The sequence below is a fragment of the Lynx rufus genome, unplaced genomic scaffold, assembly GCF_022079265.1.
Source record: "Lynx rufus isolate CCGP_SWC_20201006 ecotype Redwood Valley unplaced genomic scaffold, mLynRuf1.p SCAF_10, whole genome shotgun sequence".
NCBI lineage: Eukaryota > Metazoa > Chordata > Mammalia > Carnivora > Felidae > Lynx > Lynx rufus.
The window spans coordinates 47,474,929-47,763,286 of record NW_025814824.1 but is presented as its reverse complement, the minus strand read 5'-3'; the positions used below and the strand labels follow the sequence as shown (position 1 = coordinate 47,763,286).

General features: G+C 38.7%; 2 protein-coding genes across 7 annotated transcripts; one reads left to right on the top strand and one right to left on the bottom strand.

Moving 5' to 3' along the window:
- Positions 1–34,651: 34,651 nt before the first annotated feature.
- LOC124525848 (U2 small nuclear ribonucleoprotein auxiliary factor 35 kDa subunit-related protein 2-like) lies at positions 34,652–36,094 on the bottom strand. Its single transcript, XM_047098441.1, has one exon. The coding sequence runs from the start codon at positions 36,092–36,094 to the stop codon at positions 34,652–34,654; it is 1,443 nt and encodes a 480-aa protein (XP_046954397.1).
- A 64,007-nt stretch (positions 36,095–100,101) lies between these two features.
- Positions 100,102–234,870, top strand: ELAVL2 (ELAV like RNA binding protein 2). Of its 6 annotated transcripts, XM_047098393.1 has the most exons (8): positions 100,102–100,184; positions 167,437–167,527; positions 170,355–170,598; positions 196,920–197,023; positions 222,289–222,442; positions 225,774–225,999; positions 233,888–233,926; positions 234,540–234,870. In XM_047098393.1, the coding sequence occupies exons 1-8, from the start codon at positions 100,102–100,104 to the stop codon at positions 234,868–234,870; spliced, it is 1,272 nt and encodes a 423-aa protein (XP_046954349.1). The 6 variants fall into 6 exon arrangements, with proteins under 6 accessions (XP_046954349.1, XP_046954374.1, XP_046954365.1 ...); XM_047098418.1 differs by lacking the exon at positions 100,102–100,184 and having other exon boundaries at positions 167,456–167,527; positions 170,358–170,598; positions 234,543–234,870; XM_047098409.1 differs by lacking the exon at positions 100,102–100,184 and having other exon boundaries at positions 167,456–167,527; positions 170,358–170,598.
- The last annotated feature ends 53,488 nt before the right edge of the window (positions 234,871–288,358 follow it).

Here is a 288,358-nt window from a genome sequence, read left to right as displayed (position 1 = left end):
AAATGTTAGAAAGTTTACTTTTGACACATTACAATATATCAGAGGGAAGGGAGAGGAGAAAATAGAAAAATTAATAATAAATTCTGTTAAATGACTTCTAAACACCTCTCACAAGGCAATTGGAGTTCTTTGAAAAACACTGAATTCTCCAATGGCTGCATTAGTGCTAACTGATTTCTCAACTACCTGTGGAATAAAATCCAAATTCCTTAGCCTGCCATGCATCCAGAATCTCAACACTTCCTGAGAGACCCACTTTGTTTCCACTTTACCCTGTTTCAAACCAAATCGCGTTACTCCCAGTTGTCCATACACATCCAAAATTTCCCTGTCGTCAGTCTTCAGCCCTGTCTCTAACTTGAATGCCTTTCCCTATTCTGCCATTATTGTTTTCTAAGCGTGGCCAGAAAGCCTTTCATGATCTTTTACCCTAGAAGCTATGACTCCTTCTGATCTGAATAAGAAATTTATATATTCCTCTTTCATTTGATTTATTTTCTGCCTTATGTTAGATGTACATATGTGTCTTACTTTTCCTATTAAATTATAAACTCTTTGAGGGAAGGTAAAATATTTGTGTAAATTCCTAATAAGTAATGAATTAATATATTTAAATCGTTTCAAAAAAGCCAGAAATATCATTAATTTAACTTGTTTTAATTTTATCCTTCAAACACATTTAAGGATCAATCCCTATTATCTCCTATAACAATTGTTTCATTGACTGGAGAAAGCAAAAAGGGAGGGAAACACCCTTTAATAAAATCTGCAAAGATCCTATCTGTTCAAAGTCTGTACTAGGAACGCACTGCCAAGTTCCTTTCGGATTCTGTCAGCAGGCTTTCAACCATTTTAATTTAAATGAATCATCCAAAAAATCTCTGGCATTTAATACACCCACTTCTCAGAGATATGAAATTCAGTTTTTCTTTATGTCATTTAACTGATGGTGACAGATAATGTCAAAAATTTACTGATTAATAGCTGTTTCTGATTTAGTGGAAATAACCAAAACAAAAGTTGGATAATTTTTTTTTTTTTTTTTTTACAGAGACGTTTCAGTCTAAGTGCAGAAACAGACTCAGTAGGTTACAGTTACATGCCCTTCTCAGGACTGCCTAGAACCACCATGGACTTTAAAATGCACTTTGAACTGCTTTAAGTGAGGGAACCATGACAGAAAAATATGTATTTGTCATTCTCTCAATCATACGCAAACATGAGGCATATTTGTTGTTTCAGAAAAGATTGGAGGCATCTGAGAAAAAAACATAAAAATAAAAAATAGCAATGGCACCACCAGGACATCTTTTTGAACACAGAGATTGCCAACAGGAAAATCTTACAGGAAAAAGGTCATGCAGCTTCAGCTTTGGAAACTAACTGAATACTGAGAAATCTACAGAACTTATTTTATGAAATCTTATTTCTTCCATCCATTGAAGTGGGTATAATGTACTTCAAAAACAAATGGACTTGAATATGTGTCATTTCTATAGCTTTCTTTTTATTCCCTGCTTTACTGAGATACAACTAAGGAGCTCCTTTTGGAGTTACTTCCTGAGCTTCCAGGTAACTCTAAAAGGAACGTCTTAGTCTGACTGGTTTAGATTCACACAAAACTGGTTTTTGTTGGATATAGCTCTTTGAATTGCTTGTTTTCCTTAATTGGAAATTATCATTTTCAAGGACACTTGACTCTAGTCTTTCCTCCTCAGAATTTTTCTGCTACTTCATCCTTATCTATCACTCATAATATGCAAAAGTATTTCTGTTGCACAAGAGCAAATAAGTAAGATTCTTTAGCAAAAAAAAAATAATAACAAATTCCATTAACTTACTCTACTTCCAATAACATCCAATTAAGAATTTAAAATAATAATATATCTTTTAGAGCTGGAAATTCCAAGTAAGGTGAATTACACTGAAATATGCCCAATAGCAAACATACTATTAACAACTTCAGAGAGTAACTGAATATCTATTATCAAGCAGTACATTTTGCTAAATTCTTTTTTTTTTCCTTTTTCTCAAAGTCAACTTTATTTGAGATATAATTATATATAATACTTTTAAATGTAGTTTGATGAGTTTTGACAAATGCACACAGTCATGTAAACACCACCACAATCAAGAATCAGAATATTTCCATCATCTAGAAAAGTTCTTTTATTTCTCTTCAGGGATGATCACTCCCATGACCCCCAGCTCCAGGCAACCACTGATTGTTGTTTTCTGTCCCTATAGGTCTGCCCTTTCTAGTATATTATATAAATGGAATCTTATAGTATTTACTCACATAGCACAATACTTTTGAAATTCATCCAGAGTAAGCAGGTATTTGTAGTCGATTCCTTTTTACTCCTAAATAGCATTCCATTGTATGAACATAACACTATTTATTTATAAATTCATCATTTGAAGGACATTAGGCTTATTTTCATTTTGAGGTTGTAATGGATAAAGTTTCTATGAACATTTGAGTACAAATAGGCCTTTGTGTGGACTTATTTGTATTTTTTGTTGTTGTTAAATAATTAGAAGTGGGATTGCAAAATCATATGATGTCTGTTTATTTTAAAAATGCCTAAATTATTTTCCATAGTAGCTATATTATTTTGTATTCCCATCAGCAATGTGTAAGGATTCCCAGTTGTACCACAACCCCATTATCACTTGTTATTGTCAACCTTTTTGATTTTTGTCACAATAGTGGGTCTATAGTGGTATCTCAATATGATTTTAACTTGTATTTCCCTACTCACTAATGATGTTGAACATTTTTCATATGTCTACTTGGTGAAATGTCTATTTAAAACCTCTGTCCATTTTTAAAATTGGATTGTTTGTCTTCTTATTACTATAAAAGTTTTTTATAAACTCTAGCACAAGTCCTTTATCAAATATGTGTTATGACTTTGCTGAATATTATAGCACGTATCCCATTGAATGCTTATCCAATGATGACACAGGTCAAATTAGATAAGGACTGTATCACTCAAGATCAAATTTCCTAAGAATTGTACCACCCAAAGGTCAATTTCCTCTAAGACTGTATCATCCAGTGATCAACTTCCAAAAGACTGTACCATGCAAAAGTCAAATTCCATGAAGGTATACCATGAGAACGATACCATTCAATGTCTTCAGGAGAGATTAGTTCCCATTTACCATATTCTGAAATCAATTGCTTTGTGTTTATATACAAGATGATCCAATTCTGTCATTCTCATCAAGTCATGTCTTGAGACATGACCTTGAGAACAAAAATGCTTTGAATTTACACTGATGGCAACTTTACAAAATACTTTGCTTTACACTATCAAATTTATATTTTAAAGGTTCCATAAACCTCATTAATTCCAGTTTCTCCTTTCCATGCCCGCATTCATTATGGGCCACCTGGCAATATTAATTTGTATTTGTATATTTCGTTGCATATGTTCTGATGTCATTTTTTTTTTCTGCTTGTTAGTAGTGTCTCTCCCCTAAGTTAAGAATCACTCTCTCTGTTCTGTCTGGAGTACATTGCTCAGTATTTAGCTGGGTTTCAGTCAGGCTCCAAGGAGGAAACAGATTTCACACTCAAAGGTTATAATAAAGGATCTATTTACAAAACTGTAGGCAGGCATAAGGGAAACCAGCAAGCCATAGGTGTTATTAGTCCTAGGTCTGAAGAAAAATGGAAAGGGAGAAGTTGCTGAAACCTGAATAGAGTAACTCTAGCTACAGGAGCAGTGGTCTGTTGTGGATAGATTCCAACAACCTTATGGCGATATGGCAGGAAACAAATCAGGAAGAAAAAATACCCAATCTTATTCTCCTTCAGCCCTCCAATCTCCTGATGGTGACTGCAACTGGGTAACCCAACAGGCAGCCAGAAAGCAGGAGATCCTGTTGATGTACTTCATAGAGGTCAGCCTCCCAGGACACAGAACAAAAGACAGAAGAGGGGAGAGGGGATCTGGATGGGCCACAGAAATGATTAAACATAGAAGGTACTAAATGTGCTCAACTCATTGAATAGACTCCAGGTAGAACTCTGGATCTATACAGGAAATAAAATATAAAATAATGAAAATTATTAGTGTACCCATGAAGAAATGACTCTTATTAAGTCAGATGTTCAACAGGTTATGTTTGGATATACAGTCATTCTGTATCACAGAAATAGGACATATATTTAGGGTTTTTGTTTTATAACCAACTAAAATATTAAATTAAATTCATAAATTGGGGGGGGTGTTGAGGGAAAAAGGATGAAGGAAAGTAACATGGCCTTATTTTTATTCCCTTACCTATCAACATCTGGGAAAGATACTACTGCTGTCACTCTTGAACCACTTATGCTATCCTAAAAATTACATAAATGTTCTCTAATATTTTTGATTTCATAAAAATATTAGTTTACTTCCTTAATCTTGAGCATGATTCTTTACATGGCTCTCAGAAAAGTATTTCGAAAATGGCATGGAATTAGGTATTTGGTAGATCTAGGTTAGTATCATGGCACTATCTCTACTCATGGTATGACCTTTGGCAAAATATTTAACTTCTTTAAGCAAAAATTTCCTCATCTGGAAAAAAAAAAAGGAAAGAAATAGTAATTACTATTCATCGGGACTGGGGTAGAGTTTAAGTAATGTGTGAAGAATTTCTCATCACTATATCTGGAACATTCAGTCCCTCTATAAATATTAGCCTTCCTCTAATTTTTACTTGGGGGGATGGATATCTTTGTATCCTAAAAAAGCACTACAGATGCCATCAGTATACCTCGTAAGTGGGAAACTCAAAGTTAGTCTTAGTAACAAAAATTATAATTTTATCACAAATATCAGCGCATCAAGTACCTAGGATTTCAAATATAGCTTAACAAAATAATGTACAATTATTCATTATGAGTCCCAAAAGCAAGATCCTGTGGAATATTTTTTGTTCTATTTGAGAAAACTATTTAAATAAACGTTTGCATATACATGTACTTAATTTAAATTTGTTATTTGTTACTTCTGTGAGTGCTACAGAATTTAACTTTCGTCACTTATTATTTGTGCAAGTAGTACTGGAAATTGGAAAGCGATAACCTTTTCATTTTATCTATCCGTTATATTTAGTATCTACTACTACAGGGTAACTGTGTTATCTAATATTGGAAAATACAAAAGTGAGTAATATTTTGACACATGGATGCTACTGCTCTCTGGGACTGGTTATATATACTTATCTAGCAAAGATATAGAACATCAGAGTGTATTATTAGCATGACAGTTATACATTTAAAATTATTATGGTACCATAAGTGTTAAGCCTATGAGTGTTCAATCTTCTGGTCAGTCAGGGTAAAAAGTAGCCTCTACTAGGTTTCCTGCCCCTCAGGAAGAAGTAGATCGGTACAATTGGTGGGGACACTATGACAGGAAGGACTCTGCTGTGCTTTAGAACTGAAATATATAAATAAATGATACCAAAAAAATCACAGCAGAAAAATTACTATGGAAAATTTCAAAGTAACCAAATGAAAGAGGTGGGAGGACGTTACATTTCTGACAATGAATAAAACATCCCACCTGCTAATTTCCCCAAATGAAATTATATCCAAACCACCAGTTTCAATTTTAAACAGTAATAGGTGCCATTTATTGAGGAAAAAGCTTTATATACATTGTGTCATTCAATCTTCAACATAACCCTATGAGGTATATATTATGATTTCTATTTTATAAATGAAATGATTGAAAGTCAGAGGCATTAACAATATTTCTAAAGGCATACACTCATAAGAAAAAAAGATTAAACCCATGTTTTTTGTAAAACAAAGCCTGCACTCCTAGCCATGAATCCAGGTTGTCAATTTCGTTGAGTGCTTCTTAAGACAGAAAACTTCACAGGATAGAAACAGCCAATTAATAAAACCATGGGAATTTTGTATTATTGATAAATTCCAAAAAAGTACAACAATGATAAAAAGACTATGACAGCAAGGTATATTGTTGTCTTTTATGTTTCTTTATGGCAATATTTGTATTACTCCATATTTTAAATTGTCTTCAAAATTAAGAGTATAACAGAACACCAAATTAGAAAATAGAACCATATTCAATACATCAGAGCACTTCACGAATGGCAGTTAGAACTTCTGAAAATCTGCCTCTCTGTAAAAGCAATGAGGAAGAATAGTAGAAAACTTATGAAAACCAACTTTTTTCAGAACTCTGAAATTAAGACTTGCCATAGTCCAGTGAGTGTTTGTTTTTCCAAGAAAAACAGCTGAGGGGCACCTGGGTGGCTCAGTCGGTTACATGTCCGACTTCAGCTCAGGTCGTGATCTCGCAGTTTGTGAGTTCGAACCCCGAGTCGGACTCTGTGCTGACAGCCCAGAGCCTGGAGCCTGCTTCAGATTCTGTGTCTCCCTCTCTCTCTGCCCCTCCCCTGCTCACTCTCTGTCTCTCTCTGTTTCTCAATATTTAATAAATGTGAAAAAATAAATAAATAAAAAGAAAAACAGCTGAAATTTTATTTTAAAAAGCACATTTTGTGGCATTTTAACTTGCTCTCAACCCACCTTCTCTTCGAGGCCTTGCAGTAGCCTTGAAAGCCAACAGCTTCACAATGATGGTAACTGTGAAACCCTTGAGCCTAGCAACCACTGGAGAGGGCAAAATGGGTTTAGGACTTCCCCCAAAGCCCAGAGAATGTTACTATTTGACCTATTTAATAGCAACCTGAAAAGCGCCATTCTCAAGATTTGTCTTTATTTAACCTGATGCAGAGGGCACTCCGTGCAAATTGACCTATCCCCGAGGCATTTGTTGAAAATAATCAACAATGTTTAATGTCACTTAATGTGGCAATTGTTTAATGTAGTAGTTTCCTGAGGCAGTATTATCAGTTACAGCTAATGAGAGGACGACCAAAAAAAGCTTAAAGGAAAAACTGGGGAATGAAGTTTCCAAAGGGGGCTTTGAAACACTCTGACGTATTATTGGAAAGTACAATGAATGCCACATGCATGTGCAGGATTATGTGCATATCCAGGAAGACCTAAGAACATACTTATCTCTCACCTCTGGTTGACCTTGAGGCTCTGGACCATCAGAAAGTTAAAGCTAAGGCAGAGTTATAAGCTGCCTGTAAGAACATTCAAGACATGCCCAACACACACAGAGCCCCTCAGCAAAGGCTGGGAGACGTATCCATATAAGGCATTTTAATAAATCTCTGTCCAATCACGAGCTGACCAGTAGGCTAACCAAGTGGAGTCATCAGTGGTCAGACACAACAAAGAACACAGACTTTACATTATTCCAGGAAAGTCACAAACAAAACAATGGCAACAAATAGCAACAAGAAACCCCAAAGGTAGGGGGAATCTAATATCCAAAATTGCCACATTACATTATTTTAAATGTCCACTTTCCAACAAAAAAAAGTATAAGACACTCAAAGAAACAGGGAAATATGGCCAATACACCTGAGGGAAAAGCAATTAATATAAACTGTCCTTGGGAAGCCCAGATTATGAACTTTTTAGATAAAGAATTTAAATTGGCGGGGCGCCTGGGTGGCGCAGTCGGTTAAGCGTCCGACATCAGCCAGGTCACGATCTCGCGGTCCGTGAGTTCGAGCCCCGCGTCGGGCTCTGGGCTGATGGCTGGGAGCCTGGAGCCTGTTTCCGATTCTGTGTCTCCCTCTCTCTCTCTCCCTCCCCCGTTCATGCTCTGTCTCTCTCTGTCCCAAAAATAAATAAAAAACGTTGAAAAAAAAAATTTAAAAAAAAAAAGAATTTAAATTGGCTATTATAACTACGTTAAAAGAATTTTTAGCCATATCTAAAGAATTAAAGAAAATTGTTAGAAAAATGTCCCTACCTCACACCACATACAAAAATTAACGCAATATAGATCACAGGCGTAAATTTAAGAACTAAAACTATAGAACTCTTAGAAAAAACACTTAGGACTAACTCTTTGTGATCTTGGGATCAGGCGATATTTTCTGAGACAAAATATCAAAAACATAAGAGACCAAAGAAAAATAGATAAGTGGACTTCATGAATACTCAAAATGTTTTGCTCAAAAGAATACCATAAGAAGGTGAAAATACAACCCACAGAATGGGAGCTATATGCAAATCATATATATATAACAAGGGATTTGTATCTAGACCATATAAACATCACAACTCAATGATAAAAAGACAAAAACCCAATTTAAGAACTGGCAAGGATCCAGATAGACATTTCTTCAAAGGAGATATAAAAAAGTCTAACAGGCACATTAAAAGATCTTCAATAAAATCAGTTATCAGACAAATGCAAATTAAAACCATAACGAGGCACCACTTTATAACCATTAGAATGGCTACAATCAAAAAGATGTATAATAGCAAGCATTGGCAAGCATGTGTTGAAATTGGAAGCCACACACATACCTTGCAGGAATGCAAAATTATAGCCACTTTGTAAAAACAGTTTGGTAGTTCCTCAAAATTAAACATAGAGTTATCTATATGGACCAACAATTCCTCTCCTAGGCATGTCACCAAGAGAATTGAAAACAGATATATGTCCACACAAAAGCTTGTACATGAATATTTACAGCAGCATTATTCAAGACAGTCAAAAGTTTGAAATACCTCAAACATCCATCAACTGATGAATGGATAAACAAATGTGGTATACCCAGGTAACTGAATATTATTCAACCATAAAAGGAATAAAGTACTGATACATGGCACAACACAGATGAATCTTCAAAACATTATGGTAAGCATAAGAAGCCAGACATAAAAGACTATACACTGTATGATTCCTTTTATATGAAATTTTCAAAATAGATTAATCTATCAAAACAGAAAGTAAATCCCTTGTGGCTGAGGGGAGGGAGGAATGGAAAGTGTTTGCCAATATATAGCGTTTCTTTTTGAGGTGACAAAATATGAAAACTCTTCTGGAATTAGATAGTGATGATGATTGCACCACTTTTTGAGTCTACTAAAAATCACTGATTATACAGTTTAAATAGGTGAGTGGTATGCTATATGAATGATATTTCTAAAATGTTGCTATTTTTTTAAGTATAAAATGCATTCTGGTTGGCTGTGGCCTTGGATCTTGGCAGATGGCAGATTGGGGCCCCGGGATTCTAAGCCAGGAGCCTGCCTGGCTGCTCTGGGCCCTTTGGGCTCTAAGAAGGGTATAGTTTGGGGGCCCACCTATGTGCAGTTCACTCTGGTGCACAGCATTTGATCCAGAGCATGTTCCCTGCACCCAGCCAGGCTGCTAGGGTGAAACACCATTGCGCTGTGACTCTTGACACAGAAGGAGTCCACAGGATTGGGGACTGCATGATGAATTGGGTGTGAGCCAAACTCCTTACGGACGCTTCTGGAGAAAGGAGCCTTTGGCACCGAGGCACCAGGTGTTTTTCATCCCATGACTTCCCTACTGCCTTATAGATCTCCCTAGATTTCCCCCCTGGGGCTTCCACTGGGAAGTATGGTTGTGGCGGCCTCTCCTTGGGCCAGATTCTGCTATTTTCTGAGCCACCCTTGACACGCGGCGCAAGCCAGCCCATCCTTTCCCTGCCCTACCGTCAGGACCTGTACTTACTCCCCCACATACAGGAAGTCACATACCATACCCTGTGGGCTCCAACTGCACCCTGTTTGCCTTCCTGGGAAACCCCACACTCCACCCACCATGACTTGGCCCCTGCCGTGTCCCTGAGCATCCTAGGTGGTGTGCAAAGGAGAAAATATTTCCTGACTGGGAGGGATGGGGGGTGCATTGGGTTAAGGAGCCAGCTCCCCCATCACAGGGTGCTAATGAATGGGTTGGGTCAGAAACAGACAGTAGTGCCCTGAGGCTGCTCTCCAGGGAAAACGCGGTGGACAGAGATGCTCTCCTAGGATGAAATGCAGACTCCTCGCAGCTGCCAGGAGAAACATCTAGCCCTAAGGATGTGCGTGAGTACCTAGGGTTTTTGCATTTCTCTGTGAGAGTGTTTCTTTTTTTATTCCCCCTACTGCTGAGAGGTGCACTAATTTGAGCATTTTGTTCCTTACCAGAGCAGTGTCCAGATGGGGTGCCCAAGGTGCCTTAGGAACCCACTGTAGACTGTGAACTAGTTAGCAGATCTTGGGAGTAAGGGCTGTTTTTTCCCCTGGGGTTCAAATTGTGCTCTGAAGGCTTCAGTGGGATTCCATTTCATTCACTGGGATAGCCGCCCAGGTGTAGTTGAGATAGTGTCTTGTACTTCAGACATCAAGCTGTTGTATTGGAAGGCTGGTGTGTGTCAGTGAGAGGTCTGCACCCGGGGACTGTGGAGGCTGTGGTGAGCCCTTCTCTCACGAGTGGGGTTGGAGTACTGCCAATCCCCTATGGCCCTAGATCTGTGCATGCCCAGGTGTGAGAGGCCCAGCTCCTTTAGCTATCAGAGACCCTAGGCAGGTGAAGGTGATGTGGCCTGTGATTTGCACGGAGGTAGAGAGGTAAGTGGTCTTTGGAGGGAACTGTACTCACGTCTGCAGGAAAAGGAGGAACAGGCAGCCAAATCTGACAGCACAGGGTATTATCGGGTGGGTTCCCACGCAGGTCCTCTGCTGGCCTGACACGCCTTATTTCCTGATTTCAGACTGGAATGGCGCGTTCAGGTTGCTGCGGCCTTGGACTTTAGCAGACGTAAGATTGGGGCCCCAGAGCTTCACGCCAGAAGCCCTGTAGCAGCCCGGGGCTGGCAGGGCTCTAGAAAGCCTACAGCTTTGTGGCCCGCGCATGCGCAGTTCATTCTCCCTGCCTGGTTTGGGAAGGTCCCTCCTCTGCAACGCATTTGGGGCAGAGCTACTGAGTGTGTGTGTGTTTTTATGAACCTTGCATAAAATCAAAAAGAGTTAAGAAATCAAAAACCTCAAAAGTAACCAAAAATCATGTGAAAGAGTAGTTCCCCAAAGGTGAGTTTTTCCTTAGAAACCCGAAAAAAAATCATAATCATAAATATGATCATGTTTATGCTTATGATCATAAACATGATCTCTGCCAGTGAGAGCTAGGTGGAAAAGTGGACCGTGAGAAGGAGGCAGGTTCATTCATTACCTAGTTCTATACCAGAGAGAAAACAGAGTAAGTCCTAAGACAAGTGAAATAACAGCCATCACAAAGACGAAGAGCCTCCTCATAAAAAAGAAAAATCCATCCTACAAAAATGCCACCCAGTCATAAGACTCAATCCGTATTTCCACAAAACCATAAACTTGATTTGGGCTCAGGCGATGATCCCAGGGTCACAGGATATAGCACTGTGTGGAACTCTGTGCTGAGCCTGGAACCTGCTAAAGACTCTCTCACTCCCTCTGCCCCCTCTCCCACTCATATGCTCTCTCTCTCAAATACAAAAAAAAAAAAAACAAAACAAACCTTAAGTAAAAAAATAAATGATAAGCAACAATAAAAAAGAATAATTGAAACTTTCAAATTATACCTGCTAAAATAAATATGTACTAAAATAGCTAAATAACAGAATATCAATGTACTTAATTATATAGATTTAAAATATAAAAAGCAATCTGTATTAGAAATTCAAGAAGGTAGTTTCTATTTCAGGGAATATGAAGCAACAGATATCTTGAAGGACTTCCCACTACAAAACATTTAGATCCAGGGTAATTTAAAAAAACTTTTTTTTTTTTAATGTTTGCAGGGTAATCGTTTTAATGTTTTGTTGATCTTTCAGGAAATTAAGGAAAACTCCAAGAGAAAAAGAAAAAAGAAAGCTGTAACTAAGCAAGAAACCATATGTTTTAGGAACATATGAAAGGTAGGGGTACCTGAAAGATGAGTTTCCAGCATTGCACTAGGCCTTGGTTCCCAAGTGTACCAAGGTGACCACATTCCTGGTTTAAAGTCACTAGTACCCTCTAGTGACTAGTCTCCAGAAGAAGAAACAGCAAATATTCTGGGGGAAAGCATCAGTAATTTTGGCCCTTAAGATTTCCACAAATTCAGATCAAACGTAAATGAGCCTATAGTCTAGGGAATGGAAACACAGAAGAAAACAGGTTTCTATGAATGAAACTCAATAGTCAATAATAAACACAAACTTAAATACCCAAGAACTTCTTGTATTGAAGTTATCAGATATAAACCACAAAAGAACTTGTATAAGATAGTTTTTTTTAATGGAAATAGAAAAATGAGCAAGCAAGAGTGACTAGATTTTAAAATAAGCAAATAGAATTTTGGAAATGTAAAATAAAATTGTTGACATCAGTATATCAGTGGATAAAGCAGCATATTAGACACTGATAAACACAATTAATGACAACATAGAGATTAAAGAGATTAGAAAATGTGGAAAGGACTCAAGACACCCAGAGGATAAGATGAGAAGGTCTAACATAGATCAAATCAAATTCCCAAGAAAGAATAAAGAAAATAGAAGACAGGAACCATTTGAAGAGACAATAACAGAATTTTCTAAAACTGATAAAAGATAATGAACCCACAAATACAAGAAACACAATGTATTCCAAATAGGATCAGAAGAAATTCAGACCTTCAAAGTTGTAATGCATCTGTAACACACCAAAAACAAAGAAAAAAGAAAGTGATTGACAAGTGGATAAATCTAATTAAAATACTCTGTATTATATAACAAATATAATAATGATGATGATGCCTAAGTTTCCTGGCTAAACAAAGACACAATACGGAAGGGTTCTAGCATGTTATTCAGGAGGTCAAAGGTACCAAAATGTACAGGAAGGGTGTTATATATGAACGTTAGATGTTTGCTTAAATATACATGGCAACAATATCAGGGATAAATATTAAAAGAATAGAAATAAAGACTATAACTTTGAAGCACTAGAAAAATAAATAAATAAAAAAGAACTATAGCAAACTCCAGGAAAAGTAATGAAAAGAGAAAGACAATAAGCATATGCAAAGCTGAATGAATGGAAAGCAAACAGTAAAAAAAATAAGTAAAGATATAAAGGATTTGAATAACTATTTAAGTTTGATTTAATAAGTCAACATAGCAATATATCATTTTATCCCAAATGAACAGTGAATATTCATTATTTTCAGATAAAAACAGAACACTTACATATACCAATGTATCTGTCAGGGTACAATCAGGGGACACAACCCATACTAGCACACTAGTCCTCAAAAGAAATATCAACACAATTTAAAAATAAGACCTTCAACCTAATCATGATTTACTAACACTGTAAATTAAAAACAAAATGCTCCACCTACTACTTGTGTAGGAAGGAAAACCTAAGCATGGGTATATTCATTTTCTATTTCTGCTATAACAAATTATCACAATTTAGTAGCTTAAAACAACACAAATTTATTATCTTACAGTTCTATAGGTCAGAAGTCCAACATGGATCTCAACAGATTGAAGTCAAGGTGATGGTATGCAACCTTCTTTTCTGGAGGCTCTATGGAACTATGTTTTCTGTTTATTTGGGTTGTTTATAGAATTCACTACTTTGTGGTCCTGGACTCAGGTCTTGTTTTTCTTGCTGGCTACCGAAGGTCTTCCCCAGCTTCTAGAAGCTACCACATTCCCTAGCTCACAGTTTCGTACTTTTGCCTTTAAAGCCAGCAACAGTGGCTCAAGTCCTCATGTTGCATTTCTCTGACTGCCTCTTTTGCCTCACTCTTCCCTTCCCAAGATATTTTGTGATTATATTGGGCCCACCCACATAGGATAATAAGGATAATCTCCCCATCTCAAGGTCCATACCTTAATCACAATCCAAGTAAAATTTGCCAGGTTGTCAGGTTGACATGGGCATCTTTGGTGGCCACTATTCTTCTTACTACAATCAGATTGGCACCAAAGAAAAAAAATTGACATCTACTGATGGTTAGGATGAAGTAAAATAGCATTATTGTACATGTATATTAATAAAGCCTTTTAAAGCCCAGTTGGATGATATCTATCTAATTTAAAATATAAGTTTCGGCCCTGATTCCAATTCTGGGATGCTCTCCTGAAGAAGTACTTGCACATGCACATAGAAGTATAGGATATTTTGTAGTACTCTTTGCAAAAGCAAAAATTCTAAAGAATCTACATCTCTACCTATATGGTAATGGTTAAATAAATTATGATACATCCATAAAACATAATACAATGCAACTTTCAGGAGAATGAGACAGAGCTTACTGAAAGTACTGACTTGGGGAAAAAGTGGAAATATATTATGAATCAAAAAACATGTCGCTTAATATGTGAGATGAAAAGCAGCTAAAATAAAATCTGTGTCTTTGAAATTTAAAAGTACCCACCTAAATTACTTACATTAAAAAGGAAATCAAAAATGAAAATAGAGACTATTAAGAAATTACTGACAAAATCTATGTGATGAGCAAAGAAGCACTTCGCAAAAAAAAATCATAGACTTAAATGCATCTATTAGCTGTCAAGAAAGAGTTAAAAATAAATAAACTAAGCATTTAATACAAGGAGCCAAATTACAATAACAAAATCAACTTATAATAAGTACTTGATATTTATAAAGATAATACAATAATTAATGAGTTAAAAATATAGGAAAAAAACAGAAAGAATTTAAAAACTAGTTCTTTAGAAACCAAAACTTCAGAAAATCTTTTTTAAAGAAAGATTAAAAAATATCAATAAATAAAATTACAAACAAGAAAAGGAACATTAGGAGATATTTTTTATTTTTTTATTATTTTTTTTTAAACGTTTATTTATTTTTGGGACAGAGAGAGACAGAGCATGAACGGGGGCGGGGCAGAGAGAGAGGGAGACACAGAATCGGAAACAGGCTCCAGGCTCTGAGCCATCAGCCCAGAGCCCGACGCGGGGCTCGAACTCCCAGACCGCGAGATCGTGACCTGGCTGAAGTCGGACGCCTAACCGACTGTGCCACCCAGGCGCCCCAGGAGATATTTTTTAAAGTAAAATCAGTAACATGGAGGTTGTCCCGATAAGTTGGGGTGGAGGGAATTAGATGAAATGGACAGTTACAGAAAATTTCTCAGAAGGACTTAAGCTACAGAATATGAGTTTTAAAAGAGATAAGAAACTTAAACGATAATGAAAAAAGATATTGAAAGCATAGTCAATACCTACCCTTCCCCCAAAATGCACAAGACCCAGTTTTATTGGTCAACTATACCAAATTTAGAAAGAATAGATTCAGAACATAGGAATAAAGATGAAAATCTTATCCAACTTTGTATCAAAATCATTATTTACAAAGACACTATAGCTACCTCTTACTCATGAGTAGAAATTGTTATGACAAACAAATATTGGCACATCAGGCCTCGGATTCTAAGACATTAGGGTTTATCACAAGAAGGAAAAGTTCTACATTAAAATATCTATTAATATAATTCAAATCATTAACAGATTGCCTTAAAAAATATGACAATCTTGATAAATGCTAAAACATTTTATATAATTTCCCCACCTGGTGGTTCCAGTCTGAGGCACCATCTGTACCCACAGAGTTCAGGATGAATTCCACAATGTCACGCAACATGGGTTAAGGAATACACTTTTGGGGAGAAAGGGAAACAGGTATTTCAGTGGCTAGCAAGAGAAGAGATGGCATACATGGACACCCCTAATCCTTCCAACATGTCACAGGGAGGCCAACCAAGCCAGGGCACTGCTGACTCAGAGGATATGCAGATGGTTCTAGCAGAGGCAACTTAACCCCTACACCTCTACCACATCAGTATCCTCATTTCTTCCTTAAAATTCAAGCATGAGAGTCAAACTTGTGGATGGATAGAACACTCAGCTGCTTAGCACCTGGCTCTCTGGATTTGGAGTCAAAGCAGTTTATAGAAATTACCTGGGAAGGTCAGCCATCTGTCTTACTGAAGATTTTGGGGTGGTAGGATGCTGCAGTTCCTCTGGTATGGATGGGGTGGCTGCATTTCAGTGAGTTTTCTCCTGCTATAGTAGAAGAAGCATCCTTGTCCCAACCAGCCTGATGTCTAAGCAAGCCAGCCTAAACAACATCAGCTGTGGACAACGTCAGTGCACAATTCTGCCTGTTGCCTCACAAAAATTTAATTCCTATGTATGTCTTTTCAAATGTTCATAAATGTGGAGTAGAAATAAATCTTGCTTTATTGAGGAGAATCTACCAAGAACCTGAAGCAAGCCTCACATTAAAATAATAAAAGATCAAAGGCTTTCCTTATTTAAAACAGGAATAAGACAAGGAGGGCCTTGCTTTTAACATTTCAGGAGACGTTCTTAATACAGTAGGAACAAAAGAAAGATACATTTTTAAAAGACATCGTTGTCAATATTTGAAGACAAAATTAACTACCTAGAAAACAGATGTTTCTGAAATAGTGATAATTATATTTTTTGCCCTATCTCATGGTTATAAATGATCTGTTTGCCTTACAAAAGTCAACAAACTTTTTACTTACAATCTGTGCACTTTTTGCATATATCCTATTCTTCAATTTTCCTTCAAAGAGAAAATTAAAAATCAAGAAATAACCATGCATATATACGGATATTTAGGATAAGATAAAATTAACATTTCAATTGGAAAATTGACTACTCATGAAATAATGTTAAAATAGTTGGCTATCTACTAAGGGAAGATTTAATTTAGATCACTTACAGTTAGATAAAAGAATAGATGGATGAATGATCTATAAAACTACTGGAAGAAACTATAGGGAAATATTTTTATAGTTTTTGATTGAAGAAGTTCTTCATTGACAAGACAGAAAAACTAAGAGCCATAAAGAAAAAATTAATAGATTTGCCTATCAGATGCCAGAAGCAAAGTAAAAAGGTAAGTGACAAGTTGGAAATATTTACAACATATACAAGAGGAAAAGGAACAACTTCAGAATTTTTTAAATAGCTCACAAAATCAAAAAGAAAAAGAACATTCAATTTTTTTAAAAAAATTGATATGAACTGGCAATGCACAGAAAAAATAAAAATGATCAATACGTATAAGTAAATATGTTCATATATTGAATGAAAAAAATTAGAAAGAGTAATGTAATATCTTGTTTCACATATCAGATTGACCCAAATGAAAAATTTGACAATATCCAGTGTTGGTTAAGATACAGGGAAACAAGTGCTATTGAGAAGCATACCAATTTGTACAGCTCTTTAGCAAACAATTTGGCAATATCTGTCAAATGTAAAAGATGCATACTACTCTGCAGAAATACTTGCACAAATGAACAAAAGAATAAAGTATTTATTGTACGTTGCAATAATAAAATATTAGAAACATCCATCCCAATGGTATAGTTAAATAATATATGAGTTATTAAAAGACTAAGGGAGCCAATACGTACAAGCAGGGTTAAGATAAAGAGAAAAAGGAGGTCAACTAAGATAATAGAGTATTGTTTCATCTTCAGTGGGAAAAAAAAGTCTATATGTGTTGCCGGGGATTTTGAGGAAAGTCCATCAAACCACCCCTTCCCCATTTAGGAAACATTACAAATTGAGAGCTATAGCAAAAAACAGATACAGACAGAGAAAAATTTCCTTTTTATACAACAACTCTCATTGACAAGATATCAGATGGAGTTTCTACTCTAAGAGAGTAGTTAGTAGAATAGGAAACTGATAGTAACAGATATAAAATAAACAAGGTATTTTCAGATGCTGCTGAGTGCTTTGATAAAAATAAAATATACTATTAGAGAAGTTAATAGGTGAGACTGGGATGAGAGGAACTACTTTAGAATCTGGTGGTAGGAAAAGGTCTTTTTGCAGAGTTGAAAATGCAAGGTTTTAGCCTTGCAAGATCTAGGAGATCAATCAACAACAGAGCTGGATGGGTTGAAAGAACAAAAACTAAGACAGTACACCTAAAACAAAGTGAATAAAGGGGAGATAATCAAGAGTTGAAAATTTTTTTAAAGTAGGTAGGAAACGCTGCAAAAGGCTTTTAGGCTTAGGTAGGTGTTTGGATCTTATTCTAAGTCCAATGACAGGGTTTTGAACTCAGCCTTGAGATGATCTGATTTAACATTTCAAAAGGGCCATTTCCTGCTGGGTGCAAAGTGTAAGGAGGCAAGAAAGAGAGCCAATCCAAAGGACAAGGGACAGAAAAGCGCCTTTTAGTAGCTTCTATGGTGTGACTTCTACATTGTTGTAAAACTAACCAAGTGAGTAAAGTAAAGGCTACTCACTCAGAGCTTGCTATCACAAGGGAGTCAGCCATCATCACTTTCATTCTGGCAGAGACTCAGAGCCAGATGGAGGGTTGGGAAAGCTTTATTTGGGGGGGCGGCACTCAGGTATGCTTTGATTGGAAGTTGTCAGCATGGGGAGGCTATAGGCAGTCTGACCAGAAGCAGGGTATATCTGTGTGTAATTGGTACATGTTTGGCATTTTCTACTTAGTCCTACATTGAAATCAGAAACAAAAATTAGGGAAGCCTCAATTGTTAATGAAGTCCTGGCTATTTGGGCCTGATTGTTACAGGAAGTTATCGCTTATCTTCTTGGATTGTCTCTAGAGATAGTATCTGGCTTCCTCCAAGACTAAGTTGCAGTAGGCTGGCTTCCTGGGCTATTTATTTATTGTAGATACGAGGGTTAGGTCCCTGGACAGGTTGCTTTAGGTTGTAGGTCAGAGTTCTGTTGTTACATGTGGTCTGGCCATTGTCCGTTTGTATGTTCAGTCTTTCATGTGGTAATGGTTGAAGAGAGGACTGACTGGACTCACAGCATTATCTGGCCATGGACCTGACAAACCTTGTTAACAGATTGGAAGTAGGAAGGTTAGGGAAAAAGAAGAATGTACAATGACTCCTAGTCTGGAGCCCTAACAATCAGATGTGATAGATAGTTTGTTCCTGGAATCAAACAGTTGAAATGTAGCTTGAGCTGTAAAGCTGAGCACTTGTATTGAGAGCAGGGGCCACCAAGTTTTTACGTAAAAGGCCAAACTATCAATTTTCAGCTTTTCAGGCCATATTGTCTCTGTTATAATTCTTCAACTCTACTGTTGCAGCATGAAACAGCTATAGACAAAATATAAGCTAATGAGAATGGCTGTGTTCCAATAAAACTTTATATATAAGCAACAAAATTTGAATTTCATATAATGTTCTTTTGATCATTTTCAACGATCTAAAATATAAAAACTATTCTCAGTTCATATGCCTTACAAAAATAGACAGTATATAGGATTTGCCCTGAGGACCTCTGGTTGCCGACCTCTGATCTAGAGTCAAGGATTGTCAGGTGCATGTGCTAAACATTGTGTTAAGGCTTAATACAGATTATTTTATAATTTGCACAACTCTATCAGGTCACAGCTATTATTATACACATTTTCATTATCAGCAACTGAGTCTTAGAGAAGATAAATAACTTTTGCAAGATCACTTGCCTAATAAGCGCCAATATTATGTAACAGTATTTGACTTGGATTCAGCATTAACACCTCTTTTACTAGACAGGTAAACTCAACTCACTTGGCCTCTCTCAAATCTAGTTGCCACAAGATTAAGAATATTAATAACACATCTCTATCTTGCTATGGTTGTTGTAGAACTCAAATAAATAATCATTGCTTAAATTTTACCCCACCAAGCACTTTTTTCTGACCATTATAAGAAGGAAAGTAGAGACAGCATTAAGGCAGCTATGAAAATAAGCATTATAAGCACAAGAACTCTCCTGCTTCCAAAAAAAGAACACCTCTATAATACATTTTATTTTTAAGAAGAAACTGGTTGACTTTACCATGAAGAGTTAAAAGAACTTTTGAGTTCCACAGAATTGTGTTAGATGAATTCATAGACATCTAGCAAAACACAGACACCAAGAAAAAAAAAAGCCAAGAAATTTTATAGTATTGAACAAAAACTATTGGTTGAGTTGAAAGATATCTCTAGAGGTTAATTACCCCACACCTTGACATCTTGCCAGTTATTAATTTCAGCTACCTTTTTATTATGACTTTCTGAACCCCATCTCTTCAAGTCATACTACTTTGATATAATTCTTAGACACATCCAGTTTTTCAGGGTTTTAAAAATTTTTATTCAACTAGCACTAGCCCTCCAATGTCTCCTATGCAACTTCATATAGCTGTATGTGTGAGTGATTTTCTAGATATTCCCAGAAAATCTTTTTCACTCTGTTATTTCCTATTTGCTGACCTGTATCTTATTAAAATTTGGTTTAGTTTGTTATTCTTTCATTCCTTAGAATTCTAAATTACATTTAATTACTATACCAATTAATATTTTTAAAATTTTACATTTAATGATGAAGACATTCATATTTTCTTGAGATAAAGATTATTAAAAATCCTAAAGGTGCTTTATCTTAGTTTAGTTACTTTTTTCCTTTCAATCATAACCCAGAGATTCATTACATAACAATTTCTACTTTAATGTACCTGAAAGAATTTGCTATTTCAATGTATAAAATATATAATGTACATATATGAATGTATACTTAGATTTCTGAGAACAGAACTCTATCTATAAATAAATGCTGTCTAAAAGAGAAGCTAAATAACAGCAAATTTATCACTGTCTTGTTTGAAATTATTGAATGGGTAATGCTGTATTTTGAAACATTCCTTGAGAAACTGCATTCGGTGAAAATAACCAAGAATTACATTCTGTGAAAATATTAACCAAATTAGAACATTACTTAAAAACATAATGCTCAAGGTTAAAAATGCATGAAAAGCTGTAACAGTGATAATAACTTTAAGAGAATCCCCTCTAATTATGGAAATAAAGAGCAACGGAAGTGTAAATATAGCTTAGATTAATAATTTTTATTTTCCTCATGTCTATTCCTTGAATATGTAAATCTTTCCAAGCCATCTTGCATGCCTCCATGGACACTTATGCTTATTTTAAAATGACAGCTACAAAATGAACAGATTCCAATAGCTTCACAATGAAAGAAATTTAGCAAATGTATTAATCTTAGCCTTATTACATTGGCTAGAGTTACATTGGAAGAATAACAATTTATTGACTTTAGCAAAGTCTTAAACCTGTTATCAAGATGGGACCAAAAAGGGGCACCTGGGTGGCTCAATCAGTTAGACGTCTGCCTTCAGCTCAGGTCATGATCTCAGAGTTCATGGGTTCAAGCCCTGTGTTGGGCTCTGTGCTAACAGCTCAGAGCCTGGAGACCGCTTCAGATTCTGGGTCTCCCTCTCTCTCTGCTCTTCCCCCACTTATACTCTGTCTCTCTCTGTCTCTCAAAAATGAATAAATTATGTTTAAGAAACATTAAAAAAAAAGATGGGACCAAAAACAAAACAAAACCAAAACAAAAGATGGGACAATAATGGCAAACAATGGCTATTTGCCCCAAATTCAAGTTTTATTATTTTAAACATTTTATCACTTGTTGATAGGCACAAAAAAAAAGACATGCATTTCAACAGCATGCTACAGGACATAGGCAGACTAACATTTGTTTCCTGACCAATTTGTGACGCTTCCAGGGCAAAGTGAAAACTTGTAGCTTCACTATACCTGTCTCTAGGTTGACCTCATTCAGTGAGTTGGGACTACCATTGACCAATATACCTTCAAAAAAATAAAGAGAAAATTAGAGAATTATGATTGTTTCAGCAACAGCTCACATGTGTCAATACTTCATTTTTGTCTTAGGAGCTCAGATTTTTAATTTTTGATTCTTGCATCTGTAATTTTATGGCTACTTTTTCTGATCCAATTAAAATTATTGATTCATTCATATATTCATTCAGAAAACATTGGTACATTTTGCTAGGTTCTAAAAATCTGTAGATGAATTTAACTGTTCCTACCCATAAGAATAGTATAGTGAGAGTAACAAAAGTGTGTGTGTGTGTGTGTGTGTGTGTGTGTGTGTGTGTGTGTGAGTGTGTATGTTACAATAGCAGTACAGTGTGGCAAATGCCATAGCAACGGTAGGGAACAGAAGATGTTTTTAGCTGCTTTGGCAGAATTGGGAAAGGTCCCTCACAGGGAAGGTCATATTTTATATTGCCAAACAAGTAATATTTTGGAAGTTGCAGGGGAGGAAAGAAGTCCAGACAGGAAAAAAAGCATGATCAGAGGCACAGAAATGCGTAGGCAACCAAAAGAAGTCCAATGGGTTCCATGGTTGGGGATGGCAGAAAATGTGACCGGTAAGAAGGAGACTAAATGACCATTCATGAAGAAAGTTGGAGGGGTGCCTGGGGGGCTCAGTCAGTCAAGCTTCTGACTTCATCTCAGGTCATGATCTCACGGTTTGTGGCTTCAAGCCTGGCATGGGGTTCTGTGCTGACAGCTCAGAGCCTGGAGCCTCCTTTGAATTCTGGGTCTCCCTCTCTCTCTGCCCCTCCCCTGCTTGTGCTCTGTCTCTCTCTCTCTCTCTCCTTCAAAAATAAACATTAAAAATTAAAAAAAAAGAAAGAAAGTTCAATAAGGGATTCAAAATAGGTAGGAAAGTTGAATTCTAAGATCGCTTCCCACTCTGTATTATCAGTCTATATTTATATTGTTCTTTCTTCTGTGGGCTATTTATAAAGTGAATAATCAATGTCTAATTTACTTGTTAGCAATTCATAAGTTCATATAAAGTCTGCAAACACTATAAATGTCGTTATACTCACAATAATTGAAAATGTCATACTAGCTACTGACTAATGATTCCTGTAAACTGTTTCAAGCTATTTTCTTTATAAGATGTTCTTGGAAGGACCACATAACTCGGCTAACATTTGCCTTAACAAAATGTCTCATAGGTAACTGGGTTGCAAAGTTCTATAATGACTATACTGAAGAGATTAAAATGGTCAATTTTATTTTTATAGTCAGACAAGTGACTCAAGATTAATATTAATAGCAAATTTCTCTAAAAAAAAAAAGTGTAATCATGGTTACAAGAAGCCCAGACATTTTATATGGACACTTTCAATTTTAAATTATTTTATACATGAAATCAAGTGTCCATGTGAAACCTAAATATTCACATACACATTGCATAATGGTATCACAGAATTCAAAATCTCTAACTTTAAGAATTAGTGTTGGTAACAGTCACCAACCATTTTGTGAAAATGATTTGTTTCTTCTGCTCAGTTCATACAAAAATTAAATTTACGACATTATGTATTTTGTTGGCAAATTGAATAGCTTAGTATTTGATCCCAATATCTTGGAGGAGAACCTCTTTGTAAGTAATAGTGGTCCTGCCAGAGTTTTCCCAAACTAACCATATCCCCAAGATCTGCCAAGTTCTAAGTGTAGTAGAATAAACACAGACACACTTTCATGGAGAGAATGTGCCAGTTTTTAATCATCCCTTTAATCACCTCCAACATCTGCCAGCTTTTCTCTTTCTGAAAAGTGCTGCCACTTTTAGCATAACCCCCAAGAGGCAGGTGCAATATACAAAAAGCATGGTGTGGTGCTTTCCAATTGAGTCCCTCTTGGCTTTCAATTGAATGATGTCCCAGCCTGGTTTGGCGGAGATCAGATGGAGAACTCCCCTCCTCCAACAATCAGTTTGACAACACCACAGGACTACTAAGTCCTAAGGCTTTCTAGCAGTCCTTGAAATAATATTTTTTTTTTTAATCTGAAGAGGAGGTTCAGAATTCAAAAGGATAAAAATGGCATGAACTAGGTGGACACTAATATATACATGAGCAAAAATAAACAAATTGCAGGAACTATATAAGATTCATCAACAAATCAGATGTCTACATTTCAAACAGCAATTCTGATTGCAAATTAACTGGGTAAGATGAAGTATTGGAGACAGTTTACAAATCAGATAGATTCAAAGAGTGCTCCTACTGGGGCTTGGCTTAGAATAAATCCTGCCTGAGTACCCTGAAATTCTGAGTTTAAATAATCAATTGCTATTGATTTTTCACTTTTGTTCTGCCAACATTTGGTTATTCCCTGGGTCACATAGCCTTGCCATTTGAGCCAAAGTCAATAAAGAATTTATTCATTCATTAGAATCTGTAGAGGTAGAATGTAATGCTGAAAAATTACATTTCAGATTTTCTACAGTAAATATCCAACATTTTGTGTGGGATTTTAATGTCTATGACAAATCTGCGTTAAAGAATAGCAGCAACATAAACTTACACCTTGTGAGGGACTAGTTTTGATGACTTAAATTGCTTTACTGCAGGAAAAAAGTAACTTTAAAAGAATCTAACAGTAATGTTTTGGACCTTGTAACAGGACTGAATATTAATTTGCTCAATATATTAATAATCATGAAGTACTGTACTATTTTCTTTATATTTCTTGGAAGTATGAGATGCAAATAGAGTATTATGGCCTGATCTCAGTTGGCCAATTTTGTTTCAATAATAAGTTGTTGGTAAGCACAGGGAAGTCAAGGTTTATGTAGCAATATCAAAGTATAATGGCTCCCAGTTTGTCTAATCTTTATAGCTAGCGCCTGTGAAAACATCTCGATTAACTACAAAAAGTTTATTTGGTTCCTACTTATTACACTAACTCTAAGTATTCTCTTTAATTTGTATGCAAAAAGACCAAGATGCCTTGCAGTGCTCTTCATTAGGTGGGAAGCTCTACCAATCACTCCCAACAATAATATCAAATGGTTTTTGTTTTTGTTTTCAGAGAGAAAGAACACAAGCAGGGGAGGGGCACAGAGAGGGAGAGAAAGAGAATTCCAAGCAGGCTCCACACTGTCAGGGATGTGAGATCATGATCTGAGAGATCATGACCTGAGTGAAAACCAAGAATCAGATATTTAACCGACCAAGCCACCCAGTATGGGTGCTTTTTTTAAGTATATGAAAATGGTAAACATTGCTCAGAATATTTTGATAAATTAATAAGGTTCTATTTCATCATATCATTTAGCAATTATTTTCTAAGATATTATAACATTTCCTTTTAAATCATTTGTCTATTTTTTACCTGTAAACCTCTTCCAGGGTAACAGTTGGTGTACAATCTTAACCACTTCCTTCCATGATTCAGTATGCAAAGCTCTCAAATCTATGACTATGGAAACTTCCTGGATCTTGTTTTTAAAGTTTATTTAATTATTTTTTAGTAATCTCTACACCTAACCTGGGATTTGAACTCATGACCCTGAGATCAAGAGTCACTTGTTCTTCTGACTGAGCCAGCCAGGCAACCCCCACTTCCTACATCTTCTATAGCTTTTCTGATATTGTACAGCCTTCATGTAGTGCTTTTACAGTTACAGAAATTTTCTCATCAATTTTCCATTCTTTTTTTTTTTAATATAATTTATTGTCAACAGTGTGTTCTTGGCATCAGCAGTAGATTCCCATGATTCATTGCTTTCATACAACACCTATCCTCACATGAAGCATTTCCTTATTTTACTACTAAGGAAACAGGTACCAAAAGATTAAGTGAGGGGCGCCTGGGTGGGTGAGTCGGTTAAGCTTCCAACTGTAGCTCAGGTCATGATCTCACAGTTATGAGTTCAAGCCCCGCATTGGGCTCTTGCTGTCAACACAGAACCTGCTTCAGATCCTCTGTCTCCCTCTCTCTCTGCCCCTCCCCTGCTCATACTCTCTCAAAATAAATAAATTAATCTTAAAAAAAAAGATTAAGTGAAACCAAGATGTAAAAACACTAGTTACAGAATTCAGATTAGAACTCATCACCCACAGTTTCCATTTGTCCTGCTCAAATTAAACTTTAAGGATAATTGTTTCTACAAAGTCATTAGTTTCAAACAATGTTCCACAAATTCAGTGATGTTTTAGCTACACAATCTCAATCTGGGACAATGAAGATAAGTGCCACTATCTTTTAAAAGTTAACTTATAGGGGCACCTGGGTGGCTCAGTCGGTTGAGTGCCAGACTCTTGGTTTTGGCTCGGGTCATGATTTCATGGTCATGCCATCAGGCTCCACCCTGGGTATGGAGCCTGCTTGGGATTCTCTCACGCCCTCTTCCTCTCCCCCTCCCCTGATCCCTCTCTTTCTCTCTCTCTCAAAAAAAAAATTGACTTATAAACATTAATTTATAAAATTAACAAAATACTAGATCATTCGAACAAGATCTTCTCTCAAATAAACTAATACATTAATGTAAAATTTACTAGTCCAAAAAGGACTATCTGTCTTACATTTCCATCATAAGTTCTTAAAATAATTTTAAGTATGGGAGGAAGGTTAAGTCTTGAAGAAAATACATAAAACAAATATTTGCCTTAGGTTTCTTCTTATTAGCAACCATTAGAAACCCACAGGGGGATCTTCCAAATCCCTATCCCATCATCCAAGTACATATTTTAAACAATTCTTTAGATTCTTATGGATTTTTGTTCTTTTTCATGTCAAATAATTCATTCCTATATTAAGACTGACATTTTGAATCATAAGATATTTTTACCAAATAAAAAATTAAATGATTGAATATCTCAACATTTTCATTTTACAAATATAAAATGTAGATTTCAAAGATAGATTCAACAGTGGTTTTTGTGACTCTAAATGATATTTTCTTTCTGCTTTTTCAAAACAGGAAAAAAAAATTAAGTGAGGGTTTGTATGGCATACAAGTGAACACAATTAAGGAAACCCTCATTGTTGTCTTCTGAATAGACTTGTCACATTACTATTCACAGCTTTGTCTAGTGACAGTGGAATATCAAAAAGATACTGAATAATATAGCAAAAATCTATTGTGCCACTGAGATCTAATCTTTGTCTGAATGTAATTGCCTTATTAAAAGATTTGCAAGCTTACTCTTTCTGTGATTCTAAAATAAGCCAAGAAAAACCATGCTGTAAAACTGCAACTGTAGTCTCTATGATATGACAACAGCATGTAAGTCAAACTGAAAATTAAAACCCCGTTCCGTGGTTCCCCAGCAATGGCATGGATACTTCTAGTCCTGCAATTATCCCTGGTGGTATGAATGGCATTTGGAAGACTTTCTTCCCATGAACTTAGCTAAGAGTGCCTGAGGAACTGCTTATGTAAATACGAATATCTCATTTAGATTGTAATTTATGTTCCGGGCAGTGTCTGCTTCTTAGTACCTGTTCATTATAGCTAATAGATTCAGGATAAGCTCCTTTGTCTTTTTTCCCCACCCCCTTCCTTGAAACACTTTGCTCTAAGCCTTCCTAGGGGGAGAACAGTTTCACTGTTCAGTGGAAATAGATAAGTAATTGCACATACTGATGCCAATACCCTTACAAATTGTCAGCTTTAGTAAATAGTGTAAGTGGATGAATCTTCTTCATTTTTGTTTTGCCCTTCAGCCTATTCCTTTGTTATATATTGTAATGTTATACTTTTATGATTTTGTGAAAGGCATTGCTTCCCACCTCCCCCAACTCCCTTCACTCAGATACAATAATAAGACATAATACAAGCTCCACAGTAATAACAGCATTAATTCACTTCGATTATGGCCTCAAGTCCTTATTCTTAATAGAGAAATGAACAACAACCAATTTCATTCTCCTATAATATAACTATCTCATTTAGGAAACAGTAGCCACTTTAACACAACCCTTTCAGTAAGAGTAGATTGGGCAGGAAAAGGGGGCAAGAGCTGTTGATAGATGCATGTGCATTTGTGCAATGTGTAAGCCAGAAGAATTTTTTGTTTTTCATCCAGCCTTGATGGGTTTTTGCTATATATTCAATATGTATAAAATATGAACATATGTAAATTAGAGTTTTTCTTCAATATTCTCTTTGCGCTTCATTAGAATGAGAGTCATCTGTTCACATAATTGTGAACTTAAAACCACTTGTTTGCCAAAATGAAAGTATAAAGTTAAGTCTACTCAGAAACTATGATTCATCGCTATGATCACCATGAAACATCAATTTAACACTGAAAACTATATTTGAGATCATCTTTAAAACACAAATATTTGACATAACTATATAAAATGGAATTCATTCCATGACAGTACTAACAAAATTCCAAGAATAGAAGCTTATTTATAATAGTAAGCTTCTCCTTACAAAATCAAAATTTTGGTTAGCTCTTATGGAAATTAGGACAACATAACAATTATTAAAAGAACACTTTTTTTTTTTTTTCAAATTATAGGTGCAAGAATTAAGAACACCCAAATATATTTGCACATAATTTTCATGGGCTCATTGACCTATGCCTTCACCTCTAAATCGTAATAATTTAAACATAATTATTGTTTCCTAATAGAAGGCCATTTCTTGAATGTTTTTCACTTCCTTTTTCCTTAAATCCTCACTGGATCTTCTGTTTAGAGTTTATATGGGAAGTTAGAAGACAGACACAGAAAATTAACATATATTAACAGTCTTATCATAAGTGAATGTCCAACTATTAGTGTTCTTGAAGAGGAATGAGGTAAATAAATGTTGCCTTACAGTAAGATTAATCCAAGTCTGTCGAGTATACAATATACAATTGTCCAGCTGAAGCAAAATTAATATGTCAAAACATTGGGCTTCTCACTTTATGCAATTCTGGCAAAACCATTTGTTCCTGCTCTTTCCAAAACCTCTTAGATTTGCAAGAATATAAGCAAAGAGGAATGTCCACCCCACTGTATCCCACCAGCAAATTAATCAAATTAAACACCCATTATCCTAGGGTATCTAAACTTAGATGGACAATTCTGAGTGTAAAAGAGGGAGCTGGGAAATATTATACCCAGACGGCAAATGTAAATAAAAGTGTCTCATGAAAACCAGGAAGTATGGGTATTATATTCTACCCCCTATTCTCCCCATTTCTAGGGCAGAATGGGAGACAGACGGGGTGTTACTGATGTGTCTTTGCCAAAGAATTGACTGTTCCCGAGGACATCCTTTGGTAGTCAAAGGGGTTAACTGTACAGTTGTAACATTTTGGGATCTCAATTTTTCATCCGTAGAATGAAGGTGTTAGAATGGATAATTTCTAAGATCACTTTACTGTTCTAATATTCTAGGATTTCCCACATGAACCTCAAGGTCTGAATTGTTAGGAAGAAGAAAACACAGCAAATGTTTTGCCCCTTGTTTTAAATATGTTACTCATATATAAATATAGGAAAATAACACTTTTTTTTTCTAAAACAGGAAGTCCGTGAGGGCCTGTTTTTAGAGATAAGTTTGGATGCTAACACCTTCAAGGGAAAACACTTCTTTTATGTAACTCTAAGAATAAAACAAAAATCAAAAAAATAAGTTGTAAGTGATGCAAATATTGTCATAAACCCATGACATTTTTTAACACTTTGTAAGGCTAATACTGATCAAATAAATATTACATATAATATTTTCAGTCTTTTCAAATTATGCCCATATCGCTCCTCTTTTGTGTGTATCTCCTTACAGCCTCCTACAACTTCAGTGGAGATTATATTCTCTCTCTCCTTTCTGAAACAAATTACTTTAGTTTTGAGATATTGAATACTCATTTGCTTCTCACCAGACATGAATTTTTGTTCAGTTTCATAGATTCCTTACAATCAAGATAAGTTACATTAAAATTTTATTTGAAGACAATGACTTGAAGTAGATGTGCATGCTTCTTAAAATTAGATCATTAAAATACATCCAGTACACTCTCATGAACATCCATTACAAATTTTGCATTTGTTGATATCAGTTGGTGATATGTTTTCTACATGTTTTGCTTTTAGTTTTACCTAACACAATAAAAGTTAGCCTAAATGTCCATAGAATTTGTGCAAAAGATATAGAATGCCTAACATCTCCATACAATATTTAGATTATTTTAGAAACCATTTATGAATCTCGCCATAATTTTTGGCTATAAAGAACTGGAAGATACGTTATATTTGTGGACATAACTTTAATGTAAGTATTTTTGGGAAATAATATTTCCATCACTATAATATGATATTATGATGTCCTAAATCTTTGTTTTCAATTGGAAGATAATCCACTGAACATTTTCATTATTGTCACAGTCAATATGACAATAGTTATCCCACTGAAAAACTCTAATTCTCATCCAATGTATTTAATGTATTTATGCCAAATGTAGATTTTTTATTAGTATTTCTTTGAAATGTAAACTACTAACTTATAAGTCCAATAACTAGTGTATTCTTCTTTGAAATTCCTGAGACACAATTTTTATACTGCATTTATATTATACCATGGCTCACATTTACTTGTGTTTTATCAGAAACAAGTTTTTTGAATTATATGCTCATATGGTCTATAATGCGGTGACAATACAATCAAAGAAAAACTACTATTTAACTTTAAGCTTACCATAGGCATTAAATATTCTCTGACAAATCTTATAATGCATGTTGGCGCTGTCATAGAAATATCTAATAACTCATCTTGAGAAATCAATTTGGATTAAAAATGAATACCACGTACACATTTCTTAATTAACCTCTTGATACTTTCAACAATATTTTCACCTTTATGGTATTTTAAATGAAAGCTATGTATAGACTTCTACTAAAATAATTTTTACTACAACTTTTTGTTTTATTTTGTCTTGTATTTCATTATAAAATTAACACATAACTATTAAAATCTGTAAAACAGAGCAAAACAAAATGAATAAAATACATCCATTATCCCAACATCTAAAGACAGTTCTTATTACCCTTTGGTAATTTTCCTTACTGTCTTTATTCCATAGAATTTTTTTGTTTCTAATTTGACTGTATAAAACTGTGTATCCTGAATTGTGCATTTAACATTGTACAATATTTCTTATAGTCATATAAACTATTCATGAATTTCAATTTGAATGACATTGTGAGAATTACATGAGATAAGGCATAGATAAAATCTAGTAGAGCTCATGATACATAGTACCTATATGCCAGAGTATGTCAGCTACCATCTCAACACTATATTTATTATTGTATAATATCCAACCATAAGGCTTTACCGTAATATACACGACCACCTAATTATTAAAAGATATTTAAATTCCTTATATTTTTAGCCTTGTAAATAATTCTGGATTTGACATATTTTATACAAATAGCTGTTCCCACATTTTATATTATTTTCTTAGGAAAAATTTCCAGAATGGAATTACTGAATAAAATAGGACACCCATTGTCAATGGCTTTTAATCTACATCACCAAATGTTTTGCAGAGGGTTTTCCCAACTGCTACTCCCTCTAGCAATGTGTAAGGTTGGCCCTCTCATGGCACCCTTACTGATATTCAATATTCTCTTTATTTTTTTTTCATGATACACACTCATCAAAGTTAATCATGTCCCTTACTATATCTGTCTCTAATACCATATCATATTTTTATAATTTTTGATGAATGACATAATTTAAGAGTAACAGAAAAGGCATAATAATAATACAAAGAATTCTCCAATACCCTTTACCAGATTCCCTAAATGTTAGCATTTAGTCACTTTTGGTTCATTCTTTTTTCTTTCTCTGTCTATATGGATAGAATTATTTTCTGAAATGTGTAAGTTGTATAAATGACACTTACTTACCTTTAAATAATTATTTTTATGTGAGCACAGTACAATTATCAATATCAGTAAATTAACACTGACACAATAATAATGTCTAATCAACAGATTAGACTTTTGCCTAAGCATTTGTGCGATCTTAAGATCGGTTTCTTTTTTGTGGTTTTTTCCTAGACTATAGGTCATCTTAATCTGTTTTTTGCATGGCTAGAAAATTTGTACACTAGACACTGTGGATAAAACATTGTGGACGCTGAATTTTGTTATCTTCATTTGAGAATACATTTGATTTTATTCTAGCGTAAAAGTTAACTTGGTGGGACTCAAATTCCAAACTGTCTTCCTTATGGTAAGCACTAGCCGAAATCTTTGCTCCCCTATTTAGCTTTTCTGACTTGATATCCACCAGATGCCTAGAGTTTTCCTCATGAATGCCCAGTTCAGGGATAACCAAAGATTTGAGGAGAGATTATATATAGATTTAGACATATATATAGATTTAGACTCTATACCGTGGAGTACTTTTTTTATGAGATTAACCCCTTTCAATTTTGAGCTACTCGAAGGACCCCGAACTCCACACTTTGACACCACAAGCCAATACTTCTGTATCTCTTTACTCAAGCTGCGGAACACTGATGGACTAGGAAGGGTCCTCCTGGAAAACTCTATGTAAATGTGGATCTCATTCAGCGCAGTTCTCTTCTTTCAAGGATCAAGTTTCTTTTAATACATTTTCCTGCTTTTAGTTAAACCTTGTGCCGTTTTATTTTTTTTAACTTAATTCACAGTTTACAATTGTTACCTGCAGGATTATTACAATACCAGATCCTTGGCTATTACCAGAACCAGAATTTAATAATTTTTGTAGTTTATATCAGAATACAACAGATTTAAAGCAATATTTCCCAAAGTGTGTTCTGTGGAACACAAGTAGTTCCCTGATGAACAATCAAGAGGTTGTTATGTGGTCAAATACCTAGGAAGCCTGCCTAGCATTTCACCAACTATGCCTCTTAGATATTTATAAATGTGTAAGCATATTAAAGGATAGTCCAAGTCCTCAAGAGCATAAAACTATTAAACTTTAACACGGGTTTCATTGGCTTAATAAATATTTATTAAGTGACATTTTAGTGTGTGTTTTTTTTCAGACATATTTCATTATGGAACTCTCTTTTCTTTTTTTTTTTTTTTCAAAACTATCCCATAACGTATCCCAAAACTATGTAACACACTTTAAAAATGCTGCCTTAATTGCATGGTCTTCACCTAGAATTTTATTTTTCTCTCCTGGAACTTCATTTCAAAACTTTTCTATTCCAGAAAACTGGTGTGTTACTCCATAAACACATCTCATTTGTTTTTGTTTTTTTTTTTTTTTCTACCTGCATGATTTTATTTAGGGCAATTATTTTATCAGTGTATTTCCTCCCTAACTAGTAAATTTATATTTCTCAATTATTTTACCATGAAGGTCGATGCAGTTTTACTGCTTTTATTCAAACCAGAATGTCACTACAGACCTAGAACAGTCCATAAAATTTCTCTCAAAGATGTAGCATATATTGGCATGCAGAATAAAAATGACAACAGATTTACGACCTTTGTTGTTTGGTTATCTATTCCTGTGAGCCAAACTACCCCCAAAACTTAGTGTGTAAACAGTAATCATTTTATTTATATCTCACAATTTAGTGGGTCAAAAATTCAGGCAGGATTGGGTTGTCAACTTTTTCTTTTCTACATGGCATCAGCAGAGTTACTCGGGGACATTCAGCGAGCTTCTAGTCTGGTTTAGTAAGTTTTAGATGGCCTCACTCACTTCCCTAATACCTTGACCAGGATGGCTGAAAGGCTAGACTCAGCAGGAACCTTCTGTATCTCCTGTAACCCCAGAGCCTCTCCAGGTGATGTCTTCCACTGAGAAGTAGGATGTTTTCCACAGGGGTTCAGGGTTCTGAGAGGGGAGAGTGGGAACTATAATTCCTCTTAAAAAAAAAAAAAAGCAAGGCCCAGAAATAGTCAAAGGGTCCCTTCTCTCATATCTTATACCCTTTGTTAATGTAGTCATTGACCATCCCAGATTCAAAGCAAAGAGAACTAGACCCCACACTTGAGGGATTTCTATGAATTTGTGTTCATCTTTATTTAATCCACCATGCTATTCTCGTGGTAAAAAGCAGTAAACATTTTGCAGAAAGTGATATGAAAGAAAGAGAATTCTGTTCTATTCAAGAATTATATAGAGACAATAAGCTAGTACAAATTGCTAGCGTTAAAATATATAATTGAGGAAATTATCAGAGACACTGCAAACATCAAAAATATACAAGTATATCAGGAACAACTTCATACCAAAACATTTGAATATTTAGACAAAAATGGAAAATTTCTAGAAACATGTAACTTATAAAACTGATTTAGGCAGAAATAGAATCATCTAGATAGTCAACTACTATTGAAGAAATTTAATCCAAATAAAAAATCTTGCCACATTTGAAAACTCCAAGCCCAAATGATACCACTAATGAAGAATTGCAAACATTCAAGGAGTAAATGTTCCAGTCATATACAAGTCTTCCAAAGAATATATGCATAGAAGTTATATTCCCTAAATCATTTTATGAGCTAGCATAATCTCATATATGATATGTTTATTAGGACTATCAGCCTATAATTGCCTTTTCTTGTGCTGTCCTTCTCAGCATGTCAGCGACTCTAGTTTGTCATTATGTAAATGTGTAAAAAATGTAAAATATAGCTCACATTACACATTCAGTATTAACTTGCATTATCAAAAATTAATTAAACATTAACATGGGTTAATGGATGATGATCAGTCCCTCTCAAGAAAAGAGACATAAATGATTGGATTCCACAGTCTTCTTTTTCTTTTAGATTTTCTGGATATAGCAAGGGGAAAAAAAGCTTTTAATGTTCGTTTTCTGTTTTCCTCTCTTTCTCCCTATCACTACTAAAGACAAATTTGTCATTCATTGCCCCTTTTAGATTCTCTTCCTTCCTTCTTTCTGATGAGACCCCCTTCTTCTCTGGACCTGTTCTTTTGTAATGCAAAAATACAAGAATGAGAGTGGGAGAGGGAAGAAGGTGAGTCCTTAGCTACAAAGGCTACATTTATTTCTTTAACAAAGAAGTAAGATCCCTCAGAGAAATTACAAGACGTGTAAGGTGTATTCCTTTTTTTTTTTTTAAAGAACAAAATTGGATTTGGGACTCTGAGTACTTCTGTCTCTGCTGCCTGACCTGTTCCCGCCGGGACTCCTGGACCTGAAGGAACTGTGGCTGCGGCTGCCGCGGATCCGGCTGCGGTCCCTTTTTCTTCCTCTACTGCGTGAACTGTGCCTCTCGCGACTCTTTGACGTGTGTTTGTGAGACTTCTTCCCCCGGTGACTGCTTTTCCTTTTCCTCTCAGCTTCCCCGCTTCTCTCGTAGGAATGCGATGGACTAGGGCTTCTCCGCCTCCCGGGCCTCCAGTAGTATTCGTCCTGGTGGCCCGTCCTCTCTCTCCTGTCCGAGCCATTGCCAAAGGAGGAGCCAGTCCGATCTGGAGACAGGAAGATGTCTCTATTAGCTTCCCAAAACTCATTGTTGGGATTTCGGAACACATGAAGAAAGTTGCAGTGTTTTCCTCTTGGACATTGTTGTATTTCAAATAAGCCACAAATTGCCATTTTCCATCGGGTCACGGGGCAGAATTCGCACCGAAGCTGCCGTCCTGCGTACCATCGTCCGTTAAACAGAGAAAGGGCGGCTTGGCATTCTTCTTCCGATTGATACTGAACGTACACGTTGCCCCTCAGGTGAGGTTCGAAGTTGCAGCTGACCTTGAACTGGATCACTTTCCCCACGCTCCTGAACTCGGGCAGCACGTCATCATAGAAGTCCAGGAATTGCTGGTAGGTTTCCTCTTCACTGTACTCGAGGCTCGCATCGGGGTCATAGTCATCCCGTCTGCACTGCTCCATTCCAAATGTCGTAAACATGCTTTTAATCAGAAGCGTGGGACTCGACGACGGGAAATTGTGTTTACGCAAACACCTGTCTCCAAATCTGCACGCTCCTGTTTTACCGTAGAACGGACAGTTAGCTCGATCTTTTTCCATTACCCTTAAGGCCGTGGGTGGTTCTGGGTTCTGCCATGTGGCACCATTTCCCAACTCTCTTTCAGCCTGCTCCAGCGTCTTCTGCGCAGCTTCCTCCCTTTCTCTCTTCTCCTGGAGCTTCTGCTGCTCCTCCTCTCCTCTGTCCTTTCTCTGCTGCTCTTCCCACTCTTCCTTCAACTTTCTCTCCTGTTCTTCCTGCCGTTTTCTAGCTGCCTCTTCCTTTTCCTTCTTGATTCGGAATTCTTCTTGTGCCTTCTGCTCCCGAAGCAGCCACGCCTCGTGTAATTTTTGCCTCTCGGTCTCCGACAGCATCTCTTCTTCTGGGTGTTGTTCTTCAATAAAAGGAGCCTCCTCCTCCTTCTGGGAGAGTCCCGAGTCTCTCCGTCGAGCGAGTTCCTGCCGCCGTTTCTTTCGTTTCTCCTTCTTCAGGGCGGCCCTGTACTTTTTGTGGCTTGGTTTCTCCGGAAACGGTAACTTCTCGGGCGCCGCCATCTTGCCAGAGCCAGTAACGTGTATTTTAGAGAGCATGGCTTGGGAACACAACTTTGAGCCCCTTTTTTGTTCTGCAGGTGCAAGTAAAGATTGAAATTACCTTTGAGTGACCATCGTAGTAGTAACTAACGTGACCGTGTTAGTCTTGGCATGCGTATGACACCCTTCAGAGAATGAGCGATAGAGAGTACTATCAAAGGCATGTTCCATTTTCCGAAAAAATACGAAAAGAAACAAATTACTCATTCAACCCAGATATCAGCTGGGGATTTCCCGTGCTTTTTACCTGAGCAAGCTTGTCTTGATCTGTTACAAAATATAAAACTCTTACAAAAATTCCAGCAAATTAGTGACGGGCTCGGGTTCTCAGACTCTTCGGCCACCGTGTTTCTTGCCACCGTGTGTATTATCTCTATAATGCATAGTTTAATCTGGACGTGAAACTCTACACCCTCACCAGTGGTAAACACACACGCTACTAATAGCGTGGAGGATTAATGACTTTAGTAGATTTTACTGACTTGGAAGAGGAGGAAAAGAAAAGGCTTGTATCTCAGCAATTCAAACAATTTCCTGTGAAATATTAAATCTGAACTAGTTTTAATCATTCTGCCATCTTAGTGTTGTAAGTCCCAGGTTTTTCCGGATCGTCTTGAACCCCTGTCCTCCTCTCTCTTTCCCTGTGTCCCATGTGGAGGACCTTTCCGTCTTCTGACAATGAAAATAATAACAGCTACCATCTATTGAGTATTTCACATATTTCAGGCACTGTGCTATGTGTTTTACAGGTATCACTCCATTTATTCCTCAGAAAAATCCTAGGAACTATTAATATTATCAGCCTTTTTACAGACGAGAAACCAAAAGGTCTAGTAATTTTTCCAAGGTCACACAGCTAATAAGTAGTAGGCTGGGATTTGAACCAATACAATCTGATTCTAGAACTTCTTTAAACCGCTATAGTATATTACCTCCAACTATAATATATGACCTTGGCAACTGCCACACTCTTGCAACAAAATTCAATTTATTGCATATGAGCTTTTTACCCAAAAAGTTCCTCACCATGAGAGGAATTCTGAGGCTAATTGCTAAGATGGAAAAATAATTTCTCTCTTTACACTTATACTTTTCAAGCTTGACCCAAAAATTTGGCAGAGAGCAAGGATATTTTTGTTGCCAAACCAATCTGTAGAATCAAAGCATAATGATCTGCTTGGAAAATTAGGAAAAGACAAGAGGAAAAATCAGAGGTACAGAGAGGATCCAAAATGATACCTGTACCCTAAAATGAGTTGGGTCCTAGGGGAACTGCTCTGGTTGCAAAGACAGAGCCATAGAGAGCTCCTGGGTGGCTCAGTCAATTAAGCATCTGACTCTTGGTTTTGGCTCAGGTCATGATCTCACAATCAGTTCGTTGTGAAATTGACACCGCATCAGGCTTTGTACTGGGAGTGGAGTCTGCTTGGGATTCTCTCTCTCACTCTCCCTCTGCCCCTCCCTCAATTGCTCCTGCTTGCACACTTTCTCTCCCTCTCTCAATCAATCAATAAGATAAAGCCATGTAAATAATGTTGTATCCTACATGTATAGCTTCGGTATTAGTCTGTTAAATGGAGTCAGAATCAGAAAATATAGGAAACAAACATTAATTAGGAATTAGATGAGCTGAATGGTAGAAAAGTATGAATTCATTGTTCAGTATAAAGCCTTATCCTAGAGACCAGCTGTGGGGAAGCAACCAGTAATATAAGATTGAAGACAGAAGTTAGTGCTATTGACTACACAGACACATAGTGGGGGCATTACTAAGGAGATCTGAGAACATTAGCCCCTGAACATGAGAGTCACATGGTATGTGGAGGTACTTGTACCTGTCTGGGTTCTTAAAGAAACAGAACCAATATAAGACCATGATAGATTAGATAGATAGATACATAGATATTGATATAGATTATTTACTGATTTTTATATTGTACACACATATACATACATACAAAGAAATTTTAAGGGATTGCCTTACACATTTCTGGGAGCTGGCTAGTCTGAGATTGGAAATCTGTAGGGCAGACCAGCAGGCTGGAAGCTCAGGCAGGATTTCTATATCATAATCTTGAGACAGAATTCCTTCTTGCCTGGGAAATGTCAGGTTCTGGTCTTAAGCCAGCTGACTGGAGGAAGTCCACTCACATTATCAAGGGCAATCTCCTTTACTTAATGTCAACAACTGTAGATGTTAAGTACATCTACAAAATACCTTCACTGCAACATTAGACTAATATTTAACCAAACAGCCAGGCACCATAGCCTAGCCAAATCAGCACGTAAAATTTAGCCACCACAGTATTCTTTTGACATGTTTGGTTTCTACATCTGGTTACGAGGGGAAAAATTCATGGATCAACCAGGGGATTTGCCTCGGTTCAAGAAAGACCCAGGACTGAGAGGAGAGAGCAAGACTGGTGTAAGAATATTAGACTTTTCTTTGGAAAGCTAGTGAAAGGGGAGAGGCAACACAGACTAACTCAGATGATCATGACTTTTAAATATTAGGCTAAATAAGAATTACCTGTTTGTTTGGAAATGTGTTTAAAATTCAGATCCCTATGTTTTTGATTCTGTAAATTTGTGCTAGAATCTAACAATCGTCCCAAGTGATACTGATGCAAATTGCAGAAAGATAACACTTGAGGAAGAATTAGAGTTAATAACGATGTTCATCCACAGCTAAAAGAGAAAGTGAATTCCTAAACATAATACAATCTCAGTGAGAATAAGCTTCACCCACTGAAATGATAGAGTGACCAGCTAGACCTGAATCCTATCATCCCACAGAATGAAGATAGCTCCACAAAACAAAAGCAAATGATAGCCTAGATATGCCAAGCAAATTTAATTTCAAAATAGCCATTTTTGAATGTACAAATGGAATCAGAACAAGTCACAATTGAAAGCCAGTTCAGAATATGGCCTGTACCCTACTTCCCATCCCTACGCCTTTCATTTGTTTGTGGTAATAAAATTAGAGCATATCACAGAGAAAAAGAACAAAGTAACTGCAATGCTAAGTGAACAGTTTGTTCTCTACCCAGTTTTCCAAACTGCTGTTTATGAAAAAAACAACTGTATTCTTTTTGCCAAATGAGATGCTCACTAGTTTGAATGACTTACATAGGGTATATTAGAATTCAAGCATACCAAAGACAAAGCTTCTGACAGAAGATGAGCTTGAAATAAAATTTTAATTGAATTACTGTTGGTAATAGAGAACGAAAAGTGGAGTCAAACTTTCATCTTGTAAGACAAAGCACTATTATTATCATGTGTTTGAAACTGTTCTTGCAGCCATACAAGGAGAATAAAAACCTCTCCCCCTTTGAACTTGATCTAATTCATAACTGCCATCCAAGGACCTCTAACCAGTTTCATATCATTTAGAATTATGGATTTCTAGAATCTTTGATTTACAAGTGGACCTGATATTAGATCCAAATATCCAAATCCCCTACACTACATATTGGCCAACAAGCTTCCAGCATCTCTTTTCTAACAGTGGGAAAGTATTATCTCAGAAGTAATACCCCTGTATACTTAGCAATCTCAGTTTGAAAGTTTCTCCCTCCTGGGTGGCTCAGTCGGTTGAGCCTCCAACTTCTGCTCAGGTCATGATTTCACGGTTCTTGGGGTGGAGCCCCACACTGGGCTGTGTGCTGACAGCTTGGAGCCTGAAGCCTGCTTTAGATTCTGTCTCCTGATCGCTCTTTGCCCCTCCCCCACGCGTGCTCTGTTTCTCTCTCTCTCTCTCTCTCTCTGTCTCTCGGAAATAAATAAACATTAAAAAACAATTAAAAAAATTTTTTTTAACGTTTATTTATTTTTGAGACAGAGAGAGACAGAGCATGAACGGGGGAGGGTCAGAGAGAGGGAGACACAGAATCTGAAACAGGCTCCAGGCTCTGAGCTGTCAGCACAGAGCCCGACGCGGGGCTCGAACTCATGGACCGCGAGATCATGACCTGAGCTGAAGTTGGCTCCTTTACCAACTGAGCCACCCAGGTGCCCCAAAAAACAATTTTTTTAAGTTTCTCTCTTTGACGTGTTCTCTTTTCCTCTCCCTACTTTCCCTAAACATGCTTTTCTCCTCTCTGTCCTACTCCTTACCTCCCTACAAACAGAAATAGTGTCTCTCACACACACACACACACACACACACACACACACACACACACACACACGTGTCCCCCACACACTCTAATCCCCTGGGACCTTTAAAAACATTGGCCATAAGAAAGCACACAAGCAGGACTAGAAAATATACCTGATTTCCCCCAAAGTAATCCCTTACTTGGTTTAGAGCACTAATACTTTATTTAACACATGGGAAATAAGGGACCTTCAATTTACTAATAACCTCAATCTTTAATCAGAAGTAAGATTAGAGCTATAACTATACAAGGCAAATGTTTTCAGGCATTATGAATTGTTCCATCAAAAATTCTTTACTCTTTGTACTCAAGGCTTCTAAGAAGGTAGGAAGGATGAAATATAATTTGATATTAAACTGACGAGGAGGTAGATAAATCATTAGGAATGTGATTTCCGAACAGCCACATTACACAGCTCCTCATTGCAGAGGCAAACATTTCGCAACAGAACTTTTAATGACACTTTTCTTAAAAATGAATGCTCAGATTCTATACATTGTTAGTTCCACGAAAAAATGTGGCCTGGCAGTTAATCAAGGGTGCTTAGTGCCTTCTGTGCATGCAGTTAACACCTTAACACATCACAATAGATGGGTAAATTTTAGATAAGATTTAATTAATTATTTAAAAAATTTTGTACCCTGTATTTAAAAGTTATCAACTTGTAAAAATGAGTTCCTAAAATATGCTAATTTCACATATAATATGAAAATTTATTAAATTGTTTATGGCTCTGTTTATAGACATAAAAAGAACATTAATATTTAATTTTTTACAACCTGACACCCCATGAGGTTGGTAAAATAGCATTATTTACTGACATTTCTTTAAAAATTTACTGAAAACTAACATAACTACATCATAGTGCTCACAAGTCTATTTGTACAGACGCAATAGCAGAATAAAGTGAGTTTACATTGTATAAAGGAAATCTTGACCTAGCTAATGAGAAGAAAAATGAGTTGGAATTTTGTCTCTACTACTTACCAGCTATGTGACAATGTAAAACTTATTTAACTTCTCTGAATGTCAATCTCTTCATTTGTAAAACAGGCATAAATTATTATAATTGATATTAAGCTACCTTACAGCACTGTTGTAAAGATTCCAAACATTTTACATGAACTAATAAACACAATACTTGGTACACAGTACGGGTCAGTAAATCATAGCTATTGTCTTGTTGATGTTGTTTTACTGTTTTAAGTGACCAAAAGTCAAAAGAAAACAAGATTCAAAACAAAAGCAGACAGCTTAAATAGTTTCTACTGTGTTTATGCCAGTCTTTTGATTTTAGAACTTAAAACTATTGAAATAGCATATTAATATACGAATTTTTATATTTAGTGTGAGTTTCTAGAAAAATCTTCATGATAAATATTACAATTATTTAAAAAAAATTTTTAACATTTATTCATTTTTGAGAGACAGAGAGACAGAGCACAAGTGGGGGAGGGGCAGAGAGAGCCAGAGACACAGAAACCAAAGCAGGCTGCAGACTCTGAGCTGTCAGCACAGAGCCCGACGTGGGGCTCCAACTCATGAACTGTGAGATCATGACCTGAGCTGAAGTCTGACGCTCAACCGACTGAGCCACCCAGGCGCCCTGAATTATTTTTAAATAAATATGAAAAAAAGAGGTGGGAATTACTACAATATGATTTAGACAAGAAAATTGGGCCTCAGAGAAGTCATTGCTTGGTCAGGATCACACAGCAAATGCATTAGAAAATCAGAATTTGAGGCAAGTTCTAAAACATGTTTTAATGTTTGGAGTGATAAAGTAATAAGGAAAATCCGAGCAAAAAAAATCAATCTATAAAATAGGAGTGGTTCAACCTGAGAACATGGACCAAGATTATATCAGCAAAGGTATTCTAAATTATTTAATCATTATCATATATCCCAAGCAAAAAAGATCATTTCTTTCCATTGACATTATGTTCATAAAACAATGAAATCAGATGTAGGAAATGTTAGTTAAGATATCTCTTTGAATGTCTTAAGTACTAATTAATTAAAGCTATCTCAATTATATGTTAAATAATTTTAATCAATATATATTATCTATTCTTTAAAAAAATTTTTTTTAATGTTTATTTTTGAGAGAAAGAGACAGAGTGCAAGTGGGGGAGGGGCGGGGAGAGAGGGAGACACAGAATCTGAAGTAGGCTTCGAGCTGTCAACTCAGAGCCTGATGCAGGGCTTAGCTCAGGAAGCACAAGATCATGACCTGAGCCGAAGTCAGATGCTTAACCAACTGAGCCACCCAAGTGTCCCTATATATTATCTATTATTAAATATATTTATATAATATACACAATATCATATGTTTTCTATAATATATATAATCATTATGGTATATATATTGATTACTATCAATAATTTATTTTAAACATTTGTCAGAAATCCTGTAGAAGTAACATTTACACTTGGAAAAAGTCACTTAAGTCAGTATTCATTAAAGTATGCTCCACAGCCCATTTTGTTCGTGAGTTGAATTATTAGTTTATGATACCTAATATAAACAGTTCCATTGCTAGCAATTTATCAAAAGGAATTATTTTCTCCCCTTAAATTCCAATCAGTAATTGAGTTTATGAGTGAGAATACTGCCAGAGGTGCCTGGGTGGCTCTGTCGATTGAGTGTCTGACTCTGGCTCAGGTCATGGTCTCGCAGTTCATGAGTTCAAGCCCCATGTCAGGCTCTGTGCTGTCAGTGCAGACCCCACTTCAGCATCCTCCGTTCCCCTCTCCCTGTCCCTCCTCTGCTTGTGCTCTCTCTCAAAAATAAACATTTAAAAAGCAAAAAAAAAAAAAAAAAAAAAAAAAAAAAAACCAAAAACTGCCAAACAGATGAGTTAGATGATCTGGCAAAAAAGAGTTTAATAAATGCTTGTTGGTTATTTGATCTGTCCATCAGAACTAAAGAAAACTACTATCAGCTTTGGTATATTTCAACTTCAGTATTTTTCCATGCATTTTAATTAGACAAGGCATCCAATGATAACAAGCAACAGTGATTATTATGTGAGAAAATGTCCATACTTTGTCGAGATGCATGCCAAAGTATGCTGAAACATACAAAGGTAAAATGACAATTTCTGGAATTTACTTTAAAATAATTCAGTACGTGGGGGCACCTGGGTGGCTCAGCCTGTTAAGGGTCCGACTTTGGCTCAGGTCATGATAACACAGTGTGTGAGTTTGAGCCCTGCCTCAGGCTCTGTGCTGATAACTCAGAGCCTAGAGCCTGCTTCAGAGTCTGTGTTTCTCTCTCTCTCTCTCTCTCTCTCTCTCTCTCTCTCTCTCTCTCTGTCTCTCCCCAACTCACACTGTCTCTCTCTCTAAAAAATAAACATTAAAATTCTAAAAATAATTCAGCACATGTATACATAAGATGTTCACATATGTTCACCAAAAGGCATGTAAAAGAATGCTAATGGCAGCAATATTTTTAAAGCCAGAGACTGGAAACAATCCAAATGTTCAACAGTAAAATGGGTGTATAATGGCCTATCCATACAACTGAATACCATACAACAAGAGCAAACTCCAGCAGGCTGCTACAGCATGGACGAATCTCATAAACATAATATTGAGGACATGAAGACAGACACAAAAGAGTCCATACTACATGATTTTATTTATACAAAATTCCAAAAATAGGCAAAACTAATTAATGATGATAGAGATCATAATATCAGTTTCCCTTGAAGTTGGGAGTAATGACTAGAAGGGAGCATAAGAAGACTTTTGGGGATCTGCTGTTGTTCTGCTTCTTGATACAGATGCTCATAGGGTTATGTCCTTATGGTTTGTGCACTTTTCTGTAGTTTGTTATTCTTCAAGAAAAGCTTATATAAAATACTCCTACAAAGTAAAAATTATGAAGCAATCATGGTAGTCTTGATAACTGTTGAATTTGGATGATTGGTACACAGAGATTCATTTTACTTTTCTTTCTACTTTTGTGTCTATTTGAAAATTTTCATATTTAAATGTAATCTAAAAAACACTATCATTAGGTGGGGACCTGAGAATTTAAAATTTGTGAACCCTTTAGCAATACAGATTCAAGAACTTAAGATATTGGTTTATAAATATACAGTACATTGAGTCTTGTAAAAACTAATCAAGATTCTGCCCAAAATGCCCTTCCCCTACACACATAATAGCTTATTATTGAATTAAATTGTCACCTACCCCAGAGAAATTACCTAGCTAATACAAGAATAATCACATTGGACACCAACGTTTATTTTATTAAAGAGCCTGAAGAAATTAAACCAATTGCCAACACTAAGAAAGATGGACATCTTCCCTGGCACCCAAAGAAAATAGTTATGCTTAAGTGATTCTTATTAATGTGTATTATATATATTCTAAAGACTAGTTCTAAAAGATTTGGAGGAAAGATCTGAAAGGGAGGTAAAAAGAAAGGGTGAGTAACTTGAGAGCAGTAAACCTGCAATTTTCAGTAAAGCAACTTCAAATTTAGATGCAGTCAGAGTTGGACAAAATATTATTAGGCTATTGATTTAAGGAGGTAAAGAAAAATTTAGCCTACAAGGAATAGTACAATATTTCATTATGTCAACATGAAATCTCAAGAGTTTGCTGAATAGAACCTACTGGGTATGCATGGCCAACACTTTGTCTTTCAAATTAAGCCATTTTTATACCCACTATATGAAGAATGCTCTTTCTGAGTGTGTTAGTAGTTAAGCTTTGCAAGCCTAAAAAGGTATTCTCATGGTATATGAAGAAATAATTGATTTCTCCCTCTTCTTTGTTTTACTTCCATGACTATGCTTTTTACATTATATATAATCAGAAAACTTGATGTCTGAGGTGAGGCTGGAAATTAACAATATAAGTATTGATTGATTTGCTTTTCGTTTTGTAACCATTTGCTAGATTATTCCTACTTTTTTTTAACCTAACTTGAAAAAAATGTTTTATAGCAACCAGTTATAACAGAAGTCAGTTTCTTTTTAAGCAAACTAGCACTGCTTGTTGCTTTTTTATGTTAAAGCTCAAAAGAATTCACACCTAGTCACAGAGTATATGAATTGTAGTTAATAAACCATTACTCTCTGTGAACATTAGGATTCTGGATTCCTACTATTATATATTCCTTAAATTAAAATTTTAAAAAGTCTCCCTCCATTCAGTACAAGTAAAATAGGCTTAACAGTAAGTAATTGCTGATCATTTTTGCCAGATATTTTTATTAGAATTGCATGGTAACCATTGAAATGGGTTTGTATTTTCTTCAGGAACATTAATTTTCGGATTAAATAAAATACATGGTCTTATTTTAAAGCAGGCTCATTTTATACAATAGACCAATTTTTTTAAATGAGCTACCCTACACTTAATGTCATTAGTAAACAATGCCTTTAGTCACACAGGAATACCAGGCTCATACATTTAAAACACTTCAGCATCTTGTTATGCCAGCTGAACCCCTACACAGTGATATAACCTAACAATAGCTACTTATATAACCAAATGAATATAGAAGACCAGATTTTCTAGCACAGATGCTGCCTCTTATTCACCCTCTCTAGGACAATGTCAAAATAGTGATCATTATCTGTATATGTTGAATCTCTATTTGCTATTTTTCTGAGATGCATGAGAAATTGATTGTTATCCCATTCTTTCATAGAATTCCATGGAACATCTACCAACAGAGATTTTCTAGGAGATTTTCTAGGAGATCTAGAGCTTACTATTGTATGTCATAGCAGCTATCATAGGGTACATCTGCTATGCATGGGGGGTAACATTCTATAATGTTAACATCATTCTATCATTAATATCATTAATAGCCAACAATTATTAAGCATTTACAAGGCAATGTGCTAAATCCTTCACGTGCTTAATCTCATTAAATACTCACAGTAGCCCTGTGCTTAGATGCTATTTCCCTGTTTTTATTTCCCCATATTATCAGTAAAGAAACCAAGGCTCCAAAGAGATAAACAATGTGCTATTATACAGCTAGAAAATGACAAATTCAGGATTCAAACTAAGTCTGTGTGACTCTAAACAGAAAATCACGTCAGACCAATTTATAGCTTTTTAAAATAGTGACTTCTAATTTTTTTCTTTCTTTATGCCTATCTTTCTCTAATGCTAAAGCCCCAGCATTTGCTGATAAACTGAGATATTGGCACTAACTACAACACAATTCAAGCATTTATGCAAGATATTTGTGATAAATGACCTATTTTCTTTATTTTAAACAACCATCAGATTGTGATGTTTCTTTAAGAGGTAAAATAATAAGTAATTACTATTGAGTATACATGCTCAAAAAATTGTAAAATTCAAGTTTTTAGTTGTTATTAACCACAGGATGACAGTTCATATTTTTTCAGTAATGATATAGAAATATCATAGGTTGGGGTGCCTGAGTGGCTCAGTCAGATGAGTGTCCAGCTCCTGATTTCAGCTCAGGTCATGATCTCATGATCTCATGGTTTGTGAGATTGAGCCCCGTGTTGGGGCCTGCTTGAGATTCTCTTTTGTTCCCTCTCTCTCTGCCCCTCCCCAACTCCTGCTGTCTCTCTCATTCTCTCTCTCTCTCTCTCTCAAAATAAATAAACATTAAAAAAAAACTATCATAGGTTTATAAATAAGGAGGGAATTGTATAATATTTGAATCACAAATATTCTACGGGGTAGAAATCTACAGGAATCATCTAGTCTCCTTTTGCCACATCACCCCCAGCTCCAACACATTGTCCATAACATACATACACACATACCCATCAAATGCTTCAGTACCCTTCAACAGCATTACTATAACTGGAGGGTCCACCTCTGCTTAACTGCCCATCAAAGATGAGAAACTATTTTATGAGGAAACTGATTGCAATTTTCAGGTGGTTCCAATTGCTGAAGTTCTTCCAAAAATAGTGCTTGCCCCCCAATCTAAGTTAGGTAACTGAATTCAAATTTATCAGTCAGAATAGCAATTGAAACATTTATAAATGTTGCCTGTCATCTCATTCTATTTGTCCTTGTGAATTATATCTCTAACTCCTTGAATGTGGTTTGAATGTAATTTCGGGAGGGAATACAGACAAGTACATTTTTTCAATGGGTTTATTTAAGTGGAAGCTCTTCAAAGTTGTTCAGCTCTATCGCTGTCTCAAGAAAGGTTTCTTGTGACTTATCCACTCTCAGAAGTTTTAACCAGAACATGTATGTTAAGTATTTCACAACTTAGTTTCCTATAAAATACTCAACTTTACATAAAATATATTTGCATATAACCATAGAGTTACACACACAATTATAACACTTTACTACAGAGATTTTTGTTCTAAGAGAATGAGTCATGAGAAGGAAAAATAATTCTTCATAACTTTTAAGTTAAATTATACATATATATTTAACATGAATTAGATTAGCTTATATAGATTCATATTATGGCTCAGTAAGAACTTAGAAAAAGTCACTTTACCTGTGTTATAATCTCAAATCAACCACCAGCAGTGACATCTGAAAAACTAACCTTCCTTCCTGGAAAGCTATTGTTTTCTCATTTAATAATGTAGTATTATAAGTTATTTACTTCTGAGTTTGGTGCAGATGTGAGGATAGTGAGTAACTTTGTTTTTATTTGTTTCTGAAACACCATTTACAAGTATTAAGTTATAAGTGAATGTTAAAGCTATTGCTTTGAGTCCATTTGATATTCAAAAGAGGGCTGATTTTCATCATTGTTCATTTGAGATACTGGAGCATCTTCACCCCAGACTCTCTACAGGTTACACTTTGAAATAGTTTAATTATTTCAAAACATGGAACCAACAAAATAAGACTGGCAGTTTCCTATCCATTTACAACAGAAAATGGAAAATGAAAATTTCCACCAAATACTTGTCAGCAGAAATCTCATTTTTTTCTTTTATTTATTTATTTATTTATTTATTTATTTATTTATTTATTGTTTTAATGTTTATTTATTTTTGAGACAGGGAGAGACAGAGCATGAACGGGGGAGGGTCAGAGAGAGAGGGAGACAGAATCTGAAACAGGCTCCAGGCTCTGAGCGGTCAGCACAGAGCCCGACGCGGGGCTCGAACTCACGGACCGCGAGATCATGACCTGAGCTGAAGTTGGATGCTTAACCGACTGAGCCACCCAGGCGCCCCAGAAATCTCATTTTTAAAGCAAAAGTGAGTAATACTTAGTTGAATCAGGAGGTCAATAAAGATGTTTGTTGTGGATTATGTAACCTTAATATTTAAATTTAGATTAACACTTCAAATTATTCCTGCTGTTATAAGATAGCAATGCCAAAATTTATCACAAAATTTGAGCAAATTCTTGAAGTAAATGCCAAATGGAACCCAAAGTATTTTATTTTATTAAGTTTATTTTTGAGAAAGAGAGACAGAACGTGAGTGGGGGAGGGGCAGAGAGGGAGGGAGACAGAATCTGAAGCAGGCTCTGAGAAAGCCAGCAAAGAGCCCGATGCAGGACTCAAACTCACCAACCCATGAGATCATGACCTGAGCTGAAGTCAGACGCTTAACTGACTGAGCCACCCAGGAAACCAAAGTATTCTAAATTCCTTATTTTTAGCTTAAGTTTCCATGAAAAGATAATGTGAAATATCCCCCTAAGGGAATGATTCAATTTACGTGAATCATATAAACACCTAAATATATTTATGTACATAAAATACATTTATTTTTTAAATTGCTTTAATTCTGTTACATCATCAGAAATAATTTTTTTAAATCTGAGTATTTTGAAGACTTAAGAAGAACTAACCCATGTCTCTTAAATATAAAGTTATAGCATAAGAAACACCACTCTAAATCTAAAATATTTCTGTGAACAGTATATTTTCAACAAATTAAAAAATTAAAATTCACAGTTCATTTGTATAGTACTTTAGCTTGTGATTACTGTATTTTCTTCTTTGTCATAATATTCTCTATTAGATGGTCAGGGAAGGAGGAGGCTAGGGCGGGCTCCTGGAGGGAAAAAAAATGGAACAAGGACATTGTGATTAAGAGCAGAAAGGCTAAGGAAAAAGAGAGGCCTTGAAAAGTCAAGAATAAAAGGAAAGTAAGAGGCAATAATTATGTTTAGTGATGGAAAAGGAGCTGGAAAACTCTCTATGGGGAAGGAAAAAAGGAGTAAACAGCATATTACAATTGTCCCTGTTTGGTGTGCAAGCAGAGGGGATTACGAATTCTGGAAGTAGTAGTATATTCCCACAATGAAATATCATAATACAATAATAAAAATGGACTAACTACATTTATAAGTAACAACATGTATGAATTTTATAATGTTAAAAGAATGCAGGTGAAAGAATACTTACTGTATGATTTTAATCATATGATAGAAAAAACACAAATACAACTAAATTATAGTGCTAGAAGTCAGAGCAGGGGCAATAGTGATTGAGAAAAGGGGTACAATCTGTACTTCTGAGTGTGGGCAATGTTCCATGTTTTGACCTGGACAATGCTCTCAGGGGTTTTACTTTGTCTGAAGTCATTGAGCTATCCATTTGTATTTTGTGCACTTCTCTGTGTAGGTGTTTCATTCAAAATGAAACAAAATAAAGAAGTATTGAGAAAAAAAAAAAGCAATGAGATGGTGACGAGACACAAAGCCAAACACTAAACTTTAGTAACACAATGTTTAAGACTCAAATGCTGATACTATTCCATCTACTTGGGCCTACTACCCAGAAAAAAAAAAATAATGAAAATAAACTAAACCAGTGAACTGAAACTTTTTTAAAGTTCAGGGTTTTTTAAAAATCTTTTTATTGAGTTAAACAAGACAGATTTGGGGGGTGCCTGCCTGGCTCAGTCAGTAGAGCAAGTGACTCTTGATTTGGGGATTGTAAATTCAAGCCCATGTTGGGTATAGGGATTACTTAAAATCTTTTAAAATAAATAGAGAAGACAGATTTAAATAAACTTTAAATATCAACTACACAGCCTTAGGCTTAGGTGGGGAAACCAAAAAAGCATTCCCATTAACTCAGAATGTAAAGATATTCTCTACAACATTCATTCATTCATTCATTCATTCATTCAACATTTTAGAGCCAACTGACGCTTGCTTGACAAGATCCTAGGCAGCAGGGACACGTCTTTTTTCAGAAAAGCTAAATAGCCTGCCTTCATAGAGCTTACAGTATTCGGGAAAGCCAATAAATAAGCGAGCGAACAAATATTATATAGGGATAACTACCATGGGCAAAAAAAACAAAGCAAGGTAAGAGAGACAGTGAGGTAAATTGTAATGATGGGTGAGGCATGGCTATTTTACACAGAGTGATCAGGGACATCTTGTCTCTTAAACTGACATTTTAAGCAGAGAAAAGAAGTGAAAGCAAATCATGATGACCTGAGAGGGGAATCATGGTTGTGGAGGCATTACTCAATCCAAATGCATACCAAAAAGTAAGAAGTATAAAAATTAAAATGGAGGAAGTGAATTATCATTATTGCTAGGGTAGTAAAATCATGTACCTAAAAAACCCAAGGGAATGAGCTAAAAAAGCTCTTCTAAATATCAGTAAGATGACCAGGTAAAATCCTAATATTTAATCAATAACCTTCATATATTCAAACAACAACTTATAACATATAACAACAACAACAAAGAGATCCAATTAAAAATAGCAACAAAAAGATAAAACACCAGGAATAAAATTAACAAGTAATGTATTAGCTTTATATGAGAAAAATGTTAAATGCTACTAATGGATACAAAAGAGGAGGTAAATATATTAGAAAGGTATATACCATGTTCTTAGTAAAACTTAAGTTCATAAATACTTTAATGATATTTAATTTTTAAGCTTTAATTTTATCGCAGTAAAAAAGATAATATTTTTGGAATTTGACAAGGTACTTCTAAAGTTCATATGAAAAATAATCAAGATAGAACAGCTAGAAAATTCTGAAAAATAAAGGTACTAAAGAGTCCTAGTCATTTCAAGTATTAAGGTGTACTAGGTGAAGAGCCTTAGGCATTAAGACAGGTATTGAGAAACTATATTAATTAAAAGATTATAGAATGAATGTGTATGTGGGGGTATGTATCATGAAACATTAATAGACCCAAGTACATGTGGAAATACAATAAACGATAAAGGAGGCATTACAAATTAGGAAAAAGATTGGGTTATACAGGAAATAGTATGGAAATAAATACTTAGAAAACATAACATTGGATCTATACTGCATACCTCATATTGATGTAAATTCATTGGGGCGCCTGGGTGGCTCAGTTGGTTAAGTATGACTTCGGCTCAGGTCATGATCTCATGGTTCATGAGTTTGAGCCTCGCATTGGGCTCACTGCTGTCAGTACAGAGCCCTCTTCGGATCCTCTGTCCCCCTCTCTGCCCCTTCCCCACTGGTTCTATCTCAAAATAAATAAATACGATTTAAAAAAAAAGCTCTTAGGGTGAAAAAAGCCTTTTTTCAAGAATTAGTTTAAAAAAAGGATACATTAAAAATGTGAATTAACTATATAAACTCAATATTTCTGCATAATGAAAGATATCATAAACCAAGTCTAAGAAATGCAATTCAGGAAAAATATTTGCCACTCATATTACAATCATTTGATTTCTTTAATATATTAATTTAATGATAGGAATCTTTAATTCCTATCATTTAATTAAAAAAAAAAGTTTACCCAAATGGTAAAAAGACAGAGACATTTCACAGAAAAGGAAAAAGAGGAGCTCCTAGGTGGCTCAGTCGGTTAAGCATCAAACTTTGGCTCAGGTCATGATCTCACAGGGTCATGATTTTGAGCGCTGCGCCTGGCTCTGTGCTGACAGCTCGGAGCCTGGAGCCTGCTTCAGATTTGGTGTCTCCCTCTCTCTTTGCCCCTCCCCCACTTGCACTCTGTCTCACTCTCAAAAATAAATAAACACACAAAAAAGAAAAGGAAAATCAAACAGACCTTAAATTATAAAATTATTTTACTTGTCCTTGTAGTAAAAGATATGCAAATTAAAATGACAGTAATACACTCCTATGTGCCAGAAAATAAGTATTTTCATAAATTGCTCGTAGGAATATAAATTGATATGTTATCAAAATTTTTAATGTATAAATCACTTTATTCAGCAGTTCTACTTCTAGACATTTTTGCTACAGATGTGCTTGAATAAATGAAAGATGACACATGTAAAAAAAAAAGCACAGAATTATTAGTAGTAGCAAAATATTGGAAAAAAAACTTAAGTGTTCATTGATAATGAACCAGCCAAATAAATATTACAGGAAGTGAATATTAAAGTTTCCCCTAAGACATATATAAAGTTCCAAAGACAGAGTGTTACATGTAGAATTTACAAAGCACATTAAAAAAAATCTCTGTATCAGACTATTAAAAAACACAATCAACATGGCAAAAAAGCCACTTACAGAATGAGAGAAAATATTTGCAATGATCAGAAAAGGGGTCAGCATCCAGAATATATGAAGAACTCCTAAAACTCAACAACAAAAAATCAAATAACCCAATTAAAAAATTGGCAAAAGACTTGAATAGTCATTTCCCTAAAGATGATGTACAAATGGCCAACAGCCATATGAAAAGATGCTCAACATCAATAATCATCAGAGAAATGCAAATCACAACCACAATGAGATATCTCACACTCATTAGGAAAAACAGAAAATAACAAGTGTGGTGGAGATTTAGAGAAGTGGGAACTCTTATACTCTGTTGTTTGGATTCTAAAATGGTGCAACCAGCATGGAAAATTTTGGGAATTCCTCAAAAAATTAAAAAAAGAACTACCATATGATCTAGCATTTTCACTTGTGGGTATATATCCAAAAGACTGGAAAGCAGGGTCTCAGAGAGATATCTGCACCCCCATGTTTACGGCAGCACTGCACACAGTAGCCAAGTGGTAGAAGCAACCCAAAGGTGCAACAGTGAATGAATGGATAAACAAAATGTGCTTTATACATACAATGGAATACTATGCATCCTTAAAAAGGAAGGAATTTCTGTCCCATGCTACAACACGAACACACCCTAAGGATAAGTGAAATAAACCAATGCCCAAATAATAAATACTGTATGATTCCACTTATATGTGACATCTACAGTAGTCAGGTTATCAAGGATCAGGGTCAGGAGGCAAAGGAGAGGTGTTGTTGAGTGGGTATAGAATTTCAGTTCTGCCAGGTGAAAAAGTTCTGGAGATGTGTTTCACAACAACATAAATATACACTGGTAAACTGTACACTTAAAAAAAGTTGAGATGATAAATTATATGTTTTTTTATCACAATAAAAATTTTTAAATAACCACTGACATTTAATTTTTGAGTGTTTGATATTACTATAAGTACTTTAGATGAATTGATTCATTTAAACCTTACAGGAACCCCATAAGGAACATAATGCTATTATCTCCATTTTACAGATGAGGAAATTGAAGCTCAGAGAGTTTAAGTAATTTCCCTTGTAACTGGAGAGTGCAAGATGTGAACTGGCTTGTTTCGAGACTCTGTTTCTCAAAGTGCTAACCCCACTACTATGTCTTCATTACTGACGTGGAGACGGTTTCAAGACCAGTGGATGTCTCAGCTGGATCAAGCTATAAAAATAACGCAATATATGGAAAGAGGAAGGATTTTGTGGAGTGATTTTCTTGGAGAGAAGTATTGCACTGATGGGAAAGGGAAAGAAGAAGGGATTTTTCCCTCTTTTAGCTCAAAGATGGAACAGGGTCAAATACAAAATTTAAGGGAGCTATCTTTAAATAGGATGAATGATGCTGCAGTGAACATTTTTTGGTGGTCATATGTTTTCATTTCTCTTGGGTATATCAGTCAAAACAGAAAGTAGATTACTGATTGCCTAAGGCTGGAGAGAAATGGGGGGTGACTGCTAATGGGTTTTTTTCTGGGGGGCGATAATTAAAATGTTCTAAAATAGTCATAGTTGAAAACTGAGAATATACTAAAACTATTTAATTGTATACTTTAAATATACAAATTCTGTAATTTGTGAATTATATCTCAAGAAAGCTATTTTTAAATTTTTAAAAAAATGTTCATTTATTTTTGAGAGACACACACACACACACACACACACACACACACACACACACAGAGTGCCAGCGGGGTAGGGGCAGAGAGAGAGGGAGACACAGAATCCAAAGCAGGCTACAGGCTCTGAGCTGTCAGCATAGAGCCTGATGGGGGGCTCGAACCCACAAGCAGCGAGATCATGACCTGAGCCTAAGTTGGACACTTAACTGACTGAGCCACCCAGGAGCCCCTCAGTAAAGCTGTTTTTAAAAAAAAGTTAAGGGGATGCCAAAAACATAGTAATCAAGATAAATAATCATTTAATATAGTATTTTGTTAATATAAATTAATGTAAAACCAATCCACATTAAACAAAAAATCAAAATTTTAGATTAAGATAGGCTGTTGTTGTTTGTCTTAAGACTTTGCATTATTATATAACAGAACAGTCATTTCCAAACAGCCCTGGTTCCAGGGCAGTATAGCCATTGTGGCCTTTCCACTGGGCATATTTCCCTGGGTTGACAAAAGATATGCAGACATACTGAAAACAGTGAGGCTTTATATGTATAGTAGTCATTTGGGTGGGTGCAGGGGTGGGGGAGGGGAGAGCTTTTAACTTTCTTCCACTTGGTTCAAAATATGAGAAGATATTTTGATGAGTGTATATAAATTTCTTTTTTGTCTCAGATGCCATGGTAGCTCAGCAGAATACTAGAAAGGAGCTTTCATTGGGGCCAGTTAGAAAGCTTGAGATGTGTTCCCTGCAGGGTACCCCACAGGAGCTGAGCAGTTCAAAGGGTAAATAAAAGGCTAACTAACCACTTGATGGTGAAGCCAAGAAAGTTCTGCTGTGGTAAGAGTGACCCACAGTCCCAAGATTGTCAGGGGAAAAGATGTGATTCCCTATTGATAGACTAGGGACAGAAGAGAAAGAGCCAGGCTGGGGCCATCTTTAGTTTGGCCAAAGAGAGCTTCTGGAAACTGGCAGGGGTGAGGGAACCTGTCATTGAAGGACTATGAAAAATATGAACTACCAGAGAAATGTAAGTTGAGGCAGGATAGGAAGGAGCCTGCTGAAGGAAAAGGTACCTAGTCTATGTCAAAGGATCTCATAGTTGGTGGGACCCAGCAGAGAACCTCTGAAAAGCCCACCAAAGATGGTCAACTTTAAACATATGCCCAGCCTAGAAGGCATGGATAAATTCAGTTTAAAAGGGATTGATTCAAACTTCTTGCCCTTTCCCATCCTCCCAGATTTGAATAATCTCTGAGACAGTGCACTCTGATTTCTGAATTTAGTCTGTGTTTGTGACAAAGTGACGGTCTTTTCCTAAGAGAGAGCAAAAAGTCCTGGGAATCTGCCCACATTTCCACCTAGAGGCAGGGGGAAGGTTACACTCACTAAATAAATTTCAAAGGAGCAGGTGGGGAAACAAAAACTTGTTATCTCATGAGCCTAAGTTACATAATTATGTATGGGTGTAAAATTAAATGTTATGCACAATTAAAAATAATGCAGCAGTTGTATATGTTTTTATATGGGACAACCTTTGAGATATAATGAGTTTTTTAAAAGCATAAATTGTGTATGCTGTATACATTATTTTTATTAAAAAAAACTAAAAACTAAAAAACTAAAACTAAACACAAATGCCACTTCTGGAGATTTACACTAGAAACTGATGACAGTAATTCCCTCCAGGGGAAGGATCCATACAGGTGGGAGACAGGAATAGGTAGGATCCTTACCTTTCACCGTAGGCACATTTGTATCTTTTGCATTTTGTGCTGTCTCGTGCCTATCCAAAAAAAAAAGTTAAATATGTTAATTAAAACAAAAAATGTCTTCAAGCTTACACATAAAGATGACCAAATAAAAGTAAATTACAAAATAAAAATAGTAAAAACCAGGCCCCTCAAAAATCACATGTGCAAGGGAAGGGGCATAACCCAAGGCCATTAACAAAAAGCGGGGCAATAATGAAGTAAGTATAGGATTCTGGAAGTCAGTATGCGTGAGGGGTCTGCCAGCATCAACCTCTAACCTGCCCCACCCCCACGCAAGCTGTACTGTTGAGGTCTCTGAGGGGGTCTGAGGTCTCACAGGGCCTCCCTGTGTTCTGAAGGGGAAAAGATGAGAGCACAAGGTATTAGAAGAAGGAAGACATATATATTATATTTACAATACAAAGAGTCTAAGTTGATGATGTGGCTTAGGGTAAGAGCAAACTGTGGAACCAGCTAAAGCCCAGAATTAGACAGATTTATCCACCAAGTCAGAGGCATCATTACCCATCAGAGAAGTCACTCCATCTCCTTGGCATTCCTTTGGTTAAGAAAAGACCAGAACACAGTGCAAATGGATCTTGTCCAAGAGGAAAAGTACCATAAGAAGTAGCAACTTCATCTTTTTCTTCTTCTGACTTGGAAGTAGTAATGATTGCCAAGAAGGAGTTGGAACAAGGAAAGTGAACGATGGTATAGGCTCTCTCTCTGGAAGAAGTGAGGTCTACACTCAGAATGAAGAGACCCACCCCGATTCCAAGTATACACTTCAGTGAGAATGAGATATACCACCACTCCACAAATGGAAACAATGAAACCTGATAGAAGACCTTGAACAATATATGCCAAGTGGCAGCAGAGCCTAGATGTTCATATAATCTTGAGTTCTCCCTCTTTGCCTTCATGATCCCGGGAGGGGGCTGGTGGGGGTGGGGAATCTAGAACACTAAGTTCTCAGCCATCAGACTCTATATAAGAGGAGAAAACAAACTGGTTTTAGTTAAGGTGGCCTTGTTGTCAAAACATTCCTTTAATTATTAAAAAATAAATGCAGGTCTGGACAGATCCCCATGAACAAGCGCCACGAAAAGTAATAGCAAGGCAACGATGCAAAAATTAGGAAGGTAGGCAGAATGTATAAAAGACCAATATTGAACCAAGCCTAGAAAAAACATAATGCATGAAAGTTAATTTCTCTACAGGTGCTTTGCTATTTATAACTGAAGAAGAATAAAACAAAAATTCAAAAATGTGTTTAAAAACAGCAGAATGAAGAAAAGAGGGATTGCAAGCCTAAGGAAATAGAAGACTGAAACAGAATCATTAAATAATAATAAAGTTTCAAAAGCAGGAAGACCTGAGATAATCATAGTAAATGCAGATGAAAAAAGAAGAAATTAAGGAATCCGAAAGAAGCTCATAGAAGTTGAAGACTGACAAATTCTGTGTAACAGAGCTGTGTCTCTTAGGTAGAAAACCCAGGGGAGCACAGCAATGTACCCAAAGATACAATTTTTTTTTAATGAAGAAGAAACTTTTCTGAAATGAAGCAAATGTTTAATCTGCAGCCTGAAAAGTAACATATATTACAAGATATTTTGGGAATACTCATCTCTAAGTCTATAGTTATACTACCCATACTCAAGGATAAAGAATTCTTAGGCACCCCAAAAAGCAAAGTAAATAAATCACTATTAAAGGAAAATACCCATGCTGGTCTCATATTTTTTTAAGTTTAAATAATTATTTTGAGAGAGAGCAGGAGCAGGGGAAGGGCAGAAAGAGAGGGGGAGAGAGAGAATCCCAAGCAGGTGCTGCACTGTTAGTGCAGAGCCCGATGCAGGGGTCTCCAACCCACGAACCATGAGATCATGACCTGAGCTGAAACCAATAGTTGGATGCTTAACCGACTGAGCCACCCAGATGCCCCATGCTGGTCTCATATTGTTTCACAGTAACATTTGGTAACAGAAACCATTGGAAAATATGTAAGAAATTGTGAAGGAAAGACCTATAATCAAACAGTAATATAAACACCCAAAATATACAAAGTACACATGTCCACAAGGTGTACAACAGCAATAGGTAGAACAGGCAGATGTTTTCAAACCTGAAAGAGGTCTGGGGAATACAACACATGTGCACCCTTTGCCAAAACGAAAACAAAACCCCCAAAATAGACAAACACATATTACTTGATAGTAAATAAAATGCAAGTATTTTTTGGATTGTAAGTAGGACTTATAAAAGGACTGGAAAATAAAGAGGAAAGGAGTAAAAGGTCCTGGGTGAATGTTAAAACTATTTATTTATTTAAAAAAAATTTTTTTAATGTTTATTTATTTCTGAGACAGAGAGAGACAGAGCATGAGTGGGGAAGGGGCAGAGAGAGAGGGAGACACAGAATCAGAAGCAGGCTCCAGGCTCTGAGCCGTCAGCACAGAGCCTGACACCGGGCTTGAACTCACAAACCATGAGATCATGACCTGAGCTGAAATTGGTCACTCAACCGACCAAGCCACCCAGGCACCTCAAAGTTAAAACAATTTAAAGTATGTCTAAATAATTTCAGCAAGAACACAAATGTAAAAACCTTGACAATATATAAATAATATATCAGGGCACTTGGGTGGCTCAGTTGGTTAAGTGTCGGCTCAGGTCACGATCTCGCGGTTCGTGGGTCTGAGCCCCATGTCAGGCTCTGGGCTGACATCTCAGAGCCTGGAGCTTGCTTTGGATTCTGTGTCTCCCTCTCTCTCTCTGCCCCTCCCCTGCTCACACTCTGTGTCTCTCTCTCAAAAATAAATAAGACATTTAAAAAAATTTTTTTAAATATAAATAACAAGATCAAGAGGTGGGAGAAGGGAAAAGAAAGAAGCTAATATCTTCATCTTTCAGAGCAGGGAAACAATTGATGCCATCTACAGTTGAAATGTGCAGGTTTTAAAACTATGATTTCAACATTTTAGTTTTTTTAATAATATCTTTCTAACTTTAGAGGGATCTCCTAAGAATTAACGTATGTTATACTGGATACAACATTTATTTGAAGTTTAGCAATCCATTCCAATTCATTTCAGCTTCATTTGGCTTCATTCTAATTCATTCTACTTACAAAAATAGCAAGTATTATATGTTAAAAAGGGATTTGGGGTGATTTTTTTAAAAACTTCTTTTTACTTTTCTGCATGACTTGAGCTCATTATAATGAACAAGTGTTATATTTATAAAATCAGTAAAGTAATTTTTCTTTTAGAAATGAACAGGAAAGATAAAAACAGAGACATTTAATTTTTTTTTAACAAACTGATGTTGAGCTCAATAAAAACAGGGTTGTAATTTAATTATTTCTCGGACTTAAGATTTTCTGTGCACTTGGCTAGATCTCATCTCCAAATTCCAGATAAGCGTTTCCATTTGAAAACCCTTTGATTCTGTAAACAGAATTTAGCATGCAGAATAAGTCCTCGCGCTTAAATCACTGACTCGGCTGCTAAATCAACAGCATAGATGGAACCCAGGGTTGGAGCCAAAGGAAATGATGAAGATTTGAGACTGCAATTATTATCTTATAATAAGGATACAAAAAATTCCTTCTACTTTTACAAGCCGTCTTTTATACCTGCTTATACCTTCTGCTTATACCTGTACCCATTTCAGTTGAATTGATTTCCATTACTTTGGTGGGACTGGGTTTTACAAATGTTTTCCTTTAAATTCTTTTTTTTTTTAAGTTTATTTATTTATTTTGAGAGAGAGAGACTGAGAGTGAGTGAGCAGAAAGGGGCAGAAAGAGAGTGAGAGAGAGAATCTGAAGCAGGCTCCACACTGTCAGCACTGAACCCAATGCAGGGCTCACTCTCAGGAACCATGAGATCATGACCTGAGCTGAAATTAAGAGCCTGACACTTGGGGCAGCTGGGTGGCTCAGTCAGTTAAGCGGTCTGACTTCTGCTTGGGTCATGATCTCACACTCCATGAGTTCAAGCCCCGCTTGGGCTCTGTGCTGACAGCTCAGAGCCTGCAGCCTGCTTCAGATTCCATGTCTCCCTCTCTCTGCCTCTCCCCTGCTCGTGCTTTCTCTCGCGGTCTCAAAAATAAATAAACATTAAAAATTTTTTTTTAAAAAGTCAGATGCTTAACTGATTGAGCTACCCAGGCACCCCATATATACATAGGTATGATGCTTTTAGGTCAAAAACAACTCAACTTACAAATCATATGAGGACTTTAAGGTACAAAGCAGATGAACATAAGGGAAGCAAAAATAATATGAAAACAGGGAGGGGGACAAAACATAAGAGACTCTTAAATATGGAGAACAAACAGAGGGTTACTGGAGGGGTTGTGGGAGGGGGGATGGGCTAAACAGGTAAGGGGCATTAAGGAATCTACTCCTGAAATCACTGTTGCACTATATGCTAACTTGGATGTACATTAAAAAATAAAAATTAAAAAAACAAAAAACACAGACTATGAATTACAGAACTACATATGCCATTAAAAAGACACATTTGTATAGGCTCCTGCATAACAATTTCTTTCTCAATCTCCTTAGAATTTTTAGTACATTACATGAATTCCCTAAAGTCAAAGAGCCTGGCATTTTTTTTTTTTTTTGTATTTTGTCTTCATGAATCCTAGAGAATAGATGTCATTAGATACTTGTTTACTATGAGAAATTTATTTCTTCACTATGTAGATGTGGTAGGCAGAATAATGCTTTCCCACCCAAGACATCTGTGTCCCAACCCTCAGAATTTGTATGTATACGGCAAAGGGGAATTAAGGTTTCAGATGGAATTAAGGTTGCTAATCAGATCACCTGGAGATGGGGAGAGCTTCCTGAACTATCCAGGTGGACCCAATGTAATCATTACAGCCCTTTTAAGTGAAAGGAGGAGACAGGAGAGTCAGTGTCAGGGTGATACAATGTGAGAAAGACTCCACCTACCATGGTGGGCTTTGAAGATGGAAAGGGGTCATCAGCCAAGGAAATAAGATTTTTCAGTAAAGCCTCCACAGGAATACAGTCTTCCCAAACCTTGATTTTAGCCCAGTAAGACCCAACTTCAGACTTGTGGCCTGCCAAGTTTTGTGTTGTTTGGGGGCACCTGGGTGCCTCAGTTGGTTAAGTGTCCAACTTTGACTCAGTTCATGGTCTCATGGTTGATGAGTTCAAGCCCTGCCCCACATCGCATCAGACTCTGCTGTCCGTGAAGAGCCCGCTTCAGATCCTCTCTCTCCCCCTCTTTCTGCACCTGTCTCAAAAATAAACAAACATTAAAAAAAAAAAAAAAAAGGAAAATTCACTGTCATCTGGATCTACACTACACTGTCTTTCCAGGACCAGGCGAGTAACTCCTGTTTCTCCTTCCTCCTCCTACAATTCATTTTTAAAGACCTGGTTGGTAGGTGATGGGGCTGCCATGGCAGAATCTGTAGTGCATTAAAACAAAAGAAGACTGGGTGTCTGAATGCAGAAATAGGGAAGAGCTTCATTATCCTAGCACAGGCATTCCAAGGAAAGGTTTCCATCTTTTAGGGAGACTATTAGTGGGATAAAGGGGTGGAGCAGACAGGACACAGCAGGTAAATTCTGTAGCAAATAAATGAACAGATACTTAGGCAAGTAGGTGGTTGTTTCAGGGAAGTTGAAACACAGGTGTCCAGCACTAGGACAGGTGACAAATTAGTTGCCTGAGAGGGCATGCCAGCCAGTTAATTGTATAAGGGTCTAATAATACCCATGAACAAAGAAAATGGAGAACAAAGCAGGCCATTTCTTACTAGAAAACGATGGTCAAAGTAGTAAAACCTTTAGACTGAGTCAATGCTAAGCTAAAAACTTCACAAACCTTGAGCCATATATTGCCTTTACCCTGAGATAAGTGGGGTGGAAGTTACACGCTTCCATCAGGGAATGGTATAAAGCTATCTGAGCAGGACCCAAATTTGTCAATATATACTGTGTTTGAAACATAATACTTCTGGTCCCCATTCCCACTGAAGCCTTTATTCATTAGATTTCATTGTGTGAGAGTAAATTTAACCAGATAAAATAACTGAGGCAGCATAACGCAGTATAGCAGACCTTCTCAACCTTTGTTACTGTGAACCCCCCACTACCTGGGGACTGGAGAAGATAACAAATTCACCAATAACAGTAGTTTACTACAGCAAGTTTTCCCATTTGGGGAGAGCAAGAAAGGACTTGTCTGACCTTAAAGGAGTCTGCTGAAAAAGCCCCTGAGGGCAATTCTGTTAGCTACCACCTCCTGCCCACCCAGCATCACCAGGCAGAATCCTTCTCTCTACTCTGTTGAAAATCACTGGTGTAGTTTAAAGCTGACCACACTGTGAACCACACCAGGATTTACGTCCTGGCTCCACGACTAATTTGACTCAGCCTTTCTCAAACAACGCACAGCCCACCTACAGCAGAATCACCTATTATGCTCATTTAAAACAGATTCCTCTGCCGGTTAGAAACAACCCTGCGGTGGCCTAGGGTCTCCATTTTTGCAATCAGGGGTGAGTATTTGGCATCATAAAGATTGAGAGGTTTATACTATGAATCACTTTAGCCAAGTCATTGCACTTCTTTAGTTTCTTTACCTTGCAAAGTAAGAGGTTTGGGCTGGAAGGTATTTGTAATCCTTCCAGTTCCTACAGTGTGCCAGAGTGGAAAGATAGGGTCTTTGGTGCTAAAAAGACATGAGTTCCAACGTCAACTTCACCACTTACTGTGTGGCATTGAGTGAATTATTCAATCTGTATTATTCTCAATTTCTTCATTTGTAAAATGGGATTAATAACGACACCCAATTGCCAGGGTTATTGTAGGAATTAACAATGGTATAGACAGCAACGGTATATAGAAATTACTTGGCAATCTTTAAAATGATCTTTATAAAGCAAATATCACCTCACAAATAACATGATGACGTCATTAAAATACTATCGGGGTTAAAGTTCGTAAGGAAGAACTGGGAAAGTATTCTACACAATGGGTAGGATGTATCATTTCACATAGCGCTACATAACAAAGCCCCTAAAAACTCAGTGGTTTAAAACAGTAAGCATTTCCTATTGCTCATGGGCCTACAGGTGGGCTGGTCAGTTTTTCTACTCTTGACCGCATTATACTCAGGCATCAGAGGCGAGTGCCTTAGAACGCTCTCCTGATCTTGGTCGGGCTCTCTCATGTTAATAAGTTGTTAATGACTGCAGACTGGTGTGGATGGCCTCACCTAGGACACCTGGGCTCTCCTCCATGTGATCTCTCATGTTTTATAGGCTACTTTGTACTTGTTTCTATGGCAGTGCCAGGATAACGAGAGAAAAGTACAAGGATTCTTGAGGCCAAGGTACAGAATCAGAACACTGCCACGTTCTGTAGAGCAAAGCACTTCTCAAAGCTTGTTAAAACAAACTCCCAAGTCCACCTGAGTTTCTGATTCAGTAAGTTTACAAAGGCCCAATAATTTGCATTTCTAACAACTTCCCAGATGATGAAGATGCTGTCTGCAGATCACTCTTTGAGAACCACTGGTATAAAGTGGAGTCTTCTCTATGTTAAAAAAAAAAAAATACAATGTACCTAATTTTACTTTTAATTTTTTAAATATTTATTTATTTTTGAGAGACAGAGCGTGAGCAGGGGAGCGGCAGAGAGAGAAGGAGACAGAATACGAGGCAGGATCCAGGCTCTGAGCTGTCAGCACACAGCCTGATGGAGAACTCAAACCCACAAACCGTGAGATTATGACCTGAGCCAAAGTCGGACACTTAACCAACTGAACTACCCAGACACCCCTAATTTTATTTTTAAGTAAACTATTTCCTCCATAGCATAACTTGTATTATTCATGTTTCTCTTCTCATAAAATATGAAAGTTTTAAAATCTACTTTTAGAGGACTTTGTTTTTTTCCCTTTTCCCTGAAAAACATAATTTCCCTTTTGAGATTGTACCTTGACACATAGTAAGCTATAGTCAAAAACTCTTGAAAGATTTTATTTCATCTCTCCCCTTGTATCTCTCTACCCTTTCTACATTCTATCCTCCTCCATGCCAAATGCAGTGAGGTCTGTGAGGGGAAAGTCTTGCTGAGTCAAGTAAGAAAACTGTATATTTTGTTAAAATTAACTATAAGCAAATAATTGAATAACTGAAAAGTACATTCATATTCTACCTTCTCATTGAATAGTTGAAGGATGGGCACCAAGGAGTTAACTAACTTGCAGCCAGACACCAGTTTTTGTTTAATCACCTTACTTGATATGTCATAAACACACATGATCTAAATCAATAGTCATCTACCTTCTAGAGTCATCTTAGTTCTCTGAGTAATGAAATACCTCTGGAGATCTTGTAAACTCCAAGTTAATTGTGCCTTCCTGGTTCTTAGAAAATGCATCCAGTGTTCTATTCTTTATTAACAAGTGGGAAAGAATTACCGGATTCTTATCTATTTGGAAGACATGCATTAGCTATATATATATTTTTAGAGAGAGAGCGAGAGTGAGCAGAGAAGGGCAAAGGGGGAGAGAGGGAGGGAGAGGGAGAAAGGGAGGGAGAAAGGGAGGGAAAAAGGGAGGGAAAAAGGGAGGGAAAAAGGGAGGGAGGGAGAGAGAGAAAAAGGGAGGGAGGGAGAGACAGGGAGGGAGAGAGAATCTTAAGCAGGCTCCATGCTTAGCACAGAGCCCAATGCAAGGCTCAAGGCCAGGACCCTGGGATCACAACCTGAGCCAAAATCAAGAGTGGGACACTCAACCTGCTGAGTCATCCAGGCACCCCAGACATGAGCCATTTATACTGAAGAAAATGAGACTTAGGTAGTTTAAGAGATTTATCTAGAATCATACATGGGAACAAGGACTGGTTTGTTTCTACTGCACCACATTTTTCCACTGCATCAAACAAAATAAGTATTCAGATTACTCCATGTTAACTATCCACGATTAACTCATAATTAACTAATAAATTCATTTTTCATTTTATCTGTATTTCAAAGTGTCCAGGAAAACACCTTTATTCCATTAGTAAGCATTCCCATTCCTTACATTTTCCCCCTCTTAACAGATGTAGTTCTAAGTTGAGGAAGAAGAAAGGGAGATCAGAGAAGAGTGAACTTAATAAAATGTGTATTTTCCAGAATGCCTTCCAAACTGTTAAAAGTAGAATTGCAGTTCTTGGTAGCATCTCCTGTAAACAGCCTAATATTCTTTACATCTTAAGTATTTCACAAACTCATTATTTGCCTAACATGGTATTATCCTAAGTGATGCTTGTTAATCACTTGCTATATTGCAAACATTACATGCAAAGCCCATATTTATTATCCTACTTAATATTCACAACACCTCAGATAGGTACTATTTTTATCTTCATTTTACAGATGAAAAAATAGGCCTCAATGATTAAATAATCACTCAAATCACACAACCAGTAAGTAGTCAGGTTGGAGCCCAAATGAAATTCTTCGGATTTGTAATCTTACTATGTTATTGGTGACACTCTTTTGTCTTGCAACTTGTGCTTTAAAAAATCAACTAGAGTAAGGTGACAGTACTACAAAAAATGGCTTTGAAACCATTGAACACTGAGCCTGTTTCAGAATAAGGAATTTATGACAGAATGGAAGGGGAAAGGTGAAAAGGAAACATCTGGTTTGTTCCAAGAAATTACCACTGAGCATAGCTAGGAGATTGACAAGTTTAGCTAACACATGTGACCAAGCGTGTGGATCTCCAAAGCAGTCCCCTTGGGAAGACATATGTTTATTTAAACAATGCCATTATTGCTACAACACATTTTTAGGCCCATTTTAGGTCAGATTATCTTGTGTACATACCTGTTTTTTAACAACAAAAATATGTATTCTCCAGTTTGTAAGTGAATGCTTACTTACTTTACTAGATTTGACTGTGAACAACTTTTTGGATATTTTCCAAAATCAAATCCAATCTTTAGAGAAAAAAATATGTCAACATTACTGGTATTCCCTAAAACTGTGATTCAGATTCTGAACATAAATCCTGAAAGGGGCATTTAAATTGTTTTGGCTATGGCAGCAAACTGGAGTCATCAATTAAATGTTTATAGTATTCCAAGGTGAATATTGTAAATATTTAAATATTGATACGTTCCCAGGTGACTATGCCTATGTGTTTGTTTGAAAACAACAGTACAGAAAAACAATATAAAAGAGGAAAGATATTTGGACTAAACTTTTTTTTAATGAAATTTATTGTCAAATTGGTTTCCATACAACACCCAGTGCTCGTCCCAAAAGGTGCCCTCCTCAATACCCATCACCCACCCTCCCCTCCCTCCCACCCCCCATCAACCCTCAGTTTGTTCTCAGTTTTTAAGAGTCTCTTATGCTTTGGCTTTGGCTCTCTCCCTCTCTAACCTTTTTTTTTTCTTCCCCTCCCCCATGGACTTTGGACTAAACTTTAAGTTCAACCTACTATAGGACAATTATGCAACTTCTTCAAAAAGAATTGTTGTTGTGACACCCTTCCTCAAATGATTCTTACAAACCCACTCCTTGTTCAATAATTTGAGCAGATTATCCCATCTAGTACCAGTGTCCTGATTATAGGTGGAGTCTCAGAAATCTTTTACCTAGAATTCAACCTGTCATCCAGGGTCATAATAATCTGGGCAGAATTTAGAACCAGGAAACCACAACAGTAGCCAATATATCAGTTAAGAAAGCTTCAAGATACAGACTATTCAGCTATCTATTGCTTAAATAAAGCTTTTTTCCATATAAAGCAGTAAGTCCAAAAATAAGTAGTCCAGCCCCAGCATGTCATCAGGAACCTGGGTTTTCCCCTCTTTCTTCGCCATCTTTCAGGGATTGGTCTTCAACTTACTGCTTCATAATTGCAAGATAGGTGCTCTACCTCCAGACAGTTCACAATAACCAGGTGAGAAACAGAGGGTAGGGAGGGTGTGCCAAAGGTGGTGGCAGCTGTATCTATTCCTCTTTCATTAAGAAAGCACAAGTGTTTCCAGATGACCCTTCAGCAAATATGTATTTACACTAAAAATGCCAGAACTGTCTCAAACAGCCACTAATGGTTCCAAGGAAAATTGGGAAATCAAATATTCAAATTTCCAGTCTCTGTATCAAAGACAAGGAGGGAGGCAGTTGAGAATTTGTATTGAATGAGCCCATTTATATTATCTGTTTCTTTTTTTTTTTTAATTTTTTTTTTCAACGTTTATTTTATTTTTGGGACAGAGAGAGACAGAGCATGAACGGGGGAGGGGCAGAGAGAGAGGGAGACACAGAATCGGAAACAGGCTCCAGGCTCTGAGCCATCAGCCCAGAGCCTGACGCGGGGCCCAGAGCCTGACGCGGGGCTCGAACTCACGGACCGCAAGATCGTGACCTGGCTGAAGTAGGACGCTTAACCGACTGCGCCACCCAGGCGCCCCTATATTATCTGTTTCAATAGGGCTTTTACCAGCAGTGTGTTTTCACACTTTGTATCATTAAATCATCACAAAAGTAGGAGTTGGTCCTTGCCCTTTGAATTTTGCTAAAGAGAGAAGGGTGGCTTAAGGTGGTTAAGAGAATTGTCCATGTCATCCAGCTTATAAGCATTGGAACCAATTTCTTTATGACTCCAGAAATCCTGCTAACATGGGCAAAGAAATCGTAAAAGCACAAGAATAATGCTTTCCGAGACACTGAACCTCCTCTTAGAAGGTTACATGCAGGATAATCTTTAGAATCCATACTGGATTCTTTCACGGTGATCTTGTTCTTACCTGTCACAAAACTTGTTGGGAAGTTCCTAAAAGGAGAAAGTCAAGGTCGCTTGGGATTAAGCACTATATTTCCTTAGTCACTGAAGCCTTAGCATGACTCTCAACATTCACCTACTGGTGGGAGATTTACAGATGGTGAATTGCTTATTTAATACCTAGCTTATATATTTTCCAGACTTGGTTTGCTTTTATTGATTATAATGTATTCCTTGATGTATGCCAAAGAAACTGTTTTGTCCTCTATTTTCTCCTGCCACAAAGAGCAAGGCTTGAAATAAATCAAACCTATAATCGTGTTAATAAAAATAGAACATGGAACATACTACCTTCTTCAGGTATTAAACACTCTTTTCAGAGTGTACTAATACTGTCATATAGGTTATTGTGGAATGTGCTAGAAAATTTTGGTAGGATAAGCATTTTGCAGATGGTAAATTTTTTTAAATTGCTTTTTAATTTTTTTAAATGTTTTATTTATTTTTGAGAGAGAGGAGAGAGAGAGAGAGAGAGAGAGTGCAAGGGGGAGAAGGGCAGAGAGAGAGGGAGACACAGAACCCAAAGCAGGCTCCAGGCTCTGAGCTGGTCAGCACAGAGCCCAACGCAGGCCTCGAACTCACAAAGGGTGAGATCATGCCCTGACTTGAAGCTGAAGTCAGACACTTGACTCACTGAGCCACCCAGTTGCCCCAGGATGATTAAAACAAAACAAAACAAAACAAAACAAAACAAAAAAAAACAAAAAACAAAAACAAAACAAAAAACATATCTATAGTTTTTCTTTGGGCTTGATATATCCTTCCCTCCTAGAAAAATTTCAGTTTACATTTAGGTGTATGACTCTTGCCAATTTGGTACAACTGTGTTCCACACCAGGCTCAAGTTCTCATTAATGCTGAGTTGATGTGCCTTAATAATCTCCAACTGTGTTAACTTCTCCCAGGTGCAATCTTACGTTTCACAAGGTTAATACATTTAATGTATACACTTACTGGAGCTGTTTTTGTCACATCTTAAGATTTTCATTTAGTCAAAGACCTAATTTCCAAATTTATTTTTCATTTCTTTTGTCTACTTTTTAAACTGTCAAGAAAAACACCTTTATTCCATTAGTTAGCATTCCCATTCTTTCCATTTTTTCTCTGGTAATGATGAAGTTCTTGGTTGGAGGAACAGAAAGGGAGATGAGAGAAAAGTGAATTTAGTAAAGTGTCTATTTTCCAGAATGCCTTCAAAACTGTTGAAAAGTTCATGAGGGTAGAGGGGAACTTACCCAGCCAGCTAATGAGCTATTCTTTAAAAAAAAAAAAAAGTCATAGTAGTTCTTAACCAGGATATTATGTCCATAGAAAAGCACTTAGTATCATGCCCATCTAGGTCTTGAGGAACGGAGAGCTTTAATAACAACACGAACTTTTAATATTATACTTACAATTAATAACTTACTACAAAAGCCATTTGCTGTCTCTACTCACAACTATTTTTAACTGTTTACATTACACAAATTAGTAAAACAATGTAAGTGCAACTGTTTAAGTTTTCATGCTCTTAGGAGGTATTTATGTAGAAATAATTATTTTGTTAATTATACAGAATTCTTATTATTCATTAAGGTATATCTCTAGGGATTTCTTCTAGGAATGCTTTATTAAGTCACTGTTACTGTCAGTCAATATATTAATAAGTCAGTTTATTTAGATTTCTCACTAATTCTAACAGGTCTTCCTTCCTCCCCAACCTTCTCCCTTTATGTAATTATAGAAAATATGTGAACCTAAGTCTGGTACTACCTTTAAATCATAGAATTGTAAAAAGTTGTTGAAAGTCATTCATTGAAAAGAGAGGAAAGCCAACACCACACTCTTCTTTTCCTATGCTGAAAGTCTTCTGACAAGATCTTTCCTTCCCATCTACTAAGAGTGGTTTCTTATTAGAAACAATTAAGAATGACTGGTTCTCTTACCTTCCCCACATATCAGAAGCTTTTTGAGGACTGTCATAATCTTCTTCAGTGAACCCTCACATCCTAGAACAGACTGCACAACCTATATACACAAATTTTAAGTGATTAATAAATAGCTAACATAAAAAAGGAGAGATGTTTTATTAGTCATAAATGTTCTATTTTCTCTCTTATTGCTTTCTTTTAGCTGCTATAACGCATCAAAAATGAAAATACAGAAGTGGATTACATAGTGTCAGAGACGTGGTGCTCCATGCACTCTAATAAACGCAAATAAATATCCACATGGTTCTCGAGAAATCACTCAGGCTGTTTGGAACAGGTGCTTTGTACAGCATCATGGTAAGTTGGAAACATAAAGTTAAGTGTAAAATAATGTATTTGTCCATGTAGGGAAATTAAAGCCCTGTAAGACTTTACTATACTTGCAATGTCAGTGCCCCATGAACTGGATTCTTATGACCATTAACAAAATTCAAAAGAAAAACAAAAGGGGGTGTCTGTGGATATTTTCAACAGGCAAGGAGGAGGCAGAGAAGCAAAGACCCAAGTAAGACCCCACAAAGGAGGGTCGAAAGGAGAGGCGTTTTTAGTGCTTTCTGCCTTCCAGGGACAGCGGGGGCGAGACAGATAAAGGAATGAGGCAGGAAGGGTAATCAGGACCATTGGCAGTCGAGAGGAAGAAGTAGGGGGTCGAGTCCCGGAGCTTATGACTTCGTGCGCACCTGCAAGGGGGTGGGGTGCTGCTCCCCGGCACAGGAGGGGCCCCGAACGGGGGGAAGCGGAACGGGGGCTTTGGCTCTATGGATACCCACCTTCCGGGGGCAGGACCCCTCGCTCGACGGCCTCCGACCCCGGAACTCCGGCACCCTGGCAGCCCCTCCCCGGCCGCCTGGGCTTTCGGTATGGGTGCTGGGTTCCTCCCTGCCTGGCTGCGGTGGTGGTGGTGGTGGCGGGGGGGGGGGGGTGTCAGAGTGCAGGGCCCCTCCAGCAGTCACCTCCCGAGCCCGGGCCCCTCGGATTGGTTTTATTCCCCTCTCTTCGCCCTGCAGTTCGCCCCCTAGACGGTCCCTGGCCCAGAGAGCAACGCGGTCGGCGGGGAAACGCTGTCCCGCGCCGCGCGGAGCCGCGCGGAGTTGGTGGTGCGAAATTGACGCACAGTTGCAAACTATCCACCAGTTAATATCCTGCTCGCTTCCGCACCCACGCAGCCTGCTCTTCTCGCCCCTCTTCCGCCTGTATTTTTGATTTTAGGATCTTCTGGTTCTTTAAGTGTTTGGATAAAATTGGTTTCCATGATCTACTGAGATTTAACAAACAAAAAAATGACCCGATGGTCCGATGGTTTTCATACTTTTTTTGAACGCTAACTGCAGATAATGTCATAGGGAGGAGGGGAGAGGAAAAGTGTGTGTGTGTGTGTGTGTGTGTGTGTGTGTGTGTGTGAGAGAGAGAGAGAGAGAGAGAGAGAGAGAGAGAGAGAGAGAACCGACCTAGGATAGGGGGAGGGCAGGGGGCTTCCTTCTCTTGGAGGACAGACAGAATGATACATACTGTCATTAACAGTTTTGACCCACCCAGACCCCACCCTTCGGTTGCATCCATCACACAGTCATTACAAAGGGGCAGCGCTGTCACACTGCTTGCCCTGCTCCTGGGGCTCTCGGGCTGGCTTAATGAGGTGCACCCAGCCGGGACTATTGTGCAGCGCGAATCAGGCAGGAACGCGACGGCAAGGATCCTAGCAGCTGCTCGCAGCAGCCCCGCAGCAGCAGCCAAGCCCAGACCTCAAGTGGATGGATGCCTCTGGAAGTGTTTTCCTGAACGAACCCATCAGGCAGTGGAAGACTGTGACAGGGCTAGTGAACTTAGATGGGGCATTCCTGTCCTGCAGTTGAGCTGGCTGGAGGCAAGTGCAGTCACTCGGGTAATCGCTGGGGTGCTGGGAGCCGGGGGTGATGGTGGTGGTGGTTTTAAGCCAGTCCTCAGTCCAAAGACGGCTTGGATCAATTTACCCTCCAACCACTCAACTCTCCCTTTTACCTTTTGTTTTGTTAGCTTGGCTTTTTCCACCCCCACCCTCTCCCTCGTGTGGTGTGAACCGCGCGTCTTGCTCTGAGATTTGTGCATTTAAATGTAATTCTGATTGGCGAATGTTCTTTCCTTTTTGTTGTGATTACTAGAGATACTTTAGTCCTGCCTTCCCAGTTCTGCGCCCTGCACAAGCAGTTTTGAAAAATTAAGTGCAAAAAGCATGACAAAGCAATATGAGGTTGCCGTGGTAAGTGAACTTTTAAACCAAAAATTACCATTTCTTCTTGTATGCTCGGTCTGTGGGTGGTTTGAAGGGGAATCCTCACACACAAAGGGCTGGGGGCTGGGAAGAGGGGGTGGTGAAACAAAAAACAGTAGTTCTAATTTTGTTTTTTTTTTCTAACTATGGTCAATAGACATGTTCTGCATTTATCTGGTTGATACTCTTGGGATGGTTTTGGGCTTGATGCATTTAAAGTGGGTGAGAGTTGGCAGTCTGCAGGGTTGAGGTGCTGGGGAGGAAGGAAAAGGGACCTGGGTTATTGTCTGGTTTTTAAAAGAACCCTGCAGCTCTGACTTCCTGAACTCAGCCGAGTAGAGTAGCGGGGTCATTCCTGATCCAAATCCTTAAAAGGGAGAAAAGGAACAATGGGGGGGGGGTCACCCTGAGTCACTACAACTATCTTCGTGCCCTCACCTGCACTGTTAGACCTCCTGCTGTCATCCTCATACCTTCTCAGGTAGCAACTTGAGAAGCCATCATTCTTAGATAATTCTAAACACTAACGGATAATAAAATAATGCATTTGGTAACGTCTTAAAAAGAGGTTTGAGCTGGAGAAAGGAATTGCTTACCACTCCACCTCTCACTTCTCCTGTCTCTTCTCCTTGCCCTCTCTCCTTTTACACTAAAGAGTACAGATTTGTTGAAGGGTCCTTCCCCAACCTCCTCTCCTAAAACCTTTTTCCTGTTTTTAAAATAGGAGGTGTATTCTAGAGAAGGATTTCTGAGTTTTGCCCCCTTATCTCGTTCACTTTCTGAGACTAGCTATCCAACTTAATATTTGTGGTATACTTAACCAGTTTGAGTTTGGTAAAGGGCTCAACCTGTCTCCTGGAAAATTCTAAATTGTTTGACCAGCTCTGACTTAAACAAACAAATAAACAAACAAACACTAACAGTGCTCAGTAGTCTTAACTTTTTCTGTTTGTGAATCTGGTTGCCTTTTAATTTGTCAAGGGCTGTTGTCATGGAGATGACTAGGATGCCCTATTTTGGAATGGACCCACACATTCTCTGATGAGGCAGGCCTTCTTTAAGCTTTCTCATTTGAAGGATGGGATGGCAACAAAAATGCCCCGTGAGAGTAATTGTATTCATGTTTTGTTGAAATCATTCTTAATTATCATTTGTATGTTTGCAGATATAATTGCAAATGCTTACATTTTTCAAGATCTATTCTAAAATATTTTTAAGTTATTACAAACTTCCTCTGATCATAGAAAAACAGGAAATAACTTTTTAAACTGATTCCATATTGCAACAAAATTATTGAATTTTATTGGGCATATAGTTTAATAACTTTTTTTAACAACTGACTTATTTTTTTGTCTCTTGATGTAATTTGCCAGTAACTATTGAAGGAAAGTGACAACTTATGCAGCTGGATCACCACTGTTGCTTTTACTATAATTTGTTTTGGACCATGCTACTCAATTATCATACCTATTTAATTTTGTGATTAATCTTGATCTATACTAGTACTGCTTGTTTTTTCTAATAAACATCTTAAACTGTATTTATGTGAAGAATATAAACAAAGTAAGCATTTACTACTACTGTACAAATATTTGCAAGTAAATTTATGGCCTGTATATATGCAAAATTAGGTTACTTTAACACTTTGGGAAAAACACTTTTAGTCAGAATTATTTTACAATAGTCATAATCTCATATAAGCCCTCAACTTTACTATCACTTTCTATCTCCACACTGAAAGTAATGTTTCACTTGAAGATATTCATAGAAATTATTATTTAAAATAAGCTGGGTAATTGAAAGTTGTCTAAATGATAATACTAGTGCCTATAGTTTAATATCTTATAAGCATACTTAGATTATTTAATGCCATCTTTCCTGGCACTTTCCCTCATTAATACCACAATTCTGTGGCAATTTTAGGTTTGCTAAATATTCTCAATATGAAGAATTCTTTATATCAGAATGTAATATCATTTCTTTCCTCAGTGTTCTAATTATATGGCATTTGCACATTAGAAATGCAGTGGCCGTGTTCTGATATTTTCCCTAAATCTCAGTGCATTAGAGTAAATTTTACAAAAAACAGAAGGATTATAAAGTTCATAAGAACCAAATTCTAAGTGTTTTCAACTAAGCAGTAGTCTCATAGAAATATTCATTGCTTCCCATAACATCGACTCACTTTATGTAAATAGGTATCATAAATAAAGGACCAAAATAGATGACATAGACGTAGGGAGGGTAGGTGGGTGGTAGCCAGGGTCACCTAGCATTCTGTTGCGCATTTTGCGTACCATGTCTAGGACATGAAATGTGCTTGCAAAGCAAACAAGCAAAAGAGGAATAGCTGAAGTGATGTTATGATTTTAAAAATTCAAAAATAACCTTCATTTGTTACTTTTAATTAGTATTAAACTTCATGTGTATCTTTTATCAAGCACACAATCTAAAACAGTGAAGAAGTTCCCTTAAATAGTTAACATTTGTTGTCTACTTGCCATGATCCAGGCATGAATCCACTCATCTACGTGAGTGCTTTACATATATTATCTCAGTTAATCTTCAAAACACTGTAGGTGTTAGGTTTTATTATGCCTAGCAACTAAGGAGAGGAAGGTCAGACAGTTTAATGAGCATTTGAATCAAAATCTATCTAAACTTGGGTCCAAAATCAAACAAAATGAAAATCAAATCATAGAAAACGTGAGATCATTTTCTAAATTTAAAGAGACACTTTACAGAAAACCCACATAATCTCCACGAATTCCGAGGATAGGAATGATTACCTGTTAATCTTGGCACTTTCTTTGATAAAACAGTTTTGAAGAAATAAATCTTACCGAAACTTTCCTAATTATTTTCTCAAGTTGGGTTTGGTTACATTAAGCTAATTTGGCTGGTTGTTTCTCTCTTGGGACAATAATTATGAAGAATTTATTGCATTCTCCATCCCACCCCAAAAACAAACAGAAGGAGAGGAAGATTAAATCAATTATAGTGACAAAAGTATTTTCAAATAAGTACCAACAAAGCCCACTTACTAAAAAGAAGACCTAACTGCAAACCCAGTTTTCCTTAAATGGGGACTTAAAATAAGCAGAGTGACTTTTTTTTTTCCATTTTACCAACTTAAGTGCTCTTTTTCATTTTAAAGACTTAAAAATTTTGATTATAATAGCATTTGCCTAAGTAATGAAATGTTATGTGATTTGATAGGTGGCAAATTATTTGAAGTCTTTTTTTTTTGACATAATATGTGTTTTTTAAGTTAGTTTCCCTTGATGAACCTATAATCAATTAACTTCTGTAATTTTGTGAATTTTTAAACTGCCTTCATTTAATTAACTAAAGAGACATAAAGATAGAAAGTGAGATAGAAAAGAGAATTTTCAAATGAGATCCTATCATATGATTCCTTTTTAAATATGAAAGATGATAGACTCTCAAATAGTAGAAAATAAACTATTTCCCTTGAAAACACTTGGATTGTGCTTTTTTAATTTATAAATTTTTTGAACCTGAAAGATTGGGACATAGATATTGTATCTACTCCAGTTTGCTTATTTATGACCTTGAATCTGTACAAATGGAGATGTTAAGATTTTATGGAGATAATCCATTCAAGTCCCCTTAAGTAACAGTGAAGAAATGTTTAAGGACATCATTTACATTCAGCAGAAAACTACTCAATTTTTCACTTTCACCTGAGAAGAAATGAAAGCACTCAGAATAACTGTCTGCATGTGATGCAGTAAATGGGCTCCTAAGTTGTTTGTGTAAACCTTTTTTTGTTTGTTTTTAATTAGCTTCTTTAAAATGCACAGACCTCACATGTTAAAAGAGCATTTGAATCTATACTCTTGTCAAGTGAAAAACTTTTAAAATTTGATTAATCTGTTTTGCGTCACTTTTTTTTTAAATTTTTTTAATGTTTATTTATTTTTGAGACAGAGGGAGACAGAGCATGAGCAGGGGAGGGATAGAGAGAGAGAGGGAGACACAGAATCCAAAGCAGGCTCCAGGCTCTGAGCTGTCAGCACAGAGCCCGATGTGGGGCTTGACTCACAGACCGTGAGATCATGACCTGAGCTGAAGTCAGACACTTAACTGACTAAGCCATCCAGGCACCCCTTGGGTCACTTTTTATAAAATGAAATCATCTGGACCTATCATGTTTATTTTTTATTATTATTATTTTTTTATGTTTATTTATTTTTGAGAGAGAGAGAGAGAGACAGAGACAGAGCTTGACAGGGGAAGGGCCAGAGAGAGAGGGAGACACAGAATCCAAGCAGGCTCCAGGCTCTGAGCTGTCAGCACAGAGCCTGACGCGGGGCTCAAACTCATGAACCACAAGATCATGACCTGAGCTGAAGTCGGGTGCTTAACCGACTGAGCCACCCAGGCGCCCCTATTTTTATTTTTTTTTAAGATTTTTATCTTTAAGTAATCTCCACACCCAACATGGCTCAAACTCACAACCCTAAGATGAAGAGTCACACACCCTACTGACTGAGCCAGCCAGGTGCTCCATAGTTCTAAACTATGTGTTTAAACCCACTTTCTATGAGAATTCCAGTAGCTTTTTTAAAAGTCTGATAATTTTCAACCTTTATGAACCATGTTAGAATCAGGAAAACTGTGGGGCTTGAGTGTTTCAATCCCACGATATTCTAGTCGTTGGTCACATCTAACTCAGCTTGACTTCACTTTGACCTTGGAGAACAAACCTTGACAAACCCTTGGATTTTCACCCCCCAGAAACTAATTCTGGTTACTTGCCTCATTTTAAATAAAATTCATTCTCAGTTTTTATTATAGTTCATAAATAGTTGTATAACTCTCTATTTTATCCTTGATTTGAAAGTTTACATTACATTATTATATACTAAAATAATAGAACTATAAGAAGACAATTTTCTTTTTTCTCAAATTCATCAAAGTGCATGGGTCTATATATACAGATAATAAATAAGTGTAAATATACGTATACAAAAAGTTATGGTTTTGTTAGTATGAAGTGTAAGAGAAAACTTATTAAAGTAGCTTTTCAGTTTTAAACTTAAGGGGTAATTAACGCCCCAAAACTGAACTGTATGAAATGTTGAGAACATTAACTATATTTATTATTAACTAAAAATCTAAGAGTATTTTAGGATAGGTCTGTGGAGTCTCCACTGTTGCTTCCCTATAACTTCATAAATGGTGTTTCCACGTGAAAAATTAGGAAGTATGGACTATGTTTAAATTAGGAAAAGAATCGAGGGACCTTAAGATAGTTCCTGCATAGGTTCTGGAATCCTTCAAGATTTGCACCTCAATAATCCCTTTAGGTTCTTTTAAATCTGAAATTATTACATTTTGTGTTCAAATGAAAGTTGCACGTTAGAGATTTTCAAAGCCTTTCGGAGCATGAAGGGTTTACAGGATAGGGAAAAATAATACAAGCTAGATAACACCACACCTGACAGACATTGATAGAGGTTGAAAAGACAGTGTTAATGGTTTTTTTTTTTTTTTTTTGAAATAGAAATATAAAGTTATGCAACCTGAGGTCATTACCGTTAAGAACTGAGAACTCAGCTTTTTGGGTGTTTCCAATCAAAATCATTCACCATGGGACACATTTTAAATATTTAATAAATCTAAAAAATCACTACCATCCTTTGTTAAGGATTATGAGAGTGAAGATCGCAATAGAAATCTAGACTTTGGAATTTCAAATTTCTCCATGCTTAATTTATCAAATTAAATTTGATATTGTGGTAGAGGTGGTGTTTAATACGGTTAGTTATCATAGATAACATAACATTTTAGTGTGTCTTAGAAGACAAATTAGCGGTATATGTTACTTCACAAACACTACAGTATGCTTACTAGGCTTTAGGCACAGTGTTTTAGAGCCAGGGAACACCCCACTGGGAAAGATGGCTTTGCTATCAAGCATTGCAGTCAGTGTAGGAGACAGACATGTCAACAAATGGTTATAATGGAGTGAGATCATTGCTATCCGAGGTATGTACAAAGTGCTTTTAGGAGCACAGAGGGAGCTATCACCAATTTGCCTGCCATTGGCTTTCGTGAGGGTATTCAGGAAGTGCTTCTCAGTGGAGGTGAAGTTTCGCACACTGACTTTTTTTTTTTCATTAAAAAATTTAAGAGTGGATCTTCAAATAATATAAAGGTGCAGTATATATTATTCTAGTTTCTACATTTGGATATGTACTTAAGATGAGGGAGAGCAAGTTTTCTGTGTAGGATGCTGAATTTTTAAGATTCATTAGTGTAATTTCTCAGATACACTGCCTTTGACAAATGTGCATAGCCAGGCAAGCCTTTAATATATTGATTATGTTAGTGTTTTGTTGCTAGTAGCATAATGGATAAAGCACAGGCTCCATTTTTATTCTTCCATGTTCTACCAAATGAAAAAAAAAAAAAAGAAGTATATTGCAAACCGTGAAAGGCACATAAAAGCAAAAGTAATTAAATACCATAAATGGTGAGGGAGATTGCCTGTAATCTGCCTGTGATCTGGGCTAGAATTAGAAAGGGAGGTGTAAGAAAGAGGTTATTTGAGAGGCAATGATATGAAAATGTTTTATCATAGAAAGAAAAGAGTTCTGCTTTATAACAATAGGGTATCAACTTAAGTGATTTCACTTTTCTTTGTGTGGCTTTCACATTTACAACAGAGGAGGGAAGTACTATTAATCTGAAATTTTCTTTACTTATGATTAAGTTTCATCATTGATCAGACTAAAACCACCCTATTTTTCTTAAACTCCCAACTGCATGAAAAATCTGCACTTCAGATTAGGACTTCATGTGAACAGCATTATGCATTTTGCTTTCTGATATCTTGACAATGCAGTTTATCCCATTCTCCCTGGGATTCTCTCCTGGCAACAATTTTTTATTTCCTTGTGTTCATTTTTAGGAAAATCCTCTCAATATTGTTATATGTATTATTTTATAGGAAGGAAGCATGTAAAATACTCTTGAACTCATTTTACTTGTGAGTTTGAATAGCATTCAGATTAGAATGATTTCCCCAGAATTTTATAGGCTTGCCCAATCCAGCTGTATATTTTATATGCTAATGTAAATTCTATTTTTGTTCCCCTTGGGGGTTTAAGTGATTATAATTGTTGCTCTTCAAAAGCCAAACAGATGATGATTGCTGCTTCAGGAGTATACCAAAAGAAACTGGCTTTCATTAAACCTGCTCATCCACTTCATAATTATCTCCATTTTATCTAGCTAAGAAGCAGGAAAAAATGGCAAATACAGTTCATTGAAGCCAGTTCAGTTATTTAAACATCACTTTATTGAACTAGCAGGAGGTGTAAAGTAGGGGGAATGTTTTCATTCTAACACTGATATGTAGCCAGTGGCCCAACTCAAGAGTTAGTTGAGCATCAAATGCCAGAGGCCACGGAGAATGAGAGGGGAGATATTTTGAGCCATTCTGAAAGGAGTCCTCTAGTGGATACAATAAATAGTACTGCAATGGCAGCTATGCTGAAATACTCTTTTTGCTTGTTCTTCCTGAAAGTTAAAAATGAACTTAGCTATGTAGCTTTCCACTAAGACTCAAATGCATCCTAAATGAAAGAGACATTTCCGACACAACGTGTAAAAAAAAAAAAAAAAGTGGGGGAAGGAATATCGATAGGTTCCAAATATCAAATCCTTCAAAGAATCCTCATGGTCATATAAATAAGCCTTGTGATCTGACCATGGGTCAGAAAGTAGATTCTTATGAAGGCTGATTTTCCTCAACAGAGAAATCTTTCCCATTCAGGTAACACAGGGGCTCTGAGTTATCTGTGCCCTGGTCCTTGGGGGTGTATGGAGAGGTCACTTTGGAATTGGGTTGTAGTGGAACATGTTCCTGACCACATACATTGCTGGCTGTCATGATGGCAGTGAGGGACCTTGAACTGTCACCTGGAAGAATAGGAAAGTACCCCGAATCAACAGCTGTTGAAGCTTCCAGCTGTGAGAAAGCAATTCTCTGCTGGTTAAATGAAAAATTCTGAAAGGGTTCTCGCCTCTAAAATTTCAAAGAGCCATGTTTTAGAGACCAACTGTCTAAGGCTAGACTTGGATAAAACATTATATTCATAAACAAAGAAAATGGGAGGATTTATTTATTTATTTATTTATTTATACAGATTTTTATTTTCATGTTCCATAATAATAGTTCAGCAAGTTTCAGGCAATTTCTAAACTCTAGTCCTTTCTAAACTCCAGGGGTCAGAATAAAAATGTTCCCAGACAAGGAGTTTTTTTCCCAATCTATGCAATTTTCATTCTTAGATCCAGTGAGATTGTATATCAATGGCATGCTCTCTAAAAACTCTCTAAATAAAAAAAAAATCTTTTAGGGTGACAGTATTAGAATTTTCTTGGATTCCTGTGTAGAGTTATACCAGCATATAAATAACTCTGATTTCCTACCAACAAGGCCTGTAAAAGCCACAAGTCTGAGAATATACCAGCTGCACTTAGAGCTGCTCTAGGCAAAAAATGGTGAAAACCTGTGTGATTTTTTTTCTCATGTCTCCTTCACCTTCTCTTGATACCTCTAGGACATGGCCACCTTCTGTTCCCCTAGGGCTGTGCCAACCCTTTCCTCATGTTGTTACAACCCAAGGTCTAGTAGGATAATACCTCTTTCCCTTCCAACGTGACAGGTTGTTAATCTAATGAATTAATCTTCACCAATGGGAAGATATTGAGAGTCCTTTTTTTTTCAGTTAATATTTAAAAGGTACTCCCAAGGAAAATGTCTGCATTTTTGTCAAACAATTATGGTGAATTATGCTTTTCTTAACCATGTTGGTGCTCCTTGATCTCTATCACTGAGGAGCCTGCTTATTTTGAAATAGGGCAGTTAGAAATGAAGTAACTCAATAGGAAAATGTAACTGAAAAAATTATCTTATCTCCCTATATTTATTAAATAGACATAAAAGCTACAAGCTATAGGGGCACCTGGGTGGCACAATTGGTTGAGCATCAGACTTTTGATTTAGGCTCAGGTTATGATGCCAGGGTCATGGGATCCAGTTACACAGCAGGCTCCATGGCAAACATGGAGCCTGCTTAAGATTCTCTCTCTCTCTCTCTCTCTCTCTCTCTCTCTCTCTCTCTCCACCCCTCTCCCCTGCTTGTGCTCACACTCTCTCGCTTTAAAATAAAAAATAAAAACTTATATAGTAAACACTAAAATATATCCATGCCAATGCAATTTCCCAGGGCCATCTTACATGTCTCTTCTTCAGTGTGACAGGAAATTGTGAAAAATCATGTTTACTCTGTGACCTCACAGTCATATGAATGTAAGTCAAATCTTTTACTTTTTAATTTTTTTAATGTTAATTTATTTTTGAGAGAGGAGTGTGCAGGGGAGGGGCAGAACGATGGAGACACAATCCAAGGTAGGCTCCAGGCTCTGAGCTGTCAGAACAGAGCCCAAGGTGGGACTCAAACTCATCTGCCCTGAGATCATGACCTGAGCTGAAGTAGAATGCTTAACCTACCTGAGCCACCCAGGTGCCCTGAATGTAAATCAAATGTTTTAAAAGTCTCCCGGTTACATACCTTTCAGCATAACACAAAGTACAAATTTGGCAATTATTCTAATTAATCTGCTCAACAGAGCGCCGCACCAAAATAGTTCAAGCCAGACTTTAACTCCAAGTTAACTGAGCAACTGAAGAAGTTGTACTGTTTTTTATTTAAATCAGTGGTTTGTCATAAACATCCACGGAGGGTTGTATAAACACATATGCTTAGACTTCACTTCAAAATTACTGAGCAACATCTCCTGGGATGTAGACCAGGCATCTGTGCTTTAAAAGAAAAAAACCTCCCAGGGAGGTCGAGGCATCGATCCATAGCTATGTGTGAGAACCACCAGGCTTTCCTCTTACCAATTCTAACATCCACTGAAGATTCACTCTGTGCCAGGCATTCTCCTAAGCCCTTGGCAAATAATTTTTCACTTAGGGCTCGCAATAACCATAAAGGGTGGCTATTATTCTTATAGTACTCATTTTACCAATGAGAAATCTGAGGCTTTGAGAGGTCAACCAACGTGCTTCACATCATATACCAAGGTTTTGGGAGGGGTGCCTGGATGGCTCTGTCAGTTAAGTGCCCAAATTCAGCTCAGGTCATGATCTTGTGGCTCATGGGTTCCATCCCCGCATTGGGCTCTGTGCTGACAGCTCACAGCCTGGAGCCTGCTTTGGATTCTGTGTCTCCCTCTCTCTCTCTGCCCCTCCCTAGCTCACATTCTGTCTCTCTCTCTCTCTCTCTCTCAAAAATAAACATAAAAATAAATAAGTAAATAAATAAAAAGATAGGAGAGAGGCAGAACCAGAATCTAGGTCAGCTTGAATACTATGAACCACTACAGTCCTGAAAAGACCTTTTAAATATACAGATTAAAAATGTATGGCTGTATTTTACAGCTATAATTTCCTACCTAGAAGCTTCTGTTTTGCTGCTTTGATTATCCTAAGATTATCCAGAGTGTACACGGATTATTTCATTGTATGGCCTTAAAAGAGAGCTACTATATATGTGTGGAAGGAGATATGGTCAAAGGTAAACGATACTTTATAGGGAAAATGTCTTGCTGTCTTTGTAGAAAATTTCAGATGACTTTCTACCTTAAGTCTTAATTTAGAAACTCAGGAGATGCTGTAAACTACTTTTTAATTTCATGGCTAAATAATATTCAGAAATGACACAATGTTAGAAGAGCATGCTTTTCCTTCCCGGTTAATTTCTTATTAAAAATATTAAAAACTATATAAAATCATTGCTGAGAAATGCAGTTTCTTTCCAGTGTGGAATATGCAATTTTAGGATTTGTTCTTTCTGATTTGGGGCTGACACCATTATTTAGAATAGTGATGACTCATGTCTAGGACTGAAATCTGTTTTTCATGGGTTTATACATTTTCCCCTTGAATTGCACCAAAAATGGTTTTTTAATTGGCTTTAACTCATGCCCAATAAATTGGACGAAAATTGATTGCCGCAGTCATGTTTGGTTTAAAATTATTCAAGACTGCGCCATGAGTCAAATGAGTGCATGATCGAGGGCAGCGGCGCTTTATGCCCTCTGTTTATGACAAGTAACGTTTTCTCAAAATGGTCATAATTCATATCTAAAAGTTAATATATTGTTCACAACTTATAGAGCTTGGAATACAGTAGCAGAGCCACTTTAAAGAATTCACATTAAAAAATAAATTTATCTTAATTTGGTATTATGTCTTAGTATCTTCTTTTCCAGTTCTACCAAGACTATGAGTTTGGTCACTATATTTCTTTAAAATTAAATAATACTGTTTGTTGATTCTTGGTCATAATATTAGAATGTTTTCAACAGCAAAATTAAAGAAATGAGAATGTTCAGACTGTACCACCCTGTAGAGTTGAGACTGTGAGCCAGTTTCCCATTCTCTGCAGAGTGATTTTAAAGACAAATCTTAAACAATATGAAAATTGAATTAACTCAGGTGACTGTTTAGGGCATTGAAACAGCAATTCACTAAATGGTACCTGTCAGGAAGCCAGTTTTTGTTCAATCTCATTATAATTATTTACTGTGTTATGGTTTTCATTTATTTATATGCCATAGAAATACAAGCAAATCACTTTAAGGGCTTTGCTAGTTGGGAATAAAGGTGTGTTTTATGAGATTCTCAAGCAACTGCAGGAAAGGGTATAATAGGGAAAAAGAAATGATTAATTAAATGGAAGGAACATCCCTTGGCCATAATATAAATAGGCATTAAGTAAAGGGAATAGTTGATATTACTGAGTATAGTTAATATTAGGCAATTCTAAGTGGGCAGGATAGTTATTATCTTATATTGTATTCTTCTAAGAAACTGGTAGAACAATTTTTAAAATTTTTCTCATCTTGCTCTATTATATATGTATTTTTCATATGTATTAAATCTCAAGATTTGTTTCTGTGTGTGAATATTATTTTGTTTATAAACTCCAGGGCTATTAATCTGTTCTCTCTGTGAATCTAACTTGTCTTTTAAGAGGTTACTGGTCTTCATCACCAGTTTCCACCTACTGACTACAGGGCCAAAGCTTGAGCTCTACCCATTTTCCTGCTTTATAAAAAAGAATGCATGCTCAGAATTTTTGCAAACCAAATAATTCAGAAAACATTAAGAAAACTAAAGGTTCAATTCTTACTACCTCAAAATAACCCCTGTATAATGTTCTAGTGACTATTCTTTATGTGATATTGAATACTCTCAACAATATTTCATGAAAATCTTTACATATCACTAAATTACAAATATATACTATCCTTTTCAATGGCTTCTGTTTACTATGATTATGGAATAGACTTCTGAAAACTAAAATTTACAAAACTAAATAATTAAAATTATTTTAATTTTAATTTGCCCTAGGACTTCCTAGGGCATCATATATTATGTTTCTTAAAATCCTATTATATTTTACCTGAATCATTTTAAGGAAGCAAATCATCCAAATATCACTTTTATCTCTCTTCCATTTGTCAGCAATAGATGGCATGTCAAGACTTGAGTATGAGTATTTCATTTTAGGAAAACAGAGTTTGTCTGTTGATGTTCATTGTAGTCTCCATTTTCCCTGTACTCTTGTTCTTTTTGCAAGTGTTATATCATCTTTAATTTCTGCTATATTTCTTTAGGATTACTGGATTTTACATCTGGAAAGTACTGTAGAGGTCATCTAATACATAGTGGTTAAGGACTTAGGCCATAGAAATGAACTACTTGGGGGATCCCTGGTAGGCTCAGTCAGTTGATTTCTGCTTAGGTCATGACTGAAATCAAGCCTTTGTGTTGGGCTCTGTGCTGACAGCGGAGCCTGCTTGGGATTCTTTCCCTCTCTCTTAGCCCTCCCTGCAAAAAATAAATAAATAAACTGAAAAGAAAGAGAAATGAACTACTTGGGGTCACATCACACCTCTGTTGGTTTCTAGTTGTGCCATATTGGGCAAATTACTCAATTTCCTCAGTTTCCTCCTCTTTAAAATGACAGGATTATTGTGAGGATTAAATGATTTAATGCATATAAAGCATTGGAATGCTGCCTGGCATGTAGTACATACTCAATACTTGTTACTCATTATCATTATAACAAGCCAGAGTGATTTGCTGAAAGGGAATCAGCTAGTTAGTGGGGGAAATAACACTCAGACCCATGCTCCTTTCTCCCAGCCTAGGATTCTTAGCTCAATGTATCCCTCCTAGCAGTGTTTTTAAAGCCTCCTCTGGGATACAGAGGTGTCTTAGAGGCGTTCACAGATCATCAGAGTGTAGGCTCTGGTTCCTGGTTTCTCATGCTCACTGACAGTCTTGGGGTTTTTTTTTGTTTTTTTTTTTTTTTTTTTCCTTAAAAGTATTGTTTGTTTAGAACACTGTCACCTTCTCAGGGCATGCTATAAATATTTTGGCCATCAAAACGTTTTCATTATCGTCAGTGAACCCCTCTTCTATACTTACAGTCTTCTCCCATCTCTGTTTATCCCCTGACCTTGCTGTCTCATTCCAAGGGGTCTTAGAGTTTTAGACAAAAAACTTCTTAACCCTCCATGTGTCTTGATTCTGATTTCTGTACCTTTGCGTCTCTTTCCACTTATCATGTCCAAAATTTACACCTATCAATAGATATAACCTGTATCCAGTAGTTTTATGGCAGTCCTTTCCTCTGCTGGCTTTCAAAGCCCTCCGTGATGTGACCCAACCAACCCAGTGTCTTTGCTCTCCAGCCCACTTCCTTCACCACAGTTGGCCTGATCTCCTTGACCAAAGCCTTATTTTTTTCCTCTGAACCTCATTGCATTTTTTTCTGAACACACACATGCACACAGCCCAATAAGGTTGATGTATATAAAGATTTTTTAAAATGAAGGACTAAAGCACCACAATATATGTTTGTATTTTCCTCTCTTATAAAACTTTGTAAAGAAGCTCAAATCTTCATTTGTCCTTTTGATGTGGCTAATATGGAAACATACCTTTCTTTTAGCATTCGTTTGATATCCAGGAAATATCTGTATTCTAGAAAATATCGGTGCTGTATGAGTTAAATGATGAGCACCGACATAAAAGAAAGGCCTGCCTTTTTATTGTCTGCACAAGAAATCTAGAAATGCCAGCAAAAGAAAAAAAGAAATTTCACAGTAAATCGTGTCAAAATAATTCAAGGAAATGTCTATTTGTTACTCAAACAGCTTAAACAGTCTGTAACACCATTCATCTATGTTAGATCTTCCAACTCATGTTTATAAAAACTGACATTTCAAACAACCATATTCTCTAATTTCTCATACCAGAATGACAGTGACCAAAGGAACGGAACATTATTTTTATTGTAACAGTATTCTCAGTATTCCCTTAAAATGCACATACATATGCTCAATCAGAGAAGCAGATTTCCCCTTTAGCCACATCAACATGAAGGATTAAAAGGGGTTGGTGAGGTGGCATTAAAGAGCAGCTCTGGCTGTTCTGTGTATGCACGTGTGTTTCTTCTTGGTGCTAATTGCACTTCCACCTGTAAGTCTGGCAGTCACATGACTGGACTTGACTTTGTGTGGTTCAGTCTTACCAAATTTATAAAATCCATTTAGGATGCAGATAGATGCTCATTGAAGTTTAAAATAAAAGTCATTTCTGCTTTTTTTCATTATAATCTATGAAGTTAGACATCAAAAAGTTTAAGATTTATTCTTTTATCAGGCTGCAAAGTTTTGGTTCCTTCCATTGTACTTATTCAGTGAAAGTCCACATCTGTAGCTGAATCTGTATCAATCCACAGAGACGTTAGCCCAGGAAGGAACTGCAAAACTATAAACCATAGCATATTTACAATGTTAAGTGGACATTATTTCTCCATTTTGTTTCATTCAAAACAAACAAAAACTATTACAGAAAGCATATTCTCTTGTGCCCTTTTTATATTCTACCTCTATATTCCTTTGGATATTTATCTTGATAGATTTATCAAACACAGACAAACTAAGAAATAGAAAACTGAGCAGAAAGTACTGTTAGCCTATGTAAATTGAATAAATATTATAGCCTATAAAAATGTGGTGATACAGAAGGGAATGAGCCTGGGGAAAGGCCAGTGATAAGGAGATTGAAACTTATTTCTTCCAAGGCCATAAATGACTAGTAACTTTTAAATTCTTGCCTTAGCGTTAACACAGAATGGTAAATAAAGATGGGTAATATATGCATATATGTAATTCAATAATAAAAGTGTCTCTTGGCATAAAATCAAAATATTTTAATTTGATTAGACTGTGATGGTATGTATTTGATTCAACTTGATTTCAGCAAGTAATTAGCTGAATTATAACTTATGCTTAATAGCAAACACTAACATTTTGAGCCTAAATAAACAATGGTCATAATAAATGCCAAAGTGAGTAACACATTGTAGAAAGACTGACATTCAGGAAAGCTGCTCTTTATTCCTATTAATCTTAGAAATGTAACTCATATTCCTAATGCCTCTGTTATTCCCCTGAAAATGAAAAATAATTTATGTCCTTCCTTACCTTCTGGGTTACAATGATAAATATGTAAAAATGCATTGAGCTTTTTGTGATAAAAGGTACTATAAAAATCTAAGGTGTTTTTATTATTATATCAATCAAGTGGGATCTCAGACTAAGTTCCTTTTTGAAGACCCACAACTTTTTATGGGCGCATGAAATTGTATTGGGAAATATATTGAAGCCACATGAGAGGGCAGACAGAAGATTTTATGTTTTTTGAGGCCTTTTAAACTTGGTTACAATTAGAAAGGTGAGAAGATATTTATTATAGGGTATATCAGTTGGGATATTAATAACAGCAAATGAAAATATTTAATAGTATGTAAAAGGAGGGACTCTAATTTTTGCTTCATCAAATAAATGTGCTAAGTCACCAATATTGTTACCATTATCATAGTTACCTTGTATCAACTGTTTCCTCTATTCCAGGAAGTTTGAATATTTTACACTCAACAATTACATTTGACCTTACAGTAATCCTACATTAAGCATTATTATCACCATTGTACAGATCAGGAAATCAACTCTTAGAAGACAGTAAGCTAATTGTCTAAGGACTAACAGTGATGGAGTCAGGTTCAAATTGATATGTATCTGAAGTACAAACCCAAACTCTTAACAATTTGCAAAGCTGTAGCTCATGGTAGAGTAACATTACAATTTCTATTTAAAGGACTAATTTTTGACAGGCTCTACCATTAAAAACTTGTAAAGAGATATTGTACAAATATAGGCTTATAAAAGATGCTTGAATCAAACCAAAATGGTTCTTTTGTCAAAGATCAGGAATAAATACTTAGAAACAGGAACTGGTTATATTGACCTTCACCTGAAGATAAATATTATGTGTGTAAGGATGCTATTAGTTGTCTGAGTTTTTTCTTTGGTAATAGATTTATAATCAGTTTTGAACAAAAATATTACAAATTTTACATATTTCTAAAGTTTCCAATATTTTTACCTTCATACATCATAAAAAGAATGTTTTCCTTAAAAATCTATTATCCCATTTCCCACAGAGAAGAATTAATGGGGAATCCCTTTAAAAATAAAATTGGCATTTAAAACATTTTTAAATTATTTTTCATCATTCATAATGCCATATATATTTATTTGTGACAAAAATTAGGAGAGATTTTTATAATTCATGCTAAAAGACTTTTCTGTTCAGTAATGTAATTTTCTTTTTAAAATTATCTTTTAGTTGTGAAACATTATAATGTACATTTATAAAATATCATTTTATCACATTTCAAACTTAGTGAGAGTACACCCTTTAACCCTTCTGTAAATTCTCATCTTTAAAAAGTCCTGCCTGTTTTGGCAAATAATAGCTTAAGCTGTCCATTATATGCATATTTTCAATTTAATTAAGATAAAAATTTTTAAACATAGCTTAAGAGACTCATTAAGGCTGGCAGTTCAAACTTACTTGAGTATTTGTAACAAGCAGAAAAATATCTTGTTGTATGATTATTTGAAGATAATAGTGCCTGAAAGGCTGGAATTTAAAAGAATATTTCTTAAAATGCTTATATAGCAGCCATTATTTAAACCAATGTCACATTATGGAAAATGGTGATACAGAAGGGAAAATTTAGCTTACATAAACATAAATTTCTCTCTCAGGAAATACATACAGCACTCATTCATCCATATACTTGAATTTAGCAACAACAACACCTGCGTTCTGGGTTAGAAGATATGATGGATTTTTTGCATAAAGAATTGAACAAAAATGTGTTTGAGATTCCTTTATTTATATTTATTTGCTCATCTCCCTATGAGTAATCAGATAAATGCAAAGTTTAAAACAATAGTCTAATACATCTAAATAGTTTAATAAGTACTGAAATGTATACTCACACCTTAATTTTTTCTAACTACTTTTCCTGACAAATTCATTTTTAATTCTTCCACATCCCACTGTGATTTAAGCAGCCTTAATAGTATCAGTTAAGTGCATCCTAACATTGATTAAAGTTTTGGGGTTAAACAAAGTAAAAAATGATTGATTTTCTAAAGCTGCATTAACTTGTGTTATCACCAGAAGGTATCTTTTCAGAAATGTTGCTAAAACTTAAGATATAAACGCTGTTGTGGAAAATGAAATGCATCCTGTCATACACTCTCATAAATGCACACCAGTGAATTTACAATCTCCTCAGTGACAAAAAGAACAAGGTACAGTGCACAGTCATTAGTGAATCTAGGCAGCAAGGTCACTGGCTATATTCTGGTCATTATACATTTTAAACTTTTGTGAAACATTGATTCAAATAATGCATAGAATTTCACGCCTCCTATCCATAAAAGCAAACATAAGACTGTAGGTATAAAGTGTGCTGTAGGAACCACGTGGTGTCAAAATACACATGTGGAATTTTTTTAGTTTTCTGAATTACCTCCTAGTAATAATCTGGGTAAAGGGGAAGTGGGTGAAATACAGCTCTTATTCCTGTAAGTAGCTAAGATGATTCTCTTATGTGGTCGATAATTTCTTAGGCTGTTCTAAAAATCACCCTGGAATCTCTCTGGTGGCCCTATCACATCAATAAAAAGGTCAAGTTAACCTCAGTTTATGGTAACTCCTCTGTATCCGGTTGATCTGTTTTTCTTACGATAAAAGGAAAACTTTAGATTCCATTTAGAATTAGTTTCTAATACTGTCATCAGAGAGCTCCCATTGCCCCGTGTTCTGATAAAGACAGAATTCTATTTTCTATCAGATTGCTTTAAAATTGTTCCTTACTCTTTCACCAAACTTCCCACAACTTTATACTTTTCAAATTGTTTATGCATGGAATCTACGACTAAGAATCATGATCAAGATGCTGTGTCCCTTTGCTAAATCTCATTTTCCCCTCCCCAAATAATTTTAAAAACCGGTGGGCTTTTTCTCTCCTGGCTCGCCACCCCACCACCCACCCACCCCCCAATTAAAAAATAAAACAATATCCCATTCCAGGCGCCCCCTCTCTGCCTGCCGCAAGCATTTTAATGACAGTTTACTTTAGCGGTCTATCAGCAGACTGCTGCCTTTGCCACCTGAATTTCAATTTCTTAATTTACAGCTCAGATAAAACAGAATGGAGCAGGATCCGGGCTGCTCTCTACATTGGGTTGGCCTTATCAAGCGTGAAGTTTGGCGCATTGCAAACCTATTCAAGTGATTATCTGTTGAGGACCTCTCGAGCCATCTCCATCTCTGCAGCGGGCTGATAAGACAGCTGTTTCTCTATCCGCCGTGTCTCCCCGGGCCTCAGTCTTCTTCTGATACAAACTCCGCCTTTGTCACCGTGCCCCGTTGCGGTCACTTGCTCTATGGGGCAAGGGTTTGATCTGAACACACGTGGGGGGAAAGTGCGAGTGTGTGAGTGAGCTGGGGACGGAGGAAAAGGGAGGGGGAGGGTAGAGTGGTGAGGGTGAAGAAAGGAAGGAGGGTTAGAAACCAGAGGGAGGTGGGGGCAGGGCAGCGTACGGAGAACAGTTGATAGCTCTGATTGACTGGTCTCTCAGCCCGGCTTTATTATTTCAAATTAAACGTGCATCGCACACAAGTGGAAACATAAATCTTCAATATAAGAAAGCCTCCGAGCCTCCGAAGCAGAGAAACCGTTTCTTCCCAGGTCCCAGTAAAGGGGCCGCCCGAAAGACTGATTGCCACCAGCTGAGACAGATGGTTTCCTTTAACTTTGGAAACTGGTATTTTTAATTACTTGTATTAATTTTGCATGAGATGTATCGGCTCCAGGAGAAAGCTTAAAGAAAGCGGTTAGCATCCCTGAAAGAAACGGACACAAAGCTCTGATTTGCCTTTTCTCACCTCCAGTTTTTCTTACCTAACCCTCTCCTGGTCATCTAGACCTCCCTTTGCATGCTCAGCAAAGACCTGAGTTTATCCTGCTAAAAGTTGCTACTGAGCAAAAGAGGGGAAGAAAAGAAATCTGAGGACATTTGTGGGAAGCTTTATATAAATGATCGTCGATCCGAAGCTGCAAATATATTTTTCGAGACACTCTGGGGCACGTGCAACACATCTTAGTCTCAATCTGCATATCTGCAGTCAAATCACCTAAAGGACAATGAACTTCATACAAATTTTGCCGGGGGGGGGGGAAGGCGTGTGTGTAGCGGTGGGGAGAACAATCTAAGCTGGTCTCAAAAGATTTACCGCGACACTAGATTACATTTTAGAAAAAAATTTAAACATTTAACTAAACAGTTCACATATTTTTTAAGTGTGAGCAGTAACCTAAGGTTTTAAGGGAATTCTCGCCGAGTGTGCTGTCTTTACAGTTTTTCCCTTGAACAGTAGTTTAAAGACAAAATGTAAAGAGAAAGTGAAGGATGTTTGTGATCCTGCTCACTGCCGCCTCTGGCACTGTCCCTGATGGAAAGTGTTTGCAATATAAAGGGTCCTTTGCAAAATAGTCTCGGAGGTCACTTATCTTCGGATAAAAGGCTTTGCCCCTTTGCCAGTACGTGGAAGGAGCCAGGGAAGAACTGGGGGTGGGGGGGGGGAGCGAGGGGGAGCGGGTAGGCGGTTTTGTTGCGATTCCCGCTGGGAATTTCGAGGATTAAAAACTCTGGAGTAGATTTAGCAGACTTTTCGATGACTACCTGGATTTGCATTTATTTTGCATGAACACTGATGAAATGCAGGCTCACTAGGGCCAGGGAGTGTATGAGAAGAGAAACACGGTGAAGGGTGCGACCCGAGTTCGGGGCTCTAACCATACATGCGGTTTGTCACCAAGGCCGAGTCCTAGCAAAAGCCAGACTAATTCAACATGAATGTGTTTCTATGAAGTAGGACAGCGTCTTCCTTAAAGTCTGTCCCAAGAATTGCAGTTTCCGTTTGTTACATGGGAGGGACAGAAAACACTAGGGGACTTTGCAAACCTTTATTCTGGATGGGCTCGTCTCTGTCCATGGTGCTAATTCCTGCCTCATTCTCTTGCCCGGTTGCCACGCTCTAAACTCAAGTTGGTGTTAATTTTCTTGACAACTTTTTTCCTGTTTTCTAAACTGTAGAAGGAAAGTCGACATGCTTCTTTAAGAAGAGTAAATAAAAGAGTAATCAACAAGCTATATAATTTCTATATTTGTCACGCAGGCATTAAACTGTCACATTTCCGATGGTATGAACCACAGACCCCACCCCCACCTGAAACTGCCCAACAAACTAACACAGAATATTTTTATTCATCTGAGAGGGCATAATATTTGGAACTACCCCCATAAGCCAAACATTGTAAACTCATCTAAATAGCTTTACTGCTTTATTTACTTTTTTTAAAAAAAATGTCACAATAGTAGTTTACATCGTCCTTCATCATGAAATGCTAAAATCACATCCCTCACATAGTATAAGAGAGTTATTTATTCTAAAAGACATTGCCCACAATAGCTGATTAGTATTCCTATGAATGAATGTTCCTATACAAACTTAAGCAAAATAATCTATTGAATCCATTACTTTTTCAGCTTTGAGAACTATTCTTTTTGCAACTTTCTCCACATCTAACTTTTCCTCCAAACTTTCAGTGAGTGAACTCCTAGATCCATCCATTTTCTACTGCAGTTTAAAATAATGCCAAGGACTTTGAAGATATATCAGAGCTAACATGACAATCATAACCCAGCTATCTTTTAAATGCTTTTCTAATGCAAGTTCATAGGCTGTGGATAATACTTTACCTAACTATGGATGAAAAGGGGTTGATTACAATTGCTTAATGTGGAGTGTGATGTTTACACACACATAGTCTTCATTAGTTGCAAGATAGAATATGTTAGTATTTCAGGCTATGACAACATGAATTTCAAAGTGAAATCTACATCCAGATATCCCTTATTTTAAATAGGCTGTATTCAGCTTTTATTTTTAAAAGTTGGAAAAATACATATAACTTATGGTATATGTATCCATGTAAAAGTTTTTAAATTTAAAAACATCTGTTTTATTGAGGAAGTAAACTAGTATTTTAGGATATTTTCAATATCTTAAGTAATTTAACTCCATTTTACCTGCGTAGAAACACAACATGTTGAAGATGACAACATCTTGAAAATCATTTGCTCCTCTGCCCAAACTAAAGAAAGCCTATATACTGAATCCACAGAATTTAGCATTTGCATTTGAATGGATAAGTTTACTATTTTCCAATAGTGTTTTCTTTAACTACAGAACACACATGCTAGATTTGATCACACCACACCACACCCAGGATTCCATATCAACCCTCCCCCCCCCCCTTTGGGAAAATATACCACTGTAATCTGCAAAAAACCTTCCTTGTGGAAATAAACACACATCAAAAAATGAAACAAAGTATTAGCTTCCACCCAGTTAGAAGATACTTATGTAGTTGTAAGTTATTGGTAAAGATTTTCTACAAAGTGCCAAGGATATTACATGAATACGTGCAACTAATTCAATATTAAGAGCACGTTAACCAGGAGCAAAGACAAGTCACTTCATAGATAAGTCTGATTAAACAATGTTTTACTTTTACTTAAATTGTATTTATTACTTTAAGAGTTACTTCTCTGTACTGACCTGGGGGTAAGGGGAGGGCTTGAGGGAAGATGATAACAAACACAACTTTCCAACTGTTTATTCATACAGTGATTATTCTATTTTAGGTGAGGTGGAGTCTTTCTGTCTTTTTCCTTGATTTGTCCTTCCCTTAGCCCCTTGACTCCATTTCCTCAAATTGCTTTTCTTTCTTCTTTCCTTCTTTCTAGACCTGTTCCACCCAGGTCTAGAGAATAGTTTTAAGTTGAAATTAGGACCCCAGTCTTGTTGTTATATAAAAAGTGGGGCTGGGGATTAGGACATGATAATTATAACTTATAACAATGCCTATTATAAGATAACATATAGATTCAGGCCTCCTTTTCCAACCCCCTGTTATTGTCACGCAAAGTAATAGAATTTGAACATATTATACAGACTATATTGGAGATAAACAGGTCTTCTGTTCTTTGCCACTAATCATTTATCAACACTCAAGGACACTCTCAAGGAACTCTGAATTACTTCACCCCTCACTTTGTAGTCATTTTGCTTTGTGACTATCTGTCCCTTACCCTCCAGCCCACCCTGCCCTCCTGCAATCTCTAACTCTTACCTGTGCCTTCTCTTTCCGAATTTTCAAAGATAGCCACTAGCAGTAAACAGGTAAAGGAATTCCTTTTAGAAAGGCATGAGCATCTAGAGAAGATATGTTACATTGCATAAGAAACATTAAGTACTATCTAGGAAGTTGCACTGTCAAGATTAAAAGAAGAAATTCAGGCTGGAAAAGAACCTGGGTCAAGTTAATATTGTCTCTACTTATATATCAAGTCGATCCTGAGGACCACACTTTCACTTGGAGGAAGAAATAAACACCATGAACAAAACCTCAGCCTCCTGAACGTCATTAAAATATGGTGTTTAACAAAGTAGTCTTCATCTATAAAGCAGAAGCACTGACAGCACTTGGTCTTCTGGCTAAACTTTCTAAATCCTCAGAGAAAAAAAACCCAGATAAAGGTTCGACTAATCTTTACTGTCAGCAATACATGTGTGGTCCAAGAACTGTACTGCCAGCAAATACAGAGGAGTGGCTTGTTCTAATTTTCATACAGATGCTCTTTTTGAATCACCATGTACCTTAAAGTGAAGGACCTTAGCTCTACTTAGTACCTCTTTTCCTGACAGGATGTTTATCCTACACTTTTCTAACATGAAATAAAAGCGAATTCAAACCGTCCACCTTTATTTGAAAGCATTTCTGAACTCATTCTTATCCTAAAAGGATGCTTTAAAAAAAAAATCAAGAAGAGAGCTGCAATATGCATATATTAAAATAGAGAAAGACATAAAATTGCCTAATATCTAATACAGAATACTAAAACACACATCGAGAAAGGCATGCGGGCAAGTAATGGATGTACATTCATTCCTTTCACTCAGATCAAAGAGAGGGAGCTCTCAATGACTCATACATACCGGACAGAGTTTAATGTTATAAAGAAACGTGCCATAGATGCGGCAGTGGTGGCAAGGAAAATGAGTCTTTCGGAAGCAGAAAGATTTAAGAGGAAAGAAGATCATGCCATATCGCAAACTCTGATACTACAGTTCCAACCCTCCCACGTTGCTCTTTCCATCTCTTTTTGCTTCTTGCATTTCCCTTCGCCGCCAGTGTTAAGTGTGTACCTCCCCGCACAACTTACCTTGAAACGGGACTCCATTGAGCTCTTGAGAGTGACACAAGCTTCTAGCCAATCATATCAAGCAAGCTCGCCCGGGCGGCCTCAATGGGAGCATCTAGGCCAATCAGAGTCCTGGGGAGATGAGCAAGTTACGTTGTGGCGCCACTCGGCGTATACTTCCGCGCGTGCTGCCCGGGATAGGAGCCTGGCAGAGCAGCTGCACACACGGCAGTGCGGAGGCAGAGAAGGGGTTGGTGATACGGTGCTATAAATCTGTGGTCCAGTCCACCTCCCTTTTAAGACGTCCTCCCCCCTTATTTCTGTTCTCAGTTAGAGATGCAGCAGCTTACTCCTGTAGCGACCTACTAAAAAGCAACAAGGAGAAAGACATCGTCTTTTTGAAAAAACGTTCTTTCGTCTCTTTTCTTTGTTCCTTCGTTTGTTTTTCTTGCCCCTTTTTGTTTAGTTGAACGGCAATAGGAGGATAGTCTCTCCGTCTTTTTAAACTCTCTTTTTTAAGTTTCCCCTCCCCTTTCATCTTTTTTTTTTCGCCATTTCTTTTAGCGTTGGACTTTGGGGTCGAAAGCATTTCTTTTTATTTGCTTCTTTTAAGCCGAGCACAGTTTAGGTTTCGTGCTGTCTTAAGAGAACTATCCAGCAGCTTCTTGCTCATCCTTATTGGGAGAACTGCACCGTTACTTTAAAAACACACATACACAAAAACCTTAAGGGAGAAAGGTAAGTTTCGGTTTGGTTTCTTTAATCATTAGTTGCAGCGATGCGCTGGCAAACCCAGAAAACCTGTAAGTGAGCGGAATACAGAATATGAAGTTAATTGCACATGTTTGTCTCATTTCAAAGCTACTGTTCTGCTTTTTAATTCTAGAGAGCTAGACTAAAAGACGGTGGACGCATGCTTGACGTACTGAATTTTCGTAAATGTCAGCGGCAGTAACTTAAGTGGTAAATGTGGGTAGAGTAGAGCAGGGGTACAATAGGAGTCTAGATGTTGAGTGAGCTTCGGGATTGAGGTTGGAAGTTCATTTCGTGGGAAGAGAGGGATAACTTCGGTTTTGGGGGATGCATGCCTCTACTTTCGCACAGCAACCAAAGGACTAGAGAGGCGTTAATACTATTGAGGGGAATCAGAAGCCTGGACTTGCAGATTAGACCAGCGAAAACCCCACACTTAATTGCATTAACCAGATAACATGTGCTGGGGAGATGGGATTGCCAGATGGAATTTAGATGCTGCACCAGGCTGCTAGTTGTAGTTGACTGAAAAAAAGTACATGCCGCCTGAGGGCTAGGGCTGGGCTGGGGCTGGGGTGGGTAGAAGCTGTCAAAACTCATCATTGCTAGGTGTGCGGGCTCTAATTCTTGGGCGCCAATTACCGTGATTATTTTTTAAAAGAAGGTAGCCAATTTAGGGCCGAATTCTTAAGCCTGTACCGGATATGAGATTCCCTTTGTTCAGAAAAGCGTAAATAAGATCCTTGGAGCTGTGTCTGTGGAGTGGCGGCTGCCTGGGAGTCTTGTTGTGCACGGCGCTGGGAAGTGGATTCCAAGCCCTGTCCTTGGTCCTACGCGGCTGACTTCGCCTTCGGGGCGAGGGGGGAACCCCTTCTCAGCCCCGAGAATTCACAGTTACCCCAGGAGCCAACTCAGCTACGTTGCCCTCACCCCCGTCCCTACCGCCCCCCCCCCCCGCCCTTCTCGAATAGCTATTGTTAATCTGACGCCGGGAGAAAGATGGTTGGGGGTGAGACGCTGGGCAGACACATGCTTCATTTTAACTTTTGTGATTTCTCAGGGTTTGGGAGAAACCAGCTGGCTTTCTACTGCGGAAAAAGAGAAATCAGGGTAGATGTGGGAAAGGGGGAGGGTGTTCGCTGGGCGGGGAGGACGAGGAGGGAGGTGGTGGCGGTGAACGAGGTGCTGCCTTTGCCTAAGAGAAGTTTAAATTATTGGCACGAGGGGGGTGTGGGTGAGTGTGCGTGAGAACGCCCGTGTGGTGCTTGAGATGGAGAGAATGGGGGACAGGTACAAAAACGGCCAGGGTACTCTCCACCCCACCCACCCTCCCGGGTCTAAAAGCCAACTTGGGGCTAGCCTCCGGACTCTGCCATCTCCGGGGCGGTGGGATCTGGGGATAGCAAGGTGGCAGTGCCCAGCACGGGAGCTCCGCGGCGAATAGGACCTCGCGTGGCCATTGTTGCTTAATTTATGCCCAGCACGTTGCTACGTACCCACCTATTTCACGTCTGTAAAGAATTAATATGAGAGCTATACAACTGTGGCAAATTGGAGGTTGGATACGTTCCCCGTTTGCCATTTTCAAATACGGGTTAGCGAAACTGATGTCGAGTCTGGGTATTTTCTCATGTAATTGCCAGCTGCAGATCTGGCTTTATTGTGGCCAGAGTGAGAGAAATAGTCAAGCATTTAGTATTTACTCTTAACACTGCTGGGCTGAGATGAATCTCTTACTTTCTCCCCGAAATGCACGGGTTCTTTCCCCGCCCCCACTCATGTGCCACTCCTGTTGGTTAAGCTTCTAAACGTTTAGCCCTTTCCCACATCTCAGTTTATATATATACCCATCCTCTGGATATTGGGAATAGGAGGGAGATGGAGGTGGTTTATTTCTTAGGCCTAAACTGAAACCTATAAAATGCAGGCGTAAAGTCGAGGGTGGGGGGAGAGTACAGAAAAGACAATAGTAACCGAATAAATTATTTTCCTAATTGGAAATAAGTTCCTAAAGGTCAAGAAAAAAGTGTGCATGTTTTAGAGATGGTAGAGTAGAAAATCTATTTGAGCCTGTAAGACTTCCTTTGCAAAATGGCTTCTTAAATGGGACATCTGAAAGGTTTGTCACGAATCTGAACAGATAAGTCTGCAAAAAAAAAAAAATGTTGAGTGTTTAAAAGTCGCTTTTTGGAGGATTAAAAAAGTAACTATTGCTCAGTTATTATTGTCATTCCCTGAGTATGTCTTACACCAAGCACTCCTGGGTTCTCCTTCCATGTTTTGACCAAGTGCTTGGGCACCCCATTTTAACCTCTTCTGGAGTTCTCCACGAAAAACGCAACGTTTTGCAGGTCGAAGTGGACTGGAAGACTTGGGGGAACTCTGTAGAGAGATCTCCCATAACTTCAAGAAGTCAGCTTCAGGAAGTAGGGCGTAGGGCATTCGAAGAGTTTTAGGCTTGGATTGGCAAATTTGGTAGGCCCAGTTTTGCCTAACGTTTGGAAACAGGCATTTTTAGCAATTCCGCCTGCTAGGGATGGGAATATTGTAATTAACTGTTTAGAGGGAGGTCAAAGAGGCGCAGGCGCTTTGAGCGGTTTTCCCAGTAACCCCGTACAAAGTCAATTAAGGTCATTTAATTGCTAATCGGATTTAGGGTGACAACAGAAATGCTGATATAGAATCAATTAGCTATTTCTGGTGTCCCCAGTCTGGGTTCCCCAAACTGAGGGATGGATTGTCTCTATTTCCATGTGGTTAAACCCCTTACTTTACTATGCCTGATTTGACTTAGCCCAACAGGGCAATTTTGCCGCCTCCACCCCCGCCATGGGTTAGAGGAGTCCTTCCTCCATTCTCCATCCCCCCCCCCCGCCCCGCCCGTCGCGTGGGGGCGGGGAGCGCTGGGCGCCCTTAGCGGACCTTGCTGCATCAAACCCGCATCATGCCCTTGAAGCTGTAACCTCGGTCACGTTCTTGCGGCGACTCAGTCGCCCACTGCTCAGTTCCTTTCTCTTACCTCTTGCGATTTCAGGTAGGTATGACAGGTGATATTTTAAATGTAGTTTTTATGGGGTAAGGGTTAAAACAGAAGCCTTTGCAATGAAAACCACAACACGACAGGTGCTCTCGTAATTAAGCGGCTGAGCAGGTGTAAAAACGTGCTCCCACCGCGTGGCTCGGGGTCGATTTTGACTCCCAGTCGCGGGGCTGAGTCTGAGGACAGACACAGGTTTTTCTGGGGAAAGGCGATTGAGCTGGGCGTGGGGGCGGGCCAAGGCTAGGTAGCTATGTGACGCCCCCTCGGTGAAGAGTTGGCCATTTCGGGGCTAACGTAGGGGGGGCGTTGGAAGGATGCGGCGAGCGACAGGCTCTTGTATAGTCGAGTGCAGGATTTCCTACTTTGCGTTTGAAGCAGAGTATAGCACCCCGCACAGGTACTCGGGCTTATCTGAACGTCAGATTCCTTCTAGAGAGGCATAGAGGGGCAGCCAGGGCTAAGCCTTTAGTTTTCTGCCAAGGGACAGGACCCTTCGGTTATGAAGTAGAGGAAAAGCCTTTTAACTGTACTTGCTATATATGTGTATGTATGTATGTGTATGTATTTGATACACATACATATACATCAAAGTAACCCCTGCGCGAGTCGTTCTGGCTCCCCGTTAGCGCCTGGAACCTCGGGGTTTGCAAACTTGCACCTGGAATCTACCGCCTCTGGGCGCGCGACGCTTTCCGCGCTGCCAGGGGAACCTGGTCCCGGAGGTTGCTCGGAATCGGAAGACGGGAGGGACCCAGCCGAGCAGCCGCAGCCGGGCGTCTTCTCGCAAGCACAGACCGGCGGGCGGCCGGGCAGGGCACGCGCCGGCGGCGGCGGCCGCGGCGCCGCGAACTCGCCGCCGGCCCCGCCTCCTGGCGCTCTTCCAAGCAAGCCCCTCCTCCCCGCCCCGCTACAAACGGCGGGACCGCGGCGCCTGGGCGTCACTGAGGCAGCTGCCGGCCGGGTGAGGAGGCCGGTCGCCGGCGCGACGCGGGCAGGGCGGGGGTTTCGCCGGTTCCAGTCCGCCTTCTTGCCTTCGCTAGGACTGGAGACGCCGCCGCCGCCGCCACCGCCTCTCCGCGGAGCCCGCCCGGAGCGACTCCTCCGCGGCTGTGCTGACGGCTGGCGGCGCAAGCCGTAGTAGCTGCAGCTCCGAGTCGTAGCAGGCAAGTGCGGGGGGCGTGGGAGTGGGGGCGGGGAGGACGGGCACGCCGCGCCTGGCCCGGGGTCTGTTCTGGACGCCCAGGCTAAGGGTTGTGTGCGGGCGCCGCGACGCCGAGCGGAGTCCGGCCTCCGCTTAGTGGGACGCCCTAGTCCGGCCTCGGGCGGGAACGCCGGTGGGGGCGGCGGAGGTTGTGCACGCGAAGTTCCTAGAGCTCGGCCCCTTGCGGCGGGAGTAGAGGGAATTGGGCGCCTCGGGAGGTGGCACCGCCCCTCCTGTGGGCACTAACTGGTTGGGGGCGGCGGGAGCCGAGCGGGGCCAGTCGGTCCAGGCAGCGTGTTCAGGGCCTGGACGTGCCCCGGTACGGCCGCGTGTAGCGCGAGGGGAACTGCGCTGAGACGCAGGTGAGTGCTTTGGAGGGAAAGCGGGGGAGGGGGCTTTTCTAGAAAAAGGGCAAGATTCCTGTGGCGAACTGACAACCCCGCCTTTCGGGAGACTGTGTGCGGTGGGTTCCTCTGCCGGATGGTGTCTGGTGGCGTGCCCACTTGGTACGGCACCTCCTCGCGTGTGGTCCTTGGAGCTCCCGGGGCGTCTGGAGACTTGGAGCGGCCACGCAATGTGCAGAGGTGGCATGGGACTGGGGGTGGCCGGGGCAGAGCAAAGAGGATCCCGCGGGCCGCTCGTTCTCTTGCGCGGTATTAGGTGAGGCCGGGCGCAGCCGCGCGAGGTCGCAGCTCGCGGTGGCATCCTGGGTTTGCGCGCGAGCGGTGCTCTGGGCGGGAATCGCTGGGCGAGGTGGACCCGGGGCTTTGGTTCGCTCCGGTAGGTTGCGGCAGTCGCGCCTTCAGCTCTGCCAGGAGGGCTGGCCAGCTGCGGCCCCCGTGCACGGATGTGTGTGCGTGCACTGGTGCGATTGGTGGTCTCTCTCAGACCAACATCGATTCACCAGCAGGTGCCTCTCCAGTGGTCTTGACAATGACCAGCAAGCAGTCTTTCCACAGCGTTGTCTTAAAAGCCTACTTGTTATCCTGGAGGGCTGGAGCGCAAAACCTCGTCTCTAGATGTGAGCTATGAGCATGGAGTTGTAGTTGTCCAGATGGTCATTTAAAATAGTGTGCATTTAAAATGATCATCTTTATGATAAAAATTTCATCTCTTACTCTTTCTACATTTTCCGAGAATGTGAGAAAGGAGAATTTGTTACTCGGTATCTATTCTCTTTTATTTCCTCCCCAAGGAATGATGTTTAGCAATGCCAAATGAATAGATCTCCGTCAAGGACAAAGAGTTTTTTAAAACTTAATTTTCTGGTGGACCTACCCATAATAATCCTGTCTTCATAAAAATGTACCTCAGTCCCAAACTTGAGACAAATAAGTCCATTTAAAACCACTCGAATACCAGTTGGGGTGTGATTTCCCCATCCCCTTAGAAAATCAGTTTGTATGAAATACTGGTTAGTTGCCCTTGAAGACAATCTTCTCGAGAATCGTTTCCCGAGAGTCCTTTGAATTTTTCATTTGTGCTAAGCTCGCTCGCTCTTGCGGAAGCTGACCCAGAGTCTCCATTTTGGTAAGCGGGTAGAAAAGCTTTTCTGGATCTACTTTCTCATCTGGACCTTTTGGTCTAGAAATGATGACTGTTCTGCTGGATGGACTGGAACATTACTGCATTTGTTTTTGGGTTATTCTTTATAACAGGTTTGTAGGAATGTTGATTTAATACTGCTGGAGAGGGTGTTCGTACTTAGAGAAAGTTCCCTTGAAAATGGGGGAGAAAAGGGGAAGGGGGGCAAGAAAAAAAACTGTCTAGAAGATAATACCTAGGGTGGGGCAGGAAAAATTAAATTATTACATTATATCCAATTTTATATGATTCCTCTCCTTTTTTTTTTTTTTCCTTTTTGAGAGAATTTTTGTGTTTGTGTGATCAAAACTGGCCCCTTAATTCCTTTTTGGGTAACTTTGTGCTGCCACCTTTCGGGGAATGAGGTTTTTTTATTTATCCCTCAAAGACAGCCTGAGGCATTTAAGCCCCCCTCCCCTTCCACCCCCCCCCCCCACTTCTTTAGGTGTTTGCTCCATTGTGTAGTGTTTACTCTTAGGAATCAGGTCAGCTCTTTTAAGCTGTACACACTGTCCCTGTGGTTGAAGAGAATTTTTAGGGTATGCTCCTGGAATAGAACAGGTACGCCAAACTGGTGAGTGTAGGCTGGGCTTGTCATTTTACTACTGAACCTTATTTTTAGACTAAAAAATTTTTTCTAGACTAAAAATGCATGAGTTGTTAAGAGTTCCTTTTTGTTTGTTTTTTTGGGGGTGGGGTGGGGGGAGGGTTGGTTGGTTCTGGTTATTTCTTTTTTACCAGAGAAGCAAAGTCCTTCTCTGCTGGGGTTTTGCACTATTAGTTATGACCTATCTCCCAGTGAGATATGGAACAACAGTGCTGTAGGTGGCATTTCTACTGCCCCGTTCCTTAATCCAGCCTTTTCAATCTTTGTATGCAGACAGATGTTTCTTGCCGAATCGTTACCACTTCCTGCTATTCTAGCCTTCCATGCTTTGCTTGTTAACATGATTATAATTTTTAAAAATACTGCCTCCCCCCTCCCCCCAACCTCTTTCTTTCATTCTAGAAGCAAGTCCCAAGTTTTCTTAAGGACACAACAAAGCTACGAAGGATACCCTGACTTCTAAACTGGGGTCAGCTTTTCTTTGATGGGAAAAAAAATAGATTTTTTTAAACCTGGGATCTTTTCCGGTATTAGCATGGCAGAGCACCGCCCTTCATGTTCTTTTTTGCCCAAAGAACTGGATATTCCAAAATGGCATGTTATTAAGACTGCCTTTACCGGTAACCTTTTTGGTAGATTGGTCTGCTTGGTAATGTCAATTCTTTTGCTCTCATTTGAACTCTTACTAAAGTTACCATATCACATTCTTTTTGCCACCTTTGTCACCAATGTTTATTTGGAATAAGGGAGCCTAGAGATCCATGGTCTTTAGCCTGGTCAGGTTATTATTTTTTTGATGGTATTGGGGGGCTGTATATAGGTGAGGTGGTATGGGGCTGTGGGGTGTGGGTGGTATGTCACCCTATGGAAAACCAGCCCGTAGCCTTCTACCTCATCTCTTTCTTATTCTTTGCATATTCCGCTGGACAGGCCGTGAATCATGGTAAACTACCACATTTGAGGTTTGGTTTTGTTTTTAAGCACAAGTAGTTGTTTGGAAGTAGAACTGCTTTGTGGACATATAACCCATACAGTATTAACTGCTCTCCCTTGAAATTCTTAAATTTTTAGCAAGGGGACTCTGTACCTTGATTTCGCATGGGGATCCACAGATTATGCAGTTTATTCTGGCTAAAGTCTTTCTTGTTTGTTAATATTTTTAGTTGCCAATATTGCTGCTTTATGCTAATATATTACAGAACTGTGTGAAATTTGATGGCTCTATGCACTGGTGATGCCACACCCAACTCTTGAATTAACAATGTAGAGGACACTTAGACACAGAATGTTCACTTGCTTTGGCCAGTTTCATTCTACAGATGTGGAAGTCTTCACTGGTTCTGGTTACTTACAGAACCTACATGTTGTGTACTTTAATGCCAAACTCATTGTTCTATGTTTCTGATTTGGGCAGGACATTTAAGGTCTATTTATTTGATTCTGGGTACTAATTGGTTTGCAATGTTGATTTTTCTTTCTTGATTTTGAGCAATATAAATTTGTTAAGCAGAAACAGAAGGTGCTTTAGGCAATACTATATTTTAAGGCTTTTGTGTATTAAAAGATACATGCTTTGTGGTTTAAGTAGCATTGGTAACTTTCAGAATCTGAACTAAAAATAGGAATTTAGGATAGTAAAATCGTATGGATGTTTTATGGGATATTTAGGACATTTTTCACTAACAAACATTTAGATTTCAGCATGCATGATGTATATCATAATTTTAATTTTAGCAAGATCCCGGGAAAATATTTTTTAAGAGAATATGACTTTCTGTATCTCTAGCCTTGTATTTTATTGTATAAAACAAAAGACAACTCTTCTCTGAGTAACCCTGTACTGGGTGCATTCCTATAGATATTTCCCCTTTTAATACTAGTACTATCTGTCCAGGGATTGGGCTATATTAGATACCTATTTTTGGTAAAGGTATTATTTTCTCAGAGTTATAGGCTAGGTTTTGAATGCATCAATTTTACTGATACTCTTAATTGTATGTTTCCCTTCTGAGCGTTGCTGAATAGTTTTGGATGATGGCATACAGGTTTTGCTTGTAATAAATCTTCATATAGAAGAGGATGGGTGCTCTTGCAAGGAGTAGGATAGGTGAAATAACCAAGGTCATAGGAATAGGTGGCATGAGATTAAAACTAAACCAACTTGGAGTTTGCCTTATTAATTGCAAGTAACTTTTTTTCTTTCTTTAAACTTACACATAGTATTTGTGTGTATTTCCATATCTGACTTCCGTTATGTCAATTTGACTGAAAATGTATATATAGGAAACAAGTTTTGACAGGCAAGGCCCCCTTACCCACTTTTAGAAATTATTTGGGAAAAATAATTGACATTTTTTTCTCAATAAATTTGTTTATTGTGAGACAGTAAAATGATAGGGTTTTTTCTGATGTTGTTTTTTTTGTTTTTAAACATGTTGAAGGTTTTGCTCTAGATCAGGTAAGTTTTGAACTCCTAGGTTGAGGTATCGGTATATTTTTCCTTTGCCTAATCTAATAGTGATAGATTCATATCAGCCTTTTCCCCTTGACTTAAAGGAGTCTGTCTCATAAAAAGGAATATGTATTCTACATGACTAGCTTTTCTTTTCCTGTAGAATTTTTGTTGTTGCAGGCTGTTAGTTACTGGAGATTATTTCAGCAACCGTAAAGACTGTGTTAACAGAATATCACAAAAATCCATATTTTCATAAATATCAAGCAGATCAACATTTCAGGATGAGTTTTTATTTCATTTTGCTTTTAGCCGTGGTCAAACTCAGTTCAAGCTTTATTAGACATTTTCTTGACTAGTGTTGTTTCCTTACAAGAAGAGGCACAGTAGTTGCTTTAGAATTCTCAGCTTTCCTGTATCTTCGTTACGGAGTCCCTATAAAATGGAAATTTCTAGCTAATAATCAAATTCTGATCTCTTCGAGCATCTGAAGGAAGCTGTGGGCGCTCTCTCCCTAGAGAAATGTACATACACCGAAATTTCTGTATAGTTTTTACCATCTTGCCCTCAGGATTAAAGAGCGATAAAATGAGGTTATATTTGGGAAATAGGACTTTGAAAATTGGAGTTGTTGTCATATACTAGTGAGGGCAGGGCGAAGCCTTTCGGATCAGTTCTTCTCTGCAGTAGCCTTACCAATATGGGCTTTTAGCTTTCATCGAAGGCAGATTCTAAGCTTCCTTGTCTTCTTATAGTTTGTTTTAAAATCCATTCTGATTTTGTAAACAAATATTACACATGTAAGGTCTTCTGGTGAGCACAATGCTGCCAGTTTAGCTACTGAGTTGTCTTGCCTCAGTAGGTTTTGTCACTTAAGTTGAAATTCTTAATTTAGCCGAGCCAGGTACAATATGCTAAGCTGGAAGTCTGAAGTTTCCCTTGTCTGGTTTTGCTCAATTACTATGTCCTTGTTTTTTGTTTTTTTTTTTTTAACTTCCTTGACTATAAAACCTCACCCTCCACATGTCAAGGACGAGGTAAAGATGAGCTTATGAAAATACAAGATTTTTGGGAGTGGATTGACCATGTTTACTGAGTTGGAAAGGTAGTGATAGGTGGTTCCCATTGATTAGTTTTATATATTTGGATTTAAGTGTGTTATTAAGAACAATAACTTTTAGTAATTCTTCATAACATGCCATCATATAATGTATATTTCTGCCATGGAGAAAGAGAAAATTCCCAAATTGCAGGGAGTTTTTGGGAGAATGGTGTCTTTGAACATTTTAGTATGGAAATAGGTATAAATATATCTATGATGATGGGATTTGGAAGGGAAGTTTAAGATGCATTTTTTTTCTTGAAAATATAAATAATGTTAAAAAATTACATGTGAAATTATGAGAATTAAGCCAGCTAACATTCCAGGAATATAAATGTCTTAATTTAAATATTACATCTTTTTTTCAATGAGAAATCAAATTTTTAAATTTAAGCATTTAAATTAAAATAGTCCCTATTTTCCTGATTTGAATTTTGTTTAATCTCTTATCAAGAATCTATTCCTATACATCACAAAATGGAGTTCACATAGAAATACATTTTTTTCCTGCTTGTTTCACTACCCTCTTACCACCCTAAGTGAAGTCATTGATGGATGCCCTGTCAAGTAAGTTATTGGAAATTGCTCACTTGTTCAGTTTTTAAAGCATGTTTAACACATTTTTATTCTTTAGGCATCATTTGTGTGTATCAGAAGTACAAGAGGTATTTCTCGAAGCAAATAAATCACCATGTATTTGAAAATAAATTCAGTGAATTGGGTAAGGTGGGTAAAATATTCCTGGAACCGATTGTACTTGATCTTGAGTTTACTCTGAGCTACTTTCCAAAGTCAGTTTTTTAAAATCTTACTGATCCTGCTTCCCTACTGGAGGCCCCTCTGGTGATGTGAGGATCACCCGCCTTTATTGCGGAACTAGCTAGACCGTTTTAAGTATACAGAGTTTATTATAGAGCGAGCAAGTTTTCATAACCTATTCCCAGTTAAGGCCTGTTGCTTGCTGTATGAGTTTACTCAACACCACTTTCTTTCCCGGAGGTGCTACTTACTGGTGGCTGGTTTATTTTGTTTAAACCTCTGGGGTCCTTTCTGGCCTATAGCTGTGAATGACTCATGGACTTTTCTCAAATACTAGGTCATCCGTGCTTTTGACTTTTATCCCTTTGCTCCCATTGTCTCTGCAAGGAACTTGATCTACCCACAGCCTTCCTCTCTTCTCTTTGACACCTCTGTGCTAGCCCTCTGTCTCTTAGTCACCTGTCCATGCTTCTGAGCCCTGGGGTAGTTCTACCTCTTGCCTGACAATTCTGGGACAGGTACAACCTACTCATTTGTCCCTGTATTAATTTTTTTCATTTGGCTTGAACAGTTGTATTGACTCTTAAGCATTTTGTTACATTTTACTCCCTGAAGAATATCTTCTGTGATCAAGTGAATTGCTGACATTAGAGGACAAAAAGAAGAAATGAGTATCCATGGACAAATAGTTTCTGCCATAGGTTCCAGATCAGGCCAGGGTTGTATTTGGTCTGTAGCTGTTTTATTTTGCCTAAACCATATTTTTATTTTATTTATTTTTTTAAGTTTATTCATTTATTATTTTTGAGACAGAGTGAGCGAGCACACAAGTGGGGGGAGGGCCAGAGAGCGAGAAGGAGACACAGAATCCGACGCAGGCTCCCGGCTCTGAGCTGTCAGCACAGAGTCCCACGTGGGGCTGGAACTCATGAACCGAGAGATCATAACCTGAGCCAAAGCCGAACGCTTAACTGGCTGAGCCACCCAGGTGCCCCTAAACCTGTTTTTTTCAAAAAAAGTAGTGAAATGTTGTAGGTGCTAGGAAATACCATATAAAGATCTAGAGCCACATTTCATGTCTCTTGAAAAGTTGGAAGGGTGGAGCAACACGGAGCCAATATTTGTCAACTGCATCTTTTATGTGGAGCCTAATTTGTTTCACTTTGGAATAAATTACTGCCTGGCCTTTGTGGATATTAGAGTCGTGATTTTGTGACGGTTCCTAAAGCCATGGGAATTAAAAAGTTCACTCAAATATAAAGACAAAAGTGGGAGTTCTTAAGTTTTCATATGCTTTTGATTGTCCTTGCAAATATTTGAATTATATTAGATCACTCTGTATAAATGTAGATCTCTCCTTTACCTCATTTAAAGAAGTCTCCTTTAATCTCTGGCCTAAAGAGAGTTTCTCTTTTCTTTATAAGATGTCCTTCCAGCAGTTTTATCTTACCTTTTCTCCCTCTCCCTGGGATTTTAGACCTGCCCCTACTGGGAGTAGGAATTTCTTCCTGCTGGTCACCTGCTTGTATTTGTCACATGCTTTGGGGTCATCAGAAGTTGCTTGGTGCTGTGAAAACTAATAGGATGTTATGAGCTGTTTAAAAGAGGCCTGTGGCCCACCTGCTAACAGCATTGCTGATGGTGTCAGCTTAGAAAAGACATTTTCCCTTCAGAATGCTGTAAAAAAGAGCTGATATGAGAGGTTACCAGGTGTGAGGTTTATGTGTGTTGTCTCTCGTCTTCTCTCCCTTGTTTTTTTCAGACTTCAGCCTTTTCTGCTCTTCTCTAGAAACAGCAGGACAGCTTTAGCGAAGCTTTGTCCCACGTGTGCAGTATAGCAGGCTGATGGACCAGCAGAAGTAGAAAGAGGCTCCACATATGTTGGACCAATGCTGTAATTTTTTTTTTTTTTTTTGCAATAAGGATGGTGGATATCATTAATCTAGTCCTGAGCATAATAGCACAATTTGAATAGCAGAGAGCATCTTTGGTGTGTGTTAATGTCTAGTGAGATGAATATAGATGAATGATAAGTAGGTAGAAAATGTCAGTGTAGAGCCTTCCTTTCGGTGACTTTAAGCACTTACATTTCTAGTTAACTTTTTGTTCAGCCTGGCAAACAGATCCAAAGATCTATTTGATCAACCAGCATTAATATAGCATCTAAGGATAGAACAATGCCTGTAAAGCCCTGCTCTCCTGGCAGCCACTTGAGGTAGACCAGTCATAACGAGGAATTAGAATTATGTCCCTGTATTGAACATCTTAGCGAAATTCTTCTGAATAAGAGGCGTGTTATGCTGGCAGTTTTAAAAATTGGTGCAGTCTGCAGCTCCTCCAAGTTTCATTTTTTTAATACTTGGGGTGTGAGTAAAAGTATATGCTTCTTTAAAAAAAACTAATTTTGAATTAACTGTATATAGTTTTATTGAAAAAAATTATAGAAGTATTTAAAAAAAATTTAAGATTGTGATTTTTTTTAAATTAATTGATTTACTTTGAGAAAGACAGAGACAGCATGAGTGGGGGAGGGGCAGAGAGAGACTCCCAAGCAGGCTCTGTGCTGTCAGTGCAGAGCCCGACGTGGGGCTCTAACCCACAAAGCTGTGAGATCATGACCTGAGCTGAAACCAAGAGCCGGACACTTAACCAATTGAGCCACCCAGGCGCCCCATTGAAAAAAAAATTTTTTTAAGTTTGTTCATTTGTCTTAGCACTCAAGCCCGGGAGAGGCAGAGAGAGAGAGAGAAATCTCAAGCAGCCTCCACTTGTCAGCACAGAGCTTGATGTGGGACTTGAACTCACACACCATGGCACAATGACCTGAGCTGAAACAGTCAGAGGCTTAACTGGCTGAGCCACCCAGGCACCCCTCATAAGTATATTATTTTTAAGAGGCGTTTGAAAAGAACTCCTGGTACCAAGAGTACCAATCCTGTTTCATGATTATATGATTTTTTAAGATGAATTTGTTGCTTATTTTGGTGTGCCCTGGGTCATCTGGTTGAGGAGCTTTTACAGTGTCTTGATTGTTGGTTTGGAGTGGGGAATTGAGAACTGGGAAAAAAGAGTGTTTTATTTCCCTCAAGGTTGAAAACCATTGTCATGGAGATTACTTCTGTATGATAAAGGCTTTGGTATAGGTGGGCTGGCTAGTGGTTAACTTGGCATCTAGATCCTTAACAAATTCATCTAAAGTTTTCTTAGTTTTGTTAAAGGATTAAAAAAAATTTTTTAATTTAATTTTATGTTTCTTCATTTTTAGAGAGAACAAGCAGGGGAGGGGGAGAGAAGAAGAGGCAAAGAGAGAATCCCAAGCAGGCTCTATGCTGTGAGCATAGAGCCTGATGTGGGGCTTGAACTCAAGTCATGAGATCATAACCTGAGCTGAAATAAAAAATCAGACACTTAACTGATCCAGGCACCCCAGGATTTAAAACATTTTTCAAGTTTTTTGTATTGGGACCATGCTTAGAAGCCAGGAATGTTACATAATACTTACTATTTCATGAGATGCTATTTGTAAATGGTAGATACTGAGAGTGCTTTAGAGAAGGTTTTTAAAACATCCTGTCTTCCCATGTGGTTTGTCTGCTTAAGGAGATGAGACAGAAAATGATAATTTAGAAGATGTTGTGGTCCCCACCCTGCCCTGCCCCTCAGTTTGGTAGTGTTTGAGGGATTGAGAAAAGGGACAGAACTCTGTAGTCTGGACATTAAGGATATTGCCAGGTTGCTGCATATTGCTTTGGGGACCAGAGGGTGTAGCTTTTCTTGGTCAGTTTTGGGTATATATTTATTTACTTAGTTTTGTGTCCCTCCCTTCTCTTCACTTCCTCCCATGTCCTTTTTATTCCTTTTGATTCTCTTTTGTGGTATGAATATTTCCTAGTTTGCCAGGAGCCCAGTCACTGGTGAAGCATATTTACGCAATGCAGAACCTGCCAAGTTTTAAGTTGTGGCTGGACAGAGATGCTGCTGTGACGGTCTTAATTCTGCTCTTGTCCCAGAACGATTCCAGGCAGGGTGTGTGTATGTGTGTGTGTACTACATGAAGCCCCAGCCTTTCTTTTCCCCCCATAGTCTCTCCACAGCATGATGTACCAGCATCAAAAATAACATTTTTCAAAACACCTGAGAAAAAGTCGTAAAATTATAATGTTTATTCAGCTCCTTCCTCTTAGTATAGTTCCAGTAGCAGAAAGCAGGTAACAGGTCAGAAGCTGGAATGCTTTTAACAGCAGTGATGTGCACCTTTTCCTTGAGTCTTCCTCATGCCTAAGACCATATCTGGCAGGGTTATGGGTTCTCCAGAATGCTGATTGTAGCTTTCTCTTGCCAGTTTTTGTGGCTCAGGTCTGCCTGTTGCTTTTCTGCATTAAGGGCGTTTACGTTACTTTTTTTTTTTCTTCGGAGAGGTGATCAAACAGACTATTATATGCTATTTCATTTCCTTGGTTTTCTGGAGAGCCTCAGGCCTTCAGTTGGAGCCAACTGTTAAAGACAAATTCTTGTTCTTCTTGGACTTTTAAAAAAGTTTGGCTAATTTATGGGCATTATTTTGTGGACAGTAAGGGGCAAAGTTTGATTTGATGGTGAGCAACATAGTTGGTGATCTCATGAAGAAGAATGAAGAGATACATTTCATCTCCCTTTTGTACAACTTCTAAAGTAACTTCTAAATTATTGCTTCTTTTTTTTTTTGTTAATTTTTTTTTTCAACGTTTGTTTATTTTTGGGACAGAGAGAGACAGAGCATGAACGGGGGAGGGGCAGAGAGAGAGGGAGACACAGAATCGGAAACAGGCTCCAGGCTCTGAGCCATCAGCCCAGAGCCCGACGCGGGGCTCGAACTCACGGACCGCGAGATCGTGACCTGGCTGAAGTCGGACGCTTACCCGACTGCGCCACCCAGGCGCCCCAATTATTGCTTCTTAAGAATGCAATCAGAGTAAGAAATCTTGTGTTGGGTAATTTGACAGTGTATTGGAGGGAACAGCAAAGAGCTGCCTGGTTTTAGTTGTTGGCCTATTAGGACAGGAGAAGCAGTAATTGAAGGTGGTGCACCACCCGGAACCATGGAACCAGGAGATGAGAGCATTTCTTCTAGTGGCAGTGATGGTGCCCAATGTATCTGTTCTTCCAGAAACTTACCACAGCTTCCTAGGGATAATCAGTTTATAGATGAGGAATGAAGCTCAGAGGTTAGGTGGTTTGCCTAAGGATTCAACCTCCTGAGTGGGGAAGTAGGACCTAGGTTTGTGACTCTTTGTTCAGTACCTTTTCCATGAACTCCAAAATGATTTTTCTACCTTGCATAGTTCTGCTGGTTGTAGCTTAAGACTGCTAAGGCCAGAGTTTCAGATCCAAGAGGCAGCTGAGAGACTGTATCTCATCTCCAGGCTATAATGTTTGGCTCCTTAGTGGTAGAGCTGTTGTTACTGTTGTTTTAAAAGCCTCACTCTGGTCCCTGTAACACTCCCAGCAAAATGCCCACTTGTTTCCCCCGGCGCATGATTCTGACCTTGCACTATTTTAGGCCCATGGCTAGGTGACTTTTGGAAGGATTCCATCGCAGGCTGTCACAGGCTGGTGTCTTCCGGATGCCAGCTGGCAGTCTTGACTTGCAGGATTACTTTTTGGAAGCATATGAAGTATGGATTGGTTATTTTCTATAAGCAAGGGAATGAAGACACTGTCTCCAACTTATTTTTGGATGCTGCTAAAATCAGGAAAAAAGATGGAAATACTATATGTTCTATTCCCAGTGAAAGTGACATTCATGTAACCCTGGCTCATTGTAGTGTAGAATCTAAAAGTTATTCCTTATTAAGCTTGTTAAGTTTCTGAAACTAATATTTTCCAAGTCTGGTGGGCTTTTAGAGACACCACTATTTTTGTTCTGAGAAAAATAGTTGCAGGTCAGGTGTTCAGTAGGATGTATGATGTCCAAACTTGAATCAAGCAAAATATACACCCAGTAAAGATTGTACTTGATTCACCTTGTTTCTCCAAGTTAACTGTCAGAAAAATTGGTTGGAGAATGGATGGGGAAATATATAGGTTCAGAGTAATCCTTTTGGTCTTCTCTGGAAAAGGGACTTTATCATTATTGTTACCGTTTTTCTCTTGGCCTCTAGTGTGCTACTTATTTATAGTAAAAACTTAGGGAACATTTGTTTGATTCACTTGAATTCAAAGTTGGGAATAGAGATAATTAAAGAAAGTTTTTTTTTAACATTTTATTTATTTTTGAGAGACAGAGAGAGACAGAGCATGAGCAGGGGAAGGGTAGAGAGAGAGGGGGACACAGAATCCTAAGCAGGCTCCAGGTTCCAAGCTGCCAGCGCAGAGCCCGATGTGGGGCTCGAACTCAGAAACTGCGAGTTCATGACCGAGCTGAAGTCGGATGCTCAACCAACTGAGCTACCCAGGCGCCCCTAGAATAGAGATAATTTATAGGAAAAGTAAGATAATACAGTACTTGAAACTTACTGTCAGTTGAGAAAATTTTATCTGAATCTCTAGGTAAATCACAATGACAGGTGATCTTATTAAAATTTTAACTACTATGAGAAAATATTAGTAAAAATTACCGCTTTAACCAATGCTGTATTTCATCATCTTAGATGTAAAAATTTTTTACAGTGATTTTGAGTCTCCTAAATCTGTCTGCATAATGCAGTGATTTTTATTTCTCTAGAAGCTGAGAAGTTAGTAGTGGTGGATCTTTCAGTCTGTGAGGTCTTAAAGTTGAGAAGCTGAAGTAGCTGCATGTTAGCATGTTCTTTGGTTTCTTATCCCTGTGTATGGTTTACTCCTTGTTGATCATAAACATCTGTGTTCTGTGAAGCTGGTGTAAGCCAAAAAAAAATAAATTGTCTCTACCTTACAAGCAGGTGTCTCTAGTGTAAAATTGGCCCCATAGGCCAATACACACAGCAATACACACAGCAAAGAGTAGAAGCCTATAGGTGCAGTCTTGCCAAGGATGCTCCTTATTGTTTAGCCACGATTTAGGACATCACAAGGAGAAACAAATTTAAGATCTGTGTACAGAATTCAGAGCTGAATAGCTTTTTATGTCATTTCAACTTATAGGACAGTACAATTTTAACCTATGACTTTAATGAATATGTACCATTTCTCTTTAATTTCTGTGTTTTTTCCTCTCTTTAAAGTTAGCCTAGACTACCAAAGCTTCGGAGTTAAATATTTCTATAGTTCCTCAGTTCTTTAAGAAATTCAGAAACCTAAAGAGATCCAGGGACCTGTTGTCAAGCTGTGGGTGTCCTATTTTGTTTCCCTACAGAGTTGTATGGAGATTTAGCCATAGGAATTTTTTTCATTATTCGTCCTTTCTCTTTTTCATTCCTCATGATTATTTCCTGTTTGTTATTGTCTAACAAAATGAAGCAGATTTGGTGATGGTTTATTAAATAGCTCATGAATATTTGAAAATGTTCACTGTATTTTTCTTTGGCAAAATCTAGTTTTTATTAGTGGCTTCTTTGAAACTTGAAGCTTTTCTCTAGACCTACATTTTCATAGATTTTACACTTTTATGATTTATTTTGCCTAGCCTCCTGATCTTAATGGTATTTTGCTGTTTTTGATTGCTTGCTTGTTCACTTGTTTGATTATTCATCAACCTTTTCTGCTCTGCAGTAGTTTAAAAAACAATTATTTTCTACCCCATGTGTAAAGTTTCTTGTTTTCCTATACAAAAGTTCATTTAGTAAACATTTGTATTCATATTGTACATTATACACTGTCTTACATATGGAGATTTAGTAGTAAACGTGATACAATTCTTGCTGATGTGAAACTTAAGAGTTTATTCGGGGAGACACGTGTTAAAGTTCTAAAAGTTATTGTTTGTAATTGTGATTTGTGCTCTGAAGGAAAAGTGTTTGGGGCTCCTAACTTAAAGTGGAGTTGTCAGGAAAGTTCCTTTGTTAATTTTATCTTTCTTCCTGTCTACCTTTCCCTGTGGTTACTCACACGAAGGCAGGCTTTTTAGTTTTTAATTTTATAGGCATTAGCATATTAGAAAAGGGTTTTAAGTTGAACCCTGTTTTGCTTGTTAATTCATAGTGAACTTTGGAACCTGGATCTGCCTTGCTTGTATTCTGCTGTAGAGCTGGCTTTTTTTTTTTTTTTTTTAAACAGCTGAGAAACAAATTTTAATGTTCTCTTTAGGACAACAATAATTAGCCAGCTTTCACACTAAAAACTATACAACGAATGCCAACTCCAGCAGTGAGATTTGTGTTGTCTATATCCTTTATTCTCTTGATTCATGGCTTTGAAAATGTTCTGATTTTTGAAGTTTAATTTATCAGTATTTTTTTGATAGTGTTTTTCCAGGTTATTGATGGAGCTGGTAAAAACTAAAGAGGAATGTCTGTTAAGCTTTTTGCTTGCCTTAAAGGACTATACTAACTCAAAATTGTAGTTGTCATTGATTTAATTGGTTAGTTTCTGAATAAACTTTTATAGACTCTTTTTCTACCAGATCTTGACAACCCTCCGTATTTCTTCACAATGCTGTTTTCCTCTCTGTATTCATTCATATTTAAACTAAAATTTGGAATTGTCTTTAAAGCATTTGTCGGGATGCGGGAGGCTTGGGTAGTTTTCTTTGTGGAAATCTTGAAGACATTTATTGAAAAAACCTGAATGGTTTTTGGGCAGTCCTTTCATCCTAAAGGGCTGTGTATGTTTTTAAGAGATTGGTAAAGACTGGGAGATTTCTCTAAGCAATCAGAAAAAGACAAGAAACCAAGAGTCAAAACGAAGAGGAAGCAAATTCTCCATGTGGCTCAGTTTCCTTATCCACACACAGAACAGTACAGTGAATTTATGGCATGCTATCTTAAAACAGTATCTTACCTGCGTATTATACTTATTAGAATATATTTTTAACTCATTAGTTTCCTCAGAGAGGTGGACTCTGATGGCTGAAACAGTTGTTTTCTCTTTTTAATATTGTGTGGTTTTTTTGTTTTCTTGGTTTTTTTTGGAAGGCAATCAAAACTTTGAATCCTTTTTAGTTAGTATTGCCCAGAATTGTGTAATATAGACAGAAATGTGTCTATAGCATTTTTTTTTTCTTGTTGGATCTTCTTTTGTCACTCCTTTTTAGATTTCAGTCCCTTTTTCCTTAGGTGCAGAATGAAGCCTTTGAAAATATATACAATATGGGTGGCTCAGTCGGTTAAGCATCTGACTTCCGCTCAGGTCATAATCTCGTGGTCTGTGAGTTTGAGCACCACACTGGGCTCTGTGCTGTCATGACAACTCAGAGCCTGGAGCTTGCTTTGGATTCTGTGTCTCCCTCTCTTTCTGCCCCTCCCTGCTCATGCTCTGTGTCTTTCTGAATAAACATTAGAAAATTAGAGAAAAAAAAAATATATATATATATGCAACAGCCTCAACTCTTGATTGAGGAAGGTTGGAGAGAAGTAAAACCAGTTTTAGTTCAAGGGAGGAGAATTCTAATGGTACTTGTATTCTATGGACAGCAGAGTTGAGAGTTAAGGGGCTGGTGAGGGAAGGGGGTTGGGTGGCCTTGGGTGTCTGTTCTGTTCTTAATTGCTCTTTAAATTAGTTTCCACTTTTGGGACACTTTAAGTGTTGTTTTCAACTGAATTGGTTCTTTGATATCCGTGATCCTGTCTCACAACTGTATCCCTTGAATGTGGTAGGTCCTATTATATCAAAATCAAGATTACAATTATGGAATTACATGTGCTGAAGGTAAACACTGTATACACAGTTGTGTGTGTGTGTGTGTGTGTGTGTGTGTGTGTGTGAGGGGGTATACTCTGTCTTGGTACCCTGGTTACTATGAAGATGCCGTGTTTAACGTACAAAGTTTACCAATTGGAGTTAATAAAAGTTTTTAATGTTTAAACTGAGCATCTTGATATTTTTAAATGGGTATTAGTTATTACTATACAAGAGTAATGTCTAAGTGCTGGATAATAGATAATTTAATATTTTAGGATGATGTGCTGTGTCTCTTCATCCATCCCCATATTTAAGATTTCACTGTATCTATTTGTAGTCTCTGAGCTGGTGAGTTTAACAATTTACTTGGACCACACAGGGAAAGATCTGGTGTGATGCTTCTGTAACCACTCTGACTAGATGGAGACTGTGCCTTCTACATGTATTTATGACCTATTTTATACAGTTTCAAAGCATGCTATATTAAAAAGACCTCACCGCTTCAGGACTGGGCTGAAGAGGCTGTGTCTGCTGGGATTAAGGAGGCAGGCTCTAGAGATGACCGCTGGGCCAGTCATTTAATAGCAGTGTGAAACCTCTTCCTGATGTTGGAAGAATGGCTGCTTTCTGCTCAGCACTGAGTCTTTTCGGAAGCAGGGAAGTTGGGGGGTAAGGCGGATGCTGTAATCATGGAAGGTTAACCTTAGGAAGGGTTACTAGACTGGATACTCCTGTGGGGTATCCTGCCACCCCCCTCCTGCCCCCCATGCACACACGCACACACAATCCAGGGTATAAGAGCAGCTCCATCTGGTATGCCCTGACATAGAACTGTTTGTTCTAGAGCAACTCATTTTAAAGCTGCAGTATGTTAAATGGGCAGCCCTTCGTTGAAGGCCTGGGGTATGTTGGCAGTTTATCAGCAGCAGGGTTGTGATCCTGTCACTCCTTGCTAATGAAGGCTTTTGTTTAGCTTAGCAAATCATATCTCCTGTTAACATACACTTTTTCAGATGGTAAACTTGAAAGGGATGTCTGTGACTTTTTATTAATTAGTCACCATCAGGTTGCTTTGGTCTTTGCTCGTGATAGCTGTTTATCTACTGAGATGCAGCCTGTCCTAAACTAGGAAACCCCCAAATGATTAAAATCATCCTTTTTTTGTTTATTTTTGAAATGGTTTTTTATCTTTGTTCTTAGGTAGCCATTTCCTCCAGTCTCAATCTCACTCCCATTTTTAAATTCCTAGCAGGGGTTTTATCAGAGCATTTACTCTCCCAGTGCAGCAGTTTGACTTTCCCAGCACTTGTTTGTTTATTTCTGGGCAGCACAAGAGAGTAAGTATTTTGTCTTCATATTTAATGTGTGTTTCTTACATTCAGCAAATTCAAGGGCATCAAAGAAAGTTAGAGCTTGAGGGGCCCTTGCCCACAATATTGACCAATGCCCTGATCTTATACAAGCAGAACCAATGCTAAAGATGTGTTGCTTTTAATGTCTTAGGAATAGTGAGTGAGTGGTTGGAGGCTCTAGACCCATTGCTGGTGCCTGGCTTCTCTTTCCTTCTCCCAGTCCCCTGTCCTTTACACCGTTGCATTATTTCGGTTTCATTTTAAAAATGCAGGCGATGCCTTGGAGGAATCACAAATTGCTGAGTTTTTAGAGGGCTTTTTGGCAGCAATTAGCATAATTAAAAATGCAAACAGACTGTGAACCAGCATTTTCTATCTTTAAATTTATATTTTTGCCCTCTTGTATAAGTTATTTGTTGCCAGCATTGTTTGAGGTAGCAAAACCCTGGAATGTTTCAGTAGGGAACTGGTTAAATTAAATTGGTTAATTAATTGGTTGAATAATGTATCTCTATTATAGTCCTCTGTAAAGAAAGAATTCTCCATGTGCTGATATTTAAGTGTAAAAAGCAAGGTGCAAAGAACATCACAGAAGGATCTATCTCTGTGTGTACTGAAGTATTTGCTTTCCTATGTGCTGGTATACATTTGTCTTCACTTTGACAGTGTTCAGATTGCTAATGAAACTGTTAACCTCTGGAGTATGGGTTGGAAGGAAGAATTAAAGACTTCTAGCTTTCATTTTATATGGTTTAGCAGTTATGATCTTTTTGCATCACCCATATATTTTTTAATTCACAAAAGTATTAATATGTAATTACGAAATCAAAAGATAATCCTCCTTATAGTTTTCAGAGCATTTTAATAAATTTTTAATATTGTCTACCATCTAAACTGTTCAGTGCCTGTGTTGTGCCAGGACTTTGGGAGTTTAGAAGATCTGCATATGGATGTTGTCCCCCAGTTGTTGAAGTCTGGCTGACAGCCCACAGGCAGGAAACGTGAGGAGTGGAGTATGGGAGTGTGGGTATGGTGAAGGCTGCTGCCGTAGTTGGGAAGGTAGGTAGATGTGAGTGGCGCTTTGAAGGAGGTTTTATAGAGAAGAAGACGACTTTTTTTTCTAGGAGGAAAAGAGAGGGATTGCACATGATACACGGATAGCTTGTTGAGGAAATAAATTTGACCATTGGAGGATAATTGGGTTTCTAGAGGGCCTTGAAATCAGGCCAAAATGTTTTCATTTCTGTGACGGGCACGATGAAGACTTCATATTAAAGGGGTAGTAGAAGCCTTGAGAGAAATCAGACCGGGGGCAATTTTGTAGGATTGGCCTGGGGGGAGGAAAGCTAAAGTAAAGGTCAGGGGCTAACAGGACTGAAGCAGCCCTGGGAAGGAAGGAGTGGGGCTTCAGGAGGAAGACAACACGATTTTCTGCCTATGATGGAATCCACCAAATGAAAAACCACTTCTTGGCATCCTCGGTACTCTTTTTAGGAGATAATAGTAACATTCACAAGCATTTTCTAAAGCAACTTAAGTAGGCAACACTTAACATAATGTATGTTTCTTTATAAAGTGTCTTTTCTGGGAACCAGAATATAAAGGTATATTCATGATTCCCATATTGTGGGTTTATAAAAATTCACTATCAAAGGAAGTTGATGTGATTAAAAAACTAGTGGGCATAAGAAGTAGTTTACATCCTTCCAAGGCTGGAGGAACATCCCTTTGAAGGTAGGGAGAGCAATAGGAAGCTTTTCTGAGGTTCATCCATAGGGGCCAAAGGAATTCACCATAAATTCCTTTAAAAAAAAAACAACAACCAATAAACGTTATTTATCAGTGAGTTAGACCAGTGTTTCTCAAACTTTCTGGTCTTAGGACCCCTTTATTAAATTTTTTTTTAAAAGTTTGAGAGCAAGAGAGAGAGTGAGTGCGAGTGGGGAGGGGCAGAGAGAGAGTCACACACAGAATTGAAGCAGGCTCCAGGCTCTGAGCTGTCAGCACAGAGCCTGATGAGGGGCTCAAACTCACCCCCAAATATCATGACCTAAAGTCAGATCTTAACAGAGTGAGCCACCCAGGCGCCCCATGGACCCCTTTATATATACTAGAGTAGTTGAAAACTCAAAAGGTCTCTTGTTTATGTAGGTTATATTCGTCAATATTTATTAGAAATTAAGTTGCAAATGTTTAAAAATATAGTTTAGTTAAAAATTAATAAACCTATAAAATAACAAATAATGTTTTAAAAATGAAAGATTCATATATTTTTCTAGAAGAAAAATAGTGATAAGAATGGCATGGTTTCACATTTCTCACCTCTTTAATGTGTGACTTAATAGGAGTCCATTGTATCCTCATATTGCACCAGACTGAACGCAGATGTAGATTTCACACATCATATAACCTTTGGAAAGCTTTATTGTACATTTATGAGAGAATGAGAAAAAGGTATTGTTTTCTCTTCTTGGATCTTTGAAAAGGTCTTAGGGACCCTTAGGGTTCCTAGGCCATAATTTGAGAACCACTGGGTGGGATTAATGGCCTGCCTGGGAGAAATAGGACAAAGCTTATTTGAGTCCTAAAAGACAATTTAAAATCTGTATTATAGAGAGGAGTAGACAGTCCTCTTTCCAGGGGAAGTGTACATTTAAGAATAAAGGCATGGAATTAGAATAATTGAAGGTGAGATTTTGCTGGGAATGAAGATCTCAGTGCTGTTAAGTTTTAAAAACTTGGTCCACGTCTTGTTTCTTCTTTTTCTTACCTAAAAATGGAGGCCGTAGACTAGCTCTCAGAAGTCCCTTGTAGCACTAACATTTTATGATTTATTCATGTGTTGGGTTGTTTTTTTTTTTTTATAGTGCTCTCAACACTTTCTATAAATACACACATGCCTACACATCTACATACACACATTTGGAGCACTTTGGAAGGTCACATGAGCTAAAAATGCACCTTGGAGTAGTTCACCCAAGGCATCTTCCTTTTCCTACATTGGAATCATTGTCCCAGTTTGTTTCTTAAATAGAAGTTGACTAAATGGTACTGTGGGTGTATATAGAATCTTAACCTCTTTTGTCAGCTGTTGAACACACCTGGACTACTTTTTTTTTCTTTTTTAAACCTTCCACTGCATTTATTTACCACCCCCACTCCCCATTGAGTCCTAGGATTAGGTGGGTAAGGAGGAGGAAGGTGAGATGTCCTCCAGACTACCACCACCAGGCAGGGCTCTCCTTGTCCGTTCCAGGTTGTTGTGGTTGTTGGGAGAAGAAAATGCTGCAGTAGTCCCTTCTCTCTTAAATTGCAAGATGGGGTTGCTGGTGATGAGGAGGTGCCCATTCATTTTTTGTGTATGATTCCACATTTGTTTAATATTCTGATAGCACTAATGTCTTCTAAGTTTCAAATTTGCTTATTTAGACCTTTTCTGCGTTTTAATTTGGCTAACAGACTCCTTAACATCAGGTTGTCTGATATTGAGACCTTCATGTGCTGTTACTTGATCACCAGATCTCCGTACTAGTGGCATCTAGCATTCTTAATCATGTTGATCTCTGTTTAAAACGTCGCTTTGCCGGGGCGCCTGGGTGGCGCAGTCGGTTAAGCGTCCGACTTCAGCCAGGTCACGATCTCGCGGTCCGTGAGTTCGAGCCCCGCATCAGGCTCTGGGCTGATGGCTCAGAGCCTGGAGCCTGTTTCCAATTCTGTGTCTCCCTCTCTCTCTGCCCCTCCCCCGTTCATACTCTGTCTCTCTCTGTCCCAAAAATAAAAAAAATAAATAAATAAAAAATAAAAAATAAAAAGTCGCTTTGCCAAGATATTTCTGGTGGGTGCTGGTGGTGAGAATTATTGGTATTTTGGAGTTTCAGGTTGTAAGAAATTTTTCTGAACACTCTGAAGTCCTTGAGAACAGAGAAGACACTTTTATATTCTAGTAATTCCTTGTGCACAGAATTGAATATTTATTGAATGAAAGTAAAACTTTTATTTCCTTTCAAAACAAAATTCAAGATTAAGAACATTAATCACTTTTTATTTTGGAAATCACTTGTGACTATAAAAAAATGAAATCTTCAACCTGAGAAAATTTCTACCTAGTTTAAAAGAAATAAAGGCAGCAGTTAAAAAAACATATATCTATGTATATTTAATTTGAGACTGTTTCCAGTAGTGTTGCTTTTATCTTTCTTTTGGGCTTTTATATTTCATACTTTGAGGTGTCTCTGGGTAAGGGTATCTCTAAAGGGAAAGGGCTGTTTTGAGATATAAAGTCTGCAGGGTGACTGTGTCTGTGTTATGCAGCTCCAAATTGAGGTGCAAAGTACAAATGGAAGGAAAGGTATACAAATCACAATATTTAGGCTTGAAACTGGGTCAGGCTGTATGTAAGGTTTATTGGTATGTAATCTGTTTTTTTCCTAATCTTTTTTTTTTTTTTAATGTTTATTTATTTTGGGAGTGTGTGATCTGGTGAGGGGCAGAGAGCAGGGGACAGGATCTGAAGCGGGCTCTGTGCTGACAACAGAGAGCCCAGTGTGGGGCTTGAACTCTCAAATTGTGAAATCATGACCTGAGTGGAAGTTGGATGCTTAACCAACTGAGCTGTCCAGGCGCCGCTGTAATGTATTTTTGATCTGGAAAGCCCAAATGAGGTGCTTTTGTTTTGGAAGAGCAGGAAGAGGATGTCAATGCCAGTTTTCCTGTGGCTTCTGTTTAATAAATGAGGATGAGATCCTCTGAGGAGATTTTAAAAAGCATATACATTGCTCTTGAAGGCACCCAAATTGAGAGAAGATAGATCTCAATTAGTATTTGAATAAGAATTGTCATTGTATGCTTCCTCAAACTAATTTTAAAATTTAGTTTTAAACTTTTACTGTAACAAGTTGAGTTTCATAATTTTGTAGGCTCATTTACTAAGAGCGATTCTATACTGATCCTGCACTCAGAGAAAGCAGTATGCAGTCCAAAGTAGCTTTTGATTCCTACACTGCTTAGACTACTAGTTTGCGTTAGTCAAGATTACGTCCTTTGAATGGCTCTTAAAATTTTTTTCTTTTTTCTTTTCTTTTCTTTTTCTTTTTTTTTTTTTTTTTTTTTTTTTTAGAAAACCTATGTGGCTGTGGTCCACTTCACTTCCCTTGGATGAGAGGAAAGGCAGGGGAGAACTTACAAGAGAGGTTGCAGACTTACCTGTGTGGCTGAAGCATGCTGCCCTTTGCATATTCTAGTTTAGCAGAGTCACTCTCTTGGCTGTACCATCTTGGGTTGTGAAGTGGCCCCTAGGAGCTGACAACCTGGGGACACCTGCCAGTATTAGGTAAATTGAAAGGAAGGAATAAGAACTCTCTTCTGTTTATTTTTTTATTTTTTTTTAAAAATTTTTTTTTCAACGTTTATTTATTTATTTTTTTTGAGACAGAGAGAGACAGAGCATGAATGGGGGAGGGGCAGAGAGAGAGGGAGACACAGAATCGGAAACAGGCTCCAGGCTCTGAGCCATCAGCCCAGAGCCCGACGCGGGGCTCGAACTCCCGGACCGCGAGATCGTGACCTGGCTGAAGTCGGACGCTTAACCGACTGCGCCACCCAGGCGCCCCAACTCTCTTCTGTTTAGAACTTGATTGTCACAGCCAAGGTTAGGAATACACCAAACAACAGGGGTCCTTATTCAAGTCACTTAGCCTCTCCACGTCTTAATGTTTCTGACCTGAATGAGAGTGGATACCCTTGACAAAAGGTTGACTGGGATGCCGTAGTAAACTCTCAAAAACAGTAGCTATTTTTTCTTTCTTGAATTAGAATTTTTTGTAAGACTGAAAATACTCATGTTAATGAGGTTATTTTGGGAGAAATTATTGGACTTTAAGTTTTGTTTCTGCAGTATTTAGAATCCTTTGCATTTTGCATATAGATCGGATCTATCCTCTGATCTATAGAGCCCTTGAACAACTAAATTTAAAGGCAAGGGCTTGGTTTAGATTTGTGGGGAAACCTCTCACAGCTTTTGGAAAAGGAGAAAGAATGAAACACCAAAGAGCTTAGATTTCTCTTTTCAGTGATAAATAGGGCCCTTTCAGGGTTTTCTAATTCTTAATAGATTTCTTGCCCAACTGTGTCTGTTGTTTGGTGTATTAGGTCTGTAAAGAAGCTTAGTGTAGCCAGAAGGGACTTGGGTGTGGTAAGGCAATTATAGGCTCTCAATAGATGATGCATTAATTAGTGATCTGCATCCCTTTCAAACTAGGGTGTTGGCTGCTGGGAGTAGCAGGGGTTACTATTAAGCATCAGTGACTAAGAATTAATCTTATTTAGCTGGAAATGTGGATAGATATTGTAATTAGATAGGCCAGACACAGCTATTATACTTGAAAATGTAGGCCCTCAAAAATATTTGTTTTCCCCACCCCCACATGGTAGAGTGGAGGTAGAGTACAAAATCTTGTTTTGTATTGGGTGAGACCTGGGTTCTAGTGCCAATTTGACCCTGAGGTGTTAGGAGAGCATGTCACTTCTCAGGGTCTGTAGTTTTTTATATCCAAATTGTGGGATGAGAAACAAGCACAGGGTTGCTTTCCTCCTTTAAAGATCTGATTTGCTGATGTTAGAACCAGGCAAAGGGTTGGACGCTGTTACTGATGACTATATTTTCTTGTCTAGAAGCAATAAGTAAGAGTTAGGGACAACTTTTGGTTTTGGGCTTTTTGTGAACAGTTGTTTGGAGATGGAGGTGAACAAATAAAAAAAAAATGCTGTGAGATTGTGTTAGGGTCTCTACTTTCAGATTATGCCTGTCACAATTGGATAAGAAGCCCTTCAGAAGGCCTTTATGATAAGGGTTTTAATAGTTCTTCTGCCTTTCACTTTACATGGCCACCACCTGGGAGAAAGTTTAGTGCACCTTTCAAGGAAGAAAATGATCAAGTTTTGGATTTAAGAACCTAATTGTTAAGTCTTGATTAAATGATGCCTATTAGGTTGTAATTATATCTATCCATAAAAAAAGGGATGATAGCAGATTTCATTGTGGGGTTTCCTAAAGCAGTCTTTTAAGGTAATGAATTTTAATTACATATGTGTGCCTGGGAACCATTTTAAGCCATTGAAAAGGGAAAAAATGGACAAGGCATATTGAAAAAGAAAAGTGTTCACTTAGGTATGTAGCTTTTAGCTTGTGCGTTTGAAAGGATCAGAACAGAAAAAATCAGACTCCCCCTCTCATCTCCCTCTCCATACTCACGTATCTCTACAAAAGCTCCTGAATCAGCATTCCTTCATTTTACGTGAAATGTTACAATAACATTAGATGTCAAAAGGATATGGCATAGAAGTGGTTGTATCAGCATCATCTGGAAGCTTTTTGTTTTGCTTTGTTGTTGTTGTTTTTTGGTGCCACGTACTGTTCTAAGCAAGCTACTTTGTTTCTCTCAAGTTCTCAGAACTCTGAGGTGTAGGTAAGTCAAATTTCCCCCATTTTACAGATAAGAAACTGCAGCACCAGGGAGGTTTAAGTTACTGGCCCAAAGATACAGGAAATGGCAGAGCTCGAATTAGAAGGCATGCAGAGAGTGCAGTTTTAACTATACTGGAATTCTCTGTGCCCAGGTATTAGACCTCAATTGTGGATCAGTTGGAATATTGTTTTGCTTTTGTAACCTTTTTAGCATTGATTTTTATGACAATCTCCATGGATACAAATAGACCTGTAGGATTTAGACACATTTGTGTTAGAACCTTGTATGGAAGAGACCACACGTAAAGGACAGCTTTGGCTCTGTCACTCTTGCCTGAAACCTTCAGCTCCCTATGGCTTATAGAACAGATTTCAAACTCTTTTGGGTACTCAGAGTTCTCTGTTCTTTCCCAAATGTAATGTCCACTTTTGAACTAGTCAGATACATTTTTTTCCCCTTGAACATGGACAGTGAATTCTTAGCCCATACTTTTTGTTCACTCACACATACCATTACTCAGGCGACCCTGAATCTTATACATGATATCCTTTTTTTCATGTCCTCTCATCTTTCATTCTGTTATTAACTCCTCCTCCCTGGCAGCACCCTAATTTTCAGTTTTCAGTTCCCAGTGCCTGGCATTCAGGGCTCATTTAAGTGTGTATTACATGAGATTTACCTTATAACATGAAGATGACCTAGGCATTTCTTAGTTTTTGTTTATATTTATGCTGCTCCAGCAATGTAGTGGGGACTTCGGGATCATGTGTTTATTTTGGGCTGCTTATATTTTAAGATTGAATGTAATGATTTTTAGAAAATTGTTCTCTTTTGAAGTGCTTTTGTTGGCTACATATTTGGAAAATGCTTTTTTTTTTTTTTTTTTTTTTTTAAACAGTATGACGGTTCACTGTTGGGTTTAAATAAAAGTGGGATTCATTCTGGATTTTGGTTCATTGTTTTTTTTTTTTTTTTTTTTCTCAAATCTTAAACTGTTGAAGTCCCATTGTTAGCCCAGGACTCAGCTGGACAGATAGTATTGTACAGATCAGGACATTGAAGCATAAAGGTTAGGTTAATTCAACCTTAGTCCATTTAGCTAAATTGGCTGCCATGTCCTTCTTGTGAGTTGGACTCCACGTCAACCAGCTTTGCTTTCCATCTTTCCATTCCTCATCTTTTATGGTTTGCTCTCTGTCCAATGCAACCTTATTATTGGCCATAAGGAGAATGGGGTTTGAGTGGATAAGCAAACCTAAATTAATTCCCCTTGTTGTATTCCATGATGATAATGAACCAGTAGGGCGAACTATGCAAAGGACATAGGAAAGTGCAGTTGTTCTCATAATACCTTTCTAGTATTTGGTATATTTTTCTTTATTTTAAAGATATTGAAGTATAGAAGTATGATTAAATATCTTCTTGTTCAGGGAGCCAAATCTGTACATAGATTTGATGATGATAGTGTCATGGCTCCCTATAAGGATGGTACACTCTGAATAACTTGCTTAGAGAAAAATCATTGCCTTACTGAGGTAAATAACAGATCTTTGGACCATAACAACTATATAGCAGAATTATAATTTGGCAACTTTGTCGTTTACTGTTAGAGTGTGAAACTGTTTTTGCCTTTTGGCAGTATTTTGCTTTCATCAAGATGATCCCAGCTTTCATTAAGTTTTCATCTAATTGAAAAGATTGATTTTTGAGTAGGTGAGAGTCCTTTCATGTAATGTCTCAAAGGACAGCGTATGGGTCAAATCACTCTTCAAATGGATGGTAATTGTGAGGAAGAGGCTTTTAAAATGTAGATAGCAAGTTACACAGAGCTTATTGGGACTGAGAGCTTTTATATGTAATAAGCTTCCACATTTATAAATCACTGGAACTGTAATAACCCAGTGAAATGCGGAGACCAAGGCTGGAACCAGAGTTGTGCTTTCACTTTGATCACCCTTCCAACACCAGAGTCTTGTTCTGGGCACGCCTTCTGTGGTGGGACCTAGATAGTTCATCTTTCTTTCTTATGTTGCTGAAGTATTTTACACTTTATAATTTTGTTTCTTGTAAAATTAAGACTGTAGAAAACCCAAGGACGAAGATGAGTATACTTCCTTTCTATGATATTCCACAATCTGGTGGGAAAAAATATTGAGATCCAGTAAGTCATGTAAACATCCATGTAAGCCTTTTCCTCAATCTGTAAAAAGGTGGTAGTGCCACAGAACAGGTTGTGAAGAGGAGTCAGTATTAAAAACTATGGCTTAGCTCTTGGAAATACTTTCCTGGAAATGCTAAATAACAATAAATCAGCCTTCGGAGAGGAGACACATTGCCATTAAACAACTCTTGCTTTTGTGTCAGCTTTGTAATGAACAAAGGAATGTTCTTAAATACATGGAAACGTGATTTAAATTTGAGTGTAGTTGATCCACGGTGTTTCTTTAGTTATAGGTGTACAGCATAGTGATTCAGCATCCCTGTACCTTATGCTGTGCTCACCACAAGTGTGGCTACCATCTGTCACCTTACGGCGCCAGTACAGTATCATTGACTATATTCCCTATGCTGTGCCTTTTATTCCCATGACTTATTCATTCTATAACGGAGAGCCTGTATCTCCCACTCCCCTTCACCCCTTTTGCCCGACCCCCCCCTTTCCCCTTTGGCAACCATCAGTTTGTTCTCTGTAATAGGTCTGATTGTGCTTTTTGTTTGTTCATTTATCTTGTTTTTTAGATTCCACATGTGAGTGAAATCATATAGTATTTGTCTTTCACGGTCTGATTTATTTCACTTAGCATAATACCCTCTAGGTCCATCCATGTTTTCACAAATGGCAAGTTTTCTTTTTTTTTTTTTTTTATGACTGTGTAATATGCCAACTTGAGATTTTAAAGTCTATTTTAATATAGGCAGTTTAAAATTTCTGTGTAAGATGTTCTGTATTTTATGTGTCCCATTCTTTCTGGGGTCATTTTATATGCTATTAATGCCTATGGACATATTATTGTCCAGTTCTTAAATTCTGTCTTCTCAGTGTCTTAAATAGTCACTGGTGGGATCTTGGACTCTTTGAGAATCTTTATATGAAATATAAACAAATTACTCTCTTTAATCATGAGACTCTTGAGACTCTTATCTATGAAGGTAGGGGCTTAATTTATTTTTTAAGCTTCTTGGCTATGAAAATATTACTTAGAAATGTTTTAATGTCTAAAAAGCAATAATGTCATTTTATTCCTGTAGTTTATTTTGATAGTTGTTAATTTTTAGGGTGTGTTGTATACAGGTCTTGTCTTTTTCTTTTCTCTTTTTTCTTTTTTCTTCTTGTTTTTGAGAGAGAGCAACAGAGCATGAGCAGGGGAGGAACAGAGAGAGAGAGAGAGAGAGAGAGAAAGAGAGGGAGGGAGGGAGACACAGAATCCAAAGCAAGCTCCAGGCTCTGAGCTGTCAGCACAGAATCTGACAGGGCGGCTCGAACTCAATGAACCTTGAGATAATGACCTGAGCCAAAGTCTGATGCTCAACTGATCGAGCCACCCAGGCACCCCTAGAAGTAGGGATTGATTGTACAAACCTTGTGTAATTTTGGCAATTAGTCTGGTTTGACTACTGTAAGTATTTGATCTGAAAAGCGTTGGTATTTTGGAATTCTCAAATTCTAGGAATTTTTAAAACTGAAAAAGTATCTTACTAAGCATTGAATTTGAGAAAGGGGGCTATCTATCCAGTATGGGTTAGAATATATCTTTTCATCTCTTAAAAAAATTGTTGTCCTCAGAAGCTTTTAAGAACTCTGGTAGGACAGCTTGCCTTTTCTCCTGCAAGAGGCCTGCTGTACATGTGTTTAACCGTCAATCTGTTTTAGAAAGTGGGTGGTTCTTTTCCCCTTTTGATGGGAAGCTGATGGCCCAGCCCTCTTGGGCACTTGGTGTTCTGAGAAACAAGAAAACGTGAAACAGTCACTGAAGTACTTGAATGTTATACTACCAGTTGTCTTCTGTATCCTGGTCCTGATTATAGATCTGCTTGGTGTTATTTCCCTGTAAGTTGGAATGAGAAAGATATGCCCATCAAGTGGTTTGCATGCCCTTGGTGTGTCAGTCAGTGACACTGGAGTATCTCTGAGTACCACTGTACTTCCATTGGGGTTGGAGCAATAGCACTAAGGCTGTTTTTAAGTCTTTCCCCGAGTTAGGTCTTCACATAACATCGACCACATACAGGTGAGGTCGTTATTGGTGGGGTCTTAAAGGCATCTGGGTGATGTAGTGCATGCTAAGTTGCCAGGGAAGAACTCTTGGTGGACTGGTTTTAAAGAAAAAGGAGGGATTTGAAGGTGAGTGAAGTTTTGATAGGTGATGAGTGAGTGTGTGAATTGGAACTATGGGAGAGAAGATGCCAAGTAGATAAAATTGCAATTATGAAGCTATGGAGGTGGAAGTCTAGTGAGTGGGACAGAGACTGTTTGGGGAGCATATGAAATTAACATCCAAGCATTATATTTGTGGAAACCTTTGTATATTATTGTTTATTTTTTTTGTCACCCACACGATGAAAATCAGTAAGGGTGTAGTGTAGGTCGTAAAGTCAGTTATGTCCCCCCAAAAAGTGGGGGGTGTTGAAAAGGCTTGTGACGTTCTTTGGAGGATTGCTAGGGGAGGGGATCACTGAAAATTTGGAAAATCTGAAAGTCTTCATTAGTTACAAGTCTTATTGTTGGGATATAGGTCATGGCTTTAGAAATAAAGTAGGTTTGAGGGGAGAAGTGGTTGACCTCTGAGCAATCAAGCCTTTTGGTACCTCATTGTCTCTCTAGACTTTATACAATGCTTAGGGTAAGATCTAGGGGGAGGTGAGGGTCTCTGAAAACTTTCTGCATTTCATTTATGTATGATCTCCCCCATTTCCTATTTATGCAGAGTTGAGATTTTCCTGTGTTGTGGAAGTTAAACATCATTTACCCTAAGAGTACATAGTCTGTTTTCATGTGCCTGTTCTCTAGAGCCAGTTGAAACCTCATGGATTTTCTCCTCCCTTCTCTCAAGCCAGAAATAGTCTGGACATGTTACGGAATTTGTGACTTTCTATTTCCTATTTCTGTTTTAGTAGATGGTACCATCTTTCAGCTGTCAGGTAAGAACCTAGCATGATGCCTTGGTGGGGCCAAAAGCTTATTTGAATAAAATAAATCGTACAGCAGAGCAGCATTTGGAGGTTCAAGTTTTGCATGGCCCCTTGTGATTATATAGTGTTCTTCAGTAACTTCTCTCTTCGAGCCATCATTTAGAAAGAAGAAATAGAGCAGAGAGGACATTCTAAGTTGTTGCAACAGTGAGAATAAAAATAAGGAAATGGGAAAATGCAAGAGAGATTCATGGGATGGTTATAGTTCATTTTGACCTTGTGTTGTAGAGTTTTTGCCTAAGAAGTTGGAAGGACACATGGTAAGTTGTTAAAAAAATGGAAAAGGTCCTTGAATGTAGGTCTGCATTATGCAGTTGGTGGTGTTTGAGCCAGTGATTGAACGAGATCCTCCTGGGAAGTCGAAGCTAGCCAGATTGGAACGAAGTAGAAGTGATAGAGCTGTGGTCAGGACCGGGAGACAGGAGGTAATGTATGTGGTGCTAAACGCTTGTCGTTGTGTCATGGGAATTGGAAGATGAAAAGGTGGGTGTTGGTGATAGTGAAGGAAAAATTAATGGTTGTGGATTCAAAAGTAAGGATGTGTATATAGTTCAGTGGATGTATCACCCGAGGTTCGGATCCCAGAGGTTTCCGAAGGCTGGATGGCAGTGTCAAGAAGGAGATGATAATTGAGGGAATTGGTTTAGAGGCTGTATGAGTCTCCTTGGGTTATCATAGCAATACTGCAGACTAGGTTGCTTACACTAAAGAAGTGTGTTTTCTCACAGTTGGGGGGGGGGTCGGCTACAAGTCCACAATCAAGGTGCTGGCAAGGTTGGCTTCTGGTAAGGCCTCTTTCCAGCTTGTAGCTGCCTTGTCACCATCTGAGGACATTTAGGTGTGTATGCTCCTGGTGAACCTTCCTCCTCATATTGGGTACCAGTCCTATTAGATTAGGGACCTACCTGTTTGACCCCATTAAACTTAATTACCTCCTTAAAGGACCTGTCGCCAAATAAAGTCACATTGGGGGATAGGACTTGAACCTAACCTATGGATTTTAGGTGACCTATCCAGCCCACAGCAGGGGCAAAGGTATTTAATTCTTCCAGGGATAAAGAGAAATTAGTCTTTCCCTGCACTTCTGATATATATTTTTCCTTTCTTCAGTGCAGAAGAGAAATGCTGTCTGGTTTTTACAACTGGTCAAAGGCTCCTTGTTCTACCCTAGCGATTGGGCATTTCCAATGTGATTTTTTTCCCCCCTGTGACTCTGTACCACAGCTTCTGACCAACTCTTGCCTTTTCAGGTTGGGTTTTCACAATTGATATACAGTTGATTTCTTCTCTTCAATTTTATAGTTTGACCTTTTGTTACAAACTGCTTTTAAAGGTACTGTGCTTATGCTTTAAAAACCACTTATATAGAACATATATTTAGAAGACACGGTGCTTTTGCCAGGATGTCAAGAGGGTCTTGGCAGTGTTTTCCCTGAATGTCTGCTGTAGTGTCTGTGCAGCTCTGAGACCCTGTGGTCCCACTTTACTTGGAGAACAACAAGAGGTCAAGTGTTCATCATGGAACCTGTGTTGTGTTGGAAATGCTAAGAAATGTGAAGTTTGTGGTATTTTCTGTTTCTTTTGCTTTGTGTACTTAACCCAGAGCACATGTCTGCAGGTCACAACTTTTTATTTATTTTATTTATTTATTTTAAAATAGAGCGCGCGTGCGCACGGGAGTGGGGGAAAGGGGCAGAGGGAGAGAGAATCTTAAGCAGGCTCCATGTTCAGCACGGGGCCCGATGCAGGGCTCTTAATCTCCCAACCCCAAGATCATGACCTGAGCTGAAATCAAGAGACGCTCAGGAGACCGAGCCACCCAGGTATCCCTGCAAGTCACAACTTCTTAATGAGTCTCTGATTTCTCAAACTTAAAAACAAAATTAGGAGTGGAACCCTAATACGGAAAATGTAAAATCAAAGCTCTGGGATAAAGGGCTGGAGCCCTTAGCTACAGTGGCTAGCCAAGCCAGTTTATAGTTACTGGCCCCAATCTAGCTAAACTGTTGCTTTGCTGTCTCTTCTGGGTAATCATCAGATGTTCAGACCTTTTGACTTTCCTCTTTGAGGGAACACGGCGAGATTTTTAGCTTTCTTTAGGCTGAGATAGGTATTTGAGACAGAGTTGTGAGGATGGGATAGAGTCTGAAATGTATATAATCTTTCCTTCAGTCAGGTTTTTTAGAGTTGGCCTCATTTTGTTGGAGAGTGAACTCCCAGTATAGCCAATATGCCTCTAATTTATCCTAGGTAGAAAGTCCATTCCAAAGCCAAAATGGTATTTTTGCTTTACCTGTGCAAGTACAGAATGGGAAAGGGGAAGTGTGCATCTCTGAGAATGTGGATTCCAGCGGTTTGGTGAAAATATCCACTGTCCTTTCATCCAAGCAAGAGTAGTTAAGTATATTTTTGTGCCTTCTCCTGTCCTTTTTACACAGAAGTTTGTCAATTTCAGGAGTCCCTCTCTGATCTCTTCCTGGTATTCATTATAATGGTTAGATCTATTTTGTTGCCAGTACAAAGCAAGAGGACAGATGTAGGACCCTTCACTTCTTTTAGAGAGGTTCTCCAGCCAAAGAATGATTTAGGAGAAATTTCTCATTTGCTGAAAAGGCTTTTTTCCCTCCTCACCAGCAATTGCTGTTTTATGTGTGTCTTAATGGGCTATCCAAGCATTATAACAGTTTTTCCTTTGGAAGTTGGTTTTAGGAATTAGAAATTAATGTTATTGCCTTACTCTAGGAGTATTCCTTCCCCACCACTCCCCCTTGGCTTTGAGGGCCCTACCTCTGTATAGTCAAGAGAGGGTTAAAAGAACACTGTGTTCTTTCAGAAACAACTTGGAGTATCTTTTTCTCTTTTGTAAGGTATACTTAATAAAAGGCTTGAAAGATGTGAGAAGTTGACTTCTCTTTACAGCTGTACTCTTTTTTCCTATGTTGACTCCCTATTTCCCTTCTTTTTGAGAATGTTTATTTTCTTGGAGAAGGAGAGACTCAGGTTTCCATCATAATGACTGGAGTGATAGCTTATACAATGTAGCAAATTATTCAGGAAGCAGTTTCTTGCCATTCAGAGAGTGAGTTTAAAGATTACTTAGTTAAAGGATTACCTACTAAGTGTGTGGGAAATCATCTTCAGGCTGGGTTCCTGGGTGGTTCAGTCGGTTAAACATCTGACTTTGGCTCAGGTCATGATCTCATGTTCTTGGGTTCGAGACCCACATTGGGCTCTGTGCTCAGAGCTTGGAGCCTGCTTTGGATTCTGTGTTTTCCTCTCTCTGCCTCTTTCCTGCTCACACTCTTTCTCTCAAAAATAAACATGAAAAAAATTTATTTTTTATTTTTTAATTTTTTTGAGAGACAGAGCACGAGCAGGGGAGAGGCTGAGAGAGCGAGGGAGACAGAATCTGAAGCAGGCTTCAGGCTCTGTGCTGACAGGCTGATAGCAGCGAGCCTGATGTCGGGCTTGAACCCATGAACTGCAAGACCATGACCTGAGCTGAAGTCAGTCGCTTAACTGACTGAGCCACCCAGGCGCCCCCCGCCCCGAATTTATCTTAAATAAAAAGAAAAATGGGGTTCCTGGGTGGCTCAGTCAGTTAAGTGTCTGATACCGGCTCAGGTCATGATCTCATGGCTTGTGTGTTCCAGCCCCATGCTGGGCTCTGTGCTGCCAGCTCAGAGCCTGGAGCCTGCTTCAGATTCTGTGTCTCCCTCTCTCTCTGCCCTTCTTCCACTCATCCTCTCTCTCTCTCTCTCTCTCTCTCTCTCTCTCTCTCTCTCTTTCTCTCTCTCTCTCTCAAAAATAAACATTAAAAAAAATTTAAAAGAAATCATCTTATGGCAAAATAAAGTATGGGAAAATGAAAGTTAAATAGGAACTCATACAGACTGCAAAGCTTTATCACTTGGCAGATGTCAGATTTTAAGTTGTGTGGGTTATTTTGACTAATAATTGAAAGTTTAATCCTATTACTAGAGTTGTTTCCTAATATTTGGCCCCAAGAAATCAGTTGACAGTATCATTTAATATAATTTTGTATATGAATTTATATATAAAATATAAATTGAATATGTCCCCTAATATAAATTTTTACCAACCATTTGTGAAATGACAATCACTTCTGGGATGGGAGGGTACATTCCATCTTCCCATTTTGGAAGAATATCCGTTTTTTTCATGGCTGCATCTAGTCTCTGGGTACTAGACTGGACAGATTTGGAGAGTAATTGAAAATAGAAACTGAGTAGGCAGGTCAAGGTTCCACTCTACATTTGCGGTGTCTTTAAAACTGTCAAGGCCATCGACAGCTGTAATGATGAGGGAAAAATTGGGGTACTATTTTCCTTATATTGCGTTCTATTAAAATATAGAAGCTCTGATTTTGTTTTATTTGGATTCTCTTTCATTCCTTCCAGTGAGTGAGCAAGATGATGCGATTATTTTCTCCATTAAAAAATTTTTTAAATTTTAGATCATGCACAAGCTGGGGGGGAGAGGGGAAGTGGGAGAGAGAATCTTAAGCAGGCTCCATGCTCTGTGCAGAGTCCAACGCAGGGCTCAATCCCACAACCTTGGGATCATGACCTGAGCCAAAATCAAGAATGGCACACTCAAACAACTGAGCCACGCAGACGCCCCTGTTTTCCCCATTCTCTAAATGAGGAAATCAAGTCTTAGAATGGGGGGGTGCTGGCAAAGGGGGCACCGCAGGGTTTATGTTTGTAACCACTACACTACATCTGATGGCTCAGCAAGCCCTGCTCTTTATCTGTCCTTTCCTTTAATTTGAATCTCTGCCCACTGACTGTTATTTCTTCCTTACCTTCTTAAAATGCATATCCCTTTTGTCACGTAACTTATAAAAATCATTTTCTGCCCCTCCCCCTTCTTATCTGCAGTCTTTATAGTACAAATTTCCTGGCCTATACTTTGTGCTCTCAACAAAAAGATTCCACTCGACTTTTCTTTGCCATTTTAGTCACTGCTCTGGTGAGATTTTTCCCTGGCCATCTTCTTGCCTGACTCTGCCTCTGAATTTCATTGTCATTTCCCCCTAAAAGCTGGATGCCTTCTCCATCTTTGATGATTTGACTCCTGCTTGTTCTGCATGACCCAGCTGATATTCCACTTGTATTATGAAGGTCTTTGCCTTGCAAGGCTCTCAATCTTGGCTGCACATTAGCATCAAATGGGGTGCTTTAAAAGAATACCAGTGTCTGGGCCCTTATAAGAGATTCTTACTTAATTGGTCTGTGGTGAAGCCAGGCATTGGTTATTTTAACTGCTTTATTGATGTGGTGCAAAGAGCATGTGCTTACAGTCTGATAGACCTGGATTTGCAAGTTTTGTAGTTCTGGGCAAGTTAATCTTTTTTAAGCTCATTTCTTCATCTGCAAAATAGGGCTAAAATGACCCATTTCCTTGTTGGTAGGATCACATGAGGATACTGCCTCTTAAGCAGTTTAGCACACTGCCTGGCACACCCTAAATTAAACTAATAGCTATTATCTTTTTCATCCATCCAACAGTGCTTTTTTCCTTTTCCAAATGCCCATATTCTTTCTCATATTTGCCATTTATATATTGTCTTTTTCCTGTGTTTGGACTTTTCTTTCTCATTAAAATTTGTTTATAGGTTAATGATGTAACATTTTAAAATATATCAGACATGAAAAACTTCCAAGGAAAAATAGGTAGCATCATTCCCCCCCCCCCATCCCCCTGCCCAGCTTCAATGGGAGGAATTTACACAAGGCATGGATGGATATTGAGAGACAGGAATATTGGGGGACATCTTAAAATTCTTACTACCACACGGACTTTATAATTTAATTTTTATTATTGATGAGAAACTTCCTCATTTTGTAGTCTTTTAAAAAATCACATTTAATGCCTTAAAGCTTATCCCAAAGTTTGCAATTTGATACTGTCTGAATTAAGATCCAGGGTCTAATTTGTTAGTGTTGTTTATGTGTTCCTGGTATGCTTTTTTTCTCCATCTTTTTTATTTTTTATTTATCTATTTTTAAAAAATGTTTATGTTTGAGAGAGAGCCAGAGAGAACAAACAGGAGAGGGGCAGAGAGAAAGTGAGACACAGAATCCGAAGCAGGCTCCAGGCTCTGAGCTGTCAGCACAGAGTGGCCGACCAGGACTCAAAACTCATGAACTGTGAGATCATGACCCAAGCCAAAGTCAGATGCTCAACCCACTGAGCCACCCAGCTGCCCCTTTCCTGTCTTTTAAAAAATTTTCAACCTTTTTGGGATATTTAGACATATATTTTATAAAACACTTTTGTAACAGATTTTTAAAATAAATTTTTATAAATTCAACATAAATTTTTATAAATTTGACATATATTTATAAATGTCTCTAGTATGTAGCATATTGCTGGGTTTTATTTGTAAGTTAAGCAGATTCTTTTCTCCTTATAGATGAGTTCATTCCATTTGAATTTCTTTACATAACAGATTTAGGTTTTAGTTTTGTCCTATATTTAATGTGATGCTTTTTTGATGTTGTTGCTACTTTTAAATCTTTTATTATTTGTTTTTTTCCCCTAACTTTCTTTGTGTGTGTGTGTGTGTGATGTGTGTTTTTGTGTTTCTTTACTATGAAAAGCTTATATTTCTGTTGTGATTATGATTAAGATGATTGTAATTTCTATCTTCATTCCTTGAAACTTTGGAGCAAATCTGTTGATTTCCAACTGTGAGAGAAGATGAAATTTATTTTTTTTCCTCCTGTCCCTCATTTTCCATATTATTAAAGAATTTTTATTATTGAAGTATAGTTGACATACAATGTTATATTAGTTTCAGGTGTACAACATACTGAGTTGAAAAAATTTATGAGTAGAAAAGTAAACTGGGTCTGTGGGTGTCATTTTAAAATTTCAGTGGCTTAGATTTCTTAATCTTTCTTTTCTTTCATCCTTTTTTTTTCTTGGCACTGAAGACTATATGCTGAAGCCACTGCAGGTTTCCTGCTAATAGCCTTTTTTTGAACACTTATGTCTTGGTTTTTTGACTTAGTAGGCTGCTAGCCCTATCCTTACCTAAAGTTTAATCCCCCTCCCCCAAGCGTCTTTCTAGCTTCAAGGTGACTTTTTGAGTGATATATTCTATCTCCAGTGATAAAGGGCAGATCAACATCAGTTGAAAGGGATAGCTGTCTTTCTATTTTTAAAAGATGGGTTTATATTGAACTTTTCTGTCCGTCAAAACTCCTGTTGTTATTGTTCTGATATGTCAGTAATCACCTTGAGGTTGTTATCATTTTAGTAGCTCAGGTCCATGTATATTTCTAAATCATTCATGTCTTACAAATCTTGGTATGAAATAAGCATTCTTCTGAATTCCTTGTCTGAAATAGTTTGAACTGTATAGTGTGTCTCAGTATAAATTAGATCTTTATTGCTTACATGATTTTGGTAAAATTAGGTATCAGGGTTTTAATTTTCTTAAAGTTCACCTTGACATTCCTGGTATATAATAGAATTGTGTTTTTAAACTATTTTTCCTTTTCTATGTTACTTTTTTTTTTCTTTTTAATGCACATGATGTGGGCTTTCACGGCAATTTTTCTGGAAGGTGACTTTTTTCTTCAGTAACAGAGATAAATGCTCTGGTACAGACACAAATGTTTCTGATGTCCTTGGAAAGACTTAAAAATCTCCCAAGTTCAGTTAGCTTGAGACAGTGTCCAAAATAGAGTGTAGCATCAGTGAAGATGAGCCAGTCTGCTTTTTCCAGTAGATCAATCAGCATTCTGGGAGGATTCCCCTTCAGGGTGACTTCATCTGGTGACCTTCAGGACACAAAGATCTGGAATTATTACTTAGGTCACTGTTTGTTCTTTGGAACTATAAATTAAGTGAAAAAATTGAGGTAAGTCTTCAAGTCAGAGCTAGTGTCTGGTCAACTCTACCCAGTTCCATAAACTGATTCACTGTTTTTCCCACTGTGTGCCCTTTCAGGCTAAATCTGATGGTAGGCTTTAGAAGTACCTGTTTACAGGTTGACCTTGAGCAGCTGCTAATTGGCAGAGTAAGTTTGGGTTTCTGTGCTGCAGACAATTAGTAAAGTAGTGTATGTACTAGGAGTTTTGGGTTAACCAGATGTGAGACAGCGAGGGTTGAGTTATAGTGGCTCCAACCTAAAGGGCATTTTCCTTGTTATATTTCTTTCCACATTGTCCGTAAAAAATTATAATGTAGGATTTGGAAAATACGTGATTAAAAATTAATACTTTCTTTTTGACTACATTTAATATCTTGGGGCAGCTATAATAACTTACAACGTTGTGAGTCCTTTTTTTGTCCAGCAGGACAAACATTGAATTCATCAAAATTCTCAGTGTATAATATAGTTTGGTCTTTGCATAGGCTCTATTTTGCTGTTGAATAATACTGATTTGTGTGAATCTGTGACCATTTATTTATCTTCATGTCTTCCTTGATAAGCACTGGAGTTATTTTTTTTTTTTTTTTTTGCTCTGAGGAATCTTACTGCTGTGAACTCCTTCTTAAGTTCCCCTACCCCCATTCCCCTTCCTCTCTCTGTAACAGTTCCTTTTTTAAAAAAAAATTTTTTATGTTTATTTATTTTGAGAAAGACAGCATGAGTAGGGGAAGGGCAGAGAGGGAGAGAGAGAATCCAAGCAAGCTCTGGGCTGCCAGTGCAGAGCCTGATACGGGGCTCCAGTGCATGAAATCGCGAGATCATGACCTGAGCTGAAACCAAGAGTCGGATGCTTAACCAACTGAGCAACCCAGGCACCCCAGCACTTATACCTTAATGTTTGTATTTCTCAGGCAAGTACAATAAAATATAAAAGTGTGTGTGGGGAGGGGGGAGGGGCGGGCGGGGAGGGTTGATAGGTTTGCCAACTCCGTTTTACCAAGGAAAGTCATTTAAGAAAATCTGACAGAATCTCCATTATCAAATATCATTTCCTGGATGCTCAGACACCCAGAAGTTAGATGCACATAATTTTAGAAGAGAAATTGAATATATTTCACTTTAGAAAAAACTCACTACATTTTTTTATACTGCCTGAACCAGAGAAGATTATTCTACAAAGTCTAGTGAACTGCTTGGCACTTAGGCCTGAGTTTGCTTATTTTTCCTACAGATGTTTTGTTCCTTATACATTTACAATCTGTTGAGTTCCAGTTTTCCAAATGAATTTTCTGATTAAAAAGCTAATGGGCAGTGGGGAGTAATGAGAATTGATAGGTTGGCACCCCACTGCTGCCCCTACCTAGTTAATTGACCCTGAGCCAATCTCTGGCCTTTCATTTCCTTTATTTGAAAAAAGGCATGGTTGAGCTGGATGGGTTTCAGGATCTCTCTAGGTTCTTACGGTTCCATAATGGTAAAATTCTACTGACTGGCCTTCCACATTCTCCATATGACTGCTACCCTAGGATGAGACTCCTCGGGGGACTGGTTGTATCTTACTCACCATCCAAGCGCCGGAATGTTGCATGGCAACATCCGCTCCCTTGAAAGACGATGTATTACATATACTAAATGTGTTCCTTATCTTTAGGTCTCAATTTCAATGTCACTCTCTAGAGAAGACTTTTCTGATCATCTTGCCCATTTTATACACGTAGATTCTTATTTCTTTTCATGTCATTCATTGCACTTTTAAATAATAGTTTTGTTCTTTTGCTTATGTAATGTCTTTCTCCCATTAAGTTCCCCTCCCTGAGTGCCTATTTTGTGGGCTACTCATGGCGGGCATTTATTTATTAAGTGATTGAATCCATGCATGGCTTATCCCCTGTTTGAACATAGGATAATGGATGGCCTCTAGTGCATATGTCCTTTCTCTGTTCCCTGAACCTTTGTGATTTTTTTTTTTTCCCTGTCATCCGGATATAATCCCTCTTTCTAACACTTAGCAGATTGTGTCCTGTGCTGTGGTTCTGCATGCGTTCTGTTCTTTGCTAGACACTAAATGGGAACTCCTTATCTGAGTCATCTTGAGTATCCAGCACAGTGCCCTGAATGTTATAGGATTTGCATATTAGAATGAATGTGAATGTCTTTGTCCTTCAAATGTGTTGATATTTGAGACACATCTATTTTTTTCTCTGTCCTTTTAGTTGTTGTGACTTAAGCCTCTTTTGAAAGCTCCATCTCAAAGGATCCCTGATGCCTTTTTTTCAGTAATGAACCTCCTTGTTTTCAGGTTCATGCATGGCCCCTTTGTAGTGTCCAGAATTGTACAGCATGCCATGCTGTCTGAAGTTATGTGTGTTTCTGCAGTTTAACTTAATTGGTTTTGCTTGTAGTCACTCCATGTAAGTAGCTCTGCATTGTAAACTGAGACCTTACTGTCTTCCATCCTTGGTGCTTTGAGCATTTATGTTCACTTTGGCTAATTTTTTTTGAACAGTAAAGGTTAACAGTTCAGGTATGGATAATTCTACCCAAATGGATCATCTAGGAGGAGGATGATTCCATGCTCCAGAGAGTACCTTTCACAAGCAGAGGAACAAAATTCCAGATACTCCCTGCCCTTTTGAGGTATGAGTTTGTTGGATGCATAGAAAGTGAAATGGGCTCTCTCTCTCTCTCTCTCTCTCACTGGCCAAATATTTAGCATCTTGGCATATTTCAGGACCCAGCTGAGCTCTCAAATGGAAGAGGGGATGAGGGGCTGAGATGAGAAGCTAGGAGGAAAATAAAAGGCTGATAAGATATGTACAAGACTATCAAAGACATTTGGCCTCCTTCCTGCCTTTCTTCCTTGTCCCTCTCTTAGTCCCCTGCATGCCACCTTCACCTTTGAAATTTTGGGTTTCTATCTTCAGCTATGCCTTTCCCTTGTACCCAAGTCTTTTTGGTAGGCTTGTGACTAGTTTATCAGTAAATTCATGTAGGATTACTTCATCAGCAGACTATACCAGGAGGTATTGGCTCTGTAAAGTGGTTTCTTGGTCTGGTACATACTAATCCTCTTCAGGCTTAATTTTAGTTCATGCATCTAGCTCTTTCAAAGAGCTGGTCCATTTGTTGATCACGTTAGGACCTTGTTTAAATCCTGTGCCAGGCTGCAAGCAGATACCTACTGTGTACTTTGTGAATTCTCACAGGGTATATATATAGTGTTCTTAAATCGTGGTTTTAAGAATCACAGTTTATTATAGTGGTTCTTCAGTTGGCACCTGAACATCACTGTCAGCTATTTAGCAATAAACTGGTTTGTTTTCATCCTGAAAGTGTTTTGAATCAGTATCTGCTTAAACATTTTATGTTATAAAAACTACTCAAATAGTCTATACCATCTGCTGTGGTGGTTTAAATATTTGGTACTTGGAACTTAGTATGTGAGAGCTTGTTATAGGTAAGTTTAAAGTAGAAAATGACTTTTTTTTTTTTTTTTTGGTGACTGAGGAAAGCACAGCCAGCCTGGTCCAAATGCAGGAGTGTATGTTTATCTTTGTTAATTTGAATTTTCCAAGGTCCCATGATTGTGGGACTTGACCTTAGCATAAAGTAGAAATGTACTGTTAGGAGGGAGAAAGTGGGAGCCGAAAACTGTTCTCGAGATGGTTAGTGTCTTATTTTCATAAGCCATTCTTTTACCTAGTTAACTTATTTCATGTAATAGTCCTGCACAATAAGCAGAGTGGGAAAAATCTATACTTCATAGATAAAGGAAGTTACTGAGGTTAAAATATGTTGAAGATCAACAGAACTACTAAGAAATACAATTAGGACTGGCTGCCAGCTTCTTTACTTCATGTAGGCTTTTACTTTAAAAATAAAAAAATTAACGTTTATTCATTTTTGAGAGACAGCATGAGCGGGGAAGGAGCAGAGAGAGAGGGAGACACAGAATCCGAAGCAGGCTCCAGGCTCCAAGCTGTCAGCACAGAGCTCAATGTGGGGCTTGAACTCACGAACTGCAAGATCATGACCCAAGTCGAAGTCGGATGTCCGCTCAACCGACTGAGCCACCCAGGCGCCCCTAGGCTTTTACTTTTATTTTCCTGTTTCCATATCCTCCTTAGTTGTCTTATTTGACTGACACCTGGGACAGGGATGGTTTCCTCTGAGATCATTTCCCAGCCCTAACTTTGGTTGATGTGAAAGCGTAAAATCCACATCTCCCCCACATGCGATGTAGTACTAAGATTTGTCTTTTCTTGACCTTGCTGTACCTGGCCGTCTCTTAACTCTTCTGAAGAATTGAACTGAAGCCTTCTTTTTAATACAAATGGATGCATTTTGTGCTTATATTTTGTATATGGGAGATAGTAGCTATACTTGAAAGCTACTGTATATTATACATGATGATTTTGATTTGAATGTAGACTGATCCAGTGCACTTATTTTTGTAACCAAAGCCCTTAATTAAGAATATAGTAAGAATCTTGGTGTGGGCCACCATAATGAATGATATGAGCTAAGATGTATACCATACCTCTTATCTGATATTCATATATTTTAGAATTAACTCTTACAAGGTCGTTGTAAATTGACCAAAAAAATACCGTGAGAAAGTGATTAATACAAAGACCAATAATATTCAATGGTTATAAATTGTTGTAAAATAGGAGGTATTTAGTATGTGGAAAGCCATTTTCCTAAGTTTATTTAGGCTGAAAACATAGCATGAGGGTTAGTAACAATCAGGTGTCAAAGGGAGAACTAAATACTTGTCAATGTTTAAAATAAAGTGAGAATTTCAGATTCCCTTTAGTAAGGTCTCTATTGTTGGACCACTTTGTTTCGGAAACTCCTACACTAGATTAATAAACATGTAAAAGGATTATTTTAATGCGGTACTGCTGTTTAATGTCACATACTGGTCTGTTCCCAGTTCATGTTTGGTAATACAGCCCTGGAATAAGAAAGAACTTACCTAAGTTATATGTGAGGTTTTGCAGAATAGGCAGTATGCTGTGCACATTTAGGAACTACTACCTCTTTCTCTCTTAATAGAGTTAAGATTGGAAGTTCATGAAGATTCCCCCACCCCCCGCCAAGGAAGATTACCATGGATTCTTGGGGGGGGGGAGGGAAGCAGGGAATCAGTAGCATTAAAGTAATACTCTGCAACCTTAAAGATTTGCAATTGATAGAGAATAATATGCCCTATAAAACCCTCAATTTTGGAGTTCCTCGGGCTTTTTATTTTTACCTGTGGTTTTCAGTTAACAAGAGGAGGTGAAAAGTATAGTTTTCTCCTGATCTTTGCCTCAATTACTGAAACTTACAATGCTGGAAGATTTCTTAGTTGAGATTCTTGGGTGACCATTATTCTGTCATTGGGGGATGGTGTCCCTTGCTCTTTGTTTAGACCTCTATTTCTAGAGAGTTGGAAAGAATGGTGAGTTAATTACCCAGGGTTTTAACCAAATTGTAATTGTTCTGATATTGCCAAATGGACCTAGGGACAGTTTTGCAGTACTTTGAAAACTTAGAAACAAAATAGCTGCTTCAGGCCCACCCTCTAGTGGTTCTTTCCATCAACCACCTCCCAATTTGCATGTTCATCCTGTAGTAAATTGGCCAGTCTTCAGAAAGGGTTTTGCTTTCTACTCTTGTTTTCGAAGACTTCCTGCAGGCCCAGGGATCTCCTTTGTCCCAGGACCTGCCCACTCTTTTCGGTTTTGAGGCAGGTTTTCATAAGTCTATTTGGGTAAGCTGTGGGCAGCAGGAAGAGTTTTAAGTAAGACTCTTTTCTTTCTACTTTTGTCCTTGCTTACTCTGTTCTGCCTTGGAAATGTAATTTGTGGTATGTTATTGACAGTTTTTAGGCAGTTTGACCTTCACATTTGTTTATATTAATTCAAGGGCTTCTGGTATAATGAAAGTGATTTTTATCTTTTCGTGGGTTTGCCTCCCCCTACCCCCGAATATAAAACACTCAATGTGTGCCTTTTTCCCTTCTTTCTGGTATTAAAATATTTATTTAGGTCTGAATTAACTTTCTCCTCACCTTCCAGAAGGAAAAGGATATACTTTCCTCCCTTCCTTCTTTCCTTCCTTCCTTCCTTCCTTTTCTTCTTCTTTTTCTTTCTCTTTTTTCTTCTCTTTCTCTTTTCTTTTTTTCTTTTGGACACGATGGCTTTCTAGTTAGTACCATTTTAGAGTAGTGTAACATGCCAAAATGGATCTCAGAGTGCTTTGAAAGTTATGTGGTGGTCATATTGGGATGTGTAGTAACACCGAAATGATGCTTTTTTGCTTTATTCTTTGATATGCTTATTCCTTTGAAAATTTCATAGACAATTAGGTCTGAAATGGAAAATCCTGAGTTTAGATAAAATGACTTGCCAAAAGCAGTTAATATTAATTCACCCCCTCTGTGCCATATCTACAGTGAAGGTGGCAAGCATTTTGTAGTAGGGATCTTGTTTCTATTTTCCCACTTATGTGCCAATACTCTGGTCTTCTCTACCACCATGGTAGAAAAGCTGTACACCCTTTGGCATGTTTGACTTTCAAGCTATGATGTTGTTTTACTTGAGATCCAGCCCTTTCAGAAACCAGGCAAAGGAGTAAAGCTGGTGTTGGGAGAACTGCAGAGAACATACTTCATTTAAAGGGCAGCTTGTTGGGGCACCTGGGTGGCTCATTCGGTTAAGCGTCTGACTTCGGCTCAGGGCATGATCTTGCGGTTTGTGGGTTCGAGCCCCACATTGGGCTCTGTGCTGACAGCTCAGAGCCTGGAGCCTGCTTCAGATTCTGTGTCTCCTCCTCTCTCTGCCCCTCATGCTCATGCTCTGTTTCTGAATAATAACTAAATGTTAAAAAAAATTTTTTTAAAGGGCAGCTTGTTGGCTAATAGGTCTGTGGGAATGGGGCCTTTGTTGCCAATCTTTCTCCTTTTAAGAGAAGGTAGGAATTTTGTGTGTGTGTATGTATATATGTATATACACATATATATATATATATGTACATATGTACACACAGTATATGTACATGTATATACGTTTATTTACACACACATACACACACATTTGGCAAATTGGTGGTTTTAAATGTTGGGCAGTGCTAATTAAAAATACATTGGATAAACAAAATTACACGTTTGCAGACTAAATCTGCCCTCTGGCTTCCAGTTTTGACTCTGGCCTGGAGATCTTGAGCGTTCACTGACTTTCAGCTTGTCCCCTCTATCTCTTGGCTTTCCTCCAAGAGGCAGTACATCATCTTATGTGGTTGCACATGACTATTTTTTTTCTTACGTTTCCTTATTCTTCCTTTCAAGTGGGGTTTTGTAACCCCTTTTCCACTTTAGCATGTATTATTTAAACAAAGTCCATTGTGGTCTTTGAGCTTTATTTTTGGTTTTATTAACTGTGGGCATCAGATTTAAATGCATAATAGTTGAATCAGGAAGACTTGTGACACCCTCTGTCCTTACACCCTACCACTCTTCCTTGGTCCAGCTTTACTTCCTGCTGGTCAGAGGCATTGTTGGGTTCTGTTCACCATGTCATTAGTTATATGATGAGCTTTATACATGAAGGATGTCAAAAATGGTAAGCTGGCTGCTGTTGTTTCTGTTGACAATGTTGAGTAGGTCTTGATTAATGTGTAGGCAGGCAGCCTTGAAGATAAAATAAGAGAATTCATTTGCTTGCATTTTGGTCAGTGCTTAATATAGGAAGCCAACTGTCTTTAGTATTAGCAAGTCAAGATATGGGTCATTTTCAGTTTAGGCCATTAAGTTACTTTGGCCACATACCACCGTATCTTGGCCAGTGATGCATAGCAGTTGTTCTTTCTTGATCTGATGGCAGTGAAATTTGTTCTCATGAGTGTTCTTATGCAGTGGAAGTTTTCTCCAGTTTTAATTTACTACTTCTGCTTCTACCTTCATTCCCTTACTGCTTCTTGCTTTCCATGTTCTTGAAATAGAAAATGAAAAACAGTATTCTGGTTCCTCAACTCTGTTCCAAGGCCTGTAGTCCCCAGGCGTTTGTTGTGAATCCTGGGCTTTAGCCCAACCTAAGATGGCTTTAAAAAGCATGCTTGGGTGGGGTATGGGTGTATAGTAAAGTCATATTTCTAAACCATTGCTTCAACCAGAGATTGGCAGTCAAAATCAAGTTAATGAAGTCTTTTAAAATGTGTCTAAGAAAGAGTGTGCTTTTGTAGATCTCTGCCTTTTTTTTGCCTTCAGAAAAAGAGTAAAAAAATTAGGGTTCATGACCTCAAAAATAGCCTGAGGATTCCCTCACCGTCCCCCCCCCCCCCCCCCCCCCGCCAAGTTCATCTGAGATTAAAGTAGTAAATGATGGTAAAACGTTTCTTTCCTTTTAGGCTGATCTGAAAAGAGGTTGTAGAACTAACTGCACTGGACTAGCATATTGCCTATTACATAGCGGGTACTTTCTGAAAGTCTTGTGAACAGTAAAGTACTACATATTTACTGCCAAGCGATTTACATGTAAAGGCTCCTGGGCTGAGAAGGTTAAAGAAATTTGTTTACATGGGAAAACATTATGGCAAGAGATGAATGTGATGAAGCTCTTAGCAGTCCTAAATCAGAACAACTTTGTTAATTTCAAATTTTCATATTGAGGCAGAAGTCCAGTTTAATGTTTAAACCGGAAGACTGCGCAATCTCTTATTATTCTCTAGCATTTTAAACACTGGTAAGCAAAATGGTTCATTTTTCTCAAATACGTGTCTCAGTTCAGATGTTTAAGTTACAGGTGCTAGTTTCCATGGCAATGACTTTGCCTTCTATCTTTTTCTTAGATAGCACAGTATTTAGTATAGGTCATCCAAAGAGATTATTATTGCTGGCTGTGGATCCTTAAAGACTGGCTTGCAAACCTTTGACTCCTCTGGGTGCAGGTGTGTTTTGGAGAAGCTCCATGAGGGGTGGAATATGAGGAGGCTTTGTGCACCTTGTTCTAGTGCATCTGTACACCGTGCTTGTCATGTCCTGTAAATCCAGGGATGTTGCTTTTCTGGCCCTGGGTGGTGGCTTTTTGTCTGCTTCTCTTAATGTTATTCTATATACCAGACCTTGGCTACCCTGGGAGGAGGAGTATTAACTTCTGGTATGGTCTTGGTTTTTCACAATGGTGGTGAGGTTTGCTTATTTTGAACTGGGATGTGGTGACAATATCTGTCTTTCCCTCTCTCACTTCCTCCCTGAGGCTTAGGTTGTTTTAACAAAAGCTTGTACCTAGGAATTAAAAAAAAATGCAGATTCAACTTGAAGCTTTAGCTTATAAGCAAGAGTTCGGTGTATCTGGAAAGGGATGTGTGTGTTGGTGGTGGGCCCTGACAGCCTGCTCTAAGTCAACCTTCCCCTTTATTAACAGTCTGAGGTGACTTTGGCCTCTCAAGATTAATATAGAGTTACTTGGAAGGTTTCCTGCTTGGCAGGCAATGTAAAGCCACATGAATTAGTGGGATTTTTTTTTTTTTTCTCTCACCATCTTTAATGGCACTTGGTAGCACTGATGCTCTCTTTAGAGATCTCTGTTTACATTTATTGCTGAGCAGGTAAAGGTGAGTATATGGGCTGATAGGCACACACAGGAGTATTTGACCCAACTCCGTGGTTTATAGAAGCTTCCTCGAGATGTTGTGCCTCCTTTTCGCGTGCTGAGGATGTTTCTATTACTAGGAGAGGAAAGGCAGTGAAGTGAGGCTGTGGGAAGCAGCCTGGGCATGGGAGAGACTGCTGGCAGTTTCCTAGAGCCTCCCGTGTGTGACGTGGAGTGGTGGGCGTGCTGGGCAGAGCTGGGTGGGAACCAGGTCAGGGTCAGGTTGGGTGTGTCACTGCAGAGCTGAGATGTTGCTTTGTAGGCAGCAGGGAATCACTGAAGGCCTGGAAAAAATAAATGGTCATGGGATGCTGACCTTTTTAGGTAGACCACTGTAGCTGTGGAATGGAGGTTGGACTGGAGAAGGGGTAAGCCTGGAAGCAGAGACATCGGTTAGGAGTGTTCAGCTGGAGTCTCAGCACTGCTTTCAAATCCCAGTTTCTCTTCTCAGTAGCTGTATGTTCTCCTGAAGTTTTTAAATCCTCATTTGTATGTTAAAGATAATGTGTATAGCTCATAGTGCACAAGAGGATTAAATGGGATTTTGTTTGTAATATAGCTAGCTTGAGGCCTTGTCTGGAATAAGGAATCAATAAATGCTCTCTTTTCCTTTCCTACTTTTTCCTACCTTCTGTCGGTAGTAGGATTCACTAAACTACTATAGGAGGCAGTCAGATAATCTGAACCTCTTTCCTGTGGCAAAAGATATAACTGAATCCTGTGAAGAGTTTAGGAGGATGCCTTACCTAATTTTGTTATTAGTTTTTAAACTAAACATTGTTTTAAAATTGAAGTTAGGGCCAACTTAGAAAACGAATGTCCAAATTCAGGTCATTTTGAAAGTCGTGATGGGAGAAAGATGATAGGAGACTAAACAGTTGTGTGTAGATGTGTATGGATCATTTCTTTGATCTGTGGGTTGTAGAAACTGGCACCATGTGACACATCTGAGTGTGTGCATTATCAATCTAGATTCTGGAGTACATTCATGGCTGAGGCTTCGGCATGCCCATTCTCTCTTGTGTTGTAAATAATAAATCTGAATAAAAGTGGAAGATGCTTGTGTCATCCTTAGAGTTCTTAGCCAAAGGAACAGTGAGGTAGCAGTTTCTAATTTTAAATATTAAAATTCCAAGAGACCGAGCAGCTGAGCATGAGAAGACTGAATTGGGAAGGGTGAAAGGCATTTGCACTCCTGTGTGTGTGTGTGTGTGTGTGTGTGTGTGTGTGTGTGTGTACTTTTTAAAGTAAGGTAAATTAAAATAGACCAAGCTCTAATTCTGATGTGCAACACTTAGGCTATTGGCGCTCGTATATGTAAATGTAGTCTTTAGAGGTCTGGGGTTAAAAATTGCAGCATGTCAAGTAAAAATTCTCCTCCTCCTTAGTCACCATTTGTGACTGTGCTAAATGTAGTTTAACACAGCATCTGCTTCCGAGGCCTTGCATAGGCGCGGACAGTCATGATTGGGCAAAGTCTACATATTGCACTTTTCTGTCCACAGTGTTCTCTTTTCATGTGAAGAAGCTCCCAACAAAACTGTGTACCCTTTTGTTGCCTTTTTAGACATGGCTTAGCCTAACCTTTAACCGAAAAGACAGATAGGCAATTCTCTATGGTAACGATTTCATAGAGATATTTTCCTTTGTCTAACAATAACGATAATTGGTATTCACTTGGCACCTTGGAGTTTGTGTGACTAAATAATATGTATATAATTAAAGCTTTTAAAGAAAACAGACCCATTTACCCCATCCCCTTACTAGAGTGTAAATAATTTAAAGGCTAGATGTCTTTGTGGTTTGAGTCTTAAGAATTTTTCTATGTTAAAATGTAGCCTGTGATTTCATATGTACCCCCTTTCAATACTTCAACCTATCGGAGATCTATACTGCTTCTCATTAACTCTTGGAAATATATATGTACATACATAAATAGGTTCTATATGCACGTATGTGCTCACATACTTGCCTCATTGTTCATTTATACAACGAGGGGACTTGCACCAGTGTACTTTTAGAAATCCTTAAGCATTTATTTAAAATGTGCTTTACTTGGAGCCCTTAGGTGGCTCAGTTGGTTAAGCATCTGACTTTGGTTCAGGTCATGATCTTGCGTCCATGAGTTGGAGCCTCCTGTCAGGCTCTGTGCTGAGAGCTCAGAGCCTGGAGCCTGCTTTGGATTCTGTGTCTCACTCGCTTTTCTGCCCCTCATTCTCGTTTCTTTTCCCCCCTGCTCATGCTCTGTCTCTATGTCTCTTTCTCTCTTTAAAATAAACATTAAAAAAAAAATTTTTTTTTTTTAATGTGCATTACTTTAGTGACCTTAAAATAACTTGCAAAAGTTATTTTGACTTTTGACTCCTTTCCCTGTTGGAGAGGTATCTGAGATCTGGGATTGGGCGTATGTGCCTGTTTTGGATATAATACACAGACTGGGTCTGAGGTTAAGAAAGGCCTTAACTGATCTGTAGTGTATAGTATTAACTTTGTGTTCTCTTCTCAAGTATTAGCTCTTACACACATTCTTGGGCAGGAGATTAACCAGAAATTTCTTTGTGATCCTTTCCCTCAGCACCCCCACCTCTTAGTTGGAATCACTAGGAGTAAAAATAACACTTTAACTGAATGTCAGTTCTTACCCTAGCAGCCTCCCACCCCGCAAATCTCCTCCTGAAATGTAATAAATAACTAGGAGTTTAATTACCGTAAGAAGCCACAGATGTACCTAGGTGGTGTTTTTTTGTTTTTTGTTTTTTGTTTTTTCCTTTTCCAGCTGGGATGTAGCTTTTAAAGAAAGCTGTCTTTCAGGGAAGAGGGGGAAGAGGTGGACCAAAGGAAATAAAGTATCTTTCTTAGTGTGAATCTTGTTTTTTAAGATGCTTCAGCTTTCCATACTAAATAATTCATAGTCATGTTTCTAAATCAAAAGTATATATCTCTTGGGAATGTCAGTACTTTAAACATCAGTTTAAAAGAAAAATATTTTATAGGCGAATACCAGTGAGATGATCTCCATTTCAGAGAGGAAGGAAGCTGGCCCTTTGTATTGATCAAGGTTTATGCTCCCACCGTCCTTGGTCCTACAGGGGGCAGGTTGAGAACCCTTGTTCTACTCTGCACAGTGCAGTAATGAATTAACAAGATTTCTATGTCGGAGGATAGCTGCTCTTTATTTTCAGTTTTTCTGAAGTCCAACAGAAACATTTGTAGCCTCCCAACATTATTAGGGAAATGTACCTTGTTTTGTTGACATTTTAGATGCCTTTATTTTGGTATAAGCCAGTAGGGATTAAATACTAACTACAGTTTCTGGCTTTCTGTCATAAGTCTTGTTAAATGGCAGTGAAGAGTAAAATGTTAACCTTAGTGGCCAGATGGAGTATTGTGGCCCTTTATAACACTTGTGAGTTAAAAATATTTGTGACCATAAACCTTCCTTGTCTTCATTCCCCTTAAGACTAGGCATAGTTTCTCTTTTGGAGTTTGAATATGACTGTATTTTAGTGTCTGTATCCTACAGGAGAGCTGTGTTTTTTAACCTACCTAATGAAAACCCTCAACTACTGGGATTAATTTGAGGATTTCCAATCAGCCTTTCACAATTTGTTACTACCCTGAGGGGTTCCCTTTAGCCAGTGACTTTAGTGGAAGAATGTGAAGTTAATCCAATTTCTATGTTGATTACTATGTTAACTGTCTTAATTTAGCAATTCAAATTTATCTGCCTATACCAAACAAGAACCCTGCTACAAAACTATGGGAGTAGTTGATTTTATTCTTATTATGCTCATATCTCCTTTTAGGTTCTATAGCCAAATAATGGCATGGAAATTAATTAGGCCCACTGAGGTTAGGATGAAAGAATGAGGTTGGAATGATTCATCACTGGAAGGTAGTGTTTTCCAGCCTATAACCAGCATTGAGTTAACCCCTGGCTTAACTTGCACTGTTCTGGAGGTGAATAAATGGCTCTTTTGAAGAATATGTATTGTAAAGCCTATTTTCCATTGCACAAAGCGTAACTTACTCTCATTACTGTCATCTGTTTTGTTTTTAAACTTTTGGGAGGAATGTTGAGATATTAGTTTGAATTCTGATAGCTTTAAGGGGGGCTCTCAAGGGTTATGAATCAATTCCTGATGTACTGTGTTCAGTAGTTGTGTCTTTTAAGTTTCTCTGATTTAAAAAATTTTTACATTTGCTGTTTGCAAAAAAAACAAAACTGAGTAAACTTTAAAGACCTTATTGGCTTTATTCAGTGATTCCTGAATTGGGCAGTATCCCATCTAGGAGACAGAAAGGAGCTCTGAAGAACTGGATAAAATGGGAGACTTTTATAGGCAGAAAGGGACAGGAATAGGGAAAGAGTGGATTTCCTCATATTTCTCTGGGGGACAGAAGGGGTAGATTAGGTGGATTACCTCACTAGTGCTGACCAGGAAATTGCAGATTTACAAGTTTAAGGTTACATTTCTGGGAGAGGTTGAAGTTGTAATTAGGTTCCGTATTAAGTCTTGGTTTCCTGATACGGGACTTAGCACAAGTGACACTATTTTGGACCTGTTTTTTTCTCTCTTTTAACAATGCGCCCCCCCCCCCCCTTTTGATCACACTCTCATGTGATGAAAGGAAAAGTGTAATACAAATTCAAGGCGGGGTGACTGGATGCCTCAGTCAGCTGAGCATCCTAACTCAGATTTAGACTAAGGTCATGATCCTAGGGTTGTGGGATTGAGCCCTGAGTTGGGCTTGAAGCTGAGTGTGAAGCCTCCTTGAGATTCCCTCTCTCTCCATCTCTGCTCCTTTCCCCTGCTGGTGCATACGCTCTCTCTCAAAAAAAAAAAAAAAAAAAAGAAAGAAAATTAAATGATTACCACCACTCTCAGCTGCTACTGCTCTGAAGTTCTTGAACTTTTTGTTGAACATCTGTGTGGTATTCATGGCCATGATGATTTTTGCTTTTAATCGCTATGATGTTACAAACCATTACTTCAAGTTCACAACTTTTAAGTTGGTCATTCTCTTGTTTACTTTTTTAATGGTCCTGTCGTAGGGGGATCATTCTCTTGGTGCTTAGCAGCTGTGGACAGGCATTTATAGCTTTTCAGAGAATATAGCATGCTAGGGAGACTACTATGATTATTATAAGCAGAAAAATTCCCATGTTTGGAGTGTGCTTTGAAGCAATGGTCTCCAAGAGCCAAAGCAATCAAAATCAAGTAAGTCAAAGAAGGGATCGAAGGATTCATTTTTCTCAGTCATGGGGCTCATATAATCTTATGTCACTGAGTTTCAACTTCCCAAGAAGTGTTAATCCAAGATTAGTAGGTGGTTTTAGCTATAGCACAGATATCTCCTTGCTGAGCTCAAAGATAATTAAGGGCTGTCTTAACTATCAAGAACAACTTTGGCCAGAAAGTCTAAGGATTTTTGCTGAGCACCTGTTGTTTTAGCAGCAGATTCTGCAATACTTTAAAGAGTTGAGGAGGAGGTACTGACCATAGCCTCATTTACATTTATCTCTAGCCAGTGGAGCATTGATCTGCCAAAGGAAGCTAATTCTGAATCATGAATGCCTCTTGGTAATTCCCATTTGAGTCTGTGGCCTAGGACAGGAAAAGTAACAACCATGGAGGCCTGTAAAATTTTAGAGTCTGGACCACACAGGTGGTTTTATTCTGGTTAGCCTTGCCTTTATGGCCCTTTCTTCATGCAGAGCTGGACCCAAGGTTCTGGGAAATGGCCTTGGGCGGGGGCGGGGGGGGGGGGGTCCTTAGAACAGATTGGAGTTTTTCTTGATAAATCCAACAGTCTGAAAGTTTAACCCCGTTAGCAGTGTCCTGGGAGATAGAGATGATGGTGTTCTCTTTCCAGCCCAATGCCAGGGTAAAGAAAAGAGAAGACGAAAGGGTTTCATGTTTAGTTAAAGTATGAAGTCTTGATTCAGTGTCTTGGGAGGAAGCAGTCTACATTGATGTCAGCTACTTTTCTTCCTCGGCAATTTGATTTGAAGGTCTCCAGTGTTTGTACAGGACCACAGATGTCAGGTAAAGCCGCCTTTAGCTGTGAAATATGCGCCTGAGGTTTCAGTCCCTGAAGTTTGGCTGCTATCTGGCTAGTAAGGAGGACCTGGTATATTTTCTTTCTAAGGGGATTTTAGGGATGGTCTTTGTTCTTAGTGATTCCAAATCAGAAAGAGTGGAGGGGCAACTTGAAACATTGGTTTGGAGAGTCATAGCCAAATATTTGAGGAAACTAGAAGAATTTAGGATCTAGTCCGTTCTACATGTTTATAGTCTCAAAGACAGTAATGGGATTAGAATTTAATATCAACAGAGGTGTAAACAATTTTTCTCTCTATAGTTACCCCTATCCCCTCTGCCCCGGCAGAGAGTATTACAGTAAAACTCATTATTTGTATTTAACTTGGCCTGACATAAGTGCAGCAAGGAGAGTGGTTGACCATATGAACTCTTTTTAAGACTCCTTTGCTGGAACTTTTAAGCAATCTTCTATTAGATTCTGAAAAACCTGCGACCAAGAAGCCATTCTAAGGACTCTTCGTGTCATCACATTTTACCTGTAATACCATTCCACCCATTGCTTTGGTAATTTGGTTAGTGTTCCCATTTGTGTTCAGGTGCAAGGAGGAACAGATTCTTACTGAATTCATGTAAATCTCTATGCTGCCATGAAAAGGATACTCCAGAGTTTCTGAATTTTGGAGAGATTAGGTAGGGAGAAAAAAATAAATGTTTTCTCTTTGTTTACAAAGGTATGCTTTACCAAATTGCTGTAAGTCATAGATTAAGAAAATAAAGTTTTCCTTAAATCTACAAAATCAAAATAATAAGGAACCAACAATATTTTGAGACAAAAATCATAAAAATTAGAGTCACCTTTCATTAATACTTGTTCTGCTTGAATCCAGTTTTCCCATTAGTTCTGGTGATTTTTACCCAGTTAAGTTTTATCTTAAAGTTAACAGAAACTTGTACTTGTCAAAGTGCTTTCCATGAATCTCCTTGAAGATGAAGCACTTTACAGGAATTCTTTTGCAGAAGCATCAGAGTAAAACAGTACCTCTGCAAATGACAAAAGTCTTAAAAATGATTTCATGTTTTATAGATCTGAGTATTCCATCATGATGGAATTGACAAGGAAATTTGGTTATTTTTGTGATATACAACATTTAAGATAATACCTGGAATTATTTAATTTTTTTATTTTAGAGAGCACGAGTGGGAGCGGGGGGAGAAAGAGAATATCTTAAGCAGGCTCCATGCTTAGCGCAGAGCCCGATGGAGTCTTGTTCCCACAATCCTGGGATCACGACCTGAGCCTAAATCAAAAGTCAGATGCTCAACTGACCGAGCTACCCAGGTGCCCCAATAATAACTGGAATTATGGCTGATAACATTATACTAAGATATATCAGATTTCTTGGAGTTTCGTATGATTTCGGGAGTCCTAACATCCTGTCTATACAAATACAACATAAAAAGGCTTTGTATTTTTGACAATGCTTCCCATGTAATTTTATCATGTAAGTCTAATTAGTTTAACATCTCTCTTTTTATAAGGACAGAAGCCATATCTTTTGAGATGTTCCAGGGATCTTCTGAAAAATCCCAAGTTAGTTTGAGGTCAAAAAGACTTCATTTAGAATTTGATTTTGTGAAGTTTATCAAAAATATCAAAAGGTTTTAAAACATTTGGTCACGTAGGATCATAGGTCACTTTGAAACGATACTTAACCATTTATCCATAGTGGTGATTAAAGATTTTGAGTGCAAATACAGAAAGTTAAATGATTGTAAAAAAACCTTAGCTTTCTTTTAATAAGGAGGACTGACTTTTCAGAAATAATCAAGGACCTGATAAAAACAACATTGAAACAGAAAATTACTGTGACAAGACATGAAATTTTTGTTTTTCAGGCAGTCTGCTTAAAAGGTAAAGAAAAACGTTATCAAAATTTCTTATCAGAAGACCAGTAGTCCAAGAAAACTGCCTTTTTAGCAGTTGAAGGAAAATAAGTTTTAGTTTTGTATAAGTACACTACTTGTTTTAAAGCTTAATTTTATAACCTTTATAATAAATTCATTTAATTTTAATCAACTGATCCAAACAAGATAGGATTCACTTTTTCGCTTCCTGACTTTCTATTTAATTTGTCCTTTATTTTCCCTTATTCCATTTTTAAATAACCAATTTTACTTTGGGACAAATTTGTCTCATTTTCCCTTCACAGAAACCCATTTTCAAACCTCATGCCTTTTCTAACCGAAACAAACAAAACCCGTATCCTATTTTCCTTGAATACATTAGTTGTTTTCCTTATTATTTCTGGTAGATTTACTTACATATGTTAGAATTCTTAATGTTTAAAAGCCTTAATTTCTAGTAAAAATAAAGAAGTACACAACTGTGAATTGTCTTTTAGCATTAGAATTCTGTGGGTTGGCAAACTTATAAATACTTTTTATAATTTTTGGAAACATATGTTTCTCATAGTAAATTTCTCAGCATGGCACAAAACGTGTTTACTAATAGACCCAAAATATCTTGAGTTCCTCTGTAAAGGAAGCCAAAAGTGGATAAGCCTATTTTTAGTAATTAATGTTCTTGTGTTTTATCATATTTGCAAATGATTTAGATATTAACCACTCATCACTTAATTTAGTTTAGCAAAACTGTAAGATTTCAGGTTACCAAGAAGATTTGGGGAGACTATTAAAAAATTTACCTAAGAACGTTTATCTTGCTTACATCTATTTAATTTACTTGTCAATAATTATGTTTAGGTTACTTACGAAAATTTCAACATACCAAGTTATTTCTCTTGCTGACAGGTTTTAAAACCGAGAAAACAATGAACTTATTTGACAAATAAATCCAGGTAGAATAAAAGTTGTATGTCTCTGTTATATTCAGTGTTGATAACTGTAAAGATGTGTTTATTTTAAAGAAACTTACAATTAGCTTTAATACTGAATATTTTCCTAGATCCATGAACCTGAAAAATAATTGAGTCAGTTTCTTGTTATATTTATGAGAATTTTAAGAATGCTTTAATTCATATAAGCATGTAGTTTTCTTTGTCAGTTAAATAGAGTTCTTTTACAAATTAATTTTTGGCACTATCATCTGGAGGTAGAAAATACCACGTGTATGTGTAGACACATATATAGACAGATGCAAACAGAGACCATATAGCTTTTTTTTTAAATTTTTTTAATGTTTGTTTATTTTTGAGCCTAAATCACTTGCGCATGCCAGTGTGAGCATGAGAAGGGGAGGGGCAGAGAGAGAGGGAGACACAGAATCCGAAGCAGGCTCCAGGCTCTGAGCTGTCAGCACAGAGTCCCATGCGGGGCTTGAACTCACGAGCTGTGAGATCATGACCTAAGTGAAAGTTGGATGCTTAACTGACTGGGCCACCCATACAGCTTCTATTTTAAAATTTCTTTTTTTTTTTTTCAACATTTATTTATTTTTGGGACAGAGAGAGACAGAGCATGAACGGGGGAGGGGCAGAGAGAGAGGGAGACACAGAATCGGAAACAGGCTCCAGGCTCCGAGCCATCAGCCCAGAGCCCGACGCGGGGCTCGAACTCACAGACCGCGAGATCGTGACCTGGCTGAAGTCGGACGCTTAACCGACTGCGCCACCCAGGCGCCCCTACAGCTTCTATTTTAAAATTACTGCTGTGAATCAGATGTAATAGTCCAAAATTCAGTAGTTATGAAAGAAGTTGGATCTAAGTTGTTCTGGTAGGTAAGATAAATTGAGATTACTTGCTCAGATTGCTAAAATGTTTTACTAATATTTGCTGGGAAAACCTGTGAAAGAATTTCTCATTTTGTCCAAGTTTTAATTGACTTTTTCCTCTTTTGCAGTGGTTGTTTGATAAAAATAACCTTCCTGAAATTTGTCCATTAACTTGGCAGAGTTTTGTTTGTTTTATTTTAGGGTCTTGGAACCTTTTTAGAGGTAGAAAGACAGTTGAGACAGGATTACTAGAATGAGTACTTGCATTAGGAAGGATAGGGGAGCAGTAGGAGTTGGCATTCATCTTGTGGTCTTGTGTTTTAGATAGATACCTATTGTGTCTTTAATTTGTCATTAGCATTTTACAATGAATCTTTCAATGAAGCTATTTTGGAATCTTGAAATCTTTGGAGGCTTCTGCACAGGAGTTAAAATAGGTATCTCATTCTGTTTGCTTAATCTGGGAGCCCTTACTTTTAAGTGCACCTCTTAAGTGATTTTACTAATTGGAACATTTTTCATAATGGCCACTGGAGTTTCCCTGCTGGGACTGACAGCAGTTTGGTAGGACCCTTTGCCACAGTGGAGTGCAAACCACATTTCTGCCCAGCCATATCTGCCTCAGATGGAGTGTGTGCAGCCCATATTTCTGCTCTGTGGTATTTAGGGGCCCCTAACTTGATGGTTATCAGGCTAAGTTCTCTGGATAACACACAATGAGGTTTCCTAATTCTAGGTTATTTTTAGTAAGATTTTCTCATTTTTGTAGGTCTTTACAGCTTCTGGGACAATAGTTCTTAGAACTTAGAATAAGTAGGTATGCTAGAATGTGTCTTGATTCATTTTTTAGAATGTAAAGATCTCTTTATGATTTAGTTTTTTAAATTTGATTTAAATTTTGTTTTTATCTAAGCCTTTAGATCTCTTAGAGCCAAACTAATAGCTGAAAGGTATGTGCTGCTGGGTTGGGAATTTTGTGATGTCTTACAGTGTTCCTCATTACATGGAAATTTTCTTGAGGTTAGCAGGTGACCTACCGTTAATCCAAACATTTATTTAACCAGCTTAACATAAGCTAGGAGTCTTTGAGTTAGGTGGTGAGGGCTCTTAATGGCTTTCAAGTGCTTCACCTGTATACACCAATTTTTGTGGTCTCCCCCCCAACCCCCGAGATTCCTGTTAGCAGTAGCCTTTATCTATACAAACAGGACAAAGGTTCACCTTAACACACTGGCAGTAGCCAAGGGATGTTCTTGCAGATTGGCCAAGAGACACCTGCAGTATACCACCAGCAGTTCCCAACCTGGAACTGGGGAATGGACTAAACCAGCAGACCTTAAAAATGAGAATGTGTACTGGACTGGGTTTCCAAAAAGGGAAATTGTGGACTGAACCAGCGGAAGGGGCTTGGGTTCCTGGTGGAACCATCTGCTGGTACAAGCCGACCTGCCCCCAACTGAAAAGCCAGTTAGTTTGGGAGCTTGATGCAGGGAGTGATGTTCAGAACTAAGAGGAACTTACCCATGGCCTTTAGGAATGGTGAGAAAGACCTAGAACTCAGGGGTTTGCAGGTGCTACTCCTGTGTTCCTCGTGGTTCCTGCGTGTCATCAGAAGTTCGCTTACACATCTTGTACTGCCAGCAAATCAAAACAAACAAAAAATTCAGCTGAATAAACTTCAAAGATCTTACTGGCTTTATTCAGCTATTTCTGAATTGGGCAGCATCCCATCTAGCAGGCAGAAAGGAGCTCCAAAGAGCTGAACAAAGTGGGAGTCTTTTATAAGCAGAAAGTGACAGGGACAAGGAAAAGCGTGGGTTACCTCATCCTTCTTTGGGGGATAAAAGGGGTCTGTTTGGTGGATTACCTCACTAGTGCCGAACGGACAATTCCACATTTACTGGTTTAAGGTTACATTTCTGGGAGAGGTTGAAACTACATCAGATTAGGAATTAAGTTTTGGTTTGCTGATGTGGGGCATAGCACAAGTGACTCCCATTTTTTAGTTCCTTAGTTTAACATACTGAATTAATCACTGAACTCTTCTGCAGTGAATCCATATATAGAATGAATAACTCTTGATTTAATATTTGTAAACTCAGTTTTCATGTGTTGGATGTCCTTAAGGAGACTCCCCCTCACCCCACCCCTGCCCTTTCTATAGAAAGCCCTTCTGTTGCTTAGTCATCTTGTATTCTTAGTGCCCACATCTTAATAAACGCATTGGTGGTTGGTGAGCCTGTGAGCGTCTAGAATCAAACCAGTTCCTTGATCATGGATTTAAACAGTTTAATAATGTAATTAAAGTAACACATTAGTAACAATTTCCTTCTGGGTATATCCTCATATACCATATACCTACCATATATCCTCTAGTATCACGTTGGTTGGAGTCACTGCCATTCTGGGTGGATTCTTTTTGTTTTTTTTTTAATGTTTTATTTATTTTGAGAGAGGGCTGTGCTGCCAGCACAGAGCCGGATGCAGAGCTGTAGTCCACAAACCATGATCTGAGCTAAAATCAAGAGTCAGATGCTTAACCGACTGAGCCACCCAGGCATCCTGAGTCATTGTCATTCTATACCAGGGTTAACGGGAGTTGTTTCTCGATAGGTCTTCCTGCTTCCAGAGTGGCTGAGTCCTCCTAGACAATCATACGTGATTTGTTTTTATAAGAGCCACATGCTGTTGTTCTCAAAATCTTCTTATGGTGGTCTCTGATGGGGTTCAGGACACACTCCCTGAAAATAGGGAACCTTGGCATATTGAGTGTCTGAAGTTGCAGGAGTTTGAGAACACAGAAGCAGAAAGGTCACCCTGCCCACCACCCCCCCTTCCTCCCTGAAAGAGGTCATAAAACTCTTCTGTGAAAGGTATCCTCATAGTCCTGGGAAGGAAGAAATTCTTAGCACCAAGCACCAGAGACTGGGAATTGGGGGCTGAGAAATAGTACAGACAAACCTTGTTCAACTAACCCTCGTCTTCCTAGTTACTTTATCACTTAATACCCCTAGCCCCAACCCCTTTGCCTTGTCAGGTCTTCACAAAAGTACTCCTTGTCTAAAAGGCATAAAAGCTTCCTGCTCTAGTCACTTCTTTCAGTCTTTATTTTCTTGCAAAGGTTCCCACATACATGTAAAAAGCTCAATAAAATTTGTATGTTTTTCTCCTGTTACTCTGTCTTTGCTAGTCTAATTTTCAAACCCAGTCAGGGGCCCTAAGAGGGTCAAAGAAACCTTTCTTTTTCCCTATACCTCCAAAGGCTTCTATTGTCTGGCCCTACTGCCTCATTGATTCCTATCCCTCTTACTACATTTAGCTTCAGCCTAGCTGGTCTCTGCCTGGAGTGCTTCTCTGGACATCCCCATGGGGATTTATTTGTTTACTATTACATTTCTAACAAATAATCATAAATTTGCTTCTTACAACAATGCAAATTTGTTTTATTCTGGTTCTGAAGGTCAGAGTTCCCCCAAAGTGGGTCTCACTGGGCTATGAGTAAGGTGTTGGCAGTGCTACATTTCTTTTGGAGTCTCCAGGGGAGAATCTGTTTCCTTGCCTTTTCCCGCTTTTGGAGGCTGCCCGTACTCTTACGTTGGTGGCTCTCTCTCATCTTCAAAGCCATTTGAGTCTTTTTCATGCTGCATTACTCTGACACTGACCCTCCAGCCTTCCTCTTCCATTTATAACAACTCTTCTGCTTACACTGGCCCTACGTGGGTAATCTAGGATAATCTCCCCAACTCAGAGTCATTTGATTAGCAGTCTTAATTCTGTCTGCAATTTAAATCCCCCTTGTCATGTAAACATAACCTTCACCAATTTTAGGGATTAGGATGTGGACAGCCAAGGTGGGCCATTATTCTGCCCAGCACAGTGGCTAATTCATATCTCTACCAGATCTTGGTCAGAGTTCACCTTCTCAAGGATGCCTACTGTTTAATGCTGGAAACTACCCCTCTCTTCATTCTCAATCCCTACTTGGCTCTACCTTTTTTTTTTTATTTTTATTCCATTCCTCACTTCTTTATAGCTGTTATACTATTGTCTTTTATATGTTCATTTTCAGTCTGCTGCACACACCTCCTATTACAAATGTACACTCCAGGATTCATCTTCATTACTGTATCTCAAGTACCTAGGACAGTCGTTAGGTCATGGGACTTGTGTACAAATGTTTGAATGAATGAATGAATGAATGAATGAACGAACGAACGAACGGTGTGTGAATCTTAAGCAAATCTTTTTCACCAGAGCTTTACTTTTCTGTTGCCCAGCATGGATACCTGAAATGGACGTAGAATGAAGGGAAGGACTTGGGACTCCTACATTCATTAGCTTTCCTTTCTAACCTCAAAGGTTTTAGTCCTGCCAGCTCTAGAACTACAAAACCTCAGAAAGAGTGGCGTCGGAAACACTCTGTTGTCTGTAGGAGCCATAAAGGGCCAAGAGACAGAGAAATGTTGGTGTTCACTGCCAAAGAACATTCTCCCTGTGACTCCTGCAGCTGTTCCGTGTATTGTCTCTGGCAGCTCTTGGACCCTTGTTAGCCCAAAAGCCAAAAATCTGAGCTTGACAAGGCTGAGGAATCCATAGAGCCTGTGAGGCAGCTAACAGGTATGGGGGTGGGGTGGGGAATTGACAGAGATTTTAGGATTGAGGAAGTCACATAAAGTTTAAAACCACAAACCTGTATTATTTTAGGAACCACAAAGGAAAGTAAAGAGGTTTAAAGAAAACAAACTAATGGCTCATTCCTGTAGTTGACACATCAGCCCCATAATCTTAATGCTTGGTTGAGTTCTTCCCTTGGCTTAAATATATCCTGAAATGCTGGAATATATCCTGGAATATATCCTGAAGCTGGAATATATCCTGAAAATGCCATTTTAGTGGTAAAGATGAAAATTATTATGTGGGCATATATCTGCTAGGTAGATGGCCCCATCAGTTGCTTACCCACACTTATCTGTAAGTTCTCATTACTCCACTATTTTGAGTGCTTTAGCTCCCTGCCTGGAGTTCCCCAAAAGAAAATGCTTTGGGGCCAAGGTTTCTGTCTTTATTTTGGTAGTTTCTTTTCTTAAACTTTAGAGACCAGTGCCTTCTGCTTACCTTGTAACTTGGTCTTCAGAGAGGTTTGTGGTCAGAGGAAAGGCTTTGCACTACCCTGATTTCTCCCCTGGTGCTATGCTACTGAGAACCTGCTAGTTTGCAAATAAGTGTCCAGACCAATGTCACTTTATCCACACTGGATCTTTCAAGGTGTGAGAGAAATGTTTGCCCTTGACCTTGGCCATGATTCTTTTTAGAGATGTTACCTTTTATATTTGCTTAAACTTTTCTAGTCTGTATCAAATTAAAACCATTTGAGATCCATAACTTAGTTTTGATGCTTTTTAAAGCACCTTTGTGTTAGAAGGTCTGTTTATTTTTCCTCACATCTACCTCTGCTTCTGCCGTTTTCCTCAAGTTACACCCAGATTCCAGACACCACATCTCTGTAATCCTGTTGGCCAGAGGCTTGGATCACATTTATTCCATGTTTTTGTCTTGGCTTCCAGCTTTTTTGTAGTTGGCAGTTTGGCACGATAGACTCTTGAAATAAAAGTACACAACTGATCAAGGTAGTTTCTCTTTTTATGCCGTTTAATAAGAATTTGGATTGTAGTGGGTAAGGGTGGCTGATGGAGTGCGCCAAAAATTGAAAATATGCTTTCATAATTATCTCTGGTTTGAAATACTTGAGGTGAGAGAGAGAAAAAAAGCTAAGTTTGCATGCCTTTAAGGGAGGTCATTGCCCTTTCATGCTCAGCTTTAAAAAAAAAAACAAAAAACTGTTCTTATCTTTAGGTATATTTTCAAATGCTTACAACCAGTGATGTGGATGTGTGGTGGGTATGGCTGGGGGCCTTCTAGACAGATTGAGTTGCATGAGCAAAGCCAGAGAACGTATGGCTTTGCATGTACTGCGACTGTTTGAGGGACAAGGAGTGGTTCAGATACTTAGGTGCTTGAATACATTGGCTGGTAAAAGCAGTTGTAGAAGGTCCCAGATGCTTATACTGTTTATACCACAAGTAGTTTGTACTTACTTTGATAGACAGCAGGGAGCTATTGAGGGTTTAGGAAAATCCATTAGGAAGTAGTAGTGTTAGTGTGGATTAGCCTCATGAGGGACCTTTGGGAAGGTTGTAATTCAGTGGTTCAGATGAAACATGAGGGCCCAGAGGTGGACAGAAATCTATGACAGTGGAGGAGTCTAGGCAGTTGGACAGGCCTCACCAGGGGATGTGCAGTGGTCTTTCAGTGGTCCTGTTATGACTTTAACCTGAGGTCTGGTCCCCAAATCAGTTGGGATCTAGGTCTTAGAAACCCTTTTTTTCCCTTGCAGACATTGTACTTAATGAAGAATTCTCAAAATATATTTAGGATGTTTTTGATTAAGTCTATCTTGTTTGGTGGCTGTCTGCAAGAGGTTGAAAATAGGAAAGAAACTGATGAACCTTAGTTTTCAGAACTTTGTATTAGGAAGTTTGGAAAATAGGGAGTTTTTCTTTTCTCTCACGTGACCAGGAAACTGTTGTTCCCAGATAGGAGAAATGGAGCGATAATACTGGTTTCCTAAAATCCATTAGTGTAAGAAACTTTAGAAATGAAAGAACACAGAAGGCAATTTAAGTAAAAAGGGGAAAAAAATCAATTAAAAAAAAAAGTCTTTATGGAGTTTTGGAAATAACAGTGAATGCAAAGACAGAGGTCGTCCTTCTTGCCCCCCCCCCCCCCCCCCAGTAAAATCATGCTTCCACCAAATTAACACCTCCTCTATCTCTTGGAGCCCAGGGAAAAGTTTAGAATATTCTAAATTGATCTTTGCTAAGGTGCCTTTTCATAAATTATTACATGGAGAATAACAGGAGAAAAAGCAGTCTTAACTGGCACAATTGATGTCTAAATTAAGATGTGAACATATATTGAAACAGTATTTTTTAAGCTTTAAAATGAATGGTTTTGTGATACTGGAATGTGGCTCCCCCCCCTCCCCCTTTCCAAAGGGTTTCAGAGCCAATAGAATCTATAAATAGTGCAGGCCGGTTGTCTGTGGTAGATTGAGTAGAGCAGAATCGCCTGTCCTTAAGTGAAGGGGAAGTAGCTTTACATTTTTAGTAACTGAATTGTTGGCCAGCATAAAGGTAAGGGCCATGTGAGCAACTTATTTATAACTTCCCATAAAGGTATGTGTCTGCCTCAAGCAGAGAAACTGTCTGGGGTGCTTGAAATGTAAAAGTGCAGTAGAATCATTTTCCATACACAGCCTTCCTCGCTAGTTGGTGCAATAAAGTGATTGTTCACATCCCTGGGGCTTTCAGAAAGAGGGGTGTCAATAGCTTAGCTTATTAGCGTCGCCTCCTATGGAATAGAAGGGACTGAGGCCATTAAATGTGAATCTATGGTTTTATGTAGTGAAGAGTGTTGAGATATTAATTCCCAAGGGTATTCAGGACATAAATTTAAGCCTGGTTGAACCTTTTGGGTGTGGTCCTACCTCTACCATGTGGGCTAACTACAATTAGGTTCTTGTCAAAATATTTCATGGGTATAAAAAGCACTTTATTTTTTCACAGATTAGTTCAACTATAAGTAGGTTTTTTTTCTTTTAAATAAAAGACATAGAATCCAACTGAATTCCCTGGTAACAGTGGGAGAAGGGAAGAAGTGTAAAACATTTTCATGGCATCCTGTAAAGTGCAGGTTAAACTGTTTTCGTAGATGCCAGAAAATGGAATCCATTGTTACATGTTAATTAATGTCATCACTCGCATCAAGAGTAAATCACTTTACAGCCAGGTTTAACTCTATGGATGAAATTTTTATAATCATAGACACCCAAGTAAAATATGTTTTTGGCCCTCCTTTGTTCATTGTCTATTTTCAGAGACTTGAGTTTTTCTGAATATTCTGTTGACCATTTAAAGGATCTGCATATATGGCTAAAATGTAAACTTTGGCTTTTGTGCCAATATTGTGGTTCTGTTTAGTATTTGGGCAAGTTGTAATAAGTGGTAAATGGCTCATTAACTATATTGGAGGTCTCATAGCAGCACTAATTTCAAATCGTGCTGCGTTTACAATTTACATATTAAAAAATGTTCACTTGATTTCGTTCAGGGACAAAGCTGACATCCTGTATAAGCATTACTCCAAACAATCCTATTTATTGGTCCAATTATTTCAATTGAAAGATGCTGGTTTACTGCCTTTTAGTATATGTGAACAATTCTCAGTGAAACTGTTAGAGATCAGTTGGACTATAGTGGCAGAATAACCTCACAGGGTTTCAATTCACTTTTAATTTTGAGTCCCAGGATTAAGGATCATTTATAGTATAATGTAACAGTGTGGGCAAATATAGCTTCCTTTAATGCCTCTCTGATATTTTGGGGAAAAAGCACTTTTAGTCAAAGCATTCACTTACGAATTGCATGACAGCCTTTTCTCACTATAAATTTCATTCACATTTCCTTCCTTCTCCCACATTCTTAAAAGACAGGACAGCATGCAGTGTTTTGCTTCATTTTATCTAAAATTTTTTTTTGAGATGTGGTTTAAGGTAGTTCTTGAGGATAGATGTCAAGGTAACTAGTTAATGCTGTTTGAAAATCAGGCTCTTAATTAAAAATGCTTAATTTGTGCAAGAAAACTACATGTTAAAATGAATTTGGAAAGATTAGATTGGAATTGCCTCAAATTCAATTAAGCCACACTGCATGGACGTGCTGGGAATATCAATACAATCACTGTAAATTTTGTACAAACTGATTTGTTGCATTATCTTGCTCATCTAACATACGGTACTTTTTGTGTCCATATTGCAGACGGCAACTCCAAACTAACATGGCAGTCAGACTGTGTGATGTGGCTTCTCTGCTTAGAAGTGGTTCGTGGGCAGCAGAGCCTTGGACTGGGGTCTGTGGGATTTTTCTTAAATTCTGTAGGCTACTTTTTTTTAGCATGTTGCAGGAGTGCTGAGGCCATACCAAACACTTGAACTTTTCATTTGGCATATTAATTATTCTTACATTTAACCTATTGCGGTATGGCCATCATTAGGATTTAAAGCACATTGCAATTTTAACCACAGTGGTATATGTAGCATCAGAACCATGCTTTTGTATGTAACTTTTTATAATCAAAATTAGGATTTAGTGCAGACTCAAAGAAAAGAGTGACAAGCTTTTTTAAAAAAAACAAAACAAAAAAGTTTTGGTATGGTCTGAATACTAAGTTACCGTAATTCTTTACATTCTGTTTACTATGTATTTTTTTGGTTACTAAATTTTGAAGTTATTTACAATTCCTGATGCTCAAAAAAAATTGTTGAAATTGTAAATCTGGCTGAAAATTATTTGCCCAGTAACCGTTGAAAGAGTTTGCATTCTGTGAACAGTTGTGTTGAGCCTATCAATGGAATATGCATTATTTGTAAAATATAGCACATTAGTATCATTTTATTCTGAGCAGATGGTCCTATAGCTGAGAGATGCTGTAATTTTCAGCACACACAGCCTACTGCAGCTGTTCACTTGAATGTTGGCTTAGGAGCTCATTCTTGCCACCTGAACATGGAAATAAATGTGCAATTAAGTGAGGAGTGTTTGTTGTCCTTGCTAAATCCTGCTAATTTCAGTCAATGAACACTTTATATTTCAAATGCCATCCCAATGAGTTAAGTCCAAATCTCATATTTGGGGTTCACATAGTTTCTACACATACTCTAACTTTTGAATAATGATTTGTTTTAATTGGCTTTGGCCACTCTAATCTTGAGACTCTTTTGTCTTCATAAATGCTGGGCAAAGGTAAATTCCACAAGAGTTGTGCTGTGGAAAGTGACCCACAGCTAATATTCTGCAGACTGGAACAGTTATGCTTTATTAGGAAATTTGAAAACTCCTTTCTCAGTTTCAGATAAATTTGTTAATTATAATAAAATGCATATCTTTTTTTTTCAAATTTTTTTTTTCTTACAGATTTCCAAAGATTTATTTTCCCTTACTCCTTTAAGTATTCCCTGAGAACACTTAACCAAGAGAGGTAGCATGCAACTTGTAGAAAAACCCATTTCTTTGAAAAGGAAATGAAGTCACAGAGAGTTAGTTTGTTTGATATTTCATAGGTGGCCTGGATTTTGTCTCCGATTTTTTAATCATGATAGCACTGATTCTTGTCCAGTCTGACCAGTCTTAATCTGGTCGGTTGACCAATCTCAATCTGTCCTATGCTGCCTTCTTTTATAAACATCTCTTGGCAGTAGAGATTTCTTCCTGTATGCTCCACTGTTGCGCCCTTTTATTTTTCTTACACAATATGCTTTTTAAGAAAAAAAAAAAAAAAACTTTTTTCTCTTGTAACACTCTTTCCCTCTACTTCGCTTTTTAAAAAATTTTGCCTTAAATTCTTTGCCTTTTATATGTAAAGAAGTTCCCTAAAACTAGCATTCCATCAATTCAGAATTGTCAGTTTTGAGAAGTTGTTCTTTGTGGAGATGAGAGATGCATTGGATGAAATATAAAGGATAATTCTTTTAGTGATGCTTTGATTTTTGGATTTCCCCCAATCTTGGCTGTCCAAAGTAGATAGCTATTGGAAGATGGTTTTAGAAAATTTGGGGCCGTGGTTTGTGACTCTTTTGCTTAAAGAGCATAGCATTGATTTTTAGGAAACTAGATCCAGATTTTCTTATTAATGAGTAGATTTTTAGAGTAGCCTGAACAGTTTGAGGCCATTTCCCCCAAATCTGCTACTTATCCGGTGTTTGGAGTTTATAGATACTTTATTACCTGCATTTCAACAGGCTTATGTGCTCAAATGAAAATTCCTTGGGCTGGTCTGTTTGCAAAAGTTGAAATCTTTATATTGTTGTTTTGGTGGACTGGATAGGTTTTTGTTTTTTTCCCTTTTAAAGTCACAGTTGAGGCAGAATGCCATACTGCATTGTTTGGGGATTTTATTTTGATGCTGTAGATCAGTTGCCTTGTTGGTGATCTTTAGCTGCCAAGGTTGACAAGAATGGCTTGTTAGATTCTACAAGGTACACTAAGTATGCCTAGCTTCTTTTCCAAGTTATCCTACAAATCCTTTTCATGCCCTAACACTTAACATCTGATATTTTTCTTAGTTCTTACCAACAGAAGAGGTATAAGATATTGTCAATCAAAAACATTTTCAATATGTAACCAAAACAGTACATGTTGACAAATTTATATTTTTTAAAATACTCTTACTCCTTGATTTTAAGTTAATGGATGTCTGTCAGTTTTAGAATATTGAAACTCTTAGGCTAACTTGAAAATCTCTTCAAAGTTAGGAAGACCATTTTTTGGTTTGTTTTTCTGATAGCATGTTAAACACTTCTGTCTTGTAGTATGTATTATATAGTCAGGGTTTAATTCCATGCCCTTTGGTACTAAATTTTCTCAAGTATGTGGACATTGCAGGTGAGTAAGCGTATATGAGTAGACCCAGAATGTGGTTCTAGAGAATGTTTAACATTTAAATTGTGCTTTTATGTGCATGTATGGAATATGTATGTGAAAGTATAATTGTGAACTTAAATTGACTAGCTTAATATACGAAGTAGAAATTAATGTAGGCGTTGCACTTTTTGTTGAAGCTTTGTTGTAATTTCAGCAGAACGACTTGTATTTAGTGACACATATTTACATTCTTGGTTGGAATCTCTAATAGTTTATGAAATATGAATTCTGACATTTCTTATTTTCTCTGTTTTTAGCAGGTAATTGCTGCCATGGAAACACAACTGTCTAATGGGCCAACTTGCAATAACACAGCCAATGGTCCAACCACCATAAACAACAACTGCTCCTCACCGGTTGACTCTGGGAACACAGAGGACAGCAAGACCAACTTAATAGTCAACTACCTTCCTCAGAACATGACACAAGAGGAACTAAAGAGTCTCTTTGGGAGCATCGGTGAGATAGAGTCCTGTAAACTTGTAAGAGACAAAATAACAGGTATGCAGTTTTGTATAGGTTACTCACCTTTAAAGGATTATGTTTCAAGGTGTGAGAAAATAATAGGTTTTCTTCTAGTAGGTCATTCAGTGATGCAGTTCTACACGTCTAGATACTCTGTTACTGACTACATCGGCAGCATGAAACTTTGGTTTTAGAGTTTTGTTTTCCTTTTAAAGCAAAAATATTTTTTATGGGCAGTATATGTTATAACTAGACTTTCATATACCCTGAACTGTATAATAACATCTTTGAAAACTGTTTTAAGAATGTGTGTATGGGACAGAAAGTGTCATGTTGACCTTTAGTTTTAGTTCCTGAGCTTATATGATTTAGCATTTTAACAATGAGTTCTAAGAAGAATACTCTGTTTGGAAGAAGGAAGAAACCTCTTAAAATGTCTTTTCCCTTAAGTCTGTATAGTCCTGCTTATAATATATATGACAGAGTAAATGGTAGTGTTCACATTGTCAATGTATAAATATTTGTACTGATATAATTCGAGTGCAGTAGGATCTAATGTTTTGTTCCTTGATAAGTAAAGGAAAAGGTGGTGTAAGAGTGTTTCTCTTATCCTAAAGATAAAAACGAAAGGATGGGTAATTTGGCCTTTGATACTACATTTTGAATATTAGGTAGTAGAAAATATCCTTAGAATTTTGTAAGATTCAACTAAATTCTTAGAAGAAGCCAAAACCTAAATGAGGAACATGTTCTTGGGATACAAGAGTTAATGCTTCTGGCAGGAGTTGTTTTCAAACATGGAAAATGTGTGAAGGCTTTCTCATGCTCATGTTAAAATTGGGTGATGGTGTATATGAAATTGCTTTACATGGCTTGTAACTCCTACTATAAAACTAAATATTTGAACTGGGTAAAGAATACCTATAGGCAGTGTGAAGAGTTGGACTGGGAGTCTGAACTTTAGTCATGTAACTGTGGACAAGTCAGCTCTTGGCCTCAGGTCTCCCTTGGTAAAATGAGGGAGAGGGCAGAGAAAAGGGGTCACACCTAGGGAATTTCTGAGGTCAGTTTTTACTTTGTCTGAATTAGTACCTTTAGCTGTTCTTTTTTCAAGACAGCAGGGCTTACAGTCTCCAAGGTGAGTAAGTTCTTAGAGCTGTCATCTGGGCCTGGTCTCACATACAAATTGAGGCTCACAGAGAGAACTTATTTAAGTAAAACCTGGTTGTCATCAGTCCATACAGAGTAATTCTATTTTAACTAATTATATTACTTAGTTGTTCACCACGATATCATCAGGAAGATTTGTTTTTTTTGTTTTTGAATGCTGATAATCAAATGGATAGTATTTTTCCATTTCTTTTTCCAAAATCCATCTGAGCCTCATATGTGAAATTTATAAAGAAACAGTTTTTGAAAAGTTGGAAACAGTATAGAACAACTGGCTCTTAGATTTGTCTGTCCTGACACGGAGTTTTATTACAACCTTTTTTAGCAAAACAGTATTTTTATATGTGAGTTTTGCAACCTCTTTGACATAAATGACTATGTGTTAAATGGCATAAAGGCCATGACATCAAGGATGTGATTTCTGGTTTGATTGCTTAGTAGCCATCCCTACCGTTAAAAAACAAAACAAAATAAAACAACAACAAAAAACCCATGAATTAGGTATATAAAAGTTGCATTTTGTGTTATGATACTGAGAGTTTATGAAAGTATGAAACAAATCCTACGTCATTTGTATTAGGCATCTACTACAGAAAACATCTCAAAGACTTTTATCTCTCCTCTCTGGTCAGTCTTGAATTGTGTTATTCTTTCTGAAGTCTTTTACGAGAACTGTTTTATGGTGCAGGTGGATAAATTGGAATTGTGTGTTTTTATACCCTTTGCCTTCCTGTCTTTAGTGTGATAAATAGTGGTGGTAGAGCCGTAGTGCATGGTGATCTGAAGTACATGGGTAGATACTGGCAAAGTGCATTAGTATTTGCTGTCCATTTCCTTGACCCCTCACCAACACCCTCCTGTCTTTTCAGTAAGATGGGGCCAATTAAGTTTTCCACCATGGTAAAATTTCTGTTTAAAACCTCTGGTGAGCAAATGGAGTACCCAGGAAAATCCATAGTGAGCATGAGGGTCAAAAGATGTTTTCTAAACTTCATTTCATGAGACACAGCCGTACTTGTTCTTTAAAACGAATGTTCCATTGACAGACAAGTTTGAGAAATGCTTCCCTTGATAGTTTCCTATTTAAGAGCCAAACTGCAGATCATCAGCATATTACAAACCACATATTAAAATCCTGCAGTAAAGAAACTAGTTTTCTGGCCTTATTTGACCACAGAACTTGTTTTAGGGGATATCTCCTTAATACTAGATTTACATTGAGCATATAAAAGCTTTCATTTAATTATCAGACAGTCTGAAACTTCTCTGTAACCTGTTGATAACAGTAAAGTATGTGCAGGTTTCAAATATGAACATCCATGGTAATGAGCTGTACAATGGATTAAAAAGTTGAGTAGGCAAGTAAGAACACAAAGGAACTCTTCTAGTGGCCGTGTTTTGACTTAGCCCACTGACATCTTCTTAGTATGGGTTAAAACAGTGTTTGGAAGGGTCTGACTCATTTAGCTGCAAGCATAGATTACCTCAGATACGTTGTTTTTAATTCTGAGTGTCTTAGTAAATATTTGTATAGAACAAAATAGTCCAGTAAATGGTACGTTTCTAAAACTGGATTTTGAATGGTTGTACTTTACAAAGTGGGCCTATATTTCTAAGAAGCTACTATTAATACATCTAGAAAGATTGAAAGAATGTGTGAGGATTTGGACTCTGCCCTGTGGTGTTTAGCATTAGCCAATTTTTGTAGTTTCTCAGTACACATTTTTAGGGTTAAATTTGAGTTCCCGGGTCTAATTATCCAATTTATCCTACCTCCCCGGGAGCTGCCAGGCCAGCTCTTTGTATTCTGTTTTTGTAAGAGGCGGGCATTAATTGTTCGGGTTGTAAGAAAACTATGAGATAACTCTTTGGGAAAAACATCTAAGTTCTTTGTCATTTTTCTTAAATCTTCCCTTATTTAAATAATGCCGAATTTAGGAAACTGTATCTCAGGTAAAAAAAAAAAAAAAAAAAAAAAAAGGTCTAGTAGGAAAGTGTGTGCCTCTTTCCTAAGTCCTAAAAAAGAGTGTATAATTTTTAGATTGTTTTGGTGTTGGCAAATTAATGTCACTATTTTGATAGGATGAGGATTAGAGCAATACATTGAGAAACCTCTTCAGTAGTAAATATAGTAATCTTCTTTTTGGCCTACATTCTATTTATTATGTTGTTTTTCAGGCCCTTTCTTTGGTTTTGTGCCCAGCTTTATGCTTCATCCCATTTCCTATCTCTAGGCATTTGTCATGAGAAGCCACTGCTGCTTGTACAGTTTAGCTGATGTCGGTCCATCTCTTTTGAGTTTATGCACTTCAGAGTCCTTGACACCTGCTGATGCTGCATTCTAGAGGAGTGAAATAGATTTTAGGATGCAAGGAATCAGTAATAGAATGTTGGAATCAGAAAAGTCCTTGAGGTGACCTTAGGCAGCTCCCTCACATAACAGGTGAGCTGAAGCCCAGGTTTGTTTAAATGACTAATTAGTCCAAAACCACATGGCTATTAAGCAGTAGAGTAGGGACCAGAATTCTGGTTTTCTATTTTTTCCTGGGATATTTCCTCCTCGCCTTTTGTTGGAGGCCAGAACTCATGAAAAATTCAGGACTAACTGATGAATTTATAGTGAGACCCCTAACTTGTATAAATTCACCAAGGGGCATCTTCTGGTGTATGTGTCATCTTCAGAAGGCGAAGGAGAGATTTTTGAGAGTAAAGGACTGAGGGATACATAAAATGAAGAACGTCCATGCTTCTCTAGAAACTTCGTAATCTGTAGTTTTCAATTTGGATATTATAGCCCAGTGATTCCTAAATCTGGCTGCACATCCTCCTATGAGGGAGTGTTTAAAAATAGAGATTCTGGAGACCTTGGGAATCTGTTGTCAGAAATCTCCCCAGGTGATTTTGATGGGCAAGCAAGCAGTTTTGGGAATCAGCCTTTTAAAATAGTAGAGTACCTTCATTGGAATCCGTTGGCATGACTACTAGAAACGCAGCTTCCTGGACCATGCCCAGACCTACTGTATCAGAATCTTTGTGGTGTAGGGCCCAGAATGTTCCATTTACCTGGGAGTTACCCAGTTCTTTTCCTGAACATTTTCAGGGAGATAGAACCAGAATTAACCAGGTTTATCTGAACTCTGGCTGGAGATGGGAGAGTTGTTACAACCACAGTGCCTAATTCTGTGGTAAACTAAGTTTCAGGCGCTGCCCCCTCCCCAGCATTGGTTTCTAATGCGTTAACTCCTAGTATTCAGTACTAGAGATGTCAAAGTCACTAGGCTGTGTCTTTACTGAACACCTGACCTGTCCCTGAAAGGGTGTGTGTACATGTGTAATTATTTTTCAGAATTCCAAGAGAGCTTGTTCTGTCATTGTTACTTTTCCTTTCTTCTAATAGAAGAGCGAGGGAAGTTAGTTAGTTGAAGACCTCAGGTCATGAGTGGTACTCCTTTTTGTCTTGGTGTGATGGCTTCACTCTTATTCTAGGAATTGTTTGAGGTGGGTCCTGTGGCGACCCCATCAGATGTGAACTAGAATCTTTCAGACAAAAAGGAAAAACAAAGACCTGAAGGGGGGCACCTGGGTGGCACAGTCAGTTAAGCATCCCACTTTGGCTCAGATCACGATCTCACGGTTCTTGGAGCCTGCTTCAGATTCTGTGTCTCCTTCTCTCGCTGTCCCTTCCCCACTCCTCTCTCTGTCTCTCACATGCATACGTGCTCTCTCCCTCAAATAAATAAATAGACATTAAAAAAAAAAAAAAGGCCCAAAGAAACATATGCAAACTATAGGTGACCCAAGAGGGACTTTGCCACTATTGATTACCTCTCAATAGGCAGTGCCATCTGTGGAAACACAGACTCCTCCCACCTTGTTTCGCCTTAGGGCCTGTGTGGTAAAATCTTTTTTTTAACGTGAAGGTTCTTGGCCAGATTTGAGTTATGTCTGTTGCTTCCTGAGAACGTTGAAGTTAGTTTTGATTGTGGTTTTTGTTATCAAAATAATGTGCTTTTCAAATTTCATTGTAATGCCATTGTATTCTTCCCTTCTCTATTTGTTTGTTGTTTATCAAATAACTGACAGTTTTTATTTTATTTTATTTAAAAAAATTTTTCTTTTAATGTTTATTTATTTTTGAGACAGCGAGAGACAGAGCATGAATGGGGGAGGGGCAGAGAGAGAGGGAGACACAGAATCTGAAGCAGGCTCCAGGCTCTGAGCTGTCAGCAGAGAGCCCGACGCGGGGCTCGAACTCACGGACCATGAGATCATGACCTGAGCTGAAGTCGGACGCTTAACCAACTGAGCTACCCAGGCGCCCCTTATTTTATTTTTTTAATTTATTTATTTTGTGAGAGTACGAGCAGGGGAGAGGCAGAGAAATCCAGGGGAGAATCCCCTGGAAGCGGGGCTCAAACTCAAGAACTGTGAGATCATGACATGAGCTGAAATCAAGTCCAATGCTTAACCGACTGAGCTACCTAGGAGCCCCTCCCCTCCTTTTTTTTTTTTCCATAAACAAATACAATCTTAGCTTCTCAGAATTGAAACAGATAAATGGTATTTTATTTTTCCAATGCATGCCTTCAAATTTAATAGCACTTATTACTGTGATGAAGTCAATCAGAATGAGTGAGCCTCAGGCTGTTTTGCTGAACATTAATTTGAAAAGGTGGTTGTGTGTGTCAGTTACAATCCTAAGGTTAGTTGTTCAGTGTCAATAGTATCAAGAGATTAAGAATTCTGATTCTTTCAGACAGATAGTTGAAGAGGGCAGAGTGGGTGGCTGGCTGGTGGTAGCTTAATAAACACCTCACTTTGCAGACTCTGGGTACTGTTTTTTTTTTTTTAATTTTTTTTTTTTCCAACGTTTATTTATTTTTTTGGGACAGAGAGAGACAGAGCATGAATGGGGGAGGGGCAGAGAGAGAGGGAGACACAGAATCGGAAACAGGCTCCAGGCTCTGAGCCATCAGCCCAGAGCCCGATGCGGGGCTCCAACTCACGCACCGCAAGATCGTGACCTGGCTGAAGTCGGACGCTTAACCGACTGCGCCACCCAGGCGCCCCCTCTGGGTACTGTTTAATTAGAGATTTAGCAGAAAGGCTGTTGTGTGCTCAGGTCTTCACAAAACAAGAGAACTTGGCTCTACAAGGTAGATGCTTTGGTGGTCCCTAAAGTATTAACTATGGAATGCAATACGTTTGAATATAGCTATTCTTAGATTTTAGTGACTAAATTTGTATAAAGTGATTTTTTTGTTGTTGTTTTTGGTGGTGCTGAAGAAAATTTATGTATATTTATCAATATATATTTAAGCCTAATTTTTTAATTGCACCTTTGTCTTCTCCAATGGTCATGGCTAATCAGTCATTTAAAAATTTGATGTTATTACCATAGAAGCTTTTTTAAAGTTTTGGGGGAAAGACTTTAAAATTCTTCTGTGTTCATTTTTTTCCACTCAAACCTTGAACTGGAGGTGTTTTATAGAACATATTTCTGTGTCAGCATTGATTAATGTAGATGATGAATTTCAGGATGATGAAATTAAAAATTTATCAAATTTAGGAGATTAAATATGGTTCTTTACCATTATCAGGGAAGAGAAACTTTTTCTTAGTTCTCTTAGTTACATTCACAGGCCCCCAGGGATTGAACCTAACAAAGGATAGATTATACAGTGTTTTATGTCAGTTATATCTCAATGAAACAGGGAGGGGAGAGATTTAACAGAAGAGGCACACAGTTTTTATTAGCATTATACGTGCACTGGAATTCACAAAAAAAAAAATAAGTGGTTAGACTCAGGGCTTATATACCATTTTAACAAAGGAAAGGGGATTTGGGTTCTGAGGCATGGTAAATTGTGAGGAAGTGACCAGGAATTTACAAGGGGGAAACTAACAGAAGGTATTGAGCTATTTTATATTTTAGCAAGGTTTGTTTGTTCATTTTGGTGCCAACTCTCAATCTCTGGTGGTGAAAGTTTCTCTGCTCTTTCTGGCACAGAGGAGGGGGACCTCTGCCCAAGGGAAATTTGTGATTTGCTTTTTAGGCAGAAAGAGTAGAGAACTCTTTTCTGTGTCTGTTGGTTCTTAATTGTCTTCTGTTTGGAATACTCCTTAGGCAAAACTAGTGTATTTGGGGTGATATCATCTAGGACCCTCTGATCATACAATAAATTAACTCTTGGTTAACAAACCTAAACAGAAAAGGCTCTTGGATGTCCCATGGTAGTGCAACCTGAAATGGCTAGTTGCTGGGAAGAAAAGATAACTGTTGTGAGGATATAGAAGAGTTTGAAACAAAATCATTGCTGATTAACTTCTCAGTCATTGAGATTTCAGTTTCTCTGATTTTCTTGATGTTGATATTTATGTCACTTTGTTTTATTCCATTAGAAGAAAATGAAGAAAAGTATTGCAACTCCCTAGGGCTGATTACACATTTTTCAGCAGCTTTTTAAGAATATTTACTGGGAGAATGAGGTTGAATCTGTTGTGCAAATGAGGCTTAGGAGTTTCGATTCCATGCCTTCTTGACCCATATCCTCATTGGGGCTTCTAGAATCATGATCATATTTGTCTTGTCAGTAGATTAAGAGCATGTGTTTAGTGCCTTTGACTTGATTCCTTTTTTAATTTGATACAAAACACAAACATTGGTAATGCATTCAAATTAATAGAAAATGTGGTTGAAGTTCTTCTGTAAAGAGTTCTCCCCTTGGGGGCGCCTGGGTGGCTCAGTCGGTTAAGCCTCTGACTTCGGCTCAGGTCATGATCTCACAGTTCCTGAGTCTGAGCCCCGCGTTGGGCTCTGTGCTGACAGCTCAGAGCCTGGAGCCTGCTTCGGATTCTGTATCTCCCTCTCTCTCTGCCCCTCCCCTGCTCATGCTCTGTCTCTCTCTGTCTCAAAAATAAAGAAAGCATTAAAAAAAAATTTTTTTTTTAAATAAAAAGAGTTCTCCCCTTCAAATTCAGCGAAGTATGCATGCTTGTGTGCTATTTGCTATTGCAAATCTTTTCACACTTTTTGTTTGTTTTTGTTTACTTCTGCATTGGGATTGGTAGCATAGAATAGAAATCACTTTCAATTTATTATTTAGTGGCTGTCCTACTAATGATGGACAGATAATATAGATGAGAAAGAAAATGGTGAACGCAATGGGAGAAGAGCTGTTTTTAAATTCTGATACAGGATTTCTTCTTCCTTTTGTAATCCATACAATGTTAAAATCCTGTCTATCTTCCGGTGTGAAATTGACTCCCTTTATGATATACTACAAAATAAACCTGTTTTTCTTTTGATGGTTCTTACTTCACTATCATCTTATCTATTGCACTACCTTTGTAATAGCCTTTTTTTTTTTAACTTTCTAAATTATGAATAGAGCAAAGCATTTTTATTTTGCACCTGTTGGAACATTTCTTTTTAAATATTTCTTGAACAGAATAGTTGGTCATTGAAGCTAAAACTGTGCTTTACAATTCGCCAACTTCTTCTGAGCTTGTTCTAAGTTAATTGACTCAGGGGAGTGCATTGCTACTACTGAATTTTGAGAGCTGTGGAAACCCTCAGCGCTTGCCTTTTCAACTAAAAAGGTCAGCTTTAAAAAATATTTCCTGGCATTTTACTTGTGAGTGTCGTTTGATTTGATGCAGTGGCTTTAGTTAGCATGTTTTACTCCTTAAAACGTGGTTTCGCTTTTTAAAGTTTTACAGTGTCAATATTTTGACACCCTTGAATGTCCTTTTATTGGTGATGGTTTCTGTCATCAACTGTATTCTGAGGAGCTTTAAAGCTGTAAAGCAGCATTGGCAGCTCTTCCAAGTATTGTGAAGAAACAGATCTCAGTTAAAACGATCTTTTTGTGATCCAACTACTCAACCTTATGTTGTATATCATATTTAGTTCATTGAGGGGCGATCATTCTACATTGTTCCAAATAAGAGCAAAGATTCTTATGCTGTATACCTCCTTCACAAGGAGGGTGGGGCACGTGGGGATGCAAGATGGAAGTATTCAATTTGAACTGTGTTCATTGCCTTCCTTTGTATCTTTCCTTGTGAAATGGACTTGAATGCAGTGGTAATAGGATTTACCAAACCCCTATGTACACTAGGGTTGTTATTTGCTTAGCTTGGGATCAAGTTCTCAGGATTAACATTGAAACAAAATGCCTGCTACTCCCCAGCTAGGGAGTTGGCCTAATGAGGCTATTTTAGAAGTGTTAGTTTAGAAACAGCATGGTACACTGAGTCCATATCCTAGTCTAGCCACTTACTAGTCTAGCCACATAATGTAGCCTTATGTGAGCCATTTGCCTCAAGTTGAGTTTCTTATAGAGTGGGTAGCATACAGGCATACTCTTTCTCTTGTCTCCTTCTTACCAGTTAATACACATTCACTTATATGACAGTTGCAGACTATTTTTTCCTTAGGTAAAACAATTTTTGAAAAAAATCTTCAGAGAGATCTATTGCCTTAGAAGTCTTATGATTTCTCAGACATCACATGGGAAGAAGAATCCAAAGCTAATGTCTTGTTCTTCACTTTCTAGGTGATTTGAACAAGATAATTGATTTTCTATGGGTGGGACAAAGTGGGAAAAGGAAGTTCAAGGCAAGACTTGGGAGCCCAGAAAGATGATTCATGATACTACATCAGTCTCCATGAACTAGAGTGATGGAGTGTGGAGTTATTGCTCTGTGTGGTATTGTGTGCGTGTTATTCAGAATGAATGAGCTTAACTTAAAATATGAAGGTACTCTCGCTGAGCTTCCCCAGTGGTCTATTATTGGCGTGGAAGGTCAGCAAGTTGTTAAATTGAGTCATGAGGTACTGGTTAGATAAAAAGTAACTGAGCCTTATTTTCACTTTTATGGACATCTTCTTCCCTAAAATTAGTACCACTTTAATATCAGTTGTAAACACTATTACCAAATACTCTGATTTCATAAAATAAGACGTTCAGGTAGGGAAATGCAGAGACCTGTATGTTTGAATGTTAAGAAGCCCAGTATTCCTATAGTGTTAGTAGATCAGAGGACTTTAAGACAAAAAATTGCTATCTCTTTGTTTTCTCTTTGTTGGAATATTCATTGAAAACATTTAAAGCCTTGCTTTTATTCAGTCGCCACAGACTTTACAGATTTCAGTTTGTGTAAGGGGGGTGGCGATTTCCACGAGGGCACAGTTAACTTAGCAGATGCAATTTTACATCGTGTTTTCCTTTTTTTGTTAAATCCGTATGCATATTGTGAATTAGAGTTTATTTTTAGCTCTTAATGAGTTCTTTTCTCATCATTGTACTTTTTGTTGGAACTCTGTTTTCTACATAATGCTTTGGTTTTGAAGGGGGAGTGTATATGGCTCACAAGTCCTGTAATCCACCCCCAACCTCCTGTCCAGCTCAACAGAAATTTGCATTTTTGTATTTGAGGTGATAGATCTCTTTATTTATTTTTTTTACTTTGTAGACTAGTTGCGGTGATGTCCTTGACTCTCCACAACCTGTTTGACCTTTGGGCTTTATCCTGAGAAAGTCAAATTCTCCTTTTAAAGTAAGGTTTAAAGGCGGCACAGCAGCATGTAAACAGGCAAACCTGAGTCATTTCATTGTATTCAAGGTCACTGGAGCCTGAGGGAACAATTTTATTTCCCCACATTTTGATGCTTTAAATCCAGTCTTAAGGAGCCACCGGGTCAATAACACAGTGGCCTCCAAGGCACTGTTTTCTGAATCCTTTTTCCTAACCCTGGTACTGGTTCCTGAGAGCTTTCTTCATACCTCTGAAAGGAATTAATAGTTTGCTTTTCATCTACTTTAAAATGTATTGAGTAGGCTGGTTATAGTGTGTAAAATCAGTTCTCCCAGGGAGTCTGTGGGACATATCATCAGTATCAGTGGTTTGGGGGCAGTCTTCAGTTTTCTTTGAAAACATCAAATAACTGTTTTTATCTTTTTCTTTTTTATATTTTATTTTTTCACTAGTCACTGATGCAGAGTTGTTAACTGTAATTGTTTGAAAGAATATCCAGTTGGTTTTATGTTCTCACCCTGCAACCTGTTAAGATATTTATGTAGGCTTAAAGGATTACAATGGGATATCTGTTCAAGTAGCTTTAAGTGGAAACATGGCATGGAGTTTGGGAGGGGGATGGCGTGGCCAGGGTATCACTAGGTTTTAGGAAATGATATGGAAAGCCTTTGAATTACACCTTCATTAGCCTGTAGATTCTACATTCAGAGAAAACAGTTGCTTTGGGGACGGTAATAGTCTCATGTAGCTCCTGGTCACTTTGTGTTTCCTTTGGAATTTTGCTTTACCTGTTTTAACATAGATGAAAATGACAGAATGGAAGCAAAGGGACAGGTTAGCTCTGTGAGGAATAATGGAATCCAAGGTCTTGGGGCAAGAGGCAAGTCATTATGTCTGACTGTAATGTAAGATTTTAAATTGGTGGGCAATCATTTGATAAGATTTGATAGCTAATGTAGTTATCACTGTGATTAACCTTTAGTTTTTGTTTCTGGATAGTCAATCAAAAGCCTTGAGAATTGCTGGGAAGGAAAAAAAGTTCTGGGTTAATTTCCATGTTTTAAGAGTGCAAGGGCTAAAAATGAAGATGTGCAAGTAGCATGGAATAGCATAATTGAAATTTTTAATCGTATGTTTAATCTTTCATATTCTGGAGGCTTACGAAAAAGAATGTGTCCCTCTCTCTTTCTTTAGAAGAATGCTGTTTAGAGTCAAACTTTATCTGAATCTCAGCTGATCTCAGAGGTATCTGTAGTTTTTACACCTTTATAACTTACAACTGTGTGTAGAAGATAGAGTTTTTTAAACACTGTATAAGTTCTACTTCCTTTTAGTCTCAGATGTAATTCTTTTAGAGAAGAGCAGAGATCAAGAACCCAGATACAGTATAGGTTTTGGGTTAAAGAGATTCGTATCTGTGTGTGTGTGTGTGTGTGTGTGTGTGTGTGTGTGTGTGTGTATTAATGTTTATTTAGTTTTGAAAGGGAGACAGAATGTGAGCGGGGGAGGGGCAGAGAGAGGGAGACACTGAATCTGAAATGTGCTTCAGGCTCTGAGCTGTCAGCACAGAGCCTGACCCAGGACTTGAACTTGTGAACTGCAAGATCATGACCTGAGCTGAAGTCAGACACTTAAGTGACTGAACCACCCATGTGTCCCTGTGTTTTCTTGCTGGGAAATATTCTGGCTTGAGGATGATAACATTGGTAATCTAGATATAAGTGGAATACCTTAATAATGTTGGTGTTCATGAGGACAACTAGTATAAGCCCTTAATTTATGGATTTGTTTGGGGATAGGGTTTGACTGCTGAGTAAGTGATCTGGCACAATGCATAAGATTTTTCAAGTTTTACTGAAATAAAGGAGATTAGTTTATGATATATAACTATTTAATCGCCTCCTTTTTTTTTTATAAATAGCAAGGAAGAAATTGTCAGCAACCACCTAAGAAAACTCCTTAACACTAAAGGCTATTGAATATTGGAATGAGCTGAAAGACTAGTGTTTAGTGAAATCTTCATTTGAGTGGTGTACTTATAATTGAATACCTGGCATTTTGTATAGCACTTTACAGCGTAGGAGGCTCTTTAACATGACTGACTGGAATGTTCTGGTATGAATATATTTGTGTAACTTAACTTGACAAGGGCAAGGTGGATGGTAGAATCACAGGGGGTGAACATTAGAGTCCCTTTAGCCCAGCTTTATTCACGGATGAGGTTATCATTTAACACATCTACATCTTAGGGTTTAGTTAGCAGGGAGGCCTTATGCTCTTAGCCCCCTTTTTCTTCAGGGGACACTTTCTGGCAAAAAGATGGATTTTTCTGAATGAGAAAACTTTTGCCACTTGTCTTTGCCCTTCTCTTGAAATGTGTTTACAGAGTTGCTGTATGATGTGACCCAAATAGCCTATAAGTTCTGTCGGTAGAAGTTGCTTCCCACATCAGATGGTGCTTAATATTTAATCTGGTGCCATAAAAACACAGCATTTTCCCCAAGAATGAGCCTCTGATACGTGAACAAACTTCAGATATGTATTCAAGTAACTTCTGTAATAGCAGATGAAAGAAAGCATCATTTTAAAAGTCCTTAAAATGAATTAGTTTAGGTACTTTTTATTTCTTTAATTTTTTTTAGTAATCTCTGCACTCAACATGGGACTTGAACTCATGACCCTGAGATCAAGAGTCACGTGCCCTTCGACCAGGCCAGCCAAGTACCCTAAAATTCTTTTCCCCACCATCCTGCTTACAGGTTCATGGGTACTTGAGACAATAAAACGACAGTGAGCTAAGAAGATTATTTTCATGTTTAGATTTTTCCTGTTTCGTGGGGAAATTGTATCCAGAGTTAGCAGCAATGGTCAGATATACTAAGTTGTGGAGTATATGACTTGGATATTTCATTTTCAATGCACTTTTTAGTCAGTGGTGAGAGAGAAGCCTCTGTGCTTCTCCAGGTCAGTATTGTGGTGCATTTACTGTGATGCTGATGTGGACAGTACCACATCACTTTTGTGTGCTAATGAGGCATTGTCTAAACAAAATCTTTTAAGCATTTGCCTTGTAAAGTGTTCATGTGACTTTTAAATTTGGAGGATTACAATAGTTCCTCTTTTCAACTTTTAAACTAGGTTATTTTGTCAGAGATGCTATGTGTGATATGAATGTGGCAATCATGGGAGCCAGACCATTTGTATTTCTTTTTAGAAGCCATCTGTTAATTGGCAGGCAAATTGCCCTATGGTCTCAGAGTGGTTTGCTGTTTCGTAGCTGTCCCTTAGCAAAAACAAAATGGATATTTTTGTCTGGTACCTCGTTGACTTAATTTGTAGCCATCATTCCCATCTGATCTGTAGCCTTTAAACTTTGACATCGTACTGCTGGCTTCCTCTACAGATTATGTTGTATTGGGATTCTTTTCTCCTTACTGCTTCAGAGAGGGTTTTCTTGAGGTCCTTGAAGCTGTGTCTGCAGTATTTAAATAAGTTTTCTTTATAGTCAGCATTTATATCTGAACCTGACCAAACACAATTGGTCTGTTTGGGGGTTCCTAAGTATAAAAATTAGTGTTTTATGTGACTATTTTAAATTGAGAGGGAGAGGGAAAAACAAAAACATGTTCCTCATATCCTCTTGAAAACCTGCCTTTATTAAATATAAACTAAACAAAATGTGCTGTACAAAGAGAAAGAAAATCACATGTTATTTATACCTAAATCTTTGTGTCAGTTGGGGACAATGGATGTCCTCTGGAATTTTACTTCCTTTGTCTTTGCTAAAAATATCTCTAATTTAATTATGGTCTTTGTTTTTGAAATAAAATGAAGTAAAGTGGAGAGTTGTCCCTGAGTGAAAGCCTTGTTACATATATTGTGGATATTTGATCAATGATATAGATAAGGTGAAATGATCCGTGTTTTTACTTTATTTGAAACTACCCCCCCCCCCGATGATGTGATGCTATCCAGGGTCCCCTTCTAAATGATCTAGCCTTATCCCCTTTCTCTTTTTTTTCTGTTTTACCGTTTATACGTGTAGGACTTAGGTATGTGCGTGTATGCATTCAGAAGTCATGTATAACCTTGTGATAGCTGCACAAAATTTCAAAATAAGGTTTAACACTTTTGTGTTCATTTATGGTAATTAGTAACACTTTCTGTCCACTCATAAGAGCAACTAAACTGGGGGGAGTGGAATTCAGGTATATATATTTTACAGCTGTGTAGAAGAGGTCTTAGAAAATTATTAAGAGTTGCCTGGGTAGTCATGTTTGGTTTTGCTCTCTGGTGGGTGGAGTTTTCCGTATCTATTAGGTGCATAGTGAACGAATATATTGGAGAGGCTGTTGGGTTGGTACTCTGTGTTAAGCGCTGAGTATTAAGGTTCAGGAGGTTCCTGGTCTCTTGTTACTCTTATGAAGGTGAGAAGTTATGCCATAGAAGTACTGAGCTGTTGGGTAGGAGGAGTTGCCTTTGATTCCATTTCTGGCCCTTATTATGGAATGCCCACTGAAAGAAGAGAGTAATTTGTCCAAAAGTTCAATTTTCAGGATAGGAGACTTGGAATGGGTTAATCATGCTCCTCCTCCTCCTCCTCCTCCTCCTCCTCCTTCATAATATTTATTTATTTTTGAGAGAGAGTGCACAAAAGCAGGGGAGAGGCAGAGAGAAAGGGGGGCAGAGGATCTGAAACGAAGAAGACTCTGTGCTGATGGCAGCAGGGCCTGATGTGGGGCTCGAACTCATGAACTGTGAGATATGACCTGAGCTGAAGTTGGCCACTTAACCTACTGAGCCACCCAGGCACCTCAAGTGTTGATCATGCTTTACTCTCTATGGTAGGAGTAGAGGTGCAGAGGCTCAGAAAATGGTAGCCTTAGCAAAAGGTTTGTGGAATAGGAAAATAAGGAATAGATGGGAGGTTAGCTGATTCAGACTGGGGCAGTTTTAGGGCCTTTTGAAAGAGGTTGTGGGTTTTTATCCTGTAACTTTTGTTTTTTTAGAGATCTCTGGGGATTTGACTGAAAGGGATTTGGGTCACGTCCCTTTTCTGGACTGTCAAAAACTTCTTCCTCGGTGGTCTTGATCCTAGATCTGTAGGTCCTGATTGTTCCAGGCTCCCAAAGTTAACCTCCCTACATTTCTCAGTTTCTCTCTCCTCTTTCTTAATTGTCCCTCCTTGCTTGGTGGGTGCTGCAGTATGACCACTACTGACGTTCGTGTGGGGCAGCCTTGCTCTCAGTCGGCTTCCTTACCTCTACATACCCCACGTGCTGTTCAGTCATTGTGCCGTTGGATCAACCATCTCCTCTGTTCTCTACACATTAGCTCTTCTCCATATGCCTATTTCCTTAATTTCTCTGTCAAGAAACTCCTAGCTTCTTCTGTGTTTCAGTCAACTAAATATATCTTTTGCAAGTTTGTCCTTGTTGAGCCTGAAACTCCATGATTAACCATTAGGTGTTCATGTTCACTAGGTGCCTGCATCTCCCTTGTTTACTGTCTTGCTTTAAATTTTTGAGCAAAGATCTTAAGAGGGCAGAGAGCATGTGGCATTGATCCCACCTGCTTTTCTTTAGCTAGGAAACCACACTGTGCGTATAAAAGCATTTTAATGCAATCTGCTGACGAGAGAAGTGTCTTGTGTGGGAGACAATTTTGGCAGTAGCAAACATGTTTGGCTTTAGCCATAAGAATTGCTTTCTGAGTTTCTGGAAAAAGAGTATGCAAATCAAGTCCTGTTTTAAATGAATCTTTTTATAATGTGGATATCTCTAATCTGTTTTGTAATGATGGATTTGTTTTGAGGATTTAAATGGTTTGTGCACCTGCAGGATGCCATTCCTTTTTTTTTCTTTTTCTTTTTTTCTAAGGGTTTTCTTTTTTCTTTTTTCTTTTTAATCTTGATGGATTAAGAAAGAATGGTGAAATTCTAGTCAATCGATTACATGACAGAACAAGAACAAAAAATTGTAGGTGTATTTGGAGATTATGAATATCCTAGTTGAAAACTTGTGAACTTTGAATGCAAAGCACTCTGCTTCAGTATTATTCCCAAACTTGGCCAAAGGCGGTTAAGTGTATGCTGGAAAGACCGACTTTAGAAAGGTCAATCCTGGCTTTGAACAACCAGCTAGCTCTGTGCCTTTGAGCAAGTTAATATGCATCTCTGGGCCTCCAAATTTGTAATCATAAAATTGGTACAGATGTATCTGTACAGAGCTTTATTGTGAGAATTAAATATGAATATGTATAATGTAAGGCTAATAAGTTGATGGCAGTTTATAATTAGGCAGTGGTACTATTTGCTTCTAGAAAGCTTAGATAAAAGCAAGTATGGAGAAGTAGGAGCAGACTTTCCCATGGACTTAACTGAGCTTTTCGAATGGGAAGGGTTGGGTTGGTGAACCTTTAACTGTGGATGAGAGATTTTATTTTATTTATTATTTATATTTATTTATTTTACAAATTATGTGTTCAAGAAGAAAATATTTCTCTAATAAGATTTCTTTTTTAATCAGGAGGACGTGGTGGAATTTGTAGACTGATGTTTCCCCTTGTTCCGGACAAAACAGGAGCTCACCATAGTGATTTGCAAGATTCTTTGACACAGTTTCAAAAAGGACACTGAGTTAATTATAGTGCTTTAGGACCTTTAAATTTTTTCCTTGCAATATCAGAATAAAAAATAATGTCTTACACAGAGAGAAAAACAGATTAAGAAGCTGTACTGCTTTTTGATGGACTGCTTACCAGTATATGTGTGTGTGTGTGTATGCGTGTGTGTATGTGTGTATGCATGTGTGTAGATTGACACCAGCTGGTAGTGCAAGCAATAGCAGATGCCCTTTTTACTACTGCTGTTGTTAACTGGTTTCTCTCTTTGCCCCAGCAATATTTTGTGATGTATAGTTCTTTTGCCCTCATCTCAGATGATATTTGCTCGGATAATGCCATTGCCTTTTAAGAAAGCACAAGATAAAACAAATAACACAGGCCTCTGTGTGTGTACAAAATTAATTACAAGAAATGTGTACAGAGTTAATTATAATTAACAAAGTAATGAGAATATGGCAGCAGACCTAGATCTTAAACTGAAAGTAGTTTTCAGTTTTTCTGAGCCTTAGCTCAGAGGGTTTTTTTTTTTTTTTTTTTTTTTCCCATTTTTGTTCTCATCATGGGGCCAGGGGCCACTCCAGTATTTAAGGTAGGACTGCTGATTTTTCTTTGACAGCAACTAATTGCTGTCAGTAAGTGATGAGAACTGGCTTTTGTTTTAATTGTGGTGTTGAGATGCTACGATATCTCACTCTGTCTCTGGTTGGGGAACATCCAGTGTAAAATCTTATCCTAAGTTGTATATGCTAGAGCAATTAGTTTCTTTTCCCCACTTTGGATAAAGATCATATTTCCTTAATTTTCCTGGTCTTGGACGAAAGACATCTTAGTACCCATGTGCAGTACTCAAGAATTTAATATGCTGTTGCTGTTCTCGATAGCCTAAGACTGAATCGTGTGGGAGTTCTTAACGTTGTCTGAAATTGTGATGTATTAAGAATCCACGGTTTCACCAACTTAAGCAAGGTCACGCTGCATTGCCAGCAGATTTGTAATTACTGGGATTGGAACCATAGGAAAATAGAGCTCTACCAGTTGCATAATCAGAGGACAGATATGGCCATTAAAAGTAACTTGAAAGGAAGATGCCTTGGTGCTAGGGATGTTAACAGCTCCCTCTAGAATTAGGCTGCTTAGGTAATATTTACCAAATGATCACTATTTACAACTTGGATTTCAGCAGAAAAGTTACAATTTAAACTCTTCTGTCTTATCTCAACATATCTGTGAAGTGCAGAAAACCATTTTAAAATATTGGGGCATTTTAGTCTTAGGCCAGCTTTATTAGCATTTGCGTGGAAGATAAGTCTCCGAATGAGCCATCTGTTTTCTGTATTATGTGAGCTTTCTAGGTTGAATTCTCCTTCCTTGTGCTAATCCCTGGTAATGTCCTTTGGGAAGCTGGTAAAAATGCTCTGAGCTTTCAGGGAGGCTGGCGTGTGTTCTGTAGTAATAGGATCTCACTAGTCCTCTGCCTCACAATTTGATCTTCCTCATTAGAGGGCAGTGAGGAGGACCTGTTTAATTTGACCTGAGTTAGTTGAGTGTTTAAATGAAAGGTCTTGCTGCATCTGGCATGCTGTATCTGAGGAGACTCAGGCCAAGTCAGGAATTAAAATTTGGAGCAAAAACGTGACTAGAAAGGGTTGCATCCCTCCATTCTCCGAAGATCCTCTCAAACCTTTACCCTGATGTGTGTGGTGTCCACATGGTTTTGTTACATATCAGATCTGAGATATTAAGAAAGCTCCTTTGTAAAGTCTGGTGCTGCTTGCTTTGGTGCCAGAGTCGCAGTGCACAGCCTGTCTGAACAGACACACATAACCAATGCCCAAGAACAGAAAGTCCATCTGAAGAAACACAACACATTGGCAACTTTATTGTGTGTTTGGGGGAGGGAGGGGTAGGTGGGTCTTTAAAAAAAAAAAAAAAAAATCCTTCCCCGCCCTCCCCGCCCCCGCACCTCCTCCCTTGCCCGGAATTAACTTGTTTTCCTAATTCAAATTATTTGCTTTTTTTTTTTTTTTTTAAATTAAAGGGTGAAGTTTTATATAGGGGCTGTGTTTGGAGAATGAATCTTTTCAATTTGCTTTTTTTTTTTTTTTTTTTAACGCATTATTTAACCTTAGATTGTAAATAGTCTTGCTTGTCAGAGAGGACCATAGTGACCTGTTTCTGCTAACTGTGAGGTTTAGAAAAGATTCATGCTGCTTTTGTCCTTTTTTATTTCATAAAACATTGCTACTGCTCTAAATGAAATAATAGATACACATCAATCAGTGTAGTCACCTTTTATTGTTGATTCAACTACCAGGTTTTTACAGAATTCACTCTGCATTTTATTTGACTTGTACATGAATAGTCTCGGCAGACTTAATTATATTAGTGAAAAAGCACTTTCAACAAAATTATATGCTGACATCCCATAATTCATACTTACAGATTTGTGAAACAGATTTATGTAAATCTATCAAATTACTGTAGGTGACATTATTTTTTAAAATTGAGATTTCATTTAAAAGGTACTTGTAGAAATTTTTCATGAGAAATCTTACTTGAACTATTTAAAAAAATATCTCGCATCGCTCCCTTGTAAGGACAGAACACTGTAACATTTGAGCACCTTTGTTCTGTAATCCATCTGGAACAATGTAGGGACATGGGCAGCAGGGCATCTCTCCTCTAAACCTAAGTTCGTGAAAGGCAGACAGCTGTTTCTTTGTTCATTAGCTCGTTCATTTGTTCAGTGAACATGTAATTAATAATCTGTGCTAGGTTTTTCTGTGTGGCTTGCCCTTGCTCAACAGTTTAGTGGGGGTTCAGGTGGGGAGGTATCCAAATTGACTCACTACCCATGTGTACTAAGATAAAGATATATAATATAAGGGCTGTGGAAGGACTGAGGAGGATTGAACAGTGTGTATCAGGAGTGGGGCAAGTTGTGTCAGGAAAAGGGTCTTAGAGAAAGTCTCAAAGGATATGTGGGAGTTGGCCAGTTAGAGATGTGCGCAGGGAACTGAATGTCCATTTTAGGGTATGTGTGAAGTAGAAGTTCGCAAGAAGCTGATGATGACCTTGGAAACCAGAGCATAATTGGATTTGTCTTTGAGGAAGATCCATCTGGGGGCGCGTGGGTGGTTCAGTTGGTTAAGTATCCAACTCCTGACTTTGGCTCAGGCCATGATCTCATGGTTCATGGGTTCAAGCCCTGCGTCAGGCTCTGCATTAACAGTGCAGAGCCTGCTTGGGATTCTCTCTCTCTCCCTTTCTCTGTCCCTCCTCTGCTTGCTTGCTCTCTCTCAAAATAAGTAAACTTAAAAAAAAAAAAAAAAGATTATCTGGACAGCATCATGGTGGAGGACAACTGGTTTGGGAATTGACAGGAGTGTAGGGAAAGGGTGGTTGCTTATAGTATTGTAGCAGTAATCTGGGTTAGAATAGCACACAAGGACCTGTGTTAATCAGGAGGGGGAAGAGGGGCAGATTTAGCTGGTAGAACTGGCAGGATGCGATACCCCTATGGTAGAACTTACACTCAAACTGGTCTATTTACACAGCTTTCCTGTTAGACTATGAATTACTTCCTTTGGGTCTTGGATCAGATGTTACCTTCAGGGTGAGGCCCACTCTGAGACCACTCTATTTACATAGCGTCCCTGACCCTCTTCCCCACACTCTCCTCTCTCCTTTTTTTCTCCTTAGCCCTTATTTTCTTCTAATACACTGTAGAGCTTGTTCTTTTGTCTCCTAGCAGGATGTAGGTTTTATAAAGAGGAACTTTTTGTCCCTGGGGACTAGCAAAAAGTAGACTTTCTATAATTGTTGAACAAATGAATTCTAAATGTTGGTGAGAAATGTGTAGGATGACTTATTTTAATGCAGAATTTTACTTTCCACAGTTCCATGTTGAGAAGGGTCTCACTTAATATTGGTTGGATAAAATTAATGTACCAGGTTTTATAATCAAGAATTATGGAGGTCTATTACCTTTACCTTTAAACCTGAGGGGGTAATTTGATATTCTGCACATTGGTAGTAATTTGAAATAGAAAAGACTAAGTAAAGTGACCTTTGAATTAAATGGGTCCAGAAGATTGTGTATTTTTAATTAAAATATGCAATTAAATTTTTAATTAAAGTATGCTATTAAAAGCAATGTAGGTGGCAAGGGAATGGCTGCTGCTTTGAATTACGCACAGTTTGGGATAAATTGGAGTTTACTGTGTTTCCCACCAGCATTTTGTTACTAAAAGGACTCTTCCTGTTTTCCTCTTCCTGTTCTGATCCCCGTGTGGCTCTTGATGGGCCTCGGTCCCATTCAGAGGCCTGTGGAGTGCTTCAGCTCTGTGCTATAGACCACTTGACTGTGGTTCTAAGGAGCCTGTTTATAACTGTTCTCCTTATGCCGGGAGCAGTTTACAAGTGATTTTTCTGTCTCTTGTGAAGAAGGGATCTTCTGTGGCATGTATGTTAGGTTAAAAAGGAGGATGCAAAACAAAAGGCATTCGCACACACAGTGTATAGAATGCATGGACTGAAGTGTGGTATTGACCCAGAGTTTTCAGTACATGCATGGAGGTCTTAGGCCATATAACTGTTCACATGACTTCCTCTGTAATGAAATTCTAGAATCCTTCTCTTCCCTGTTAGGACTAAGGCTTGGATTAATGGTTCCAAAATCCCTAAGAGCCTTGGGACCACAGGTAGCTTGTATAGATAGCTGGGGACAAGTGCTTTGACGTTATTCTTTATATCCAGTTACCAGAAGTTTTTTAGCCTTGAAAGACAGGATTTATTTGTCTTGAAGGATTTTTTGGGAGAGCCTTAGCTTTGTCATTGTGTTCAGTTCTAATCACGCTGGGTTGCTTTTATACTTGGAATTTAAATGTAGAGCTTTATAATTTTTATTTTTAAAGAAAATGATTCTTGGTTTTGGGTTTATCAATATGCACATTCTAAATTCAGAATGATTTGAAAACCAGATTTGGATGATCTGGATAAATGATGCTTGGTTTCCATGCCTTCCCTGGTGGTTTATGACTGTTAGTTACTAGCTGATGAATGCAAGAGTGGAAAAAGTGGATCCAGGCTAAATAATTTTTCTTGATTTTGACTCAGTGTTGCTTTTACCTTATAGAAATCTGCACTCACTTAGGATAACCTGGAGTAAAGTAGTCACTATATAAATAAGAGGCAATTTACTTTGTCATAGGAATGAATAATAGCATTGAAATTCATATATACAGAAACAGATATTTGCACATAAAGTATAGGAATTTGAGACAGTGAGCAACTGTCTCAGAACAGTGTTTGTGGTAGACCCCTGTTAGAAAATGCCTGGTAACATTACCCTTCATGCATATTGAAGGTGGTCTGGGTTCATATATTAACCAGCTGTGAATTGAGCTGAGAAGAGCATAGCATTTGAGAGTCCTGGAATCAAGTCCTGACCCTTACTTCCTACCTGCTTTTTTGATTTGAGGAAGCTGATTGACGTTGCCTAGCTTCAAATATCCTCCTATCTCCTTCACAGGAGAGGAAAATGAGTATCTCATATGATAAATGTGAGGCTAAAATTAAATAGTAAAATACCACATAGCTGAAAGATGAGACTGGAGGGAGTCTTGCCTATGTTGGTATCACCTTTGAAAGCTTTAAATTATTATAAGCATTCGATAAATATTTGCTGACTTGACTAACATATTTTAAAATGAAAATCTCTGAAGTTCCTAACTCTCTTGTACTTCACTGCCAACATGCTAATTCAGCTACTATAGTGGATTTAGAAATGCAGCCTTTTTGCAGCAAATTTCTCCTTTCATATTATCTTCCTTAGAATAAAAGTAAAATTTTGCTTACTTCAAACATATTCTAATTGATGGGTGGTGCTCTTCCTGATAATGCCACTGAGCAAATTAGAAACTTTGTTTGTGGAGGAGAGGTCATTTAGGGATAAATATTTTCTGAGTGTAGTCAATTCACAGGTACTAGAAACTTGGCTGACTCATTACAGCTAGCCATGATTGCTGTGTGGGGTCAGGTCAAAGACCCATTTAGTGGATGGACCATCTGATGTGATGTTGATGATAATAGCTTTGGTTAAATAGGTAACACCACTGTGTTTCTCACTCATTCATTTAGCAAACATTGGGAGTGCCTACCTTGTGCTTAGGAGTAACCAGCCTGGGAGACAGCTAAGCAGGGACTGGCAGGGCAGGCTTACCTTCCCCGGTGACCCACCTCCAGCAGGTACTGCTGTGCCTGAGAGTGACCCCACAGGCCAAGAAACCGTTTCTCTGAAGTGTTGGATAAAATGAAGGTTTTAGAGGGAAGACATCTGAAACACTTCTACCTGAAAACAGATCTGTAAAAACAGTCCTCCCACAAAGTTTCTTCCATGCCCCGACCCCTCAGCACGTGGCCGCTCTCAGGGCTTCCCAGATGCCAGATTTGTAGCCCCCGATTATCTCTCACATTAAAACTGTGATTCTCAAACTTGGCTGCTTGTTAGAATCGCCAGGGTTTTTTAAGCCTGTTACCAATGCTTCATAATAGACTAATAAAGTAAAAGTCTTTGGGAATAGGATTTAGGCATCTGTTTGCTTCCCCTCCCCCCCCCCCCCCCCCCGCCCCGCCGCAAAGCTTTGTAGATGATTTCAGTGTGCAACCAGAGTTGAAAAAGCACTTTGATTAGAGGCTATTTAAATGCAGGTGTGAGGATAGTGTCAGGAGATAGGAGAAATAGACTCCTAACATTGGTATAATTGATTATTTGACCTGTTTAGTTATAGAATAGCAATGTGACAAAACTGCACAATGTTTGGCTTGCCTTTCTTTTCCCCATTATATTCGTAGCATCTTTTTGATTTAATTTTGAAAGAATACGTGGAAACTCCTTAACATGTAGTAGATACATGTTATTTTTCCTTACTTTATCTTTTGACTAAAATGATCTACTTCCAACAGTAGCGAACGTATTCATCACTGCCTCACCAGCCTTGTTGGATAGAAATTACTGTCCTCATTTTAGAATTTAGGAAGTAATGGCTCAGAGAAGTTAAGTAGCCTTCTTCAAAGTCACATAGCTAATAAACAGCAGAGGCAAGCTTAGAACTCCTGTGTTTCTGTTTCCAAAGCCCATGTTCTTTCCATCTTAACTGCTTCCTTGAGCAGCTGTCACGTTCATCCCATTTGACAATAGAGCTGCAGCACATTTTCTAAGAGGGCACTATGCATGCTATAGACACATGGTAAATGTCAAATTAATAAAAGGATGAATGCTTAAAATACAGTGGCTTCACATGGAACTTTTTAAAAATAGACCTGTGAGTAAAACAAAAATTCTGTGATTATTGTGAGAAAAAAAATAATGAATTAGTTTTAGCTCATCCCTCACCTTTTTTTTTTTTTTAAGTTTTTTATTTATTAATTATTTTTGAGAATGACCAAGAGAGTGTGAGCAGGGGAGGGGCAGAGAGAGTGAGAATCTCAAGCAAGTTCTACGCTGTGTAGAGCCCAATGCAGGGCTCACTTAAACTCAGGAAACTGAGATCATGACTTGAGCTGAAATCAAGAGTTGGACACTTAACTGACTGAGCCCCCCAGGAACCCCCTTCACCCTCTTTTTTTTAAAAACAGGAAAAAACTGCAATTTGATTAGAGGGATACTTTAGCAATGATTACCCCAATTTTTTTTTTTATTGAGGTAAACTGACATATTAGTTGTGGGTATTGTACAACACCCAAATTCTGATAGTGGTCCCAAAATATAATTACAAGTTTTCATAGTTCTTAGGTACTGTATTTAGTGTTCTCTCTCTTTTTTATATAGCTCTAGGGAACCACATTTGGATAACCGGAGTGGCTGTCCTAAATACCTGTATTCATAACCACATGTGCCTAAAGTGCCCCATCAAGGACAAAGATCCCTTAGTTTGCTGTGAAATTCATACAGAAGCGATACTTAATAAAAAGTATTTGGACCTTTACCGAACATCTTCCTGGAAACCCTCAATTCGTTTGGTTTAACTTGTAATAGACTAAACCTTTCTTATGTCCACTGTTGTTACCTACTCTACTGTAGCATTTTTTTGAAACTATGAAACTTTCCCGTAGTTGAAAAATTGAGACCTTTCAGTTTGGCTTTACTTACCTGTGCATTCCATTGATTCCAGCCTCTTGAATACCTTCTTTTTTTTTTTTTTTTTTTTTTTTTGAGTTAGGACATCATTGAGCCAGGAGTTAGAGAGCTCAGATGATAGGGAAAAACAAGATTTTTAAGCAGCTCTTACTTGAGTAACTGTGTTTTATTATTTTTGTTTATACTTTCTTCCCTTCCTACATGTTCTCATTGTTCTTACTGGCTTGGATGTTCTCAGTGTAAATCTTCAGATTTCCCTGTATTCCTTATCTAGGTCATCAAATCTTTTTTAGAAAATTAGATTCAGTTTATTTGAAGAGGCCCTCCTATAAAATAAATGTCCATGTGCACACACGATTCTTCACCTTTTAAATGGAAATAATTGTATTTGGTAAAGGCTGTAAATTTGCCAGGGTACAAAGTACAGAACACTGACAGATTCTTGGTTGATGTGTGACGCCTTCCCATTTTTTGGGTAAAGAAAACGAAACTGAATAAGTCATGCCCGTGAAACCCACTCAGCAGCTCGGCAGAGACTTGCACCCACAGTCTCTGAAGCTGAACGTTGCATTTGCTGCTGGGTGCTCTGGCTCAGGCAGGACATGTTTGATGGAATGCTTTGGAGGTGTGTGTGCGTGCGCGTGTGCACTTTAAATGCACAGCTTGCTGAGTTCTAACTGATGTTTAAACTTGCAAATGTAGTAGACAGGAGATGAAAAAAAACACGTGTATATTTCTAGAAGAATTAACGTAGACTTCTTTTTACTATTGAGAAAATGTGCTGGTGTTAATGACAAGACCATATGCCAAAATGAGAGTGGATCGCTGGCATCAGTGGTGTAGAACTAATGTATGCCTTTTTCTCCTTCCCTTTCATTAGGGCAGAGCTTGGGATATGGCTTTGTGAACTACATTGACCCTAAGGATGCAGAGAAAGCTATCAACACCCTGAATGGATTGAGACTTCAAACCAAAACAATAAAAGTATGTTTCAGTTTTCTTCATACCTACCTGCAGAACAGAGATTAAAAACAATTGAAGTCTTCGTGTAGTTCTTTCCTTTATTCATTTTGTGCCCACATAGACACTTCTCTGGGAGGCATAGCAGAATTTTTTGTTTGTTGCATGACGGGGGAACCTGTTCACGAGGACTTCATGTAATCACTCCTTATTAACAAGGCGGTAGCAGCAACTTTCTTAGCTAAGTACTTTGTGAAACCTGCTGAATTAAGTCTCCTTCCTTTATAGTGAATTACTTGCCATATAACTTGGGGAAACCTTAGACCAACTCTTTGAGCTCAGGGGTTGGCAGAGTTGTTCTCTAAAGGGCCAGGTAGTAACTATGTTAGGCTTTGTGGGTCATATAGTCTTTGTCACAACTTCTCAACTCTGCCCTTGTGTGAGAGCAGCCATAGCCAATAACAATGTGAACGAACAGATGTGACTGTGATCTTATAAAATTTTATTTGTGGAAGCTGAAACTTGAATTTCATGTACTGTTCATGTGTCACAAAATAGTCTTTTTCTTTTGTCCCAGTCATTGAAACATATAAAAATCATTCTTAGCTCATGGTCATAAAAAACAGCTGGCAGGCTGGGTGTAGTCCTTGGGCTGTAGTTTGACTCTGCTCTGACTTTGAGGAGACTGACTAGATGAGATTACTTGCCACACAGGTTATTTTTCCTGTTACATTTTTCTTTTCAAGACAAATGGTAAATAATTTGTGGATATTTTCCCACTTTTGTGAATTTTCGAAATGCCAATGTAGATTGTATCTGGATAAGAATTTAATCCAGTTTGCAGTATAGATTTCTTTTCCTTTACAGAATAAAAGGGATGTTGCTTCTGGCAAATGCTTAGTGCACGTGCCATCAATTTCCCCTCTCCTGCCCAGTGCAGACATTGCCAATCAATCATGGCAGTCTTTCTCCACTCAGTCTAGATGTGTGGCTCCCAAATATTTTTCAAAATAGTGTTCCAGACAACCTCTGTCAATTGACTCAAGTTGGAACCTATTTCCCACCCTTGATTTAAGAAGTCAGCTCAGACGATAGCCTGAAGTGGTGAGGGTAAGTTAGTCAAGGCTGACTGTGGCATCCATCTTGCTTATAGACTTGTCTAGATTCTGCTCATTTTTTCAGAAATCTGGAAATGCAGTGTCATCTTTGTGCTTAAAAGTTGCTTCTCTCAGAATTGTTAACTAAAGTAATTCATTAGCTCTGGGTAGTTTTGACATCTCATTCTTTATTGGCCTGTAGGAAGAATGCCTCCCAGCTCTGTCTTATCTAAAGGGAACTGTATGGGGTAGCTCCCAAATATACTTGGATGTAAGATGTCCAAGAATTCTACATGTTTCTCTTCTTACGAATTTTTTTTATTATTTTATTTTTGAGAGACCGTGAGCATGGGGGAAAAGCAAGGGGGGTGTGGAGAATCCCAAGCAGAGTCCTCACTGTCAGTGCAGAGCCCAACTTGAATCCATGAACCGTGAGTTTATGACCTAAGCTGAAATCAAGAGGTGGCTGTTTAACTGACTGAGCCACCCAGGTGCCCCACATTATTACTATTAGGTAATAATCAAATGCTGTCAAAAAAATCTGATATCCAGTTATTTTCAGATTGTTTTGTGTGTTCTCTGTTCTGTGGATTTTTGAAGGCCTCCCCATTTTAAATTGATTTCCAGAATTGCTGCTAATTTATCTTAGTGTTGAGGTCCTGAGTTGTGGTTACGAAGAAATTGGAAGGGATGGTTGGGGTGGCTCGTTCCTGAACATACCCTTTTCTCCATTCCAGAAATAATCATCCTTATTTTAGTGAGTCAGTTCTTTAGCTGTAAGTTCTTCTGCAGTAGTTCTGTGGCTTGCAAGGAGACCATTGATGATGGCTGCTTCCTCACTGCCCATTGCCCAGCTTTCTCTTCAGGGCCCAGCTGCCCAGGCAGAATATGCGGAAGAAAGGACAGTAATGCCTTGTGGCTTTTAAACTGTGACATCTGCTACTTCTCTTCTGATTTTCTGAAATGGGGGTGGGAGTGGTGGGGAAGCAGCAGGCTCCTTTTTTCCCCACCCCCATTCGGTTCCTGTAAAAATATCAGATAACAGCTGGTATCCTCAGTTTGGCCCAGATTTCTCTGAGAGGCAAAGCAGACCATTTTCCAGAACTACAGAGCACCATTTTTGTCTGTTCTTTGTGTGTTTTTTGTCTTATTTTCAATTAGACATGTTTTGTGTTCTTACACAAGATCTTGAGCCAGTTTTTTTTTTTTTCTCACATGTTTGCTATTTTAAGTAACTTTTAGAAGCTGCATGTATATACCTTTCCATTCCCTGAGATACCATTCCATAAATTGGCCTTTTTACCCTTCTTCCAGTCTATCCTGGTAGTGGTTATTGGACTAAACTTTAAAAAACAAAAAACAAAAAACAGCACTTTCTTCATGTTACTTCTCAAACTTCTCTTGTATCTCCCTAATCTTTTACCTTATCATTTGATTTGACTTTTTTTTTTTAATTTTTTTTAACGTTTATTAATTTTTGAGACAGAGAGACACAGAGCATGAAGGGGGGAGGGGCAGAGAGAGAAGGAGACACAGAATCGGAAGCAGGCTCCAGGCTCTGAGCCATAAGCCCAGAGCCTGACGCGGGGCTCGAACTCACGGACCGCGAGATCGTGACCTGGCTGAAGTCGGACGCCTAACCGACTGCGCCACCCAGGCGCCCCTTGATTTGACTTTGGAGTTGACTGTTGTTGTTACTGCTTTGCGCATTAGTCAGACTGGCTCTTCTCTGGCACATGATCATCGTCTCAGGCTCTGCACGTATGCTCCTGTAGGCCTTGCTTCCTGGCATACCCTTTCCCACTTACCTTAGTTGAATAGCAGCCTCCCTATCTATTGGAGCCCATCTGAAGTTCCTCGTTCAGCCTCTGCCTACCTGGGCATGCCTCCAATAAAAAGAGTTGAGACCTTAGTGCTCATAGAGTTTAGCTAAGACAGGGCTTTTGAAGACAAAACTCTTATATTTAATGTGGCAAAACTCCCTTCAGACGGCTGCAGTAGACTAATACATACGTCATATGCAAGTGTACAAATGTTTGTGTGCTCCTCAAGTTAAGTCTTCCAAGATACCTAGTATTTAGTATGCATTTGGTAGAATTCCTAGTAATTGGAATATTGAAACTGAAATCAAGTGCCGTGGAAGGTGGCTCATTTAGTAGTTTCTCCTGGGGCTCCCTAATAGCATTAGCCGAGTAAGGTTTTGTACAATAGACGGATGGTGTGTTGAATACATGACAAATATTCAGTATTTTTGCAGTGAGTGAAGCACTTCAGGCACTGTGAAATCCTAAAGCAGTTGTTCCTGAACTTGTTTGCATCAGAATCACAAGGAAAAGTGGTTAGAAATACATATTCTGGGGCCCACCTCAAATTTCTGGATCAGTGTCCAGAGGTGAGATGCAGGGATCTGCTTTTTAATATGTTCTCCAGGTAATTTGTGACAGCAAGTCTAAGGCCTAACACTTAGGAGCCACCAAAATGTACCTTTTCTGAAAGGTGGGTTCTCTAAATATTGGTATTTTTGCATGCCAAGTTCAGTTTGTTTTCATCTTTTATCTTGAAAATCGTCTTGTGGATAATTCTCCTGAGCATGCTGAATGATAGCTGAACATTCAGAGTAAAAAGTGGTTCATACCATCTTCACTTCTTAAAAAGTGTGGCTTAGAAATTAGAAAAACTTAATATCTTCACCTTATGTTAGAAAGATTTTTATTAAAAATAGCAGCATTCATAGGTTAAAGTTTCAAAGTGGTTATTCTCTTCTCCTAAGGGTCACATTTTTCCTTGGTTGGTTCGAGGTTTTGGCAGCTTACCTTACTGGTGATGTCATACCATCTCTGAGCTGCACAGAGGCAGTTATGATAAAGCCTGTCCATGTTGTCCCTGATATTGGGATGGTTAATGAAGTGTGACGATGACCAGATGTTTTTAACTTCTGATCTTAGGGAAAGTAATGAAAAGGTAGTATACGCACAATTGAGCCCTGGGGGATGGGAATCTCCTCATGACAGTGTCAAAAATTGTATGCTGTGGGGAGGATCTCATCAAGAGCCCTCTGGTCCTGGTCCCCATGGGCACCTTTTGTTCTGTGGATCATTTGGGTTCTCAGTGGTTGTGACTAGTGTGTTCAGTCTTCATATTCTCTACTCATTTTGGTTTTAGAGAGTCTCTAGTATTGATAAAATCTAAGTTGGCGTATGAAACATTTATGGGTTCAAGCCAGTCCTCGTGCCCTCTCCCCCCACCCATAGAAAATGTATTTTTTGCCCAGGTTAATGGTATCAGACTTAAATTCATATTAGCAGAGTAGAATCCTTCATTTCCAAAAGATCTTACATGCTTTCCACCCCCAGCAAGTACTGTGAATAGGTGATGGAGGTCCTGCCCCTCAGTGTCACTCCTAGCTTTTCCCCTCCTACAAAGGGTGTAGGAAGCTTTGTTAGTCCCTAGGTTTCTCTGAAAGTGGGAGCTGTTAACCTCAAGGAATAGAAGTCTTTTGTTATTATTGATAGATACCCCTACAAATCCATGCCTTCTCTGCCCCACTGGGGTGGGGGTGGGGGATCTCTGTTTGAAATACTACTAGCGTGAAAAAAACTGCCTAAATTTGTTTTTGATTCATCGTTCAGAAATAGGCCAGCCTAAATTTCACCTTTGCTTAAAAGTTATTAATTGACATCATTAATGTGAAATTTCTCATATTAAAATAACCAAACCACCATTTAAGTGCATATGGAAAAACTTATAAAAATTGAAATACTAAGTACAAATAGTATCCATTTCTTAAAGTGTTCAGTTTGTTAGAGAACAATTAAGTAAAGATAATAAACCTTTATTCTAAGCCATCATGTTGCTTTAAATTACTTGTTACATTTATACCTTTTCCTAACTAGCCTATCCTTTTTCCCAGTACATCTCCTGGTCACAGACTTTGTTTGTTTAGCATGAACTATTTCCTTAATATAGGAAGAATATAGAACCACACTTCTGAAAGTTTACTCTCTCAGGACATTGATAACATGATTTAACTGGCTGTGTGATCTTGGACAGTAATCATTCAGGTTTCCATTTTATCTGTAAAACTAGTTCATCTTGAGAATGTTTACTATCTGCCCCCCCCTTTTTTTTAACTTTCCATAGTCTACCAAATTGCATATTACAAAAAGGTGTAGCTACTTAATAGATTTTTAGTCAACTCATGGTTATCATGGAATGATTTAGTTAGTGGTGAAATGCAGCACCCCATCCTGAAGAGACAACATGTTAATACTTTCTCTTTGTGGTTGTTGAAAATTTTTGCAGCCACAGTAAAATTTGTGTGGGGAAACAATTCTCCACATCACCTAGCCCTCTTTTTGGTCCAGAATTATTGGGGAAGGGATTGATTCTTATCATTATAACCCATTCCTTTATGAAGTTTAATTGTGCCCGTTAGGAAATGCGTAAATCAGCTCCGCGCTTTAGAGAAGGAAAGGGCATGGATATGGAAACAGAAGTGACGTTAGGCTTGCCACCTGGTAGGTGCTCCGCTAAAAGATCTACAGCATCATTCTGGGGTATTTGAGACCAGTGGGTTTCAAATGGCAGTAATGCTGAGAGTTCATGCTTTTGTAGGGAAGTTTGAAAGCAGCTGTTAGGGGAACCACTTAGAATTAGGGAGAGCAGTGAGCAGGGGGAGGAATGCATAAAGGAGCAGAGAGCATTTGGGGATTATTAAAGGCAGGTGTGCCGTGCCAGGGTTTTATAGTGTAGGTGAGGGAGAACCACCAAAGTGTTTTGAGCAGAGCAACAATGGATTGGACTTAAGTATTTGTTATGAAGGGAAGGTCTCTCTAGTACAGACTCCACATCTCTGAGCATCTCAGGCTATGCTAGTATTCTTTCAGCTTACGTAGTTCATTTTGTTTTCTGTGTAGGTACAAAGTGTAGATGTTTGTAGGAGAAGGGTGGGCTTTACAAACTTGTAAAAGCATCTCCTATAAGGTATCCCTTCTTTCTTTTCTATGTTTATTTTTTTGAGAGAAGAGAGAGAGAGACAGACAGAGAAAACAAGCAGGGGAGGGGCAAAGAGGGAGGGAGGGAGACACAGAATCCGAAGCAGGCTCCAGGCTCTGAGCTGTCAGCACAGGGCCTGATGGGGGGCTCGAACTCACAGACTGCAAGATCATGATCCGAGCCGAAGTCGGACGTTTAACCAACTGAGCCACCAGGCACCCCAAGGTATCCCTTATTTCAATGCTGCTGCATATAGATCATCATTTATCTTTTTACCTTGACTAGATTTGGAAAATTTGCGAGTAATAGTCTGAAGGACAGGCCTCAAATTAACTGACAACTTTGGAGATGTTAAATTATTATTTGGCTGGTCAGACTTTAGATTGTGGAGGGACAAAAAAAGTGGAAAAAGTACATCGCAGGAGTGGAAGCAAAAATGGAAGCTGAGTAAATGATTTCTTTGCCTTTTTTAAAAAAAAGACTGAATGTATTATAACTTCATTTTTAACCCATGGTCTGGAAATTTCTAGAGCCGTGTGCTGAGTTTTAATAGTATATTGCTACATCTGATCATCAAAAACTCTTCAATACATTTAAATAAAATTCTTATATCTATATTGAACTGAGTATACACAGCCCTTATTTGAAATGCGTAAGATTTTTTAATAAGGTATTATTTGTATAATGCCTGTCATGTGTTTGCAGAATACTCCATTGTGAGCTGTGAATTTATTTATTTATTTATTTATTTATTTACACACAAAAAAGCCACTATAGGTTGTTACTTATCTTGGGTAGCCTCAAGAGTGTGGGTAGGTGGCCTAGGATAGTCCAAAACTTCATTGTCCCAACTCAGGCCTATTTGTGTCACTCCTGCTCCTTCAAGGCTCCCTCCAAAGTGGGATTGAGACAGTTGGAAATTCCCAGAGGGCAGTAACTTGGCATTATCTGAACTGCTTTTCCGTAGACATTTTTGGACAATTGCTGGCACAAAGGCTGAGCCTGCACAGAGTGATGGGTGAGGAGGAGGGTTCCTGGTAGCACTGTCTCAGCTTGCTTCCTGCCCTTACCTGCTTGTGAACCACAGATGGGATGGTGGGGAGCATCTGGGCAGTTGACTGAACCCAACTTTCTTAGGAGGGAGTTTATAGATCCTTTTATTATTCAAGCTTCTACCTTTTCTGCCTGTTTCATAAATGTGCATCAGCAAAGGCATTTCTGCAAAGCACTGTTAACACTTGTCTGCTTATCTTTTCTACTGCTTTTAAAGGGTAGGGTAGGGCTTTTGTCGCTTTTTATTTGTGACTTGGGAGAAGTAGTACTAGGTAGGTTGGTGGCTTCTGTCTGTTCTACCAAGCTAGCTTGAGAGGTTAAGACAGATACGGTAACTTCTTTTTTTTATTATTTTTTTTAATGTTTGTTTATTTTTCAGAGAGAGAGTGTGAGTGGGGGAGGAGCAGAGAGAGAGGGAGACACAGAATCTGAAGCAGGCTCCAGGCTCTGAGCTGTCAGCACAGACTGATATGCTAACTTCTGAAAAAGGGTCCCTCAATTCCTTGCTCTATCTACTTTTTATAGTAGTTGCATAGGACTTTTATCCTGTTACTTGACTGGACTTAGGCAAAAGCAATATTCCTGTAGGCAAATACTCCCTCTGACCAATGAGATGCGGCTCAGGTTAAGGGACTTGTTCAAACACCTTGTAGCTAACAGTACCACAAGGGACACGTTGGCTGATGCTGGTGGCTTTTCTTGTTTTCTTTTCACCTCATATTTTTGACATTTAGGTGTTTCATTTAGAACCAGGTTATAGATACCACTACAAATGGAATATTGTCTTGGGAACCTTAATTTGGGTCCTTTACTGTCTTGAGACTTTCTGGCTCAGATCTCTGTTAGATGTGAGAAATTGGAGCTGTTGCTAGTGGCCAGAAAACTGCTGTCTGTCAGGATGAATGCTGGAGATAGCCAGACACCCACTTTGAGAATAAAACTAGTGTCTGGAGGTCCTGTCTAGAAGATGGGCAGGATCACATAGGTTTAAGTATTTTGATGGTAACTGGAGAGTAAAAGAATTACTATTACAGTAACGCTCTGGATCTCTGTTCTGTAGGAGATGACCCATGCAGGAATCTTTTTCTGGTAAGTTCTTGTGAGTCTTAGATGCTAGTTTAAAAGTTACAGAAAGTGCATTTGTCATTCTTTAAGTTTGTGTGGACTCTTTACAAAAGCACGTGTGGTCCATTTTCTTTTACTCCCATCTCTGCCTGATTTTCCTGTCGTTGCCCTTAGCATCAGTTCTAAGCCCTGAGTACAACATCAGACTTGTGGGGGTTTTACTTTGGAAGTTTCTTGGTGTACTACTTGTGATTAAGCAAGAGAGAGAGGGCTCTATTTTGAAAACTGTACAAGCGGTCTGCTAGTTGTGTGCCCCCCCCACCCCGAATGAGAACAACTCCTTGAATGCTGCATCAAGGTTTAAGAGCCACAAGTCCTGGATTTATGTCCTGCTCTATTAAAGTGGTATTTTAGAAATCTAGTTGGGGAGGAATGAAAAAGCTGCTTTTACTCCAAAGTAAGTAGTCCCACTGTTTTAGTTTGTTAGTTTGATTTTGTTGGATATTTAAAACTACTGTAGTTACCTTGTGTTATAGAGAAGCGGATGGTGGAAAAAAAAATCAATAAATCATGCTAATATGCTCTGTTTTCTGGTCATTAGTATAAGGTTACCTCCTCCCACAGGAATTGGGAAGTGTAATCCTTCCTGCGTAGGTTCTGAGGTTGCTAATGAGTCTTGAAGTGACCCTCACTGACCCTCAGGCAAGCAGCAGGAAAGGCAGCACCTGCATGGTCCTGGAAACTGATCATTCAGAAAAAGCTTTCATTTTTACAATTTTGTTAAATGACTGTTTAGAAATTCGACTGTTCCCACTTCCTTCACACAAACGACCCTGCTCATATTCTTAGAAAGATTCTGGAGTCCTTGAGAGTGGCTCTGACTTCATAGAATTAAATCTTTTCCACAGACCAGTCAGGCTGATGAGCTCCCTAATCCAGCTGAGCCCCATCCAGCCAGGCTGATATTTGGAAATACCTTTGGATGAATTTTTATGGGCTTTGTTTTACCTTTACATTTTTGTATTTATTGGTTATTTCTATTCATATATACCTTATTTTCAAGCTACTCATTCTTACCCTTTTGGAAACCAGGATTGGTGGGTGACCAGGAAGAGAGCTTGACATCTGTAATTTTTATGAGCTTTCTAGGAATCCAAGTATGTCCCCAGAGTTTGAGGATTACCTATTTAAAGTCTGTCTACATAAGGGACTGCCAAAGCATTAAAATGTTCATCAGAATCACTAAGGTGGGGTGGTTGATAAAATGCATAGTTCTGGACCCCAAAACTTACTGAATCTGATATCTGCAGGGTGAGACCAAAAAATGTATTTTAACCAGCTACCACAGGTGATTCTTAATAGGTGGTGGTCTGACCTGAGAACCATTGTTTGGTGGACCTTAATGATTTGTACTTGGATATGTCTGTGGTGCTTGTTTCAAAATGAACCTACATGTTAATGAAATTTTCATTTGTAGGTTCTGTCATAAAGTATCTGGAATGCTTGTGGTTAACAGATGTACTTTTAATGAATATAATGCTGGACTTACCTGAATAGTATTCTCCCTCCCTCCCTCCCTCCCTCCCTCCCTCCCTCCCTCCCTCCCTCTCTCTCTCTCTCTCTCACACACACACACACAGACACACACTCACACAGACACACACTCACACACACATTCACACACACTCACAGTAGTCATTTTCAGGGCATTTCAGTGCCGTTAAATACTTTTAGTATTACAAGTATATAAATGTCATTTAATATTTGATTCTGAGTATAGGGAATTTGCAGTATCGTTCTTCTGGGGCCCATTCATTTAAAATGGGTATTTCATATTAGTATAGAGATTGGGAGTTCAATTATATGGTTCAGGATGGTTGTGAATCCTTAGAATATGGAAGTTGCTTTTAGAATGCAATAAAAATTTGTCTCCTATTTATAGACTTCCAACCACACCCTTCTTCCACCCCTCCACAGTATCTGGATGTTTGAACTTTTCTAGTCCGGGTTTTAATAAATGGGAATTTGCATTACTATCACAAGAACTTGCCCACATAGCATGTTATAAATATTTAAAGAAAAAAAAAAACTATTTACTGTATGCCACCTTAATTTAGAAGCCTTTTGACCTATAAACTGAATTTTGTTCCGAAGCTATGTGAAAGCGGTGCATACTGTCACCAAAAGGCTTAGAATGTCTCTGTTCTCAGATTTGCAAAAATGGGTTAATAAGTAATTGTCACCAACTTACAGCATTTTCCATAGTGTTCTCCTTCATTAACCAGTGTCTTGGGGGAATTGTGAAATATGCGTTGTCTGCAGACCGCTCTGGTGCACAAAGTCAAATGAACTGTGAAGGTGAGGGCTAAGAACACCCCTCTCACCTTTGTACTTTGTTCTTTGAGTATTAAAGAACATTGATCTACCAAGTGGCAAAGGGGGTACTATTTGGCAGTTTAATTACAGCCAGTGAATGTTATTGATGCTATCAATCAGCAAGACCCAGGGAAAGGGCACTGTGCCAGACTATTCGGTGCTCCCGACAGTGTAATTAAATACCGCAGGACTGGATTCTCAAGGTAAAGTGAGGTGCTTCTGCACATCTGAAGCAGGAGAATGCTTTGTCCTGCAACAGAGGTAAAGGCGGTTATCCCCTCTTACTGCTCCTGTTTAAATTTCCGGAGGAGTCTATGAATGGCAGTGATATGGTCTGTTCATTGTGTACAGTTAAGGTTGTTGGTGTGTTCCTTAAAAACCCTCCTTCTTGTAAGGCCTTCACAACTAGCATACAAAAGGCTTTAGGAATATAGTAATTACTTTTTGTTAAAGCTGTTTGGGGGATATACAGCTCAGGTGTCTAATAGATATTTGGAGAATGAGGGATTGTCTTTGAATGAGACTATTAGTCCTGCAAATCAGTTCATTTAAAAAGCTTTCCCTGTGATTATTCTCTAATGTCTAATCATGTTGAGAGAAAAATACCTTGGTAGGTTTGAAGTTATAAAACATTCAGTAATATTTCAAGGGTTATTCCTTTTGAATTATCTATTGAATAAATTTTTTATAGTTGTATAATTTATGTCAGGTCCACAAAAAATATATAGGTAAGACTTTCTTTGGCCTTGGGGAGGGTTTATAATAACATTCCTATTATCTCTCTTTCTTTATCTTATATGTCATACATGTGTCTCTCACACAATTTCCTTCTAGTCTATTTGAGAGAGAAATGCCATAGGCAATCCAAAATGTTTGGTATTGCCTTTTTTTTTTTTTTAATGGTGTATAGTTTATACTCATTAGGGCTCAGCAAAGACAGGCTCTCCTTGAAGGAAAGTGAGGTGGTTTCCTAACTTAACTTTTTGTGCATATGCGTGTGTACATATATACATGCGCACACACACACTAGATTCCTGACAATTGGATTAAATCAGGCCTGAAAACATTAAATATTGACTGTTGTGTTTTAGTTGTAAGAGATATGGGTGCAGACTATTTTTACATTTACAACAGGTGTTTGAAGGAAGACTGTTAGAAATTTTCCCTTGGATGTTTGAGGAATAATTTTTTAAGTACATTAAAGGTTTAGTAAGAGTGATTATTTCATCTTCAATAGTCTTGTCCCATTAGGGCCTTTTACATTATATGAAATCCTAGCAAGTCCAGTGGTTAGTTTCCAAGTTTGTATGGAGGGACATATGCTTTAAAGGTTGTTGGGGTGTCTGGGTGGCTCAGTCAGTTAGGCATGGGCTTAGGTCATGCTGTCATGGTTTACAAGATTGAGCCCCGTGTTGGGCTCTGCACTGACAGCATGGAGCCTGCTTCGGATTTTCTCTCTCCCTCTCTGTCTGCCCCTCCCCTGCTTATGCTCTTTCTCTCTCAAAATAAATAAACATGAAAAACAATTACTAAATAAAAGTTATTAATTTCTATCATAACATGTGTTTTTTCCTCCCCCCCCCCAAGGTCAAAGCTGTCAAATTTAATATTAAAAAATGTTTAATTGCAAATTGTTTTTTAAGGATGATACAATCCTGGTTGTACAGTCTTGGATAGGGAATATCTGTAAGTACTTAATTCTGTAAGCATTTTGAATGTCTAGCACATATAGGTCCACTTTGCTAAATGTTGGAGCCGTGCTAAAACATGACAAGATATAGTCTTGTCCCTGATGCCATTGTATAGTAGGAAGAGACAGCACTGACTTTATATGACCATTTTTTTGATGTATGATAAGCGAATGCAGAGTACAGTGGAAATGGATATGTCACTGGCTGTCGAGAGGCCCCTGCAGTGGTGTCAGAAGTGATAGAGTTTTACAAGATAGGGTTTATCACGTAGAGAAAGAAGACACGTATTACACGTGAAGGAATGTCTCATCCAAAGGCACAAAGGCCTTTATGTGACATGTACTTTTTGGAAGAAACTTGTATCTGGAAACTATAAAGTGTATTTATTCAATCAAGTATTAACCTTCTATGAAAATGATTGGTAGGCAAATTTGATTAAACCTAGCCCCATAGTTTACATTTATTCTTTTTTAGGAAGACCTAATTCATAAAAGGAACTATGGGGATGAATTTTGGGCATTTGTTCACAGTCACATATCTGCCCTGTTCTGCAAAGATTCATGGTAACCTATGAGACTCATTTCAGATGTTTAAAAATGGTACCAAGATGAAATTTCTCTGTGGAGTATTTAGTGTACACACAGAAATAGGATCATTATATTTTCATTACTGTATATACAAGTAGGTCAAAGAAGACTTGGATATTTGAACCAACATTGTGGCGAAGCATTTTTTCTTCTAGTTCAGAACAAAAGGAAACTTATTGTAGATGGTATTTAAAATAGCCTTTTAAATTGCCATGCTGATTTTGACTATTCTGTTCACCTAGCTTATGGGAAAATTATCTCCACATTGTATATGTATTTGACCTACACACATACATTTTTGTAGACTGTCACTCCCTTGGTTCTAAAAGCCTCACTATGACATTTAAGGGCTCCAGAATCTGCCCCCAGCTTCCTACTACAGCATTGTCTTTGTTCTACAGAGATTTTATTCTGGCTCAGCTGGGCTCCTCCTCCTTGAATATGCATGCCAAATTCTTATCTCCTGCCTTGGTTCATTCTCTGCCTGTACTGCCTTATACCACTGTCATTACTTACCAACTTTTATTTGGCCACAAAAGTGTTTATTTTTCGGGGCTCCTGGGTGGCTAAGTATGGTTAAGCGTCCGACTTTGGCTCAGGTCATGATCTCACAGTTCATGAGTTCAAGCTCCACGTCAGGCTCTGTGCTGCCAGCTCAGAGCCTGGTGCCTGCTTCCAATTCTGTGTCTCCCTGTCTCTCCCCCTCCCACGCTTGTGCTCTGTCTCTCAAAACTAAACATTAAAAACATTTTTTTAAAGCATTTATTTTTCACTGTACATTACCATTTCTTCTCTTTGGTGGTCTGCTCTCAGAGGGCAGGCATCTTTGTCTTTAGAGCACTTCACAAAATATATAAGCTTTTATTTAAAGTTTCTGAATGAGGGGGCTCCTGGATGGCTCAGTTGGTTAGGCATTCGACTTCGGCTCAGGTCATGTTCTCACAGTTTATGGTTCGAGCCCTGTGTCAGGCTCTGTGCTGACAGCTCAGAACCTAGAGCCTGCTTCAGATTCTGTCTCCCTCTCTCTGGCCCTCCCCTGCTCATGCTCTGTCTCACTCTCTCTCTCTCAAAAATAAATAAAGATTAAAAAAAATTAAAATTTCTGAATGAGGAAGTTTTTATGCAGTGCTTATAAGAGATAATGGAGATGTGCTCTGTATGCTCAGAGATAGGAAATAGTGGGATGTGTGTGTGTTTATGTTTTCCATTTCAAACCTTAGATGAAGTATGCAAAAACTCTAGGGTATGTAACCCACCAAAATTGGCTTGTTGAGAACCTTCTTTTTCTACACATTACCAACCAGTGGTAATTAGCTTTTATTGTTAAACAGCTCCATTTTACCTCTACCAGGTACTCTGGTGACCTTCTTTAGGTTTAACTTTTTCTGACTCAGCATTTTAACCTGCTGCCAGTGCTTTAGATCTACTAGGTGGTCAAATACTACATGAATTACATTTTAAGTTTATATTTACACGTAAAATTGTTAACAGGGAACTTGATGGTGTAGCTTTTGTTGGAGATTGCATCTGATCAAATTTCAGAAACTTGAAAGAACCCTTAAGAAGCTACTACTGAAGAATGGTTTTCTAAGAACTGAATGAGTACATCTATTTTTCTGTAAGCCAGTTTAACTTCTGTTGTTTCCAGTGAAGCACAAAAAGCCAGATTGTTTGGACAAGCATCACACCTTCTAATCAGCTTGCCTGGAAGATACTTCAGAAATAGCCTCTGCAGGAGGCCATGGAGTATTTTCAGTCTGTAAGAATCGGAGCACCCACTTGTGGGTGGGGGTGTAAGATAGGAATACATATAAGAATTAGTTTCAACCCTCTAGGAAACGTACAGCCTAATAATATAAAAGCTTTGTAAGTGAACTGCAGTGCTGTTACCCTGGGAGGTGGCTTTGAGGTAATCTGCTGCTCTGGCAGTGTTGAACAGGCCCTACACCCATCCGAATATTGAGTACCGAGTACTGATATGTTCCTTATTCTTTATGTCTAACATCCTCCTAGTATATTTCGTGAGTGTCCAAAGTGAAAAACTTTCACAGTACTCTGCTAGCATAGCCTTCTTGGTATTTTTTCCTGGTGTGAAATCACATTGAGTCATTAGGCACTGGTTGAATGGTGTTTTGTAACCCATCCCACATTCAGTGCATACATGCGCCCCTCATCTGAAATAGGCACTATTCCCCAAAGCCCATTTATGATTTCTGCCACTGTCTCCCCAAAACGGAGATGATTCTGTTTCTCATTTTGCATCTCATTTTAGGCTCTAATAGATATTTATGAGAGAGAATAAGGAAGTGGGAGTATTTAATATGCAGTACTTTGGGGAAAGAATATTAAAATCAAGTTGGTCTTTTCTATCAGCTCATTTAAATTTTCTTTTTTTTTTTTTTTTTGAACGTTTATTTATTTTTGGGACAGAGAGAGACAGAGCATGAACGGGGGAGGGGCAGAGAGAGAGGGAGACACAGAATCGGAAACAGGCTCCAGGCTCTGAGCCATCAGCCCAGAGCCTGACGCGGGGCTCGAACTCATGGACCGCCAGATCGTGACCTGGCTGAAGTCGGACGCTTAACCGACTCCGCCACCCAGGCGCCCCTCTATCAGCTCATTTAAAGCTGCTGGATGTTGACCTTCTATACGACAAACAGCCTTTTCCTTAGGCTTCAACGGGGGCTTGGGCTCTCCCATACACTTATCTGCTATTGTCTTACAAAATACATGGAAGATTGTATTGTAATATTGTAATAATTAGTGAGGATTAATTTTGATAATAATTGCGATGGATTTGGAAAAAGACTTATTTAATCTTTGAACTGTTTTTCTGTTAAAGTACATACATCTTCTTGTATCAAATGCCTCCTCTGTGTCTTCTTATCTGATCTCAGAGATAATAGTAATAATTTGAGTTTTTTCTTACATAAATTAGGGATGCTAGTGATAACACCCAATTTATAACCCTGATATTAGGATCAATTGAATATTAAGGTATGTAACATACCAAGAACAGTGTCTGGCACATGGTAAGTGCTTAGTAAGTGTTTGGAGCTATCATTATCTATGTTATTATGATTTTCTATGTATGAAATCATTAAGGTATGATTGAAACATTATTATGGTTCTCCAGCTTTGTGCTAATAGTTTTATTTTTCCGTTTAATCCTTGTAAGGTCCCTGTGAGGTGAGGACTTTGATTTACATCAGATTGTAAACGAACAAATAGAGGCTTCATAGAACCTAAGGAAATTATTCCCTAGTTATATAACTGGTAAGGCACCAGAGCCAAGACCTGAACTTGGCTCTGTGCACGTCCAAGCCCTGTGTTTTCAGTGCTTCATAACTTTGGAGGGCTCCGGTACGAGTATCAGTTTCTGGCCACTAGTTCATAGTATGCCCTGTTGCGGCCAGAACTTCACCAGTGATAATACATTCTTTTTTTGCCTTTTAAGTTTTTTTTGACATAGTAATACACTAATTCCTGTTTGCTTTATTTTTTTTTTATTATTTAAATTTTTTTTTTTTTTTCCCAACGTTTTTATTTATTTTTGGGACAGAGAGAGACAGAGCATGAACGGGGGAGGGGGAGGGGCAGAGAGAGAGGGAGACACAGAATCGGAAACAGGCTCCAGGCTCCGAGCCATCAGCCCAGAGCCTGACGCGGGGCTCGAACTCCCGGACTGGGAGATCGTGACCTGGCTGAAGTCGGACGCTTAACCGACTGCGCCACCCAGGCGCCCCTCCTGTTTGCTTTAATTCTAGCCTATTTATATTACTTAATTCTTCTTTTTGTTTTAAGCAAGCCCCATGCCCAGTGTGGGGCTTGAACCTCGTGACCCTGAGATCAACGGTCCCATGCTCTACCACCTGAGCCAGCCAGGTACCCCTTACTTAATACTTCTAAAGATATGTGGCCAAATAAATACAGGCTCATTTCTCATTTTTTAATGTTGAAAATAAGGGAGTCCGCTTTTCCTAGCCACTCTTGAAAACTTCCCAGTGCAGAGAGGTTAGGAATGAACTCTGGTGGTTATAGCTGAAACTCCCATCTCTTTTCTTTTCTTTTTTTTTTCCAAGCCACTTTAGGGTAATCACTTACTAAAATTTTAACGGGCTAAGTGAAGGTATGGAATGGAATATGGAACAGTTTGATTGGCAGATTCTTGCTTAGACCTTGGGATGACTGATTGACCACCACTGCAATTGTAAATCCGGTTTAATCCTCAGCCCCCTTTGGATGCCACATTTACCACTTACTCTATTTGTTTTCTTCTTATTTTTTTTTTTTTTTGTTAGATTCTTTACATGCACAGATCCTTAGGAATTTGAAAGACGTTGTTGGCTTAAGTTGCATTTCAGGAATGCTTTACCATGGGTTCCCTATTTACCTTTACCAGCGTGAGAGTCCTTGTTGAACCAACGGGGTTCTGTAGCCAGGCAGAAGCGACAATAGAAGGGCAGATGTGATCTGCTAAAAACTTTGATGGTTTAGTAAATACTTTGATACTTTAATAAAACTGTACTTCAATAAAATATAAAGATGTCTGTCAGGACAGTCTGCTTGGACCCTCATTTAATTGATAAATGTTGGATGAGACAGATGTGGGTAGTATTTAATAGACTATGCTCAGTGTAGTTTTCAGATGCTGAGTTTAAGATGTATGTAAAAGGAAATCTAATTTTTCAAGTGTCCAGTTTATGATTAGTTGCTTAATAGGATACTTAGAACTAGTGTGCTTTTTTTCTATTGTTTTTAATAATGTCGTATGTGATCACTTAAACTCTTAGGACATTATTTATTCTTTGGTCCAATTTTAAGTTGGGTATAAGAGTCAACTGCTTTGAATTTTATTTAATGTTGCATTAAAACTTGGAAATGATGTAAAGCTGGGTAGTCTCTCTAGTATAATACACCCAGTTGCTATTTTCCCTTTCTGTTAAATGATACATAATGTTTTTTAAATGCATGTTTAATACCTAAAATATTCTATTCTAGGTAAGTTTTAACTTGGTATAAAGCAATAGTTTCAAGTTTCTTAGTTTGATTTTTTTTTTTTTTCTCCTCTTCAACTGTCCTCCCCTCTCCCCACCTCCCTCCCCTTAGCTTTTTGTCAGACATCTCCTAAATAGTTCTCAGGCATTATACTAGTAGAAGAAATATAGTAAGTGTCCTATGGACTAGACCCATTTTGATGTATTTCAGATTTTCTTACGTGTATAGAAGAAACCATTTTGCTGAGCTAAAATTCTTACCTTCTTGCATATATCTTTTTCCTTGTATATGTCTCATCATCCTCCTAATAATTGTCATTTTGCTAGAAACCTGTATGATTTCAGATTGTGTCTCAGGCAGTGGTGTATTGGAAAATCTCTTGATGAAGGGTCAAGGCCTGTGAATCCTACACTCTTTTGCTCTGCATCTTTGGACAAATCACTTCATTTTTGTGTGCCTCAGTCTCCCTCCTTCCTAAATAAAAAAATTGGGCCAAATGATCTATTTCCTTTTTGTTCCAATATTAAGACCTTTCCCCCCAGCAACATATTATTCTGTCAAAGATTTTATTGCCTCTGGAGATTTGAATCCCCAGTTTGTGAAATGACACTTCATTCTTGACATGTTTAATGGCATCTACAGTCTAGTCTATGAACAGAGTGCCATCATGTATGATTTTTGCTTTATTTACGAAGTAGATTATGGCCCTTCTTAACTTTTTACATAAGATTTCCAAAATGAAGTTTCTCCACTTTGTGATTATAAATCCTCTTCATTACGGTAATATGTGGCAGGTGCCAGGGTGTGCAAAATAGGATAAAGACAAGGTTTCTTATTTCAAGGATGTAAGGCAGTTGTAAGAGAGGATAAGAGATGAGTTTATCTTGGTTTCTTCAGTGTGGATGAGAAACCAGGCATGTGGGTATTGGTAAAGGTACTAACTCAGACAATTGAAGGTGGATGAGAGTGGATGTTAGGCACTCGTGATGCCATTGTAGAGTCTGAAGTGACTCACATTTAGTTGAGTGGGAGGTGCAGGTTATACTCACACTGGGAAGTAAGAGAGAGGAAGGTTTGGAAAACTACTGAAGGTTGTGAGTGTTTATATAGAAAGGGAGTCAGTGCCCTGAGCGTAAAGGACTAAGAAATTTGAAATTAATCTTAAAGCATTAAGGAGTCCCTGAGGGATTTGAAGCTGAGAGTAACACAATCAAATGTGTTTCCTGGTGTTGTTTGAATTAAAACAATCTTTATGAGACTTAAAGCAGAGGTTTCATCTGTATTTTCCACCAATGGAGTTTTCTAAATTCCATGTTTTGGAATACCTATTAAAGGTAACTCCCCTAATCTATAATACCCCTTTCTAAAGCCTTCCTGCTAGGGGTGATTGTTGCTTTGAACTCTAACACCTTTTCTACAGCTAATCTTTAATTTCTTACGGATTTATTTCTGTATGCTTTGTTCTCTCAGGTTTACTCATTTGCCACCCTTTGTGAAACATGCTGGCCCTTAAAAAACTTAGACTGTGATATGTATATGCCTTGATGTGTTTTTGAGACTTGTTCCTGGTGGGGTTTTGCATTTAGAAGCAGATAAAAGTATAGTTCCTCCTTTTGGATGCATTTTGAGGTCTCTGGCCTGAATTGTGATTGGAGATCACATTCTTCTGTGTACTTCTCAGCTCTTTGGAGGCTCTGGTGTAACCACCTGTCTGTAAAGCTTTAATGCTGTCACAGGACCTTTGCTACTGCCTACCAGAGCCAGAGCTTTTATTTAGTGATAGTGTCACTTTTCAGACAGCCCTATCAAGACTCAGCTTTTTGATATGAACAGCAATTAATTCTCATTTTAAATAGGCACAACCATGATCTTATCTATTCCTCCCAGCTGAAGAGAATGAACAGAGCTTTTCAAAAAAGTCTGAAGTGGCAAGCATCTAATTTTCAGGTTTAACGTTGATAGTCCTGGGTCAGTAATTGACAAATGATAGAAGTTGTTCAATGCTGATCTTGCCAGTGGGAGATTTTTCAAATGTCCTTAGTTTAATAAAGAAGGAATTGCTTTGTTCATTTATAGACCTTAGCTCTTTAATCTGTTGGTATTAATGTCCACTGTCACTGATCTTTTGTTGATGAGTCCAAGAGAAATGAGAGCAGTTGTGTTTTTTGGGCAAAGGCATTTTGATGGGCTTACTATTGAACGTGATGTAGTGGGATTTTAAACTCTACTATGTACATGTAATGAAGTGCTAATTCTTACCCATAGATATCTTCATTCCTTTTAATTCTGTGTATTTTGATTAACTTGTGTTTTGATAGCCTATTCTTAGTATATGTGTTACTTGTCCTTGAATGTTTAATGTATAATTAGTTTTAGTTGCTGATGAATAAATGAGTTTTTAATTACAAGGAATATATTGTGTTTCAAACTATTCCATTTTCAAGACCTAATTACTTTGATAAATCTATTTTTATCTCTATTTTGTCCAGTGTGATCTCATTTATGAAGAACAATTTGAGAAGCCATTGGCTAGAGCATTTATTTGCCTGGTACTTCTAACTGCTTTCCTTGCTTCCCCTCAAGTAATCTCAGTATTGCTTGTCTTTGTTTATTATATCACTTGTAGGGTTGTGAGAAATTCCAGAATAAACCTGAGTTTTAAATTGCTATCTTTGGAGTAGATTGGTGTTCAGTGTTGTACTCTCTGTATCATCTTTAAATATTTAAATTGCAGACTCTCTGGCTGCCTCTTAAATTAGATCCTTCACTTAGTAGTTTTGACATTTCATAACCTTGCTCCTCAGGCATTAAATATTCACCTGTTTAAATGGCAGTGAAAATTTAAAATCCAAACCCATTCTGTTAATCCAGTGAATGTAGATTGGAGAAGAGCTTGCAGTTGGTGAAAGAAGAATCTATTTTGACTCCAGTGGATCATATGCTGCAGGGCTATTATATTGAAGTATTTCTAATACATAATTTGCCATAAGACAAAGCCATTTCTTGGGTCTTCTCCAAGGGGTATTAACCTTGAAGGACCGTAAAAATAGACTTAATACTTTGAGGCTTATGATAGACCAAGAGTTCCTGTAGGTGAGCATTATTGAAGGCACCAGTACAGGCTCCACATCCAGAAAAACCAGAATGGAGAAGGTTGCTGATAATTACCAGGTACAAAATTTATCCTACTGGCAGAGTCTTCTTCCTACTTTGATCTAAGTACATTCTGTTTATAATCCTTTGAGATAGAAGAAGAAATATTTTGCTTTTCTTGGAAGGGAGGATGTTACTGACAGTGACATCCTTGATAGAGCAGGAGAAGGGCCTGCAAATCCTAAGAAACAGGTGTAGGGGCAAGACATGACACATTGGTCTGGGTGAAGGATGGTTGCCCTTCATTACACTTTTATTTCTTGGAAGTTCATGAGGGGTAGAGGGGGGATACATTGCTCATTTAATCACATTCTCAGAAAGTAATAAACAAACGTAAAAATCCTAAGTATCATGTGAAGTTTCTCCAGTGAGTCTCACTCTGTGGCCACTCATTCTTTCTTGCTAGAAGTTACTTTTTAGAGAACATATTAATGGAAGATGAAATAAAATAACTTTGATATAACTTTAATATCTGGTGGCATCCTGTTTTCTGCTGCCTTAGCTCAGTTTCACTGTGTGTGTGTGTGTGTTAGTGTGAGAAACAACCCAGATGGATTTAATTCCTCCAAACTTTAAGAACAAAAGTTACTGTAGTAAATTGTAGAAAGAAAATTGGACAAGGATACAAGGATCCCGTGTTCAGAGTTTGGATCCAGTGGTATGTTACTTACCTTGTCGATACTATTTGCTCAGCTATAAAATACTAATGTGTGCTCTACCTACCACAGACAAAACAGTCTATTTTGCACGTGGTAAAGTCTCGTAAGTCCCTAAGTATAAGTTAAATGGAAGTATTTGTTACTACCATGAGTTTATACGTGGTAGTTCATCTCTGTCCTGGGACTGGAACCAGTTTTTTGAGAAAGTTACTAAAAAAAAAAAATACTCATGAGGAGATTTACTGTTGCTTCTAGGAGTCCTTTTAATGTGGCTGTGTTCTAAAAATGTACCTTGGATTCGTTTTAATCAGGTATGGTAGGATATGCTGACATGGAAATTATTGTTAGAAGGAAGCAGTTTATAGTTACAGATCTTTAGAAACAGGGGCCTGGTTGGCTCAGTTAAGCATCTGACTGGCTCAGGTCATGATCTTGGGGTTTGTGAGATCAAGCCCTGCCTCAGGCACTGGTCTGACAGCACAGAGCCTGCTTGGGATTCTTTCTCTACCTCTCTCTCTTCCCCTCACCTGCCTGCTCGCTTGCGTGTTCTCCCTCCCTCCCTCCCTCCCTCTCTCTTTCTTTCTCTCAGACTTAAAACAAAAGGAAACAGCCCTGTTTTCCATGACATGTAGGGCCACATGGGGAAGCACCAAGGATGATCAGGAGGCAGAGAGATGAAGGCAGAGTATGGTCCAGAGCCTTTATTGAAATTCCCAGTGGGAAGGAAAGGGTGAGGCGGGTTAGGTATGCTGAGTTTGGCATTGGGTAGCTTGAATAATTTTGGAGGGCTCTAGATTGGGGGTGTGGAGTTTCTAGTTGTCAGACACCCAGCCCTGGGGTGATTTAGGGTGGGGAATATAGGCTTGGTGTGTGAGAATTTGATACATGAGAAAAGGTGTGGGATTGGTTTGTTTATATATCAAAGGCAGGCTCACAGGAGAGTCATTTACTATCTCCAAGAAGTAGTTATCTCTGGGAGGGGCAGTCTTCAGGATCCAGGCCCCAGATGCTAGAGCATCAAGAATACAGAAAATAAAATCTAGTCAATACAGGCTAGAAATTAAAGCAGCAGTGTGCACTTGAGACCGGACATTGGAGAAAAACAAAAGCAGATAACATAACTGACCCAAGTATGTTTTCAAAGCTTTTATATAAGCACTAAATATAAACCCGTTTTCCTAAATATATTTTAGGATAACTTTTAAAACACTCCACCCACACTCCTCTGAAATGCACAGAGCAGTAAATGTCACTGCCTGAGTAAATTATTCTGGAACACAGTAATGGACTCAGGTTACTCTCAGTTTTAATGGTCTGTGTCTTTCTCAGATGCATGTAGAGGTAAATAATGTTTATAGTCACCTAGGTTTTTAGGTTCTTTGCGAAGAATTCTGTGTACATTAGAGATTATTAAGATTCCTAATCATACAATGGAGGTACGGTCACGTGATAATAGACTTAAATTTGCACGAGTTCACAGAGCCTTAATGAATTGAATGTAGTTTCGAGCCCAGGCACACTGGTTGGAAAGCCATCACCTAAAACTACGATTATACTGCCTCACGCCTTGCTTGAGCTCCTGGAGTGGCTGTCTGCCTCCATGGCCTCCTTCATCAGTCCTTGGGAGAGAGGATGTACATATGCTTACTCTGTTGCCCGTGGGAAGTGGCTCTTCCTAAAGGGAATGCTTTAGTCACATGATCCTGAGCAGACTACAGCTGCCTTGCTGAGAGTTCTCAGTCTCCGAAAGCAAGAGTTTAAGTGGTGGGATTTGTAGCTGTTAATTGAGAATTGGGCTTTAGAAAAGAAGTGGGATATTCATTGTTTTCATATTACTGAGGGTATCTGTAATTCATTTGCTTTTTTTTTTTCCTTTTTTTTCTCCTTCAGTTTATAGCAATCCCAAGACTAGGTTCCACTTGAATTATTTTGTTGATCACTTGGAATTTTCCTTCATATTTTTCACTTACATTTAAGTTCCTCAGTCTTCATTCTTAAGTGGTGAGGCATAGAGAAAAAGTGCATGTGCATAGTTATCTCTCGGCACTCCACCACTCTTCCAAATTCCTTGTGTCTGTAGTATAGGACAGTGTTCATGCAACTTCAAATATAGCCTGTGGACCAAGAGGTGTGTTTTCACTTGTTAATGAGCAAACTTGTTGAATAAAAGATAAGAGTATTAAATGTTAACATTAGTGGGGCAGGGATGAAAGATAGCAAGACCTTTTTATAAAGTAATATAAATCTGGCTTACTTTTTTTGTGAAAAGCCGAAAAGGAAATGGTGATAACACTGTGGGCATAATTTAAACCATGGAGAATATATTTGAAAATAACAAGAGCTTGTTGAAATTGAAGACCTTTTTTTTTTGTTTGTTTGTTTAATTTTGTTTTTGAAATGAGCAGTGGACTAGTTTAAAGGTGGATACTTACAGATGAAAGTAGCAAGCAGAAGTTACCATGTTACAGTACCTGAGCAAATCAATATGAGTTAGACCCATTGGCCATTTTTATGAATGGTCTGGAAGATGAAGGCTATATTGTGACCTTGTAGTTAGGTAGTCCAGAAAAGCTTAGAATTAAACCAGAGGGAATGTGGTCAGGAATAGCATATGAGATTCAGAGCTGTCTGAAAATTGGCAGAGATAGGTGTAGGCAAAGAGCTGTCGATTATGTTTTGGGCAAGCTCTCGATGACTGCATGAACTGTCCCTTAAATCTTGTGGTCTAGGAAGCTTGCTCTGGGCCCACAGGATCGCTGATTATTAGATTGGTTTTACTCAGCAAATGTTCTAGCATCTATCATATGCCAAGATGCTGAGGATAACAGTGATAAGAGTGAGAGGTAGTTCCTTAGTGCATGGAGCTTACATGAAGAATGTTGATTATCAACAAATACAGGCAGACTTATTTTGTCTTCTATCCTTGTAGAATTTTGAACATTATATTTTAGAAGCTTTTTGAAAGGATACATAAAATGGTAGTTAAAGCCAATAAAAGGGACTTAAGACCTTTTGGAAAATAAATGTTACAGAGACTTGTGGACAAGAAGACAATAGACAAGGAATGGCTAGAGATATAGCTTGTTCACATACTTAAATGTCCGGAAGTTTAGGGATGATAAAATGCTATTTTGAAATGAATCAAAAAGGCATACTTAGTGATAATATGGTAAATTTTTAGAAACTTTGTACCATCGCCTGCAGAGATGGGAGAGGCTCAAAAACAGGTCACAAAAATGTGTTGGATGAATTTAGAGTTCTTAAACGGAATTACTCGATTGAGCCTACATCTGTAGCTTAGGAGGTTGGCCCCAGTGAGGACATCCTGTTACCCTAAGTAGTACTGTGCTGTGTGCACCACTGGTTTGTTTTGAAAACCTGCAAACCTAGGGATAAATATGATCTCTTTTCTCCTCCTGGGGGAATGGCATTTTCTATTTCTTGATCATTTCTCCAGAAAGGAGTAAAATGGTTAACGCAGGACTTATTTTTAACATCTGTGTTTGTTATGTGCTCCATACGGAAAAGCTGCTGACTAACTTTAGGCAGTCGTTGAGTTTCTGAAGGGAGGTAACTGAGTGTGTGTAGATGCTTAATTTCATTTTCCTTTCCCAGGTTTCCTATGCTCGCCCAAGTTCAGCTTCTATCAGAGATGCGAATTTGTATGTCAGTGGACTTCCGAAAACAATGACCCAGAAGGAGTTGGAGCAGCTTTTTTCACAATATGGACGCATCATTACTTCTCGTATTCTTGTTGACCAGGTCACTGGTAAGTCGGCAGCTGCTCTACACAATCTTTGACACTTTCTGAGTGGCAGATTGTGAAATATTTTGCCTTTCCGTACAGCAGTCTTGCCTCTAGAACATATCAAAGGTATATGTGGACCAGAAAATGCAATTTTCTGCTGGAATTGTTCATAAATATGCATGGATAAAAATAGATTGTGGAGTGAAGTGAGCGAGCTTGAGTCATTTCCACCCTGAAGGGGCAGGTTCGAAGCCTGTTTTATGGCATGTAATAAATTTGTAGATGATAATAATCCTCATTTCTAAGCTGCTGCGTGAAAAAAGCCCCCATTCTCCATAAAGTACTCCTCCTAATAAGCTGTCTTGTTTTTTTGTAAAAAACATAGTTTAATACAGCAGAATGCACCTAGTTCTCTAGGGGAGGATGACACCATGTCCGCACTAGCTGTTCAGGCTGGTTTCCAGGTCCATGCTGGATTGTATGGGCGTGTGTAAAAGGTTGACTTTTTGAATGTTAAAATATTTTATGCCTGGTGTATCTTTTGACCAACTGAAATGAGAAGACTGATAGGTGTATTAAAACTTTTGTTGGTAAGGGAGCTCTTTTGCCAAAGCCTTTAAGAAAAGCAATACTGATTTGATTACAGATTTTAAAAATAAATGGTAATTTTCTATTATGAAAATAATGTTTATTTTTTAAAAACATATTGAAAATAGAGCAACATGATAAGGAGGGGGGAAAATTAACCTTAAGGCCATATACTCAAGCAGTCACATTAAGGCTTGGGGGAAAATGTAGACAGATTTTCCTCTTTAATATTCTTCATGTTTCTTCCTTTTCTTTCCTCTCTTTTACTTTTCTGGTTTTCCTTCTCCTTTTCTCTCTCTGTCATAATACCACTGGAAGAGATTCATTATGTATTACAATGTCTGTTGTCTTTTTAAAATAAGCAGTGGACATCCTCATAATGCTTTGTGTTTCTGTGGTGTCTGTTATTTCTCCTCTTTCATTTCTCATTTTGTTTATTGGAGCCTCTCTTTTGTTTTAATGAGTCTGGCTAGAGGTTAATCAGTTTTGTTGATATTTTCAAAGAACTAGCTCCTGGTTTCATTGATCTGTTCTGTTGTTGTTGTTTTAGTTTCTATATCATTTCTGTTCTAATCTTTAAAAAAAAAAAAAGCACTAGATTAACTACAGAATAAAATCAGGCCAAGTTTTTATTTCTTCAAGTGAAGCTCAGTTGAGTTGATGTGAGTTTGAGTAGAAGCAGCCCGTGTTACGCTCTTCTGTACTGTTAATTGGGCTCATCCATAGGAGGCACCACACTTAGAGTTTCGGGTAGAGAGAGATCTACCTTCATACACATATGCTTGGGAGAATGGCCAATAGGTTGTGCTTTGTGAAGAAAATTTAGGGAAGGAAGGTAAAAATAAGGTCTTTTCATGATGACTGTGTTTTATAATCTTTCTTACATGTTCTTTCATTCTGTGCTGTATCACACAGACTGCTAACCAGGAAAAGAGAAATCGAGGTTTAGCAATCCAGATAAATTGGCTTAAAGCAATAGAAATGCCCTTTTATTTGTTCATATCATTTATGCTTTTTAAATTATTCTTAATGAGGACTTGGTGAATTGAGAGTAGATTTCACTTCTGCTACAGAATGCCTATCTCCTTAAGTGCAAATCCATCCTGAGTACATTGGCTCCCAAGGAGACTTACTTCATCCCTTCTGGGGTTAGTCATTGGTTCTTAAGTGTGGTCCCACCCCTGCAGCATCAGCATCCTCCTGGAACTTCACTAGAAATGCAGATTTCTGGGTTCCATCCAGCACCTAATGAATAAAACTCTGAGGATGGGCATTGTATCAAGCCCTTTGGGTTATTCTGGTGCATGCTCAAGTTTGAGGACCTCAGCTTGAGATGACTCAGTCTGTGTAGAGGCTATTGCATTGCTCATCTTATGCTTTCCTCGTGGAATAGTTAAGTTCTTGGGGGTTATTAATTCTTCACACTAGTGAAGAATATATTTGCTGTCATTTCACCATTGTATCTTCATACTTACGGCTTTCAAGGTGAAATTATTCACTTTATCTGAAATGAAAAATAAAACCCTGCAATTTTGTTATTCAGCCATCAGGTGGTAATGTGCAACTGATGTAACTTAAATCAGAAAGGAAAAGTGGTATGGGCTGACATAAGTGTATATGGAAGAAATGCCTATCCACTTAGAATAAAATTCTAAGCCATTGAATTTATACAGCATTAATTACAAAGCAAGTAGAACTTCATTCCTTTTTAAGGTTCCTGTAAATTGTGATGGTCTAGTACATTTTCTCAACCTTTCTCAATAACCTCTCATTCTAGACTCGTCTAGCTACCTTTCCCAAGCTGGTATGTCTAGTACCAATTTCCTTGCCCAAAAAGTATTTCCCTGCTACTGTTTTATCTCCGGATGGCCGGCTATGGGTTGACCTCAGCTAGCCCATTTAAGCTAATTAAATGGAATGGGTTGGGTTTTTGTCTGCCATTTTTCAGAAGCTGGACAGGTATTTGGCCATCCCTCTGCTTTCCTATTCTTGTCTGTCAGAGTGGGAAGAACATGAGACAGAGAATGGCATTTCCATTGGAGTAATACTGCTAAAGCCAGAAAGCTTTGAGACTTTATTTCTATTTTATTTATTTAAAAATGTAGGTCCTCTTTTATCCCTTTTTCAGCTTATAATAGTTAAAAGCTGTGGGGGAAGTTTCCAGGAACGAGAAAACCCTCTTTGGACACTTTCTTAAAGGGCCAGTGTCCTATGTAATATTATTAAGTAGAATTTTATTATTAAAAAGTTGGATGTAATATCTTTCTACCCCTGTAATATATTTTTAGCATAGCTTTGTAGCATTTTTAGCAAATGCCTGGTTCTGTTCTTCTTACAAGAAAGGAAGCTACTGTGCCCTTCATTTCTGAGCTGCTTATCCAACAGCATAAGAGAACTGGAGCTCAAGCATGTTGTTGTTGACATTATTAAAGAACGTCAGCATATGGGGGGGAGCGGAGAGAAGACAGCAGGTAGGGAGAACATGGGCATACCTGTGTGCTGTTTTTCTTGGCTTATTGGTAGGCAGGTGATAATGGGTATTCAGATTGTGTAGATGACTTCATTAAAAAAAATACAAAATTGTGATTCTAGACTGAATTGCTACAGAGGTAAGGTAAAACTCTCCTCCTCCTGTTATTTTGTGGCAGATGTTATATGTAGGTGAAAACTTGTTTTTAAGGAGAAATTAATTTATCCTTTCTTCTCTCCTTCCCTTCTCCTTCTGCTCCCTCTTTCCCAAATCCTTACCCAAATTTACCAATAGGCATATCAAGGGGTGTAGGTTTTATTCGATTTGACAAGCGAATTGAGGCAGAAGAAGCTATCAAAGGCCTAAATGGCCAGAAACCGCCTGGTGCCACAGAGCCAATCACTGTAAAGTTTGCTAATAATCCAAGCCAAAAAACCAATCAGGCCATCCTTTCCCAGCTGTACCAGTCTCCAAACAGAAGGTATCCAGGACCACTAGCTCAGCAGGCACAGCGTTTTAGGTAAGTCTGGTCTGGTTCTTATGCCCAGCTACTAAACTCAGAACTCTCAGGTTCACTGTGCAGTACTTTTATTGATAGGATCTCTTGCTTTGCTGTTCTGTTGTTGTTTTCTTTCTTTTTCTTACGGGCACAGAGAAAACCTATTTGAGGTGCAGTGTCTTATGCTAATATTAAAGGTGGTAACAAAAAGGGACGATAAGCTGTACTAGTGATTCTCAACTGGGGAGTAATTTTGCCCCTCAGGGGACATTTGGCAGTGTCTGGTGACATTTGTGTGGACATGACTTGGGTGCAGTGTGGTACTGGCATCTAATGGGTAGAGGTCAGGGATGCTGCTGAACATCCATCCTTCAGTACACAGTATAGCCTCCAACAGCGACAAATCATATAGCCCCAGACATCCATAGTGCAAGGTTATAAACTCCGACCGGCAGAATGCTGGGTTGTTTCTGTTTCCAGTACTTCTGATTTCTCCTTTTTAGTTTTTTTCTTGATAAGATTTTATTCCTGTATTTCCGCTTTTAGGTCAAGCTCTTTCAGTTACTTTGCTTTATAATATGTACACCACTAAGGATATATAACCTATGTGAAAACATTGTTTCTACAAATGGATTCCCCTCACCTTTTAAAATTTTATTTCTTGTATTGTAGGGGTTGGCAAGCCTCCTCTGTAAAGGACCACATAGTAAATACTCTAGACTTTATGGGTCATGGTTTCTGTTGCATACATTTTTTTTTTTTTTAACAACTCTTTAAAAATGTAAAAGCCATTTTTCACTCCTGGGCTATACAGAAACAGATGGCAGTCTGGATTTGGCCTGTGGGTGGTAGTTTTCAGACCCCTGTATAGTCCATAGAATGACTCTGCATCTTTAGCCCAAAGAAGGCATTCTATCTTGTAGACAAGCATAAATATTTCAGTTTTTCAAGTTTTATTTTAAACTTGGGATAACAATCAAATCAAGAGTCATTTTAAAAACATCTCTAATCTGCATGTGAGAACAGTGACTTTAAGACTTTAAACACAGCACAAAGAACTTCTGGTTTCATAAGCAAAGTCACCCAGTTTTTTTTTTTTCCCCAGAACATTTTTTTAATATCCTTTTGGCCATATGGTATACTGCAGCCATAATTCCATCTAACCCCATGCTAATTTTTTTTCTTTTTAATCCCAAGTGCATATCAGTTTTCTTTCTTTCCTTGCAGGGGTAGAATAGTTAGTTACTAAAAATAGGATCACAAATGTAGCTTAATGAAGAGTTATGTTTTTGAACTTAAATCACATGCGTTTTTTTTTCTTTGGGGTATTGAGAGTACTGAAAAGAGTGGAGATAAAATCGGTCAGATATCTGCTTTTAAAAAAATACTTGTGTCACCTGAGGTGTGAGAAGGAGATTTGCCATAAACAGTATGGTCACTTCTACTTAGGGTAGCTTTTGCCCTGGGAGTAGAGGTGGTACTATCAAAAGGCTCCATTTGGAACTGGATGACTGGGTACCCAGTCGATTGAGCCTTTTTTTCACTCTCTGTTTTAACTTGGCAAGGTTAAAAAAAAAAAAAAAAAAAGCATTGTCAGAAAGCACACCTGGTACCTTTGACTTTGGTGGATGATAGTGGCCATGGCTTCAGGGAGAGGTGCGCGAAGCAGCTGGATTCTTGCCCTTGTGGAGAAAGAAATCTCATAAAACCATTTTTTTTTAGCTCTGCCTGTGGGTTTCCTCTGTGACATCTTAAAGCGAATAATACTTTCTGGAAATTTTGCACAGACACATTTGAGGGATTTTAGAGGTGTTTCCTGGACAGCCCATCCAGTTGACTTCAGAGCTCTTTGGGGCCTAGAAAAGAGTTTTGAGCTTACAGAGAGGAAGGTTCTTTGAGACTTGCAGGTTGATTTCAACCCTGTGAAAATAAAATGTTTGATGTTAATAGAAAGCTGTTTTCATTTTAAATGTTGGTTATTTCTGGTGTTTTCCAATTTAAGCTCTCAATTTGTTTTATGGCAGTTATTAAGTAAAACTCTGTTCTGAGAGTCAAGATTGAATTCTGAGGAAGATTGGGCAAGAGGCCTGAGATGACAGGATCTTCAGGAGAATGCCTGATTACTGAAATGGCCAGGCATGCAGGGGACTCCCGAGACTAGGCTGATGACTACTGTATCTGCTCACAGCCCCACCCAGCCCACTCCCTGCATGCTCTCTGCTTCTTACTTGTGGTTCTGTAAAGCTTTCCAGGATGTTATGATGGTCAAATTTATTATCTTGCTAAATATATTTCTGCCCATCCTTTGCTTTTATCTTTTTATTCCATATGTTACCAACTTGAAATTCTTCCTTTCCCTGACTCCTAGAAAAAGAAATTCTGAAAAAAGGGGAATGAGAATTGCCTGTTATAAGGAAAACTCGGTTTTAGAAATTGAGGGTGATTTTTATTGTCCAGGATTTTTATTGACTCTTGTCTCTACCGCCCTATGATCTTTTTCCTCCCATAATCTCTGTCTAGATAATAAGTTATGAACTAGTCTTTGAGCTCAGTGAAAGCATTTGGTCTAGACTGAGTGTTAGAAGAAATCGGGAGTCCTATCCCTAGGGTTCAGGTTTAACCTGATGTGTGTTTGGTTGCTTTTCTTGAGTATTTTAAGAACTTGGTTGTCATTACCTTGACTACCCCCCCCCCCAGTTGAATTAACATTGAATCTTCTCTTCATAAAGACCGTGGAATTAAGGGCTTGCTTGTTTTGCTAGTATTTTGTTCTTCTCTCGTTGAAATCTAGATCATTACAGAAATACTTTCTTCCTAATGTCTGTGTCCTAATGCTCATAGCCTTCAGTTAATCACCTTCCAGCAGACATTTAGAAAATTTCTGTTTTTTATGTTGTCATAGTACCTTGGGAGTTGAGAGAGATTGGAGAATACAAGTTATAAGTATAACAATAGTCAAGGGTATTTTTAATATTCATGAAATGCACCATATCTTTTAAGGTCAGGAAAATTAAAACCCATGCAATAAAGGTTAAGTTTATTTTTATTAAAAAAATTTTTTTTAAACGTTTGTTTTTGAGAGACAGAGAATGAGTGGGGAGGGGCAGAGAGAGAGGGAGGCACAGAATCTGAAGTGGGCTCCAGGCTCTGAGCTGTCAGCACAGAACCTGATGTGGGGCTCAAACCCACAAACCATGAGATCATGACCTGAGCTGAAGTTGAATGTTTAACCGACTGAGCCACCCAGGCGCCCCAGGGTTAAGTTTAAAAGTGGGCTTGTGAAGTTTATGACCCAGTTAACCCATATGAATAGTTAGAGAATTATTTTAACGTGAGCAAGTGCTTATTTAATTGACTACAGTCTTCAAAATAAAACCATCCTTATTTATTTCCATACATAGTATAATTCAAGCCCCTTAAGTATGTTTTTGGGACACCATGTCCGAATTAAGCTTTCAGCCAAATATTTCATCTCTCTTCTTGTGGAGCAGCTTTAATTTTATTGAATGTGATCTAGTCTAATGGCCTGTGTGCCTGCTTCTATAAGCCTTTATGCATTTGTAAAGTAGCCATTTAAATCAGCACTCGTGTTGCATTGAAGGCAAGTGCTGATGGCACTACCATGATTTCCTTTTGGAATAAACTGGTATCAGTCCTCCTGAGTAATTTTTTTTTTCTTGTAGAGGATAGATGATGCCATCTAATTGGACAAGGGGATAAGTTGATGATCTTGTGGTTTAACTTCAGAGCAGATCTGGGCGAGTGCTTTGGAGAGGTTTTGAGAACCAGTTTGTAGACTTCATAGTGTCACTTTCTTAACCACTAGTAATCTCTATATTTTTATTTCTGACTTTAATTAAAGTCACATTTCCTCTTTTACTTGTATAGGCCTTCCTGTAGTCTTGTCGGCCAATTTTCTTGGAAGCTAAGCAGATGTCTTCTTTCTGTTCTCTACTTATAAACCTCTAGTTTTGAAATCAGAATGCTGTATCTAATATAGGGTTCTGTTCAAAATATGGCCTCGTATGAGTTGTATTTGTACTGATAGAAAAATGTTTGTACCTGTATCCCCAGTATATGTTTTTATAAATTATATGAACATGGGCTTCTGCTATTACATTCATTAACTCATAAACACTAGTCAAACACAGGAAATAAAGATGAAACAATATATTAAATGTCTTATTATCATGCTGACTTACTATACATTTCATTTACCCAGTATTTTAATAATAAATATGTCTTTAAAGCAAGATTCATAAAATTATCTTGGTCATTTTGAACTTCATGTCTGATTTCATGAAAGTGAGACATGTTGGATTATCTTGTGTGTAACCTCATAATGTACTTTGTACTAAGAGTAGGAGAAATAATCTGCTCTCCCTGTTTTTGTTTACTTGTGCTTCCCTTACTGGTGTCATCCTCACTCTGATGATGAGGATTTGTATAGAAATCTTTCTGAAGCTACATCTTCAAGGGTTATTTTAATTAAAGCTAGGTTTCCCTATATAATCCTCCAAATCCACTTAACGTGTTATTTGTAAAGTGGATTATGTCCAAGCTAAAGAACAAGGGAAGAGTGTCACTGTCCCTTTTGAGGACTACTCAGTCTTCCCTCAGGAAAGTATGGGGACTGAGCAAGGGTACTGGGTGCAGTGCCTCAGTTAAATTTGAGTAAAGGATATTGTTTTTAAGTTTATTTATGTAAGTAATCTTTGCAAGACCCTGAGATCAAGAGTCCCATGTTTCTCCAACTGAGCCAGCCAGGTGCTCCAAGAATACTTTTAAAGTTAAAAGCATATTTTTAATGGGCATTTTAATATTTTCTTGTTACATTGTAGTTAATCGTTATTCACACCCATCTGGGTCATTCTGGAGGCTACTAACTTGTTAGGTCTCCATTAAAAATAGGCTTCTGTTTTTAAATGAGCACCTATTAAGAGATGTCTGCCCTTGGGCTCTGGACATACCAGCAAAGATGTATAATTCTGGAGAGTAAAATAGTGGTCATGTGTCTGACTGACCGGTAAACTAGGCAATTACAAGAGAAGATGCCTAGTTTACAGTCTCCCAACTGCTACAAACAAGATTTGGGGTGCACAGTGCCCACGTGAAGTGCCCACTGATTACTCCCAACTCCCATGAGAAATAGTGGGTGTGTGGCACCAACTGTTGCATGCAGGCTGGAGTTTTCAGCACTGCCTAGGTCCTGTTTCTTAGATCCCGTGTTCCTCTTTGCTCTCCTTGTTAATGGAGGATGTGGGAGAGGATGGAGGAGGGAGATGGTGGGAGGGGGCCGGCGGGGGTTGACCAAGAACTTGGCTTAAGTTCCAAAGGAGTGAATTTTTCCTGAAAGTGTAAGTAAAGAAATAAGTGGTCAGGATCACAGTGTGTCCTAGGATTTCTCAGGTGGGGCAAATATGAGGCCCACTGAGAGAGCCCTCTGAGATCCTAGTGTAAAGGCCTAGAACTCCTGCATGGGGAATCCTTGGATTCTCTAAAACCTGTAATTCACTTCTGGGGCAGTTTTGGTTTCTACCCCGTCTTGAAAATACTGAAAATTTGCTTGGAAGATTGCATTTCTGGACTTCAGGTTGTGGGTTGGTATACTGAACTGATAGTGGCAGAGCGTAACAGTCCCTACCTGGGCTGGCAGAGACGACATAACTCTGCTTTGAATCGATAAAGTGTCTCTGCGTCTGGCCCCTTCAGCACTTTGGAAGGAGACTTCAGTATGCTCTTCTTTTCTATAGGTATCCTCTGCCAAGTGCATTCTTCATTGATCATTCTAGCAATTGCATGAAATTATTTGTATCATATTACTTGAGGGTTGGTGATACTAATTTGTATGCATCTTTATTTCTGGTGTTGGTGGCCTTTCCTTTTTGGAGTAAAAAGGCATGACTATCACCTTTGCAGAAAGCAAAGCCTTCCCACCTATGTACTCTTTCCACACATGTGCTTTTTCCTTGCATATACAAATAGGCTCCCCAAGCAGCCCTCCTGATAGTTTCCATTCTGGATTAAGTAGTTAAGGATAGTATTGGTAACCTTATTGCTTTATTTGTCACCAGATAGTTGTAAACCTGCAGCGATCCAGGCCTGTGTTTATGCACAGTGGCACAGTGGGGAATGAACATGTCCCTGCTCCTGAGAGGGTATTGGGACAGGACCTACACACACAGATGAGGGTCTTTTGTCATTGTGATTTGTTCTCTTCCCTTACACTTTGCACTACATCAGCTCAGTTACTTCTTTCTGTTTTAGGGAAACACACAAAATGCCCTGGGGTGATTGGGAACAGGAATGTATAAAGGTTCTTTTTCCAATTCTAAAAGACCAGAAAGAGATGTTTTCTTGGCTTTTATAAAACAAAAGGGAATTGCTTTCTCATGTGTGCCCTAGACTCATTTGAGGCCACAGGTTAGACAATAATGTTGAGACATTTTTCAGACTTAACCTTTCATAGGTGTTATAAGAAGGAAAAAAAAAAATTGTTTTCCCTGCCTCACGATCTTACTTTGGACAGTATTGAACATTGCAGCAGTTGAAGGTGGTTCTGTCTACAACGAGTTAAGTTATGCCTACATCCTCTGAACACATACAATTAATTGGTATGCATTCTGGAAATTGAAACATGAGAGTGGTCCGTTTGAAACTGACAAGAAAAATCAAGTATTATAAAATCAACTTAAGTTTTGAAATAGGAAAGGGATGGGGAGTTTTAAAGAGTACCTACCCACCCCCAACTATTGAGTTTTAAAAATATTAAGGGAAGCTCAAGTTGGTTGGTTTGTTTCTACCTGGCTTCTTACACCTTGAGTGGGGCTACAGTTCCTGTGGCAGAATCAAAATAAGCATCAGTCTCAGAGTCTGAACTCTTTGCCCTCTTGCCTGCTGGAGCAATGAGTCTGTTGCCTTTCTCTGGTCTTTAGTTGAGCACGTTGAGAAATGACAGACTTAGCTGATACTGTCTGTAAGGTTCTTTCTGCCTGTAATACACCACTTTGTAAGAAATGAGAGTCCTTCAGAATTGGGAGATTGAAGGGAAATCACAGAATATTGGTGCCACCATTTACTAGCCCTGTGGTCTTGGGCAAGTCACTTAATCTGTGTGCCTTGGTATATTCAGGGACCAACAGAGCTATGAAAATTAATGCTAAAAAAATTCAGCTGAGTAAATGTGAAGATGAAATTGGCTTTATTGAACAATTCATGAATCAAGTAGCATTTTACCTAGCAGACAGAAAAGAGCTCCAAGGAGATGTACAAAATGGAAGGCTTTTATATACAAAACGGGTGGCTTTTATAGGCAGAAGGGAACAGGAAAAGAGAGGTTTTTAACAAAGAGTGGATTGTTTCAGGCCAGGTACCTTCCTTTGGGGGAAGGGTCTTTCCAGCAGATTACCTCACTAGATTTGACCACGTAATTCCAGATTGACTGATTAAAGTTCATATCCTTGAACCTACTAGTAGATACCAAGTCTTAGTTTGCTGACATGGGGCTCCGCACAGGCGATTCCATTTGGGGCCTGTTTCTTTTTTTTAACAGCAGTGTAAAATACATGTAGGTGCATGTGAAGCACTTAGAATTTACCTGGCGGTAGGTGAGAGCCCAAAGATTAACTGTTCCAGAGCCTCCACATTTCCTTTCTGGTTTGCTCAGATGACCACCAGCATTTCCTCTATGTGGCACTAAACACTCTAGCGATAAACTATCCATTGGGAAAAGTAGTGTCTTAATGCCAGTGGGAACCCATTCTCTCAAGTTTTGAGACCCAAAGTTTTGAGACTTCACATAGAATTAATATGCAGATATCCCCTTGGAAGATGGCAATAACAAACCCAGCTCTTTTGAACGTCCAGGGGAAAATGAGAAACTGAAGTTTGCTAAATGTGTGTTTTGCAGGTTGGACAATCTGCTCAATATGGCTTATGGAGTAAAGAGGTAATGACAGAGGTTCATGATACTCATAATTCATAATCCCTTCCCATAATTGATTAGTTTCTTTGATTTTGGGAGTGTCCCCCTTCATAAGTTTGTGTTCAGTTTTCTTTTGCATGTACAACCTAATGAAAAGCTGCTTTTTGAAGCACGGTTGACTGAAGGAATATTTTTATACTGCTGGATAGATACCCCCGGTCTTTAAAAAACCCCATTATTTGTTGTGTATTGCATCGCGACGTTATAGCATGTTTATGTATGTGTTGGTACCTTCCCCTCCCCAATCCTGCTCAATTCATGAAGCCACTTCTAAATATATTCTAAATATATTTCTTTGCTATTGTGGGTCATATTATCCAATATAGCATATAATGGCCATTTCATAACTTAATGCCTTGTCAAAAGAGCATGTCACTGCAAGCCTTGATTGAAACATCAAGTGGTTGTATGTATCTTTTGATGGGGGGAGGTTTACTCAAACTCTTGGGATGGGAGAGGGAAAAGAAATAACGTCCATTGCTGTAACCAACCTCTGTTTCTATTTGTGTGTGTGTGTGTGTGTGTGCGTGTGTGTGCGCGCGCGCGCGTGTGTATGTGTGTTTCCTGTTTTGTTTAGTAGGTTTTCTCCAATGACCATTGATGGAATGACCAGTTTGGCTGGAATTAATATACCTGGGCACCCAGGAACAGGGTGGTGTATTTTTGTGTACAACCTGGCTCCTGACGCAGATGAGAGTATCCTGTGGCAAATGTTTGGGCCTTTTGGAGCGGTCACCAACGTGAAGGTCATCCGTGACTTTAACACCAATAAATGCAAAGGTTTTGGATTTGTGACTATGACCAACTATGATGAGGCCGCCATGGCGATAGCTAGCCTCAATGGATACCGTCTGGGAGACAGAGTACTGCAGGTCTCCTTTAAGACAAACAAAACGCACAAAGCCTAATGAGCTCTTGTCCTCAGTCCATTTATATATGAAAACTATACAACAAAGGCAAGTTAAGAGAAACTTTATACATTAGTAAATGTCTTTGTAAGTCAGTGTTGAGATGGGGATAAAACGACTACTTAGCATCCTAAGAAATATGTGAGATTTTTTATTGCTAGTATTTGAATTAAAACTTCTTAAATATCTTTTATGTTTGAATATGGACAAGAGGTACAGGGTTTTTACCTGTCACATTGCATTCTATTGCCTTCTTTGAAGAAGGTGGACCTTTTAAAGTGTTTCAGCTAAGGGAAGACATTTCTTTTCTTTTTACATAACTGCCTTGAACCTGTGAGTAAATATTGAGGCTTTGTGTTGTAATTCTTCAGTTGGTTGTGTCTTTTTTTCCCCCTTTTATTTCTTTTCCTAATTAGCTTTGTGTTTGGTTTACATTTAAAGCATTACTGTTATGTCTAAGAAAAGTATTTTGAAGTTTACATTTTTATTTATGAAGTTAAAAACAGTATTTATTTTGTAATTATGATTTGGGTTGGGGAAGGGGGGGGCTACATTATAAACGCTTATTGTAAGAATACTGGAGAACTTTTCGTAAAGCAGTACCTTGCCAAAGAGATAAGAGCCTCTTTGATGTGGGTTTAAAAAAAGCATCTATTTTTATAAAAAAGAAAATTTGGAGAAACTTTTTACTGGTCCTGGAACAAATATTTTGACTTGAATACTTTGAGAAATCTCTTCATATGACACCTAGTGAGCTTTTAAAATTTACCAGGAAATTTGCAGTGGTTGGAAAATTTAGAAAGATTTATGATGTAGAAAAACTACTTTTGAGATCTTTGTATGAAAGGAGTAGAATCAATGGGGGAAACACTGCTGGTTTCATTTTTGTAATCACCAGTGGAGCGTCTGATCATCCTGGTTATTATGTGATAGGTGGCTCACATTGATTTGTGATTTTGAAACAAATAAAAAAAATTTACAAAAGAATATATAAGAGCAGGCAAGAAATTTAAATTACCAAGAGATGGGGGAAAAAAAAATCTGTTCTTCCTAAAGAAATCCCTTCAGATAGAGCTCATGGTGTTTAGTGATGTACTTGCAGTATTGTTTGAAGAATTGTTTTGTCTTAAGGAAAAAAGATGTTGCACATGATTTGTACTGCAGCAAATCGGCAAAAGTGATCTGAGTTGGATATATTTGAAGGTATTTTGAAAGTTACGTTCAAGGCTAACACCTGAGCTTTGTGTAATGTAAATAAGACCTTGTGTTTATGAACCTTTCAGCTAATTTGATTTTTTTTTTCCCTTACATGCCAAGTGATGTTCAGGTTTTGAATGTTTTTGTATCAGTTTTTTCCTTTGTAAATGGCATTAACATTGTTACTTGAGGTCTTGCTTAATCACTTTCGTTGTCCTGAGGACTTGAATTTACAGTGCATCAGATTTGTTGCTAATTTTGTCTGTAGATAGTCTAGCTTCAGCTGTTTATGGTGATGCTACATTTTCGTTTATAAATATGTTTGTGGTAAAAAAAAAAATGAGTATAACCATAGGTTTTGAACAAATTTCCTTACATTTTTCATACAAAAATCATAAATATCTGTATGCTACTGAAATTTAACTTTGTATGATGCTTAAACCACTATTTGGGGAAATAATAAAATAAGTCTTTACCATGTATGAAAGAAATTTTAAAAAATACAAAATATTTTCTGATTAGCATCTAGCTTATAATAAATTTTCAAAAAAGCTGAAGGCAAAAATGCCTTCATCAGGATGCACTGAGAACTATATAGTTACGTCCTGCTTTTTGTATAAACTGAGATGCTCACATGCTTCCCCTTAGAACAGGCAATGTGCTATGCATAACATAGTTGTACATTATCTTTGCGGTTGCGTTGAATTTTATTTTTTATTATTTAAAAATTGTAGTTATAAAATTTTTCAGTATAGTACAGTACATATACTGTGAGGCGCGTGCTAAAGTGAATAAGCGAGTTTTCATGCTGACCCACTCAATGCTATTCAGAAATCAATTGGCTTAGCACTTTCTCATATCCTTAGGTGCATTTAGATTGTCAGAGTTAACCTTCTGCGTTTAAAAAAAAAAAAACTAAAAAACAAAATACATGTATATACTTAAAAAAAAAAAAAATAAGGTTTCCCTCACGGGAAAACAGCAGCTACGTGCTTCTTTCCTATACTACTGTAGCAAACCAAGGCATTGATGAGAGGGCATGCAAATTGTGCTTCACTTTACAGTGTTTATCAGAGCACTTAATAAAATGTAAGGCTGGTATTTATTTGAAGTTGTACAGTATGACTTAATTCACATCTGTTGGAATAGAAAATATATTCTGTTGAGTATTTAAGAGGCTGTACATGTTTTCTTTTGTGTTTGGATTCTTTGTACTTTTTCATGTTCAGTACATCAATAAACAAAGTTGAAGGGAAAGAACAGTGTGGTGAGTAGGTCTTTATACACATTTTGGGGGCTCCTGTGCTGAGGCTGATAAACTTACTCTCTAGAGTTAAGAGATTCTCTCAGAGCTTTAGTTGAAAGCAGTGTTATATCCAAAGTAAGAATTCTAAAAGCATGTTAGTTGAAGTAGAATGTGCAAAAAAATTTTTTTGAATGACACTTCTGATAGTCAGCTTTCAAATATTACTTAATGAGTAATTTTTATAGGAATACATGCTACTATCAGTGGTAACATTTGGGTAATTGGATTGGATGCTGACATCATTTTGTTGCTCTGATTTAATAATCACTACCTTTTTTTTGTTTTTTTTTTTTGTAACAAATGGGAATTGTCCTCACATATTTACGTGAGCTAAAGAAAAACCAAAGAGAAGGAAGATAACTTATTCTGCTTCTACCAGCAAGGTTTAATTCACCCATGGGATTAATTTCTGGTGTGTGAGATTTATTCTTGTTGCCCTAGTGCCAGATTGTCAAGAGACTCTTCTCAGAAATCAGAAGCTCAGTTTTCATTAGGTTAAGGCTGATGTGTGTAGCATATGTGTCCAAATCTTGAACTGTACCAACCCTGTGTTGTTTGTACATGTTCAGTTCTTGTAACACATCCTTACCAGATCTGTGGAGGAAAACAAATTCTTCTTACTGATCTTTTATGTGAACAGTCTACTTCTATAGAGCTTAAGAAAACTTTATATAATGAAGTACTCTCCCCCCCCCCCCCCCCCCCCCACCTTACAAAGTATACTAAAGTATACTAAATAGTATACTAAATGGCTCTTTTAGATTTGATTGTATCTGTCAGGGTTGGGTTTTTTGTTTTTTTTGTTTTGTAAAAAGCCATTCTAAGAGTAATTGTCCTGAATTCACAATGTAGTAGTCAAGAGATTAGCTGAGTGACAAGACAATTCCTTTTCTTCCAACATGCAATTAATCTCAAATCTCCATACCCCCTTCTTTATTATATGAATTTAATACTCTAATTTTGTGATGTCAGAACATCCTCCTGTCACCCCTCTCTTCCTGTATGCTTATCTGTATTTTGACTGGTTTGCATGTCAGCAGTTCTTTTATATTTGAGCAGATAGTGGAAAAATTCTGAGGAAAGGAGGTTGATGAGACTACTGGTATACTGGGGGAGAAATGTTTTTTCCTTAGTATCCTTTCCACCTTATGCTTGCAAATTGTCTAGAGTATTACAGTTCAGTGTTAGGGTTGCCAACATAAATTTTTAATCTTAACATCATTTTACATTTTATTTTATTTTATTTTTTAATGTTTATTTTTGAGAGAGAGAGAGAGGGAGACACAGAAGCAGAAGCAGGCTCCAGGCCCTGAGCTGTCAGCACAGAGCCCAATGCGGGACTCAAACCCACGAGCCGTGAGATCATGACCTAAGTCAAGGAGAGACACTAAACAGACTGAACCACCCAGCACCCCCATTTTTAATTAATTTAATCTGATTTTAGGAAAAGTGTTAGCAGTTTAACTTTTCTAGTTTGTTTTTGTTTTTGTTTTTAAATAAACCTACTATAAGAGTCCTACCCTTACTTTCTAAGAGGATCAAAAATGTAGGGGAAGCTTGTAATATCCTGCTCAGAAAGGTTACCTTGAAATAAGAAAATGCATTTATCTTAAATATGTTGAAATTTTAATATAATTCTAGAACAATATACATACACCTTTTATTGGGAGAAGATATATTTAGGAGGCATTGGTTTTGATCCTTTGTATCTGTTGCTATATCGAAACCTCAAACAGTAGAAGAAAACAGTATTGCTAAAATCATAATAATTATTGTTTGAAGAGCATTTGTAGCCTCAGTCATTGCTGCAAATGGTTCATTTTTCTCTACTATTCTTTGTATTCTTTCTCTGGAAATTCCCAGAAGTGGGCTCAGTTCCCTTGAGTTGGAAGGATTAAAAAACATCTACACCTTTAATACAGGCAGCCAGTTGATGTAGGGTTACTGAAATTCACCTCTCCAGAATTCTGGCTTATAGAAATAAACAAGTTTTTTTGGTTGTTGAACACAGGTTTATTGGTTATCTGTGTACTGTGTGTTGTACCCCAGTCTATAAAAATGAGCAAGATGTGGCTGTTAACTTCTTGGAAACTGTCATCTGGAAGGGAGGACAGACAAGCCACAAGGCCATGACTGCAATGTCATAAGTGCTGTGAGAGCCCAGAACGGGTCTCAAGCTAGCTTGCTGTAGTTTTTGTAAGCCCAGTTACAACTTGCAAAATTGAACCAGCTTTTCCCTTCTTCTAGATTCTGCTTTTCCTTCCTCAGATTTGATTATTAGCTCATTTGTGTGATTTTTAATCTGACTTCAGTATTATTGAGTGAATCTTGAAGTGCTCTCATATGCATTAAGTTGTCCATACCTTTCTGAAGCAAAATAAAAGTTATTTTATACAATAAGACACTGTTTATCTGAAGAGTTGGGTTGATGAAAGAATTTGGCTGGTTGTTCTTGACCTCTCTAAACATATAATATATGGGGTGACAACGTGCAAAGCATTAATATGGTAAAATACCCTGAATATTAAAAGTATGCTGACTGGTGTTACTCTCCTTTGAAGTAAGACATATCACAATCTTGGGGCCTCAGATTCAATATTAACATTACTTTTAGTTTACCTAAAGATGTAGGTTAAGATGTAGTAGTTTATACTAACCCCCAGAAATACTTACATGGGTGTTAACATTTTCAAATACCTTCTAGCAACCAAGCATGTACAGTGTCTCAGAGGGCCAGACATAAATGTTTGGATGACCTCTGCTTTTCTGTTCTCACACAGTCTGTCTTGTGCTCCAGAAGATTTGTCCACGTCTACAAGTAGCTATACAGTACAAAGAAGAGCAAGAGTGCTGTTGTGTGTGTGTGTGTGTGTGTGTGTGTGTGTGTGTGTGTGTGTGTGTGTGTTGGGTGGGTAGTTGGGTGGGAATGGGAAGCCACACTGTAGTAGCAATTCAGCTGGGGGATTAAGTGGGATTTGAAAGAGATTGGGGGAGGAAAGTCAAGAAGAGAACGCTGACCAAAGACATGTGGGTAAGCTTCTATCTATGGGTAGTATTTTCTGGGTAATTAAATCATTCAGTATAGGCCTATGAGTTGATTAAACATTTTTTGTGTCCAGGACTAGTTAAATCTCAGATGAGTCAGAAATCTGAGTCCATAATGAAATACAAACTATCTCAACAAAACTTTGTTCATATTCCTTTGCCCATATCTATTATAACACTGAAAATACTTGTTATGACAGACAATATGTAATTTTTGGAGTTCCTAGGAAGGATAGTGCCTTCTTTTTAAGGGAGACCTTCATTTATTCCGAGCATTTTGTTCAGTGTATGCAAAAACAACCCCCACCCCTCCACAAAATTTCCCCAGTAATCTCCCCAGAATACTGGACCCAGTCTATTTCTCACAGTGTATACCTTTCAAACCCCATGATTTTAGGTGGTAAAGTGATCCTTCTTTGGTTTTTATACTATTTCTAGGACTATAGTACCCATTTTACTCTTAATGTTGGATTGTAGTTTGTTTTCCTTAACCCGTATCACTCCAGAATCCCCTTCATAGAAGATGAGGGGAACATTATAAAATCCAAGTATTCCTCAGGTCTTTCCAAGATGAAGTTTTAGTTTGGTAGCTTTTTACCTTTCTGTTTTTTTGGAAGCTCAGTTAATAGCCACACCTTCCCTTTCAATGAAGAGCCACAGGAAGGAAACGCAGACCATTTAAATGTCCCTTGAATGGGGGAGGGTTTGTTTCTTTATTCTAAAGGACCCTCTGACCTGCGGATCACAGACAGACATGCCATCTCTAACTTTGATTTTCATTGTGCACTCCTTCCGAGAATCCTCCCTGGACAATCTCAGAAGCAGCCAGCCCCACTGTGGACTTCCTTGCAGCTGTGAAGAAACTGGCAGCCACCTTCTGAGTGATCCACCCTTTGGAATGAAGTGCAGTTGTCAAGGTGGCTTTCTTCTGTGGATTGCACTGCACTTGGGGCAAAGGGGAAGTGACAGAGGTGAGATGGGGGAAGGGAAGGTTATGACCCATAAATACAAGTGGTCAGACATCCAAAACACGGAGAGCTTTTATTTGTTGGATGCTGAAGGAAAAGCAGCCCATTGGGAAGTCCTGTTGAGCACCTCATTGAAAGTAAACTGCCACGTGTTTACAGGCATGTTCCAGATCTTCTCTCTCAAAAAAAATAGGTTTTAGGAAGTTGCAGGTTTTGATAATGGCAAGAAATAATGCTGACTTTCACACCCAGAAATTTCCGAGTTACTATCAGAAAGGATAAGCAGCTGTTGCCATAAATGTCAGGCCACACGTTGCAGTCGCTACTGTATTACTTGTTCTTTAGCAGAATTTCATCTTCTGAGAATGGTTGCTGCTGTGTGTTCTCCATATGTACCCAGGTATGTGTTGAAAGTGTTCCGGTTTTCAGAAGTTACTCTTAGAGAGGTACCTGTTTTACACCCATATGTTGTGTGAGTGAAGTCCCTTTCAAAGCTTCTTCAAGGAAACTGCTACTCATGTTTTCTAAGATGAAGTAGCCTGAATATCAGGTGTTAGAGGCACATGTGCTGTCTTTCCTAATGAAGGGCTGTGAGAACTTTCTTTACGTTGATCTGAAACTTAATCCTAATAAGGAGGACTTCTATTTGGTGTAACGGTAGTATGCTTAAAAAGTTACACTTCACAAACATTTTTGTTTTATGGGTTGTAGTCCTGAGGAGATCCACATTTCGACACACCTGTAACCCCTTTGTGACATGGCAGCACACGGGTTGGGATGCTCCGTTTTAATTTTTTTTTTTTTAAACTTGTCTTCTGGTAATTCTTTCATTAAATATACATTGAGCACCTGCTCTGTACCAGTAGCTGTTCTGTGCTTCTGGGCGGAACATTTAATTTATGTCTAGTTTTTCCCCAGATTTTGAGCTGGAAGACACTTCGGGGGTCTTGTTCAGCAGATGTGTGAGTCCGTCCCAGAGATGTTAAGGTTCTCAAAGGTTCTTTTGCTAACGGGAGACCTGGCACTTGAACCCAGTCCTCTTCTAACTCTTGGATGTTTGCCCTTTGCTATCACTGAGTTACTAAAACACACTAAATTAACTTTTATAAATTGTGTCCTTTTTCAGAATCAGATTTTTTAAGTCCTGCAGGATATATATGACATCTAGAAGTTGAACATAGGTAAATACATGTATTTTATTATGAGGCATTCAGTATTATTTTAATCCCTATGGAATATTTCAAGTCCACAGTAATATAGCCCTGTAGAAAATTTACAAGGTATAAAAAGCACAAATCAGAATTAACTGAGTCTTCTGAAAAAGATATTTGAGCACTTTTTTCTCTGACACTTTTATTTTAATGTTTGTTTATTTTTGAGAGAGAAAGAGCAGGAAAGGGGCAGAGAGTGAAGGAAAGAATCCCAAGCAGGTTCCTCTCTGTCAGCGCAGAACCCCATGCGGGGGTTGATCTCATGAACCATGAGATCATGACCTGAGCCAAAATCAAGAAGCAGATTTAACTGTCTGAGCCACCCAGGCGCCCCTCTTTGACACTTCTGAAGTCATGATTATATATCTAATGTTTCTTGTAAACATTTTAAACATTCAAATAGCATTTTTTTTTTATAAGGATGTTTTTCCTTTTTTTGGTTTTGCTTCACGTGTATATGGAGAAAGTGTTTTTTTTAACAGACATAAACCAATGCATTCTGATTTTGGTTTAAGACAAGGCACATGAAGGCCATTCCCTGGTTTTTATTGTATTGATTGTCGCTGACATTTTTCCAGGGAGGTATATAAAATTCAGGGTTTCTACATGGTTTCCCATTACAACTCCATTCCTCCAGGCTAAAGACAAATTGAGGTCCAGACACTGGGGTGATGTCTCTAAGCCTCAGATTGTAGAGATGTCTCAATGCCTGCTTGCCACTGTGTAAGGTGGATATTTGGTTGTAAGCCTCAACTAAGCAGCAGGGTCTGGATGGGGAGAGGAGAACTATGTAGTTACCTCTCCTTATGGATGGAGGACGTGTAGCTGTCCCAGAGCAGTGATAAGTCAACTGCTTTTACCATTTCTTTCCTTAGCAAAAGGAAATGCTTCCTTCTGGAATCCGGATGAGGAGAGGATGATGAGGAACCTAATTGTGGGTGAGTAATTTTTTTCTTCCTTCTTCCATGCATCTCTGATTGCAGTGATCTGTCTTGCAAGGGTCTGAGTAAACATTAGCTTCTTACTGCATGTGCTCAGAGAAGTAGCTGATGGCAGAAGGGCACTTTTAAAAGGATTGAGGAGGCTGAAAGATGCTTGTTAGAGTGCACCTGGATCCTGCCATGACATCACAGGCGGACCATAAACGGCTCTCCAGAAAGCACAGCAGCCTTTTTTCACCCCTTTCTTAACAATGAGACGTAGATTGGGCTTGTTCTCTATTCAAGCATCCTTATGAGTAAATGTCTATTTTTATGGTAGAGCTGCACTTTAAAAATAGCTCCAATCAGTACGACTCTTTTCCCCCATATGTTAAAAAGTTATACATGAGTTAAAATATCTCAGATTGCTTAAATTCTTCCAGACACCAGGCACTTTCCTTTTTCCTTTTTTGGGGGGGGAGGGGGCAGGAGTGCGGGGGAGGATTAAATACAAAATAAGGACTTTCTGTCTGGGCCTCCTCAACCCTGTTTGTTCTGTGAGACTTTTTTTTTTAACTGGTAACAGGGCTTTTAAACCAAGATTTGAGATTTCTGACTGTTAAAAAATTCATTAATATTTGGCGGGTACAGTCTTCTTCCTGGAGCGATTGTTTATTTTTGTTGCTGAGAGCAATTAGCTAGAACAGTCACAGTTGCAGCTGTTAGATACTATAAGCTCCAGCGGAGATCACAAAAGGCCTTATGCACATTTAGAGTCTGTATTTGGATTGTTTTTAATGGGTGATTCTTCTGGAGTCTACTGTGTTAGCAAATTCGATTGGGTGATCCTGAGCCAAATCGAATGTACAATGGGATCGTCAGCGTGCTGTGCTGATCAGAGTCACTTAAACACCTTGCTATGTGGAAGCCAGGAGGGCTGTGTCTGCTGTATGCACAAACAAGCTATACCACTCCTTTCTTTCTGAATCCTCTGCATGCAAACCTGAAGACGGTTTATCCTCCAGCATCATGCTGTTTTCTCCATAATTTGTCCTTTGCTTTTACTCCTTATTTGTTGCTCTTGACTTTTTGGGGCTTTTGTGGGATAATCTACATGGGCAGGTATGAGAGGGAGATTCACAGAGCAGTCTGGTGCCTCTGATTTATATCTTGAGGAAAGAGTGGCTTCTTAGAGAACGTTGGCTCCAGTTTGATACCTGACACTTTCCAACACAGCGGCTCAAATGAAGGGATTGGGGGTTTCACTGTTGGTAGAGTGTCTGCACTTTTGCCTTTGATTATAGCTTTGATAGAAGAGTGTATATGTGTGTACGTATTTAATAATATTGCTTTAGAATTCACCATATGCTTTTACATATGTTTTCACATTTGAATCCTATAATAACTTGTGAGGCAGGGGATTCTTTATTGTCCCCATTTTACAGAAGAGTAGGTAGTCTCAGAGTTAGTGGGTAGCCAGCCACCTGCTTACTTTACTGTAGCCATTTACCTTGGTGTAAATAAGAAAATATATATTTTCTGTATTTTACTGCTAGTGTACTGGGCTACAGCAGGTTGATGGGCTCTGCTTTATTTTAAAGGCTGTTAGAGATTGCTTTAGTGCCCAAGACTAGTTTACAGTGGCTTCTCAGAAAGGTAGAGGAGAAACCAGGATATGTTTTTTTTTTCATCTTTATTTGGAGAAATAATTTGGGAATACCGGATGGTTTTGGTAATTGTATTGTAAGTGGGAATCTAAAACATGCAGTGAAAGTTTGTTTCCTTCTGGCTAGCATAAATTAATTAGGAATCATTACATTTTGTTGAGATTTAGACACTTACATGAAGATATTTTTAGAGCAGCCTTTCAAATGGCTATTGATTGACCAGATGGCAATCTGTTTGATCAGCCAGCTTCGATCTGTTACTAGGTCAAGTGGAGTATTTCTTCTTTAATCACACCCTCTCTCCAATAGAATTTGTCATATAATTGTAGAGGTATGAACACTGATGAATTAAAAATTAATGTAGTATTATTTTTGAATAAGCTCTATGCCCAACATGGGGCTTGAACTTCTGGCCCTGATACCAAGAGTCGCATGCTCCACTGACTGAGTCAGCCAGGTGCCCCTAATCTATTAATTTTAATAAATTTTTCCGTGAAATTTTTATCTCTTTGGGTGACTTTATTTTTCAGTTTTATTATAGTCTCCTACTAAACTATCATGGTTTGAATTGAACACACGAAAATGTCAGCAAAATACAAGACATTGTCCTCTCTTCCCTTCTGAATAAGATTAATTGTAATATGAATTATTGATGGGGCAAACTTGTTTACACAAACTTCTTGAGACCATTTCTTATGTTGTTAAACCTTTTGGAAACCTAACCAGTGTATAATGGCACGACAACCATTAGAATTGAAGTATATTTATTGGACAAAGATTTTATTAATACTCATATTTGATTATGAATCCATTTGAAGGCAGTGTGGTAGCATTATCTTGAATAACTAAAGACTAAACAAAGATGCTGGTAAGTGAGAAAAAATGGATGTGGAAACATGGATCGACAGCTTGGCCAGAATGTCCAGACGGAGGAGTGAGGACAACGCTCTCCTTTCTGTCACAAATGAATGGAAGCCCTGGGTTGGGGGGGTGGGGGTGAGGTTGTGCTGGTGAATCAGTGAAAACCCCCATAGGAAGACTTCCTGATGGAATTTAGCACAGTGATCCTAAGATTTTGAAGACCAGACAGCTGGCATATTATTAGTCTCAAAGTAAAGCATCAGATCTTAACTGAAACATGTTTCAAACAAACTGTGACACTTATAAAATGTTTTGTCTTCCACAGTGGTTCTCAGGCTCCAGTGTGCAGGACACTCACTTTTGGGCTTACTAGTTTAGGGGCATTAATACCTGAGTCTCACCGCTAGATTCTGGTTCTTTGGCTCTAGGGCAAGACCCATATGGGCTTCATAGTGCAGGGAGGTTTTTCAGCCAAGATAGAAACATCTTGGTATAATGGTTAATGAGCCGTAGAAGATACAGGAATGCAAGTTATTCCTACTCTGGCTCTTTCCTCTTCCTTTTCTGCTGTATTCTTTTCAGGTTCCAGGAAGCCTGTGGTTGTCTGTTCCTACCTCATTTTTCACCTAGAAAACTTATATTTGACTGCGTATTTGGGCCAAGCACCAGGCTAAACACTTTGTATGCAGTATCTCAATCTTAACATCACAAGAGAAGTTCTCTAATAATCCCTGTTTATCAGAGGAATAAAAGGAGATTTAAAGAAGAAACTCGGGGTTCCTGGGTGACTCAGTTGGTTAAGCGTCTGACTCTTGATTTCAGCTCAGGTCACCATCTCATGGTTTATGAGATTGCCCGCCCCCCGCCCATTCAGGCTCTGCACTGACAGTGTGGAACCTGCTTAGGATTCTCTCTTTCCCTCCCTCTCTCTCTCTCTTTGCCCCTCCCCCACTTGTTCTCTCTCTCTCTCTCTCTCCCTCTCCCTCTCCCTCTCCCTCTCCCTCTCCCTCTCCCTCTCCCTCTCCCTCTCCCTCTCCCTCTCCCTCCCTCTCTCTCTCTCCCTCTCCCTCTCTCTCTCTCTCTCTCTCTCAAAAAATACAGAGAAGTTGGGGCGCCTAGGTGGCTCAGTCGGTTAAGTGTCCAGCTTCAGCTCAGGTCATGATCTCACAGTTCGTGAGTTCGAGCCCTATGTCAGGCTCTGTGCTGACAGCTCAGAGCCTGAAGCCTGCTTTGGATTCTGTCTCCCTCTCTCTACCCCTCCCCTGCTCACTCACTCTCTCAAAAAATAAGTAAACCTTAAAAAATTAAAAAAAGTGTGTGTGTGTGTGTGTGTGTGTGTGTGTGTGTGTGTGTGTATAAAAACAAGTAAAGTAAGTTGTCCAAGGACTACAGTTAGTAAGTTGAGTGAGGGCTACAGCTCGCTGTAGTCTTAATAACACTGTTTATTGTGATGGTTAATAGTGGGCAGCCATGTTGGAAATAACTTGATTTTACCCTAACATGAGGTAGTTTGGGTTTGCTGCTGCAAATACATCTCCTCTTGGAAAACAGTCCAGCTGGGGTAGGGGGTGTATATGTATGAAGCCCATAATATATAGATAGGTTTGTTCGTGTTTTCACTCACTTTCTAGACTGGGAAATTCCTTAGGGTGGGATGTTTCTGTGATTTGGCTTAGTATTTTTTTTTCTTCTCTGTCCACCATAGCACCTTGTACACTATGAGCAATTCAGCATACTTGGAGGATAGATAAAGGGGAAGAATGAAGTTTGAGGAGCTGTTCCCTACTCAGAATTAGAGTCGGTGTGAGACCTAGTTTATTCCTAAGTGTATTTTCTCTATCAGGAAATTAATGTTTATAATATCTGTGTTTTTTAAACATTTCAGGTTTGCTTGCTTGTTTTGAGGGCGAGTCAGGGTTGGAAACAATACCTACATTGTTTTTTTTTTTTTAATTTTTTTTTTTCAACATTTATTTATTTTTGGGACAGAGAGAGACAGAGCATGAACGGGGGAGGGGCAGAGAGAGAGGGAGACACAGAATCAGAAACAGGCTCCAGGCTCTGAGCCATCAGCCCAGAGCCTGACGCGGGGCTCGAACTCACGGACCGCGAGATCGTGACCTGGCTGAAGTTGGACGCTTAACCAACTGCGCCACCCAGGCGCCCCTACAATACCTACATTGTAAAATGATGACTCCAGGGAAAGCATGGGAAAGGAATTACAGTGCCCGGGCAGAAAGTGCAGGTCTGTACTCCCAGGGACTTGCTCTACACGTTTTGTTTGTCTTCTCCTTGGATAAAAAGGCCATCTAAATGTGAATGTTAGGGATATGAGCAGTTAATGTCTTTTCTCCTGAACAGTGTATAACCTGGTCCTATGTCTATATAGTGTGTGTATTAGTAAGAATGAGGCAGAAATGTGAAGAGAAGTTGAAATGTCTTTGGCTGTATTTCTCAGGGGTCCCAGGTGGCGTGGTATACATTCATAAACACAAGATTTCACAGCTCTTCCCCTTTTTATGGAAATATTATGGTGTTAATAGTAAGAAGAGTAACCTGGCCTCTTTGAATTTAAGTAATAGAATATTCCCTGCTTAGAGTTTATAGTTTGACTAATGTCATTTCTTGACTAAATCCAAGTCCTGAGAGAGTCATACAAGAATATGAGGACGTTAAGTATGGTGTCTTAGTTCAGGCTGCTCTAACACAATACCATAGACAAGGAGGCTTATAAACAACAAGTGTATTTCTCATCATTGTGGAGGCTGGAAATCTGAGAGCAGGGTGCCTGCATGGTTAGGTTCTGGTGAGGGTCTTCCTTCATATCACAGACTGCCAACTTCTTGTTGTGATCTCACATAGTGAAGGGAGAGCAAGCCAGTTCTCTGGCCTCTTTGTATGAGGACAGTAATCCTATTCTTGAGAGTCTACTCTCATGATCTGATTATCTCCCGAAGACTCCACCTCCAATTATCATCATACTGGAGATTAGATTCCAACATGTGCATGGTGTTCTAGATTGTATGTGGACAGATATCTTTCTGTCTCCTGTGGACTCTCAGCATATAAAACTGTCTTGTCATAATGGCTTTCTTCTCTTCAATGTCAACCATGACCCAGTCATGAGTCTGGGCATTTCATAAGAGTTGTTGCTAATTTCGACGATAATTCTGAAAGGTTCATTATATTATACCCCCTTTATAGATAGGAAAATCCAAGGCTTGAGGAGACAAACCCTGGATAGAAGAAAAAAAAAAAAGTTTTAGCTTCTTTCATTATTGCTAAATAAAATGGATGGGTAAATGATATTGTATTTTTTAGTTTTTAAGTGTATTTTGAGAGAGAGAGAGAAGGGAGGGACAGAGAGAGGGAGAGAGCGAGCAAGCAGGGAGAGACAGAGGGAGAGAGAGAATTCAGAGAGAGAGCGAGTGAGCAGGGAGGGGGAGAGAGAATTCCAAGCAGGCTCCATGCTGTTTGGGATTCAACCATGAGATCAGGACCTGAGCCAAAATCAAGAGTCAGATGCTTAGCTGACTGAGCCACTCAGGTGCCCCAAACTATGAATTTGGTAACTAAAGTATGATCTGGGGAATCCGTTTTGGGACTGGAACCCCAATTATTCCCTTTGTTGTGAGACATGCACCTCTAACAAATCTGGAAGCTCACAAGCTTTAATGGAACCTAGTTTGGATTAAGTGTTTATTTTTCTGCCTTCAGAGACCAGAGAACATTTGTTCTTTTGGTGGTTAACATACACTGTTGTCCTCCTGCTTAGAAAATTATGTCAGAGCAGTTGTGGGTATTTCTGTTTTTCATGTTTCTTATTGGTCATGCATGCTTTGTACCTGTAAGGAGTGCATAAACCTGTGGATTAGTTGGTATAAAGGCCTTCCTTTGGCAGGTGAGAAACTTGGGTAAAAGAGAAGTGATTGGCTTGACAAATGACGAGCACTTGCTATGTGATTAGAATTGCAGACCTCCAAGTACCAGGCCGTAATTTAGAAACTGAGCAGTATCAGGTGAATTGACACTTGGAAATACATTTTGTATTAGCACTCACTATCTAAATTGAAGTGCATAAAAATGGAAGGTATGGGTTCTTCTAGAATGCACAGTATCTCAGGCTGTGTCTGATTACTTACCATTACCACTCTTCCCCCTTCAACATCATATAATTTTGGTTCCCAGATTAGACCGCTAATAAATTATTACAGTACACAGAGTAAGGTATTGGACTCTGTTCTCTAATGTCACACTATTCTAAATATGGTCCGTGGATCAGTGGGGAACTTGGCATCACTTGGGAACTTGTTAGAAATGCAGACATACTGTGTCTCTGCCCTCCAACCTACTGAACCATAATCTGCATTTTTTGCAGCATTACCAGGTTGCACATTAAAGTTAGAGAAGGAAGTACTCTGAGACAGTGTTTCTCAAATATGAACATTCCTAAGATGGACCTGGAGAGCTTGTTAAAACACAAGATTGCTGGATCCAGAGGTTGGTTAGTAGGTCTGGGATGTAAGCATTGGGAGTTGTCCTGTCTCTGCATACCTTGCAACAGTGGTTGGCTGGCTCCTGGTGCTGGGTTATTTCCATACCATTTGGATGGCTGAACTCCATGGAGTTGAGAACCTGTGTAGCCATTTCTCTGGGTACTTACTTTTACCAAAGACTGAAGGTAGAGTCCACAACAGCTCTACACCGACTTAATGTAAAGTTACCCTGTGAAGGACTGAGGTTGATGGAAAAGTGTTCTGTGGTCACTGTGAGAAGGGAGTGTGTGTGTGTGTGTGTGTGTGTGTGTGTGTGTGTGTGTGTGTCTATTCATATATAAAGATAAACAGAACAGGGAAATAATGTTGGTACACTTTTAAGGAAGCCACTGAATGAGTTGACCAGAAGCATTGCCCTCTTTATCTGTCTAGAAGGAAAATTACATATCTCAGCTTTTCTAAGGTTCCACTTCCTTCTAAAAACTGATAATTTCTCATTGCTCCTCTTGCCAAGGATGACAAACTCTGATCAGAACTCAGCAGCAGCCTACATGGCCAGCCAGTCTTTCCTTTTTTGAATCGATTTAAGGCTGATCTTGTGCATGGAGGGTTGGCTGCTTACTACTTTGCCTCAAGGTGTTTTCCTGCATTTATCCATTGAGAGCCTTGGTACCTTTAACGCTTATAAATGACTCAGTTGATCAGTGTGGTCAGGAAGTAGTGAGCCCCACCCTTGTAAGACTGCTGAGTTTGCAGGGACATCGATATTGGATGGGTTTTAATAGGTATGTTTATATTCATCTCAAAAGGAAAACACTTGGAATTTATAGTCTTGTTCGTATCATGAAATTTTTAAAAATTTCTAGAGGATTCTTTTTATGCAACAGTTAAACCACTGTTGATCTTCCTTGGTTGGCATTAAGTTGTTGATATGTCCTAATGAAAGAAAAAAGTTGCTTCACTACTTGTGGGTGTGATACTCGCAAGCTTTGCTTTTTTAAATTTGTAGGTGAAGTTTGGGTATGTGGGGGTTTTGCTCATTTGCCCTTAGTTTTCCACTTACTTCTGTAATAATACAAGATGACTCATTGTAGATCTATAAAGTAACTGCTAAGAGTAGTATTTCCTATATGACAGGGATCAGGATTTTAAAATTCATGCTCCCTGTCATTTCTTTTGTTTCAATTCTCTGTGCTTTTGGAACAAAGAATTGAAAGTTGGAAGGTTATTTTCTGGGAAATAGGAAAAAAATGGGGTTTAGTGTTCATTTTGGGCATGGCATAAATATGCACTTACTATATTACAGGAAATTGTGGTATCGCAAAGCCATCAGGTAATTTGAGAAATTTTAGCTGGAAGGGGCCATGGGATTAGAAGACAACCAGTGTTTCATCAAGTATCCACCATTAGCCGAGTGCTGTGTGAGGCCCCTCACAATTCCATAAAATGAGTTGTTGTGCATTCCACTCTTACAGCTGAGGAGATACAACCTTGAATAAATTCCCAAGATTTATATGCAGAGCTGAGGTTTAAATTTGGATTTGAACATGGAGTCTGGAGCCTACCTCAACATTCACCTTATTTTATTAAAAGCTAGGGTAAAACAGATATGAGTCCATCCAGCTATTAAAAATGAAAATGCTGTATGCCTGCCTCAAGGTTTTAAAGTTATAAAAGTATTCATAATCTTGGGAAATAGATAAGGCAGGTGCCAATGTTGCTCATTTATAGGTGGGATTGGGGTGGATAGGTAAGAATCTAAACCTCAGCCAGGCAGAGGGCTTGTTGAATTTAACAAGATTGGTAAATGGCAGGCAGATCTGGTCAGATATTCTTGTGAACTCCAGACCTGATAGGCTTTCTTGGAAAAGTTGTCAGCAGCACAATGTAGGATGTTACAATCCTAAATGTGTTAATAGTTGGGGATCTACTCTAATAATATTTAATATCCATGGCTTCAGAACTTAGTTTTCTTAGGAAAAAGTTTTGAAATGCCCTGCCCCTTTAAAAGTTAAGTATTCTTTCCAGTGGATTGATTAGGCTTACTATAGAGGTTTGTTCATCTTTTAGCTTATGTTGCTAGTTAATGTTCACCTCATTAATTTTTGTTTGCATAAAAAGGTCTTACCATAAGACCATTTTTAGCTTCTTTGCTTGAGAGACATTTGGAGTTTGAAGGCAGTGACCAGTGTGAGCACTTGTGGCTTTGGTAGTGAATATTGCACTGGTGGGTTTTTTCCTCCTGCAGGGTTACTTTGCTTTTGTTATGACCTATCAGGTCCCTACGTCTGGCTTTATCTAGTCATGTGCTCTTCCTGTCTGGTCAACACAGGCTTGGGAAGTGACTTGTCGACCCTGCCCTGAGAGCCTGCTCGAGAGGATTGGCAGACTCTCCTGGTCCTGCTGTGAATCCCTCAGGCTTGTGAGGGACGACAGATGGTTGAGCTAAACTCGGAGCCACCCCTCTACATAATGATGAAAAATGACCAGCCTCCTGGTAAGTGGAAATCAGAACCCATGCACCTTTAATCCTGACAAACAGGACATTGAAACAAACACAAAGTGGAGAAGAGAGAGAAAAACCTTTCACAGGTTACCAGTCTGTTTTTGTTGATATTCTCTGCACTTACTAGTAGGAGATCTTCACATACCTACTTTTTCATCTATATATTCACTACACGGAGACTAATGAGACCAAGAAATAATCCTGTGTGCCTTTTTGGGTATAACTAAACTCTGTAAATGCCAAAGATGTGAGTCAGGATCCAAGTAGGGTTGCAGAGTTGCTCTCTGAGCCCTGCTATGTTCCCAGCTCCTTCCACGGTTGTCTGCCTCTCTGGTAACTCGTGCAAAATCATGGCTGTGTGTGGCCCTTGTGGCCCAGGCTTTTGTACCTGGCCTCTGCTAATTGGACCATTGGTACCTGACTCAAGAACAGCTAATGTCTAGTCTAGCCAGTGAGTGACTTGGGCCAGTTGCAGAGTGGAAGCCAGTTGGTAAAGAGCAGAGAGGCGGAAGCAGCTGAGTCCCAGTAATTGCGGCTGCAAGAGTGAAGATTCTTGAACATGTCTAGTGACTTCAGCTCCACTTACTGTCTCCCTGAAGCATGTAGTCGAACTCTTGTAAGATGTCTGTCTTCCTCATTACCACTCATACCTTATGAGGATACTTGCTGATGTGAACTGACCTCTGTGACACCATGTCCATGGGCACTAGAGCACAGCACAGCACGCAGTCAGAAAGCTTGGCTTCCATGCCAGCTCTACCCATTTCTAGCTGATGAATTCGTGGGTGAGGTTATCACCGCCTGAAGCATCAGTTTTCTTCCCCTATAAAATGAGATAACAGTACCTGCCTCAGAGTGTTAGAAGAATTAATATATAACAGATGGAGCCCTTAGCATAGTACCTAGTACCCTAGTACATGGTATGTGCTCAAGAGATGTTGGATGTCGTTGTTACTGTTGTTGTCGTCATCATTATCACCCAAAGACTGATGAATATTCTTTGCTGAAAGACTATGAAGTGCCAGGGCTGTTATTGTTCACTTCTTGTCCACTAGTATGATTCCTTTCCTTTCTCTTTTCTTCCCTTCCCTAAGCCCCTTAGAACTCTATTGGCCTGATTTTTGTCCACAAACCTGAGGCTGTTTTTGACTGCTCCTGTGAGAGAGAAACATCTAGCATGCAAAGGAAATCCCAAATCCCATGAGTATCAGAGGGATGATTATACCTGGATAAAACCATATTTACATGATGCCTTCCATAAATACATGCACAGTTTACATGTCTCTCTGCCAACTCATTATAAAAAAGAGAAGGATTTTAATGACATTCTTACATATTTTCCCAAATAACTGTTGGTGTTCACTGAAATACATAAACATGCTACAATATTTTGACCATATCTCTTATCCTTTGATGACCAAGGCTCTCTAGGTTCTCTCCCGCTGGCACCTGGACCAGGAGAAGAAGGTAAGCAAAGATGGTCTTTTATCTCTGGACTGTTCACCTTTGGCTCAGTGCCCCACTGCTTATGTGCCGGAAAGAGAGGTAAAAAGTAATTATTAAAGAGAGCGTCCCCACTGTCAGCACTGTGACCTCCTTCTCTGGCAGCCAGCTTTCTAAACAAGCATCTTAATATTTCAGCAGATGGTGCCAGGGTTTGTTAAAGCAGCCTACAGTATTCCCAGGTCATTCCCACATTTCTGGATTCTTTGTAATTAGCTCGCAACACGGGTGAAAGTGAGCTCAGATGTAACCTAAACCCATGGAGCTTGGAAAAAGAGAAGCATCTGGTGAGAGTAGCCGGGTAATCTTGTTTGGCTTTCAGGGAGTTGCCCCAGAGGTGAGCTCTAGAAGAGTAACAGCAGCTAGAAGTCATTGTATCTTTGTTCAGTGGTCCGTCCTGGCTGCCCATTTGCTTCCAGATACAATTCAGGTATTGATTTTCATTTATAAAGTCCTTTGTCATTTTTGTCCCCAGACTAGTTTACTTGAAAATCGACTCTCGCTCCTTGGTTTATTATTAGTTCGTTGTCTCTGTTCCTACATTTTTGTACAAGTGTTTGGGATCTCACATAAAAGGTGTTACAATTTTTTACACAAACAGGTTCTTAAAATCTTGTAAGACTAAATTTAAAGTAAGTGTTTTACCATATCAGGGTCAGTGATCTTATTTTCCTAATGTTACAGCTGTTTTCTTTGTGGAAGGAACTCTTTTCTTCACAACCCACTCTGCCTGAATAATTCTGGGCATGTAACTATTTCTTTATTGATTTATATGGCATAGCAACATCTACGGAGACTTCCAGTCATTTGAGGTAGTATCTTCTATCCCCTTCATGTTGTGACTGGGTGAGGCAGTGTTGGATGGCCTATCAGGCTCACAAGCAACTCCACAGATGTTTTAGGCCCAAGAGCACTTTAAAAGTAGGAGTTGTTATTATATTCCTAATGATACGAATCATAGATACAGAATTTAATGACATTTCTTCTTCTAAGAATTTTCCTTTTATGACTTAGAAGAAAGTCAAGAAAGATACCTTTCCCTTCTGATTTTTTTCCCCCTAGTCCACCTTTGTTTCTGTTTCTGACAGCAACTATCCTCTTAGCAGAAACTTTGCTCAGTAAAGATTGTTAAATACATATTAAAAACCTAAGTACATATTAAGGACTTACTGCTACCCAGGCACTATTAAATGACTTACATTCATTTTTATTCAGTTATGATAACTCCTCATATAACTAGGATATTATTTGTTTCATAGGTGAGGACCCTGAGATTACCTAGGTAGTGAATGGTAGAAGTTCAAGTCCATCAGACTTTAAAAGCCTTTCAACAGAGACTGAATGGAAAGAACTCCACAGTTACTTTCCATCATGCCCCCTTGCCTAACTTTTCTTTTTTGTCCGTTCCTAATTTTGTTTCCTCCTTATTTATGGATGCAATAGACCCAATAAACGCTCTATGCTGTGAAGCAGAATTAGGAATGAAATGGGGAAAAACATCACATCTGAGTTAACTACCTTTCCAAATGTATGGTTTTTACCCAGGAAGAAATGCTCTTTAGGAAAACACAGTCAGAATATCAAAGATGAGTTAGAGTGGTTAATGAGAATGAGAAGCGCTGTGGTATCTAGGGTCAGAAAGTACATATGACTCCTTCTCCTTTCTGCATGTGGCAACAATATCTGGGTGTTACTTTCCTTACCAGAGGGGTTATTTACTATCAGAGGAGTGAATGAATTCTTTGAAATGGGGCCCCTGAGTGGTTAGCTGTTCTTCATCCTTACGATCATCTTCTGTCCTTGTAAGTATTTGCGATTTCTCCTAACAAGGGCAGACTTGGAAAGCCTTACTGACATTTAGAGGGAAAATACCTGATATTCTAGCCTTGGTACTTAGGATTCCCCTCCTGAATGTTAAGCAAATTCAAATAGCAAAGGTACTCCTAAGGAATCCTTTTTGGCCAGATGGATCAGGGATAAATTTCCAAAATTAGTGCTGCACAGAGAATTCTCTCTCATGGACGAATTATTCTCCCCTCTCTGAGGACCATCTGTCTCATGGGCAGAAGAAAAATAGGCATCTGTTCAGATCTGTAGGGTTGCCATTTGGACCCATTCCTATAGTGTTTCCAAGTGGAGGGTTGGGTTGTCTTTGGGCCAACCCAAAGCCTTAAGTGCTAGGGTCTTTTAAGTAAAGAATTATAGAATTAAGACAAAATAATTTTGATCCAGAACCTGGTTTTGTTGAGCAAGGATTGGTGAATAATCCATCTTCTAGACCAGGGATCTACAAACTTTTTATGTAAAGAGCAAGATAATATTTTAGGCTTTGCAGTCCCTATGATCTCTGCCATAGCTACTTAACTCTTTTATTGTAGCACAAAAGCAGCGGTAGATAACACATAAATGAGTGGTCATGGCTGTGTCTCAATAAAACTTTATTTACAAAAACTTTATTGGTCAGCAAGATTTGCCCAGCAGGCCATAGTTTTTGTCAACCCCTGTTCTAGACCCCAGGAATTCAATATATATAGGAGATTTTTCCATCACAGGATTCGGGTTCATGCAGTGTAGTTGTCAAGGCTGATGTTGTGAAGTTTATACCCTTAGATTTGTAGATTTGGTAATGGCAATTTTGCCCTCCACTTCTGTGTTATTCACTGTTTATTGGAGGTCCTGATTATTTGGAAGTAATTTCATCATCAACACAAGATGACTTCAAGAAGATCTCTTGCTGATGTTGGACTCCGAGAAGAGCACCAGATGCCTTTGAACATCAGTCTGAACACATCCATTGGAATATGCTGCTTCTAAACTGAATGTGACTAGTTCAATCCTGGGACACCATTGGGTATGCTGAATAAGGTCAATCATACTGAATAGACTCCCTTTACTTCTAGACTTTGCCTCCATATGGGTTGGAGTTCTTCATCATAAAACTAATAACTTCCTTCCAAAGATGCTGTGGGTGGTTCGGCTTATCACAATCACAGTGATGGATGTGGGCCCAGTAACTCTCCCATTTTGGCTCTGAAAGGATACATTGAGGGGGAAAAGCTGCAGATGTGAGCCACCAAAATAAACACACATGTGTCAGAACTGATGCTTCCTGTTTCTTGGGCTTAAATTCTTTACATCTAGACTGATGGCTAACTGTGTAGGCAAGTGAATTGGAAATTGTTTACAAGCTAGAATGTGAATACCAGTCAAATATTTCTGCATTATTTTGTGTCGTTTCCTCTCTGTTTTCCATGGGAAGGGGTTGTAATTGTGCCCATCTGAAAATTCTGCTTTTACTGCCCAATTTAAAGAGATACTGCCTTGTTAGACACAAGCAGCATTTGCCTTTTTAGTTTTCATCAGGAATGTGTAGTAAGGGACAGGTACTGACCTCTTTGCTACTGAAAGGCAGTATTCATATTTCTGTATTGGTCTTAAGACTTAATTTTTTTTGGATGAGTCAAACAGCTGGGCAACTACTTGGGTCCCACTTAAACATCTTCTTGTTGGAGATAAATGGAAGCCTCAGATACCTATAGTGCAGTTATGTACCCAAGAGCTCAGTTTTACTAGGTGAATTCACTGTCAACAGAAGAATGAATGAGAAATAAAGAATGTAAGGAATAGTAGTGAGAGGGAAAAGTACTGATATTTTTTTCCCATCTTATTCCTAATCCAGAGAACTATAAGCTTCCAGATACCATTAATTGATGTTAATGGAGTTTATATTGTCTTGTGGAAAATGGTACATGGAGTCCTCGATTGCTTGTTAGATTCTCATTTGTGTATTATGTTAACTCACCTTCTCCTACTGACATGTTTGTGATGTTTTCAAAGGGACCAGTAGCTAGGGTTGCTTTCTATAAGCAGAGGAAGTAAGAGGAAGAGAGTGGAGAAAATTACATGGAAATAGTTTTTTTCCCCTTAGTATTTTCTTTAGAATTGAAGGAACCAAGGGCACCTGGGTGGCTCAGTCAGTTAAGCGTCTGACTTCAGCTCAGGTCATGATCTCACAGCCCGTGAGTTTGAGCCCCGAGTCGGGCTCTGTGCTGACAGCTCAGAGCCTGGAGTCTGCTTCGGATTCTGTGTCTCCCTCTCTCTCTGCCCCTCCCCTGCTCATGGTCTGTCTCTGTCTCAAAAAAAAAAAAAGAATTTGAGGAACCAGTGTGAAAAATAAATCATATATAAATGAGTAAATTCAGTAGTATTGGCTTATTATGGAAAAGTTCACCTTTTCATGTGTGAGATTTTAGGAGTTTAATGAGATCTTCTACAACTTTTTACAATAATGAGCAAGAAAGACAAAAAGGCAATTGCAATACAGAATGGTGAGGGTGAGTGTATCAGGGTGCTGTAGAGTAGCAACAGAGAAGCTCCTAACTTAGACTTGAAGAGACAGATCTATCTTTCTGGCAGAAGTAACATATAAGCTGAAACTCGGAAAGCAGTGAGAGACATGCCATGTACAGAGTCTGGACTGTCTAGAGATCAGGAAAAAACCCACATGAGTTACAAAACCTTCCAATAGTTTATTTTAATGACAGAATAGGGACAAGGGAGAGAGTAATGAGAGGCAAGACTTACCGATATGAACAGAGGCCAGCTCTTGATAGGTTTTCTATACTATGTTTAGAAGATTAGGTTTTTTTCTAGGGCCAATGGGATACCTTAAAAAAAAAAGTTTTAAATGGGAGCGATAATGATTAGATTTGATCGTTACAAAAAATACGGACGAGGGGCTGGGAGGAGGATATGAAGAAAGGAGATCAGCTATACCATTGCTGTAAAGCTAATGAGAGATGATATCCAATTCTAAAACCTATCCAGTTAGGAATTAGTGGCCATAGAATCTTTTTAAAAATTACATTCAAAATCAGAGCAAAGGAATGGTAGGGGTTTTGATGATGAGATTTCTAACTTGGTCATGTCTTACACTCGTTGTTAATTTGTTGAGATGGGGAATAGAGAGGGCAAAACAGGGTTAGGGGAGGAGGTGAGTTAATGGTGTATTATTAAAGCCATTTTGGGAGGAGACCTAACTTGAACTTAACAAGTGTTAAGTACGTGGAGAGATGGAGCAGGAGACAGGCTTGAGACTGAGTCAGGAATGACCATGAATGCTCTGTGGGAGGTCAGGTCTGCAGGTGAGGAATAGTGGTAGAACCTGAGCTGTATTTCAAGGAGATCCCGAGTACTGGAAAACGAGTAGGAGACCAGGTGGCCTTTGCATGAGGCCAAGTGTAAGGGGGAGAAAAGGCCTGTGGATGGAAGGGTAAAAGTTAATGGAGTTTGGCGTGAGGTGATACCTGAGTGTGGTTTTGATTTGTATTTCCCTGATAAGGAGCGACGCTGAACATCTTTTCATGTGCCTGTTGGCCATCTGGATGTCTTCTTTAGAGAAGTGTCTATTCATGTTTTCTGCCCATTTCTTCACTGGGTTATTTGTTTTTCGGGTGTGGAGTTTGGTGAGCTCTTTATAGATTTTAGATACTAGCCCTTTGTCCGATATGTCATTTGCAAATATCTTTTCCCATTCCGTTGGTTGCCTTTTAGTTTTGTTGGTTGTTTCCTTTGCTGTGCAGAAGCTTTTTATCTTCATAAGGTCCCAGTAATTCACTTTTGCTTTTAATTCCCTTGCCTTTGGGGATGTGTCAAGTAAGAAATTGCTACGGCTGAGGTCAGAGAGGATAAAGAAATTGTGGTTTATATACACAATGGAATACTACGTGGCAATGAGAAAAAATGAAATATGGCCTTTTGTAGCAACGTGGATGGAACTGGAGAATGTGATGCTAAGTGAAATAAGCCATACAGAGAAAGACAGATACCATATGGTTTCACTCTTATGTGGATCCTGAGAAACTTAACAGGAACCCATGGGGGAGGGGAAGGAAAAAAAAAAAAAAAAAAAAAAGGACGTTAGAGTGGGAGAGAGCCAAAGCATAAGAGACTGTTAAAAACTGAGAACAAACTGAGGGTTGATGGGGGGTGGGAGGGAGGGGCGGGCGGGTGATGGGTATTGAGGAGGGCACCTTTTGGGATGAGCACTGGGTGTTGTATGGAAACCAATTTGTCAATAAACTTCATATAAAAAAAAAATTAATGGAGTTTGGCACTGATCTGGAAGAGGTCAGTACAATTCCAAAGGATATCTTGTTAGCACTCTTGGCCCAATCCCATCTGTATGGTTTTACCTTTATATTTCCTTCTTCGTACTTACATCTCCACTAGCCTGGAGAGTTTGCAATTTGACCAACATGTGAGCTTCATTTTTTGTGTGTTATCCTCATGTTATTTATCTGAAATGCCCTGTCTCACCTATCAAACCCTGTTGAGCCTGGAAGGAAGAACAGGATTTCAGTAAGAAAAGGGAACTTTTTCCTCTTCCCAAGCTTCACTCTAAAAGCTACCTTTTGCATCCTCCCTTCTTGGCATGAAATCTGTTGTAGCCTATCCTGGTTACTGGTTTATATGCTGGTTTTCTAAGCTTTAAGCTCATTGACATATGTCTTAATTTGGGAATGTCTGTTTTCTTTTCACCGCACCTAGTAGTTTCTCAGTGAAGATCTGCACGTGCTTATTAGAGTCAAACAAGCTGGGATTGAACCTATATCACTTATTGGCTGTGTTATCCAGAGCAATCTATTTCAAAATCCCTCTGAGCCTCAACTTCCTCCCTTGTAAATTAAGCATAATAAAACCTACTTACAGATTTATTGTGAGGGGTAAGTTAGATCATGAATATCCAGTACTTAGTGTGGAGTTTGATGCATGACAAGCTGCCACTATTGAGCACTAGTGCTGATAGCATTGTGAATCTTAGTTTATAAGGAGGCGCTTCACAAAATGATTTCTTCTCAGTAAGAGAGGACACCTAAACTGATGGATGTCCCAAGGTTTAGGAATGAGAGGATATTCAAATGGCAGAGTCTCCTAATTTTCCTGTACTTCTAGAAGAGCTAGCAGATACCTGAAACTTATCAACAAGAGCTTTGTGGAGAAGAGATCTACAACCATGAAACCCATCCATGTTTTACTTGGGATTAAAGTCAGATAAAAATCCCCCCTCTCACCACCTTTTTAATATACTAAATTATAGAATGAATCCTATTCCCAGATCTGGGAAAAATCATCTGGTTCCATATCACAAAGACAAAGGGCCTCAATTCTTCCCTTCCACCTTGGAAAGTCAGGGTCACTTAGGAACTTCTTAGAGGTGCCCTAGGTAAGTAATCTACCAAAAACCTTAGCAAATCTGATGATGAGTGAGTTCATCTGAATTTGTTTCATTTAAAAAACAGTTAACAGTGATTATTTCTATTTAGACATAGCTATACTGATTCTTAAAGAGGTTCTTAAAGAATCAGCTGTACTGATTCTTTAAAAGAGGTTGATTGCGTGGATTTTTCTATAGGCTTTTTCTTTATGTTTCACTCCTGTGCTTCACTAGAAAAGGTGGACTTTGCCCCGTATGAGTAACTAATAAACTTTCCATTATAGAATCCAAGTTACAAAATCCCCTTTTCTTCTACCTGTTGGATAAGGCAAGTTCACGGAAGTAATGAGTCTACAGTCTGTATTTTGCTCTTATTCCCCATGGATGTTTTTGTGTGACGTAATATCTGTAGCTCCTGCCCACATTCCCCAAGTTTAGCATCTAACACCGTTATGTTGAAGTGAAATCCGTTTGTGGGTTTAATCCACACAGGCAGCTTCCCATTATAATAAAGCTTTCGCAGTTGAGCACTACTGATCTCCTGTGTTCTTGAAAATGATTGGTGATTAAAATCACCCTTTTTGCAGGCAGCTACCCACTGCTGCTCTCCGCAGAGAATAATAAACGACCATACACAGAAATATTAAGATACCACTTAGACTATTAGAATTTTAACCACTTCATGTGGCTGAGGCACAGGGGCCTTTTCAGCCCCGAAGATAGTTATCTCAAAATTGGTAACAGGCCTAGCTTAACTCGGTGCTCCCCTGGGGCCCAAGCTGCCTCCTGCAGTGCTTTGTGAAACTTAACTATAATTTGTTGTGACTGATCCCTAATGCAAGTGTTAACAGTGGCTACTTGCCATGAGTAGGAAAGTGAGAGTAAGTGTTGTTTATCCAGACAAGAAGTGATACCAAAATGAGAGTGGAGGTGTGATTCTAATTTGCACCTCCATTTCATTTGCCCGGAGGAACTACATTCTTTGTCATTATTTCTGAATATATATAGTGACAGGGGAAGGCTTACCAAATGCACTGCTAACAGATGTGGCAGTCACACTTCTGTGCAGCCCCTCATTTGGTTCATTCATGCTTTCTTCAGATCACCATGTGCTTCGGAGGAAAGACCCATCCCAGAATTGCCCAAGATACCAGCCAAGTAGGGAATAGGAGTAATAATGCCAGTGAGCATTTTGAAACCTATTCATTGCCCTGTATCTTCTCTATTAGTGTAATATGCTATATTTTACACAGCACTATGCGAAATATCCTTATGATGGAAAAATAGGAAATAGTGAAGAGTATGTGTGATAGGAAAGGTAGTGAAAGTATTTGACGCTTTCAGTTGTCCTATTCCAAAGACTTCAAAAGCTTATTCCATGGAATGCTACCCTGCAAAATGTTGCACTTTATGAAAAAGTGGTAAAAGGTTTAAGATTCAGAATACATGCTGGAATGTTAAAGGCTCAGAGAAATTCTGCAGAAAAGTATTCCATTTAACTTTTACTTAACTCTGTACTTCCTATGCTTATTTTCTCAGAAAACGTATTCCCCCCACTTAATGAATCACGCTTTTGAAGATGCCAACTTGTTCTGATTGTTAGGATAGACATTTCTTGTGAAACATGAAGCCATGAAATGGCTTCTGTGGCCTTGCATCCTTGGACAGACCAGTAGTATGTTCTGGTGCCTAAGCTAGGTGCAGAGGTTTTTCAGTAAGAATGTTCAGGGCATTGACATTATTATTGTATTACTGTATTATGTATGTATGTATTTATTTACCTATTTATTTATTTTACTGTTGCAATCGACTTAAAAAAATTTTTTTTCAACGTTTATTTATTTTTGGGACAGAGAGAGACAGAGCATGAACGGGGGAGGGGCAGAGAGAGAGGGAGACACAGAATCGGAAACAGGCTCCAGGCTCTGAGCCATCAGCCCAGAGCCTGACGCGGGGCTCGAACTCACGGACCGCGAGATCGTGACCTGGCTGAAGTCGGACGCTTAACCGACTGCGCCACCCAGGCACCCCTGCAATCGACTTTAAACAGCTCTAGCCTAAAGAAAACCAAAGTGTGAGTTCAGGAATATAGTTAGAATCAAGCAGAGACCACTGTATTTCTCTCTCATGCAGTTGAGGAGGAACAGGGGGCAAGTCCTGCTAGAAACCTAATCTTACCAGCCGTGGGAGGCTTCACTCATCAAATACTGAGAAATGCTTTTACCCGGTAGTTGTACTTATTATTAGAAAGCCATGTTGGAGGTTTTCAGGCAAATTGAGACGTTTCTTCATTTCTAGCACTTTACCCTATATTGTGGAACCAAAGCTTAGAAAAAGCACGATCGATTAATGCCCTCCTTCCCTTTGTGACTTTTAGCAGTATCTCACAAACACGTACCTGGAATCAAATAAAGAAGTATTGTATGAAAAGAACTGTACTACAAACTGAGCCGCATTGCCTTGTAAGAATGCAGGGCTGGAAAATGTATTTCTAGTGAATCAAAAGCAGCTCTGGCTTCAGCGGCCAGCACTTAATCACTTTAGAGTATGACCCACATAATTGTTTGTTTTTTTTTGTTTTTTTGTTTTGTTTTTTTTTTTATTTTACTGTCATATGACAGACCTATCACCCCAACATTGTGTCAGGGAGCTGAAGAATAAACAGCCTACCTAGTCAGGTCTGGAGCTAGGAAACCGTAACGCCTGCAGTTTTGTTCTGGTTGCTGTTTTGAAGTTTGCACCTCAAGGTGCTGCTTTGTGAAAACAATTAATTTCAAAGGAGAGTGCTCAGGTGTAAGTCACTGTTAAGTCAAGGATCTCTTTCAGGAGCTTGGGGAGACATGGGCACGGATTATCCTGTTTGCATGTATGAACAGAAAGTTGGGCAGGTGTAAAAAGAACTGCCTTGTTTTTCCCAAACTTAGCCCCTTGCAACATGAAATCCACACTGGAACAGGGACAGGCTTAAGCCTCTCTCAGTAAAGCAGGTACGAGGGATATTCTTACTTGGACAGAAAATTGCTGTACAGGAAATGAACACATTTCACACTCTGCACACATGTTCTGCATTAAAGAACTCGGTGAACAGAATGCTATGCCAGGCACATGCGGGCCTGAAGATCTTTGAGGGTCTGATGTTCCCTGTGATAGAGCAGTTCTAGGAAAAGAAGATCCCCTAGCACCGGGTCCCCAGATTGCTGGCAGGCTTCAGATAACCATGTCTGGTCTCATTGGGGAACCCTCCGGCGTAGGGAGACAGACTCACATAACTAGCACTGACAGGTTATTTTATCTTCAATTAAGTTGTAGCATGCCCTGAGATCAGATTGTACTACCTAAATTAAAGATGTTCTTTCTGTTACACTTTGTGAAGTGGGAGAGAGCCTCCAAGGATGAGGGCAGGACACAGGAGCTCATCAGCTTCACCACTAACCACCCACAGACAACTCAGTGAATAACCGCCCTACTTTCACTGTGCTTTCTGCACTGTATAGAAGGATAAGCTCTCCTCATAGGGGAGTGTGAGGAATAGAGAGCAAGCAGGGACTGCGTGAAACCTGCCAAAAGGGGATATAAGTAATAGCAGGAAAGCTGTTTACTCATAAAAGATGACATTGAGCCAATAGGCTCTCAAATTCTACTTTTCTAAATTTTTTTTTTTAATGTTTATTTATTTTTGAGAGAGACAGAGACAGAATGCGAGTGGGTTAGGGGCAGAGAGAGAGGGAGATACAGAAGCAGAAGCAGGCTCCAGGCTCTGAGTTGTCAACACCGAGCCCGACGCGGGGCTCGAACTCACGAGCTGTGAGATCATGACCTGAGCCGAAGTCAGACACTTAACTGACTGAGCCACCCAGGCGCCCCTCAAATTCTACTTTTCTAAGCAAAGACTCTTGTTAAAGCTTGTACCCATTAGTTTTCTCCCCTGCCACCGATCTACCAGTGTTACTCTGGGTCTTGCCCATGTAGGAAAAGTCACCTGGTGAATGAGGAAATCTAGATTAGTTGATTCATTCCGCAAACCTTTAAGTACCTGCTGTTTACTGGGAACTGGACATACCCAGAACCTTACATTGTGCATACAGCCTGATTGTGGGAGAGACAGTCCCTAGCATGGATTATGTGTGTTGGTGACTTAATTGTCAACCTGCATCTGTGAATACCCAGTTAACTAGTAAGACCATAGTACCTTGTGAGTCCTAGTCTCCATTTCAGTGATAGGCCCAAAGAGCAAGAACAGCATAAAGATGGCAGAGGACTTCACTGTGGTATAGGTGAACAAGCATCACCTTATGGGGGGAACTTTATCATCACCAAGAGCCTTTTGCTCATACAGAGATTATTTTCTGATAAAGAAGACAGAAGACCCAAACAAGAGAGTAGGAGTTTGTAAATTCTGGGCTGTTCATTCTGCCAACGTTTATTAAAAATATATGCTGTGTTGGGGCGCCTGGGTGGCTCAGTCGGTTAAGTGTCTGACTTCGGCTCGGGTCATGATCTCACAGGTCATGATCTCACAGCTCGTGAGTTCGAGCCCTGTGTCAGGCTCTGCTGATAGCTCAGAGCCTGGAGCCTGCTTTGGATTCCGTGTCTCCCTCTCTCTGCTCTCCACCGCTCATGCTGTCTGTCTCTCTCAAAAATAAAAAACATTAAAAAATATATATATATATATATATATGCTATGTCAGGCTGTGCCCTAGGGCCTGAGGATACAGTGAAGGGCCCACACACAGTGCCTACCCTAATGAATAGGGTATGTATGCAAATAATCAGAATCATAATTGATAAATATTTTGAACAAAAACAGAGACTGAAAGAGAAAAGCATTGCCAAAGGGTGAGAGGAAGCTGATTTTCAAAGAATATTGGGAGAGTAGGGGATATTTAAGCTGAGACTTGAATTCGAAGGTAGTTCTAAAGAGTGTGAATAAGAACATTCCAGAGAAAGGAAACCTAAAGGCCCGAATGCAGAAAGAACATCTTTTGTTTGAGGAAGTGAGAGGAGTACAAACAATTCATGGTTGCATTAGGTTTCTCCAGAGAAACAGAGCCAGGGTGTGTGTATCTGTGTATGTCCGTATCTGTTTTTATAAAGAATTGACTCATGCAATTATGGGAGATACGCAGGATGAGCCGGCAAGCTACAGAGCCAGTGGTATAGTTCCAGTCTGAAGGCTGGCAGACTTGAGACCCAGGGAGAGCTGATGTTTCAGTTCAAGTCCAAAGGCAGGAGAAAACTGATGTCCCGGTTCCAAGGCAGTCAGGCAGGAGGAGTTTCTTCTTACTTATCCGAAGGTCATTTTTTTGTTTGTTTTTTAATTTAGGCCTTCAACTTGTTTGAATTTGGCTCACCCACATCAAGGAGAGTGTGGTGGTTTATTTTGTTTGTCAATTTGTCTGACCATGGAGATGCTCAGATATCTGGGTGTGTCTGTGAGGGTGTTTTCAGAAGAGATTTGAATTGGTGCACTGAGTAAAGCAGATTGCCCCCACATTGTGTGTGGGAATCATTCAACCTGCTGAGGGCCCAAATAGAACAAAAAGGTAGATGAAGATTAAATTCTCTGTCTCTGTCTCTTTCCCTCTCCCACTCTCTGCCTTATTGCTGAACTGGGACATCAGTCTTCTCCTGCCCTTAAATTGGGACTTAGATCCTGGGACTCTCCAGCCTTCATAATCTTACTCGCCAGTCTCCTGTTGCCTGTTTTTCTCTGGAGAACCCTGGCTGACACAGAGGGCAATCTGCTTCACATAGTCTGCTGGTTCTGGTGTTAAGTTCACCGAAAATGTATGCAGAATAATGTTTCGCCAAGTGTCTGGGCACCCCATGGCCCAGTCAAGGGTGACACATCACACAGGGTCGAAGTCATGGAGAAGAGCACAAATGAGGCTGGAGAGGAGGCAAGGCCTCACAGGTCCTGGTGAGGAGTTTGGAGTTAATTTTGAAAGGACTTGGGGATTGTTGAGGGAGCTTCACAAGGAGTGACCTGACCCCACCCCTCTCAAAGCCCATCATCACTTCATGCTGTCGTAGGCTCCTTTGGCGGTGTGAGACATTTGAGCAGAATAACGGGGAGCCAGGAGGCGGGAGCAGACTGAGGAGGTGGAGACCAGTGGATCCACTGGAGACATATTTTGAAGGATTGGGTTTGGAAAAGGGATGTATGACTAAGGCAATGAAGCAAGGATCTGCGAATTGCATCCTCTGGTGGGATGCTGAATGTGACACTTGTCTCATTCTCTTAGGGATCCACAAACTACAACCCACCCATTTTTATATGGCCTGCAAGTTAAAAATGGTCTTTACATTTTTATATGGTTGAAAAAAATCAAAGATTTTGTGACCTATGAAAATGATAGGAAATTCAAATTTCAGCACTTACCAGTAGTTTTGTGGGACATTTGCATGGTGTCTGTTGCTGCTTTTGCACTGGAACAGCAGAGTAGTTGCAACAGAGACTGTGGCCTGCAAAACCTGAAACTACTTATTACCTGGGCTTTTACAGAAAGGTTGCCGATCCCTGTGTTAGCTTATTTGGCAGTCTCTGGAAAAGCATGTTGGTGTTCATACATCCATTTCCTCCAACCTTTAGATCCCTCCAACCCTAGGGGCATTGTCAGAGGTGTGATTTTTTTTTTTTTTTTCCTGTCTTTTCTGTCTGTAGACTGAACAAAGTCAGCATTAGCAGGGCATTTTTGTTTGCCAGCATTAGGGACTTGACCTATTCCAGCAGCTAAGTAAGACAGCTTCTGAAATTGAAGAGATTGTAGAGATCATGAGCAAGGATCATGAACACAGGGTTCTTCTCTGCTGGGCATTAACACATCTCCTCTGTCCTGGAAGGGACCAGATGGGGTATGTCGCAGGCAAAATATACTAGAGGGCTTTGGTTGCCCCAGGAGTAGAGGGACAGACTGTCAGGTAAGGGAGGAAAGGATAGCAGCTCATACCTAATCTGTTTCTTTTCTAATTTTGACATTCTCCAGAGATTGCGTGCTGGCTTGATTGAGCTGTTCTGGCCCCTGAGAGGTGACATTCTGTTAGGCATGGAGCTCCTGGCTGCCATAGAAGGTTACAGGTCATTCTCTTGATCACCCTTGGTGTGGTCTAGTTTTTCTAGAAACAAGCTCATCGGTAGGGAGCCTCCAGGGCTCGCTGACAAGATAGGAGTAAAACCCACCCAGCCTGCTTTTTTTAGATGCAGGCGGCAGTGTTTCTGTGTCCTTTGGGGGCACTACACCTGAATGTTAAATATCCCCTACCAGGTATGAAGTTGAAACATTTAAAATTTTTTCATTTGGAGAAGAAATATCTAAACATCTATGGGACACAATTTCCTAAAACTGACTTTGTTTGAAAGTCAGTGTATTAAAATGTATTTATATAAAACAGGACCTCATTTTCCAACATCACAAAAGCGTAGCATGGCTTTTTGGTTCTGGGGTCTTGGCCTAACTCCTTATTTTTGCTAAGGCTCAAGGAGGTTGAGAGAATTGTGCAAGGTTGTGCCTTGATTAGCAAGGAAGCTGAACCCAAGGCCACAAGGCTGCTCTCCAAGCCTGACAGCCTGCTCCACACTTCCCCTTTGCTCTCTCTGCACGGTCATCTATGAGGGACTTTTCCCAGCTCTGCTGATTCACTTTTCGTGACATGAGAGTGAGAGCCCTGCTGTCAGAGAAAGGGCTGCATCGCTTTTGATGGCTGACATAGTATAAGGAGGACTCAGGCTTAACATTTGAAGCCAGAGATGGGAGGCTTCCCCAGACAGCTCTCGACATTGGTGCCTGCAGACAAAGATGCTCTCTCTTGGGCTCTGAAATTTCTAGAGCAGTGCCGCGACCTCTGTAAAGAGCATTTACTGTTCCTTCCCCATCTTTGTTTACTTCCTGTGTCTGTCTTCTTGACTTGATGTTCCATTTTGCCTTTGTTTGTACCTCGTGGAGAAATTTGAAAGGAACACTAAACCAGGGGCATTCTTAAAATATGAAAAAAATTTCTGCTATTCCAGCATTATTTTTTCATACTATGCTAATCATTTTTTAATACATTGTACAGATGGTAGGTTGTATTTTTGCAGAGGGCTTTTCTTCAAGCCAAGTTCATAGGCATGATCTTGAATTTGTAATGCTGCATTCCTAAATGTATTTTTTGGCTGTCAAAATAGTGCTGTCTTTAAAAAATACAATGTAGATACTTGCGAAGACTGATTCTTTCTTGATAAATAAATATATTCCCCTTATTACAAAAGTAACACGCTTACAGAAAATTGGAAAAAGAGAAAGGTAAAAAGAGGAACAGTAAATTAAGTCTCACCATCAAAAACAACTACCTCCTCTCCTCCTTGCCCCCCTTTTTGGTCATACAATGATTAGTGTGTTACAGATTCATTCAGTTCCATCTTAACTGTCTATGTGTGTCACATACACAGGAAACAAAATAGCTGGCTTGGAGAACAGATTAATAAAGCCTTAATTGTAATGGAGTTCTTATGGTGAACTGAAAGACCATGGGTTTTGATAACATGAAGAACTGGATTTTAATTCAAAAATTAGAGTTAAGTTGTACATTCCTGGAAAGTTACTTGCCTGTGTTTTAAATGTAAATCAAGCAATGGCTATTTTAGGACGTGTTACATGAAAAGCCTCAGCTATTGCTGGCTGGGGATTGATCCACCTGCTCTACTGAGATGGCAGAGGGCAGTGATGGCTTCCCCGCCCCGGCCCCACCCCCAAGAAACCAGCACACGCAAACCTGGCTCTGTGGCAAACTTTTATTGTGGAGGGCCACATGCTACATATTTTAGGCTTTGCAGACCAAGGGCAAAATCCAGTATATAACGCAAGTACTTCTATAACCATTTCTAATGTAATGATTTAAAAATGTAAAAAGAGAGGTGCCTGGGTGGCTCGGTCAGTTAAGCATCAGACTCTTGATTTCAGCTCAGGTCATGATCTCATGGTTCATGGGTTCGAGCCCCATGTCTGTCTCTGTGCTGACTGTGGACCCTGCTTGAGATTCTCTGTCTCTCCCTCTCGCTCTGTTCCTCCCCCACTTGTGCTCTGTCCTTCTCTCAAAATAAATAAACTTAAAAATAAATAAAAAATCAAATGAATAAGTAGACTGTGAAAAAAAATTTTTTTAGGTCATATGAAAATAGGCAATGGGCCTGTTCCAAGGCATCTTCACATATTACTTGTAATATGTGATTTAATATGTAAGCATGTGAGATAGTCACTCTTTTAATAAGTGGTGGAGCCCAGATTCATACCAAGGCACCACCTACCTCTGAAGGCAGGTCATTATAATTAATGTAAATGACAGTACCACATTCCTCTGTGTACCCTCAGCTCTGTCCCTTCCTCTGTTGCCCTATTCCCATCCTCCCCCACAGCTCTAGAGTCCCTTTCTCTGACTGCCTTCCTCTCCCAAAACCCTGCCTTCGTTCTTGAGCCCTCCAGGCTCTCTCCTCCTTTTTGTCTCTGATCTTTCTTTATGGAGTGCCCTGCCCCTGGGCCCTTCTGGCTCCTTATCCTTCAGATCTCAGTTCAAATTTCACCTCATTTAGAGAATCCTTAAAATATTTTTTCTTGTGCCCTGGGCGTTCTATCACATCATCCCTTACTTTTTAGATTCTTTGCCTCCTTCTACTTCCCAGGATTCATCGCCCTCTGTAATTGTGTTGTCTCTGTTTCTGTGTCTGGCTGCTTTTGGGCATTGGAATGTAAGCTCTTCCTTGAGGGCAGGCTCAGGACTTTGTCATTTTCACTGTTACATTCTCAGAGTCAGGACAGTGTCTGGAACATAATAAGTGCTTAGTAAATATTTAACCAATGTCTTGTCTCACTAACTGTCCTTGTTTTTCAGAAATTGGCTTAAGTTTTCAGTGTGGGCCGTCTTGATCTTAGTTTCAGGTAGTTCTCTTAGGGTGTCCTATATTTTCCTTTGTGGGTAGAAGAGCCACCTTTTATTTAGTAAGCCCAACACCTGAGGAAGAGTCGATGCCTTTCATGTGGAAGGAAGTATGAGGTATGAGCCTCAGGAATCCATAGCAGCCAGGATTCCTGTGTGAGACAGAATCGTATTCTCAGGGAGCAGCTTGCCTGGCAAAGTCAGTACCTGGGATACCTGGGATCATGTGCAGGTTCTGATTTAAATAATATGGGCTGAGACCACAGTTCTGAATTTCTGTCCTGCGTTTAGTGCTGGTTAGAGCTACTGGTCAATAGACCACGTGTGTAGTAACAAAAGGCCCAGGGTTTGTCATAGAACCTTGGTACTCTTGGACATTTTGGACCAACTTATTCTTTGTTGTGAGGGACCATCCTGCACGTTGCAGGATGTCTGGCGCCACCCCAGGCTTTTACCCACTAGATGCCACTAGTATTCTCCAGTTGTGACAACCAGAAATGTCTTTAGACATTGCCAAGTGTTTTGGGGATGGGGGTGGGGGACAAAATCATCTCTTACTGAGAACCATTGGCCTTAAGCTAGTTGCTTAAGCTAGTTTAGTTGAAGATTTATGAACCTGTACTTGAATCCTACAACTTACATACATACATGTATGTAATTATTTGTGTGGCATTATATATAGTATCTGTGTACTCCACCAAGCTTTGTGTGTATTCTGTGTATCTTAAATACACAGCTTGCAGTCCAGTCTGTGGGAGGTAGTTGATAGATGCCAAATAAGAGAATGAAATTCTGTAAGGGAGGTGCATTAATGCTTTCAATCCTCCCTTTTGAGCTCTATAATGGTGTGTGTGTGTGTGTGTGTGTGTGTGTGCGCGTGTGTGTGTGCGCGTGCGCGCATACATATGCATCTACCCTAAAAAGTGCACTTCGGTGTACAGCTTGATGAATTTTCACATATGGAATGTGTTACAGGCCTCCAGATCAGGAGCCAATCGTGACCAGCATCCCAGGAGCTTCCCCTTATACTCCTTTCTACTCAGTAATATTTAAGAACGTTTTTTTTTCAATAATGAATATGAATCCACATTCACTGTTGAAAATTTAAAAAGTACAGAAAAGCAAAAGAAGAAAAACATACTCTCTTTAAATACATAAATTTTAGGGGCACCTGGGTGGCTCAGTCAGTTAAGCATCTGACTCTTGGCTTCTGCTCAGGCCATGATCTCATGGCTTTGTGGGTTCAAGCCCTGAATCAGGCTCAGTGCTGGCAGCATGGAGGCTGTGTGGAATTCTCTCCCCCCACCCTGCCCCTACCCCACTCATGCTGCGTCTCTCACAAAACAAACTTAAAAAAAAATACATAAGTTTTGACTTCTTGGTGTATATATCCTGCCAGTCTTCTCATTATCTATCTATACATGTTAATGTATTTTTAAACTATAATTGGATCATGAAGTTTATATTGTACTGTGTCTAGCCTTCCTCAATACCACATGATAAATATATTTCCATGAGTAACTGCACATGTAATTAACTATTGTAATGGCAATGTGGAGTTTCATTGAATGGATATACCACAGTTTATGTAACCATCCCTTTTCTTGGTCACTTTTTAGAAAATGGACACTTAAGTGATTTCCATTTTCCACTTGTGTGAACTCTTTTAACACTCAATTGTTTTCTTAAGGTTATTTTTTCTTCTTTACAGTTGTAGAGTTAAATAAAATGAACCCTAATAAAACCTTTAATCCACTTAGCTTTGGTTGCTAGAAGCATTTTTTCAGTAAAAACATGTGCATAAATATACATATACATAGAAATTGAAATTAATGTGTGCTTTTGCTAAAATAGCCAAAATGAACAGAAAAAATACAGTGAAGAGTAGCTATTTCTCTCCCATCTATCTTCTCTGAGCAAGTGCCATTATCAGTTTTTTGGGGGTAAGAAAATATTGACATTTGTGGTCTGATAGGGCCTTTTATTCTTATTTTTATTAAAAAAAATTTGAATGTTTATTTTTGAGAGAGAGCGAGAGAGACACAGAATCCAAAGTAGGCTCCAGGTTCAAGCTGTCAGCACAGAGCCCGATGCAGGGCTGGAACTCATGGACCGCAAGATCGTGACCTGAGCTGGAGTCAGACGGACCCTTAACCAACTGAGTCACCCTGGTGCCCCGATAGGGCCTTTTAAAGTAAACATAGTGGAACCATTCTCTAACACTTGAAGTTTCCCAAAGACAAAAGGACTGTTTGGATGACTACATCTATACTCCAGATCAGGGGTCAGCAAACTTTTTCTTTGTAAGGGGCCAAGTAGTAATACTTAAGACTTTACAAATACTCTGTTACAAGTACTCAGCTTTGTGCAGTTCTAAAACAGCCCATAGGCAGTACATAAAGGAGTGTGGCTCTGTTCAGTACAGTTTTATTTACAAAAGTGGCTGGATGTGGACTGCATACCTTACTTTGCCAGCATTTATTCTATTAGTTAAATTGTGTTGTATATATTAAAATGTGAATATTCCCAATGAGGCAGGTCAGAGGATGGTATGTAATACGAACTTACGGCTGTTCCTCACAAAAGATCTGGTGGGGAAAATACATGCTGTGGCTCAGAATAGACTCCTTTTGGCCCAATGTGAATACCCCTTCTGTGATTTGCTGATTTTCTCGCCCTGTCCTTGGTCTTTCCCACAGTATGTTCTGGAATCTGTTCCCATCATTGCATGGTTTTCTCAGGCCCTGCTGATAAAATGGATAAAACTTCCTTCAGGTACAATATCTTTTCAGTTGGTTTAAGTCCAGCTTCCTCTACAAAATACATGTAGTGACTGATTGTCAAGGAACTGCTGTGTATGTGCTGTAGTGTGGTAGCTCTACCTGTTTTCTGCTCTGATTTCCTGCCCATGTTTTCAGCCTCCCTGCCCTGGTGGGCGGAGTCACATTCCACACTGTTGGGTGGTAGGATTCCATGCCTAATGGAGGTTCCAACCAAAAACTCCTTTATTGGCTACGCCATACACTGAAACATGTGAATTATTACTATTAAGAGCCCTCTCTTTATCTCCCAAGGCTGAGGGTTTTACTTCTGTCTTAAGAGAGCCATGTCTAATGTTACCTGACTACCCTTCTAGAGCACTTTTGGTGCTGATTTGTTCTGTTCATGATGAAGGATTCAGAGATCAAAGTGGTTTTCTTCATTAAAGTTGTGAAAGTTTTCCCTGTTCAGGGTTCTGTTCCTGGGATAGGCTAATGGATGTGGCATTGGGGGGGAAAAAAAAAAGACAGAACCTTCATTGGCTTAAAAATGGCAAAATTTTCTTTCCACCCACGTATAAGATTCGTGATGGGCTAGCTGAGGTCTCTGCCCTACTTGGTCCACACTCTGGGATCCATGCAATCTGAACAGTCTGAACTTCTCTTGGGTACTCTGTTCTCTCTTAGATTTATGCAGTGAGTTGCCTATGAACTTTGTGATGGCAGGTCTTATTTTCTCTTCTTTAATCACTGCCTGACTGCAAGTCTTACTATGAAGCTGCAATAATCAAGACAGGGTAGTATTGGTGAAGGAATAGACAAATAGATCAGTGGATCAGAATAGAAAGCCTAGAAGTAGATCAACAACAACTATAGTCAAGTGATCTTTGACTATAGCAGCAAAGGCAGTGCAGTAGAGAAGGGATAGTCTTTTCAACAAATGGTGTTGGAACAGCTGGATATCCACATGCAAAAAATGAATCTAGACACAGACCTTGCACCCTTCACAAAATTTAAATCAAAATGGATCATAGACCTAAATTATAAAAATTCCCAGATAACCTAGGAGAAACTTTTAAGTGACCTTGGGTTTGGGGATGACATTTTAGATACAGCACCAAAAGCATGAGCCATGAAAGAAAAATTTAGTAAATTGGACTCCATTAAATTTTAAAACTTTTACTCTGCAAAGGCGCTATTAGAGAATAAAGAGACAAGCTACAGACTGGGGAAAATGTTTGGAAAACCACATATCTTGATAAAGTACTTGTGTCCAACGTATACCAAAAAAAACAAACAGAAAACCCTCTTAAAACTCAAAAAAAGGAAACAATCCAATTAAAAAATGGGTAAGAGATCGGAACAGACACCAAAGATCTACAGATGGAAAATAAGCATGTGAAGAGATGTTCCACATCATATATCATTAGTGAATTACACGTTAAAACAACAGGATATATACCACTATGCACTTACAAGGATGGCTAAAATTCTAAACGATAACAAAGTGGCAAGAATGTGGAACAACAGAAACTTATTCACTGTTGTAGGAAACACAAAATTGTATAGCCACTTTGGAAGATAATTTGGCACTTTTTTATAAAGCTAAATGTAGTCATACTACACAATTCAGCAGTCACACTTCTAGTTATTTACCCAAATGAGTTAAAAACACAAAAACCTGCACGCAAATGTTTGTAGCCACTTTATTCATAATGGCCAAAACGTGGGAGCCACCAAGATGCCCTTTACCAGGTGAATGGCTAAACAAACTCTGCTACATTCATACAATTGCAGTTTTTTATTGAGTAATAAGAGCAGATGAGTTATCAAGCCATGAAAAGACTTGGAAGAACTTTGCATATTAGTGATTGAAAGAAGCCAGTCTGAAAAGGCTAAAAACGTTACGATTTCGTATGTGACATTCTGGAAAAGACAAAATTACGGAGACAATAAAAAGATCAGTGGTTGCCAGACGTTCAGGGAGAGAGAGGAAAGAGAGGATGAATTGGTGGAGCCCAGGGGATTTTTAGGGCAGTGAACTTTATGATATTGTAATGGTGGATTCATATTGTGTGTTTGTCAAATCTGTAGAACCACGCAATGCAACGAGCCAACCCTAATGTAACCTGTAGATTTTAGTTAATGTATGCATAGTGGTTTGTCAGTTCTAACAGATATACCACCTTAATTAAGATGTTAATAATAGGAGAAACTATATGTGGGACACAGGAGAAAGGGTATAGGGGGACTCTCTGCAAATGCAGAACCTTTGATTTGCGATACAGTAATTCTGGTAGCTTATAAACTTGCTTCCTCTGTTGCTGATCCCTTTCCTTCTTAACCACATCATTTCCTAAAGGGTAAAACCTATCCTCTACTTAATATGTGGGTGTTTTCCCCCACATAACAGTTTAAAGTCAGTCCGTGCCTACCATAAAACCTACAGTAACTTTCCATTGCCTTAGCAAAGATACCAGCACTATTTTGTCAGTGGTACTAACTAACTAACGTTGAAGGGTGTTGCAGAGAGTGCCAGGCCTGTGGCTATCATTCCCTTGCCTCATCTTTCCCCATTCCATTTTCCACAGGCCCTGCAATCTCTGTCCCCTTATAACTTTTGCACGTTTTTCTCTATGATTGGAAACGCTTCTGCCGTGTCCATGCTTCAAGAACCAACTTGGGGGTGCCTGGGTGGCTCAGTCGGTTAGGCATCTGACTTTGGCTCAGATCATGATGTCATGGTTCGTGGGTTCGAGCCCCGCGTCACGCTCTGTGCTGACTCTTAGGGCCTGGAGCCTGGTTCACATTCTGTGTCTCCCTCTCTTTCTGCCCCTCCCCTGCTCATTCTGTCTCTCAAAAATAAACGTTAAAAAAAATTTTTTTTTTTTTAAATAATCAACTTGGGAATCATGGCCCCAAGTCCCCTAATGCCACTGTCCAATTTCCACAAAAACTTCCAGAACTCTACGTGTATTTTATTCATAGGACTTAGGACCATGCACCATTGGAATTTTGTCTACTTGTTATTTCCTTGACTGGTGAATTTTCTGGGTTGAGTCATTAGTGTTCCCTTATTTTTTGGCATGTGTGGAGCAGCCAGTGTATTCTTGTTTCAACTGAATCAACACATACTAACAAATCAAGCAAAACCACAGTATTAAGCCAATGCTAGCTGCTTCGAGAAGTAAATGACAGTAGTTATTCCCTCAGGCTCCTTCCATTTTGCTGGCCTTCTTTAACACATGGCTCCAAAGGCTGATGCAGAAGAAAAAGGAGTGTGGAGGGTCATCTTGGGGGTTCACGGGCCAGACCTGGAAGCAGTGCACATCACTGTTCTGTATTTGGTTGGCCAGCTCTCAGTCCTATGTTCAACCCTAACCGCCCAAGAGGCTGGGAAGTCTAGTTCATGTAGGCTTCCATGAGGAAGATGGAAATGGTGTTTGAATAGCTGGCAAGTCTCTGCCGTGGTGTTCATTTAGAACTGATCTGCCTTCAGCTATGAATTCTCATGGCTTTTCACTGAGATGGCCACTTTTAGGGTAGGGTGTGGTATGGAGGGAGCAGAGGGAAGGGCAATGAAGTCTCTTCTGAAGAAAAGTGAGTTGTTTAGATGGTTATCTCTGTGTTCTAGTTCTCATATCATTTGTTCCATATCAGGATACATGAAGGTAGCAGCCTTTTGTCATTTTGCAAAACCAATTTTGTAGGAAACCACATAAAAAAGTACCATGCCTCATCACACTGCTTGTACATAGTACTACTACTTTAATCACCGTGTGACAGTAACACTCTCTTGTTCAATCAAATGTTGTGTAAATTACATTATTTTGGAGGATTAAGGAGTCCCTGTAAGTATGGTATGTATCTCAGTGCTTCTAATGTTTGAAGGAAATGGCTTTCTGGAACTCAACATAGTAAAAGAATTAGAATTCAATCAGTGTGATAAATCATGGAACTTGCTGTTGAAGGGCCTAAATTTAAATTAAACCTTTAAAAGCAATAACCTCTTTTCAATTTTGGTACTACTAGGAGATAATGGAGCTCTTAAGTGGAATGAATTTGATTTACAAGTACAGCAATCTTTCTTCAATTGCTGATGTTTTCTACAGTATATGTTTTATTCTTTCAAAGTTTAATCAATAACTAAGGTAAGTGAAATGTCTCTTTCTTCCCTGTTTCCTATTTAAAACGCTTGCTGGTTTCTAGATTTGTAGGGCTTTTGATTGGACGTGGAGATTCTAGGTGTGTATGTAGTGGTGTCAGGTGCATGTTTAATAATACCCTGGCTAGAGAGATGATTTTAAGCACACATACTAAAGATCTCAGGAAATGACGTATTTAATAATAAATCCACATTACCCCAGGTAGTATTTACAAGCCTGGGCTCTGTCTCCTAGAGTTAACTCACTTTAACTCAAAGGTGCTGCTTCCAGAGCCTGCAAACTGGACATCCTTGAATCGGGACCAAGGGGCAGCCACCCATGGTAGGAATTGCCCTCAGGAACTAGTCAGCCAGAATGTGAATCTCCTGCAGCCTGGAATAAATCGAGACCACTTGCCTACTTTAGACTGGAGCATTCCACTCATTTCCCGTGGGTGCTGTTAACAAGGTACCACACATTTGGTGGCTTAAAACAACTGAACCTTATTCTCTCACAGTTGTGGAGTCCAGAAGTCTGAAACCCGATCAGGCTTCAGAGATTAGGATGTGGATATCTTGAGGGGTGGGACTGCATTATTCAGACTACCACAGGCATGTGAGCTATTTTGGAAGTGACTGCTCTGGAAATGATTTACTGACTATAATGCTGCATTTTGCTGTTCAGTCTGAGTTCTGGTTGGGTAAAATCTATCCTTCTGGTGGTGTGCTCCTGTATGTCTTATAAAAATGAAGATTCTCCTTTCTTGCTGAAGGGCAGCTCATGTACCTTGACAGAAAAAAAAAAAAAAAGCAAGTTTAGCATGTTTTTGGTCATTTTTCATGTTGCAGTTTTAATTTCTGATACTGGCTTTCTATATTCTCCTATTGGTTACGAAGATGAAGATGTTGTTATTGTAAATATTGACATTTATAAAAGCTCCCCTAAGAAGCAAATAGATTTGACTACCTTTTAAAATGACATTGAAATTTATTTTCTAATTAGAAAGTATAGCTCATTTTAGGAAATCTAGAAAACTCAGAACAGCTCGATGAAAAAAGACTCCCATAATTTTAACAACCTAGAAATGAGTAGTACTGATAATTTTGACTTCTTTTATCATACTGCATTAATTTTCTCCCTGGACTGTTTAGCAGTCATTCTTCCACACTGGTTTGAGAGGCCACCATTATTTTGTAGGGAAATCAGTTTTCTGGAATGCTGGAAAATGGAAGCCTTGATGTTGTTCAGGTTAAACCACTTTCTTCCTTCAGTTCAAGAGAGGGTTTTACACTGGGTTTGAGTCTGATACAGAGAGCCTGATATTTACAAGCAGTTCCTGAAATGAAAGGTTATCAGTTGTTAGTGGAAGTTCTTCCTGGATGCATCTTGAGGCCACTTTCAAGCATGTTTTAGTAGAACCTTAATCCTGAGAGATGCTCTGGGAGGTGGGGGGGACAGAAGTCATTCATGAACAAGTAAGTTTTGGGAAACCATGTATATTTTGCACACCTGTGTGCACACATGAGCGCTTTAAGTCACCATATATATTAACAGACTTTCTAGGATAAAGGAACCTGTTTAACCCAGAGTTTCCCTACAGCTGATTGACTTATTCTTTTTTCCTAATGCCTGTTACAAAGATCTACATGGAGTATAATTTGTGAAACAGAGTAATAATGTAGATAAGGGAAATCCAAATGTTTTTGGTGTTAAAGGACTTTGGTCAAAGTGTGTGTGTGTATCTCCATATAAATATTATTGTCCTCTTTGCCAAAATCAGTGTTTTAAAAAAGTGGCTTATTTGATTCTAGTATTAGAAAACCTTTCTTTTTTTTAACTGATGATGTCTTACATTATAATACATTAGATGGCTTTTCTGTACCCTTTGGGGAATTAGGAATTAAAATCTAGGAATAGTGTCAAGCAGAGTGAAAGTTCAAGGGAAGAGTGAAAGAAATTTGTGTTTTAAAAAAAATGTAGTGTGAAAGCTTCCCAACCTCTCCCACCAAGTGTCATTTTGGCCTGAAGCTGAATTAGTTCTCATCTGATTAAATCCGAACCAGATTCTGCTATTTCCTAACTGCTGTGAAGTGCAGATTTTAAAAATGTGTCAAAAAAGCAAGAATTTAATCCTAGTAGGAAACAACTCTCTTAAAAGAGAATAATTAGCATTTCATTTATATCCTCATTTTACAACTTTTCAACATACAAAATTATTCATCATGTTTATGTAACATGTAATTATTAAATGCCTGGTCAGAATACCAGCATTAATTTTGAAATTCAGATTTCTAAACTGATATCCGTGGAGATTTGAGAAATCTTAGGGGTGGATGGAAGACCACACTAACTTTTAGCATCCATGTCTGTCAAAGGCAAATGGTGATCTCGGCACCATAACTAAACTTTTGGCTTTTATACCTATGGGATCAAGATGAGGCTCAAATAACAAAGTGGCTGATCTAGAAATTGCTTATTTGAATTTAGGAAGCAACCACAGAACTTTCAAATATTTCTGGAGTGAAAACCTAATTTCCCTGGCCAATTAAAAAGGTCTGTCAGAAAGAGGAGAGGTTACTGTAATTGAAAACTCTTTGCAGCCAATTACTTCTCTTAGCTTATGTAGCTTCACCACAGTCCTATAGAGCAATGACTCTTACAGGAACACCAAGACTTGAGCTTCTTCTGGTGTGATGGTTAGTTTTAGGTGTCATCTTGGCTAGGATTGGTCATACGCCTGTTATGTGGTCAAACATCAGTCTAGATATTGCTTGGAGGTATTTTTAAAAAGCAATTAACATTTTAATGGGTAAACATTGAGTAGAACAGTATCCTCCATAATCTGGCTGGATCTCATCCACTCAGTTGAAGGCCTTAAGACAAAAGATTGAGGTCCCCAAAAGAGAAAGGAATTCCCTTCAAGATTGCCTTTGGATTCAAGACTTCATATTAACTTCTGCTGGGATTTCCAGCCTGCTGGCCTGCCATGCTGATTAGATTTTAGACTTGCCATAATCCTATGAGCCATTTCCTTAAAATAAAGATTTGGGGTGTTTGTATGTATATATACACATACCTTATCGGTTCTCTTTGGAGAATTCTGACTAATACACTTAGGCACTTGTTAGAAGTGTAAATTCTCAGGCCCCACCTCCAACCTGGCAATCAGAAACAATAGGGTTAGCTGAGCAATCTGCTTTAGTGAGCCATCTAGCCCATGCCAATGATTCCCAAGCTTAAGAGCCACTGCAAGTAAATGGAAGAAGCCTCCTTTTGCAGCTGAAAAAATTGAGGTTCAAAAAGGTTAAATGATGTGCTGAAAGTCACATCTTGGTGTAGCCAAGATTTATTTTTGATATTTTCAAAAGGATGAAGTAATAATCATGGGTAGCTTAGCAGTCTTTGAATATGCTTTTGTAGTATGCTATTGGGATGTCTGTTTTCTTCGAGAAAAATACATGCAGGGCACCTACCGTGTGTATGTAGTGTAAGAGCAGTGATTCCAAGTCTTTGTACACCTAGGTATTACTTTTGCTATTTCATGTGGTGAGACTTTGTTGATTAAAGAAGGAATGTTTTAAACTAATAGTTATCTTGTCATTACGGCTGTGCAGAGTTGCTGGTAGTCATGAAAGTGCCAGTACTTCTATACTGAGGTCATATAGCCCAAGCAAAAGCCAGAGATATATAATATTTTAATTAGCTTGTAAACCTAAATGTAGAATTTCTGTTAAGCATTTTCGCTGTTGGAAAGAGTCAAGGATTTTCATTACTATATTATAGTTTTCAGAAGTGTCTGGACACCTCTTGCTTTGGATATCTTTGTAACCAAGGACATTTTCAGATACGGTTGCTGAGTGCTGTGCAGCAACTGTGATGTATTAGCAGGGTATAAAAGATAAACCGCTATAAAACATACATGCCCAAATCTTAGTAGTGGATCACCTTTTCAGTCACCAGACTCAATGTACTGGTTTGGGTGATGACTCTCCTCCAAGCACTAGCTAAGAGACGCAGAGTCTGTCCTCTTGGGGCTCTACTGTTGTTGACGTGTGCCTTCTAAGGTGGCAGGGTAAGGGGGGGAGAGTTGGAGGTTTCTGATAGAAAGGCTGGGAAGTGGTGTTTGTCCTTTCCATTCTGTTGGCTGGAACTCAGTCACATGGCCACTTTGAGTGGCCGGGGAAGCTGGAGAATGTGGTCTGTGTGTCCAGAATCAGAGGAAATGAGGTTGGTGATCAGCTGGCAATCTCTTCCACCTGGGACTTAAATGCTCTGATGTGGTCAGGTTTGTGCTTCTGCCCATGATGGATTTATGTTCTCTGCTGATAACCAGAGCATGTTAGGGGTCAGGGAGGTCTACAGATGTAGTTACTAATGCTCCAGACTCTTACCAAGTCTTTACTAGCCTGAGAGAACAGATAGAGTCACAGAAAGAATAACTCACGTTGTACTGGCTGGCCCTTGCTTACAGCTTTGATGGGGATCTTGCACCACCTCTGGGTTTCTATCTAGTTATATCTTTTTTTTAATGTTTATTTTTGAGAGCATGAGTGTGAGCAGGGGAGGGGCAGAGAGAGAGGGAGACAGAGGATCTGAAGCAGGCTGCACACTGTCAGCACAGAGCCCCATGTGGGGCTCAAACTCCTGAACTGTGAGATCATGACCGAGCTGAAGAACAATACTTAACCAACTGAGCCACCCAGGCGCCCCCCCCCCCCATCTAGTTACAGATCTTTCATGGTTTTGGAGGCCTCAGAACATCATTTCCACTGCATTTTATTGCTGGTAAAGCCACAAAACCAGCCCAGTTCTAAGAGAGAGGAAATAGTGTGGTGTGTTCCCGGGATATGAGGAATTGTTGGTGGCCATATTTGGAGATTATCACCATGCTTGTCAGTCTGCCTTCTTTGTCACCTGTACCTTAAGGGCACGCTACCTATATTTTGTATATCAGAGTCACCCATGAAATTATTCCACCAACAATTTACCTTTTCTCCAGAGGGCTCAAGTTATTGACATCATCGCTGTAACCTTGGTGAGGTAGGTCCTGATTTGGGGAATATGTGAGGTGTGCACAGGAAGTAACAAAATTGCTATTTGTCCAGTGCTTAGGGTTTGTGTTAGGAGGGTAGTAAGTTTGAGAAATTGTGCAGTGGCCTGATTCAAGCTAAAGGATCAGGAAGCCTTGAACCAGTGGTGGTAAGTTGCAAAGCAATGTTTAAGGAAGATGAATTTCACAACACTGTATAGAGAACTTTGAAGGATAGTGTCATTGTCCACGACCACCATATGTAGACATGAAATGAACAAGGCCTGGACTATAGGCAGAATCATGGGGCCTAAAAGAAATGGTCCTGAAAGGCAGAGGATAATCAATATGACTCAGACTATGGAGAGGAAGACAGGATAAAGAGAAGGCTGGGTGTAGTAAATTCTGCCACAAATCAGTTTAAAAATACTGTTGGGGTGCCTGGGTGGCTCAGTCATTTGGGTGTCCAACTTCGGCTCAGGTCATGATCTTGCAGTTGACAAGTTCAAGCCCCGCATCGGTCTCTGTGCTGACAGCTCAGAGCCTGGAGCCTGCTTTGGATTCCATGTCTCCCTTTCTCTCTGCCTCTCCCCTGCTCATGCTTTGTCTCTGTCTCAAAAGTAAATAAAAACATTAAGAGAAAATAAAAATAAAAATAATACTGTTAAGAGGGGGGTTTGTGCTAAACATGAAACTCTAGAACTAATCAAAGACAGATAGTGATAGTAGAGAGGCTGTTACACTTAAATCTTAGTCTTGGTGGGGAGGTGGTAGTAAAAGTCTGTGTATCAGTCAGCTTAGAATTTATTATGCTGCAGTAACAAACAGCTCCAAAAATCTCAGTGGCTTATGACAACACAAGATTCATTTCTCATTCATAATAGGACTATTGCAAGTCAGCTCAAATCTGTTTTACATCATTTGTGATCTAGGCAGAAAAAGCAACCTATCTGGAACATTCCTCTGTCAGGGGAGGAGGAAAATAAAAATTGGTAGAAACCAATAATAGCTATTAAAGTTTTTGCTTGGAGTTATACATGCCCTTCCATGTTTTATTTTATCTTTTATTAGTCTAAGCAAAATACATAGTGAAGCTTGATGTCTTTGGGGGCAAGAATTATATTCCTCTCAGAAAAAGAGACACCAGGCAAGATCCCCTAGGAAGAGCAGCAAATACTTTAGAAAACATAATATACAATCAGCCATAGTTACATGTTTCCCTGTTTTTAATGACACAAATAATGAAAAGTCACTAGAAAATGCTGAAAAGCACGCAGCAGACGTTTCCAGTCACCCCAAGTTTCTCTCACTAGAAATAACTACTCCTGTTAGTATTTTGGTATAAATATATTCAGATATTTTTTCCTGGGAAATTTTTATAGTGGAATCAAGTGCTATATGCTATCCTGTCACTTATGTACTGACTTAAAGGTACACAATAAACACACACCCATGTCACCCAATACACATGTGCATCCTAACCCATAATGGCTCTCTGGTATTCCTCTGTATGAATATATCATAATTTATTTAATTGTTGGACATTTTGATTTTCCAGTTTCACTGTGTTCAATAAAGTGCTGTCATTAAGTCTCTTACATGTATGCATTCACACATTTGTCAGACTATTTCACTTGGATAAATTCCTAGCAGTGAAATAATTAAAAGGAATATCTTTTTAGTCCTTTCTGATACATCATTGACAAATTGCATAGCTTAGTTTTTAAGGCCCACTATTCCTTTTCCCCCTCCTAAAATGGAGTAGTGTTACCATAGCAATAGAAAAAAAAATCAGTACTCTCATGGAAGTGCCTAATTTGTCTTTGTCTTCATTTTAACTCAGAAAGTTACATTTTGTGCCAAGGTTGACACATAAAATACTTGTCCAGAATCTCTTGTGGGTTAGGAGGTCAGTGCCCTTGGAGAGATGACCTCAGCCGTGCCTGGTTAGCCTGCTTCACAAATTGGCTCCCCTGTTTGCTGGGAGAGGCTTTGTCAGTCATGGTTGGTCATGTAAGTTGCTCTGCCTAGGGAGACTCAATGACTCATAAATGTCCCTCCCATCCGCCTGTAATTTAGAAGACAATTGGTCATAAACAAGGCAGTTTATGTAAAGATCATTAATTAATCAAAGAGGCCAGCTGATTATAGTGGATTCATTTAGGGATCTGATTCAGTTCTCAAGACTATTCAAAGGTGTGTGGTACAAGCTGCCTGTCATCTGGATTTTCTTGGAGAGAGAGGAAGAAAGTTAAAGTCTGGTGGGGTATCTTAGCCCTTTAGCCTACTTGCTAGGGAGGGTCTATCGTTTTGGAAACCAAGTTTGAAATCTGTATTCTCAAATTGGTGATTGAATTAAGAGATGGTCAGAGATGGTTCAGGCATAACTCTGGAGGTGCCTACGTGAGGCGGGTGAGGTGCTCCTGTGGTGAAGGGTGGAACACTTGGTGGGGTGCGGGGCACATGGAGAAGAACAGCAGAAGGCAGTCCTTTTATCATTCAGCTGCCACAATCAGGCTGGGGAACCCTGAAGCTAGACATGAGGGACCCTGCAGTGGTGCTCACTAAAATACTAAGTTGTTTATTCTGTTTGGCAGAAAATAAATTCACATTCACATTGTAAAATGCAGTTTCATGTGGTCACTGGAGTAAAAGCTATTAGCATTCTTACCTTGTTTTATTTTGTTTTTGTCTTAAGGAAAGGGTAGCAAGCAGTTGAGGAGCTTAGGAGAAGGACAGCATAGGGTTTAAGTTCCAGCTGTGCTGCTCTCTAGCCATGTGACCCAGGCTTGTCCCTGTAACCTACCCTGGGCCTGAGCGTTCTCATTTATAAAATGCGGCAGAGTAGCAAGATCTACTTTATAGGCTATTCATAAGATTAAAATACATAAAGCACATAGTATGATCCCTACCTAGCACACGGAAAGAGGTCAATAAGTGGTGACTATTCTTTTAAAGTGATATATAGTACAACAACAATTATTTTCACAAAGCAGTAGTAAACTTTAAGAGGCTTGAATCACTATAAGAGGTTTGAATCAAGTGTTTGACTATACTTAGCATGGTGAGCATTGAATAGTATATAGAATTGTTGAATCAATTTGTTGTGCACCTGAAAAAAAAAAAAGGTTTGACTCATATAATCAAGGTCAGTTCTATAGCCCTTATTATCATGTACATGGAGATGGCTTTAACCTTATGTGGTTCTAGTCTTACTGTTTTGTGTGCTCTGTAATAGCAAACTCCAGTATTTCTGTGGCTCATTATAATAAAATGTTTCTTTTTTAAAATGTTTACTTATTTTTGAGAGAGAGAGTATGTGAGCAGGGGAGGGGCGGGGGTGGGGGGAAGAGGATCCCAAGTGGGCTCTACACTGACAGCAGTAAGCCCGATGCAGGGCTTGAACTCATGAACTGTGAGATCCTGTCCTGAGCTGAAGTAGGATGCTCAACTGACTGAGCCACCAGGCCCCCCCTCAAATGCATTTCTTGATGTAGCCATTAAATGGGATGTTGTTGGACAGAGGGTAAATATCCTACACATGATGACAGAGAATCCAGGCTTCTTCCATTCCATGGCTCCTCCATCCTTTAAGACCTCAGTTTTCATTGCTGTTGGCACAGAAGGGAGAGACATAAAGGAGCACTATGAGGGAGTTGTCCGTGAGCCTGTCCTGGAGCTGGTGCCTATCATTGCTCACACTCCATGGTCTAGAACTAACTCACCCGGTCAAACCCTTACTGCCAAGTGGTAGGGATGAGAAATGGATCCGCTGGTTGGGCAGCCACCTCCCAGCAGCACTATAGCCAATCCCAGAACGTATGCTCTGGTTCCAAAGTATGGTAAGGGGAAGGTTTAGATGTTTTGCCTGTCCCTATTATTTTATAGGAAAAAGTGATGATATTTTGTTGGCAGAAGAGGTAAGTAGGAGGAGTGAAAGAACAATTTAAGGATTTGAATTAGGGAGTCTTAATTGGGCTGATGATCATACCATTGTAGGAATAGGGCTTTGGGGCAGGTCAGTATGGTCCTTTTGTGGGAAAAGGACCAAAGAAGAGTGTTTTGGGCATGAAGAGCTTGAGGTAACTGTGGGATATACCATGGAAATCTTCCTTGGGTGCATGAGAAAACAGACCTAGCATTTTATGTGGCCAACTTTCCTAAATGAGGACACATGTTATCTTCCTTTAAGTGTGCCTGCATTCATCTTCTGACATCCATGTAAGGATATGATTCTCAGGATTTACCTTCTTCATGATAAGAAATGCCCAGCCCAAATGGAGGGGGGAAAACTAAACTTTTTGTGGATACTTTTTGTTTAGAATATAAATTTTCAAGAATATCATACCTAGGATTCCTTGGGACTGGATATACCGTCACGTGATTTATTATTTGTTCCACTGCTGTCCAAGGGCAGCAAACCACCCTTCAAGAGATTTCTTTTTTTTTTAATTTTTTAATTTTTAATTTTTTAATTTTTTATTTATTTTTGAGAGAGAGAGAGACAGAGTGTGATCAGGGGAGGGGCAGAGAGAGAGGGAGACATAGAATCCGAAGCAGGCTCCAGGCTCTGAGCTGTCGCACAGAGCCCAATGTGGGGCTCGAACCCGCGAACCGTGGGATCATGACCTGCGCTGAAGTCAGCCACTCAACCAACTGAGCTACCCAGGTGCCCCAAGAGATTTCTTGAAGAACGCAGATCTAGAAAAACTCTAGGCAAGCCATTGAGCAGTCCGTGTTTGTTATAACA

What these genes read in the sequence shown, in the direction of transcription:
- LOC124525848 (XM_047098441.1), bottom strand. Translation starts at nt 36,094, where the DNA reads ATGCTCTCTAAAATACACGTTACTGGCTCTGGCAAGATGGCGGCGCCC.
- ELAVL2 (XM_047098393.1), top strand. Translation starts at nt 100,102, where the DNA reads ATGCGGCGAGCGACAGGCTCTTGTATAGTCGAGTGCAGGATTTCCTAC. An exon ending in CAGCAGGCACAGCGTTTTAG is followed by an intron (nt 226,000 to 233,887) that starts GTAAGTCTGGTC and finishes TGTGTTTTGCAG; the next exon opens with GTTGGACAATCTGCTCAATA. An exon ending in ATGGCTTATGGAGTAAAGAG is followed by an intron (nt 233,927 to 234,539) that starts GTAATGACAGAG and finishes TGTTTTGTTTAG; the next exon opens with TAGGTTTTCTCCAATGACCA.